Source organism: Megascapheus bottae, chromosome 4, assembly GCF_031878675.1.
Source record: "Megascapheus bottae isolate mThoBot1 chromosome 4, mThoBot2.hap1, whole genome shotgun sequence".
Classification (NCBI taxonomy): Eukaryota; Metazoa; Chordata; class Mammalia; order Rodentia; family Geomyidae; genus Megascapheus; species Megascapheus bottae.
Window position 1 is genome coordinate 61,316,654 of NC_143512.1, and position 206,396 is coordinate 61,523,049.

General features: G+C 37.7%; 1 protein-coding gene and 1 pseudogene across 1 annotated transcript; one reads left to right on the forward strand and one right to left on the reverse strand.

The window, feature by feature from the left end:
• Positions 1–373: 373 nt before the first annotated feature.
• On the forward strand, positions 374–124,930 carry Oxct1 (3-oxoacid CoA-transferase 1). The gene is made up of 17 exons (XM_090331997.1): positions 374–580; positions 8,578–8,686; positions 10,211–10,301; positions 15,991–16,126; positions 18,296–18,445; positions 23,708–23,814; positions 25,385–25,445; positions 62,760–62,867; positions 64,425–64,539; positions 65,490–65,584; positions 67,327–67,375; positions 74,325–74,397; positions 74,967–75,042; positions 102,795–102,884; positions 113,108–113,188; positions 116,789–116,890; positions 124,326–124,930. The coding sequence occupies exons 1-17, from the start codon at positions 494–496 to the stop codon at positions 124,365–124,367; spliced, it is 1,572 nt and encodes a 523-aa protein (XP_090188123.1). The 5' UTR covers positions 374–493; the 3' UTR covers positions 124,368–124,930.
• A 40,866-nt stretch (positions 124,931–165,796) lies between these two features.
• On the reverse strand, positions 165,797–167,497 carry LOC150064540 (T-complex protein 1 subunit theta-like; annotated as a pseudogene).
• Between the last annotated feature and the right edge of the window lie 38,899 nt (positions 167,498–206,396).

Consider the following 206,396-nt stretch of genomic DNA (forward strand, 5'->3'; position numbering starts at 1 on the left):
AGCCCACCCATACATCTGCCAGACATTGACCTGCTACAGCAATAGGTTCCCTGAGAGACCCTCCTTGGCCCTTAGTGCCCCAAACCTAAACCAGCGCTCATCTCGGATGGAGGCAAAGGGAAGGCGAGGTGTCCCCCGCGAAGCTAGCTGGAGGGGCTATGGCAGCTAGTGAGTAGCGCTGCAGGGAACACGCAGGGCCCCGGAGATCTGCCCCGCACCCCCGGGGGCTGTGCGGAGCGCGCCCCGGCTCCTCCCTGCTTGGCTCCTCCAGGCCGCCTCGCAGCCGGCAAGGGGCGGCACCGCGCCCAGGCCCCGAGGACGTCACGGCCGCGCGGTCGAGCCTCCAGCCCGCCCCCCCCCCCCCCCCCCCGCCCGGCTCGCCTCGCCTCTTCTCGTCTGCTCTCCTTCCCCGGTGACGCCGCGGAGGCCCCGGCCACCAGCCTTAGCACACCCCAGCGCGCGCGCCCCGACCCGCCGCCCCACTGCGCCCCCGATGCCGAAGATGGCGGCTCTCAAACTGCTCTCCTCGGCGCCGAGGCTCTGCGTCTCCACCCGCAGCTCCCCGAGGGTTTGGGCCAAGGTAAAGTGAGGGCGAAGAGGCGGGCCACGCGCGGGACGGAACGCGGATGCAAACCCTGCCCCGCGCCCGCCTTTTCTCCTCTACCCATCTGCACCCTCTCCAGCCCCGGGACCGGCATCCGCGGCGGGCGCGGTGCACCGAGCAGGCGCCTTTGGGTTTCTGGCTTCCTCCGTGCCTCCGAAGGCCCCTCTTCTTGGGTTTGCATCCGTTTCCCCGATGGGGCGAGACGGGTGGATTGACAGCGCCCTTCGGGGCACGCGCCTGGGGCGCCCCCTGGTCTCGCGCCTCTGCCGTGCTGCCAACCACCGGGCGAGGACAGGCGCGGGTTCAAGAAGGGGAAATGGTGAGGCCCCCCGGCCCGGAAGATCTCCCTCCTCTCCGGGGCCCTCTGTAGGCCCCCAAACCCGGAGCCGGATTAGCCTGGGTTGGCACAAGTTCACAGCCAAGTGGGTGGATGCTGCGCGCCCGGGGGTGGAATGACTCTCCCGGTCTTCTCCTTCCCTACATGGCTCTGTCGCGGCAGGGCGGTGGGAAGGGGAACCCGGACTGGAGCGTGGGGAGGTCTGGTAGGTGCGCGCGCAAGTCTGCAACTTGCATGTCTGCATTTGCAGAAGTCCCTTCTTCTCCAGGCCTCCCCCATCCTGGGTAGGGAGCTAGGGACATCCAGAAATGTGTTCTGTCTTGACTTTCCAACTCGCTACTGTCGCTCTGGCGGTGGACCGATGTATGAATTTGTCCTAAGAGCTATCCCAGCCTGTAAGCCCAGGTTCAAGTAGGAGTCTCTCTGGAGTAGTAGAGGTGGAGTACTTACTGCAAGGTCACGTGCAGGAGGGTGGCTTCACCTTGGCCTCTGTGATGACCTCAGGAGACCTTTCGTAGAGCAGGGAAACCAGTGTTTTCTGTAGCAGTGTATTGAAATAGCTTGGAGGTTGATGTGCCTTGGGCACTGTGTGTGCCCACCACATACTCAGCACGCCTGACCCCATTTTTCCTCCTTTGCCTGCACCCAATCTCAGACAGACAGTTCAGAACCTGCAAAGGCCAATAGGCAATTTCTGCAGGTGTTAGGGAATGATTCAGAGTGGGATCATTCCATTCTTAAATTCCTCTCACAGAGGTTTTTGGTAATTGCTGATAGCTTTGGATATATAAAACATTAAGAGAGAACTTGACCTTCACCCAGGCTGGTACAGATGCAGAAGCCAATGTAAAAACCTGGACACAGGATGTCCTTGAGACAAGGTCAATCATATTCCTTCTTTTGTTCATTACTGGTTTGCTCAGAACAGTGTATTCACTTCCAGGCATTCCCACCCGGAATATAATCATTAAACCATTTCTCAAGTCAGGAAATCTCTTCCAGACGGATGAGCTATAATTATAGCTTTTGCTGTATCTCATTAAAAGTTCCCCTAGAGTTCAACCTTGGGCCTTTCAGGTGTGATCTCACAGGTCTAGCACCTGATCTCCCTCTCCCCGCCCCCCCATGGCACAGAATGCCTGCCTGTTTGGCCCCTAAATCCTCACCTCCCAATTGACCTGAAACACTTGTAATGCTTGTTTAACTTTGAGACAGATTATAGCACTATTCTCTGTGGCCTTCAGCAGTACACACTATGCCTCAAAGAACAGACATGCAACATGTTGAACCCAGGGAGGAGAGAACCCTGCAGGCAACTTAAATAATAACCTTGGCAGTTTCTCTGCTAAGTGTAACCACGAGTGAACTGAGGCAATTATTTTTAAAATGTTTGAAAAAAACATTTTCATGATAGGCAATGTTATTTACCTGAAATACACTTTCAACATGCATCAAAATGACCTGGGTGGTTTTTCTTTTTCATTTTTTGAAAGATTTTATTAACACTGATTTTTACATCATATTTTAAATGTCATGTTTAACAAACAAGTATTCAAGAAGGGAAACTTTATATGCAATCCCTGGCACATAGATTTTAGAACATAATTAAAATTAAGCTAAGGGTTTGTATGTCATAGATACATATCAATCTATATAACTTACATTTACAGAGTATATACCCCATCACAGATTTTTATGCCTATGTAGTTATATTTATACCTCCAAGACCATGTCCACAACCTTGGGTATCCAAATATTGAGTCCTCGCTCTTGTACTATTTAGATCTAATATCCACATATCAAGGCGGCTATGTGCCTTTTGTTCCCTTGGTCTTGACCTATCTCACTCAACATGATTTGCTCTAGTTTCATCTACTTTCCAGCGAATGCCATTATTTTATCTGGTCTGTCGGCTATGTAGAATTCCATTGTATATATGTACCACATTTTTTGTATCCATTCATCTGTATTGGGGCATCTGGGTTGTTTCCATCACTTGGCTATTGTAAATAGTGCAGAGATGAACATGGCTGAGCAGGTGTCTTTATCATATCCTGGGTTATGAAATTATAAAAGCCTAAAGAAAGAAAAGAGGATACCAGGAAATGGAAAGACATCAACCTGGGTGTTTTATAAGACAGATTGTGTCACCTACCTTCAGGTTCAGGGATGAGCCTCCTAGTTTACTTCAACACGTATTACTTCCTCCAGGATGTGATGTTCTGCTCTTCCTGACAAGCTGGCGCGTGTATCCCCTGCTTATCGCTGCCCTTTCCTCCTCACATCTGTTAATCAGGCTTTGGTATTGAGGAGGCCAACATCAACCTTTCTGCGTCATGATTTATTGATTCAACAGAAAGGTGACAAGGTACATAGTGTGTGAGTGTATAGTCTGCATCATTAAGATAATAGTTATGGTAGCATCGTTATGGTTATGGTTATGGTTAATAGTTATGGCTAGGACAGAAAAGACTCTGTATTAGGAAGCTGGGAGATGAAATGTAGGCTCAACCACAGGTAAGAAGTAGATGCAATAATTTCATGTTAAAGGATCAAGAGTGAAGGTGTAGAAGGTAATAAAAGGAGGAACAGAGATGGGCACGAGTGACTCATACCTGTAATCCTAGTTACTCAGGACCTGAGGTCTGAGGGGGCTGAGGGGGCAGTTCAAAGCCAGCCTAGGAAGGAAAGTCTTTGAAATGCATATCTTCAATAATCACTGAAAAGCCAGAAGTGGCATTGTAGCTTATGTGGTAGAGTGCTGATCTTGAGCAAAAAAGCTCCCAGGCCCTGAGTTCAAGCCCAAGAAACAAGGGGGGAAAAAAGGGAATGGACCAAGGAGAAATACAAATTGTATTATATCCCTATTTCTTTCATTCCCTTGAGTACTCAATTTCTATAGTTTTCCCCTCCATTCTTATAGTAGGAAGAATTACCAACAATGGAATGGAGTTGTGGGCAGTAAAAAGAATACTTAGCAGGAAGAATAATGCTGGAGGAATATCCATACCAAGCTTCAAACTCTATTACAAAGCCGTAAAGTAAAAACAGCTTGTTGCTGTCACAAGAACAGGCCTAAAGACCAATAGAATAGAACTGAAGACTCAGAAATCACTCTATGGATCTATGGCCACCTAATCCTGGATAAGGGAGCCAAAATAATAGGATGGAAGAAGGACAGCCTCTTCAACAAATGGTGCTGATAGAATTGCCTATACACCTGCAGAAAACAAGTTAGATCCTTATATATCATCCTGCACCAGAATCAACTTCAAATGGATCAAAGACCTCAATGTAAGACTAGATACCCTGGACATATTACAGGAAGGGATAGGAGAACACTAAAGATCCAGAATCAAAACAAATTAAAGAAAGACTAGATAAATGAGAGTAAAAGAACCAAAATGCAATACTTTATGTGACTATAAAGGAGGACCTGAGTGGAAAAAAATAAGTAGATGTTAGAATGGTATATTTCTTTCTTTCCTTCTTTCTTTCTTTTTTTCTTTTGTTGTTGTTGTTGGTCGTGGGGCATGAACTCTGGGCCTGGGTGCTGTTTCTGAGCTTTTCAGCTCAAGGCTACTGCCCTATCCCTGGGCCTGGACATTGTCCCTGAGCTCTTCAGCTCACGGCTACCCCTACTCCTGGCCCTAGAGTGGTATATATCTTGTTCCTCATTCTTCTCCAAATCTGAAGGTTATATACTTACTTTGGTAAACGTCTTGTACAGTTTTTTTTTTATGCTAGTATGCCAATTATATTAGGCCGGAGTTTTGCCTAGTGGTGACAGTGCTTGCCTAGTATGCACGAAGACCCAGGTTCAATTCCCTGATGCCACAAACATAGAAAAAGCCGAATGTGGTTCTGTGGCTCAAGTGGTAGAGCTCTAGCCTTGAGAAAGCGCAAGGACAGTGCTCAGGCCTTGAGGTCAAGCTCCAGCACTGGCAAAAAAAAAAAAAGGTGAAATATATTAGAAGCTGTTTGAACTGAGCCATCTCAGAAACATAATTTCCCACAATTCCCTAATTATGGAAAGTGTCAAGGAGTGAGGGTGGAGAATGGGAATAGAAACCAAGAAAGTTAAGAGACCAAATGACGCAGCTTCCTCTAATGAGCTACCTTCCAGATCTTAAGCTGCTTTTTTAAGGCCTTGGGCCTGGAAAATCTGTGATGCAACCAGCTGCAGGCATTCTGTTTCCTCTTTGCCCCACAGTCTATGCTTCCAGTGCTGGCTTCCCTAGCAGTCTGCATATCTGGACTGGCAATCTTGATTGCAAATAACATAGACATTTGCTGGATGAAGTGATTTACACCATTAATCCCAGCCACTTAGGAGGGTGAGTGGGAGAATCACTTGAGTCTACGACACATGGGCTCAAGGTGACAGCGTAAGACCTTGTCAAAGAAGAACTAAAAACAAATCCAACTCCCACTTCAACCCTTCTCCACCCAGTATGTTAAGTAATCATAAAGCTAAAACTTCTTTAATTTTAACTCAACAAAAGCTATTTGGATGAGTTTGTTATGGTATGAGTTACAGTACTGAACAATTTTGTGTAACAGTAAAATCAGTGTGGCAAAGTTAACAGTTAAACTCCAATAATTGACAAGTTGATCATAGTGGGGAATAGAGAAAAGATGGTATTCCCATGAGGAAGCAGACATTTACTGAGTATTTTATGTAGACCGGACACAGAGATTCTATACATGATAATAGTAATAATAATAACAATTATTATTATTATTATTATTTTGGTCCATCATTGGGCTTGATCTCAAGGCCTGGGTGCTGTCCCTAGGTCTCTTTGTTCTTCAGGCAAGTGCTCTACCACTTGTCACAGCACCACTTCTGGCTTTTGAGTGGTTAATTGGGGATACGAGCCTCATGGGCTGGCTTTGAACCCTGATCCTTAGATCTCAGCCTCTGAGTAGCTAGTACTATGGGCGTGAGCCACCAGTGCCTGGCTGAATATAATTATTTAGTCTAATTATAATCTTGGGAAACAACTATTGTCACTATCATGTAAAATCAAGTGTTAATATAACACAAATATGAATACATAATACTAACTGAATACATGACTAATGAAAGCAAATGGAATGCTGGTGAGGTTACTCATTACCTTGAAAACTTATGTCCTGGAAGCATGGCACAGTTGGTTATCTGTATGAACTTATGTCTGATCCCCTTTCACTTCCAATCCCAGAATCAAACCTAGTGCCTTGAACTTGCTAGCCCAGTTTGTGTTCTTTTAAAAAATACTTCTGAGGTTCTTCCCTCTTCATAGTGGACAAGCTGCTCCTTGATGTCTGGTAATTTGTCTATTTATTAGCAGCAACAAATAGCCATTTACTCTTTTATTTTTGTTCACTAATCTGAAAAGCCGGTCTGGGCTCTTGAAGGACATGAGTTTTCTCCGCAACTTACTCTTATATGGAATTCATATTTCTCAGTCTATTGAGAAACACGTTCAAGGTGACCTTGCTTCCCAGACTATCTGGGTGTGGATGAATTCTTTACTTCTTCCTACTAAGGCCTGCCCATTTCACTTAAGGTGGAGATAGCATCTGCAGAGTTACTTATGAAAAACTTTGGACACAGATAAAGATTTGTTGTACATAAATAATAAAGGGGAAATAGAATACAATAGAATATTAAGTAGACTGGGAAAGGAACTTACAGTAGCTGAAGGACATTGTGCTAGGAGGTTTGGTTTTGCTTTACCAGTCTTATGTAAATTATAAAAGCAGCTTTCTAAGCTTTAGAAAGTTAAACCATGCAATGAGTAGTTTGGATCAGATATCAATGTATTGTTTTTCTTTTCTAGGAGATAAACACACCTTTATTGCTTTATAATCTACTGATGACCTGTTTCTTCTTGTCAAACGTATAACTTTAACAGTATGTATTGTGTAAGCTGGGTTCTGCTGGCTCACTCCTGTAATCCTAGCTACTCAGGAGACTGAGGATCATGATTGGAAGCCAGCCTGGGCAGAGAAGTCCCCAAGGGACTCTTAACTCCAATTAGCCTCTCAACAACAACAGCAACAGCAACAACATCATCAACAACAACAGCAAAAACTGGAAGTGGTTCTGTGGCTCAAGTTAGTAGAGCACTAGCCTTGAGCACAAAAAGCTCTAGGACAGAGCCCAGGCCTAAAGTTCATGTCTCACATCAACAAAAACAAAAAGTGTGTGTCTGTGTGTGCGTGTGTGTGCGTGCGTGTGTGTGTGTGTGTGTGTGTGTGTGTGTGTGTGTGTATTTAAAACAGAAGCAAATAAACCATTGCTGCTGGAGGATAGAAAAGAGGAATGCTCTTTGTAGCCCATGCTCCTTCTTCACTTATGCCGGTGGTTCTGAAGGCTGGAAATCTAAGTTTTGGTCATTCCATCTGATGAAAACTGTGTGCTCCATCAAACCATGACAGAAGAAGAATGGCAAGGAGTCATGGCCAAAGAGGCAAAGTACAGGAGGCAGCATTACTTTATAATGATCTGATCTGGGCAGTCACTAATCTAGTCTAGTGCCAGCAAGAACTCATTCCTGTAAGAAGTCCCTGCAGAGCAGCACTGAGGCCTTCATGCAGGTCCAAATTCCTCTTAAAAGCCCGGCCACTTTTTAACACTGTTGCATTGGAGAACACATTTCAACCCAGGGTTTGCATGTGGCAAACCATTTCCACATCATAGCATGACTAAAGAATTCATTGTGGTAAGAGTAACCCAGCATTCCTGGAAAGTGAATAGTTTACTACTTTTCTCCAGCATCCTTAAACTAGCCTCAGAGAGAGATGATTCGTTATGTGTGCTGTTCTATACTTGTCATTTTATGAGTTACTCTCATACCTAAGGTTGGATGAGAAACTCTGCTCTTTAAGTGGTTGCAGTGTGAATCATGTTGTAGCTAACTTCCTGGAGAGCAGCAGTTGTAAAACTGTACTGGAAGCGACATGTGTGCAGTTCTGTGCTAATCTGTGGGTAGAGTGTGCCCATCCATCCTTTTAAGGACAAACTACTAGAGCTCCACACTTCTATACAAGTAAAGAATAGAAAGGTGGCTCCCAGAGGCTGGAAGATGGATGAGGATTTAGTTGGGAAGCTGTTGGTTAAAGGCTAAAATTTCAGCAATACAAGAAGAATAAGTTGAAGAGATCTATTGTACTTCCTGGTGACTGTTGCTAAGAACAGTAGAATGTATTCTTGAAAACAGTTAAGGGGGAAAATTTTGCTACACAAGAGTGATATGTGAGTTAGGCATGTGGTACATGCCATCAGTTCAAGCACTGGGGAGCCTGAGATAAGAAACTAAGTAGTTTCAATTTGACCTATAATGGGATTCCGTCTTAAAACCAAGCAACCAAGCAACCAAACAAAGGACACAAAACCCAAACAAACAAAAGCCTCAAAGGATACCTGGTAGCTAAGATTACACATGTGAGCCATCAGCTTGGCTTTAATTTAGTCTTTTTGTGTATGTATGTTGTATGTATGTGTGCACATATATGTTGTAATCTGTAACCATATGTATTTTTAACTGTAAACTAATCAAACACTACTGAAAAAGATAGTTCATGTAGAAACAGAATAAATTGCTGTATATTTAAAGCCATATGTATGTATGCTTGATGTTTTCAGGGGTGTGCCTGCTACTTTTCGGTCAGTACTCGTCACCGTACCAAATTTTATGAAGATCCAGTTGAAGCTGTAAAAGATATCCCCAGTGGTGCAACAGTGCTAGTTGGTGGTGAGTAATATGTCTGTTTCTTTTGAATGATAATGTCCTTCTGTTTTCAGTGAAGCTGGAAAATCATAGGGATAAAGCTTTAGAGGAGCTGGGCACTGGTGGCTCATGCCTGTAATCCTAGCTACTCAGGAGGCTGAGATCTGAGGATGGTGGTTTGAAGCTAGCCAGGGCCGAAAAGTATGTGACATTCATATCTCCAGTCAACCACTAAAAAACTGGAGTGGTGCTGAGGCTCAAGTGGTAGAGCCTTGACCTAGAAAGCTCAGCGGCAGAACCCAGGCCCTGAGTGCAAGCCCCAGAAGCACCACCAGCAACAAAAAAAAGCTGTATAGACTGGAAGTACCAATTACTTTATTACTTAGTTATTATTATTATTTTTGTGTGGAGGGGGGAGTCATGGGGCTTGAACTGGGCCTGGGGTGCTGTCCTTCCAGCTACTACCCTACCCTTGAGCCAAGCCCTCCTTACCATTTCCTAGAGGTTAATTGGAGTCTCAGGTCCTTTTGTGCCTGGGCTGGCTTTGAATCTTGATCTTCAGATCTCAGCCTCCTGAGTAGCTAGGATTACAGGTGTGAGCCACCATGCCCTGCTTTTTAGTTATTATTGATTCCCTATTCGTGTACTGTTTTATGACAGTGTTCCATTCCAAATGTTTAACAAATATTGTTACCCCATATTTTATTTTTCCTTCAGTTTTGTGTCCCCTCTCCAATTGGTTCGTAAGAAATGATATGTTAGCAGGAGCTTGGAGGAATCTCTAGATCCCTGGGAATTCTTGTTTTCCTTGTAACATATGCATAGTTCTTATTGGCTTACCCTTATCATTCCTTTAATTCATTACAAGATCATTTATTCAAAATTATTTATCTTTTTATTGTAATTCATCATTCCTTTTATTACTCTGTATTTGTTGATATGGAGGGCATGGCAGCATCTGTTTGATGTTGAAACCTACTTCTGGCAGTGTCTTTCTGGTGTTGAGAAACCCATGTCTGTTCCTACATGTTTATCCTCAGTTATTTCTTCTCATGTGGAATGCTTTTGAGAACCAAAACTTGCTTCCTCATTCTTACAAATGGCAGCATTAGTTATCTTAGGGCTTGCTGATCTCCTTTCAGCTATCCAATTGGAAAGTCAATGAATGACCATTTTAAACCCAACACTATCTGTGGAATCACTGAAGTCACAAAGGAAGTTATGGGGTTAAGGCTTTCAGTTCTATAAAATCTACACAGACAAGTTAAACCAGCATGCTTGAATAAAAGTAACTGCTTAAGAATTGACTTATAAGTGGGGAAATAATAGGTAATATGTAAGCTGGTTACACTTCCCATTTTACTTATGGTTCATAGACTTGGTAATTGGGTTTGAATCCAGTTATTTGACTATTTATTGAGTTGCTGAGATATATCTGCTATTTCCGTGTTAGTGTGCTCAATAGTATGGTGTGGTTCATATTTTTCTTTTTAATTAGGGATAATAAACACCTTTTCTCACAAATTATTTACCTTTTGGGCTTTACAGGCTTTGGGCTATGTGGAATTCCCGAGAATCTTATTGGAGCTTTACTGAAGACTGGAGTCAAAGAAATAACTGCAGTCAGCAACAATGCAGGGTAAGAATGAATTTTTTAAAATGTATATCAAAAGAAATGTCCATTCTTAATAATATTTAAAACATTTATCGGTGAAATTAAAATTTCCTCCATTAATATGGACAATATGTCCAAGCATCTTAATAGAGTCAAGGGTTGCAGTCACATTTATTCAACTATGTTGGTACCATCCTTCTTAAATATAAGTAAAGCAGGCTTGCGTTATCTAGGTAAATATGTAAATTAAGACTATTTTAAAAAAAGATTGTATCTTTATTGGATAGTCTCATTTTTATAAATTTAGATTGCATTATTTAGTTTGAATAAATATTTTTCAAAATACTCTTGCATTTTTGAAAAATGTAAGCATGGTCCTTTATCTTCTTTTTTATGAAGTTCATTGTAAAGCAAGGCTGCCAGTAATTTGAAATCTGCGTCAACTTCTGTCTTTTGGTTATACCATTACCTGAGATGTTATCTAAAGTAATGGTATATCTAAAGTAATATGTTAATCATAAAAGATGGTGCTGATCTTGACATAATAGAAGTATATTTAGGAAGCACTTAAGGTAAGATGACTAAACATGGCCAATATTAAGCTATTATTTTAATAAAGGCTTGCATATTAAGGTACCTTTTGCTATTTAGAAAAGGCTACTTGTTTACAAAGTAGTAAATCATCAGTTTCCTTTGAACAGTGAAAGAAGGATTTCAAAGACTTAAAGTGCTTTTTAGAAAAATTGACTTTATTGTTATTATAGAGGTGATGTCCTGAGGGATTATTATTACATGAGTCAGTAATGAGTACATTTACTTTTATACAGTGTCATAAGGTGCTTCTTAAAATAACCAATCTGGTAATTTACGTTTTACAATAAAAGGCAATTGGGAATAAATAGTACAGATTATTTAGGAAAGAAGCCAGATACTGCCGTGTTGCTTCTTGTTCCTTTTCTGAGCTATTCATGTTATTTCATCAGGAAAGCTCTGCTCTCTCTGCCCTGCCTGTTCACATTCGACCATCTTTCTGGATTCATGTGTGTCACACATCTTCAGCATAGCCTTATCCAATCACAGACTAGAAGACTAGAATACTATTCTTACCTGACGCTGCCACTTCTACATTCTTTTCTATGTTTCAACCTTCCTTTGGAAACTGAACTGTATTTGTTCCATAGGTATTGTATATTGATTGGTAGCTGTGCACTCTGTTAGGCCTAGTCTCTGAGTCAATGGTGGCCACTGTGTTATAGTGATCATTTGCTGAATTCTTTTGTATCTCACAGATTCTTCTGTAAATGGAGCACTTAACTATGTTATTTGGCATTGTAGTATGCCACATGCCTCTATCTTTCTGTCTATCTACCTTTCTATCCATCCTTTTCATTGTCAGTACTTTGGTACTTAAAAGAGATGCTTCAGGTTCATATACAGACATGAGTAGTTTAATGGGGATATGTTATGAGAAATGCATTGTATTTGATGATTTTATCATTGTGTGTGCATCTTAGGATGTTCTTACCCAAATTAAGACACCTCCAACATCACTAGGGGATAATACCCTAAAGTACCACTGAATAGTATGCTCTCAGTACACAGCTTTAGATACAGAGTAGGTTCTGGATACAGTGGTAACCCTTTGGGAACCTCTGTTGGCAGTTGGTTCTCTTAATTAAGAAGGTTTAAATCCCAGAGATCTGTAAGAATGAGGACTCTTGGCCATCAAAATAAGATAATAGGGAAACCTAGTCATATCTCATTGGGGAACCACTGAGTGAATGAAAAAGTAGTAACTATGTCCTTATTTGAAAAGAACTTTTTTTAATGAAAAGATCTGGTTGAGTTGGCTCAAAGGTCCTGGTTTTCTGTTTTTGTTTTTGGATTTTGATACAAGGTCTTGTTGTGTGGCCCAGATCGGTTAAACTCACACAAATTTTCAGATTACAAATTGGGATTACAAACTGGGATTATAAGTGTGTGTTATCACAGAGGTCTTGTTTGTTTTTAATAATCTGTAAAACCCATTGCATAAGTTAGCATGTAGCTATCATATCTCAGACTCCTGGATAGCTGGGATTACTGGCATGAGCTGCCCGGATCTGACAATCAATAGCATTTTCAAGATATAATGATTGACTTTTTTAACTGGTCTGGTCATAGTCTGGCTGAGCATCTTATCTTGTGTTAGTTGTTATGTTGGAATGTTAGTTTAAAACTAGGCAAAGGCCAAATGCATGATCCCTAGAGCCAAGATCAACAAATAGAGAGTGGTCATTTTAAACAGAGCCAAATTCAAATGTGTAATGTTTTGAGAAGATAAATAGAGAGGTATGAAAGAGTAGTTAGAAAAATTCCCAGGTTAGTGATTGTCTAACTATCTTCTAGTTTCTAGAGGGGTTCTTTAGGCTTGATGGGAGTTTAAGATATTTAAAACTGTAGAAACCCTCTTTTATGGATTATGTTGTTAGCTGGAGTTTTGGATAATACCAGTATTCAATAACACTATTCTCATTAATTGGGGGGATTTACCAAAGTGATTTATTTGAAAGAGTTGATTTGATGAGAGTTAAGGGAAAGCACTGTGAGTAAATAAAGAACCTTAAGAACTTTAAGAAGGAAGGGATTAAGGGTAAAAGCTATTACCAATATTTGGAAGAAAGCTTTAGTCAGAAGGATATTCAGTGTGCTGCAACTTTTATGGAAAATGCTCATAGTAACATCAGTTCCGACATTTTCTTTGCTCTGGCAGATGTAGAAAAGCAAGCAAAAAGGAGGCTAGGACAAGTGAGACTGGACACACAAAGAGGGATATGATGATGTGGGCTTCTCTCAAGACCTATATTATAACTGAAAAAGTGAGCATGCTTTGAGGACTTTGAATAAAGCTGTTTGACTTTTGTATCTTATAAAGCTTGCTTGGGCTGCTAGGCTATGAGTGGATTGTAGCAAATCGAGCTGAAACAGCAAAAGTTATTGTAGTACCGAGACAAGAGATGATGCAAGGGGCAGAGGTGGGAATGAGAAGTGGTTTGATTATGGATAGATTTTGGAGTTAGAGTCAACATTTCCTAGTTGATGTGATGGGGACTTACGAGAGAATGTTATAGATCACTTCATTAGCTTTGAATTGAACAGTGTAAGAATAAGGCAGCCCTCAGGTAAGATGGAGACAGATATGGGAGAAGCCAAGTTTGGGATGCAGTGAGGGTCCAAGCCAAACATTAGGACAATATAATGGGGGGAATAAAGAAGCTTGAAAGTGCTGTATGAAGGAGAGACTCTCAGAGAGAGATTGGACTCAGTAAGATGGAGAATTTTTAGGGATCTGGAGACCTCTAGTGGAAAAAATATATTATTACTTTATAGGAAATTAACACTATTATTAATCTGCAAGGAATTCATATGTCTCTAAGATGCATTCTTGAAAATATTTATGTTAGATTCTAGTTTTCTCTTGAAGCAAATAATAAATCAAATAAATATAGCTCTTTAACTTTTTTAAATTATTTTTTATTATTATAAGAATGGTGTACAGAGAGATTACAGTTACATACATCAGGTAAAGAGTACATTATTTTTTGGCCACCCCTTCTCTCACTTTGGGTCTCTGGTATAAGGACACTGATTCCATACATACATGATGCCAGGCTAAATACAGATCTTTTTATACACATGGTAAATGGAAAAAGAGTCATCCAACTCAATATTGAATGATAGGTCCATAAAACAATTTTAATGGAAAATTATCAGTATACCTTTTACTCAAGCATTTTGAGATCTAGTGTCCAAGGCTACCTGGAGAGGAAGGAGGCTTGGATACAGCACAACCTAAGAATTAAGAAGCTGTTTGAGCTAGAATGGACTGAAGGTGGAAGGTGGTTGGTTAAAAGAAATATTAGTGGTTTCTCATACATGTTATCATACTTAAACACTATTTTTGGTCAAACAAATAGATATCTCTAGTGAACATTAGATTATTTTCTCCCAGCTCACTCTTCCTTTGCCAGAGCCAGAGTTCTGTACTGGGTATCTATGCCAGGATGGTTACCAAGTATTATGAGTAAATGATTTTCCTTAAATGTCTCTTTGCTACCTAAGTTTACTTGCCCATAATTACTTGGTTGGACTCTTGGAAGCCTCTTAACTGGTCTCCTCATCTTTCATTTCTGAAGAGGTTTCTGTGTGCAGTTACTTTTCTGCTTAAAATTGTCCACAGGGGATTTGGAAATGTGGCTCCGTTGGTAGAGTGCCACCCTAGGTAGCTGACAGTTTCACTCATTGTCTAGTACTCTACCAACTGAGCTTCTTCATTAAAAAAATTAAAAAAACTTTTTTTTTGTGTGTGTGCCCGTACTGGGGTTTTAACTCAGGGCGTGGGTGCTGTCCCTAAGATTCTTTTCTCAAGGCTAGTGCTCTACCAGGTGAAGTACAGTTCCATTTCTGGGTTTTTTGGTAGTTAATTTGAAGTTTCCTGAGCCAGCTGTTCTTGAGCTGTTTTTGAGCTGTGATCCTCAGACCTCAGCCTCTTGAGTAGTTAGGATTGGGCACGAGCCACTGGTGCTCGTCCCATGCCTACTTTTGATGAACATTTTGTTTGAGATTCATGTAATGTTGCCAGATAGTTTATCATTGCTGTCTTGTGCTGCTGTAGTTGTGTAAAACAAAAAAGACCTGTGACTTTTCTATTGTGGGTGGGTATTTGGCAGGCTTCAGTTTTGGCTGTGATGAACCATCTCATGTGTGCCTGTTGGTAAACTTAAGTGTGCATTCCTTTTGGGTACAGGACAGGGAGTGGAACTCCTGAGTCATACCATATGAATATCTGCAACTTTTATAGAGTTTGCTAATACTTTTACCCTAGTGGAGATATCAACTTCCCTTGTCCTTAGCACATATCCTCATCTGTTCTGGTGTTTGCCCAACACTTAGCCAGCAATGCCAACACTTAGCATTTTATTTGCTTATTTAACTTTAGCTATCCTTTCATGTTTGTAGTTTGTAGTTCATTGATGTGTACATCATTAAAACATGTCATGATTAAAAAAACCTTGATTTATTTAAGGCCAAATATTCTTTGTTATATCAGAAATGTTTCTCTTATTGTTAGTGTATTTCTGAAACTTTTGGGAGGAGAGGGATAAAGTGGTTAAAAATTGGAATTGTCAAATATTAATTTGTCTAGTCACATTCACTTTCCTTGAAAGTACAGGTGTAATTTTTTAATGATAGAAATAAAGAAGCAATTAGATAACTTGTAAACACCTTCCTAGTTAAAATACTAGTCAGTGCCACTTGAACTTCAACTTCAAAGTTATAAGACTGTTAAACTAAGGAATATAAAACTTAACAGATTACTTTTACTACCTATCAAATTAAACAATAAAAATTAAATGAATGAATATTTAGTAGTTATAAGATGGATGTTCATGTGAGTATTAACCATGTCTTTTATTGCTTCACATGGTAAGAAGTCAAACAAACTTTTCAACCCTAGCTTCCTCAATTAAAAATAAGAAAAAAAATTGCTTTTCAAGTTTGTATGTTTGTGTGTGGGGGGGTCGGGGGTAAGGAATGGAGAAGGTGGATTAAATGTTTTAGCAGAGAGGATTTTTTTTCCTCTGAATTAATAAATACAATTTCATCTTTAAATATATGTATATATGTATGTTAGATGATCTTATGTTGTGAATTACCTTCATTTTCCTTCTAGGGTTGACAACTTTGGCTTGGGCCTTTTACTTCATTCTAAGCAGATAAAGCGTATGATCTCCTCATATGTGGGAGAGAATGCAGAATTTGAACGACAATATTTAGCTGGTGAATTAGAAGTAGAGCTGGTACCTCAGGTGAGGAAATTTACCTACACTTCTTTCATACAGTTAACTTAATGACAAGATATTCTTACCCCTCCCCCCGTTACTTTTGTTTAAAATGCAAGATAGAAGGGACATTATTTTACCAAAGCAAGGATCTTGTTTATAAGTCATACCTGCTAAGTACTGGAGAATGAATATTTTTTTGTAAAAGGAAATGTACCTAGTGAAGTTTTTGAGCTACAATAAGTAATTATGTCAGAAGCAAGCTGAAGTGTTCCGGGTTGTCTCTAAAATTACAATTTTTTTTTTGCCAGTCCTAGGAGTGAACTCAGGGCCTCAGCACTGTCCTTGGGCTTTCCTCAAGGTTAGTGCTCAACCACTTGAGCCACAGCACCAGTTCTAGCTTTTCTATATATGTGGTACCAAGGAATGGAACCCGGGTTTCGTGCATGCTAGGCAAGCACTTTACACTAGGCCAAACTCCAGGCCCCACCCAAATTACTTTTTACAAATCAAACAAATTGAGATTTATGAGAAATTTAAATATTTATGAGTGAATCTCATTGTATCGCCGAGTAAATGCTAGAATCAGAACCCCATTCCCTAGAGAACTGATGTTCCAAAGCAAAGAGTGCAATCGATCTAGTAAATTTCCATATTTTGAAATCATCTCCTTACTGGTTAAAGAACTGGTTACAGAAGAGAATAAACTTTTTGGATCCAGTTGGGTCAAACAGTGGTTTACAAGGTCACTGTGATGATCTTTCACTTTGACGAGTTCTGCCTTCATCTCTAAATGTAAGCCCACCCCTCTACATGAAAATAATTATCTCCTTGACCTTGCCAAGTTGGTAAAACATAATGTAGCAGAATTTTGTTAAAAGAAATCATTATATGAAATCAGATTCATTCGGAACTAGAGAGAACATGTATAAAAACTTGCTTCTAACTATACTTCATAATATCACAGTTACGAACTGGTCTTCCTGTAGCAAGTTCCCTACAATAGCTTTCAGTGTTTGAGAGGGATTCAGAATAGGTTCAAGGCTAGAGTTCGACCCACAGGAAACCTGGGCTTTCTAGTTCATTGATGGTAAAAGCGCCCTAGGAATGTACCTAGGACTGGGAAGGGTCATCCATAGAAAAGTTGTTCAAAAAGGAGCCACCATGAAACTTGATTTGCAGATATATCTGCTGTACAATAAAATTAGAAGAACTGGAGGGAAAATGAGGAGGGTGTAACTTTGTTCGACAACAAATGGTGCCATTACCTTACTATGTAACTGTAACTTCTCTGTACGTCACCTTCACAATAAAATAAAATGCTGTTAAAGAACAAAAGCAAAATCAAAACCAATTTACTGTGTGTCTTACTCTTTTTATCTTTGGAGTTTTGCCTTGTGTAAATAATTTAGTAAAAATATTTATGAAATGACATGAAATATATTCTAAGATTTTTGCTTTTTCAGAAAGAGTCTTGTAGCCCCGGCTGGCCTCCACTCTCATCCTCCCATCTCAGTCTTTCAGCTGAGAGTACTTCCATGCCTAGCTGGCTTGTTTTTTATTAATGATGAGGCCAAACCCCCAGTCCCTAGTGACAAAATTTTTTAAGGTTGCATTTATGCATGGCACAAGTAAAACACAAAGTTTAATGTGATATAGCTACAGTTACATAGCTTAGATTTGAAATTTGATTCAGAATTATTAGATACTTTTTTTGTCAGTCCCAGGGCTTGAACTCAGAGCTGAGCACTGTCCTTGGGCTTTCTCAAGGCTAGAGCTCTACCACTTAAGCCACAGCACCACTTCCAGCTTTTTCTACGTATGTGATACAAAGGAATCAAACCCAGGTCTTTGTGCATGCTAGGCAAGCACCCTACCACTAGGCCAAACTCTCGTTCCCTTATTAGACATTTTTAAGAGGTTTTTTAAGAGGAAGTTGGGTCTGGGTTTGGATGTTGGAAGCATGGAAATATAACTAAGTAATTAAAGTTTGAATGAGGATTAAGAAAGCAATCGTCATTGTCCAGTGTGGCAGAAACTTTCATAGAATTGATCCTGTAGGAATATATACATTGGTAGGTAGCTTTCAGAACTATCAGTCTCTTAGGCATGGGATCCAGGGCTAACAGTTTTTGTGTCTCCAGATAGATATGCATCTGGTGAACTTTGTATGGAGTGTTGATTGCTCATTTGTAGGGCACACTTGCAGAGAGGATTCGTGCAGGAGGGGCTGGAGTTCCTGCATTTTACACAAGCACAGGGTATGGGACCCTGGTACAAGAAGGAGGAGCCCCCATCAAGTACAACACAGATGGCACCATCGCAATTGCCAGTCAGCCAAGGGAGGTAAGAATCACCCGATCCTTACAATACTGGAACCACTCTTTCCCCATGGGTTTCTGGGTAGGCCTACTAGGTGAACTTATCTTGCTACGAAACAGCCATTCATTCATTTTTCATAATTATGTTTGGTGAGAGTTCTAGCTAAATTTGGGTATGTGCCAGAATTGTAATCCTTATGTAATATACTAGTTAAGATCAGTTCACTGATTTTCTTTTCTCTTTTCTTTCTTTCTTCCTTTTTTTTTTCTCTTTTTTTGTCAGTCATAGGACTTGAACTCTGGGCCTGGGCGCTGTTCCTGAGCTCTTCAGCTCAAGGCCACCACCCTGCCCTTTGAGCCACAGCGCCACTTCTGTTTTTCTGGTGGTGAATTGGAGATAAGAGTCTCACATTTGATTCTTAGCATATTCAACTTTTATGCTCAGGCCCACCCTACTGTGGCTGGGGTGGAGAAGAAACTCAAAATAAAGGAAAGTTTTTCTGAAATTTTGAAAAAGAAACAGCTATAATCATGTAATGGAATTTAAAAAAGACTTTACATTATGACCTTTATAGTTTGTCCTTAGGGGACATGATCTTTTCATTTTGTTTACAAATTTACGTAGCTTGTTTAGGGTGGGATATCTTTTGTAGGCTATTTATTTACCTGCTAGAGATCAGTGGGCCTATAGCTAGAGTTATTGAGCTATTCAGATTTGAAATACTTTTAAAAGTAAGACTTGGGCTGGGAGTTTGGCCTACTGGTAGAATGCTTGCTTAGCATGCACAAAGACCCGGGTTCAATTGCTCGGTACCACATACATAGAAAAAAGCCAGAAGTGGTGCTGTGGCTCAAGTGGTAGAGCTCTAGCCATGAGAAAGACCAAGGAACAGTGCTCAGGCCCAGGACTGGCAAAACAAATAAATAAATACAATTTAAAAAAGACTCAGGCCCATATTTCCCTTAGGGAAGTGACTGGAGAATCACTTTTGTGCCTGTAAGGATGCTGATTCTTCCCCTTCTGTTCTGGGGGAAGATAAGAATCATTGAATGTGTCCTGCACTCTATAGTGTTTGCCCAGTCACATCCTCCATCTGGAGCTTTCCCTTTCTGCTGAGAGTGACCTATATTGTTACAGAGCTTTTCTTAACATATTTGCACATTTGAGCTTTCCCACTCCCCCTTTACTGCTTTAATTAGGTTAAAAAGATTTCTTGTTAGAGTAAAAAAAACCCTCGGAACATAATTAGGAAAAAATCAATCTTTATAGCATATGATGATAAAAGTGTCCAGGATAATTAGATGAACACTTTGCTAGCTTATTAGAAATTGTTGCATTTTCTTATCCTGGAAAAATGTAAACAACAACAAAAAACCAACAAAAGATCAAATGGAGTCTCAAAGACTTCTGGGTTCATTTCTGCCTAGAGCCGAGTGCACAAATCTCGTATCTTTGTAGTATTGTTGTACTACCCCAGGAATATGACAAGTTACTTCTTGATATAATTCTCACTAGTTCTTTATTTCAATGGTTTATGGTTAAAGAGAAAGTGAATGTCTTTTTTTTTTTTTTTTTTTTGCGATGTTTATTGAGGTCCCACTCTTTTTCAGGTACTTTCTAAGCTCTGTAGAAATACAAATGATCTTCTGCCAAGGGCCATCTGGAAACTTATAACATTATTTGTGGCCCATACAAAATTATCAATACAGGCAGGTGAGCTTCAGTAGTGGATGAGGACTGTAGGAGAAGCGTATGTGTTGGTCTGTCATATACAAGATGATTTGGCTGCCTTAGTATGGCAAGTAGGCTGGACCTTTCCCACCTCTGCTAGAGCAAGTCTGCCTGCTAGTGGAGGAGCGGATAATAAAAGGACACACAATGTGGATACTGGGAGTGCTGTGAAGAAAATCCAGAGAGGTTATAGGCAAAGAGAGCCACCTGTGGCCACGGAGATGAGACTGCAGATTGAGTGGTAAGTGAAAGCTTTTGTCAGGACACATTACTTGATGGAGACCTGAGTAAAGCGAGAATGAGGCAGGTGGAGATGAGCAGATCATGTTTTGGTTAGAAAGAAAAGGAAGTTTAAGGGCCAGAGACAGTAGGACTAAGAAAACATGAGACTGGAGCCCATGAGGCAGAGAGTGGTAGGAATGGAGGTAGAATGAGGAGCCAGATCTATACAGAGCTTGCAGGTCATCAATGTAGAACTGTGGATAGGGATGGGAATGTCATGTATTCTAAGTTAGATCGGTGGTGAGGATTTTTTTTTTGCTTGTTTTTGCTTTTATGTCAGTCCTGGGGCTTGAATGCAAGGCCTAGGTGCTTCCCCTGAACTTCTTTTACTCAAGGCTAGTGCTGTACCACTTGAGCCACAGCTCCACTTTTGGCGTTTTGGTAGTTTATTGGAGTTAAGAGACTCATGGATTTTCCTGAGTTGGCTGGTTTCAAACCATGACTCTCAGATCTCAGCCTTCTGAGTAACTGGTGTGAACCCACCAGCTTTAGATTGAGGGCTGGCAAGTTTCATACTTCCATTGTTGTTTTGCTGTGGACCAAGAGCAGAAGTGGGAGACTACTGAGAGAGGTGGCTAACTTAGACAAGGTGATAAAGTGCAATTAGTATGAAGTGATGGGAATCAGTATGAGTGGAGATGGTGGAGCCACCAGAAAATTTGCTGATGGTTGGTTGCGGTGTGTCAAAGAAGAATCAAGTACACTGCTTGCTGTGATGAGGAATCCATGGGGGTAATCAAAGAGCTCTGTCAGGACAAAGTTCATTTGGGAAGTCCATATATTCCGGGGTGTTTGGCAGGCTCCAGATCAGGGGAAAGTTTAGAGCTGGGATAAGAACTCTGTGGGCAACAGGCTGAGATGAGTGGTTTGGGTCTATGTGCAAGATAACCAGTACCTCTTAGATACTTAACTGTCAGGAAGAGGAAGATAAACAGCAAATAAAACCATGGAAAAGAAAGACTAGTAAGCAAAAGTGAAGGGAGTCAAGTGAAACGAACGAAAGGTAGCGTACATGTTGCGGGAGGCTCAGCTGAATTAGAATGAGGAGTCTAAGTAATACAAAGATTGGAATTGACTAGTAGATTTGCAGAAATGGAGGTCACTGGCAACCTTAAATAGTCTTTTGTTTTATTCCCTAGAATGAAAGCAAAAATCTGATTGGAGTAGATTCAACAAGAACTGAAAGATGAAGAAGTAGAAACTGAAATGTACAACTGTGAATGTGTGTGTGTATATGTAGAACTAGTTTGGCAAAAGTAATGTCTTCCCTTTTGGGAGTTTAGAATAAGTAATAGAGTAAACAATAGTGAGGGTATGGATACCAAGAAATTGTGTAATTGGAATATAAAAGAAAATGCAAGGAGGCTGAGCCAGCATGGTGAGGAAAGTCATTGAGGTACTTATTTCCAATTAACTACTCAGAAAAACCTAGGAGTAGTACTGAGGCTTAAGTGGTAGAGCACTAGTCTTGAGCAAAAGAAACTCAGGGACAATGCCAAGGCCCTGAGTTCAAGCCCCAGGACCTGCAAAAAAGAAGAAAAAGAAAAAGAAAACCCATTTTTTGCCTTCTATTTTGACTTTTCCTTGTACTGGAAAGTATTTACTTCCATTTTGTAGGTCTGTATGGAAAATACTCAGCTGTTAACACTAGTATTTAGAGTGATGAGTTTTCATGTCTATAAACTATTAAAATGAGTAACTTTGTATATGAATATATAGCTTGTGAATACCTTCCATACAAGTTGATATTAAATAAGATCTAAATTGATTAATGATTTTCTACATTCAATTTTCTATATAGAATGTGGGATATGCCTTTAAATGAGAAGTTCTTAAAGGAACAACTTCTATGTAAATATAGGGTTTAAAAGTTCTCTGGTACAGTGCTTCTTGACTGTGCACAAGGCCCTGGATTTGATCCTCATCAAAAGCAACAAAAGCAAATGTACCCAAACTGTCTATCCAAGCCTTCTCTAAAGTGCATGCAGTCTCTTTCCACTAGATGGTGCAGTGGGAATGGATTGGAGTTGAACCTTTCCTGAGCTCCACTCTGTGCATGGGTCTATAGAACCCACGGTGATTATTTAACACTCCTTTGCTTAATTCACAGAGATAAAGTCCCCCAAATAAAGAGGGGGTAGAGTTTTGCCAAGATAGAGTTTTGCTTTATGTCTTCCCCCAAAGTTCAAAGTCTTATTAAAAGGCAATATACATAAACAAAAATCAGCATTACATTAGATTAGTAGTGACAGAGGAGATGTACTACAATAAAATACAACTTTTCTAAAAGGAAAGGGAGAATGAAGTACACATGAATAAAACCTAAGAAAGATATATAAAGCTTTTGTAAAGAAAATGATAAAAATATTAAAAAGAAGTAAATGAAAATTTCACTAAAAGGGATCTACTACATTATGTGAGTGGGTACCAAGATACTGTGTTAGTCCTCTTCAAATCAATTTGCTGATTCCCAGTTCAAAATCTCAATAGATAATTGGAGACCACAGGAAAATAAGAATAATAGATATTTTTTTCACTTCTACAAATTTATTTAATTTTGAGTATTTAGAACGTTGAGCTTTAAAAGCTTTACAAGAACTGAGAATTCAGACAATTTTCCTATTAAAATATGATATAAAACCACCAGGCCAATTCTTTTTTTTTTTTTTTTTGCCAGTTCTGGGGCTTGAACTCAGGAATAATAGATATTTTTATAACTACTTTCATGTATAAAATCCTAGACCATGTCATGTAATTTTTTCTGGAGTAAAAGGAAAAAGATGATTTTTCCATCTTCCATATATAATTTACATACACATACAAAAATAACCTGAATATTCTATCCCTCAGGCTTGTAGAATTTTATTTTCTCCAATGCCTCTGGGCCTTTGTACATTCTTTACTTTTTTTTCTTTTGCCAGTCCTGGGGCTTGAACTCAGGGCCCGAGCACTGTGCTTGGGGCTTTCTCAAGACTAGAGCACTACCACTTGAGCCACAGCATCACTTCTTGTTTTTTCTATGTATGTGGAATTGAACGCTGGTCTTTGTGCATGCTGAGCAAGCACTCAGCCACTAGGCCAACCTCCTAGCCCCATTCTTTACTTTTAATCTCCTTGATCATTTTGACAAAGTCTTAGTTGCCTCTTGGGAAGTTTCTATTGGGATTCTTCTCCTCTCACTAGGCTTCTATCCTTATTGTCTGACTGTGAGAGTGCCTATCACAATCAAATTTATGCAAAAATACCTGATGCTACCTTCTTTGTCTCCTTTAGGTAAGGGAGTTTAAAGGCCAGCATTTTATTTTGGAGGAATCCATTACGGGAGATTTTGCTTTGGTGAAAGCCTGGAAAGCAGACCGAGCTGGAAATGTGATTTTCAGGTATTGTAATATTAAAAAAAATAACAAAAAAGGGGCTAGGAGTTTGGTCTAGTGTTAGAGTTGGTATAGTGTTAGAGCGTGCACAAAGACCCAGGTTCGATTTCTAAGTACCATATACATAGAAAAAAAAGCTGGAAGTGGTGCTGAGGTGCAAGTGGTAGAGCTCTAGCCTTGAGAAAGTCCAAGGACAGTGCTCAGGCCCTGAGCTCAAACCCAGGACTGGCAAAAAAAAAAAGTATGTGTGGGTGTGTGTATGTGTGTGTGTGTGCATGTGTATATGTGTTGTGAGTGTGTTATATGTCAGGAAGTCTATATTTCCTAAATTATGGTAAAAAGAATATAGTGAATTGGTTATTCATTTTAACAAGAGCTTATGATCATATATAATCATATGTTTATGTCCATACAATTGTGGGCAGTTCTGCCTTTATGTAGTCTAACTGGTATGATATCCTTGTGCAGTTACATTGTGATTGATCGATGTCTAGGTTGCATTGCATAGAAATACTGGATTTATGTCTTCTTATACATAGTTATGTCTAATTATTATTTTCCCCCTGTGTATTTTAGTACTCATTATCTTAGAAAGCATGGCCATATATGATTTAAATTTTTGATAGTGCTATTTTTATGCTACTTTTCTTTTTGTCAGTGATGGGGCTTGAAATCAGGGCCTGGTTAAGCTCTTGTTATTAAATGCTAGCGTTCCACCACTGTGAGCCACAGTACCACTTATTTTCTGATGGTTAACTGGAGATAAGAGTCTCATGGGAACTTTTATGCTTGCACTGGCTTTGAACTGCAAATCTCAGCCTCCTAAGTAGCCAGGATTATAGGCATGAGCCCCCAGTGCCTGGCTGAGTTTAGCTACTTCTTTTTTAAGATAAAACTACTTTTTGTGATTTCTAGAGATCTTTGGACACATGCATGCCTTATTTAACATATTGGTGTAAAGTATACATATACGCACATGTATATGTTATATATATTATATATACTTAAATATAATTTTTACATATATTTACATATACTTATACATAAGCATATAATATATATTTAAAGTTTAGATAAAATTACGTAGTAGCAAGTGGGAATAGATTATTGGATTATTTTAAATATCTCTAGTTTATCCTGTAGCCCATTGCCTGACTACACAGGGACAATTCAAAGCCTAGCCCATGTGCTTTGGCATGAAATGAGAATTCTTAGCAGTGGTCAAGTGGTCTAGATTTTTAGCATAGTGGTTTCTTTCACATTTCATGAGACACATAGTACAGAGGTCTGAAAGAGCTTTGGACTTCTTTACCTTTGGCCGAAGTGTCAGTTTCTGAGTACAATGCATCTTGCTTGGTGGCACCCATCTCATGGTGGGAGGAAAATGGGACCAAAACATGAGAAAGGGTATCAAGGTTTGTGAAGTAATGCACCTTCTATCTGATGAATATAATGTAACCCTTCTATTAATTACAATAAATATATATATATATATATAAAATAATTTACACTACAACCTGCTTCTTAGTTTTCATCCTCTTTCCTCCCTTCCCTTGTTCTCCTATGCGTGATGTAGGAAAACTGCAAGGAATTTCAACTTGCCCATGTGCAAAGCTGCACGGACCACTGTGGTAGAGGTAAGAGAAGAGCCTGTTTCTGAATTGTTTTTTTCTTTTTAAATAATTTGATCTTACTAGTTTAAGAGAAAGTGTATCATTCCATTTGTTTACTGGCAGGCAAGCAATGACACCATTGTTTTGTTTTGGATTCTATTTAAATATACAATCATCAATATAAAGAATGACAGCCTTGTGGCTATCTAGGATCTCATTGGAATGCTTTCTTTGGGGATCCACCTGTGGGGCCAACTTTAAGTTCTTTGGTGCTTGAATAAAATGGGGTCAAAATTGCATGACACATGGTCATGCTTTACTTCATAATGGGATACTACCTGAGAAATGCATTATTAGACAGCAAAGATCATAAAGTGTACTTAAATAACTTTAGATGCTATGACGCTACTAAACCATATCATCTTGTGGGAACATAACTAAGCACACACACACACACACACACACACACACACACACACACTTAGAAAGATATATGTATTTCCAAGAAAATACAGATCACATCAGGAGAACTGATCTGGAAACAAGGAGATACATTCTGTAGATTTCACCTGATGGTGGTGTGTGTGTTCCATCCTTTGATTCATCCAGCAACTGGCTGATGTGGGGATCTATGAAGTTACTTCAGGGGTATGTTTGAAATAATCAAATATCAGGATCCTGGCTCCTGTGGAGGGAAATGAGGAGAACGAATCTCACAGTGCTGGGGGATATGGTATTCTCACCTGGGATTTTTTTTTCAGTATGTTTAATATACATTCTGTATTAAAAGTGGACAATGTGTTTTACTTTCTCTGTGTAATCTCCTCTCATTTATTGAGCCATTTTAATGATCTCTCCATGGCCAATGTCTAGCCTTGTTGGAGAAAGAGCTGCTACATGGTTTAAAATAATTGATGTCGGCTGGGCCAGGTGGTTCAGGCCTGTAATCCTAGCTACTCAGGAGGATGAGATTTGAGGATTGTAGTTCAAAGTCAGCCTGGGAATGAATGTCTGTGAAACTCTTATCTCCAATTAACCACCAGAAAACCAGAAGTGGTGCTGTGGTTGAAGGTTGAAGGGGTAGAATGCTAGCCTTGAGCTGAATTGCTCAGGGACAGTGTCAAAGCCCAGAGTTCAAGCCCCACGACCAACAAAAATAAATAAAATAATTGATGTTGTAACGCCTTGACTTTACGAACTTCTCTAAAAGTACAGAAGTTGACATTTCTTCTCTGAATACGAAGGACAAGATGCTTTATTTTGGGGGAAGTTCTATGAAATTCTTTTCCTATTAGGATAAGCCTGTCTTAATTTTTTACATGAGAGAGCAAAGAAAAGACGCTAGTATCTTCAAGTCATTACAGGTATTGGAGTAGAGAGGCTCTGTTGTGAAGAGAAGAGAAAATTCTTTAACTGAGCCAACAAATAAAAGAAAGGCCACTCCTTCCTATCCCAGCACAGAAATCTCTGGTCTATTCCAGCACTGTATCATAGTGGGTCCAGATATACATTAGAATCCCTTTCTGTCAAGTGCTTTTACATACTCACTCCCGGTTAATTGCTCTTCTCCATTTGGTAGCCAGTAGACAAGTGTGACTTAAAAAGTTTAAATGAGGGGCCAGGAGTTTGGCCTAGTGGTAGAGTGCCTGCCTAGCATGCATGAAGACCCGGGTTCGATTCCTCGTACCACATACATAGGAAAAAGCCAGAAGTGGTGCTGAGGCTCAAGTGGTAGAGCTCTCTAGCCTTGAGAAATCCCAAGGACAGAGCTCAGTTCCTGAACTCAAGTCCAGGATTGGCAAAAAAAAAAAAATTAAATGATGGGCCCAGAGTTTGGCCTAGTGGTAGAATGCTTGGCTAGAATACACTAAGACTTGGGTTCAATTCCTTGGTACCACATACATAGAAAAATCTGGAAGTGGTGTTGTGGTTTAAGTGGTGGAGCTATAACCTTCAGAAAACCCAGGAACAGTTCTCAGGCCCTGAGTTCAAGCCCTGGGACTGGCAAAAAATGTTTAAATGAGTTAAAATGCAATACAATACAAATTTAGTTCTGTAGTTATACTGGTCACAGTTGAAGACTTCACTAGCTTTTTGTGGCTAGTGATAACTGTGTTGATCAGTATAAATTTATTTCATGTTTATTTATTTTGGGAGGTTAGGGTTTTTACAGGAAATGTTATTTGACAGAAGTAGGTTAAAAGAATTAAAATAAAGTCCATGTGCTATTCTTGTTTAGGAACTTACATGAAACAGCTATTTAGGCAAATAGTATTGTTATAATTTAATGTCTCCGTATGCTTAGACTAGAAGGAATCCCATGCCGACAGACATGAGTTAGAATGGTGCTCTCAAAAGTGAAAAGCAATTCGGAATGATGATGTCCATGTTGTCCACATTCTGATATGGAACTTGATTACAATTTTGTGACTTTGTATTATCCCTAGTCCACTGAGTAACCTGGACCACAATCTTGTTCTGTGTATACCCTACACACTGTTGTCTGTGTTGGTCTCCAGAGTATTATGATCCTCGTGCTGCTCTGTTTTATAGTAATCTTCTTAACATAGATGATTATGAACTGGTCTGAAGGATGGTATTTAAAAGGAATCTTGAGCGATCATTTAATTATTCCTGTAGTCATCTGGGTGCTAAATGTAGGCCATCATGATAGCTACCATTAGTGATTTATTAATGGTCTCAATTGTATTAGTCCTTGCTGGTCTCTCATGTACATTTACATTTTTTCCATATTAGTCCTATGAGGTAAGAACCAAAATCATTCCAGTTTTAGAGATGAGTACTTTAAGGCTCAGAGAGGTTGAATGACCTACTCAAGGGTACACAGCAAGCCTGATGAGAACAGAACCATAGAAATATTGATCGGATATCCTCTGTCCTTATCTTTGTTTCATGAAATACTTCAGATCATCATGATGGGTTGAAGTCTGGAAGTACATTGGACATGCAGAGTATTTTACTTCTATTAGCATTGAGCAGATTGAGAGCTTTTGTTCAACCTTTCTCTCTACTGCCAGCCTTCTTGGTCATTCTGATTATAGTGGGTTTTCCTACCAGGATCGTAGTCCTTGGAGATAGCCTTGAGAAACAATGATCCTCAAACTATGGTCCTGTGGATTCATTCATTCTTTCTCTTGGCTCTTGTTTATTCTACCCAGTGGTCCCTTGATCCTCACATATTTCCCTAACATGGTGATTTATGTATGCTCCATACTTCAGCACAAAGTATTGTTAGTTTTTAGCCAAACTAATAGGAATATCACCTTTATCAAAACCTCAGGCCCTTTGCATACTTCTCTGCACATTGTGACATAATCCATGCTGGCTGTGTCTTTCTCCCTTTCTTAAAGAACTGGGTAGTTACTTGAGAAAAAGCCAGTACAAATGAGTGTACATGCTGGCACACATGTCACAAAGATGCTTCTCTTTTTACTCTAGCCAGTGTTATTTCTGGACCTCCTTTCCTTTGAGTGGGCGAAGTCTTCTTGATGAACTGAATTAGCCAGAATATCTCCTGATGTTGTATTGCATGTGTATAATGAATAAGGGGCAGACACAGTCTGCTGAATGTCTGGAAGGGAGTTCACAGGCTTCTTTCTCAGGGGAATTCTTGTTAACCTCATAACTGTCTATGAGCTTCCCTGCCAGGTCCTGTGTGCATACCCTACCATCCTGGCTTTCTCTGAGAAGTGGCCTTGCTCTTTCTGGAAAGAGTTTATAATAGGAAATCTCGGAGGAGGGGCAGGAGTGCCTCACTTAGGAGACTATTGATGCTTTGTCTCCTGCCAGCAGCCTGGCATGCTTGAGCTGTCAGAAAAGGTCATCTGACTCAGCCCCTGAAGGCTGCTGAGGTTGCCTATAACCAGAATACCCTGGGTGGTTTGGTTTTCTTTGTGTGGTCACACCTGCTCTATAGCTTGTATTATCAGACAGCAAAGGTTTACCAAAAGTGCTTTTTGACTGTTATAGTTACTTTCAGCTTTTGCTTAAAGACACTTTTCATCACAACTTAAATATAACTATTTCTATTAAGAGTATTTGTATTTTGGTATTTTAGATATAACTGCCTAAAAAAGAAGTATTTTTTCATATATTTTTATTGTAATAAATAGAAGGGTTACTTTATATGCACCAGATAGAAGGTGCATTCCTTCACAAACCTTGATACCCTTTCTCATGTTTTGGTCCCCATTTCCCTCTCCCCACCTCCACCCCTCATCTTGTTTTCCTCCCTCCCTATCAGAAAGAAGTATTTATAGATCAGGATTCTTGTTGCATACATGCTGCATACATGTGACTTGTGTGTTTTGTGAAGCATAGTAAATTGAGCCTCTGTAAACCCAAGTAGAGTAAGAAGTAGAGCTTTCTATCCAGAGGTAGCCACTATGAGGAAGATTGTTTCTACCAATGTCCTTCTCTTTTTTATTAATCATCATCATCATCATCACTACTATTTATGATTCTAGGTTATAAAGTATGGGCACATGAAAAAAAACTTTAAAGTAATATTTATGACAGAAAAACCTTGGGAACTATGACTTCTGTTTTCTGTATTAATACCCATAAAATTCTATTTTTTTGTGAGGGGGGAGGGCTGGTTCTGGGCCTTGAATTCTGGGCCTACACACTGTCCCTAAGCTCTTTTTACTCAAGGCTAGTGCTCTACCACTTGAGCTACAGAACCATGTCTAGCTGATTAACTGGACATAAGAGATTCATGGACTTTCTGACCAGGCTGTCTTCAATTGCAGTCCTTAGATCTCAGCCTCCTGAGCAGCAAAGATTACAGGTTTGAGCCACTGGCACCCGCTAAATTCCATCTCTTGTTAGGAGATTAACTTGAAGAAAAAATTAAGGAGACACCTGCCAGCCTGCCAAGCAAAAATATGTTATTTCTGCTTAATGGGTAAGGAAAGGTAAAGATTACAGCGAGAATGAGTTTATTAATTTTTGTTTTAAATATTTATTATGGAATTAGGCACTGCTAGCTCATGCTGTAATCCTAGCTACTGAAGAAGCTGAGATCTGAGGATCACAGTTACAAGCTGAGTAAGAAGGTCCATGAGACTTTCTTCTTCTTCTTTATTTTTTTTTCCATTTTAAATGAGTTAGTTTAGTTTCAAGATGATATCAAGTTCAAGCATAGAACAAAGAGCAGACTCAGGCAGGAATCGAGGCTGAGTTTACTTTAAATTTACAGCAGGAATAGGAATGGCTGACAATCATTGACAAACTGAAGACATCCAGTGGTGGAATTTTTTTTTAAAGGTTGTCTTTAATACTTGTAGAGTTCTAGACAAAATTTCATTCTACCCGTAGGTGGCAGAGATGTTATAGCAGGAAATCCAGTGACAAGGAACAGGTACTTTTTGCCATATTTCTTAATTCTACCAGAGTCCCTTCGCTGCAGCATTTACTTTCAGATCCTGGAGTTTCTTCTCCTCTCTGTGTCTGCTTGAAGGTCTTTTCCTCTTCCATCTCCCTGGCCTGTATCTTGGGCTGAGATAAATCCTCTTCCAACATTCACTTCATGCATAGAGAACCACTGCTCACACCTGTGTGGAACTTATTCACGTGAGCATCTCTGAAATGGCTGAAATGCCAAAGGTGACTCTCACGATCTCCTTCACTGTACTTAAGCATTAGCCTGGTGAAGCTGTCTGCTTCAGTTAGCCAGAAAAGTGAGGCCAGCAAGAATAGTATCTTCTCTTCCTCCTGAATCTCCCTGAAGGGGCCAGCTAAGTTAAAAAGAAAGAGGAGATAGAGAGATCTTTGTCTCTTCTTTCTCTTACTAATACCCCATGAGCTGTGAGAGCCTTTAGTAAAGTGTTACTAAATGGTTATGGAGGACATCACAGAGATTGCTTAAAAAATTAAAAAAAATCTTCAATTCAACCTGTCAGTTTATGAGTACAATGCATCTTGACCCATGCTATATTACTTTTTCTTTCCTTTTTCCCACCCTTCCTCTCTCCTTTCATCTCCTCCCCCTTCCCTTGACCTCTCACCCACAACACATGTTCCAACATCTTGACGCCTTTTTTTGTTAGACCTTTTGTTGTTCAAAAAGTTACACCATTCAAATCCTTCCCTGCAACCACCAGACCCCATATATATGTATGTACATATATTTGCATATGTCCCCATATATATGTATATGTGTAGATACATATTTATAAATTAGAGCTAACTTCTACATACAAGATAAAATATGCATCATTTATTGTTTTTAAACCTGCTTAATTATATATAACATCTTTATGTTTTTTCCTTTACAATGTTTCAGTTATAATATTTTATTTATGCTCTTAGATTTCATGTTTTTCCTACTGATTACTAAACCCAGAGTGGTATCTGTAAATTCTATGCTTCACATTTGGCCATGTATAAAATGCCTTGATAGAAAACATTTGAATATCCTAACATAACTACATTAGATGAACTGACTGATGCTCTTTGTTTCAAAGTATTGAAGTATTTAAAGACCATTCATTTCCTTGAATTTTAATGAAATTTTAGAGTGGTTCAATATAAATGAAGATATACTGTAATGAAGTAGTTTGGTAAAAATTAAAAAAATCTTCAAAATGGAATTAGTATAATGTTTACAGACCTCTAACTATAGAGTTGGTGAATGCTTGGTGTTTACTTTTTTTTTTTTTGGCCAGTCCTGGGCTTGAGGTCAGGGCTTGAGCCCTGTCCTTGGACTTTCTCAAGGCTAGAGCTCTACCACTTGAACCTCAGTATGACTTCCGGCTTTTTTCTATGCATTTGGTACCGAGGAATCGAACCTGGGTCTTCTTGCATGCTAGGCAAGCACTCAACCCTAGGCCAAACTCCCAGCCCATGGTGTTTACTTTTAACTACAGTTCTCAGCATACTCCTGTAGATTTTTACTGTAAATCTTAGCCTAATGACATCTGCAGTGAGAAGAAGAGCAAAATAGAAAAATGGTTCATTGATGATAAAAATATATTAAGCAAAGTGCTAATCTTGACATTTGATTTCTTGTTGCCTGGCAACAATGTGGCAACCTTGAGAGAGAGTCCCTTTATCTCAGGGACAAGGAACTATACTGCATCATGGGGCAGAAACACCAGTTCCAGCAAGTATGGCATTTCTAGGCCATCTTCCTTCCCCAATTCTGGTGCTCTTTCTTATTACAGTACAGAAATACCTAGAGGAAAAGTCATTTTAATAACATGTCCCTTTGTGAATGGATGGCTGGATTTTATTCCAGCCAATTTTTGGCCCTTTGACTTTGTATATTTTTGCATATAGTTTTAGAAGTTGCACTAATTTGTGTTTTAGCAATGTGTACTACACAAGTCTTAAGCTTTTAAATGGTACCATAAACATGCATATTGCGATACTTTATTAGTTCTCATTAAGCATTGTTTATTCTTGACCTTCTAGAGGTGAGGGAAAAGAAAAGATTTAGGCACATTTTGTTTCTTATGGAAATTGGGGCACTATCTAGTGTTCCTACTTTAGTAGGAGAAGAAAGCTTGTTGAGTTGTAGTTGATCAATTGGTTAATCAATAATTAATTATTTTTGCTAGGCAGGTACTTTACCATGTTTCAGGGTTTTTCTGTCTTAGTTATTTTTCAGATAAGGTCTTGCATTTATGTACAGGTTGGCCTGAACCTCATCTCTCCAATCTATGTTTCCCACATAGCTGGGAAGACAGGCATGTGTCACTGTGCGCAGCTTCCACTACGATTTGTTTTAAATGAAAAGCTGATTCAAGTTGTATGTAACTACTTTTCTTTATACTTTCAGTTCATAATTATTACTGTTCACAAAATAGGTGGTTTATTCTCTGGCCTAGTTTTGCATCTAAGTACTAAAAATATTTTTATATTTTAGGAGGATTGTTAAAAATAAATAAAAGAAGAAAAGTATATGACCATAATACCTAAAATATTAACTTGCTGTTTACCTAAAGAAACTTTGTAGACTCATGGTTTAAAGTGTCATTTTATTTCTGGAGACTAAATACATTGAATGTCACTGGTGGTATTTCTTATATAACCAGTGAATTGGAGTATAATTGAAGTAAGATAATGATACTGGGTCTGAAAAGAATTTATGTAGAGATGGTGAAATGCCTGGGACTTTGTAGGCCTCCTTTTGGATACCCATGAGAACAGGGAAGTAACGGAGAGTGATTTGTTTACCAGCTCTGGTGGCCACGATGTCTTCATCAGCAAATCTGGTCTGAATGTGGTCTAATTGCCATTGGAAGGATTATTTTTACTGAAAGTACCTACGTTTCCTTTTCTATTTGACATGCCACAAACTTGAAGGCAAATTTCCTGTATATACAGATACACTGCCAGGTGAATGGGTCAAAATTTCTCCCATCTGTCTGGAGGAAAGCATATGATTGCAGCTCTTGGCTAGCAGAGTTTCCAGAGCTGGAGTCCTCTTGTGTCCTGGAGTTTGGAAGGACCTGCAGTCTTGGTCTTTCATTTTTGCCCTTTTGCATCATGGAGAGGAGAAGGAAGGATATGGTATGAGACTCTGAAGACAATGAAGCTGATTTTCTCAGCTTTCTGAACTATGGCCTTTAGATGCCTATTTTCATTTTTAGTCAGAAGCACATTTGTAAGCTTTAGCTGGCTATTGCTTATTTGCTGCGATGGTATATCTCCAAGGAGGAAGTTACCTAGGTTAGCCATGAGCTTTCTTGTCTTGAATCAATCCTCTTGCACAGTAGAAAATGTTTGAACCAGTTAAAGTGATTTCTCGTGACAAAAGTCAGTTGTTTTATCTAAATTGACTCAGTTTATCTTTCTGGTAAACAGTTTCATATGCACTTGTATGCTCATGTTTGTGCAGTGCTTTTATGCTTTTCAAAGTACTTCCCCAGAGATTATCTCATTTGATCCTCTAATTACCAGATAAAGTCAGAGAAGCAGTTTTATTACAATATTGCAATTGAGCAAACTGAGAAATGGATAAAATTCTGGAAATAGACCACTAGCACCTTAAATGACTTAAAGAAGAGGACATGGGAAGATTTATCTTAAGTCTTTCCATCTTCTACCTGTCACTTGCCAGCTGTGATAACAATATTGAGGTTTTATTTTTGAAATACTCTTCAATAAGTTATTGGTAGCTGAAAATATTGGTAGGCATGTGTGCTTTTGTAGGAACTTAGACTTTAAACTAAGTATAAATGAAAGGGCCATCACTTCAGCTTATGTGTTTTATGTAGGATGGACTTTCTAGAGTTAAGAGGGAGAAGATCAGTGAGGAGAACATTGTTGTGATTCAGGTGGCTTGATCTTGGGTGCTGGAGTAAAGGCAGTACACAGTATTTTAGAAAGGGAAGTACCCAGCTTGCTAATATCTTGGACTGCTAGGATTGAAGGGAAGGTAGAAATTAAAATATTTGCTACATCTAGCGTAAGCAATGGTGTTTCATTCTTTGAGATGAGAAAGTCTGGGATCAGGAGATTGTAGTAGAGTTGGGGCAAGGACCCAGGGCACTGATAGGATTGGGATTTTTTTTTTCTTGTGAGTCATGGGGCTTGAATTGGCCTAGGCGCTGGCTGTCCCTGAGCTCTTCAGCCCAAGGCTACTGCCCTACCCTTAAGCCAAGCCCCATTTCCCCTTTTCTAGAGGTTAATGTGAAGCTAATTGAAAGGACCTCCAGGATATTGAAACAAAAGCCATATAATAAATGATTGTTGTCCTTAATGTACTATGTTGTCTCTCATCTCCTTAGCTGTCCCTTGGTTATCTCATATTGGTATAGTATCTCACTTTGTTATCTGATATATTGAATTTATTTGTATTTGGATATTTGAAATTTGATAGGGAAGGGGGGAAAACCAAGACGGGTGGAGGGTGGGGGGGGAGGGAAATGGGTACCAAGACATGTGAAAGGGTATCAATGTATGTGAATTAATGCACCTTCTATCTGGCAAATATCATGTAACCCTTTTACTAATTACAATAAAAAAAATTAAAAAAAAAAAAGAGTCTCAAATCCTTTGGTCCCTAAGCTGGTTTTGAACCTTGATCCTTAGATGTCAGCCTCCTGAGTAGCTAAGGTTACGGGCATGAGCCACCGTGCCCAGTTTAGGATTGGACTTTTAAGCTTTCATGTAATGTTATAGATGTAATGACGTGTATATGTAGTGCTTAGGGAGAGGTTTACATGGTAGTTATTCTACTAGGACTAATCCACATAGATTTGATGTGTTAGGGTCATACTATGTTTTGGACTAAGCCCTGAGGGTAGTCATAATTTTCTTTTTTTCCTTGTATCACCTTTTCCTCTCTTCCCCTATCCTTCCTTCCTTTCTTTCTTTCTTTCTTTCTTTCTTTCTTTCTTTCTTTCTTTCTTTCTTTCTTTCTTTCTTTCTTCTCTATACCTTCCACTTTTCAAAATCTGAGATTAAAAACCTCTTCTCTGTGGGATACTGGGCTTTATGCTTCTAATCGCATAGATCACGAGGATTACCATGCCAGCCTAGGCAAAAAGTTAATAAGACCCCCATATCACCCTATAGCTGGATGGTGGTGCATAATTGCAACACTAGCTATTCAGGGGGCACAGATAGGAGAACCATGGTCCAGGTGGGCCTGTGGCACAAATGAGACTCCATCCCCAAAACAACACAAAAAGGGGCATAGGATGTGAATCCACAATCAGAGTGGCTACCTATCCCGCACGAGGCACTGAATTCGACTTCTAGTATGACTACAAAAACAAAACCAAAAACCACATCTTGGCTTGTCACAGCTTTGTGACATTGAACAAGTAACTCTAGAACCCTATTCTTCATAGCATCTCCTTTTGATGTGGCTACATTATGGTTATGCTTTGAGCATGAGTAGGATAAGCCATTTGAATGTGTTAAAGTCTTCTGTTCTCACCTCGATCATTCCTGCTGTGGGTAATAGCTCTTAGAGGACTGTATCCTCACTGACAGGATGGTGGTGACTGTCGATGTGTGTGCCACGAACTGCAGCTAGCAAAGCACACTGGCCAGCCATGCTCTTCTCCTGTTTTCCAAAGACCTTGAAAATTCCACCCTAACCCTCATTTCTAAAGTCTTAGAAATCATGGAAAACTTTATTTAGGTTGTTTTTCAAAAATATTTAAACTCCAGCCTAGGAGTTAGCTTAATGGTGGTAGAGTGCTTGCCTAGCATGCACGAAGACCTGGGTTTGATTCCTTGGTACCACATACCTAAAAAAGGCTGGAAGTGTTACTGAGGCTCAACTGGTAGAGCTCTAGCCTTGAGAAAGTCCAAGGACAGTGCTCAGGCCCTGAGTTCAAGCCCAAGACTGGTAAAAAAAAATTAAACTCCACCAAATCAACCCAAATAATGTTGTCATCTCATATTAAGCAATAACTATAATGGCTTTGATGGATATTATGATAGCTTGAAGAAGTACAAGGCCTTTTTCATCTATTGCTTCATTAATTTGGGACACATACACCCCAAAATGGACGAACTTCTTTGGCCTCCCTGTTTAATTTTCTGTCTGAGTCAAGGAAGATTTTTTTATTTGTGTATATTGTGGTTCAGAAGGTACAGATCTTCCCATTTAGGATGAACATGAGTTTGTTCTCAGATAAAACTTGTTTATGTTGAACATCTAAACTTCTTTTGAATGAAACTAGCATCCATTTCCTCTGGAGGTAGAAGATCAAATGAATGAAGAGAACTTCAGCTCTTCAGGGATGATTTATGTTCAAGCACAGGGCACCACTGCTTACTAACGTCAGAGGTTTAAAAATAGACATTTTCCACATTTCCTCAGGACAGAGCCCCTTGCCTAATATAAATAAATTATATGTAAGGAAGCAGGTGTGTTTTCACTACTTCCTTAGGAAAGTTTTGCCTTGTTGAATATTTTCAGAATCGTAAAATAATGTATCTTGTGTTTTGTATTTGGATGAAGTAGTCAAACAGTTGTTAAGATGAGAGAAATAATGAAAGACCAGAACTGAAAAAGGACTGTTAGGAAGTAATAGTTTTCTGCTTTGTTTCATTCCATGGAGAAACCATACCACAGTGTATAAGACTTTAAGTCATCCTCTGTCTCATTCAGCTTTTGAAGCTCAAAGATAATATGTAGTGTTTCACTTGGTAACTAATTCCATATTCAGGTAATCCAACTAATTCATTCCAAGTAAATAGGAGTTAGTAAAATGAACCCAAGTGGAAGATAAATAGTTCAGTTATGCTATGCATAAGTCTAAGAGACCGTAACATATTGTCAAAAATACTGAGCAAATTAGCTTAATAGTCTAATAACAATGAAAATAAGAACAACAAAAGTGACAAGAAGTGCTATTTATACCATGTACTTAATGCAATATACCAACTTTAGTTATCATTCTCCTAACTTTTGGAGGTCGGTATTATTCTTATTAAAGGGGAATAGGGATAAGGAAAAGCTTTAAGAGAAGAGAGCCAGTTGGCTGGGTGTCAGTTGCTGATGCCTGTAAATCTACTACTGAGATCTTGAGAATCGCGGTTCAAAGCCAGCCTAGACACCAAAAATCCGTGAGACTCCTATCTCCAGTTAACCACCAAAAAAACTGGAAGTGGTCCAGGGCTCAAGGGGTAGGGCAGTAGCCTTGACCTGAAGAGCTCAGAGACAGCACCCAGGACTGGAGTTCAAGTCCCACTATCAACGACAACAATAACAACAACAACAAAAGAAAGAAAGAAAGAAAGAAAAGAGAGCCAGTTAGGAAGAAAGATCAGGTTTAATCACAGATTTACCTCTAGTGTTATGTTATGAAGCACAAACATGGTTGGTGTATTTTATAGTGGCATTGTCTTTACTGGTGCTAATACTTTCGTATCATTACTGGCTTCTTACTGACAGGGTCATAGAGCCTTGCCTAATTGAATTTCTTTTCAGTTAACCAACTATTCCTGAAATGAATACCTTTCGAAACATATAAGATAATCTCATGAAAACTATTGAATGAGTGCTTTATATTTCAGAAGCTAGACTATATTTTACTATCCAAAACCAGGAAGATAGTTTAAAACCAATACTTTGAATCCAAAATAGAAATGACCATAAAAAAAAACAAAAAACAACAACAGATACTTTTAATGTCTTGAACAGTGTAGTAGGAGCTTGGAAGTCATCCTTCTTGTCCTCACAAAAGGAGAACATAGTTCATCAAAATGAAAATCAGTTCTTTCTTTTAGATCCATCAGAAAGTTGATGTGATGGGGCAGACCATTGCTGTCCAAGCTGGCAAGAGACAGACAGGCTGCTAAAGACTCACTGCATACAAGGGCAGAGGCCTGAGTGGCACGGTCTCGCCAGGAATCTGCCCTGCCTTAGGAACACCAGGATGGTTGGGTAGATTGTGGGAGGCTCACTTGGACGAGCTTCAGAATTCAGAACTCCAGGGTGGCTGGTCTTGGGAGGGTTCATATTTTGGTGAATTGCATCATTAGGGTCTTGACTTGATTTTCCTGCTCTTGTCAGGGAGAGAAGATAAGTAACTGTGAAAAAAGCAAAGTACAAAGATGATGAAAACTACTAATATATGGTTGATATTAAATTTACCACATTAATAATTATTTTAATATTGATGATCTAAATATACCGGGGAAAAGATGAAGAGTCCTGTGATATCAATTGTACATTGTTTAAGAAAGTCTATGTGGTGTAAAGACATAGATTGAAAGTAAAGGATGGAAAAAGACATACTGTGCTAACACTAATCAAAAGAAAGTTAGAATAAATCAAACAAATCGGACTTTGCAGCAAGGAACGTTCATAGGTGTAAAGAGGGACATTTTAAATGAATACAGGTCTTTTTTTTTTTTGTTTTTTCTTTTGCAAGTCCTAGGCTCGAGCTCAGGGTTTGAGCCTTGGGTTTTACCTCAAGGCTAGAGCTCTACAGCTTGAGTCACAGCACCACTTCCAGCATTTTTCTATGTATGTGGTACTGAGGAATCAAACCCGGGCCTTTGTGCATGTTAGGCAAGCACTTTACCACTAAGCCAAACTCCCGGCCCCAGATCTCAGTTCTTTATGGGTCACAAATATATTTTCAGAGTGTAATGTTTTAGCTGATCCTTGTTTTTTATTCTTTTTGCCAGTCCTGGGCCTTGAACTCAGGGCCTGAGCACTGTCCTTGGGCTTTCTCAAGGCTAGAGCTCTACCACTGGAGCCACAGTCCCACTTCTGGCGTTTTTCTATGTATATGGTAACCAAGGAATTGAACCTGGGTCTTTGTGCGTGCTAGGCAAGCACTCTAACACGAGGTCAAATTCCGGTCCCCCCTTGTTTCTTATTCTTAATGTAGCTTTATTCTGTGCCTCAGAAATATCACCACAGGCTTCCGCATACTTCTGCCATAGGGGTCTGGGCTCCATGTTAGACCTTCACAGTATCAGTTCCAGCTATTATCTCTGTTTCTTCTGTAGTTTCTTGTGGATCTATGTCACTTCAGCTTTTTTTTTTCTGTTTCTCCTCTAATTCTGTATTTGAATAGTTTCCATTAAAATAACACAGAAAATATAACTCAGAATGGAGCATAGACCTAAATGATAAAATTTCTATGAAGTGACACAGGAGAAAAATCTAGGTGACCTTGATTTTTTGTGATGCTTGTTCTAGATAAAAGTGTGATGGCGAAAGAAGGAAAGATAAAAGATAAGTTCCATTGTTTAACTATTTAGAAAACATGTATTTGAGTTAAAAAACTGATATTTGATATATGATAAGAACTTTTAAAACTTGACAATAGGAAAAATAATTATAAAACAGACAAAAGATTTGGATAGGAGGGAAAGTGGGAAAAATGGGAAAGGGGTAACAATGTTCAAGAAGTAAGGTTTTGGGGCCAGGAGTTTGGCCTAGTGGTAGAGTGCTTGCCTAGCATGCACGAAGACCTGGGTTCGATTCCTCGGTACCCCACATACATAGCAAAAAGCTGGAAGTGGTGCTGAGGCTCAAGTGGTAGAGTGCTGGCCTTGAGAAAGTCCAAGGACAGTGCTTAAGCCCTGAGCCCAAGCCCAGGACTGGCAAAAAAAAAAAAGTAAGATATTCAATACCTTGCGAATGTAACTGTAACCCCTCTATATATCACCTTGATAATAAAGTTTAAATTAAAAAAATTTGGATAGATAACTTGCTAGAGGAAATGCACAAAAGAAAATATGCGTATGAGAAAGTGCTTCACATTATATATCATAAGGGAACTATAAATGAAAATGAGATGCCACTGTCTACCTGTTAGAGCTACTACTGTTCAGAACAGAGGCACCACCAAATGTTGTGAGAATGAGACAACAGGAAATCTTTCACTGTGGTGGGAATGTAGACTTGGTCAGTTTCTTCTGATGCCAAGGCAACCCTGAGCTACTCTGCTGTAAAGATCCTGAACTATCCAGTGCTTATTTCCATGTAGAAGATATGGTAGACTTGTTTATGCTCAGAATCTGACCCTGGTTAAATTTGTTATTTCATTTCTCCAGAACTCTGTACCTACTTTAATAAATAACAAGCTTACATTTTCAGTCACTGAGTAAATGATTATGTATAGATAAAAGAATACTTCCATATGGGAAATGGCAGTGGGCTAGAAATTTATGCCAGCTGTATGTTGAGTCAGGTCCTTGGCTTACCAAAAACCACACATTCCCACCTCTGGAGCTTCTTGGGAATGTAGTAAGAATGTATGACTGTTATATCCCCACAAGGATTTGCTTGCATAAGGCCTGAAGCTTGTCTTAAACCATGTCATTGATTAATGGATGAGACGGGATGGATGTGAAAGAAGTTGTAAACAGAACAGCAATTTTTCAGTTTAAAGATAAAGGTAGTACATAAGGTCATCTAGGATGAGATTAAATGAAATGAAATCTAGGATATGGAAACAAGAGCTTTATCTTGTGTGAATGTTCTTAATGTACTATGTTATTTCTCTTCACTTTTTTATCCCTTATGGTTTATCACATATTGTTACTGTATCTGATTACTGTATTGGTTACCTGGTATATTCTATGTATATTTATTTGTTTATTTGAAATAGGGGAGAGAAGGGGGAAAAATAAGATGATTTAGAGGGAGGAACGGAGACAAAACCATGAGAAGGGGTATCAATGTGAGAGAAGTAATGCACCCACTGCCTGACGAATGTAACTGTAACCCCTCTATACATTATCCTGACAATAAAACAAAAGAAAAGATCAAGGTAGTCAATGATGTGTAGGGTTCTGATGATTATGGTGGGCTGTGATTTTGTGGCATTAATGCCACAGTGCTTTCTCTGTTTCTTAGTGCTTTGTTGTAGATATTTATAGATACATTTATTTATAGAAGGAGGGATGGGCCTTGGGCATTTTATCCTTTTCCTGTGCATCATAGTTCTTAGGAATTTGGAATAGATGAATTGCAATGGGTGTAGAGAAACTTTCTGCACGAAACCAAAAGACCTATGAGAAAAAAAAAAAAAGAAACGGGCAATGCCTTGGATTAATTTTATTAATTCCTGTTTGTTCACACATGTCTCATTTTTAAAAAAGTAAAATGAGAACTGCATTTATATATATTTTTCAGTACATAAAACATGGGTATAATTCTTATGTCACTAAATATTTGCCAAAGAAGACTATCTTATTGTTATATCAACAATTCTATTATTTGGACTTTAATTTTTTTATCTTCCATTAGCATTCATGATGCTTTAGTGAATATTTGTGCTTTTTCTGTATGCATGTCTGATTATCTGTTTTGATCCAGTCTTTAAAGGTGGTTTTCTGATGTGTATGTGTATTAACATTTTAAGGAGTTTGGGTAAATACTGATAAATTGTTCTTCTTGGATGTTAACACCTCATATGAAAGTATATTTTTGCATCATTATTGACAATATGAATATTATACTTTAAACATTTTTTTACTTTAAACATTTTTGATAATTAGGAAATTGAAAAATGCTGTCCTATACTTTTAATTTCTATAACTTTATACTGGCAAGGGAAGTTGATTATTTGATTATGTATTTATTGGAAGTTTCTATCTCTTCATGATTTTTATGTGTTATATACTTTTTGTTGTTTTTGAGCCTCTATTTAGATAAAGGAGTGTTTAGGAGGGACTAAGATAAGGTGCAAGGCTGTAGTTGACACGTTAAAGCCAGCCAGTGAAGGTTCAAACCCTGCTTCCTGGAGACTCCTGGAGGCTTCACCCAAGAGAGGAACAAGTACATGGCCAGTTTCAGCACTCAGGAAGAGCACAGCAGTCACCCATAATAGTCGTGGATGAAAGTAAGGATGGAGAAGGCTTTCAGTGAGATAGTAACTGTGGCGGGCAGAGGCACCCCCAAAGTCTGGTCTGCAAATAAGGTGCTGGTTTTATGTGCACTGTCTTGAGACAGCTCTCACTTTCCTGCACAGTTTCCTACAATTCATGATTGATTTCCTACACTATGGCCTTGTTGCAAAGTAGGACATAGATTCTGTTCACAGAGAGAAAAGAAGAAAGGACTGGAGGGCATTTGAAACATGACATAATGGCGTTGGAATCTATCTGTAATATCCTTCCCTGAGTTCATTAAATACTCGAGAACAGTGTGACTGACGGAAAGGAAGACAATGAGGTGTTAAAAAAATCTTATTGCAAAAAATGACCAAAAGAATCCATTTTCTAATTTTGCCTTCTCCTTCCGTTTACTCACAACTTCCATCTTACTCATCAGTTCATTCTGTTTCTGTTAAGAATTTAGCTTGTGACTTTAAAGTCACTCCTATTAAAAAGAATAGTGGCTTTCCTTACTCCTTCTAGAGACCTTGTCAAGAAATGTTACTTTTTCCCCCCACTTCAAATGTAGAGCTAGTCTACAAATACAGAAGTGATAATTAGGGCTTAGGTAAGATTGTTTCATTTTTACAAATTAGCTGCTATTTTTCTAAAGGAGTTAATCTGCAAATTTTTTTTTCTGCTTCAAGAATATCACTAGAAGAAGGCAGTTTAAAGGCTCAAAACAAAATGAACTGAAAACTGTTGAATAATAGGGAGAAATGGTAGGAGAAAGTGAGAGGAGGCAAGGTAAGCAGTGGGACAAAAACATTGTGTAGCCATGTGTGAAATACCACAGTGAAAAACCTTTGAACAATTTGTATACACTAAAGGTGAATGAGTGACAGGAATGTGCAAAAACATTGTGTAGCCATGTGTGAAATACCACAGTGAAAAACCTTTGAACAATTAGTATGCACTAAAGGTGAATGAGTGACAGGAATGTGAAAACAGGTCATGGAGGAAGACCTAGAGGGAGATGAGGGTGAGTGTAAACAAAGAGAGCGAATATGATCAAAATACATGAGTGAAAAGGGAAAAGGGAAGCTTGCTGAGATTGGCCTGGGAAGAAGTAGGATGAGGGAGAGGAGACAATGAAGAGTTACAGAGTGAATCTGATCATGATATACTTCTATGTATGTATACATAGACATGTCAGCCTGAAGTCCTCCTGTAAAACTAACTAATGCTACAAAATATGTGGCAAAAAAATAACGGCATGGCTTACATAAATTTTTTTCTTTTGGTGGGTCATGGGGCTTGAATTCTGGGCCTGGGCACTGTCCCTGAGCGCTTCAGCTCAAGGCTACCACCCTACCTCTTGAGCAACAGCACCACTTTCCATTTTCTAATAGTTAAATGGAGATCAGGGTCTCACGTTCTTTAGCGCGGGGCTGGCTTTGAACCCCAATCCTCAGATCTCAGTCTTCTAAGTAGCCAGGATTACAGGCGTTAGCCTCTGCGCCCGGCTTAACTTACATAAATTCTTTAAGCAAGAAATGTGTACAAGGAAGTGTTGAACTTTTTCACTGTTCCTTCTTTATTATTGGCTATATTTTCTTCCACGTACATTTCTGTATTTGTCATGATCGTAATCAAAGCAACTTGCATCAGATATAAGATATATTTAAATAGTTCAGTGGCCTTTTACTAGACCTGTAGAAAATCCAGATCCACAGCCAAAATTAATGTAAGTGAGAGAATATGCCAAGTGCCGGCAGCTCACGCCTGTAATTCTAGTCTGAGATTGAGAGGCCAGCCCACCAGGGAAAATCTGTGTGAATCAGTCTCCACGTAACTTACTGAGCAAGCCAGCCAGGTAAGTGTAAGGACCTGAATTCAAATCCTAGTAATCAAACAATAACAACAACAAATAAAAAGTTAGAGAAGGTAATTGTCAAAGTGTTAAAAAAAATCCTTCCTGGAGAGAAGCTGCAATTATCAAAAGAATAAAAAATTAAAAAGAAAACCTGCCCTAGCAGCTTTAGCTAAGTTGAACTCTCTTGTGAGTTTTTTGAAGTATGAAGGAAATCTTACTTGTTTTGATCAAGTGAGCTGTTACTAGTTCCTATTAGCAATTAGGACCTAACAACAGCTTCCTTATTCTAAAATAATTGAAAATATTGAATGACTTTCCTGATGATACCACTCTAATGCACCCCCAAACCTTTCCTACCCTGTGCAGATAAATCTCATTCTTTCTGGACTCCCGGCCTTTGCTCTTGTTAGCCCTGCTGCTCTCCTTCTTCCTCTCCTTCTTCTCCCTTTCCTCCTCCTTCTTTTCCTCCTTTTTCTTCTCTTTCTCCTCCGTCTTCTCCTTCCTCTTCTTCCTCTCCTCCTCCTTCTCCTCCTCCTGTTCCTCCTCCTCTTCCCTTTCTCCTCCTTCTTTCCTCCTTCTTTCTTCCTCCTCCTCCTCCTCCTCCTCTTCTTCCTCCTCCTCCTCCTCCTCTCCCCCTCCTCCTCCTCCTCCTCCTTCTTCTTCTTCTTGCTCCTCTTCCTCTTCCTCTTCCTCTTCCTTTTCCTCTTTCACCTATCTCTGCATTCCCAGCTGGAGGCACAATGCCTAGCACATAATAGATGTTCTTTATATTATGTTTGAATAGCTAAGCCATCAGTTTTACAATACAGATACCACTTAGGAAGTTTAACAATGTTCTGCCAATTCTCCTTGATTGGCATCATTATCCTTCCTGTATAAGAAAGCAAAAATACATTTTTTTCCCCCACACTCAGTGCTTCTTTCTGATGGCTTTCTATTTGAGCACTTTGTCAGGTCCTGCACAGAGAGACTTGATAATGTGTAATTCTCTTCCTTATTACTGCGCCTACCTCTGATTACTCTGAAATCAGGTTATCTCAAGGTGTGTCTTTTAATGCTGTCTAGAAGAGACAGCATGTTTCATTAGGTAGGCTTTTATTTCTTCATTAAAGTAGAACACGCCATATGGTAGTTAAGCAAATATACAATGGCCTATAAATTAGGTGACAAACTGGCCTTGTGAGTGCAATAACCTTGTTATTCAGGATAGAATTGGCATAACAAGTCTACAAGTGCAGAGGATATGGAAGATAAACTGAAGGACATGGAATTACATTTAAGAGGGTTCTCTAGAAGGGTCCAAGAACCGAATACTTAGATACTGTTCAATACTGTGTGTTGGGAACATGTTATATGGACTATATGAGAAGAATGTAGCCTTATATAGCATTCAAGGGCTGAACAGAATCCTAGGCAACATTTACAGTCCAACTTTACACTTACAAATCAAATGATCATGAATGTTTCACACAGGTTCACAGATTTAGCTGATAGGTCAGAAAACAGAACTTATATCTCTGACTCCATATCTAGTATTCTACGTCAGTTACTACTGCCTGCCTGCCTGCCTGCCTGCCTGCCTGCCCCCCCTCCCTCTCTCCCTCCCTCCCCCCCACCCTCTCTCTTTCTTTCTGCCTTTCTCCCTTTCTGTATTGCCACTGGGGCTTGAACTTAGGTCCTCAAACTCTTGTTCGGCCTTTTTTGCTCAAGGTTGGTGCTCTACCACCTGACCAATACCTCTATTTCCCCCTTTTTCTGGCCCATTAGAGATAAGTCTCAAGTTTCATGAACTTTTCTTCCCAAGGGTGGCTTTGAACCACAATCTTCAGATCTCAGCCTTCTGAGTAGCTAGGATTACAGGTGTGATTTATCAGCACTCAGCTCTTGTCTTATTTTTCAATTATAAAGATCAACAAAATATATAACATTGGCATCACATGAACAAAATACTCTCTTACAAATATTGGCTCCAATTAATTATCGTTCTTCACCAATTTATATGCCCGCTTATTTTTGAATGGGAAAATTCTGTCTTCAGGGTCAGGGTGAATATATATGTTATATATTTTGCCAGTCTTGGTGCTTGAAGTCAGGGCCTAGGTACTTTCCTTGAGCTTTACTCAAGGCACCTCTTGAGCCACAGCGCCACTTGTGGCTTTTTCTGTGTATATCGTGCCCAGTAATTGAACCCAGGGCATCATGCATGCTAGGCAGGCACTCTCTCATAAGGCCACACTCCCAGCTCCAGAGTGTATCTTCTAATTGTCATGTCCAATTTGAAATATAGTGTGTTTCAGAGATGGGGTATCTATATGCAAAGGAGACATTTAGTTAAGATTGGCCTTGCTTTCTTAGTGATGTTCTCCATGTTTAACTTGGAAAAAAACTGGAACCAAGTGTTTCTAGCCATAGGATTGCTTGTGTGGTTCTACTGTTTATATTTTTGCTAAAATAACATTGGAGAATGTGATGATATATTTAAACTCAACCAGGAATTAAATATCTCCAGTTGAAAACTGACCTACAGAGAGAGCAAAGAGGACATTTAATTTTGAACTTTATTTTTTCATCTTATATCTACTGCCTACTAAATCAAGAAAAATGTAAACAAGTGTGACATTTTAATTTTCTTATGAAATAAAGAGGACTGCACTTTGCTTACTGCTCCACAGAAATGAAAACATGGAGAACATATATAAGATGAAATGAATAAAGAAAGCCTTAGTTTACTGCACATACTAAATAATTTTAAATTTAGCATTTTCTGAGTCATTCACAGGCTGAATTCAAGTCACAGTCTTTGTTAGATTTAGCATCCATTAACTGTGTTCTGAAAATGTGAGCATTTAACCCAATTCAACTGTGTGTTTTATGTGTTAAATATTGTGCTCTTGCAATATTAAAAAACTTCAAGAATGATTAGCAACCCCAAATGGGAAGAAACAGTTTTACAGAATAACCTTTTAAAATTTTATTTGGAACACTAATAGTCAGTCTTTTTGTGTGGCTGTAAAACTCAACCCAATTTTCTTCTTCCTGTTTCTTCATTAAAAAATGTTTCTAGTTTAATTCTATTAATTAGATCATGCCTCCCTATTTGTCTTGGGGTAGGTGATAATGGTGTCAATTTATTCTTATTATTTTAGATAAAGCTTGTGCTTTGAATGAACACATTAGGAATGTTTCAGTTCCTTTCAGATATATTTTAATTATTTCTCTGGATTAGCTGTGTAGTCCTAATGAAATTTCCTTTTAGAAAAAGATATGATAAATAAAATTTTTATATTAAGAGTATTGCCTGAATCCCGACATTTCCCCCCCCCACACACAAAGCAGTAAACATTGTATTAATCGCTTGTTTTGGATTTATATTATTCTTCCATTTGATGAGCACATAGTTTAATTGTTAGCCACTTTGAAAAGCATGCCGTTTAATTTTTGCATGTTTTGTTCCAGAAGAGATATAAAGTAGTTTCTAATATTTAGAAAATGTTCAATAAGGCCTGGAGTTTGGCCTAGTGATAGAGTGCTTGCCTAGATATTGTGCAACATCTATTTACCATAGCGAAGATATGGAACCAACCCAGATGTCCCTCAGTAGATGATTGGATCAACAAGATGTGGTATTTATACAAAATGGAATTCTATGCTGCCATCAGAAAGAATGATATCGCCCCATTTGGAAGGAAATGGAAAGACTTGGAAAAAATCGTATTAAGTGAAGTAAGCCAGACCCAAAGGAACATAGGCTCAATGGTTTCCCTCATTTGTAATAATTAGTACACATCTACGACTCTCCTAGCAGAGGATTACAATAGCACAAAACCTAGATACATAAGGTCATATAGGATGAGACTAAATGAAATGATCTCCAGGATATGGAAACAAGAGCTTTGCCTTATGTGATTGTTGTCCTTTTTTATATATATAAAAATTGTAATTAATAGAAGGGTTACAGTTACATCCGCCAGATAGAAGGTGAATTACTTCACACACATTGATACCCTTTCTCATGTTTATGTCCCCACTTCCTTCCCCTAACCCCCTCCCCTCATCTTGTTTTTCCCCCTTTCCTTTCCTATTTCAAATAAATAAACATATATACAATACATTAAGAACAATAATCACACATTGTATGGCTCTTGTTTCTATATTCTGGAGGTCCTTTCATTTAGCTTTATCCTATATGGCCTTACATATTTAGGCTTTGCGCTGTTGTAATCCTCTTCTAGGAGAGTTCAAGGTTTGTACTAATAATTACAAATGAGGGAAACTGTTGAGCCTATGTTCCTTTGGGTCTGGCTTACTTCACATAATATGAGTTTTTCCAAGTCTTTCCATTTCCTTACAAATGGGGCGATGTTCTTTCTGATGGCAGCACAGAATTACTTTGTGTATAAATACCACTTGTTGATCCAATCATCTACTGAGGGGCATCTGGGTTGGTTCCGGATCTTTGCTATGGTAAATAGTGCTGCAATGAACATCATTGTGCTAGTGGGTTTAGCATGTCCTTGTTTCTGGCCAATTGGGTAAATGCCAAGTAGTGGAATTGCTGGGTCATATGATTGTTGTTCTTAGTGTACTATGTTATTTCTCTTCTGTTTTGTTGCCCTTTGGTTAATCTCATATTGTTACTGCATCTGACTTTGTTACCTGGTATATTGTATATATGATTATTTGATACAGGAAAGGGAATGGGGGAAAACAAGGTGATTGGGAGCGGGTTGGGGGAAGGAAATGGGGACCAAAACATGAGAAGGAGTATCAATGTGTGAGAAGTAATGTACCTACTACTATCTGGTGAATATTACTGTAACCTTTCTATACATTACAAAAAAAGAACCAAAACAGACATCAGAGAAGACATAGAAGACTTGGTAAAATTCCACCATTTCTGACATTGCTATAATCTTGCAGACCACCCAAGCCATAGCTTGTTAGAATTTTCACTTTGTGAAAGATGAAAATCAGTTCCTGCCAATGGACATGGACATTCTTTTAAAAATTATCAATATTATCAGCAATAAATCTGAAATGAAAATTGACAGGACAGCTTTGGCCCTAAAAATCAATCTCCAGTTCCAAAATAATAAATAGAATAGAACAGAGTAGAAAATGAAAAGAAAAACCAAGAGAATAAATTAGCACTATAAGTTTAAGAATAAAATAAAAGAAAAAGAAAAAAAGATAAAGCCAAAAAAAAAAAAAAGAAAATGTGCAACATAGCACCAATTCACAGTGGAATTATAGGAGAAGGAAATGTGGTGGTGTGTTGTGCAATGGAACTGGGATTAGAGTAGAAAATGATATCGTAGTAACAAATGTGAGTGAGCCATGAGTTGTGCAATCAAAATTAAAGTACTTACTCATATAGCTAGTAGTATCTATAATTTTACAAGGAAACTTCATGATCAGGTGAAGAAACACAACTATTCTTGTGTACCACAAATCAGAATTTTCTCAGGTACCTTGCTTTCGTTGCAAGGAAAGAAATAATCAGACAAACAAAATGACTCTTTATAAATGTATTATGAAAGTATTGGTTCACTCTGGGATTTTATTGTTGTTGGAGCATCTAAAAGAGTAGTTGGACTCTGTGAATGATTTTTTTATTATATATATGTATATTTCACTACTCAGGATTGAACCTGAAGGTGCTTCTGTAACAGACACAGGAATATATCTGTTTAGAATTGCCAGTAGTGCCACACCCTTTGCCCTTTATCTTCGTGTAAACCATGTTAAAGATTGTGAGTTGGGCAGGATCAAAAACATGAAACCTTTAAAGAATGAATTTTTCTTCAAGTCTGAGGGCTAAACTGGGGCCAAGAGAGTAAGAAGATTAAGATCACGGGCTGATAACAATTGCTTAAATCTTATGAAGGATTTTTATAGGTAAAGAATGAATATTTTATGTATATATGAGTAACCTTTGTAGATTTTTAGTAGATTCCTAAAGAAATACATGCTTTGGTCTGGGAGGATGGAAACGGGATGAATACTAATCGATGTAGGAATTCTGTTGGCATGGGGCTGACAAGTGAGACAGTGATCATAGGCACACAGGTCTGTGACTATACTAAAACCAGTGACTGCATCTACGAAATGGCCCAGTTGAATAGGATGTGAATTATATCTTAGTAATGCTGTTTAAGAGAAGAACTTGAAGGGTTGGGGCTGTAGATTAGTATTAGAGCATTTGTTTAGTATAAGTAGAATTTGAAACTTCAGTTACTCCATAGCTTGGAAATAGAGACAGAGGTGTGGTTCACATGGGAGATAATTGCCTGGCAAGCACCACACCCTGAGTTCAAATCTCAGGCGCCTCCCCAACTCGACACAACTTGAAAATGAAAATATCTAACTATGCTGGGCAATAGTGGCTCATAGCATAGTGTAATCATAGCTACTCTGGAGGCTGAGATCTGAGGACCTGAGGTTTGAAGCCAGCGAGACAAGAAAGTCTGCTTTCTGTACCAATAGCTTTTCATATTCTGGATACTTTATAGGAATAGTTTTATATTATGATTGGTTACCAGGCTTCTTTCCCTTCGCACAAAGCTTTCATGCTTTTGTCCCAGTTGTGGCACACAGAGCTACCGCTATTCTTTTTTATGTTACTGAATAAAAATTTATTGGATATCCAACATTAAATCATTTTCCAGCCATTACATACTTAGTCCATTCCTACTTTTTGAAATAGTGCTTCTACAAAAAAAGAAGAAATACATATTCCTCTTGTAGTTAAAAAACAGGAAAAGAAAAAACCACCAGAGATTTCCTTTAAAGCTTCTGTTGTATCATTAATTGTTCTTGGAATTATTTCCTACGATCTTTGCTTCAGATCAGGCATCTTATCTATTTCTTCCTTGCTCAGCCTAATAGGAGCTTAGTTTATAGATGTTGTTGCTTTAAAGTAAATTCATTTGTTATATATCTACAAAACTCATATGAAAGGAACTTGTTCAGATGCTTTGTGAAATATATATTGTGTGTTTTTTTCCCCTCGTATGTCCATGAGCTAGTTGACTGATCATAACTTAAGGAAGTTCCTTTGGTAGGGCTTGATTGAGAGGGAATATTTTACTAGTATCCAATAAGTTTTTTCATTATTTTCATACATACCATCTATGTAATAATCCTGTTAATGTGTTAATGCTGTGGTGTGCTGACACTCATTCTGAAAAGGAGTATATTTGCCATCTCTGTCTACTGATACTGTTGCCATTTTTCACATCACAATAATTATTTTAAAATTTTTTTCATATATTTTTATTATAATTAATAGAAGGGTTACATTATGTTCACCAGATAGAAGGTGCATTACTTCACAAACATTGATACCCTTTCTCATGCCTTGGTCCCCATTTCCCTCCCCCTCCCCCTACCACTCATCTTTTTTTCCCTCCTTCCCTATCCTATTTCAAATAACCAAATACACATATATAAAATCTATCAGATAACAAGGTGAAATACTATAAAAATATGAGATAACCAAGGCACAGCAAAAGACATGAGCGATAACATAATACAATAAGGACAACAATCACTCATTATATGGCTTTTGTTTCTATATTGTGGAGGGCCTTTCATTTAGTGTCATACTATATGGCCTTATGTACCTAGGGTTTGTTCTATTGTAAATCTCTGCTAGGAGAGCCCAAGGTTTTTACTGATTATGACAAATGAGGGAAACCATTGAGCCTATGTTCCTTTGAGTCTGGCTTACTTCACTTAATATGATTTTTTCTAAGTCTTTCCATTTCCTTACAAATGGGGCGATGTCGTTCTTTCTGACAGCAGCATAGAATTCCATTGTGTATGAATACCACAACTTGTTGATCCACTCATCAACTGAGGGACATCTGGGTTGGTTCCACGTCTTTGCTATGGTAAATAGTGCTGCAATGAACATCATTGTGCTAGTGGATTTAGTATGCCCTTGTTTCTGGACGGTTGGGTAAATGCCAAGTAGTGGAATTGCAGGGTCATAGGGAAGCTCTATGTTTAGTCTTTTGAGGAACTGCCATACTGCTTTCCATAGTGGTTGAATGAGAGTTTGCACTCCCACCAACAGTGTAGTAGTGATCCCTCCTGGCCACATCCCCTCCAGTATCTGTTGTTATTAGATTTCTTGATCCTGGCCATTCTAACTAGAGATATCACAATAATTCTATAATGTGATCTTTAGGCTTTTTTTTTCTTTCTGGAGGTTAATTGGAGATATGAGTCTCTTAGACTTTCCTACCTGTGATGGCTTCAAACCATGATTTGCAGATCTCAGCCTCCTGAGGAGCAATGCCTGGCTTTAGTGATGATCATTCCTTGTGAATTTTCCAACTTCAACAACAAAAGTGTACCAGCAGCTACCCTCCCTTTTATCTCTTAAAAAATCATTTTGGGTAAACCTCAGCTTATTCCAATTTTATACTTTTAGATATTCCTCTTAAGATTTCAGGTGACCTCCCTGAATCCTAGGAATTGTACAAGCCATTTTGAAAATACAAGGAGGCACATAGCTATCAGTGATTATATATATGTATATATGATTATATGTATGTATGCATGTGTGTATATTTTCTATATGATTCTGTTTTTCATCAAGATAACCTGTGTTTACACTGTCAGAATGGGAGTTTTGAGATCCTTATGTCTTTCCTAAGCCCATTTTTTTTTCTTTCATTTCAGTTTCTGACCGCTTAATCCTATTTCTCTCTTGTCCAACTTTTCTGAAGGCAGGACAAGGTGCTTTTCAAGCACCAGGATATATTTTTTGTCTGCTCAGAACTTACTTCCTGCTTTATTACAAATTCCAATATAGCATGGCCATTTTTTTCCTCAAGATTTCCATCCCGACTTTCCCAAGCAGTTTATCTGTATTCTGCAACTTATTAGAACTTAGCAGACTATGAACAGAAGGTAACTATTAATTCTCTCACCTGATGTCACAATCTTATTTTTTGAGTGAATTTTCTTAATTCTATGAAAAATGTATGTCTTTGGTTGGGTGTGAACAGTCTGGTTTTATGACCACTAACAAGATATTCTTTTGCTTTGTAAAATCACATTAAATATTGTATTTTTTAAATTGTATTTTGTTGGGGTAATGCATAGAGGGGTTGCAGTTAGTTACATTTGTCAGGAAGTGGATGCATTACTTTTTTTTTTTTGCCAGTCCTGCACTTGAACTAAGGGCCTGAGCACTGTTCTTGGACTTTTTCAAGGCCAAAGCTCTATCACTTGAACATCAGCACCACTTCCAGCTTTTTTCTATGTATGTGATACTGAGGAATTGAACTCGGGTCTTTGCGCATGCTAGGCAAGCACTCTACCACTAGACTAAACTCCTGGCCCATATTTCTTGAACACTGATACCCCTTCTCATGTTTTTGTCCCCTCTCCCCCTTATTCCCAGTTATCTTGTTTTTCCCTTCTCTATTTCAAATAAACAAATAAATATATATACAATATATCATGTAACAAAGTCAGATACAGTAACCACATGGGATTAATTTCATCCCTAGGTATGTGGTTTCCCAAACATGAGATTTTCTTTTCTTTCCTTTCTTTCTTTTTTTAATTGTTGGGATAATGCAGAGAGTTACATTAGTCAGGTAGTGGATGCATTACTTCTCACACATTGATACCCTTTCTCATGTTTTTGTCCCCTTTTCCCTCCCTCACCCTCTTCCAATCATCTGGTCTTCTCTCTTCCCTTCCCTATTTCAAATAAACAAATAAACATATATACAATATGCCAGGTAACAAAGTCAGATACAGTAACAATATGAGATTAATTTCATCTCTAGGTCTGATTTCCCAAGCATGAGGAGAATTTCTTCACAGAGCATTTTTGTTTTTATTGTCAGTTTATTTTCACTGGGCATTTTAGAAGTTTTGTTGGTATGACACCCAATCTGCCATGTTTTAGTAATAGCCTCAAAATCATATTCACTTCTGTTTTTAGGTCCTGAAAATATAATTATACATAAACCCTAGAATAATATGTATGACATGGATAGCTATTTTTGTTGCTGTTGTTTTGGTTGTGGAGCTTGAACTCTGGATCTGAGTGTTCTGACCTTCAGCTCAAGGCTAGCCCTCTGCCACTTTGAGCCACAGAGCCACTTCAGTTTTCTGGTGGTTAATTGGAGCTAGGTGTCTTAGGGACTTTTGTGCCCAGGCTGGCTTTGAACGGTGATCCTCAGATCTAAGCTTCCTGAGTAGTTAGGATTATAGGTATAAGCCACAGCACCTGGTTTAGCTATGTGTTTTACAGATTCACTAATAGCCACTCACTTTTGCAGTCTTTAGGCATTTCACTATAGATATCTGAATGCATAGATGTTTTTTCCCCTGGCCCTTTAAGATCTTATTTTGTTTGGTTTGTCTTTTCTTGTACTAGTCATATCATATCTTATCATGAAACCTAAGAAGATAGTCCTGGTTCCTTTTTGGATATTTTCCTCGGGAGTTTTGAGAATGATGTTCTTCATGCTGACCTCTCCTTTTCTCCTTCCGCATATCCTCTTCCTTTTACTCTTTGGGTGAAATTGGCTTCAGAGCAACTCTGCCTTGAACTGTAGATTGTGATTGCTCATTGCCTCCTTCTTCTATTTTTCTAGTCTTCCACTGATTGTCCTTTTTTTTTTTTCTTCTATTTTGGGTTGCTTAGTATTTCTTATGATTCTACTTTATTGCTTGCTGTTGTCTGCTTTTTTATTTCTTGGCAAAGGGAAAAAATGTGTCTCCTAAACTTTTTTTGAAAGTTAAAATGACTCAGGAAAGAAAAAAAATATATAGATGTGAATCTCCCCCTTCCTCTTCAGAGCCCTCACTTGATGCCGCATGCAGAGTTTTGCAGGTGCTCAGAATTTTTTGACTAACAAGCTTCGGGGGCCAGCCCACTTTTGTGGCTATAACAGATTGAGGTTGTCATTAAAAGAAAATTAAAAAATAGGAATGTTATTGCTTCCCAGCTTCTCTGTTCTCTTACCTGAGATATAAATAATATTTGCTAAGTAAACATAAAAACATTGTCACCAAGAAATGAATACTTTGTTTCTCTGAGCTCCAAAATAAAACTTTTCAAAAATTATAAAGTTAGAGAGGGTGCCAGGCCACTTTTTAAAACAAAGTTCATAATGATTTCATAATGATCCATGTTCTCTAGCTTTCATTTTCCTGCTAATGACTCAAGGAAAGAACTAATCAGAGAAGACTCAACTGTCTGGATTTCTACTTTTACCAGATGATTCTTGAATGGGAAATCTGGGTTTTCTCAGCAATGTTTCTTCCATCTCGACCTTAGCCAATGACACAAACATCTGCTTCTTCTTTTTTTTTTTTAATCTTCTCCTCCAGCTTTAGGAAGCAGATTCGTCCATGTTTGAGGAAGGCTCTAGTGATCCTTTAATTTGTTTTTGGTTCGCAATTTCATTTTACTCATCCATTTTGGATTTCCTTCAGCTGACTAGACTTTTTCCTTCAGCTGACTAGATATTTTAATCACTTTTCTGGCAGTTCTTTCTCAAGACCAGACAAAACTAGCGTCAGCTTCAGTCCCTTCTGTAGCCCACATTAAGATAATTATGAATTCTTGGGTTTTTTGTTTATATATTTTTAACCTTTCCTAGATTGTCTAAAAACATACTTCCTTCTTTTGGTTTGTACATTAGTTCCCCCCACCCCTCTTTTGCTATGTGCTAAACGACTCCAAAGCTTTGATTTTTTTGTATAGATATTGTCACTGATTCTGCTGATGGATGATATTACCTTGAAAAAATGCTGCATCTTCTACAATAGGAAACTCATTTGTATTTAGATGGCAAAGCATGGAACTCATTATCTTTAAATTCATTGTTTTTTTTAAAGATAGATAAACTGTTGTGTTTAATTGAAATTGTTTCTTTCTAGGTTAGAACTTTGGTCCATTTTATTCATTTATTTTTGTACTTTACTGAGTTAAAAAATTCCTAGTATTAAAGGTGTACCTTACAACTCTATTGGATAGGGTATTCTCTCTAATTGCTTGTTGCATCTGTTTCTCTCTCAACTCAAAGTTTCCACGATATTGTAAAAGAAAGCCAGGTTTGTACAAAACCAGGTACTATTCGCTGAAGGGAAGTTCCAAGTTAATTTGGAAAAAAATTTCATTCTTAATCCTCAAACTCTATTAAATTCTTTATTTTTTAAAAGCCAAGACATTTACTCTATTTGTTGTAAAAGTTGTGATATAATTGTCCTTATCTTCTTGATTTGATGCCTTTTGAGGAAGTTTTCTTGGGTAGAACTAAGTAATTCAATGCTTGACTGATTATCATGTACTCTATGTTTCTAGTTTAAAGGAGGTGTGGTGTAATTTTAGCTGTTGAAGATCAAGTCAGGGAGATTACCATAATTCAAGCAAGAAACCACAGGGCTGGCCTTCTGGTGCAAAGTTGGGCATGGAGAGAATTTACATTTTTGTCTTCAAGCATATAGGCAAAACTGGTTTTATACATCATGATTTCATAATGTTGTAACTGATTTTATAATTTAGAACCAGTTTTTTTTTTAGTTTGCTTTTTTAAAAGGCAAACCTCTTTGGTTTATTACATGCTACACTTCCATATTTTCTACTTGGGAAATTACTTGTTATCTATTTCATCTTAGTGAAATATACCATTTATGAGTAGTAGTAAAGGAGCTTGTGGTCTGTGCTTATTAGCACATGCAGGACAAGTGGGTTAGATTCCCAGCATCTCCCCTCCACACTCCTACCTATTTGTAGGATTCCTTTAAAGAGAAACAAATGTAAACTTTGCTATTATCCAGAAATAGTCATTATTAACCACATTATATTTTAGTGTGTTTGATTGTTTGGGTTGTAGGGCTTGAACTCAGAGCCTGGGTGCTGTCCCTGAGCCCCCTGTGCTCAATTAGCACTTTACCAGTTGAGCTACAGCACCACTTCCAGTTTTCAAGTGGTTTAATTGGAGATGCCTCAAGGGGACTTTTCTGTCCAGGCTGGCTTCCACTGTAATCTGGTGATCCTCAGATTTTAGCTTCCTGAATAGCTAGGATTATAGGCATGAGCCACTGGCTCCTGGCATTTCAGTTTTTCCCCTTTTTATCAGTATACAAATAATCTGTTGAAAGGAAATGTTAGTCATCTTGATTTGATCAGTGCCTATCCCATTCCATGTGCATGTGTTGAAATATTACACTTTCATTAGCATGTGTAGTTAAGCCATATGCTTATCAAATAAATAACTAATTACATATGTATTAATACTTATTTACTCAAAATCTTATATTTTTATAATGTTAAATTATGATGTGTTGCTGAGTGCTGATGGCTTATATCTGTAATCCTAGCTACTCAGGAAGTTTAGATCTGAGGATCACAGTTCAAAACCAGCCTGGGCAAGAAAGTCCATGAGACTTTACCCCCCATTAACCTCCAGAAAACCAGAAGTGGCATTGTGGCACAAAGTGATAGAGTGCTAGCCTTAAGTACAAAAGCTCAGGAACTGCACCCAGGCCATGAGTTCAAGCCCTGTGACTACCAACAACAAAAAATGTTATGAGTTGTCATCAAGTATCTTGAGAATATAATACTATTCATCATGTGGGCACATATTTATTTACTTAATTATTATTATTATTTTAATATTTTTATTGTATTTAATAAAAGGGTTACATGATATTTGCCAGATAGAAGGTACATTAATTCACATACATTGATACCCTTCCACATGTCTTGGTCCCCATTACCCTCCCCCCCACCCCTCTTCTTGGTTTTCCCCCCTTCCCTGTCCAATTTCAAGTAACCAAATACAAATGTATCCAATATATCTGATAAGAAAGTGAGATATTGTGACAATATGAGATGAGATAACAAAGGAACAGCAAAAGAGATGAGAGATAACATAGTACCTTAAAGACAGCAATCATTCATTATATGGCTTTTGTTTCAATATCGTAGAGGTCCATTCAATTAGCTTCATACTATATGGCCTTATGTATCAAGTTTTTGCTCTATTGCAAATCTTTGCTATTAGAGCCCAAGGTTTCTACTGGTTATGATGAATGAGGGAAACCATTGAGCCTAGGTTCCTTTGAGTCTGGCTTACTTTGCTTAATATGATTTTTTCTAAGTCTTTCCATTTCCTAACAAATGGGGCGATGTCGTTTTTTTCTGACAGCAGCATAGAATTCCATTGTGTACAAATACCACATCTTGTGGATCCATTCATCAACTGAGGGACATCTAGGTTGGTTCCATGTCTTTGCTATGGTGAATAATGCTGCGATGAACATTGATGTGCTAGTGGATTTAGTATGCCCTAGTTTCTGGATAGTTGGGTAAATGCCACGTAGTGGAATTGCTGGGTCATAGGGAAGCTCTATGTTTAGCCTTTTGAGGCACTGCCACACTGCTTTCCATAGTGGTTGAATGAGTTTGCACACCCAGCAACAGTGTAGTAGTGATCCCTCCTGGCCACATCCTCTCCAGCATCTGTTGTTATTAATTTTCCTGATCCTGGCCATTCTAACTGGAGTGAGGTGGAATCTTAGTGTTGTTTTGATTTGCATTTCTTTTATGACCAGAGATATTGAGCATTTCTTCATGTGTCTATAGGCTATTTTTGTTTCTTCTTCAGAGAAGACTCTCTTTAAAGTCTTTGGCCCATTTTTAATGGGATGGTTGTTACTGTGGAGATTAGTTCTGGAGTGATTCAATTTTTTAAGCTGTTGATATATTTTAGATATGAGGCCTTTGTCCGTTGTTTGGTTGGTGAAGATCTTCTCCCACTCTGTAGGCTTCCTAATTAATTTACTAGCTATGTCCTTTGCCATACAAAAGCTCTGCAGTTTAATGCAGTCCCACTTATCCAGCCTTTCTCTGATTTGTTGTGATTCTTAGTCTTTAATTAAGAAAGTTTCGACCTGTGCCAAGGAGGCCTAGTGTATCTCCTACTCCTTCTTGTAAGGTTTTCAGTGTGTCAGCTTTTACCTCCAGGTCTTTGATCCATTTGGAGTTAGTTCTAGTGCAGGGTGACAAAGAAGGTGACAATCTTGCCAAGGGCTATCTACAAATTCAACGCAATACCCATCAATATCCCAATGTCATTCTTTAAAGAAATAGAAAAGGCAATCCAAAATTTCATATGGAATAGTAAAAGACCTCATATAGCAAAAACACTTCTTAGCAGAAAGAACAGTGTAGGAGGAATTTCAATACCAAACTTTAGGCTCTATTACAGAGCAATAATTATCAAAACAACTTGGTACTGGCACAAGAACAGGCCTGAAGATCAATGGAATAGAACTGAGGACCCAGAAATTAAACCACAGTCCTATGGCCACCTAATCTTTGACAAGGGAGCCAAAAAAATAGAATGTAAGAAAGATAGCCTCTTCAACAAGTTGTGCTGGCAGAACTGGTTAAGCACCTGCAGAAAACTAAAATTATTATTATTTTTTTTACCATTTTCTTATTGTTGACCACTTTGTCTGCAACTCATTATAATGAATGTTGTCATTAATGTTTTCACGAATAGTTTTCAGAGGTCTCTTCAGTAAAATGGATTAATATATAAATGTTTTTAAAAGGCTTGAATTGAAAGACTGTACAGATATGGATGGACCCTAATGTTTGGCAACTTCAGCTCATTGCTTAGATAGTACCAATCCTTAGCTGTTAGTAAGCTGTCCCATCTCCACCTTCTCTTTAGCGAATCCCCACTTCGGATAGAGAATACCAGGAAAGTCTGGAAGAGGAGACACAGTTCAGGGCAGGAAGTATCCTTGCTTCTCTCTGATTCTCACATATATCTATGCACACTCACTCAACATGGGTGTCAACATGGCACGTGGTTACTGACTCTTCCTGGGAATCATTTTTTTCTCTCCCTGTTCTGTCCATATTCTTTTACTGTTCAAGGAAGGTAACCTTTGTCCAGCATGTACGTCTTGGTATTTTAAAATTAATTGGAGTGTTGTACAGTAGCTGAAATACCGCCTATAGTCACTGGTATAGTCGCGCCTTGTAGGAGGAGCTTGGTAAGGGCATGCCTTAGTACCACAGCATAAGGAGGGCTAGTGATGCCACAAGCTTTGGGGTGGTTGTTTTAATATTTTATAGTAAACATTCAACACAGGTGTTTTAGTATTGTATCAGTCAGCTTTCTATCACTGTAATAACATGCCAGAGATATTAGCTTACAAAAATAAAATCTTGCCAGGCGCAGTGGCTCATGCCTGTAATCCTAGCTACTCAGGAGGCTGAGATCTGAGGATCGAGGTTCAAAGCCAGCTCAGGCACAAAAGGACCTGAGACTCTTATCTCCAATAACCTCTAGAAAACAGGAAGGGGGGCTTGGCTTAAGGGTAGGGTGCTAGCCTTGAGCTGAAGAGCTCAGGGACAGGCTCAGTAGCCCCCAGGTTGAGTTCAAGCTCCATGACCCACAAAATAAAAATAAAATAAAATCTTACCCCGAGTGACCTTTAGCAATTCACTTCATGATCAGGCAGACTGATCATGGCCTCTGGGGGAGTGCTAGATGGAAGCGGGGACTGTGTGAGGGTGCAAACTTACTTGTTTCATTCACGCAGGAAAGGATAATACAGGGAAGGAGAGGATGGGGTGCTATGCTCTTCTTTACCCATGTCTAAGGATTAAAAAAGACCTCCCACACCACCCACCTCTCAAAGACTCCACTGGTTCACAATAGTGCCATCCCTGGACCTAGCTAGCATCACAGGGCTTGGGCACACTGAAAATCCAAACGATACAGGGTCTCTAAAGCAGAGCATCTGATTTTTCATCAGAAAAGAATTCTTTCATTATAACAAGGTCGAGATTCATTTTTCTTGATCTTTTTCTGACTTTCTTTTAAAATTACGTTGCTGGAAAATTTTGTTTTTCTGAGTTTCTAAAATAGCAGACTAACTTGGGAGCATTTTACACTGTTATAAAATGTCCCGGGGATGACTAATTCTAATTAAATCCACTATTCCTAATGATTAACATTACCTTCCTGAAAGTTTCATATTAGGATTGATTATATAGCTTTCACATTATTTGTGCCATTACAGTTCTGTCATGATCTTAGGAAGCCAAGGATAGGAATAATTAAAAACTGTTACAAATAGCATTTGGGTCTATATTTGTAAAGCCTTTCAATTGACCAAGCAAATGTGGTTACAGATTTTGTCTTTGATATGATAAATTTCCCATTAATTCTAAGAATCTGTGTTTAAGGCATGTGCCTTCAAGTTTTGCAAAGTTCATCTGCAATTTGTGAAAGTTCAAGCAGATGTGCTGAGAACCATTTGATGAGTTTATGACTGAAGCTTTTTAAGGAAATGACTAAGTTCTGCAGCTTTCTACACTGTATTTTATATCCAAATGTATATTCAAATTTCTCTTTTGTGGGTCTAGAAGATGTGAACTGCAAACAATATTCATGTGTGCACATAGACACATATGATTATTCTTTCATATGTATATTTACTTTGCATATCCAGCCCCAAATGAAAGGATCTCCAGGGTATGGAAACAAGAACTTTATAGTGTGTGATTGTTGTTCTCAATGGACTATATTATTTCTCTTCTCTTTTTTAAAAATATTTTTTATTGTAATCAATAGAAGGGTTACATTATATTCACCAGATAGAAGGTTTATAACTTCACAAACATTGATACCCTTTCTCATGACATGGTCCCCATTTCCCTCTCCCCCTCCTCCCACTTATCTTGATTTCCCCCTTCCCTATCCAATTTCAAATAACCACTTAAGCACACATAAAATATATCAGATAACAAGGTGAAATATTGGTTATCTCATATTGTTACAATATTTCTCTTCTCTTTTGTTGCCCTTTGGTTAATCTCATATTGTTACTGTATCTGACTTTGTTATCTGGCATATTGTATATATGTTTATTTGAAATGGGAAAGGGAAGGGGGAAAACAAGATGATTGGGAGGGGAAAAAGGGAGGGAAATGGGATAAAGACATGAGAAGGGGTATCAATGTGTGAGAAGTAATGCACCTACTATCTGGTGAATATAACTGTAACCCCTCTATACATTTCATAAAAAAACAAATTGTGATACAAAGTAAAAAAAAGAAAATAAATGAAGTTTCTTTTCAGCTTTCATTTATCTAATTTAATTGTTTTCTCTTTGTCTAGGTTGAAGAAATTGTAGATATTGGATCATTTGCTGCAGAAGATATACATGTTCCTAAAATTTATGTGGATCGCCTTATAAAGGGAGAAAAATACGAAAAGCGAATTGAAGTAATTGACTTAGATTCTTTGCCAGTATTTATGGATCTGATTTAGGTGCAGATACATCCAGATAACCAGAAGCAAATTATGCTTTGGGTCTCACTGGAAGCTTCTTTGCTATTGCCTAGGCTCATACCTTTAGGCACATTTCTACAAGGTAGACAAATGACTAGGCCCATAATTCTTTAGGCTGTGTCTGCCAGGCTTCTGTTGGCTAGCTGTCCTAGAGGGTAGAGAAGCATAATCCATTCTTTGCTGTAGTCTTCATGATGATGATGATGATGATGATGATGATGATGATGACGACAATGGTGGTGGTGGTGGTATTGGTAATGTAGTTGTACAGAAAGGTTATAATTCCATAAATTAGGTACAAGTACCATGGCTAGTACCACCCCTTCCTTTTTTCATTCTCTCTCATTTCCCTCCTTCCATTCCTAGCCTCAGTTTACATAGTTCATTTTTTGCATAATGTACAAAAAATATGACTGCATTTGCTCACCCTTTCTCCTTCCCTTCCCTCAAAAACATGTTTCTATTTTTAGTGTTTATTACTCAGAAGTATTTTTTGTTGTTGTTTGTCGTGGGGCTTGAGCTTTGGGCCTAAGTGTTGTCCCTGAGCATTTCAGCTCAAGGCTACTGCCTTACCCCTTGAACCACAGCACCACTTCTGGTTTTCTAGTGGTTAACTGGAGGTAAGAGTCTCAGTTAGTGTCCTGGCTGGCTTTGAGTTTTGATCCTCAGATCTCAGCCTCCTGAGTAGCTAGGATTACAGCTACCATGCCCAGCAGAAGTATATTTCTATCTTGAGATTACTTTGTACTTTTATGGATTGTAGGAAGAATATCACGCACTGTAGGAAGAATAGCATGAGATTGTACAATGATAGGGGACATGGAACACTGGTGATATTTTTAAGCCAGTGAAACTACAAGGAATGACCAGATGGGTATAAAATGAGTCAAGAAATCTTGACAGACATAGAGCCCCTGAGGACATGAGCAGAAAGACATCCTGCTGTCCAAAACTATTGTCAGTGGCTTTAAGATAAAGGAAAGTAGTCTCTGTCAAGGATATTTATTAATGGGAAAAATGTCTGGATTGTTTCGGGCTATTTCTGTGCTATACTTATAGTAAAATTAGTCTAGACTTTGCAGTTGGCATATGCAATAGACCGCAGTAACACCTGGTAAACACACTGACGCCCTTGAATAACATATTTCCCAGGCCTTTTCCTTTTACCTTGTATATGCTCAGTCTCTGAACACCTGAGGAGAATTCAGTTCTAGAAGTGTTACGAGTACTGAAGATAGCAGGGAGCATGACAGTACTAGGTATATTACTCACTTCCAGGAGACAGAGCAGGTGTGTGTTTTTCTTGGAGCAAATCAGAAGAATTATTCCTGCCATCAAATGTCACCCATGTTCTTTTTTTGTTTTGTTTTTAAGACTCTTGATTGCACTTCAGAATTGCTTCCTAGTGATCATGAGAGTTTTTTTCCCCAGAAAACTTTTATATTTGGCAGTGATACAGCCATGAGTAACTTACTTCTGTTTATTTTAAAGCGTTTATCCGTCCGGAAAGAGGGAGACGGACAATCCAGATCTGGCAAACCTGGAGCTGATGTGCGGGAACGTATCATCAGAAGGGCAGCTCTTGAATTTGAGGATGGCATGTATGGTATCCTTTAGCAATCTGAGAGTGGTCAGCGATCGAGCCCTTGCTTTTCCTGTGTTGATCAGCCTGCTAAGCCTTTTGATTATAATCTGTTAACCTTCTTTAGCCAAAACAGCAACTGAATGTTCACAAAATGATTTTCTAGAATGCAGTAGATTTTGTTTCCTTGATAAAATCCTGTGGAATGCACTTTTATATATGATGTTTTGTAAGGGGGGTGATTCAAATCCATAATTAACTCAATCTGCTTTCGATATTTAAAAAAAGGAGTGGACATGATTTATATAATTTATTTTTGGACTTTTTTTCTGTTTTTCATTATTTTTATTTATTTATTTACCAAGTTTATTCTCATTAGACCAATTCCCTCTCAATCATACCTTCCAGCCTAGAATGTACCCGTCACTTTTTTCTATGGTTCTTTAAAGTAATATTGTCATAGCAAAACCAGAGGAATTTATGTACTTGATATTCTCCAATAAGACTTTTTTAAAGTTAAAAATGGTACCTGTTTTTAGGATAGTAATCATCTTTCTCTTCAGTGAGAATTTTGTACAGTGAAAATAACATTTTAACAAGGATCAAAAGATGTTTACTACCACATCATTCACTATATTTCAATACAGATGTAATTTCAATCCACGGTAATAAAAAAGAAAGCTGTTTCATACTTTTATTATAGTGACCTCTTGGCTAGCTTCTGAAGCCACTCTTTTGTTGTCTTTGTAGGAAAACATGTTACTGTTATTGAGAAAACTGTCATTAACAGTCTATTTCCTTTATGGAAAATTACAAAGTAGTTCCCGGAGCATTACTGAACAATATATTTGGTAATTACATCCACAACATCTCCCTTTAATGGAAGCATCTGTTCTGACTTAAATGCGCAGAAAGTTTAATGACATCATCTCTCTACCTTTGCCATTACTTTTCCTTAACATCTTTTCTTCCAGCTAATCTGGGTATAGGAATCCCTCTTTTGGCCAGTAACTTTATCAGCCCAAATATGACTGTTCATCTTCAAAGTGAAAATGGTGTTCTGGGTTTGGTAAGTTTTAGAGTAATTTTAAAATTTTAAACTAATTTAAAGTTTTACTTTACGAACTTTAGCAGGGATTATTTATAGTTTGCCAACTAGTATAATTTATGAGCTTTGTTTTTATCAGCATACCATAGCTATTATTAAAATAAAAGCACAAACTGCACACATGGAAGATTTATATTTTATATGTGAAATATATGGTCTTAGCCTGCCTGTGCTGGCATACAGGCATGTAGTTGGCACTGCTTAATTGAAACAATAAACATGACCATTTTCCGACACATAGGTGCAAAAGATCTGGATACAAGTATATGCCTACGTCCAAGACCTGAGTTTTATTTATCTCAAGTGATTATTCTGAAAAAAAGGAAAAATAAGTCTGTGACTTACCCATAGTTAACATTAAAGAGGCATTTATACAGGCCTACATTTTGGTCATTCCTTTGAAGATATGTAAAAATGGATTGCCTATAGTTCCTCATTCTTTTTTTAAAAATTTTAAATTATATTTTATTGTCAGGGTACTGCATAGAGGGGTTACAGTTACATTCCTCGGGTAGTGGGTACATTACTTCTCAAACAGATACCCCTTCTCATCTTTTTATCCCCCTTTCTCTCCCTCCACCCCTCCCAGTCATCTTGTTTTTCCCCTTCCCCTCCCTCTTTCAGATAAACAAATAAAGCTATATATAATATACTAGGTAACAAAGTCAGATATAGTAACAACATGTGATAAACCCTAAGGGGAAAGAAAGAGAAAAGACATAACTTCACATAGTACATTAAGAACAACAATCACAAAGGTAAACCTCTTGTTTCCATATCCTAGAGTTAGTCTCATCATATCTGGCCATATATACATATCTTTTGAGCTATTATGATCCTCTGCTAGGAGAATCCTAGATGTATGTATAGTTTCTCATTCTTGACTGTTTCTTTTTTTCCTTTTCCTCTGTGTTTTGGTTTAATATTGAAAGGACTTGCTGCATCCTAGTGATTAGCTTTTGCCTTTAGTTGAAAATATACCTCAGGGGCTGGGAGTTTGGCCTAATGGTAGAGTGTTTGCCTATTATGTATGAAGACCCTGGTTTAATTCCTTGGTACCAGGTACACAGAAAAGCTGGAAGTGATGCTGTCGCTCAAGTGATAGAGTATTAGCCTTGAAGAAAGCCCAAGGACAGTGTTCAGGCCCTGAGTTCAAGCCCCAGGACTGGCAAAAAAAAGAAAGAAAAAGAAAATATACCTCAGTAGTAGAGCATGTGTGGCCTAGCATGTTTGAAGCTCTGATTTCCATCCTAGCAGGCATGCATCTATACATGGTTATTCAAACAAATAACACAATTATAACAACAAACTGAAAAGAACTGAGCAAAGGAGTATAAAGATTTCTAGGTTTGCTGTGCAAATTCAGAGGGGGCAGCAAAGTACATGATACAACATCTCCAATTAGCTACCAGAAAACCAAAAATGGCACTGTGTGCAAAGGGGTAGAGCCCTACCCTTGAGCAAAAGAGCTCAGTGGCAGTGTCCAAGCTCCTGAGTTCAAGTCCCATGACTGACAAAATTGAAGGCCAGTGTAGAAACATTAATGAATATGAGAAAGAGAGACACAAAAATATAGGAATTAATTTACAAAGGCCTCAGTCCTCAGATGCTTCCTAGGATTTTCAGGAAGTTTTTTATATTGCAGTTTTGGCGTGTATTTAGGAAATTGTCTTTCACTAATGGGAGCATGCTGTCTTTTGCAGGGTCCTTATCCTCTGAAGCATGAAGTTGATGCAGATCTAATCAATGCAGGTAAACTCACTTTGACATTTTTTTCCCTAATGTTTTCCTTTGTGTTAACTTGGTTGTGTGCCAAGCAATAGCAAGAAGTTAGACTCAATTCCTTGCCTCTTTCTTTCTTTCTTTCTTTCTTTCTTTCTTTCTTTCTTTCTTTCTTTCTTTCTCTTTCCTTCTTTCCCTTCCTTCCTTCCTTCCTTCCTTCCTTCCTTCCTTCCTTCCTTCCTTCCTACCTTTTCTTTGATTTATTTTAAAATGGTATTGTAAAGGTGATGTACAGTGGGGTCAGTTACATAAGCAATATAATGAGTATATTTCTTTTTGAAAATTTCCATTGAAAAATGAAAAATTTCACTTTCTCCCACTTTCCCCCCCAACTCCTCTGCCCCTTGACTCCCCTCTTCCCCAAGTTATAAAGTTCATGGTTCTTTCTTAGAGAGTATTCTACTGCATGTCTGATTGAGCCTTTCTAGTTTTTCTTCGGCATCTCTTATCATTCAGGGATGACTGAGATGAAGGAGGAAATGCTGGTGGAGACTCACTTAATGGACAAGCATAGATGAGCTTTGATGTAGGTTAGTCAGGGTCCTGAACTCTACAAAGAGATTACTTGAATGGAGCTATGGAGGAGAATTAAAGGAAAAGACAATTTAGAAAAGTATGGAAAGAAGGGAATACTCCATAAGGACTGCAACATCCCACAGAGAATAAGTACTGCCAGTCCCCTATGAGGAGCAGTAACATCTAAAAGGAATAGGACCTTGTAGAACACCACCAGCTTGCAGTAACCTTGGTTGCCTGGCTGAACCTTCTATTGGCTCATCTAGTGGGAGTTCATCCAATGGGCTTGATGCAGTTCAGACTCCTCTAGATGGGGAAGCGGGGAGTTGGTCCCCAGTAGCAAGTGTAGTTGATATTCACTGTCCTCTAGTGCTTACTGGGGAGAGTGAGAGCTTTTTGTATGGGTGCAGATAGTGTTTCTTAGAGCAGTACTCTGTCACTAAGTACAACCCAGGGAGGTGAAAAAGTAGATGGAGATTTTAGCATGGTCTTTTCCTTTGACCCTGTAATTGTATGTTTCTCCTTCTACTATTAGCCTGTTATTGAGGAGAATATACTTGTGTACCACTACATCTTTTAGCAGCCTAAGGTCAGGCTGCCAGTGTCTGTAGCAATAATGTCATCATTTGAGGTGATAGTGTCTCCTTAGGATGGGGCTACCGATTAGGAGCTAATTTCTATGTTCTAGCAAGAGATTTTTTTCTTGCATCTTTCTTTATCCATTTTAACCTCCACAAAAGTATTGTTCTTACTTTGCTTTCAAAAATAGTATATATAAAACTCAGAGGTAATATGAGCTGAGCACAGAGGCCAGCTACCAAGTACAATTGATGTTTGATACTCAGAACTTTTGGAAGTAATACAGCTTCTTTTTGAATAGTTGAATTAGTTAACATGACTCAATTCTTAAGGGACCACTGTGACAAAGCAACGGCATTTAACCAAGGCTGTAATTTAATTGTACTGTACCCTTTAGCAACAGCTCATTGATCTGTGAAAATATTTGCTGCTTGGTTTAATTAGGTTATGATGTTAGTGAGTTATTTGCAAAATGAATAACTATTTTCTGAATTTCAGGCTTGAGTTCATAAAATCTACTTTTCTTAGACAAGTGAGTAATCTTTTTGGTCACATAGCTGGACAGTGGATGTTTCCAAGTCTATTCAGCTTACAAATAGCTTAGTCCTAATGAAGTCAAGGTGCAAACGAGCTGAGTAATATTCTAACTCATTCACTTTCCAGTGAAGGATTTTGTTTCTTCTTCCTATGCTTGCTAGATAAATATTTGAGCCACATCTCGAGTCTTTTTTTTTGCTTAAGTTATTTTAGTTTAGTTATTTTTTCAGATAAAAATCTTATGTTTTTGCTCAGGCCAGTTTGGCACATAACTGTGGTCACCAATATGCCCCGACCTCCCTCCTCCCCCACACATTCCATGCCTGGGCACTGATTGAGCTGGGCTCTTGTTAACTTTGTACTCAGGTCTCTTTCAGCCATGATCCTCTTGATTCCTACCTGCCATTCTAAGTAGGAGGTATTGCAGGTGTGTGTGCCATGTGTGGTGATACTTTTTTTTTTTGACTAAGAAATTTTAATTCCTAAGCAGTTGTTTCAGTTCTGACCCAAAGTCTCAGAATTCATGGGCAATTTTGATGCTCATGGGTTTGGAGCTATACAAATGAGGCAGGAAACAATTTGGAAGAGAAAATGTAGAATATAAGTTAGTGATCTCCTTAACTTCCCCAAATATCAAGAAGTTACCTTGAATATCAGCCTATTATTTGTGCTAGTTTGAAAGAATTCTAATGGGAATGTTTTCCATTTTGTAAAGTTAAACATTCACTTACCTACTTCTAGAAAATGAAATTTAATTAAATATGCTTCATAAATTTTTACTTATTTTCACTACATTCAGTAGAGATTCAGAAAAAACACTTGCTAAAAATAGAAGGTATGAGTGAATAATGTCTTTCGGTAAAATATTTCTAAAAAATTGGAGGCAGTATTTCTGGAAAAATTAAAGGAACAGATAAATCATTTTTAAAAAGTTTCTCCATTTTCAGTTAGTATTGATGATAGCACTGTGTGCTCTAGAAAACATCATTGACAGAACATTATACTTAGAATCTTTTCGAGCATTTTGTAATGCTCATAGAACCCACAATTTTACTGAGATTAGCTTTTCATTCATTTTCAAATAGTACATGTATATTAAGATATAAAAACTATGCAAATCAATGGGTTTTAGTATGACATTTCCACACATACATTAAAAGGACCTGGATTATGCTTGCCCCTTCCCCCACCTCCCATCTTTCCCTCCCTCAAATAGCCTGCTCTGTTTTCACGTCTTGCTTTATTTTTATTTTGTTATTACTTTTTAATCTAGTTATGCAGATGCCTGTAGGCAGGTGTTCTAGTCAACTCTGTAGGACTTCGGAGCTGGATGACTGCGGGAGTCTCTGTGGGATGCTATGTAACCTCTACACACTAGATGCCAATCACACTGTCTCTCCAAGCTTTAACCATGACAAGTATCTGCAGACATTGTCAAATGTCTCCAGGGGCACAGAGCATGAGGTTCAACCTATGCAAATCAGCAAACATAACACGTCTCATGAATGGAATCAAGGACAAAATCTTTGATAAAATTTAGTATCTTCTCGTGACAGAATTAATCACCTGATAAGGATTATTATTCAGAATATAAAAAGACTCAAAACCTAAATACCAGAAGGATATACAATCCAATTTAAAAATTGGACAAATGGGGCCGGGAGTTTGGCCTAGTGGTAGAGTGCTTGCCTAGCATGCACGAAAACCTGGGTTCGATTCCTTGGTACCACATACATAGAGAAAAAAAAGCTAGAAATGGTACTGAGGCTCAAGTGGTAGAGCTCTAGCTTTGAGAAAGTCCAAGGACAGTGCTCAGGCCCTGAGCTCAAGCCCAGGATTGGTAAAAAAAAATTTGGACAAATGAAGAAGCTTTCACTGAGGTTACATGTAGATAAGAGTAGGAAGTTTTGAGTAACCCTAGATAACAGTAATAAATGGTCTATTGTAAGAAGGTAGAAGAAGGGATTTGAGCCTAGCACTGGTAGCTCAGCTCTGTAATCCTAGCTATGCAGGAGACAGAGATAGGAGACTTATGGTTAAAAGCCAGCACAGGCAGGAAAGTTTGTAAGAATCTTATCTCCAATTAACCACCAAAGAGCCAGAAATGGAGCTGTGACGAAAGTGGTAGAGTGCTAGCCTTTAGGACAGAAGGTCAGGGACAGCTTCCAGCCCCTGAGTTCATACCTTAGGAGTAACCCCCCACCCCCACCCCAAGCCTCCAGAAAAGATTTGGAATGTTACCAACATAAGAAAACGATGTTATAGGAGATGGATATATTTACCTTAATTGGACCATTGTGCAATCTGTACATGCATCAAAACACATTGTACTCCAAAATAATACACATAAACATTAAATAAAAATATTGACAATCAACTTTACTTCAAAAGAACATACTTTGTGGGGCCAGAAGTTTGACCTTGTGGTAGAATGCTTGCCTAGCATGCATGAAGACCCAGGTTTGATTCCTTGGTAAAAAAGCTGGAAATGGTGCAGTAAAAAAGCTGGAAATGGTGCTATGGCTCAAGTGACAGAGCAATAGCCTTGAGAAAGTCCAAGGACAGAGGTCAGGCCCTGAGTTCAAGCCCAGGACCTCCCCCTCCCCCCCAAAAAATAAGGCAGGTGCTGGTGGCGCATGCCTGTAATCCTAACTACTCAGGAGGCTGGGATCTGAGGACCGTGGTTTGAAACCAGACTGGGAAGGAAATTCTATGATTCTAATCTCCAGTAAACCACTCAGAAAAAATGGAAAGTGGTGCTGTGACTAAAAGTAGTAGAGTATTAGAGTTGAGCACAAAAAGGCTCAGGGGCAGTGCTAAGGCCCTGAGTATAAACCCCAGGACCAGAAAAAAAGAAAAAAAGGAAAGAAAGAAAAAAAGAAAAAACATTTCCTCACTTTCTATCTATAAATTTTTCCTTCTTAACCCTCCATCTCACAGCACTGGTAAATATCTTATTTTGTTAGACATAAAAATTGTTCTAGGATGAAGTTTACCAGCACTCTGCCTGTCCTAAAACCCAGAGCTCACACAGGCTGGCTTTATAACCAAGTTTATGGGTCTTGTGGCATTTATCAATAGAAGGGAAATGACTTTTTCTCTTTTTAAAAGAAGTTTAGAGAGAGAAATAACAATGATAGAGATAGAAATTAATCTTTTTGGAATTGTTTCTCTGGGTGAGGCTCTGGAGAAAACCTTATTTACATTATCTCACTTAATCCTGAAAATGTTATGCGCTTTCTAAAAGCCCCTTCAAACCATAACAGAAAGTGTTTTCTAAAGCTTTTCAGTTTTGGAAAATGTGAAAATGTTTCTGTCATTTAGAATCAAACTTCCTCAGGGGATAAATATGTCAATGCAATATAAATATCCTCCAAGTTCCTCTGTGATCCAGTTCAAATGGAGGAGAACATTGACGGACACGTTAGCTTTTGTTAAGACTTGAGAAAGTGGACCCGTAACTCTGTTGTACCAGCTGGGAATGGTCAGACCACTTTTGCTCTTGCTGAGCATCCAGCAGCTTTTCTGTGCATACCTGCAGCTTTCACACACCTTGTTTTTGTCTAGCTTCTTGTCTGGAGTGGCACATAGAATGTCCTCAGATAATTGACTTACCTTGCATCAGAAAGATTGTGAGCTTTCTAAACAGGCTCTTGAACAGGCAAGAGGTAGAGTAAGAGAGGAGACAAAGAGGAGAGCCTGTTGAGTCCGAGTTAAGTGATATTACTTGACTCATGGAAACTGAAAAAGGTGAAGAGTTTTTCTGACTCTGAATTTTATTACAACATGTGCATTTTAGAAGTTCTTGAGAGTTAGAACTTTAGAATTGTTAGAAGTTAACATTAGAAAAATTGTCCATGATTAACATATTATTTCCCCCTTTTATCAAAATCTTACAATAAAATTAAATAAAAAAATAGTGGTCTGGGAGCGTAGCCTGGTGGTAGAGTGCTGGCCTAGTATGGACGAAGTCCTGGACTTGATGATTTCTCGGTCTCACATACATAGAAAAAGCCAGAAGTGGCGCTGTGGTTCAACTGGCAGAGCACTAGCCTTGAGCAAAAAGTGTTCAAGGATCGTGCCCAGGCCCTGTGTTTGAGTGCCAGGACTGGCAATAAATAAATAAACAAATAAATAAATAAATAAATAAATAGTATAGCATTTGTAGAAGTGAAAGGAGCAAGAGAGTAACATTGAATTTAAAAGAAGGGAGTGAGAAAGTCTAAGGCAGAAAAGAGGAGAAGAGATCAGGAGATGGGACAAAGTGAAGAGAACACAAGAAAGGGAAGAAAGGACAGAGAGAATAAGAGGGCTCAGGTTTAACGAGAGTAGGGTTTTGGATATATCTTTTATAACTTGTTAATCTAGTTTTATTTTATTTACTCACTAGCACTTTTTTTTTTTTTTTTGCCAGTCCTGGGCTTGAGCTCAAGGCCTGAGCACTGTCCTGGACTTTCTCAAGGCTAGAGCTCTACCACTTGAGCCTCAGCACCACTTTTGGCTTTTTTTTCTATATATGTGGTACCTAGAAATTGAACCCAGGTCTTCATGCATGCTAGGCAAGCACTCTACCACTAGGCCAAACTCCCGGCCCCTCCCTAGCACTTTTGAGGGATAATTTATGATGTGATATTTGTATACATTATGAAATGATTACCACCATCAAGTTAATGAACATATTCTCCTCACTCTGCATCACCATTTTTGCGTGGTGGCAAGCTTGTGTAAGATCTCCTCTCTAAGCAGACTTCCAGTGTGCTATAAAGTATAGTCAACAGCAGCCACTAGATTATATACTAGAGCTTTTAACTGAAAGCTGATATGAAAAAACAAAAAAGGGAAAGACTGAAGGACATATTCTCTAAAATCCCCTCCAAAATTATAGTTCTCCTGTTCATGTTTACTCTGTGACTCTAGTGACTTGAAATTATATTGATTCTGACAAATGTCATCCCCCAAATCTCTCCTCATTCTTACTTGTATTGTACAGTGACTTAGGGTAGGGTATGGTCGTGGAAAGAGGCAGGGTAGGTACAGGAAATAGAAGGATGCATCGCCTATACAGCACTTACAAATACTAACATTAAAAGTTGGTTATTAGCATATTACCCAGCAATGGTGAAAAGTGGCACTGTCAGATCTTTTTCTTTTTAATAAAGGGAGCTTAAGTTTTTTTTTGAAGAAAAGATGTATAGACCCTTTTTTCAGCATGATATCCTTAGAAAAGTAAGTCTTTTCTTCCTTTTGTTTTTTTTTTCTTTGTGTGTGTGTGTGTATGTGTGTTTAGGCAAGGAAACAGTTACTGTTCTTCCAGGAGCTTCATTTTTCTCCAGTGATGAATCATTCGCCATGATTAGAGGGTATGTAATAATGGAGCCTCTTGTGTTCCTGGTGTAGGGAGGGCTGAGTCACCGGAAATGTGTGAGGAAGGCTCCAAGACCCGGGCTGGGTTCTCTCACAGCCCTATTAAGGTATCACCACTTATTCAGCTGCAGGAAGCTATGAAGTCACTCCCACTGGTGGTTGAGCACTGAAATACCCAGCCCACAAGTAGGAATGGAACTCTCCAACATGGAGTATGTATCTTTGCCTCAGGTCCTTCATGAAGATTCTAACATTTTCTTCAAACTATGTTTCCTCCCCCAGCTACTGTTTTCCGATTCACTCACCTTCTTCCTCACTGATGGGAACATATTTTAATGTGCACATACCTACATTTAATTTGTTTCTGGGGGCAATCCGGGTTATATTTTTAAAAAAGAACCCTTAATGGTTATTTCTGCATTAGCCTTGAACTGCATTTAGAATGCAGGGGAGATGAAAAGGACATGCATTTTGGGAGTATAATTTTTTTTAATTGTTGATGTTTTCGAGCAGCAGAAACGTGAAGTTTATGAAGTTTGCTTTCTATATTCGTTTTCTTTCTCAGGGGGCATGTCAATCTAACAATGCTAGGAGCCATGCAGGTTTCGAAATATGGTGACCTGGCTAACTGGATGATACCCGTAAGTAAAGTTTCTTCTCTTCTGAATTATGCTTGGATCAAGATAATTTTTGAAATATTAGGAAGAATATTTCAAATAGCTAAGAGAGTATCATCTAATTACTTAAAAATGAATATATATTTCTTTGATTCTTTAGTTAATTAATTTAATTATCTTTAAGTAGTAGTATGGAAGGGTTTCCATTCAATATGCCAGTCTGAATACAATGTATCTTGCTACATTTCTTCTTCAACTAAGTTATTTCACTGTGATATATGCAAATATCCTTACCTTCTCCTCAATACTACTTTGGTCACTTGCTGTCTGTGTAACTTGTGCCAGTCACTTCCTTATCCTCCTATATGAAATGGGAACGACATATTCCAACTTTGTGGAATAATGTAAAGGAATAAATTAGGAAATACCTGCTGTGCTCAGAACATACTACTAACACATAATATATGCTAAACAAGTGGTTATTATTTCAATGAGTGAATAAGATTCTGGAATGGCAATGGGAGATTTGGGCCAACAGAGAATTATGGTAGTCCCTGAGAAGAGAAGCAATAAGATTTCTCATTGAACTGTTTCTCCAAGTTAATATTTTTTTAAAGTCAGTTTACACAGTAGACCTGAGCAGAAACCTATTTGTTCAGCATATTCTTCTCTTCAGAAAGTGTGGTGCAGACAAGATTGGTTTATGTTATAATTTAGCACACAGTGGGACTGGAAGCTTTCACAGTGAGATTGTATTATGTAATCATCCTTTGTAGGAAGAGTTTCCATGTATATCATATTTTTATGTATCTTCCTAAGGCTGCTATGCATAATTATTGTTTTATAGTATTCTTAATATAATTTGGAGCTTATGAGTTTCCAAAGGAATAAATCTAATATGGTGATGGATGGGACCTCTAGAACATTCTGAAGCAGGCTCATGGTTGTCTGAGGAAAGTTAAGCATAACGTTGTTCAATTCTGTTAATGGAAGTTGGCAATGCTGTTTATGGTTGACATTTGTTTTGTTCCTTGAAGTAGCTGATAATCACTTCTTGACTGCTTTGCACATGATTTGCAGTCTAAGTATTTATTTTTAGGGACTCAGAATAAGATCAGCGGCTTCAGAGTCAAGGCTATAAGGTTTAGTTTGAAAGAGGTCAGTTTAAGTTTCAACTTTATCCTTCATAACCTATATGACTTGAGACGCATGTATGAACTAAGTGTAGGGAAATGAAAAGTGAACATAGCAGTACTTCATAAATAGTGGCTACTATTTTCACCTTCATGTTTTAGTGTGCTTAACATTAAAAGAATTATTTATGTAAAGCACATTGATGCAAGCATGAAGGTTCTGCAGGAATCAGTTCAACTTGTTTATCCTAAGTTGATATTCAAGAATTCAAAGCTAAACCTATTCAGGGTATATTGCTAGTTTTTGTTGGTTATAGAAAGATGAATTCTACCATTGTTATGTAGTTTTAGTGAGAAATCTGGTTCTTTTTGTCCCCAAAAGTTATACTGATGTATAAAATTAGGGTATATTTTTATTGCAAAATCTGACAGCCAAGAAGCTGAAAAATTCAGCTTTATAATATAATTTTTCACTTACTTTTATCATTTCAGTGAGTCTAATAGTTTTTCCATGTCTATCTAACAGCCTTGAGTTCTCAGCTACAGATATCACTAGCAGTCATTAGTGTCAGATTATAATAAGCACTGAGCCTTTAAGAAAAGCAAATGGTATGGATGCTATTTGTCTCACCTTTTAATAGCTTCTTAGTATGCAGTGTTGGTCCTGTAATATGCAGATTTTTCACAGTTCTTCCTGAGTTTCCATAAAAAAGGGGGAGGAGAATTGATGCTCATAGTCTACTCTGCCAAATTCTATGCTTATCTTGATGGTGGCAAAGCCCAGACAGACTAAGTAAAGGGTAAGAAATATATGGTAAGAAAATCTGCATTCAGGTCAGCTCTAATGCCTTCTGGATGTTTATTTTTGGAAAACAGCTGGCACAGATTATTGACTTATGAAAGGAAGCAGATATGTATGTTCAGCTCTGGAGATGGCAATTGAAAGACATGAAATAGCAGGACTGCTAAGCTTGAGAGGCACTAGAAAGAAGGGCCTTCTCTTTACACATGGAAAGGAGTGAAATAACATTGCTAAGGCAAGGAATAAGACACTTTTCGTGACTATGTTTTTTCTCTCTCATATTTTTCATTCTTTGCTCATTTGCAAAGAGTAAATAAAGTTTAATGTTATATTCATGTATGTTACATTTCTAAGTACAGAGAAGTGTTTGGATCCTCTAGATGTGATTTAATTCTTTTTCCAATCCTGGGGCTTGAATTCAAGGCCTCTTTCCTGTCCTTGAGCTTTCTCAAGGATATGTTCTACCACTTGAGCCACAGCACCACCTCTGGCTTTTTTCTGTTTATGTCGTATTGAAGAATTGAACCCAGGGCTTCATGCATGCTAGGGAAGCATACTACTGCTAGGCCATACCATGACTTTTTTTTTTTTTTTGAAGTAAACTAAGTCTCTAGTTTTTTTTTTTTTTTTTTTTTACCTAAACTTCCCTGAGAGGAGAATTGCATTTCAAGGTTCTGTTAGTTTAATTGCCTCAAATGTGTAGTCCAAATACTAAATCTATAGGAATAGATAGATATATAGATGTTTGCATGCATACATGTACATGTAATATATAGAAGCTAGATAAAGATTGCATACTTGAATATTGTTGATTAACATTTTGGTGTTTTGTTCATTTTCCTAAAGCTCAGAACAATGCAAACCATGAGTAAGAAAAAAAGGGCAGGTAGAAAAATCTGTATGTGTTATTGTGAAACTTTTGTAATTATTCAGTAATGCCTTTGTCTTATTAATGGACAGATTAATCTTGTTTTTATGGGAGTAGGTTAGTAATCTAGAGAATTAGCTTGCTACAAATGAGCATTTAAGCCCCTATTGCTTTTCCTTCTTGTAAGAGTTATCTTGCCCTTCTGGTTTCTGTGTATGAGAAGCAGAAGCAGGAAGGCCCTCACCAGATGAGGCCCCTTTCACTTAAACTTCCAAACCTCCCCAATTTGAAAGGCATAAATACTTATTCTAAACAATGGTCCAGTTTCAGAAATTGTTTTAGTAAATTGTTTACAGGAACACACAATAGACTAAAACTACATCATGTGTCTTTTCAAGCATAAAACAATTATCATTTAAGTTTTTACAGAAAATACTAACTCTTGCTTTGGACTATTGGCCTAAAAACTTCTAGAGTAATGAAGTAGTAGTAAAAATTTCTAAGTACTGTGTCACTGACAGCTCAAAAATTTATGTGCTGTTTTCATTCTTTACACAGTATTTCTGATCTTTCTTGTTATTCTTTTTTTTTTTTTTTTTTTTTTGCCAGTCCTGGGCTTGGGCTCAGGGTTTGAGCACTGTCCTTAGACTTTCTCAAGGCTAGCATTCTACCACTTGAGCCTCAGCACCACTTCCAGCTTTTTGTTATGTATGTGGGGTACCGAGGAATCGAACCTGGGTCTTCGTGCATGCTAGGCAAGCACGCTACCACTAGGCCAAACTCCCGGCCCCCCTTTCTTGTTATTCTTGTATTATCCTTTGGTTATTTAGAAGTTGGTAACTTCCAAATATACTGGCATTTTCATAAAACTCTTCAAATAATTTCTAGTTTCTTTTTTATGTTAGAATATACACACAGTATTAACATAAATCTTTGCCCATACCTAGTATTAGCATCAGTTCTTTTAATTTAAGATTTTTATAACTCAAAAGAGAGGATATTTTAGTGGTTTTGTGTGTATTTGGAAAGCATTCTGTCTCTCCGTCTGACTGTCTGTCTGTCTGTCTGTCTGTCTATCTATCGCTATGTAGAGTTTTGTGACTTTCACTTAGATCAAAAGGTATACAGTTTCCTTCAAGTCTTCTACATTCTTCTGTGAGTGAGAAAATAGGAGTAAATCTTTACTCCTAATTTTGGATTCATCTAGTTCTTTTTTAGTTTTATCTAATTTTACTTTATATATTTTAGAGATGTCTCTCCTAACTTTCATACACATTTAAGATCGTTATATCAGATCGGGAAGGGGGGAAAACAAGATGAGGGGCAAGGGTGGGGGGAGAGAAATGGGGACCAAGACATGAGAAAGGGTATCAATGTATGTGAAGTAATGCACCTTATATCTGATGAATATAATGTAACCCTATTAATTACAACAAAAATATATGAAAAAGAATTAATCTACTATTTTATCTCTTTATGTTTCTGGTAATAGTATTTATTCTAAAGTCTACTATATCAACATAGGTCATTCTGCATTGTATATCTTTCTCCCTTTCTTTTTTGAATGTATTAATATCTTTATGTTTCTAGAGATTTTGTATTAGTATCTTCATATTTAAGTAAGTGCTTTTTTGTCCTATAGTTAGGCCTTGCTTTAAAAAAATCACTTTTTATTTGATTCTTAACAGAAGGTTTAGAGCATTTATATTTAGTGTAACTCTCAGAATGGTTTCATTTAAATCAAATTTGCTCATTAGTCTACTGCCCCCTGGCTGCCATGAATTCTTCCTTATAAAGTCACATAGCTAAGCATTGGTGCATGGAGTGGATGTTTTTTATTTTAAAAATTAGTTTTATATTTTATTGTTAGGGTAATGTATAGAGGGGTTACAATTACATTTACCAGCTAGTAGGTGCATTACACACTGATACCCCTTCTCATGGTTTTGTCCCCATTTCCCTCCCCCACCCCCACCGAATCATCTTGTTTTCCCCCTTCCCTATTTCAAATAAACAAATAAACATATATACAATATACCAGGCAACAAAGTCAGATACAGTAACAATATGAGATTAACCACAAGGGCAAAAAAGAGAAGAGAAATAGCATAGTACATTAAGAACAATCACACAAGATAAAGCTCTTGTTTCCATATCCTAGAGATAGTATTCTGGTGCTGTTTCTCCTAGCCAGCAAAGGGGTCTTGTGGCATTATCTAACCAACCCATGCCATTTTATCAGAGAACTGTTCGAAGTGTGAATCTTTATTTCCTGTGCCAGTTAGAAACTCATTGAATGTCTGCAGAATTCTCAAGAGTAGAAATATTCTTTTTCTTCAGTGATTTAACAGAGGAGGGTATTTTTTTAAAGGGCAACTTTGTACTAGTAATTTATGGATTTAGAGTGTAATTAGCAACATAAGCTATTTATTATTGTTCTCTATTTAGGTACCTTGCTTGTTTATCTAAAAATAGTTTATGGCCATCTGAAAACATTCTGTTGAAAAATAATCCTTACTTTCTTTAATACTATCAGCTAATTTTTAGGATAATTCTATTAATAGAGTGAAACTTACTTGATATAGTCATTTTGCAACGGGAATTCTGCTTTACCTGAAAACCCCTGTTGATTATTGAAAGCTATGATGCAGTTCAAAAGCCACAGCTAAATTTTAAATTTTTTTCAAGGAGACAACAAACAGTTATGAAGTACAAGTGGCTGGTTAGGCACTATATTGTATAATTTGTTTGTGCAATGTGACTTTAATCCTTATAGTGTATTGTGGTTTATATCTCTCACCCCCTCCTTTCCATACTTCAAGGAAGACTGGCTTCAGGACCCTCTTTAGTTACCCAAATCCATGCACGCTGGAGTCTTTAGACTATTAAATTGTGTGATACAACCTATATCTATTTATCCATATTTTAAAATAATTTTTAGATTACCTGTGCTACTTACTATAATATATGCCGTGTAGGTTGTTACACATCTTGTTGAGGAAATGTCAACAAGAATCTGAATTGCTCAGTACAGACACATTAAAATTTTTTTAGATCTATGTTTAGATCTGAGGATACGGAGCCCAGATATATGAGGCATCAACAGTATATTCATTACATTTTCTGACAAGTATTTAAAACCCATAATCCTTTGTTTTTTTATTGTTATTATTAAAGAGTCAGACAATGTATCCTTTGTTTTTATGTGTTTTACAATCTGTGGATAAAATGTGTTGCTGTTTGTACAAGGGTTACCATATGTAAGGCTCATGCTCTTGGCGAGGATTTGGAAGATACAGAGTCAAACATTTGTTAGGCTCTCTCTTCTGCATCCTGTTTTTCTTATCTTCTCACACAAATTCTAAAATACCTACCATCTGCTAATTATATATATATTATATTTATTCAACCTAGCATTTGAGTATTAAGTACTTTATCCATTTTATTTACCCCTTTAAAATTTTTTATACCCATCAATTAAAAACCTTGGAAGTGTTCAGGCCCTCTGAATTTTTATCAAATTAGCTTTCAAGGTAAAGTAACTTTCTCTTCATCAGGATGAAGTTTTTATAGAATGAAAGCTATTTTGCCTTTTGATTGCTTCTTAAGTTTATTTTAGCCGTGGAGAAATGGATATTGCTTTTCCTTCTCCTTGCTGTACAGCATGTAACTTATTTGTGAATGGCTACTTACCTTTAAGAACTTTTCCTTCTCCTTGGAGCACAGATATATTCAATCCAGTGACTGAATGAAAGGTTGACTAGACGTCTGATTGATTCCAAGCCATGGTACTAATACAGCCTTCTAGAAACTCCTTTAAGATGTCAGTCCTGTAAGTTTATCTCCTGTGGTATTAGATGGATACATTAGTCAATCTTAGTCTCGTTTTCCCTCCCACTTGCTCCTTTCTCTCCCTCTTTAGAGGCTGAGCTCTCATCTTTCTCTTTATAGAGAGATCAAACAATGAGTTTGATATTTGAAATAATATACTTTTGGTAAAGGATGCATTAGTATGAGTGCAGAAGCCTCTTCCACTAAACAACCCACTGAAAAACAAGAGAAACATTAGAAATGATTGATGAAATACTTTATGAGTAATATGCAGATGATGGTGTGCTGAGATGACTTAATAGAGAATGAAGCCATGGAGCTGCTGGCAGCATCCCCTGCAGCCACAGCTAATCAATCCTGAAAACTAAATTTTATTAAATTACTGAATGTGACATTTCCAACTGGTGAAATCTTTCTTTCTTTATTCTTTGGTTTAGAGACCATGTTGACAAACACATTTATTTATTTATTATTTACTAATTATTTATTTTTGGTACCAGTTCTGGGACTGGATTCAGGGACTGGGCATTGTCCCTGATGAGCTTTTTTGCTCAAGGCTAGCACTCTACCCCTTGAATCCCTGCTCCACTTGCAGCTTTTTGGTGGTCAATTGGAGATAAGAGCCTCATGGACTTTCGTGCCCAGGTTGGCTTTGGTCCTCACACCTCAGTCTTCTGAGGAAGGAAATGATTCCTTAGCATCATTACTTCACACAGTGAATTACTTCACCTCCGAGAATGAAGTGACAGAACTACTCTCCTCTTTCCTGTGTCAGACTCCTGTATGGATGCTCTTTCAACTGTATAATGAAACTGTTACTTTAGAAACACATCTTTGGGGTGAACAAACGCAGCAGTGGTCCTCACTGGACACTATATAAAAAAATGAACTCTACAGCTTGTGGATGAGGCTGGGAGGAAAAAACTGGGAGAGAGTGAGGGAAGAGTTGACATTGTCCAAAGAGAAATGTACTCATTATTTGGCATATGTAACTGCACCCCTTTGTACATTACCTTTATAAAAATAATAAAAAAGAAACACATCTTTATTAGGTTTTTAAACAGATATTCCTAAATACTTCTACACAGAGGTTTAAGTCCAACATGTCATGTGTGAGTACAATGCATCTTGATTACTATCCACTGCTTCCATCAGTCTCCTCTTATCTCTCCCAGCCTCACCATCCCAATTTACTTGTTTCCATTTTCACATAGGTATATTACCTATGACCGCCTTCACTCACTCTCTTCTCTTCAATGCAAAGAGCTTCCATTTTTCCTTTAAGTGCCTTGAGAAGTAGCTCTGTACCTCTGTGAATTCATTTAATCTTTGTAGACATCAGCTCTTCATTTTCCTAATGTACTGGATAGGATAATTATTATTCAATAAAACTGATTAGTAATTTTAATGAAATTATACTTGTTGTGTTTGTTTCAAATAGATAACTTTTTATATGTCCAAAAGTTTCCTTCTGGTCCTTTTGCTTATAGTTTTTGTTTTAGAAACTTAAAAGGCTATACAAAGGAGTGTCCAGTGCTGCTTGAACAAATCATCCCTTCCGTCATTCTTTCCCATTCTGATTGCTTTCTTGCCTGGATGCATTGGTTTATAGTTTTAAAATTGGATGACAGTTGAATTTTATCTAGTGTGTTGAATTTTATCTAGTGAGCATACAGCATTTCAGATTTAATTTGTGAATGTTATTTAGACTGATAGCCTCTATATCATTTTTGCTTTTTAACTCTTCTTCTCATAAGCTAATTTTATGTTTGTTTTTCTTTTTATACTTGTAACTTCCTTTTGGTGAGTATTATTTTTGTATTTTTCTAAGAAGCACTCATTCTTTGTATTTTTCAATTTTATGTTTTTAAATCATGTTCTATTCTTATATTGTTTCCTTATTTTTTTAAAAAACTATTATTGTCTATCCTTTATTATACTTTAGACATTCATTTTATCTCTTTTAACTAAACTTGCAAGAATTTTTGAATATGAATTTGTACTTTAAGAAATATCTGATTATTAACTTTGCTCTGTAGTCTTATTAGTTCTGCTGGTTTATGTACTACTAGCTCTAGATTTATAAACTATTTACTTTGTTGCAGTCTTTTTCCTTTGACTACAAATTACAAATACTCAATTTTCCTGAATATAATTTATTTTTATTTTTTATTTTTTTGCCAGTCCTGGGCTTTGGAGCACTGTCCTTGGACTTTCTAGTACTTTACCACTTGAACCACAGCACCACTTCTGGCTTTTTCTATTATGTGCTACTGAGGAATCAAACCCGGGTCTTTGTGTGTGCTAGGCAAGCACTCTACTACTAGGCCAAACTTTCAGACCTAATTCATGTAGCTTTTAGGAAATTTAATTTCTTAATTCTTGGTTTTCCATTTGGTGAAAGATTCATGGCTGCTTATAAGTACATTGGAAAATTTTGTAATTTTAATACCAAAGGATGTAACAGTATTTTTAGAAACTGTCTAAACTGAAGCTACATAGGATATCCCTAGGCTTATTTTCTTCCTCTTAGCTGAATCAGTATCCTACAACAGATTAGGATCAGCAAGAAAAGAAAAATCATGTAGTAAGTTCAACATAAGTATTTAAAATAGGAAAGATAATTCTTAAGGGTCCAGTTTCCTCTTTTTTGGAAATTGGAGAAAAGATTCCATTCATTTTTGTTTCTTTGTCCTGACTTACCTATACTTTAGGTAGTTCAAGTTAATTTTTCCTTATTTTTTCCTCCCTTTTCTTCTTTTATAGGAGTACCCTGCACAAGTACTTTAGATAGTAAGCACTTATTTGTTTTTAATTGAGTTTATGAGAAGACACACATATCCTAATGGGAAAAATAACAGAATAGTGCAAAAGGGTATTTTTTTTTGTCAAGGACAAGGGCCCAGTCTCCATTTTTAATTCTTGCAAACTGGTAATAAAATGATTTATGTTAAAAGGTCAGTGTTACTGTATTTGATTCTAGACAAACAAACAATCAGAAATGTAAGATATTGAGCCTTAGGATAGGATGATCAAAATAACAACGATTTGGATGGTTAAAATTATTGGAAAGAGTTAAACAAATCTACATAGGCAGTTCTCAGAATGATCTTTTCTTTTTCTTTAATATCCAAGGACTGCCTCAAGAATTTCTGTGAGCCATTCTGTATTGCTAAATGCTGGCATCTGCAATGGAATATAAAGTTAAGTGACTAGATAAACATGGCTGAGTTCTTTGCAAAGCATAGATTCAATTAACTATCATACACTTAATTGTTTTCTGAGTCATCTTGGAAAGCCTTTTAATAACAGGCTTAGAGAGTCATCAAGTGTCTCTTGTAGGGGGAAATCTGAGCATCAATCTGTTTTGTTTTCATTTTTATGGACAAACAAAAACCATAGGAACAGGCCACATATAGAGATATTTAAAAATGAAGTTTTTATTGTAGATAAATCCTGCTTTCTCAGAAATGCTGCAGAGATAATACAGTTTATAGATGTACCTTACCCAATAACCCCTGTTGTTAGAACCTTATATTACCATCATTTATTTATCAATAAAGAACCACATATTAATACATTATTATCAAGTAAACTCCAGACTCTATTGGGATTCCATCAGTAATTTCTTCCATTATTGTCCCTTCTGTGTTCCAAGCTCTACTTCAGGAAATTACCTTATACTATTTTTAATAGGCTAATTAGGCCAATTGGCTAATAGGCTAATGCTACAAATGTTTGTTATATGGTCTGTAGTCTTCTGTGATCCCTGTTATTTTTCTCATCCTTTGTTTTTCATTAGTTTATCCATCTCGAGAAGAATTGGCCAGGTGTCCTATAAAATGCCCCCTACCTGGGTTTGTCTAATGTTTTCTCAGGATTAGACTCAGATTATGAACGGAAAGGTGGCTACCAAAGGAAACAGGAGAGAACCATGAGGAAAGCTGGATCAGTGGGTACTAAGTTACAGTTAGATAGGAATAGTCTGGTGTGCTCTTGCACTGTAGGTTGACTATAGATGACAATTATGTGTTGTTCTTTTGAGATCTAGAACAAAGTTTTTACTCTAAGAAGATATATAGGTATTACCTCAATTTTGATGTTATGCAGTTCACACACACACACACACACACACACACACATACATATTTATCAAGAATCAAGAATCATGTTATCCCATTAGTAGATGCAAAATTTATGTTTTTGTGTACTGGTGAAAATAGATATTAACTGTACTCCAGTGGTATACATCTGCAATTCTAACCACTCAGGAGACAGAGAGAAAGAGGTTTCAGATCAAGGCCAGCCCAGGCAAAAAGTTAGCTGGATCCAATCTGAACTGATAAAAGCCTGATCTGGTGATGTATGCTTGTTAACTCAGCTATGTGGGGAGCATAAATGGTAGGATTGTAACCCAAATCAACCTAGGAAAAACTGTGAAATCTTCCTGAAAAAATAACAAAAGCAAGAAGTCTGGGTGTGTAGCTCAACTAATAGAGTGCCTGCCTAAAAATCATATGGCTCTGAGTGCAAACTCTAATGGGACTAAATAAATACATAAATTGAATATTTTGCTTTTCAATAAGAAAGAATATTATAGAGGTAAAGTATCATTTTCTTTAATCATATCTGGGAGTTCAGGATATGCATCTGGAATACCTTCATCTTTATCACTTGGTTCTAGTAGTATTTACCAGGTTTTTTTGTGGGGGGGCTGTCTCTATTAAATTACTATTTTTCCTTTTCCCAACCTTGTTTTCTAAAATCAGTTCAATTCAATAGACCTTTGAGGGTCTACTTCTTAGAACAGAGATATGGTAATACGAAGTGTGCTCTGTTGTGTGTGTGTGTGTGTGTGTGTGTGTGTGTGTGTGTGTGTGTGTGTGTGTGGTGTTTTTAACCAATGTCTGATCTTCTGAAATCTTTGCATGTAGATGACATGAACATCATTTGTTAGTGATAAAAATTCCCTTTCATCAATACCTGATAATTCGCAGTCTCTTGGTGTGTCCATATCCTTAGGATGGGACTCAGCCATCCGTGGCTCATACTTGTAATCCTTGTTACTTGAGAGGCTGAGATCAGGAGGATTGTGGGTCCAAGCCAGCCTGGACAGAAAGGTTTGTAAGGCCTCTTCTTAATCCATAGTTGGATACAGTGGTATATGCTTGTCTTCCCTAGCTGAGTCGGAGGCTGAGGTTAGGAGTTCTTGGTTTCAGTATGGCCCAAGAAGAATCCAGGAGACTTGGTTTCCATGGAGGAAGCTGGATATACTGGTGAACACCTGTGATCCTAGCAAATATCGAAGCTTAAAGTGAGCAGAATGCAGTCCGGGCATGTGCCAGGAAGGAATTAAGGCCCTATTCTAAAATAACCAGTGGGGGAAAAAATAGGGTTGGAGGCATGACTCAAGTGGTAGAGTAAGTAGCAAGTCCTGAGTACAACCAAAAAAAATACCAAAATCCACTGGTAATACGATTCTGTTTTTGTTATATTCCTTTGAGTCATTATTTCTTCCTCTGTATGAGTCCCATTCGGCTATCAGGATTTCAATTAATTACAATAATTCCATAACTGTGGTGTCATATATATGGCTTTGTATGTAGATGGTGGGAGGAGATGATGGTCAGATGTGCTCATGTTTCTAGTTTCTCCACCCTTTTTGAGGAGTTAGGAAAGTAAGTTTGAGAATAGCAATTTTGTGATTATACAAGGACTAGCAATAATTTTGTATCCCAGATGAATGAGTGGCTGAGATCAATGATAATATTTTAAAATACATACACACATACCTTTTCTTTTGTGTTTTAGCTGTCATTATTGTAGTGATTAACCAAGAGCATACCTCCTAAAACTAATATAAACCTTAAAACATTCTGTGATAGTAAATGAGGTCTTCTATTTCCTTTCCCCCTACAGTGGGGGGGGTTGGTTCACATTAAGTTGGCATTTCTTTATTTGTAAAATATATGTGGACATATGTCAGTTTGGTATCAGTTTCATATTGGATCTGTTACTTTTCTCTTGATGAGGCAATGAAAATAAATAAAACCTAAGCCTTAGATTTTTCAGAGGAGTACTTTCTTCTCTTTCTATAAAATACGTAGAACCAGACCTAAACATGCTTAGTTGCTTTCAGTAAATTCAACTAAATAACTTTTCTGTAGTTTAATGATGCTTAATCATTTCTTTTTTATATTTTTTATTGTAATTAATAAAAGGGTTACATGATATTTGCCAGATAGAAGGTACATTAATTCACATACATTGACACCCTTTCACATGTCTTGGTACCCATTACCTCCCCCACACACCACCCCCGTCTTGGTTTTCCCCCCTTCCCTATCCAATTTCAAATAACCAAATACAAATAAATCCAATATATCAGATAACAAAGTGAGATACTGTAACAATATGAGATAACCAAGGGACAGCAAAAGAGATGAGAGATAACATAGTACATTAAGGACAACAATTATTCATTATATGGCTTTTGTTTCAATATCCTGGAGGTCTTTTCAATTAGCTTCATATTATATGGCCTTATATATCAAGGTTTTGCTCTATTGCAGATCTCTGCTTGCTTAATCATTTCTAAATGATAGTATATCCTTCTGTATTACCCTGAAACACCAATCTCTTCCCATTGTGTCTTTTGTGGGAGGTCTGAGAAAACAAAGTGATCTCACTTAGTCAGCTTTGTTCCATGTTTGTTTTAATCTCTGTAGTGTTATGAATGGATTAGAAAACTGAAACTACAACCTCAAGCTCAGGGCTGAGAGTTAGCTAGTGTTTCTCTTTATGTCCATTGTATTAATCTGGTAAATAGATTAGAAGGCTTGTATCTCTGACCTTTTAACCAAGAAGTTAAGCTACATGTAACATGAAAAGATTTAGACAAACATTGGTTGTATATAAGGGAAAGAAAATACTCTTGTTTCCTATTTCTCCCTGTCTACTTAATAAATGCTTATTAGTTTTCTAGATATAAGCCTTAGTGTAATTTATGACAATCAATTTTATGAGAATTTGTATTTTTCCTTCACTTGCAGTGATATTTCACAAGTGAATTATAGACATCCTCTTTAATAGCATTTTTACTTTTATGAAATGAGAGATTTGGTGTAGTTAATAGAGAGGAACAGAGCTCATTTTTCTTATTTAAAGTTAACTGCTTTCTTTAGAAATGAAATCTATTACAGTTCTAACATTTGCTAACCCCCCAAAGAAGTTCTAGACAATCATATAGTAAGTGATTGAGTAAAGATTCTGACTTTAGTAAGAAAATAATTTTTATTCATGCTAGAACTTTTATTAAGATTCACTTGCAATATGCAATGTCTTGCAGAAACTTGATGTGGTTGCTGTATATGTTCTTTGGGGTATAAAGTATGCAGAGTAAATTTTCATTGTTTAAATAGTCCATCTAAAATTGGTAAATACATGTGTGTATCAAGTACTCCAATTATGTACGTATATTTTAATTCCCAAATATTTTAAGATTGATACATAATACTGTTTCTATAATTATGCCAGCTATAATAGAATTTCTTCTCTGTCTTTGTATAAGCAATGAACTTTACAGCTTATAAACTTCTGAAAGAAAACAGAAGTGACAGTATTAGGATTTAGAATGTACATTTTTTCATTCAGTCTCAGAAGCAGAAGAAGGCATTCAAAAACTGAGTTGTTGAAAAAAAACATTTTGTATATCCAGGGATAAGAAAGAAAATCTAACAGTCATTAAGTAGATGCTTAGTGACTAATGGTTGAGGTGTCAGGTTTCTTTTTTTTTCTTTCTGTTTTTTTCATATATTTATTATTGTAATTAATAGAAGGGTTACATGATATTTGCCAGATAGATGGTGCATTAATTCCCATACATTGATACCCTTTCACATGTCTTGGTCCCCATTTCCCTCCCCCCCACCTCCACCCCTCATCTTCTTTCCCCCCCTTCCCTAACCAATTTCAAATAACCAAATACAAATATATCCGATATATCAGGTAACAAAGTGAGATACTGTAACAATATGAGATAACCAAGGGACAGCAAAAGAGATGAGAGATAACATAGTATCTTAAGAACAACAATCATTCATTATATGGCTTATGTTTCTATATCCTAGAGATCCTTTCATTTAGCGTCATAGTATATGGTCTTTTGTATCAAGGTTTTGCTCTATTGAGGTGTCAGGTTTCTTTTTATTTTTTAATTTTTTTGCTGGTCCTGGGCTTGAGCTCTGGACCTGAGCACTGTCCTTGGACTTTTTCAAGACTAGAGCTCAACCACTTGAGCCTCAGCACCACTTCCGGCTTTTTTCTAGGTATGTGGTACCAAGGAATCGAACCCAGGTCTTCGTGCATGGTAGGCAAGCACTCTACCACTAGGCCAAACTTCTGGCCTCACATCAGGTTTCTTAAATCTCCTTCTATTGAGTATCTTACAAATGAATTTTTCCTCCTCCTCCTGAAAAATGAAACAGTAAGTTCAGGGTACTCTAGATATTTGTATTTCTTGAATAATATATATTTAGCATTGTTGAGGATATAAAGAGATAGGTGAGCTTATGAGGGTCAATTTCAGAGTAAAGTATTCTCTGTCCTATTTGGGTCCCCTTAGCCAAGGGATTGCTAAACTTTGAACCGGAAGTGGTTCACATCTTAAGAAATTCTCTCAGTGGTGCTGTGGCTCAATGTAGTAGAGTGCTAGCCCTGAGCTCGGGGAAGTAAGAGAAAAACTCCAGTTGTCCTTCTTAGCTTTAGCTACTGTGGCTAAGTAAGGAAAGAAAAGATAAACTACGAAAGGTTGGAATTCAAGTGATCAAGTTGACAGTGATGGATGAGTAACTGGTCTTTGCCATAAGCACTAGAGAATAAAATTTATATTTCTTATTACAGGCAAGTTGGTTTACATGATCAATTTGCCTATCCTTAAAAACACAATTAATCTATGAATGGATTTGGGTTTGGGAGCAAAGCACAATGCATAGAAGTATTCTGATATAGTTTTATTATGAACTAAGGTAAATGATAAATCTTTTATTTTCCCTGAAGAAAAGAATTACAGCCTATTTCTTTTTGTTTCAACAAATGTTGTTATTATCCTTTTTAGTTTGCCTTTCCTGCTCTTTAGCTGGGAGCATGTTTAGAAGAACTTTCTGTTCCTAGAGCACTTTTTAATAATGGGGAAGACAGAAATAGAGAGGCTTATATTTGGATTGAGGTGGGTACTTCATGTTCTGGTGTTTAATATTGAAGAGCAAGCCCCAGTTTTATTAATAAACCACCCAATAGCTGTCCTTCCCTTTTACTTCCAATTGATTTACATTTTCTAATGTAGCACATGGAATTACTTAAAGTGATTTACACTTTGTTGTACCTATGGCAGATTTCTTACTTAATGCCAGAATATTAGAGGTATATAAGTCATTACTATTTATGTCATTCATGTAAAAAGACAGTGTCAGGAATTCTTTTTTTTTTTCTTTTTTCTTTTTGCCAGTCCTGGGCTTGGGCTCAGGGCCTGAGATTTGTCCTTGGGTTTTCTCAAAGCTAGAGCTCTACCACTTGAGCCACAGCACCACTTCTGGCATTTTTTTCTATGTATGTGGTACCGAGGAATCGAACCCAGGTTTTCGTGCATGCTAGGCAAGCACTCTACCTCTATTCCAAACTTCCAGCCCCAGGAATTATTTTCTATTTTATTTTAAGTAACATTTCACAGGACTTTTTTGTTGCCAGACAAATGTACTTGTTTTACCTTTTTGTAAAATCCTCAAAAAATATTAGCAAAGATCATGTTTAGTGCTGAATTTTACTGTTTTCTTGGGTGTGCAATTTATTATTTGTACTTTAATGTATTGAAAGGGTTTTTTTAAAATTTTCATTGGCTTCTGTTTTCTGTGCAAAGAGTTTCATTGTGATTTATGAAAATATATACATACAAGATACCTCAGTCAATCCCCTGTAAACTCCCATTCTTAAAACAACTTCAGCATACTACTATTTTTTCTTTTTGCCTGTCCTGGGCCTAGAACACAGGGCCTAAGCACAGTCCTTGGGCTTCTCAAGGCTAGAGGTCTACTACTTGAGCCACAACACCACTTCTAGCTTTTTTCTATGTATGTGGAATTGAACCTAGGTCTTCATGCATACTAGGTAAGCACTCTACCACTAGGCCAAGCTCCTGGCCTCAGAATACTATTCCCATACATACATACACACACACACACACACACACACACACACACACACACACACATATATAAACTCATTGACCACATTCTCTCCCTCTGTATACTCCATTGTGTGCGTGTGTGAGTATATGTGTGTGTGTGTGCATGTCAGTTGTGGGGCTTGAACTCTGGGCCTAGACTGTCCCTGGGCTCTTTTGCTCAAGGCCTAGTGCTCTACCACTACCACATTAAGCAGCACTAGTTGTTTAACACGCTCTCATTTCTTGATCTTGTTATTTTCTAAGCAATTAGGGTTCTATTCAGAAAAGAGTCACCTATAATTAGAGCTCCAAGACTTTTCCCGATTTTTCTCGAGCAGGGTCAGAGTTTTTGTTGGTATATCCAGGTCTTTGTCCACAGTGAGAGATACAGATCTATTTAGTCTTCTCTATATGGATAACCAATTTTCCCAACAATTTTTTGCAGAAACTATATTTCCTCCAGCAGAGGATTTTGGCACCTTTGTCAAAAATCAGGTGACTATAGCTGTATGAACTTAGGGGTATTCTCTTCTACTTTATTGATCTATGTCTGTTTTTTTCATATATTTTTATTGTAATTAATAGAAGGGTTATATTATATTCACCAGATAGAAGGTGCATTACTTCACAAACATTGATACCCTTTCTCATGTCATGGTCCCATTTCCCCCTCACTCCCACCCCTCATCTTGTTTTCCCCCCTTCCCTATCCTATTTCAAATAACCAGATAAACAGATAAACAATATATCAGATAACCAGGTGAATTGCTGTAATAATGTGAGATAATCAAGGGACAGCAAAAGAGATGAAAGATAACATAGTACATTAAGGACAACAATAACTCATTATATGGCCTTTGTTTCTATATCCTGGAGGTCCTTTCATTTAGCATCATTCTATATGGCCTTATGTGTGTAGGTTTTGCTCTATTGTAAATCTCTTCTAGGAGAGCCCAAGGTTTCTATTGATTATGACAAATGAGGGAAACCATTGAGCCTATGTTCCTTTGAGTCTGGCTTACTTCACTTTAATATGATTTTTTCTAAGTCTTTCTGTGTCTGCTTTTTTTCATATATTTTTTATTTTAATTTATAGAAGGGTTACATGATATTTTCCAGATAAATGGTGCATTAATTCCCATACATTGATACCCTTTCACATGTCTTGGTCCCCATTTCCCTCTCCCCACCCCCACCCCTCATCTTGTTTTCCCCTGTTCCCTATCCAATTTCTAATAACCAAATACAAATATATCCGATATATCAGGTAACAAAGTGAGATACTGTAACAATATGAGATAACCAAGGGACAGCAAAAGAGATGAGAGATAACATAGTACATTAAGGACAATAATCACTCATTATATGGCTTATGTTTCTATATCCTAGAGGTCCTTTCATTTAGCGTCATACTATATGGTCTTTTGTATCAAGGTTTTGCTCTATTGCAAATCTCTGCTAGGAGAGCCCAAGGTTTCTACCGTATCTGCTTTTTAAAAATAGTTTATTGTAAAGATGATGTACTGAGGACTTACAGTTACATAAATAAGGTAATGAGTACATTTCTTGTCAAACAGTGACTCTCTCCCTTGTTTTCTCCTACTTCCTCCCCCCCATGTCTGTTTTTGTGCCAGCACCATAGTGTCATTTTTACGATGGTTCAATAGTATAGTTTGATGTCCGGCATTTTGATACCTCCACCATAGCCATTTTTGCTTTAATTATTTAGCGTCTTTATGTTCTACATGAATTTTGATATTTCTAGTTTTGTGAAGAATTCTACAGGGAATTTGGATTTTCATAGACATTTTATTGGATCTGAAGATGATGCTTGGTAGTTTTGTCATTTTGTGGTCTTCAGTGCCAATCTCTGGACATCAAAGATACGTCCATCATTCTTGGTCCTTCAAGAATTCATGGTTTTCAATATATAGGTTTTTGAACTCTTTGCCTAAGTGTATAACTAGGTTTGTTGTTGTTTTGAGCCTGTCATGAATGGAATTGTTTTCTTGATTTCTTTCTTAGCCTGCTTATTATTGGATTATAGAAAAATTTGATTTTATACCCAGGTACTTTACCAACAGTGATTTTTAGATAGAAGAGTTTGTCATAGAATCCTTGGAGTCTTTTAATTATAAGATATTCTTTGCAAATAGTGATACTTTGATTTTTCCCTTTCTTAATTGTAATTCTCTCCTCCCTTATTGCTCTGGGTAAGAATTTTAGCACCACTTTGAATAGGGAAATGTGGACACCTTGTCTCATTCCTGCTTTCAGAGGAAAATAGTTTCAGCTTTTTCCAATTTGGGATGATGTGGCTATGGCTTTTCAGATAAAGCCTTTACTATGTTGAAGTATAATCCTCTTTTTTCTTCTTCTTTTTTTTTTTTTTTTGCCAGTCATGGGGCATGAACTTGGGCCTGAGCATTGTCCTTGGGGTTTCTCCAGGCTAGCACTCTACCATTTGAGCCACAGCACCACTTCAGCCTTTTCTGTGTATGCGGAACAGAGAAATCAAATCTAGCCATCGTGCGTGCTAGGCAAGCACTCTACCACTAGGCCATGATCCCAGCCCATTATATTCCTTTTATTCCCAATTTCTTCATGGCCCATTCAACAAAGGGCTGTTGAGTATATCCTTTTTTTTTATGAATTGTTTGGAATGATCACTTAATTTTTGCCCTTTGTTCTGTTTTACATATTACATTGATTTACTGGTGTTGACCCATTCTTACATCCATCAAGTTGAAGGAAATTAACTTGATTATTGTGTATAATATTTTAATGTGCTGGTGAATTCAGTTTGCAAGCATTGTGTTGAATAGTTATGTTTATGAAGGACATTGGTCTATATTTTTCTTTTTATCATGTCTGTTTTCAACATTAGGTTATTAGCAGCTGCATAGAATCAGTCTGACTATGTTAATTTCTATTTTATGGAATAGTTTGAGGAACACTGTTCTTAGTTCTTCAAAGGGATTAGTGAATTTATCTTGATTCAGAGACTATTATGGCTTCATTTTTGTTGCTTTGTATATATTTAGTTGGTTTATATTCTCTTTACTCAATTTCTGTAGATCACTTGCATCTGGAACATCCTAATTTCTTCTAAGTTTATTCTGTAGGCAGTTTTTAAACAAAAGACTTCAATTGGCTTGCAAAGATTTTCTTGTTTATTAGGTTTATTTTTTAGCTGTTTTTCTTATTTTATTTTGCTGTACCTTGAATTAATTTAGATTTTTATCTGTATTCTCTGCTTTTATTTAATTCTTTCCTAGTGTTCTCTCAGTTTTTATTAAGGTTTTTATACATATTATCCATCATCTCACTGATCATTCTTATCATCATTTTGTTGAGCTCAATAGTGAGATTTTACCCATTTCACTATCATTTGGTCTTTTGATGCATGATTACTGACTTTTTGAGGTGTTGTCTTACCTCCTTTTATTTTTCATATTTCTTGTGTTTCTGTGTTTAGATTTGCTTATCTGAAGTGACGTTATTGGTAGGATGTTTTATTCTTTCAGATAAATTATTTTCTATGTCCTGTCAGAATATAGGCCCTTTTTAATTAAAGATTTTATTAACATTGATTTTTACATCATATTTCAAATGACATGTTTAATAAACAAGTATTCAAGAAGGGAATCTCTATATACAATCACTGGCACTTAGATTTTAGAACATAATTGAAATTAGGCTGAGGGTTTGTATGTTATAGATACATATTAATGTAAGTAATTAAACATTGTGTCTATACAGTCATAGATTTTTATATCTGTGTAGTTGTATTTCTATTTCCAATACCATGTCCATAGCATTGGGTACTTAAATATTGAGTCCTTGCTCTTGTATTGTTTGGATCTAATAGCCACATATTAAGGATACCATGTGTCTTTTCTTCCTTTGGTTTTGACTTGTCTCACTCAACATGATTCGCTCTAGATTCATCCACTTCCCTGCAAATGCCATTATTTTATCTTGTCTGTTGGCTATGTGGAATTTATCCATTCATCTGCAGTAGGGTATCTGGATTGTTTCCATCGCCTGGCTACTGTGAATAGTGCAGAGATAAACATAGCTGAGTGGGTGTCCTTATCATATCTTGAGTTATGATGTTCAGGATAGATGCCCAGGAGTGGTATGGCGGGATCGTAGGGAAGGTCTATTTTCAGTTTTTTTTTTGTTTGTTTTTGTTTTTTTTTTTTGCCAGTCCTGGGCTTAAGCTCAGGGCCTGAGCACTGTCCTTGGATTTTTTCTCAAGACGAGAGCTCTACCACTTGAGCCTCAGCACCACTTCCGGCTTTTTCTAAGTATGTGGTACCAAGGAATCGAACCTAGGTCATCGTGCATGCTAGGCAAGCACTCTACCACTAGGCCAAACTCCCGGCCTATTTTCAGTTCTTTAAGAAACCTCCACACTGCTTTCCAGAGTGGCTGAACTAACTTACAATCCCAACAGCAGTGCAGTAGGGTTACTTTTTCTTCACAACCCTGCCAGCATCTGTCATTGTCTGAGTTCAAAATCTTGGCCATTCTTTAAAAAAGGCCTTTAAAAAAAATCACTCACCTAGGGTTGTAATTGCACTAGAAGTTTACCAACACAATACCAAGTCAAACCATTGGCAACATTATACAAATTACCAAATGCATTATATATTAAAGGCTCATTTTTTATATGTATGGTATGGAAGAGTTTGTTAGAAACAATATTTGTGTAGGAATTAAAATTTAGTTTGCAAAAATAGAATGAGGAAAGAAATAAGGAAGAAGAACAATGCAAAGAAAAGAATATGAAGCATGGGGTTGAATGTAAACAAAATATTATTATGTAGGGGTAAATTATTGGGCAATTAGGAATTGCAAGAGGATAGAAAAGTCAATGTAAAAGAAAAGAGATTGACTAAAAACCAATAGAAAAATTCCTAAAAGAGGAATAGTATAGAAATGAATTTATTTCTTTTTGAGAAAGTGTGTGCTTGCTGTGCTCCTCCAGTCTATGGTCCTCACTGTTCTATCTACAGTCCTGTTCTGTTTACTCAAATACCCCAGTGCCATGGATTGTCTGTATACAGCGTAACTGCACTCTTTTATGATCAGTTAAGGCTCTGGACCTGGGGAAGCTGTTGTTGTGAGGTGGAGAAGGTTCTGTGGGTTCCTTTGCCAGGGTTCTGGTATGGGTTGAGCAGTTCCAGACATGTGAAGTAGCATTTGGGAGTGAGTGATGGGTTCTGTTTCCATACATGGAACTCTTCCAGGTGCTCCTCCTGTGAAAACCTCCACCTTGTACTACACAAGGGACGCAAGTGCAGCCCCGACTGACTTGTCCACAGTGAGCTTTCCTCTTTCCCTTTTAGACCTCCTCTCCAGTTCAGTGTTTCATATGCAAAGTGAAGGGAAACTAAGTCTTATCATTTGTACAGAAACCTACACTCCTGGTTGAGTATTGGGCTTCGGGCAGGAGTGAGGCAGCTTTCACACTCCGTTCTTTGTGTTGGGATGGAAATCCGGTTGCCACATAACCTCACTCATCCATGAAAACAGAAGGGGAGGGTCTTTTTATTTTTATTTTTTGCTGAAAGTCTTTTAGAACAATAGTATTTAAATCCACACGCTGGATTGGGCTGAGTGGTTACTCCTAAGAATATAATTGATTATAGGAAAGTCACTTCTTTTTTGCTTTCTACCTTGGGTGAAGAGAAACCTGATACTGGAAGGCTTCTATCTAATAGCCAGGGCAGAGCTTGCAATCCTTCATTTATGCCTCTTTGCAGATATTTTATTACTGGGTGCCACGTCCAGGTAGTTCTTGTCGAAACAAAATAGAACAAAAGAAAATGGAACAAATAGAGTTGAGACAGGCAGCAGATTCAGTGCCGTTTCTATAAGGAAGCTCGAAGTTCTGCCCTAGTCTTCTCTGTTTCCTTTATAGATCTAAAGATAGGTATGTTTTAATTTTCTCTTGTCGCTCTATCTATCTTGCCTTTTACTGGTGTTTTTCCATGGCCTAGGGACTTCCTCACCTTTCTTTTTAGCTATATACCTGAGTTTTATTTCTGGTTCATGGATACAGAGAAATGTCTCCATGAAAATTTGCTGCCTTTTCAGTGAGATTTTTAATATTGATGACTTAAGTGTTTTCCTTTTACAGTCTTAATTCCAATGTCTTGATGCAGAAAGTCACACCCATATTTTACTTCTGATTCCTATTTTAGTTCATTTTTCATAGTAGACTGAGTAAATATTTGTTAAAGATTGTACTTGAATCACTATCGTTTTTTTAGTGAAGTTATGTGATCATGTCAGAATTGAGTATGCCAAATTTCTAGCTCATTTTCTTAGAGTATTCTCTTTGTACTTCAGAGCAGGGTCAACCCTTAACTGTAAAAAAAAAGATGAATTGGCTATAAGTTGAACATCTAGCAATCATCTCTCTATTGTGATAGCCAAAATGTATTTTAGAACTTTAGCTGTACCATTCAAGAAATTTACACTTAAAAAAAAAAGAAATTTATACTTGCTGATGAGATTTTTAAGTAAGCCACATTTTGTGTCATCATGGCCCAGTGCTTTACTTGGGTACAGAAGCTTTTCTTCATCATATGCCTGTTTTTCTCTAAGTATCACTTTCTCTTTCATGATCTACTTAAAAGTATATATATATTTATATATATATATATTGTTTTTTTTTTTTGCCAGTCCTGGGCTTGAGCTCAGGGCCTTGGCCCTGTCTTTGGACTTTCTCAAGGCTAGAGCTCTACCACTTGAGCCTCAGCACCACTTCCGGCTTTTTTCTATGTATGCGGTACCAAGGAATTGAACCCGGGTCTTCATGCATGCTAGGCAAGCACTTTAACCACTAGGCCAATTTTGTTCAATAAGCTTCTTGTTTTGTATGTTAAATAAGATGCTGGATTTGGGGGAGGAAGATGAAAATGTGAGTGCATCTGATTCCATATTCAGCTGTTTGCATAATTTGTGTTGCCTCTATTCTCAAAACTTCTCTCATTTACTGACTCATTTATTCAATGAGCAAATGTATCATACCTCTGTAAATATTAAGTGATGCCTAGGACATATGGATGGAGCTATGAATTGTAGTACCTGATGGCTTGGTTACTTCCCTTTAGAAATGGTAAGAAGAGCCTTGCTCTACATTCCAATAGGTAGCCAATAACAGCTCTAATTCCACACTGAATTCATTCATTGAACTCATTTAGGCAGCATGTCATTGTTCTTTGTACTAGTTACACTAACGGCTATAACAAGCATTACAATTTCATTTGCCTGGCACCCTAAATATTTGTTTCTCATTGATACTGGATGGTGTGACATAGTTCCAAACACATTATGTGGTCACTTTAGGATCCAGTGTGAGGGAAGCTTCGTCACCTCCCATCATCATTTTGGATGTCATCTGTTCCTATTGCAGAAGGACCATAAAGGGTTTCATAATAAGAGATTGGTAAGGACCAAAGATTGGAAATCGTAAATATGATTTCCTTTTCTTCTGTTCTGGAACTTGTTCATCTCTAACTGCACTGAAAGCTAAGAAATGCAAGTAGCTGAGCCCTTAAAGAATACTCAGTAACCTGGGTTAAAGGATGACAATGAGCTTTATATAACTACTTATTTTTTTCTGCCAGTGCAAATAGAACAACTTGTCTTCCTTTGGTAATTGATTCTGTCTCAGGAATCCTTTGGGGACTGGAATGAAGGGACACATTTTATTTTATTTTTCTAATATGTGAATATATTAACAAAATAAGGAAACCAAATATTTGAAGGTTTCATTGTTTATCTGTTGGAAATGCTTTCTATCAGGAGATACTGCTTTTCTCTCCCACCTTGCAAATGTAGTTTGGTGAAATCCTTTTCTGGTGAAACTCCCTCAGCCCATTTCTTCCCATCTGTCCTCTGCTAGGCACAACTTGAAGTTACATCATCAGTTTTCTGCTAAAACCAGAACATTCCTATGTTAGTAATTTACTCATTCATTCACTTGTAAAGTCCTTACCATGGAAAGACATTGACGTAGAAGGGAGCAAGGTCATGGTGGGGGAGGGAGGGAGGAAGGAAGAAGAAAAGGAGGAAGGAAGGAAAGAAGGAAAGGAAGGAAGAAAGGAAAAGGCAAAGTTCATTATGGGATGTCACAAGGACATGGGTAAATAGAGAATGCTTCTTTTAGAGGAAGAAAATTGCTCCAACTCTTTTGTGCTGCTTGTGGATATTTTGCCTTCCTTAGACAATGAGCTTTTCAAAGAAAAATCTGTTTTAAGAGTCTTTAGTATAGTGTCAGGCTTATGCTACATAGTAAGTTGAATTGATCCAATAAAATACAAATGGACACTTTTTATAAAATTTGTTTACTATACACTTTCATTTATTTTATGCAGGACACGCCACAGCTTTACAATAGTACAATAATGTTATTGCTGGTTTATAAATAAAAGGGGCTCGAATTATGAGAGATTGGATATTTTCCCAGTGTCACATGGTGGGTTAATGGAATAGATCTCAAGTGTTCTGTTTCTAATCTTAGGCATTTTTCACTCCTGGAAACAAACATTTAAGTATCAAAATGATGCTTTGAGATTTATTGCATGTGCTTTGGGGGATGAAACATTAAATCACTTTAATCTCTTTGAGTGAGTCAAGAAATTGTTCTCTTGTAACATAAAAAAGAGGTATTTAATTTTTTTGAAGTGCTATCCATTTCTGGTAGTACAGTGTTTTATACCCAGTAGGTGTTCTATTGCACTATAAATATCATTGCTGAGTGCTTTAAGATGTATACATCTGATTTACTTAAATTGGACAAGCTTTCTGTTTGAGGCTTGTCATGAGTTTTCTCTTATGCAACTATTATATCACAGGACAAAATGTCACTGTGGTATATTCTAAGGGTTGTTTGTTTACTTATTTATTTATTTATTTGCCAGTCCTGGGTCTTGAACTCTGGGGCTGGGCACTGTCTTTCAGCCTCTTTGTGCTCACAATTGAGCCACAGTGCCACTTCTGGCTTTTTCTGAGTAGTTTATTGGAGATAAGAGTCTCACAGACTTTTCTGCCAGGGCTGGCTTCGAACTGCGATCCTCAGATTTCAGCCTCCTGTGTAGTTAGGATTATAGGCATGAGCCATTGGCACCTGGTTTAACGTTTCCTTTGTAATTCAATGAATTTTTACCATCATAGCTTGTGTTTGGGGTTCTATGGCTGTTTCTTCATTTACCTATCTCATACCCTCTTACACTTTCCCCTGCAGACAATGTGTGAATGCTGAAGCTCTCTGGATGTTCCAGTCATCACCAGTTGAAATATTTTTTACTTTGGTGTCTCTGAAAATCTTAAAACTTCAATCTTAGCATCAGAATTTAGGGTAGAAAGTCACCACTCCTAACATTGGCCCTACTGTGTTTTGTCAGTGTTTCCTTTATAGATTATTTTGATCTGGTGGCCAGTTTATTAAAGTTGTAGTTGATGAAGCATGAAGAAATTGCTAATAGCTGTTTCAAAATCACACATTTTCACATGAATATTTTGCTTTAGTTCTGAATCCACGTACTTCTCTTCCTCCTAACTATTGCTAGCTGCTCCTATCTCTAAGTTGAAGACTCTAAAATTACAAAGCACTGAGATTACTCCTTTCTTTTATGCTACTCATCTAATTTATCTTTCTACTGTCTTTCATTGACCTCTTTGAAATCATGGGATTTGAGACCCTGTATTTATTATTTGTTTATTTATTTATTGCTGGTAGTGGGGTTTGATCTCAGAATGGCACACTCTTACTTTGTCTTTTCATTTGAGATTGGTGCTCTGTCACTCAGGTCTTCTCCAGTTCTGGCATTTTGCTGATTATTTGGAGATAAGAGTGACATGGTCTTTTTCTGCCTGTGTTGTCTTTGAACTTAGTCCTCCTGACTAGCTAAGATGATAGTCGTAAGACAAAACACTCATTAGAGACCCTGACTTAATATATATCAGTGTTGAGTGTGTATGGAACAAAGGACTTAGGTTTGAAAAAGGAACTTTAAGTTTCAATGTTAGAAGATTTTTTTTTTCAATGAGTTTGTATAAGGATTGATCTCATCATCTGTGGACACACCATCTTTAACTAGGGAACAGAACAGACAGTGGGAATTTTTCAGCATGTACAGTCCATAGAAGGTGGTTAAAAATGTGTAATGAAAAGGATTAGACAGATGGTCAGAATCAGAATAGTAATGGTGATAGAATCCTGAACTCAGCTTCCAGTTTCTGTTTTTGATTAACAAGAATCTGGCTTTCATTTTACTTTATTTTTCCAAGACCCAGAAAATTGCCAAGTATTAGAAAGAGAGACTCAACTTCATGTAAATTGTTACTAGAGAAACTCATTAGTGCCTTAATCTACTACTGAATGGCATGTTAATCCATAGGAAATTCAAGAGTCCTTTAGAAAATACCTGGAATTGAAGAGTCCAGGTATCATAGTATCACATAGTGTGAACTATGTGATTAAAAAGAAACACGTGGATGTCAAGAGTATTAAACCTGATATAGATACGTATATAAGTATTTATAGATACGTATCTATAAGTAGATACATAGATAGATATATATGTCTTTTTTTGCAAGAGTTCTACAAAGATTGTCTTTTTCTTTGATTTCCCATTGATTGTCTTCTTGCAAATAAATCATCAACAAAATCCCATTAGCCATAGTTCATGAAAGTGACCATCTACCACTTATCCTAAATCTTGTCCTTTAACTATAGACTAATAGAGTCATAAAATAACAATTTTGAGTAATAAGCATTGTGGGTCAAGAGTTTTTCTTTATTTCAATGGCTTGTTAGTAAAAGTTATTAATCTTTTTCTCCCGTCTAAGACAAAAGTGAAAGACAATGGGCTACTAATTGTCTGTTTTTCTTTTTTGCAGGGCAAGATGGTGAAAGGAATGGGTGGTGCTATGGATTTAGTGTCCAGTGCCAAGACCAAAGTGGTGGTCACCATGGAGCATTCTGCAAAGGTAATGTTTAGCCTGCTGCTATGAATGCTGCTTTTGAAAATTCACAATGCACTAAACATCAGTCCACAGGGTCACCTGACTGATTTCTATTGTTCTCTCTGGTTCATCAAAGTGATCACACTTATTTTTGGAGACGATGATGACAATGAAGGTGATTATTCATTAGTTGGCTAACTGATTGTTTACCTTCGAGTGAAGCCAAATACCAGATTGTACTTTGAATACCTGCCTTCAGTACTTGGTAAAAGCAAAAGCTGTCATGTCTCAAGAGGCAGTGAAAAGATGTTGGGGTGCTGGATCGATGATTTGGGTTTTAAAATGAATTTGATTGTTTTCTATGATCAGAATGGAAAGCACAGTAGGAGGTAGGTTTTAATCAGAGCTATTTTTAAATGGACACTTGACCTCTTGCCAAGACTTTTAAAATACCCTTTCTAGAAGGGGTTAGAAAAATATGTCATTATAATAGCACCTATGTCTTTTATTAAAGTATTATAAATCATCCACATTTATTGAGTACCTGTTATATACTAGGCTTTGTAGGATTTGGCAGTAACTCAAACTGGGCAAGAATCCCTGCACTAATCAAGTTCATGTCCTATCTTCTCCCTTCTTTTTCTATAATAATAATAGCCACAATTTATCAAGTGTTTAATATACTCTGTGTGTCTGAACATGCATGCGGTTGGTGTAGTTACTTTTTATGATTCCAAGAAAACTGTAGAAAGGTTATGCCATTTGTCATATAACTAGTGGTAGTGAGGTTAGACCTGGATGTCTCTAACTCCAGTGTCTACTCTTCTCACCATGAAGCTATCGTTTTTTAATTAGTATCTTTGATCCTATGGAGGTTAATCTCTTGCCTGACTTGAGTCCCTTCACTTGTTTTGACTTGAACATTTAATACTGTGCCTACATCTGCTATGGCCTTTATTCATTCCCTTTTATTCTTTACCATTCTTAGCTATAAGTCCCACTAGTTCTTATTTTGAAATCTGCTAATCTGAGTGCAAATGTTAGTGCTATTGCATGTTTTTATTTAGGGAAGCAGCATCACGCAAGAGCATACACCTGGAACATTCAGATTTTACTTGCCTCTCTGGGGGAGTTCGGTTACAGAGTGATGTGTGCTTTGGAATGCTTTTTGTTGTGAAGACTGCAATAAGCATAAATTAGCATACATTGTTCAGTAAACAGTAGTGAGCAGTAGTCAATAAATATGAAACGATAAAAATGGAATCACCACAGGTGACTTCTGAGGGGTGTCACACAAAGCATCCAGAGTACCTAATTTCAAAGTCAGGAGGTTTCCAGACATGCAAATCAAATCTAAATCTTTTCTGTAACATAAGGCCTATTTGGAGAAGACTCCCTTTGTCTTGTCTTTAATGTTGAAGCACAGGCACTGGAGTTCTTGACTTATTTTTTTTATTTTTGTAATTTGTTTTTAAAACAATAAGCCTATGACTTACTGATGAAAGAAAATAGATTGTACTTTAAACTTTAGCCTAGAAGCTAAAATCACATTTACTTTTTTTTTGTTTTCAACTCAGTGAGGAAATTGCTAGTGTTCAGATGAGAACTGGAGTTTGGTATCTTTTCCCTTGGGTAATTTCCATTTGAATAAATCAATAAGATATCTACTTGTGATTAAAGTAATTGTAATGGTTTGCTCACACTTACTTGCTCCATAACCTTGCCAACTAAACAACCGGGCATCTTTTCACACTGCCTTCATGTCTCACAGTATACAGTGCTACCAGGAAGGATCACCACATGGACTCCCTGTGACTGGCAGTGTGGAGCCATTGTCACTTCTTTCGTGTGTCGTGAATTTGTCTACAGATTGATAAGAGCTGGACAGGAGACAGAAAGGGGGTGGATGAGGTTGCCCTGGTAACCTCTTCAGACAGTGACTTGTCCTTAGAGACATTCCAGTTGACCGCTGTGACTTTATGATTAAGTGAACAGGCAGGGGAGCTAATACTTTGTGCATCATAAAAGTTTGCGTTAAAGGACTAAAACCTGAGTAAAGAGGTACAATGTGGCATTCTTGAGCTGTGATTTTGAAATGTCCTGACGTATCTGCTAGTTTTAGGCGTTACAGCTTTTTGCCACTTTTTTTTGTTTCTTTTCATTTTTTTCTTCACCTGAAACCTTATAAGTACAGGTTATATATAAATATAGCATGGATTGAGACAGATCCTTAAAAATACCTTTTAAAAATGGTTTTAATAAGAGAAAGAAAACTCCTTGCCAGCCTTTGTAACCAACCATTCCCTTTTAGTCAACCATTCCCTCTTCAGGTGGCTCTCCTCATCACTGATGGTGAGCAAACACTGAAATGCTGGCACATTCAGGCATCAGGCTGGCATTAGAATGTGGTTCCACTGAAGCCAGGCATTAGAGTTCTAGGAAAAATGATGAAATAGGCATAATTTTTGATGTTTGGTCTTTTTCCTTTTTTAGAAGTTTTTTTTAAAGAAAATCTTGCTCAGGAAAATAAAAGATGAGAGTTGAATTCAGATCCATCTGCCCTATGTTTGTCACATCTCACGGTACTGCATCCTTACAAAACTGCCTTTGCATCCTTTTAGGGGGCCTCAGGTTTCAGAAGTATCTTTTCTTTGAGTTTATTTTCTGGCCAAAGTTGCTCTTACCTTTGTGAGATAGAACCAACCAGCCTTTAAAGGAAAATAACCTGAGGATATGATCTCTTTTTTCCACATAGCATTATTGTTACTGTTACTAGTAGTAGTGCTGGCACTGGATATTGAACTCAGAATTGGACTCTGTCCCTTAGCTTTTTGGATCCTTTCCTACTTGGACTTACTTCAAACTGTGATCCCCAGATCTCAGCCTCCTGATTAGCTAGGATTATCCATTTTATATTATAATTGTTCATGTTTTACCTGAGAGCACAGTAATCCAGTGACTACATTTTTTTTTTTGCCAGTCCTGGGCTTGGGCTCAGGGCTTGAGCCCTCTCCTTGGTCTTTCTCAAGGCTAGCACTCTACCACTTGAGCCTCAGCACCACTTCCGGCTTTTTGCTATGTATGTGCTACCGAGGAATCGAACCCGGGTCTTTGTGCATGCTAGGCAAGCACTCTACCACTAGGCCAAACTCCCGTCCCCCAGTGACTACATTTTATAACCTGTCTTGTGTATACATAACTCTATGCCACCAGGCTTAAGTCAGTGGGATTTGAATGTTTGCCATGTCTATAAGTTCTGAATTGTTTTCTTTCTCTCTCTGTTTGTTTTTTTTTTTGACTGAGGCCACAACTTGAATTGAACACTTGACACTTCTGCTCATTGCCTAGCACTCTTCCAAATGAACCACATCTCTAGTCCCCTAAATTGTTTTCTTCAAGTTAAGTCTAGACATTAGGATATTCTTGTTCCCCTTGTGTGCATTTGGACTCAGATTGCAAAGCATCTGATCAGGATTGTCCAGCTTTCTCTCAACTTTGACCCACAAGTGACCCGTCTCCTTCCTCATCATTCCCTGCCATGACTCTAGCCATGGGTCTTCAGTCTTCTCATATCTTGTCTTCTTCTTGAGTGCTGTCAACATTTTTGCCATTGTTATTTTTTTCACTCAGTTCTTCATGAGAGTCTTAGCTATTTTTTCCAGTCTTAATGGTTTATCATTCACTTATAGTTTGTTAAGTCATTTGATAGTAGAAAAAATTATCTTAAAAGTAAAAATTCTGATTAGTTCAAGGTTTCTGTATATTTGAGGAGTCTAAAAGTATAACTCCTTTGAACATCTAATGAACTGCTTTAAAAAATGACACCAGGAAACAACAAGGAAGGCAGTGAGGGCAAGGGCACATAAAAGGAGGGAAGAGGGGTGAGAACAAATGCAGCCTTTATCACCAATGCACACTATGTTATAACTGAACTCTGTTAAGTTAAAGGATGGGAAGGCAAGGGGAAAAATTGTCAAGATTTTGACATTAATCAAGATGCATTGTGCTCATTACCTGACATATGAAATTGTAACTTCTGTACTACCACTTAACAATAATACAAAAATTAGAAATTCTGGGGTAATAGAGAGGTGGATCATGGGTAGAGCATGTGATTAACATTTGCAAAGTCTTGGGCTCAGTGTGTAGCATTACATTCACAAAATAGAAATACTTATGTGGTTTGACTTTTTTCTTTCTTTCTTATGATAGAAATGTGTGTCTTTCCAGCTCCCAATCCTGTGTTATAATGTAGAAAGAAAAGCAATAATAGCCTAACAAGTAATAAGCTTTTTATCATGTCATATTAACTTTTCTTTTTACTTTTTTTATTTTGCTGGAACTGGGGCTTAAACTCAGGGCTTAGATACTATCTCTGAGCCTTTTTGTGCTCAAAGCTAGTGCTCTACCATTTGAACCACAGTGCCACTTTCAGTCTTCTGGTGGGTGATTGAAGATAAGAGTCTCGTGGACTTTTCTATCCCAGCTGACTTCACATCATGATCCTCAGATATTAATCTCCTGGGTAGCTAGCATTACAGGTTTAGCCACTGGCACCTGGCTTACATGTCATAGAATCATTTTAAGCACAATAGTTTAATGAGTAGCCATATTTTTTAACAGAAAGGAAAAGTAATGAGAGAGAAAGCTTATGAGGCATCACAGAACAGAGTTTTCCTTCATAGACCAAAGAAATTATTCTTGATCTTCCGGACTCTCATTACAAGGTTAGGGATCAAAGGAAGCACCCTTTACAGAGGAAACAAAAGCTTCTTGATAGGACAATAACTTTCACTCAGATAAAAGGACCTCCTGTTCTAAGGTGTCAAAACCCTAAAGGCTGTTTTCAGGAAAATGGCTTGCCATATCCATTGCCTCATTTGGCTAGATTTTCCCTGGAGAATATTCCAGTAACCACGAACTGTTATTGTATGTACATTGTAAAGATCATTCATAGTGGCACATGTTGTCTGAATTAGTTCAGACTCTGCACTGAATCCTGTGTGGATTGTCAGTGCTGTGTAAAGGCCAAAAATATCCCCTGTAGGATAAGCTAAGTGTGAGTAACACCATCCTTTCCTTTCATTCTGTGAACCTAGAGTCTCCTTATTTAGAAGTCTTATTTTTATTTCCTATGTCCCATATCAATCATTGTGTGATGTGATTGTCATGTCATTTGGAATTCAGTGCTCTTCAGTATTTTATGTCCAAGGATATCGTTCGTGTGTGTGTGTGTGTGTGTGTGTAGAAAATATTTTGCGTTATTTATCCATTACAATTTGTACAGGAGAGAAAGGCATCAGGAAGAATGATAATTAGCCTTGTTGATATTTTGGCCAGGCTGACTGGGGAAATCTGCCTGGCTTCCTTACACCAAACAAAGATTGAAGTATTCACTTGCTGCGTCAAGCTTTTACGGTAAATTATGTCAGGCCTTGAAAATTAGAAAGGAACAGAATGACTTTCCCGTTTAAATCTGTATGTTATCAGCTGCATTCCTGAGATATCTTTGCTTGTCCATTTGATCACTCTATTACCTGTCTTGTGACTGCCTTCAAGTACTTCTGTCAGTAGTGTTCCTGCCACTGAGCTCAGAGATGCTGGGAATACACATCTGAGAAGGAGAAAGCAGCTTTTAGTGGTCCATGGATGCTTATTACATAGCTACAATCGGTCAGAGTCCTTTGATTCAGAAGGCTTTCTTCAGACATCATTTGCTGATTCTTGTGGTTGACTTGCTGCAGATTCAGAGACCAGTAGTCTCGGCATTCTGCCAGTATTGAGAAGAGCAGAGATGATGGAGTCAGCAGTTACTACATGGGTGGTGGGCAAGGAACAAAATCACATGCAGGAAAAGCTTCTGGGACAGAGACCTTCTGAAAGCATTGAAGTGGGATCGAGCGTTCCTCAGAGAAGAAGTCACTTGAGCCAACTCCTGAAGATTGAAACGAGTGTGGCCAATAGAATGGAAAGTAATGGGTCAGGAGATGATATCTGTTCCAGGTAGCAGGTAGTAGGTAATAAGACAAAATCTCAAAGGCTAAGTTCATTTTACAAGCAACCCATTCCTAGAAATTGTGCCTTATCTAAAGTGGGATCATTAGGATTTTCTCAAGAAAGATATCTCAAAGGTGCATTTAGAAAATGCTTAACAGAAAAGATGAGGTTTTGTTGAAAGTAAAATCTCATACAAACACTTTTGACACTTCAGGTGAATGACATGTTTATATCACATGCAAAATCATTCTCTTGTAGAAAAAAAATGGGTTCAGGCCAGGAGCGTGGCCTAGTGGTAGACGTGCTTGTCTAGCATGCACGAAGACCCTGGTTCGATTCCTCAGTACCTCATACATAGAAAAAGCTGAATGTAGTGCTATGACTCAATTGGTAGAGCTCTAGCCTTGAGAAAGCCCAAGGACAGTGCTCAGGCTCTGAGTTCAAAGCCCAGGACTGGGGAGGCGGGGGGGGGGGCGGGATGAAGAGAAAAAAGAAAAAAATGGGTTTGTTTTTATGACAGTACTGGGGTTTGAATTGAGTCACACCTCTACTTCTCGATTTTTGCTGGTAATTGGAGATAGGAATTTCTTGAATTTGTTTATCTAGGTTGGTTTTGAAACAAGAACCTTAGATCAGCCTGCTCAGTAGCTAGGATATGAGCCACCAGTGCTTGGCAGAAAAAAAGAAACGAAAAAGGTCTAAATTTCAACATTTATTTGGAATAAATTTATTATGATACCCATAACCTTACTGTTATGACAGGCGGAGATTTATTGTTACTTAAGCGGATCTGTTCCTTCCTTCAGTATGTAGACCCAGGGTTTTATTCACACTTCTAAAGAAGTAAAGAAAGATCACGATGAAGCAAATAATAGAAAGTACTAGTGTCCCGGGTCATTTAAACACAAAATGGTGAAGTATTTGGGCTTGTTCATGAGACCTATGAGTATGAAAAGGGAAAAAGAGAAGCCGTGGAGGCTCATGAAGTTGCAATGGAACTAAAAACTATTGGCCTAATGTGCCTCCTTAGCACAGCAGGCAGCACATCAGTCTCATAAAAACTATTGGCCTATTGATATCAGGAGCTCAAGTACTACTCAAATAATTTTTTTTAATGCTAGACTCTTTGTATGTTGCCCAGATGGGACCAAACTCTCAGGCCACACTGATCCTGTCTTAACCTCTCGAGTAGCTGGAGCTGCGGGTGCCTGCCAGCCTAATGTCCCAAAGCTTTTTTTTTCCTACTCCTGGGGCTTGAGTTCAGTGTCTGGGCACTGTTCTGGAGCTTTCTCAGTTTATTGAACTTGCAGAACACTTCATGAGATGCCACAGGGGCCCAGTAAGGAAGGCACAGGAGCTGAGAACTATAGGATTCAGGGTGGAATGATGCAGTCCTGGTTTTCGGACTCTTTCTTTGGTATTCTTTGCTGCTGTACTCTATTGCCTGTCTTTATTAGGATTTATTTTTAAGTGTTTGAAGCTCAACAATTGTTCCTGCCTTGTGAATCACTAATATATGCAGCTGCTGTGCCACGCTGTAATGCTCAGCCCAGCGTGGTAGAACAGAGTGCTAAAGTGGGAGTTAGTCATAGTGTGCCTTCAGAACTAACCTATTGTTGCATATTGAAACTCTGACATGTTTTAATCTTACTGCATCTCATTTTCCCCTTCCTTTCTTGATCTCTGGTATGTCTTGGAGCTAAATGTGAATGGAATAATCAAACTATATTGTTCTAACTGCAAGAATGCATTTGGTGTGAGTTTCCTAAGTAGGGCATAAGGTCTGCCTCCAAATATGTCTTGTGAACCTCAGGAGTTGTATTTAGGGCATTTTCTGTACAATTCTATGCCAGACCTCATACAAGAACTTCAGAGCTCATAAAGAATTCCCAGATAGGTGATAAAACATATTACATATAAGTAATACTGGCTAACATTTACTGAACACGTATTAAGTACTGGACAGTTATGTTTCCTGTAAGCCTGACAGTAGTCTTGTGTGGTGAAATGGGTGGATAAGAAGTGGAGCATATGGATCTGACACAGATAGTATGGCAGGGCCACGGGGGTCCCTGGGCTCTGTCTTCACCTGCACACTCTCCTATTTATCAGAAAATGGCCCATAAAAGATCTCTATTGGTAGGGCATAGTTAATTCTGTTAGATGAAATTCATGATTCTCCTAAAATGGAATGGTGGGTTCATTAAAATCTAAGTGACTGCTTTCAAACCTGATATAATCTTGCTCAAGTAATGAAAACAAAGTAAGAGTTCCCTGCAGAAAATGTTTTTTAGAGGCTTACAGATTATTCACTTTGTTTGAAGTTAGGCTTGGAATTCACTGTGACATGCTGTATATGAGTTATATTAAATTTAAGGAGACCTGACAACTGCACAAGTTCAAATATTCATTAATTTCAGCTGTTTAATTTAGTTGCTATGACATGTGCAAGATTTGAAATCATGTAAGGAAAACAGATAGGTAGAAGGGAAAGGGAAATGAAATTCTCTTTCTACACTTGGACATTTTTTTCTACAGCCAGGTCCCAAAGCATATAACTTATTTCTGCATGTGTAACGTCCAGCCAGAATTCATATGTAATGCTAGTTTTACCTGAATTTAGGTAATAGAATTTGTCTTTTAAAAGAAAATCCATCCAAGAATTCCAGTAGATTCCCCTGTCCCTTCTGATTTGTTCATTCATTAATTCATTCAATTCATTCATCACAAAACTATTAAATACTTTTTACACTTTACATTGTTTTTGGATGCTAAGACCTCTTAATTAATTGTGTGTGGCAGCACTGATAGGTTATCATAAGGAGTAAAATCTTAATTAAACCCAGTTAGCTGAAATTCATTGTCTCTGATCATCTTCTTGGTGTAACATCTGTGTGGGAAGAGATATGAACTCAGTAAACAGCTTGTCATGTTGAAATAGGTAAACTACTGAGATGGAACATTGTATGTGATGTGTTTAGATGCAAAGAAAACAAGAGCAATCTTTTGTCAGTTTAATGGAAGATCCAAAGTGTGCCAGATTATGCAGCAACCTCAAGGGAAATACTAATTTAGACTCCTGGTGCTTGATATTTAACAAGGAGCTTAATTATAGTTAGAATAAATGGTCTAAGGTCAGACCATCGAAGCTAATGTTTCAATTGTGCTGAGCAGAAGTGCCTCTGAGGCTGCTTCTATATTAGGATTGGGCAGTGCTGGGATTGGGCAGAGCTGGGGGAAGGAGTTAATAGATGAAAACCTGGTTTCTACTCATAGTCTACCTTTTATTTTTAATGCTTGAAGAAAGATACTGAAGCTAAAAGGAAGTTTGAAAAGTGGGCATGCAGGCTGGCTCAACATCTTCCTATTGAGCAAACAGAAGTCCAAATTCCTACAGGAACCACTAGCTGTTTGAGAACATGAATATAATCATCCTACACCATCTGCCCCAGCAATGACCAGTTTTTCCACAGTCACTACATCAGCAATATGATCACATTGGAGAATTAAAGATGATGATAGGGACTTTGGGAATGAAAGTGGGATTGAAACAAAGAACTGAGTCCTCATCTTCTGCAATAACTTATCAGTAGATGCCTAGAATTGATAAGTTAAAAGGTATACAGCATGATAAACATAATTTTTACATATAGATGTAAGAAAAATACTGAAATGCATTGAGTAGAATGGGAAGGTATTAGTATTGTGCATGTATAGATTACTTTTTCAACAAGGAAAACGAAATGTTTTTAAAAGGGAACTTACACATTTGCGTTCTGTGTATGGCTCCTGTCTCTATGTACATCACTGTTGGTGTTTGTTAAGAGGATGTAATTCTCTAGAAAACAAAAATAATCAGGACATTTAAGTGAAACGTATCAGATGATACAAAGACAAATCTGAGAGGTCAAATTTGTGGCACTGGGTTTCCAAATAAATCACTTTCACTTAGCTATTTATTCCCCATCCTCACTGAATTATTTTGAGGACCAAAGCTGCCTCCAGAAAGCAAGAACTTGGCATTGTGGAGACTTGGACAGAGCTTGTGTCTGGGACACAACTTCTGATAGTTCCTGTTTTCCTACAGTTATACCAATTCTAAATGAGAATTATTTCTTGGTCATTATTTTAAAAAAATTATCTTCAAATAAATGTACAAGGGGTTTCAGTTTCTATTTCTGTCCATTTTGTATACAATGCATAAGAGAAACTTTATTATTTCCTAACTAACTTTTCTTTCTTTAAAACAGGGAAATGCACATAAAATCATGGAGAAATGTACATTACCGCTGACTGGAAAACAATGTGTTGACCGAATAATTACAGAAAAAGTAAAACACTTTTCTCTTTCTTTTAATATCTACTACTACCTTTCTTAAAAGAAAAAAAATAGAAGCATTGATTAGACTTGTTACCTTCTGAAATATGTTCTGTAAGTATGTATAGGACTAATTTTTTTTCTGTGGTAGAAAGCAAAGGAAAATTCATCCACTTTGGAATAACTATATGCACCCAAAATTGAGTCCTTTCACTTGGTCCTTTGACAGTGTGATTTTTAACACAAAAAAGCTTTATTGATCCTTATATCTTGGCTTATTAACATGCCACACTCTACAAATGTGTCAGGTTACCATTATGGTGCCAATTCCCCTGTACCTTTAAGCTTTCCCTAACCTTAAGTAAAACATTTCTGAGTTTACCTTTTAGGGAACTCATTTCAAACTTGAGCTTTAAACACTTGCAGTAGACACCACAATAAGCCAAGATCAAGATTCTGTTTCTTGAAAACTTTGTGCCCTTTCATGAAATAGGCCAGTGTTAGTTACTGGTTCTGACGAAGGCTGCTCAAATAAGAGAAACTTGGCCATGACTGGATACAGTGCCCTTTCTACTCTGTATGTGACCTTATGATGTTAAGATGACATCATTCCTCCAGTCAACTGGGAAGGAGGTATTTTCTTTATCTTCAGGAAACCAGCGAACAGAATTAGTGATAGATTCCACTCCCCCCACATCTCAGTGATATTTCTCCCTCTGCCAAGAGCTATAACAATAGCATCTTGTATTAATCCAGTTCGTTAGCCCTCTGTGTGATAGGAAGTAGTACTGGACTTTGAAGTGAGCTAGGTTCAAGATACATTCCAGAAGCCATACTTTATTAGGAAGGCTTATATAAAATTTCATAAAAGTAACTTACCAAGAATACTTGAATAATATTTTATCTCACTATTTATTCTCATTTATTCTTAGCCATTCTTTGAATCTCCCCAACTATGAACAGAGATTCCTGAAAGAATGCATTGCTTTGGGAAAGAAGGAAGAGCAGAACTTGAACTTGTTACCTTAATAAAATGGTAGTTCTATGGGGGATGATTCTAGCAACATTCTTCATCTGCTCTTATCTCCCTCTCTTTCCTGTGTCTCGTCCATATTCATCCCATATGTCCTTACCAGCTCAGCTCTTTTACCTCACACTCCACTTTCTGCCTTCTCAAATTCCACTCAAGCTTTCAGCCTAATGCCATTTCCATCTTCATCACCTTTGTACACAGAGATTTCATTCTCAAAGGGACCCACCATTATTTGCTTTGGTACTTACCATCTAGCACTTGCATTTTTTATAACATAACTTATACTGCTGTTAAAAAAACCAAACTTGTATGCTTTTCCTATCCATCAACATTATTGTTTTATTCATTTGTTCATTCCTTTGAACCAGACTGGTTCCAACAGTGGTCTACAAAAAGAAGAAGGGTAATGTCTCTATCCTAACAAAGACACATTCATGACCATTAGACCACAAGCATCCAGCATCCACAACAATTAGAGAAATATACACTACAGGGATCATGAAGGAAACACACATCAGATGCCAAGTTAGCATCCTAGACCACAGAATGGAAATGTTATGATCTTGACCATAAACCAGAATGAGATTTTAAAGAGCTTTAGGCAATGGATTGTAGAATCCTAAGGTTTCTAGCTAGCAATGCTGATTTACCTGGAAAGAGAAAGTGAAGTCTCGATGGAAGGCAAGAAAAGAATGATCTTGAACATTCTCAATTTGATATTTCTGAGAAGGGTCACTAAGAAACTTGAAAAACCACTTGTTAATTTAGATCTTGACTCACATGAGAAAGTTGTATTGAAATAAACTTGAGGGGAATCAGCAGTCCAAAGGGATGATTGGAGCCTGAACTAGAGATCACATGATATAGCAAACAAGAGACAGCTTATCTAAAACCATGGTACCTCAAGGAAAGAGTGTTGCCCATAAACCATGCATAGCAGGTACTCTGTAGCTAACTTGTTTAATGAGTGAGAATGCATTGCTGTTAAGTACAGTGAGTGTCCAGTCCTGCCTGTTCAGGTAAGTGAATAGAATTCCATTATCAGCTCCTAGAATGATTGCTATTTTTAGGTTGATGCCCTTTGAAAGAGACTTTGGAAATGTCGTGACTGATTGTTTCCTGCTGATAGAATGAGGCTGGGAAGATGTCTTTCTTGTCAGCACCTGGGATATGGTTAATGGCCTGGCCATAAAGTAACCTTTATGGATGGAGTCACATTATCTATAAGACATAGTCATTCTGGTATTGGTCCTGATAGTCGAACCATGTATTATAACTGCTAGACTTTTGTCTCTATATTTTCATCAAAGTTGGTTTATGCATTATACCATTAAATAGAAATCTTCCTAAATAACTTTCCATCTTTAAAAAATACATGGTTAGTTTCCTAATTTTTTTTATCTTGGAAACTAAACTTTGATAAAGATCTTAATATTTTTTAAATTAGGAAACTATAAGTCACATTGCTGTGCATTTTTTATCTTTTTGAATATTGAAGCCCTGTGTTCAGGATACCACAGTTACTGTTCTTAGTAACAGAATACAGAGATAGCTTTTCTTTTATTTGTTGTATTTTCATAAATTTACAGTTCTTTATTGTGCAAGGAAAAGTATCAGTTTGAATAGTACTTTAGACACATTTTCCGCAAACAAAAAGTTTCCATTTAAATATGATTTCTGCTTTAGAATGAAGCAAACTAATCAGGTAGATAGATTCTTTTCCCTTTAGGGAAAGGATTTCTCCTAGAGAAAAAAACCAACTCATCCTTTTTTTTAAGGAAATAAAAAATTTTTTTAGTACAAACAAAAGGAAAGTTTGCTGTATCATTTCCTCTTACATTTAAACTGCTTTCTATTAAAATCCCCCAGATTATCAAACCAGCAGGGAAAATAAACATCCCTGAACACTGTAATGTTTTATTTCCAGGGAAAAAAAATTGTCAAACCAACCCACAAGTTAGGCCACAAAGGAGTAAGAACCTGCCTGTACTGTCTTAAATGTGGTTCACAGAATGTGTTTGCTCATATATCTGTTCTGTATCACAGTTTTGGATAGTTGTTTCTTATAATATACAACTACAGGTCTTTCAGAACCTGGATAACTTCTTTTATAATAATGACTCTTACTTTTTTAAAAAAAAATTACTGCTATTTTATCCAGCAGCATTTATAAACTTTTTCATCCTTCCTTTTTTTCTTTCCAGATCTCCTCTGCCTCGCTCCATTTCTTTATTCATTCCTTTCTTTCTTCAAATCACTATTAGCCATCTCTTTGTATACCAGTATTATCTTTAAGAGAAGGAAGGTAGTTTTTAAAAACTGGCTATGAGAGAAACAAGTGCCATAGTAGTTAACACGATAGTACTTATTTCCTGGCAAAACTGCTTACTGATCAGAGACTTGGTACTTTTTTCTAATAGATACATTTACAATAGTTGACATATATATTTTTTTCATTGATGATTTTCAGTAGTCTTTTGTTTGGACCTTGTTTCTTTGTTAAGAACTTGGGAGACTATTTGTGCTGTATTGTAATTGTCGTGATGGAAACTGTCACTGTCATTTTCTTGACTCCCACAGGCTGTGTTTGACGTGGACAAGAAGAAGGGGCTGACTCTGATTGAGCTCTGGGAAGGCCTGACAGTGGATGACATAAAGAAGACCACGGGGTGTGATTTTGCAGTAAGTCTATGCCAGATCCAGTCAGGGTCTCTGTCTGTGCCAAATTCAGCCAGGTGTGCGGTACTTTGCTTGAGCAGTGGGCTTTTACACGACAGGCGCCATTCGTTTCTGACCATTGGGGAGGAGGAACAGGGAAGTTGAACAGGATAGGAAGAAAAGGCACAGCAGATGAAATCAAGGAGCGGAACTCTGACACACAGTTGGTCCACGGCTTGGCTCAGGAGTAAGAAAGAGGAGTGGGAGAAGCCCCTAGAAGCAGCTAGTGACAAGGGTGAGCTTGAACTCTGAGGGACTCTGCAACGTCCCTGGAATTCTGTTGCACATTAATATACATGAGCTGTGGTTACAGCTGATTACCTAAAAAACCCGAACCCTTCTGGGAGAAATGACACTCCCTATTCCTGAACCCATCTATGATTTAGGACTTTCAGTTTATTCACATCTATGCCTATTACTCCAGCCGTTGATGATATTGAAAGGATAAGGTTCTGACTCTAGCAAATTACAATCACGGGATACTTCTGTCCTGCCTTTAAAGTAATCAGACAGAAAGCAGGTGAATATGGAAAAAAATACTCATTTAAGAAACTCCTGAATTCCCTTTTAAAACAAGACAATACCCACATATAAAAATTTCCCCTTTAAAACAAGGGCTTGTTCATAAATCACCAAACACCCACCTCTTGGGGATAGACAGAGCCACTCCATGCATTTGATGTTTCACTGAGGAAAGATGATACGCCTTTGAAACACAAAGGAAAGGCATTAGATTCCCTGACAATTTTTTTAGGAATCCACCTACTATAATTACAACACCAAACAATTATAATAAGAGGAAAATACACTAATGTTGCAACTATACATCCTGAAGAAACCAACTTTAATTATTTGATTTTATGTGTATTTCACATATAACTTCCTGTGAACTCCATGCCTCATTTACACCTATTAGTATATAACAAATTTCTTTAAAACAACTTCATTGCATAATTCATTATCCACATAATAACTGTTCCTGGTATGGTACCAAGGTCTTTGTATATTAACCTTTTCTAAACTTCACTCTGGAAAAAGAATATCTCGCAATAATACTTCCCTTGAAAAGCACATCGTTAATTAACCCTAGAAGGAAGGCAAGAGATTTGTTTATACTTTAACTATGGAGGCTTTTTTACTACAGTAATAAAAATCAAACCATTCTGAATCAGTTGTTCTTTTTTTCAATTTTCTGATGCAAAAAAATACAACAAAAGATCATAGTTATCTAGTTCTTTTTTTATTCATGTAAGTCAGAAGTGAAAAAAGATGATTTCTTTTGTTTTTATTTTGTCTTTGCAAAATACTGTTAGTTCCCATGTGTTTGTATACTGTCAATTATTTTGGTGGCCCACTTGCACTCCTGTGTCATAGGCTTCAAAAATTATTATTTTTTAAAGGCGCACATACGTATGGATTATCATATGGTGTTTCAATAAACATTATGCCTAATGTTCAAATCAGAGCAAATGATAGAAACTTTCCAAATCCTTTTCTGTAGCTTTTTCTTGAGATGCAGAGTGTATCATTGTCACCTCCCTGCATCCTAGTCTGCAGCACAATCCAGCATTTCTAAGTTATATGGAACTCAATGTTCTACCCGTTGACCATGGCTTTTCTCCATGGCTTGTCCCTGTCACTCTCTCAAGCTGTGAAGTCTCCTCTCAGCATCTAGGAAGTTGTCTTTTTCACATGTGAGTGTGATCATGTGGTCCCTGTGTTTCCCTGCCTGCCTTCTTTCACTGAACGTATACTCAGTGTTTGGTGAGAATGGCAGGATTTTGTGCAGGCTGGTGGGCATGGGCTGGTGGTTACTTAGGTTGTTATCAATCCCTGGCTGTTGTAAACAGGGATGAGTGTGGGAACACAGTTGTCTCTTAGCTCTACTCATTTCATTTCCCATGTTTACACACCCAGGAATGGGATTATTGGAAGACGGTAGTTCTACTTTTAAGTTTTGAGAAACCTTTATTCTGATTTCTATATTGGTTTCAGTAATTTATATTCCTACCATGCATCACTTTTCTATATAATGTTCCAAACACTGGCTATCTTTTGTTTTCTTTACTCTTGAGATACTATCTTATTTTTCTGATAATAGCCAGATGAACTGTTTGTTATGGGGTAATTTATCTCATTGTGGTTTTGATGTTGAGCACACAAACTGTTAAACATTTGTGGGTCGTAGTTTGTTATTTAGGTCATTGCCTGTGTGTGTGTGTGTGTGTGTGTGTGTGTGTGTGTGTGTGTGTCCTGAGGCTTGAACTCAGAGCCTGGGCACTGTTCCTGAGCTTTTGTGTTCAAGGCTAATATTCTCCTGGACACAGGTAAACTTCCAGCATTTTTTGGAATTTCTTGACCAGGCTAGCTTAGATTTCAACCTCCTGTGTAGCTAGGATTACAGATCTGGAGTCACCACATCATATATTTTTTTTTTGCCAGTCCAGGCCTTGAATTCAGGGCCTGAGTACTATCCTTGGGCTTTCTTTTTTTTCCATATATTTTTTATTGTAATAGAAGGGTTACATTATATTCATCAGATAGAAGGTGCATTACTTCACAAACATTGATACATTTTCTCATGTCATGGTCCTCATTTCCCTCCCCTTCTTCCCCTTCTCCTCCCCCCCCCCCCGCTCATCTTGATTCTCCCCCTTCCCTACCCTATTTCAAATAACAAATATAAGCATATATAAAATATATCAGATAACAAGGTGAAATATTGTAACAATATGAGATAACCAAGGGACAGCAAAAGAGATGAGAAATAACATAGTACATTAAGGACAACAATCACTCATTATATGGCTTTTGTTTCTATATCCTGGAGGTCCTTTCATTTAGCATCATACTATATAGCCTTATGTATCTAGATTTTGTTCTATTGTGACTCTCTGCTAGGAGAGTCCAAGGTTTCTACTGATTATGACAAATGAGGGAGACATTTGGGCCTATATTCCTTTGAGTCTGGCTTACTTCACTTAATATGATTTTTTCTAAGTCTTTCCATTTCCTTACAAATGGGGTGATGTCGTTCTTTCTGACAGCAGCATAGAATTTCATTGTGTATAAATACCACATCTTGTTGATCCACTCATCAACTGAGTGTCCTTGGGCTTTCTCAAGGCTGGAGCTCTACCACTTGAGACAGTGCACCACTCTGGCTTTTTTCTATGTATGTGGTATCGAGGAATTGAATCTAGGTCTTCATGCATGCTAGGCAAACTTAAAGCCAGGCTCCACTGACTCAAACCTGTAATCCTAACTACTCAGGAGGCTGAGAGCTAAGGATTGCAGTTCAAACCCAAGCTGGGCAGAAAAGTCTATGAGACTTTTATCTCCAATTAACCACCAGAAGCCAAGAGGAGAGCTGTGGCTCAAGCGATAGAGCACCTGCTTTGAGCAAAAAAAGCCAAGGGAGAGTGTAAAGCCCAGAGTTCAAGCCCCACTGCTAGTGTACACACACACACACACACACACACACACACACACATTCACATTTAGCCTTAGCTTCTAGCTGTCCTTAGTTATCTGATTATGTAATAAATACTCATGTATGCCTTATATACATCATGTAATGAGACATAAAGGGTGAAACAAAATAGAGCTAACTGATACACTTCTCACTCCCAAGGGCATTAGACTACATCTTAACAACTAGTGGCCATCCCCTCCTCCAGGCTCTAAAATTAAATAAGAGTTTTGCTTATTGATGTGTTTGCACTGGAATCTGAAAGAAGCCATCTGAAACCATAGTTGGTCAGATTCAATAAATTTATCCCCTCAATATCTATTATGAACTGGCATTTTCCTAGCCTTAAACAGTACACTCCTGAGGTTTCATTGCGCTGGGAAGACAAACTCTTAGCTTATGTACTGTACTTAAATCACAATGCCTTTCCTCCACATATTGACCATGTTGGCAAGAAGATGGACTTGTTTGGACTTAGGGTGTTGGTGAGCTTGTAGAATAGTGAGAAACGGTTGTTAAATAGACATTTTTCATTACAAAAGAGACAAGCCAGTTTCCATAAAACTTCACCTTCCTCTTTTCCAATAAAAGTCATTTCGTTAATGCACCTTCTATCTGGCAAATATCATGTAACCCTTTTATTAATTACAATAAAAATATTAAAAAAAAGTCATTTCATTGTTGCTGAAACAACGAAAAGAATCCTTTTCCTTTAAAAACAAAGTAACAAAATAAACAAAAAATTTGCTGGCTTATTTCCCTTTTAGGGAAATGCTATGAAATAGCTATTGGAAATTATCTGTTGTTTTTATTATTTTTTATTGTTGGGGTAATGTACACGGGGGTTACAAGGGGTTACAGAAACATTTGCCAGGAAGTAGGTACATTACTTCACACACATTGATACCTCTTCTCATGGTTTTGTCCCCATTTCCCTCCGTCCAGCCCCTCCTAATCATCTTGTTTTCCCCCTTCCATTTCCTATTTCAAATAAACAAATAAACATATTTATAATATGCCAAGTAACAAAGTCAGATACTGTAACAATGTAAGATTAACCAAAGGGCAACAAGAGACAAGAGAAATAACATAGTACATTAAGAACAACAGTCACACAAGATAAAGCTCTTATTTTCATATCCAAGAATTTATTTCATTTAGTCTCATCCTATATTAACTTTTCATGTTACCTGCTATTTTTTTTTTTTTTGCCAATCTTGGGATTGAGCTCAGGACCTGAGCACTGTCCTTGGACTTTCTCAAGGCTAGAGCTCTACCACTTGAGCCTCAGCACCACTTCCGGCTTTTTTCTATGTATGTAGTACCAAGGAATCGAACCCCAGTCTTCCTGCATGCTAGGCAGGCACTCTACCACTAGGCCAAACTCCTGCCCAAGGTTTATTATTTTTTAAATTTTTTTCATATATTTTTATTGTAATTAATAGAAGGGTTACATTATATTCATCAGATAGAAGATACATTACTTCACAAATATTGATACCCTTTCTCATGTCCTGTTTCCAATTTCCCTTCCCCTCACCCCCTCACAACTTGATTTCCCCCCTTCCCTCTCCTATTTCAAACAACCAATTGAGCATATATAAACTATATCAGATAACAAGGTGAAATATTGTAACAATATGAGATAACCAAGGGACAGCAAAAGAGATGGGAGATAACGTAGCACATCAAGGACAACAATCACTCATTATATGGCTTTTGTTTCTATATCCTGGAGGTCCTTTCATTTAGTGTCATACTATATAGCCTTACATATCTAGATTTTGTTTATTGTGAATCTCTGCTAGGAGAGCCCAAGGTTTCTACTGATTATGACAAATGAGGGAGACATTTGGGCCTATGTTCCTTTGAGTCTGGCTTACTTCACTTAATATGACTTTTTCTAAGGCTTTCCATTTCCTTACAAATGGGGTGATGTCGTTCTTTCTGACAGCAGCATAGAATTTCATTGTGTATAAATACCACATCTTGTGGATCTACTCATCAACTGAGGGACATCTGGGTTGGTTCCATATCTTTGCTATGGTAAATAGTGCTGCAATCAACATCATTGTGCTAGTGGATTTAGTATGTCCTTGTTTCTGGATGATTGGGTAAATGCCAAGTAGTAGTATTGCTGGGTCATAGGGGAGCTCTATGTTTAGTCTTTTGAGGAACTGCCATACTGCTTTCCATAGTAGTTGGATGAGTTTGAACTCCCACCAGCAGCGTAATAGTGATCCCTCCTGTCCATATCCCTGCCAGCATCTGTTCTTATTAGATTTCTTGATCTTGGTCATTCTAATTGGAGTGAGGTGGAATCTTAGAGCTGTTTTGTTTTGCATTTCTTTATGACAAGAGATGTCGAGTAATCCAAAATTTCATATGGAACAATAAAAGACCCCATATAGCAAAAACACTTCTTAGCAGAAAGAACAGCTCAGCAGGAATTTCAATACCAAACTTTAGACTCTATTACAGAGCTATAGTTATCAGAACATCTTGGTACTGGCACAAGAACAGGCCCGAAGACCAATGGAATAGAACTAAAGACCCAGATATTAACCCACAGACCTATGGTCACCTAATCTTTGATAAGGGAGCCAAAAAAAATAGAATGGAAGAAAGACAGCCTCTTCAACAAGTGGTACTGGCAGAACTGGTTAAGCACGTGCAGAAAACTAAAATTGGATCCTTCTTTGTCACCCTGCACTAGAATTAACTCCAAATGGATCAAAGACCTAGAAGTAAAAGCCGACACACTGAAAACTTTACAAGAAGGAATTGGAGATACTGTAGGTCTCTTTCACACAGGTTGAAACTTTCTTAATAAGGACCAAGAAACACAACAAATCAGAGAAAGTCTGGATAAGTGGGACTGCATTAAACTGCAGAGTTTCTGTATGGCAAAGGACATAGCTAGCAAATTAACTAGAAAGCCTGCAGAGTGGGAAAAGATCTTCACTAACCATACAACAGACAAAGGCCTCATATCTAAACTATCTCAACAGTTCAAAAAATTGAATCACTCCAAAACTAATCTCCAAAGAAACAACCATTCCATTAAAAGATGGGCCAAACACTTAGAGTCTTCTCTGAAGAAGAAATTAGAATGGCCTATAGACACTTGAAGAAATGCTCGACATCTCTGGTCATAAAAGATTTATTATTGATCATCGATCTGTTCATTAATATACATGCGTATTAGTGCATAGACTACAAATAGGCTTCATCTGTCTTGAAGACTTGGAGTAGGTGGTTCTTTGCAGTATGTGCTAAGTGAAAACAGCGGATGACTCTGTCTTGGCCACTGGTGACCCATCCAGCAGCAGTTTTAGATATAAGGACCCCTGATGCAGGCTCCCTCTCTGTTTCTTTTTACTTTTTCTTGTTGTCAGATACGTTGTCCTTACTTTAGGAGCTATGGTGCAAGAAGGTTGAGAGTTGATTAATAGCCCAAATGTAAACAGAACAGTGATTCTCTGGTTCTGGTGTTTCAAATCTAGAAGTACTGATGGAACTTCAGGTACTGTCCCTGAAAAGGTTGCAGACATTCACACATGACTTTAATCTAGCTGCTCTGAAAGTGGAGATCAAGAGGGTCCCAAAGAAAGCTCAGCCAAGGCAGAAAGTTAATGAGATCTGCATCTGAACAAACAAGCTGGACCTGGAGGAACATGTCCATTTAGCTTATTGATGCAGGGGGCATAAGTAGGAGGATTGTGAGCTAGTTCAGGACAAAAGCCAGAGACCTATGTGCAAGCTAAGCACATAAGGGATGGGCATGGCTCAAGGATGGAGTTCCTATCTAACAAATGTGAGACTGTGTATTCACACACATAAAACCAAAACCACAACACAGAAAGTGTGGGATTTACCGTGTGTGTGTTTTTCTTCACTGTTTGTTTTTCTGTTTTGTTTTTCTAGGTTTCACCCAAACTCATGCCAATGCAGCAGATCAAAACTTGAAATGTGAAGTAGACATGTGCCCTATGTTGCTGTTTTAAATGCATAGGATTTAACTGAAATATCAGTAATTACCATTTGTATATTAACCAGCAGTTTTGGGACTAGTTTTCTTTATTCTAATGTTTCAGGATTTCATCCATATAGACTTTGTTCTCTCAATCGTTGTATAACATTTTAATGGCAAACAAAAAGGTGGACATTTTACAGTTACCTTATATTTTACACTTTCTAAGTGCCGAGAAGGTTGTCTTTAAAATTTGGTGCTTGCATGGAATGTATCTTCAAATTCTCTTACAGCATGGTAAAATATGTACAGTATTCTTCAAAATGAGCCCCAAGAAGTTTCATTCATGTGCTTTTCCTTGTAATTAAACTATTGACTTTAGTAGTTCTGGAAGAAAACTAATGTTTATGTGAATTTGTGATTAGGAGTTCTCTCAATGTTTGCTTTTCCTTTATCTTCTTCTGACTTTGGTAGAGGTGTCTTGATTATGTGGTTACATTTTGCCTCTTTAGGGCATCCTGCCCCTCCTGTGTTTCTTGTAGCTAAACAGATACCCCCCCCCAAAAAAAAGGGGCAAGAAGAAATATCTTTGTGGAGGAAGAAGAAATAACTAGTTTGTGAAAGAGACCAAAAGTTGTAGCATCGATTCGTGCTAACAGTTCATCATAAAGTTGCCTTGATAGACAACCAGCCACCTGTCTATGCTTTACCCAATCTGAAACTAACTCCAGAAAGAGGGCTAGAAAATCCTGACCCACTTGTATATGTCTTCCCTTTAAAAACACCAGGAATATTCTTCTTGTGTACAGAGGATCCTAAGGGTTATTACTGTTATTGAGCTACCTGTATATTATTTCCTCTGATGCCAAGGATTGTGGGTAATTTATCATGGATCCTTTATCACAGTGACAGTAGAATGTTAAAAAGAGAGAGATACCTTTTAGACTCTTATGTCTTTTCAGAAAAGATTCTAGATATCAAATAGCTTTCTACAAAAAGTCTTCCATTTAGTCTGCATCTAAATACTTAACAAAGTAGTGTTAACTCAACCTTATCCAGGTAGGGGAAATAATGATGAACATATTCCAGGTGGAGAGGTAGTGACCCTTTAGTGCTGTGAATCAATATGGTTGTATAATTACAATTACTACGTATCCTGAGAGGTATTTTCAATACCAAACATTTGCCTCATAGGATATCAGAGGTATCTCATAGGAGCAAGTTTAAGTGCCTCAAAGCCAGACTGGACACTTGGCTTCAGTATATAGGTAAGCATAGACCAGTATAATATATCCTTCTTCTGGCACTAATTATAGGAACCTTTGATTTTAAGTGATGGTTGCATGACTGTTCACTGCTGCTATACAACTATAGCTATGTCATGTATAGTATTTGAGGAAGAAGTTGGGCTTTTTCCCCTCTACATTGAAAAGAGCATTTGAGGTTGGTTGCATTGTTGAAAGCATACTGCTGGTGATAAGAATCCTTCTTACAGTGTCCAAGGTCTATGAGAGTAATATATGTCTATACTGGAATTGTGATTTGAAATAAAAGTGTATTATATATAGTTATTATATATTCAAAGTACTTGCTTATCATTCCAATCTGCTACTTTAATGTTAGATAAAGATGATTTAAACATTGGCAAAACCTAAGCAGACGACTCGATACTCTTGGTCAAAGGTTTTCATGACGTTAAGAAATTTCAATAAAGATTGTAGTTGATAGAGATCCATGTGTTTGTTCCTTTTCTCATCTCAAATGGTGTGGCTAATATTGAGAATAATATTACAGATGTTGTTAGAAGAGTCAGAACTAATGTCAGAATATCACTTCTCATCAAGTTGTTGCTTGAGTTGTTTTGTTTTTAACAAAGAAAAGGTATTTCCAATTTGATATGAATCAACCTAAGTGAATCTTGTACTTTTCTCTTTGTCAAGGCCAAATATGTCTATAAAAGTTGATTGTGAACCCTTAACATAGTAATATGCTTTGCCTTCTTCTAACTTTTTCTTTTATGATACCTATCCATTGTGTGTGTGTGTGTGTGTGTGTGTGTGTGTGTGTGTGTGTGTGTGTGTGTGTGTGTGTGTGGTTTGCCAGTCCTGGGGCTTGAACTCAGGATCTGGGAACTGGATAGAGGAGTCAGACCATTCTTGTTAGGACTGGAGCATGGCCTCCTGGTAAAGTGCTTGCCTCGCATGCGTGAAGCCCTGGGTTCAATTCTTCTGTACCACACACATAGAAAAAGCCGGAACTGATGCTGTGGCTCAAGTGGTAGAGCTCTAGCCTTGAGAAAGTCCAAGGACAATGCTCAATCCTGAGTTCAAGCCCAGGGGACTGGCAAAAAAATAATAAATGTTGGCATAAAATGCCTATTTAAAAAATGGAGATGGGAGAAGTCAATTAATTTACTCTTCTCTGAACATCAAATTCTGAGAAAGGAAGCTATTTAGCACCAAAATTCAGTATCTCCACTAAATATACATACTAAGACTACTTAAGGAGAGGTATGAAGAATATAGGGAATCTGAGGCTGTAATAAAGAAGAGACAATAATCACCTATTTTTATATAAACACTTTGTAATTTATAAAATACACAGATTATGCTTTGTAATTTATTTTTCACAGTAACCTGCAAGAAAGACATTATTACTTCCATTAAAATTAACTTGATTAGTCTGAGAGAGGTAATGACTGTCAGCTCTTTAATCAAATTAGCCTTTCGGGGTTAATGTTGGATTTTGCCAAATTAGTAAATGAGATGTGAATAAAATCCCCTAAACAGAACTAGATTTATTGCTCTTTGGTAAGTTATAACACAGTCCAAACTTTAAAACCTATAGGACAAATGTTCCATTTTTATTCCCATCTGTCCACACAGCTTAGTTAGTGCATAGCTTAGTTCCCCCTAAAAATGGGTACTCGTGGGCTGGGAGTTTGGCCTAGTGGTAGAGTGCTTGCCTAGCAGGCACGAAGGCCCAGGTTTGATTCCTCAGTCCCATATACATAGAAAAAGCCAGAAGTGGTGCTATAGCTCAAGTAGTAGAGCTCTAACCTTGAGAAAGCCCAAGGACAGTGCCCAGGCCCTGAGTTCAAGCCCCAGGACTGGCAAAAAAATAGGTCCTTGTCAAAACAAAAATCATAATGCCATTGAGCAGTGAGGATGAAAGCTCTCGTAGGTAACCCAGGCAAGAAAGTCCACCAGATACCAAACTAAAGGCCCAAAAAGCAGCCCTTGATCATTTTAGTTGAACAACTTTCTAAAGTCCAGTTTCCTACATACTAACTTTTCTCCATGTTCTAAGTAAGTTGCATTCTAGATGCGTTAGTTGAACCCTCTAAGAAAAGGTGATACTGTTAACTTCCAATGATAAAGATAACATGGAAAGAGATGCCTCAGTAAGATCTAGTGCTATTCTTTCCACAAAAAAATGTATTCATGGGAGGAAGAAAAAGGTCACAGAATTATGGGTGGGAAGGAATTAGGCCTCAGCAAAACACTTATCAAATGAGAAGATTTCAGTATTACTATCCTATTTTCCTTGAGTCCAAGGCAAAATCAGTTGTAAAATGGACTTTGGTTTTACTTACTTTCTCATCAGTTATAAATTTTATTGCAAGCATATTGGCTTTCTAATGCTCTTTCTCAGTGCCATATGAATTTACCAAGTATTCTTTGTCCACTGTGGGGGGAGAATCATTAATAAGTCATTAATAAATCATTAATAACTGCTTTATATAGCAGTTAATGGTCCAAGGGAATCCATATGCCTTGACATGAATGCGTTTGTAATTCAGAGGTGTCAGGGACCATCACCATCATCACCTTTATCATTTCATCACCATCATGAGTATCGTTATCATCACCCTAATAGATCGAAATCCCTTGTCTATAAAGACAAAGCATATATACCATGGGAAATTATTTAGTCTTAAAATGTCTTCTACTTAACTGTGTCCATCACATCCTTAAGTAGACAGTCAGTTATTGAATAAAATGTGTATTTTTTTAAAAAATGAGATTTTAATAAAGCCAAAACCCACCTGCCACAGAACCATATACAGATCAAGTAATTTGTGACTTATTCTGATCTACCCAGCAATCACAAAATGAATTCTGCAATGCAGAATCCTGCAATTCACAAACAACACAAAGCTTCAGGGAGAAGTGGTGAGAGGACAAAAGTCAAGTAGCACATATGCTTGATTTGAGAAAAATCTAGTTTCGATGAGATAATGGAGTAATTGAATGGATATGAAATGAAACTATTCTGGCCCAGAACAGGCGCATACCATTCAGTGGTTATTGTAGTCATTTGATTATAGAAGTTTTATTGTGGAAGAATATTACATAGATACAATCTGTTCTAAAGGGGTCAATTGAAATATTCTGGTGACTCAGGAAATGAAGCAATGAAAGTGCTACTAACCAAACAGAGCCAGCTGTGTTTTTCAGAAAAGAAGCAATTGCAAAATGACCTCAATGTCAACTGCATTGTGAAGAGCAGAATGTTTCAAGGACATCTGAACTGGTAGTATAGTTGAACAGATCTACAAAAGTTAACTCAGAAGCTTAAAAGACGATTGTAACTGTAACCCTTCTATACATATTCTGACAATAAAATACAATTAAAAATAAAAGTAAGTTCTTTTGGGGGAAAAACAATGAGAAGATAAAAGTTCATTACCTATTTTATACATAAAGTAGATTTATATATTTATATTATGTATGATGTAAAATAATTGTACAAGTAGTAAATGTTTTGTTTTTCATTTTATTAAGACAGTAGCACAGGAAGATCAAACTATGTGCATAGACTACATATCCTCATGCAGAAAAAGAAGGATTATATGAAATATCACTCACTAACATTCTATGAATTTGAGCTACCGAATGATAATACTTTGCAAGCACTGATTTTATTTTTTTAGGGCAACCAGAAAGCAATTGGAGCTTTTGTCCTACAACCATCTTATATTCTCTAGTACTGAGGATCTCATAACATCATCTAGTCAGGAAAGTGTTAATTCATAGAAGAAATGATATGAGGACTAGAGGGTCTATTTAAAAAGTACCCCAAACTGGGCTGAACTGTCAACCGCATGCTAGCAATACCTTGGTGGTAGAGCATATGTTAGTTATATGTAATTCACAGAGACATACATGTGTACACACACATCTCAATAATAACAAAATATCAATGAAGCAATATTACAACATGTTGCAATTATTGAAATGAGAGAGAATAGATGATGAGAATTGGTTATGCCATTTATTTTTTACTTTATATGTTTGAAACTGGAAATATTGAAAAGATTTTCAAAAGAAAGATAATTTACATATAATACTCTATGATCACTAGTTTTGAAGTAGGAAATCCAAAGATGGTCTCAAGTTACATTATATTCACCAGATAGAAGGTGCATTACTTCACGTACATTGATACCCTTTCTCATGTCTTGGTCCCCATTTCTCTCCCCCCCACCCCCACCCCTCATCTTGTTTTCCCCCCTTCCCTATCCAATTTCAAATAACCAAATACAAATATATCCAATATATCAGATAACAAAGTGTGAAGACAGATTTTTAAAAGTCAAATTTATGCTCATTCTTCTAATCCTCCCGAAAGCAAACCTCAGTGCCAAATAATAGAAGTAAGTACAAAAAGCCCACAAAAAATTGCTAGCCATCAGTAAAATGCAAACTGGAATTGCAGTAAGATACCACAACACATCTAAGGGAAAAACTAAAGGATATTAACACAAAGTGTGGAGAGATATTAGATCAAGCATGCATTGCTAGTAGAAATGTAAATAGCATAGCCATCCTGGAAAATGGTGTGACTACATCATTTACAAGATAGCCCAGTCAATGCAGTATCGGGTATTACTGTAGAAAAATGAAAACACATATCCAGGTAAAACCTATAAGCAAATGTCAACATCACTGTCACTCACTTAAGCCCTAACCAGGGAACAGCCCAGATGTCCTTCAATGTGTGAATGTTTAATCAAGTTGTAGTAAATACATAAAATGGTATAGCAATAATAAAGTGTTTCATGCTGCATTTCACATTTTTGACATGGCGAGTTTTCGGAATTGCCAGGATTCAAGGATCTGGGAGGAAAAACAAGAAATGGTGTCTGGTTATGACAGAGTCACAAGGGTCCCATGAGGTGATGGAACTATGGTGGTTGTCATGTGAACCTACTCGTGATCAAATTTTTCAGGACTAAATGCAGCCACACACAAATGTCACAAGTAAGATGACAGAAATAGGAATAAAAATGGGGCATTGCCACTGACATAATTCAAGATTGAAATACCACCTTGCAAGATGATAGTGCTTGAGGAAAATGGTGAGGGAAATCATTGGTGAAAGGATCATTGTTGTTTCTTATACACGAACCTAAAATTATCTCAATAAAATTTTCAGCTAAAAGTTCTCCCATTGACCCCATATGGCTACCTAAAAACTCCAAAACCTGGTAATGTTTTTTGTTTCTCTTGACTTCTTTTGGCCAGTTATAGGGCTTGAACTCAGGGTTGGGCACTGTTCTTGGACTTTTTCTCAAGGCCAGAGCTCTATCACTTGAGCCATAGCACCACTTCCAGCTTTTTTTCCCCCTATGTATGTGGTACCAAGGAATCAAACCTGGGCCTTTGTGCCTGTTAAGCAAGCACTCTACCACTAGGCTAAATTCCTGACCCCTCTCTTGATTTTTAAAGGACGAAATAAAAATATTGCAATCTTTCTATAATGACAAAAAATATTTGTTTTACCAAGAACGCTACCGAAGTGAGAAAAATCATCTTTTCTATCAGAGTGTTACTTAAAAGTTCCTATTTTGGTCTGGTGGTTGGGCTCTTGTTAAGGGTCAAGGGAACTATTCTAAGGAAGCATTTCTGAAATGTAAGATTTTGTCTTAATAATGGAATTAAGACACAGCTCAGATTGTTTAAGAAATAGCAGAAGACATCCGGTTACTTATGAACAGTTCATCTTATTTTAAAGTCATCTTATGTAAACATTCTGCCCCATTACATGAAGTCAGATGGTGAAGCCAGGTGCTGGTGGCTCACACCTGTAACCCTAGCTACTCAAGAAGCTGAAATCTGAGAATCAAGGTTTGAAGCCAGCCTGGGCAGGTAAGTGCTACGACTCAAGTGGTAGAGTGCTAGCCTTGAGCACCAAGAGGCTCAGGGACAGTTTCTGGCCCAGGTGCTGTCCCTGAGCCTGGAATGCAGGACCAGCCAAAACAAAACAAAACTACTGTGAACCTGAGGGCAACCAATGTGAGCAAATGGAGAGGGCCTGCTGCATTACTGATGAGTAGGGCAGTAACTGCCTGCCTGCCTGCCTGCCTGCTTGCCTGCTACGTGCTTGCTTGCTAGATTGTTGGCTGATGGCACACCTGCATAAGTAAATTTTACCTTGCTAAGACAATTCTTGTTTTCATATTGTGTGACTCTGATGGTTCTAGGAGAGCATATTTATAATACTTGGTAGCAGCATGTCTCTGGGCATGTTTTGTAACCTTGCTGGGTTGCAAGGATATGTAATACATTCCTTACATGGCTGTAGTAAGGATTCAACATATAGTTTAACTGCTACATAGTAGGAACTTAAAAATTTCACCTTCATACCACATACACATAAAAAGCCAGAAGTGATTCTGTGGCTCAAGTGACAGAGCGCTAGTCTCGAGCAAATACTGTCCAAGAACAGTGCCCAGGTCCTGAATTCAAGTTCCAGGACTGGCAAGAAAAAAAAAAAAGATACAGCTACTCTGTAAGAGCCTTTACAGGACTTCTAATAAGATGTTATTTTAGCAAGCACGTTTGCTCATCAGCAATTACACTAATTTCATTATGGGTCCTTGTATTTTTATGAATCAGAAAATAAGCATTTTTAAGCAAAATGAGAAATTTTACTTTTAAAAAAAAGTAAACAAGGAATTTGCTACTTCTAATAATAGTGGTACAGATTAGAGTGGATAAAAGTACCCATAGGAAACTATCAAAAAATCTGGATAAAATATTCTCCCTGTCCCCTCTATCATACAAAATGGCAATATGAAAGATGATGATGCAACATTGGTGAAAAAAAGCAAGAAGCAGAGAAGAAATGAAGGAAGAAAAAAATCAAAGAAACAGCATCATGAAGTTATTCTTGAGCTTGACATTCAGTAGCATTTTCTCCTTTGAGGCACTGCTAATTCACAAGCTTTGAGAAAGGAACAGTTAAATACAGCCTTAATAATTAAAGCTGTTGCCTTAACTGGCTAGTCCTCAGCTGCACCAATAGAAATAGTGGGTAGTCAGCATCTAGCAACTGCCTAGAAATTACAAATGAAATACAGTCGTTAGGCAGATTGTTTACCTTAGCAACCAAAGCAAACAAAATTCACAGCTTTAGAAGACGGAAGATAAAAAAGCTTTTACAAAGGAACAAATGATTGTTTAAATGGTATTTAAATGAGTTTCCAGGAATGAATGTTACAATTTAAAAGAAAAAAATGTTATGTTCTTTTTAAGAAGCACAAGGCTGCTATAAATTTGAAGAGAGATGGTAGGAGTCTAGTTCAAATAACTTTCCACAGGGCAAGCAGAAATATCCTAAGACACAGCCTAAGAACTCTGCAAAAGGCAATTACCAAGAAACAACCAGGGATCATTTGTTCACTTATTTAGTGTTCCTCATTATTAAATATACAATGGAGGCTTTCTGTTAATGACTTTTTTTCCCTCTCAACTGTTCTTGGCTATAGTTCCAGTGGACATCTTTCCAAAAGTTATTGAGCCATGATGCTGACAGTTGTAGGAATTGGAGCCCGGATGTGGCCCTTTTCTGACTAGCACCTATTAGGGCTTTTAATAAGCTATCTTATTTTTAAGTTCCTCTTCCTCAAGAACTTTGGCTTAATTCAACCTGTGCATTCTTCAGCTACAGACAAATGCCTTTCGATAAATGATGGCATCACAGATCATGAAGCCTATATAAGTTAGAAATACTGAAAATTGGAAAAATACTTTCACTGAGCCAAACCTAATCTTATCCAACCTAACAAATGTCATGATGAAGCCATGTAGTCACTTTTATGACTTCTCAAATTCTCATTCATTCTTATGTTTTTGAATCTTCCTTTTTTTTAAGTTCTATTTCACTTAATTTATATTTGATTTATTTCCTTGTCTCTGACTGTGGCATTGAGCCTCTTAGACCCGTCTACAGACACTTATCTAGTGCCCCCAGTTACTGAGATCTGAAATCCATAGCCATGTTTTGGACAAGCCCAGATTTCCCAGAAATATCTTAATTTGTAGCCAAGTGTCTCTAGATCATTCAGATAGGTCTGTGAGTAGGAGACATGAAATGCTTCCTATCACTATTTCCCAATAATCCATGCTGAATCCTCTCCAGACTTGATGCACCTACTTTGCCAACAAACCTTTCTCCTTCTCTCTTTTGACCATTTGATGTATAAATATCTGACAAAAAAGAAAAAAGTCCTTGCACATGTAATTCTGTCTTGGCATTTACCTCTTTGAAGGCTTGCATGACCACAGTCAATATTAATCATTATAATCATTCTTTTCTGCATACTGCCAATTACCTTGTCTTCTTTTGTCTTGCTGAACTTGCTTGGTTAAACTTATTTGGGTTAAATATACCTGTGATCTTCTTTTTGTACTTGTTTCCAAGCATGTGGGCATGGCTGAAGATAAAATGGCAACCTGCTGATTGGTCTTAATTTTAATTCTTGACTTAGGAACTCCTAATATACTGGGACAAAGGCAATTTCCTGTTTTTCATGACTATTCTCTTCTCTCAATTTTCAGAGAACCATATCATGTTTTTACTTTTCTTCCTAAACCTGTTATAAGTCTTTTATTGTCTGTACTGGGAAGCCAAGGCCTTGTTTCTTTTTTTATCACAGAAAAAGGAGTCAGAGATCTTCCAAGACTCCACACATCTTTTTGTATCAGGAGTTATAAATTCTCCTTCATCTTCTGTTGAAGAAGAGATGAAGCTTTATGGAAGTAAAAGAGGTCTCTTTTTCTGCTCTTTGCTTGACAGATTCTAAACTTACTTTTCTGCTCTGGAAATTTTCTTTCTTTCTTTAGCTCCTCTTGGTTTGTTGGTGGTGAACTTCTTTCAAGTTATTACAAGTTTAAAGATGCTCTCATGTCAAAACTGGTAACCACTACCTAACGAATGTAACTGTAACCCCTCTGTACATCACTCCAACAGTAAAATACAATTAAAATGGCTGTACATTATTTTTTGAGTTTTCTCCTGTAAGTGGAATTAAAATTAGTTAAAAATTTAAAAATTTAAAAAATACTGCAAAGTCTGTTGAATTAAGGATTGAGATGGTTTCCTCAGTTACCTTGAGTGGTTTCCATTTGGAATCTGAACCAAATATTTCATCATGATTCTAAAGCTATTCATATTCTTCCAAACAACAAATGGTTATTGAACGTCTCTTACTCTGATAGATATTTGGGGAACAATGGAACAATGTGTAGCAGATTTTTGTTTCTGATCTGAGGATTTACACTCAAATAGAGAAGACATAGACTCTGCTTAACAGAAATTATGTGAACCACAGGAAATTTCAGCAATACTTTATAATGTAGATTTCTCAAATGCATTTGAAGTAATTAAGAACTCAGATCTGTGTCAAGAGTCTCCTGAATTGTTACTCTGTGCCATTAACCAAGTTATCCTGGTTCCTGTAAGGGAACAGAAGTACAGTAGAGGGTAACTCAGAAACAGAATTAGGGAAGAGATGAGGATTCCAAAGAGATTATCATCTGCTTAAAATCTTTTCTCTTGATGTCATAAAAGTTCTTTAGTTATCTGAACCTGCTTCATGTATGCGAATGATGTGTATGCCTTAAGCCTTATTCTTTGCTAACATTGTCAAGGAGATGTTTTAGGAGTCATAACAATGAGTATAGCCCTCTCATTGTCAGCTGATGAGCAAGGATGTGCTTTCTATTTTCTGCACAGCAAGAAGAAAAAAATTGACAAAACAACAATGGGTGTGATTTTGTTGGGTCAATTATTTTATAGTTTCATATATTCATTCAGTAGCTCCATGGACATTGAATACCCCCCCCCCACACACACAGAACATGTGCGTTCCATAAGCTTTAGAATCTACTTAACACTTTCAAGACATATCTTTTGAATCATTTATATGGTTAGTAATTAAATTTTATTTATGAAGCATAGGGAAAAAACTCCAAAATATTTTTAAATGGTAAGCTATTCAATACCATATTTATGTTTCCATGCCATTCTGGGTCTAGCAGATCCGAAAGGCAAACCAAGGTTAATTTTCTAGCAATCAGTTAACATTAATTGATAGTGACATTTCAGGGTAAAATAAAATTATCTTGACAGCTTTTCATTAGGGTAACAACCTGAGAGTTAAAGGGCTACCTATTTTTTTCTTTTCTTTTTTTTACTAATCATGACAAATTATTATTAATAGCAGTTCACAAATATATCAGACATCTCGAGAGACAGACCCTTGATTGGTGAGATAGCTCTGATAGCTAGAACCTGACATCCCTAAAACAGCATATACAAACAGGGACTTATTCTCAATCACATTTCAAATGACTCTTTAACTTCTCCAATTTAGATCATTATGCAGATATTTAAAGGGAGAATAAAAAAATGATTCTTCCAGACTGTGAATGTGGCTTAGTGATAGAGTACTTGCCTAGTATGTATGAAGCCTGGTTTTGATTTCTCAGTACAACATAAACAAACAAACAAACAAAAAATCCTGAAGTGGCATTGTGGTTCAAGTGGTAGAATGCTAACTTTGAGCAAAAGAAGTACAGGGACAGGGCCCAGACCCTAAGTTCAAGCCCCAGAACTGCCCCCCCCCAAAAAAAAGTGATACTCCAGAAATTTTCATCAAAAGATTATAAATTTTTGCCAGACCTGAGCTTCAACTCGGGGCCTGAACACTGTCCGTGGATTTTCTCAAGGCTAGAGCTCTACCACTTGAGTCTTAGCACTGCTTCTCGTTTTCTTCGATGTATGTGGTACCGAGGAATCGAACCTGGGTTTTTGTGCGTACTAGGCAAGCACTCTACCACTAGGCCAAACTCCTGGCCCCAAAAGATTATAATTTTTTAAAATTCTTTTTCTTTCAGAAAATGATTTCTGGAACAATAACAACAAAAATCACTTTTAGATGAAGTACTAGGAAATTTTCACCTGGACACATGTGCTAGTACAATTTTACATGTTCCTTCAACATTCATATGAGAATCTAATAACTTCCATTTCCTTAAAGCCTTGAAGTTATGTCTCTGAGTATGTCTGAGTGCTTGAAGAAGGAAAAAAATGTTCTTCTATCTATAATTCTATCTGAGAATCCAAAATCACTGTAGAACACTCACATGGAGAGCAGATCCTATGAGAGATAATTCTGCGAAAGTTGAACTGAACACAAAATAGAGAATTCATGTTTGAGGACAAATAACCAGTCTGCCCAGAACATATGTGTGGTCTGTGTATTGGTAAATCATAAATAAATTATAAAGCTGCTTGATAAAAATGATTGTATTTGCCTATATTCAAATTTTATCTTTATAATGACAGAATGTATACAAATCTATTTTTAATAGGTTTGCATATTTTATAATTTCCAAGGTAGCAGAAAAATATTAATTTTAACTAATGTGACATTTTAATTAAAATAATTTACACTATAATCAAACAGGATTCATCACAGGGAGGCAAAGCTGGTTCAACATATGCAAGTCAATTAATATAATTCAACACATCAACAGGAGCAAGGACAAAAATCACATGATTGTCTCAATAGATGCAGAAAAGGCATTTGACAAGATCCAACACCCCTTTATGTTAAAAGCTCTGGAGAAACTAGGGATCCATGGAACATTACTCAGAATAATAAAGGCTGTGTATGACAAACCCACAGCTAGCATTATACTTAATGGAGAAAAGCTAAAGCCATTCCCTCTAAAATCAGGAATGAGACAAGGATGCCCACTCTCTCCACTCCTCTTTAACATAGTATTAGAATTCCTAGCCAGAGCAATAAGGCAAGAAGCAAGCATAAAGGGGATCCAAATAGGGAAAGAGGAAGTGAAACTTTCCCTCTTTGCAGATGACATGATTCTGTATTTAAAGAACCCTATAGACTTCACTCCTAAGCTGCTTGAACTGATTCAAAACTTTGGAAAGGCAGCAGAGTATAAAATTAACCCTCAAAAATCAACTGCCTTCCCATATGCCAACAATGAGAGGAACAAGGCAACAATTAGGAAAGCAACTCCTTTTGCAATAACCTCAAAGAAAATAAAGTACCTAGGAATTAACTAAGAATGTAAAGGACCTTTTTGATGAAAACTTTAAAACTCTGAAAAAGGAAATTAAAGCAGAACTGAGGAGATTGAAAAACCTCCCATGCTCCTGGATTGGAAGAATTAACATCATGAAAATGGCAATTTGCCAAGGGCTATCTACAAACTCAATGCAATACCTATCAATATCCCAATGCCATTCTTTAAAGAAATAGAAGAGGCAATCCAAAATTTCATATGGAATAATAAAAGACCCTGGATAGCAAAAATAATTCTTAGCAGAAAGAACAGCAAAGGAGGAATTTCAATACTGAAATTGAATATATTTTAAAAATAGAATCCATTCATTAAATATTTTGTACTAGCTCTATTAAATTTTTACATTTTTATTAGCACATGTTAATTATACAATGTGATGGGTTTTTTACAATCATACTAATCTTCCAACTAATTAGTAGAAGGAATGTAATGTTGTCTTGTGTTTTGCCTTGATCTTATGGGAAAATTAATGAAAACAAATTATTTAATGTCATACTTTGTATTCAATGCCATGCACTGATTCATGAAAATCTTCGGAAATTTTTGTTGTTGTTGGTGGCGGTCATGGAGCTTGAACCAGGGCCTGGTCATTCTTCCTGAGCTCTTCAACTCAAGGCTAGCACTTTATCATTTTGAGTTGCAGTGCAATGTCCAGTTTTCTGGTGGTTAATTGGAGATAAGAGTCTCACAGACTTCCCATCCTACCCTGGCTTAGCACTAAATGTCTCAGATCTCAGCCTCCTGAGTAGCTAGGATAACACGGTTGGCTAAATATCCCAGAATTTATTAATTCCTACAACATGAAAAAGAGCATCAAAGATATTTAGCATTACATAGGAACTGTCCTTCAGTATGTAAGAATAGTGTATCCACACTGAATAGAAACATTATTATTGTTGTTAGTTTTGCTACACTGGGGTTTGGACTCAGGGCATCATTTACTAATCACGCACTCAACTACTTGAGCCACAGCTTTAGCCTCTTTTGGCATTTGACTATTTTCAGATACAGATAGGGTCATACAATTTTGATTAGGGCAAGCCTCGAATTGCAATCCGGTCTATTCCTTCTTTGTTGTTGGGATATCAGGTATGTGCCTTCACATCTAGCTTGTTAGTTGAGATGGCAGTCTCACTGACTTTGTTTTGTTTGGTTGGCTTCTATATGTATTCCACCTAATGGTCTGGTTTCCAAGTCGTTGAGATTATAGGCACATACTGCTGCACCCAGACCCTTAGTGGCAAAGCATTTGATAAATAAGTTTCTCCCTCTCTTCTTCCCTCCCTCCCTTTCTTGTTCCTAAACCTATCTGCTTCCTAAAATCCTCTTCTAATTAGATCTTCAGTGTCAACAAGATTATCCTCCCAAATGGTATTTGGATATAGTGACCTTTTGTTTCTGGGACATAAGAAAAATATGAGAAGATAACTTTCCTTGGGGGCTAAATTGTGTTAATTGCAGCATGACGGCTGGAGATTATGATGTACCTATTATTAGAGCTGGGCATTGGACACCAAATGACAATGACACACTTATTTATGTGTATATGTGTAAGATGCATACACATTTCATTCCTATGGCTAGAAATACATTTTCTGGAAAACTTTTGTTGCTATGTATGTTTATGTTTATATATATGAAGCTGAATGCAACATCTTGTTTTTCAAGTAAAAGACAGGAATGATGAAAGAGGTGTGTGAACGCTAGAATTATTATAACTTGCTTTTATAGAAGACTCTGTGAAAGCCAGTCATCTTGCATAAAGAATGTTCACAGGTGACTGGTGAAAGCACACATGAAAATGCCAGGAAAAATTCTTGAGGAGAGCTTGTTTCCAAAAGGTTCAGACACAGAAGGAGATGGTAGATGCAGACATGTGGCACGGGTGGGAAAAGGAATAGGAGTGGACTTCTTGGAAGATAATTTTTTCATGAGACTTCTTACACAGGAAGCAGCCTTGGAGCAGAAGTTAAGTCATTGCATGGATATCCATTTTCAAAGTGTATGATGTTATCTTGGAGTGTATCTCCCCATCAAACTATCAAGGATTCTTCAGAAAACCTGGTGACTCTCAGAATCTATTAAGAAGCTACTTTGGGAATGTAAAGCTCCCTAGAGACCTATTTCAGCTGCTACAACAATGTAAGATAAAAGGCATGGAAACTTGCCATCTAGATGATAGGTTAAGCCTTTAGAGTACTTATGTTCTAGTTCCTTCTGTGGCAAGAGTACAGAGGGGAAAGCTGTGAGTGAGAATATTATAAGTTACATGATAAAGAAACAGGGCTCATGCCGAATATGGTTTCATTTTTTAACACATCAAATCACCATGCACCTTTCTGCAATCAAGCTGCCATACTTCACATGTTAAAATGACAATCACAAGAAATTAAGGAGATTGAAAGTCTCTTATAGATCATGTCATATGAATATCAGGGATGAGTGTCTCAATTTGACATATGAGGTGCTCTCAGAATAAAAAAAAGGCAAGCTTGTGATGTTATAGTGCAAAATCTTTATCACACCCTAAGTAAAGTTAGTGACCATATTGGTTGAAGAAATTCCATTATGTCCTTTTATTTTTCCATCTATAATGGGAATGTAATTCTTATTATTAATAGGTCAGAAACTGAATAGAAAAGCTAGAAATCCCTCATTTTTTCAGTTAGCATATCAAATATGGGAGAAAATGAACACACATTTCAATTCTGGATAGATGTGAGGTTGATCTACTGAAACATATTCAAGAAATATGGTGAGTGGCTATAGGTTAAACAGTAAAGTAAAATGAGCAAGCAGCATTTCAAAGGTTTTTCTAGGTAAATTGCAATGCCAGCAGTTGCATTAACAGATTGGGCATACTAAAAAGCATGCTGAACACCATACATCTGGGTTTGGGAAGATGCTGGGACTCTCATGGCAGAAAGAAAAAAGAAAGTTGGGCTGGAAAAGACAAGTGATCCCACTGAAAAGACAAGTGCCTTTCCACTTTGGTTTAGTAACTGTATACTGAGGTAAATCCAGGTTCCACATTAGTCATATTATTGTAGTCTAAATGATCTTTAATTTCAATGGCTTTGCCTTTCTCGGTTAGTTTCATTGAAGTCTTGAAGTCTTTAAAATATATTTTCCAGAGACGTTAAATGAGATTCTGGCTTATAAAGCCCAAGTCTCGATCATTAACTAAAAGCTATGGGATTTAAGTAAAAAATCAGCTTATGTGTCTACACAAACTTTTCCAGAAGCTTAAAATTTTAATTGTAGCCAAGAAAGGGCCCACAAACACCAAGACTATTTTCCACTGAAAGTCATTGCTCAGATTAAAATAACTTTTTATGTCATCATTTTAGGTGGTAAAGTTATTATTAGGCTCTGCTATCACCTGCACTGAACTTATGGTTTTGTGCCAGGCACTAAAAGAGGTAGATTAGTGTTTTCTGGTCATTAGATGTCACTTAACATGTTATCATTGCTGTGCTCTTAATGATACCCTAAAGACTTCAAAGAGTCCTAGTCCTCCTTCAGCATCAGGATGTAACAAGGCTACAGGAAAATTTGGACTCTTGTTTATGCTTAGAGACAATGTAATGCACAGATATACTTGGTACATAGTGATACAAAGGATGACAAATAGTGTAGGACGGACCACAGTATTCTGCCAGACCATATGGTAATACATGAAAGCAATCCAAAGACTCTTAGTATTTATCAATTCTGCTTTAGGTTTTTATGATGTGTGGTGGGCCTGCCCTTGCTTGCTTGCTTGCTTGCTTGCTTGCTACCTTCCTTCCTTCCTTCCTTCCTTCCTTCCTTCCTTCCTTCTTTCCTTCCTTCCTTCCTTCCTTCCTTCCCCCCGCCTACTCCTCCTTCTACCTCTCCCTTCCTCCTTCGTCCCCCTTCCTTGTACTGGGTTTTGAACTGGAAGGCTTAAATTTTCTAGGCAGTCATTGTATCCATTTAGTCACTCCTCTGGATCCTTGGGTCTTCATCTTCTTTCTGGTTATCTGCTAAATATTGGATAGGCCAACATGATTGTGTGATGAAGTATTTATATTTTTTTAGGCAAGCTTTCTTGACTCTCCAATTTCCTATTGGTCAACGAATGTTAAAATATATCTCAGGAAAAATGAGTACCCATGAAGAGGATATGGGACCAATGAACTCTGGTTTCTTACTCTTTCCCAAGCACAGAAATGCTTTCCAAGGTGAGAGCTTTTATCTTGGTCTGGTGATTGGGAATGGCTAAGAAGTTAAGTGTGATCTAATCTGGGCTTCATGCTTAGAGCAATTGCATAGGAAGTTAGTTGGGGGAGAAAAACCATTTCTGTGAGTTTGTGGTGGTGGCAGGGAAAATCTGCAGACTTCATACTGTAATATATCCACAAGCATCCTATTACCATACAATAATGGATACTGTGTTCTTTCTTAGGAAACTGACAGGTATACTCTTGGTGGCCATGTTATGCTGATTTCTCTCATAGGTAGCTGAGGTAGATGGAAGAAATATTGACATGCCTCAGACCTGTATCTCTTTGAATTGGCACCTGGCACAGCTATCCTTAAAAAGTATGATCTACCAAACATTTTAACTTCTCAAAGAAGCAGTACAGAATGTGCTGTGATACTTCGTTGCCATTTAAAAAAATTCTCATCATCTACCATTCATATCCAAACACCTAAACTTCCAGCACTGAATAATTTTAGCAATCGACATTTTTCTTTTTTTGTATTTTATTTTTAATTTTTAAATTTTATTTTAATATAAAGGGGGGTTACAGTTATATTTGCCAGATAAAAGGCGCATTGCTTATCACACATTGTTACCTCTTCTCATGTTTTTGTCCCCATTTCCCTGCCCTCACCTTCTCCCCTCATCTTTTTCCCCCTTCCCTTTCCTATTTCAAGTAAACAAATAAAGGTATATGTAATATACTAGGTAACAAAGTCAGATACTGTAACAATATGAGATTAACCAAAGGGCAACAAAAGAGAAGAGAAAAAAACATAGTACATTAATAACAATAATCACTCATAATGAAGCTCTGTTTCCCTGTCCTATTGGTCTATTAATTTAGCCTCACCCCTATATGGATTTATGTATCTAGGGTTTAAGCTGCTATTTTCTTTTACATTCTCCACATTTGCAGGTGATTAGAATTTTATTTTTGATGAAAAGCAAGAAGAACAGTGTTTAATCTTCCCCCTTCCTCTTGTTCTCTGATATGATGTCCCTGGGAGGAGGGGGAGGGTGAACTTTCATTGTTGCCAATTGTCAAATGAGGATGGTTGTACTTGTGAAAAGTGTGCAAGTAAAGAGCAAGTAAACATGTTCCAGGTAGGAAGTCAGCCAGCCAGTGATTCAGGGGTCAGGCTGAGGCTTTTGAGGGAGAAAGGAGAGTGGAGAGAGAGAGGGAGCAAAAGAAGGAGGGGGAGAGGGAGATAGGAGGAAAGAAAGGAGAGAGACGGGGAGAGGGAGGAGGAGAAGGCAATATCTCTTCCAAGACAATGCCATAATGACTAAGCCCTTCCTCTTAAAGTTCCCACCACCTCAACACCACTACACTGAGAATCCAACTTGCAACTGTAGCTTCAGGAAAAGTACTGTTCAAGTCCTGTATTTGGCCTTTCTCTGTATATGTACAGGGGAGAGAAAAGAGATGAATGTTGCTATCTACATTTTTCTAATGTATTTATTTCTTGGAGAAAGGCATGTCATGAGAGTTTCTAATGTGACTTGGCCATGTTACCTCCTTAATGTAGTGAATGTCCACAGTACCCAGGCTGTCACTGATACATTGTGTTGGAAGGGTTGGAACTGAAATTGGAACTGTTACCAACTGTCATGGAGGCAAGTGATGTTTTGTTTTTATTGTAGGTGGCAGATAGAAAGAGGTGAAAGTTACAAGTTCTTGATCCTCCTTAGGTCACCCAGGATGACTACCTCGTTCATTACCAAGAATGGCTTAGTTCAGGTCATGCAAATGGCTAGTTATCTCTATTATGAGGGTAAGAAAACAAGGATTTTGTAATGTGACTGACATAAACCAGGTAAGTTCAAGAATTGAGTCTTGTTAGTACTTCTATTACCATCATAAAGAAATAGTGGTATTGTCTCCTGGTAATTGAGACAGCTGATGGTGGTGTTGGATTGATATAGTTGTGTATTGTCATGTGATGATTATTACATCACTTTTCCTTTTAGGGGTGGTTCTTAACTGTCCTCCCTTTCCGAGGGACATTTGGAAATGGCTAGATACGTTTTTAAAAATTGTCACATCAAAAAAAGGTCTCCTAGTGTGTAATAGGTAGAGATAAAGGATGCTGGTAAGACTGGAAGTTTGGTCTAGTGGTAAAGTCCTTGCCTGGCATGCATGAAGCCCTGGGTTTGATTCCTCATACTACATATATAGAAAAAGCTGGAAGTGGTGCTGTGGCTCAAGTGGTGTTGCTGTGGCTCAAGTGGTAGTGCTCTAGCCTTGAGAAAGTCCAAGGACAGTGCTCAGGCCCTGAGTTCAAGCCCCAGTAATGGAAAAAATAAACAAACAGATAAATAAAAAAGGATGCTGCTAAAGGGCCTGCAATGCAAATAACACCTCTTCCCCTTGTGCAACAAAGAGTTCAAGGTGTCAGTAGTGTCAGTGTTGAGACCATCTGTCTTTGAGACAAATGGGTTAACTGAAAAAATAGATGAAAGGAGAAAGAAGGAATAAATGTCAAGCCTACTTCAGCTCTATTCCTTAGGACTGCCTTAAAAAGTCAGATTTGATGGTGACAGAATATCCTTTTATGAGAAAGACAGGCCTCATGACCACTGCTTGGAGCTCACTCCCAATTTCTAAATTAAAGCAGCCCATGCTTACTTACCTAGTTTCTTGATGTCCCTAGAAAGAGGAAAGAAAAACAGAACAGCTGTTGACATATGATATTCCTATGGCATGTTACTTTAAACCCAAGGTATTAAGACTGTCCGTATGTGACAATTTTCATGTCAACTTTGTCTGAGGAGTTTGTAGGAGATGTATATCCCCTGTACCCAAATTATGCAGATGGCGAAACAAGGCAGCCGTGGAATGACTGATTTCCCGGTTCCAGTGATCATGTCAAGACTCATTCATATTAAGTCAACCTGGGATTTGCAATCCATTGTAAAACTAAACTAATTTAGGAAGGGTATCTGTTGCATTCTCTCCCATGGGCTCCTGCATGCCTTCTGCTTTTATTATGAGTGAGGTTTTTGTTTTTGTGTCTCCTGACAGCAAGGCCTCCCTTCAGGAAAGGCAGAGCCTCTGCCAAGTTTCCATTCACTTCCTGAACAAATCAACTGTGTTCCATCAGGTGGCAGAGAGGGCAGTCAGCATTTTCTTGTGGCAGATGGTTTAATGTGCCTAATTGAAGTAATATATTTTTCAGATGGTCTTGATATATAATAAGGAAATGTACAATGTGTCACATCATGACAAATCTCTACCAGCTGAAATAGGAAATTTGGAGTAAATGTGTCGCATTCAACAGAGAAATAGCATTTCTTCAAGGGGAAAAAGCTTTACCTTTAGACACTGAACTTTATTAAGGCAGACATTTGCACCAGGAACATCTACGGTTTCTCTTAGGCCATTTTTGGATTACAGTTATAATGAGATGAATCCAGAAAAACATTTGTTGAGAATTATTCATAATTCAGGAAAGAAATAGTCTTCATAAAGTAAAATAGAGGTACATAATTGAGAAAATTAAACTCCCTCACTAGCCTTCTGAGTCTACAAAATGGGACTAAATCTTCTGGTAATAGAATTTCACTGAGGCTTAGGGGGAACTAACTGAATTTGAATTCTATTTTCTGGGAGAGCTTTTAAGTGGGCTCCAAATGAACAATGGAGAAACTCCTCCATTTTCCCCGAGAAAACACCAAAAAGAGTCCTTTATATATTTTAGGTCTGGGATTTTTGGGTGGGAGCAAACATTTGTAATAGAATCAATCGATATAAAAAGATGAACCTTCTCATACATGCTGGGTTGCATGTTTTTTCATTCAGTATGGTTTAAGTTCTTTTGGGTGGTTGAGGGTGTGATAAGGAAATTGTTGCTGAAGAAATCACAATGTCACAGTGCTGTCTATCACAGAGGTGTGGTTCTGAGAAGTCACCAGGGAAAACAGTGAAATAAAGAGTTAGAGGGGAAAGTGGGAAGCGTTGATGGGTATAGGTTGAGCTGGTGCCCACAGCAGCTCTTCACACTACCACTCAGCTCTAAGCAGACTATGATCATATAGGTCACACTGATATGCATGGGAAGATGGCCTTGAAGCTACCACATTGACGGATGTTAGAAATTCTTATAAGCCTGAACCTTAGTTATTTATTATAGATAATTATCAATAGGTAAGGGCTTGCTGAATGAACAAAGCTGGTATTTCCAAAACTATCTGTGTAAGATTTTCCTGCATAGACAGGTGCTTTGAAATAACTCCAGCTGTTGTTGTATTTCAATGCTTTTTCTAATCTCTTTTCTTCTTGAGATAGTTTCCTCTTTTCTTTTGTCTTACTCTATCTTCTCCTGATGATCTCCTTTCTTAGTTAACATACCCTCTCAATTTGTTTTATGAGATTCTTCTCTTTCCAGCTATAATGAAGTGGGAAGATTTATGGATCAAAGCAAGCACTTACTTACTCTCCTCATATCTGTACCTTGTATATTCCACAACATACTTCAGTTCTTTTGTATTCATCATTGATGTTCAGTCTCACCTATATTTCATCAGTCTATTCTAATGACTCTGCCTCCAAAAAGTTATCATAAGCACATTTATTTCTAGGAAAATCAAGCCCCATACTATGATCAGAAACTTTCTGATACTCTTTTATCTTCTTATCTCCTCTTACCAGTAGTTTTCAACCCCAACTGAGCCCTATAGGCTGTAGCCCTGAGCAGTTGTGATTCACTTGATTTGGAATGGAGCTCATGTGAAAGATCCTCCAAGGGGTTCAAGTATGTCTCCAGCACGAAAACCCACTTCTCTCATTCAGTGTTTCACTGCAATGTGCATGTACACATGTAGTCATTGCTTCTACCTATATATATTTGGCTTAAAACCTGTGATCCTACATTTCTAAAAAGCTCCTGTGTGATGATCATGTTGCTAGTCTAACTCTAGCCTCTTCTCCCTCTGTGCCCTGCAGACAGAATGATCTTTAAAAAAGCCATACAATGAATGATTGTTGTCCTTAATGTACTATGTTATCTCTCATCTCCTTTGCTGTCCTTTGGTTATCTCATATTGTCACTTTGTTATCTGATATATTGGATTTATTCGTATTTGGTTATTTGAAATTGGACAGGGAAGGGGGGAAAACCAAGACGGGGGGGGGGGGTGGAGGGGAGGGTAATGGGGACCAAGATATGTAAAAGGGTATCAATATATGTGAATTAATGCACCTTCTATCTGGCAAATATCATGTAACCCTTTTTTAATTACAATAAAAAAAGAAAAAAAGAAAAAAAAAGAAGAAAAGCAAATGGTCTCATGCAGCTGTCCGTCTTAAAACATTGCACATTAGACTAACTCGATTTATTTATCTTAGGACTTCATTCCCTTACCTACTTCAGCAACTTCACCTTTTTCCATGACCACAATGCCTTATATTTCAGCCAGACTGCCATTTTCCAGTTCTGCCAGTGCTCCAAGCATCCTAGGTAGAAGTGCAATCCCGAGAGTCAGACTTCAGGAAAGCAACCTCAGCTCTACCATTTTACCATATGGTCATGATGGAGGATCTTCTTTGATCTCTACAAAATGGGGTTCATAGGCTCTTCTACCTAGAGGAAATTTGTAAGAATCTAAAAGAAATAATGCTGGCAAGCAGTTAGACGCAGGGAGTGTCTAGAATACACAGTTATTAACCCTTCTTCCCTTTTTATTGTACTGCTTTTATTTCAGTATGTAATGGTGCTATTCTTCCTGTTAAGAAAGCTTTCTTACTATTTTTCAGCTTTAACTGCTTAGATTTCATATTACCTTCTCTGGGAGATGGTTTGTTTTGTTTTTGTGCAAGGCTTGAACTCAGGGCTGAGTACTGACCCTGAGCTTTTGTGTTCAAAGCTCTATGACTTGAACCACAACTGCACTTTGAGGTTTTTGGTGGTTAATTGGAGAAAAGAATTTCAGAGACATTCTTACCTGTGATGTCTTCAAATTGCAATCCTTAGATCTCAGCCTCGAGTAGCTAGATTACAGGAATCGGCCACCAGCACTCAGCTAAAAAGATGTTTAATTACTGCTTGTCTCAATTATACATGCCTTCTTCACTTTGTTTATTATTGTATGCTGTTTATTTTCTTTGAAGATTTTGTCTTTATTTTGGCTTCACCTCCTATAATGAGGGCTTATTTATTTACAGTGTAATGATTGCATGGAATTAGACCAAAAGAATGGTTTCATCCTGAGATTATCCATTGTACTAGACTGCAAATATTCAGTTTAGCTTTACTTTGTCCCCTATCATAGCTTCTTATTTTAGCATACAGTATTCTTAGTAGGCACTAGGTCAATAATTTTATATTGATTGATTAAATGGGGGAAAGTATCTATTACTCTACACAAGAGAGCTTTTTCTTGTGGTAGAAATAGTGCATTGTAAAGACAGGACCTTGCTTTTTGGGTCTGTGGTAGGAACCACATACATTATCAAAAGGGTAGTTATGGCCTTTCTGGCCATGTTTTTATTTTATTTTATTTTTTATTGTTGGGGTACTGTATAAAATGGTAACAATTACATTTGCCAGATAGTAGGTGCATTACTTCTCACACATTGATACCCTTTCTCATGTTTTTTTTCCCCTATTTACCTCCCTCTCAATCATTCTGTTTTCCCCCTTCCCTTTCCTATTTCAAATGAACAGATAAACAGATACAATATACTAGGAAACAGAGTGAGATACAGTAACAGTATGAGATTAATCAAAGGATAAAAAAATAACAGCACATTAAGAACTACAATCACACATTATAAAGCTCTTGTTTCCATATCCTAGAGATGCTTTCATTTAGTGTCATCCTATATGACCTTATGTACCTAGGCTTTGAGCTATTGTAATCCTTTGCTAGGAGAGTCCTAGATGCGTACCGCTTATTACAAATGAGGGATACCCTTGAGCCTATGTTCCCTTGGGTCTGGCTTACTTCACTTAATATGCTTTTTTCCAAGTCTTTCCATTTCCTTATGAATGGGATGATGCCTTTGTTTCTGATTGCAGCATAGAATTCCATTATGTATAGGGACCACATCTTGTTGATCCAGTCATCTACTGAGGGACATCTGGGTTGGTTCCATATCTTTGCTATGGTAAATAGTGCTACAATGAACATCGTTGTGCTAGTGGATTTAGTATGTCCTTGTTTCTGGATGATTGGGTAAATGCCAAGCAGTGGGATTGCTGGATCATAGGGGAGCTCTATGTTTAGTCTTTTAGGAATCGCCATATTGCTTTTCTTAGTGATTGAATGAATTTGCATTCCTACCAGCAGTGTATTAGCCATCCCTACTGGCCACATCCCTACAGCATCTGTTGTTATTAGATTTCTTGATCATGGCCATTCTAATTGGAGTGAGGTGGAATGTCAGAATTGTTTTGATTTGCATTTCTTTTATGGACAGAGATGTTGAACATTTCTTCATGTGTTTATAGGCCATTCTTATTTCCTCTTCAGAGAAGTCTCGCTTTAAGTCTTTAGTCCACATTTTGATGGGATGGTTGTTTCTTTGATGATTTGCTTTGGAGTGATTCAATTTTTTTTAGCTGTTGATATGTTTTAGATATGAGGCCTTTGTCTGTTGTATTAGTGAAGACCTTTTCCCACACTGTGAGCTTTATATTTAACTTGCTAGCTATGTCTTTTGCCATACAGAAGCTCTGCAGTTTAACAGAGTCCCATTTGTTCAAACTTTCTTTAATTTGTTGTATGGGTCTCTATTAAAAAAGTTTTGACCTGTGACATGGAGACCTAGTGTATCTCCGATTCCTTCTTGTGAAGTTTTCAGGTTTTCTGCTTTTACCTCAAGGTCTTTGATCCATTTGAAATTGATCCTGGTGCAGGTGACATAGAAGGATTCAAGTTTAATCTTCTGTAGGTGCTTAACCAATTCTGATAGCACCTCTTGTTGAAGAGGCTGTCTTTCTTCCATTTTATTTTTTGGCTCTCTTATCAAAGATTAGGTGGCCATAGGTCTATGGGTTGATTTCTGGGTCTTCAGTTCTATTCCATTGGTCCTTATGTCTGTTCTTGTGACAGTACCAACCTGTTTTGGTTACTATAGCTCTGTAATAGTCTAATGTTTGGTTCTGATATTCCTCCAGCACTGTTCTTTCTGGTAAGGATTGTTTTTGCTTTACAGGTTTTTTTTAATTATTCCATATCAAATTTTGGATTGCTTCTTCTATTTCCATAAAGAATGATATTGGGATATTGATGGATATTGCATTGAATTTGTAGATAGCCCTTGCCATTTTCACGATGTTAATTTTTCCAATCCAGGAGCATGGGAGATTTTTCTACTTCCTCAGTTCTGCTTTAATTTCCTTTTTCTGGTTTTTAAAGTTTTCATCATAAAGGTCTTTTACATTCTTAGTTAAGTTAATTTGTAAGTTATTTTTTGAGGCTATTGCAAAAGGTGTTGCTTTCCTGATTGTTGCCTCATTCCCCTCGTTGTTGTCTAACAATGTTTTTAAAATAAGATGATTATCTGTGATCTGTCACATCTCAACTTTCAACATGTTTAAAATTTCAGCTTGTTTCTGAGTTATAGAAATATTGAATGACAGTAGCTTAGGGCTTTATAATAAAATAGATCAGATTTGTTGGAGTAGATGGTGATCTACTAGATAAGGATTAGCTGGTCCTTCAATCTTTGGAAACTTGCCAACTCACCACAGGTTAAAAACCTTGTTTTTAAACTTAAAATTATAAAGAGAATATGCTATATTATAAGACTTATTACTAGAGTCCTTACTAATATTGGAGTCAAAACAAAATATTAGCTACATGTTTTTCTTTCTCTTTCTCCTTTTCCTTCCTTCCTTCTTCTCGCCCTCTTCCTCTTTTTTTTTGTTTGCCAGTCTGTACCTATGTCCCTGAGCTTCTGTTGCTCAAAGTGAGCACTCTATCACTTGAGACACAACAGCATTTTTGACTTTGTTGAATAGGTTATTGGAGATAAGAATCTCACAGACTTTCCTGGCCAGGCTGGCTTTGAACCAGCTAGGATTACAGGTGTGAGTCATTGGCATCCAGTTTTTTCTTTCTTCTTGGAAATGTATATATATGTATATATGTAAATATATATAATGTATATACATATATATGTATATAAATATATATAATGTATATATATATATATAAAGACAAGCAGGGGAACTAAATCAAGATGTTTCTTCCTTCAGCTTTAGGTTCTGTAAAGTCCTTCATCTATACTCAGGAATCCCAATTGCTAGTTTCCTGTGATATTAGATGTTTGAAAGGAAAGACAATATCTAATTTTAGAGACATCTATTTGACATGATGTTCAGAGCTTCTGATATACTTCTAGGAGAATTTCTGTGTGTTCAAAATGAACCTGGGGGTGACAATGCTACCAGACTCTTAACACCAGCTCAGAGAGTCTATAGGCTCTCTTTCCTACCACTGCAGAGCATATGGTCATTCACCAAGATTATGAAGACCAGAGAGCTTGATGTGGTCAAAGCTATTGTCTTTGTTGGAAACTGGTGCCAACTGAAAGACCCATAGTGTTGATAAGACTTCTTTAATAAAGACTGCTTGTGCTGAAGTTAAACATGCCTATGTTTATATGATAATAGCTTAATGATTACTTAGCAATAATTCAATATACAAGGTCATGACCAATGACAAACAACCTAGTATATTGATGAGTTAATAATATTAAGGCTATATCTAATGCAGAATCCCCCTTCTAAGATTTGTCTTACTTTAAATCACAGACTGTCAGGTAATATAAACATATATATTTTTTGTTAATTAATTTTTGCTGGCCCTGGGGCTTAAACTCTGGACCAAGGTGCTGTCTCTGAGTTTCTTTTGTTCAAGACTAGTGGTGTACCACTTTGAACTGCAGCATCACTTCCAGCATTTTCTGAGTTTATTGAAGGTAAGAGTCTCATAAACTTTCCTGCCTGGGCTAGCTTTGACCCATGATCATCATATCTCAGCTTCCCAAGTAACTAGGATTACAGCCATAAGTCATCAGAGCCAATCTTGAACTGTATTTTGTCAGAAAGTATAAACAAATATGACTTAAAGATATTTCATGTGTCTAAATACTAGTACTCTTCCCTATTCTCTTGATCATTTAGTTTATTTGAAATTCATCTGTGAAATAGGCAAAAATACAACAGTATTTTAAAGTCTATAACCATCAAACAGATTTCTTGGTATCTATACATTCAGGCTGAGAGCTTTATTATATAGTCCATTTGATCTATGCTTTGAACCTGTATATTCTTGTTTTATACAAAAGTCTATAAACTTTAGAGTATAGTTTCCCAGCTCATAGACTATTAGTAGCAGGAATAAACCCATTATATGCCATAAGAAGTGAGATGAATAAAGGCAGACTTATTGCAGCAAGTACTCTCAGGTTATTTTGAATATGGGCAAATGGCTTGCAGAAAAGACTCTGTCCATTCATATTAAAATCTGTGTTACAACACTGCCAAGTAATAAGTATGATGCTCATAGTGTTGTCACATAAAATAGAGGCAGTATCATGGCTGGTAGCTTCTGTTTAAGATTAGAAACATTTTGGAATAAAATGTACTTTAAGACTCTGATGGATAAGTAATAGTTACTCAAAAATACTTATTTGAAATATTTTATTTTGTGCTAATGCCAAATAAATGAGTTGTGCTATATAGTGGTCATTGAAGAGCACAAATAATACAATTAAGATTTCATCAACTTTCCAAACTATTCGTGAGACAGTTCCTCAAATAAGAGTTATATTTTATAGTTTTTTTAAATGCCACTGGGATTAGGGATAGGGAGAGGGAAAACACACACAGGCTTTCAATAAGACTTTTTTTCTCCTCTGCTATTGGATTTGTCTGCCTTCTAAAATACTGTGGAGTCAAGTGACATGACCCAGACAAAAGATATTTTATTTCCAGAATATCTTAGAGAAAGATTTGAAATGCTTATTTATGAGGCAGTACATACTTAATGAAGCTTAGCAAACTGTGTATTCCCTTCAGATACAATTAATTAGCACCATAGACCAAAGATCTTCATAATTTCTCCCCATGAATGATGAGAAATTATAGTTCAACACTGCAAATAGTAAAACTAATTATGTTTTTTTTTAAAAAGACACCACAGTTTTGAAAGCACGTTTTTGTGTGTGACCTATTGTAAACTATAAGAGAGTCTTGCATAGAAATTAGTAGTCCGAGGATGTTTTATCATCTTTAATTTACAGATGGAAAATTAGACTTACCTGAGGACATTTATTCAGAGACTGGCAGAAGGAAAATGGGTTGAAGCTTTTACAGTGTTCTACTTTGGACTGCTGCCTCTTCTGGTTATCTCAAAACTTCCTCTGATGTTGTGATATTACAATCACAGCAACAAATCAGTATGGACTCTTGTATGGGAAGGTGGGAATACTTCCTATGAAAGGCTGGCACAAATCCATCAGTTGTCTGGTCCCTGTGTGACATGAAAGCCATTCTTGTTCATTCCTGTAAGGTAGGTCTGTTTTGGGTTCCTGGAGGAAGAATCAGTTCTTAGAAAGAGATAAGAGTTTTTAGTCTTCATGGCAATGAATCTTTGACTTGATTAGAAACAGATTTTATCTAGTGAAGAAGAAAATCATGTATGCGTATTGAATAGGTAGAGTTACCTTCATGAAAAGAGAAATGCCAAAAATGTCTTCAAAAATGTGCTATACCATCATAACAGTGTGTTTATATATTCTTCTTTACTTTGAATCTGATAACATGAAGCTTTCCTTCAAAGCAGAAATTATAGCTTGAAACCTGCAAGGGCAAGGTGCAGAGGACTGTGGCTCTTGCCTGCCAGCTTAGCCACATGTTACAAACACATTTCAAAGGAACCATAACTTCCACAGCACTGTTGTCCTGCTAGCTCAATTAGAGGGGCCAGCCTGGCTTTTTTTCCCCATGCCCTGTGGGACTACCCTTTGATCTGGTGGGGATCCTAGTGCTGAATGAGGGAACAGAATGAACAGCTGGCTCTAGAGGAGTATTTGATCTCTGAGTGAGGTCAGGGAGAGAGCAGATACCTGCCTGTGAGGATCATCTCATGCTAACAGAGACAACCAGTCTCCGCCAAGCAAACTGCAGCCAACATAAAAGGTAAATCCAGAATGACTGACTATATGTCCACAATAAACATAGTCACTGAGCCTGGGAGTTCAGACAATCATAATGCTAGATCTGCTTTTCAGAAGCAGAGGTTTTATTCAATATATATTCAATTGGAAAGTGTTACAGAAAACAAGAGAACTGTTCTAACATACTGTAGAATCTTCATCAGTTTGCAAAACAGCAGGCACCTGTCAGCCACAGCCATCTTTTTGCCCCTACCATCTCTTCTTACTTAAATCCTGGAGGCACTGCCCTTTTGTCTTCTTGTTTCACTTGGATGAGAAATAGAGAGGAAAATAGCAAAGTAGATGTAGAATAGGACACAGGTTGCAGAAGGAAGGATGGAAAACGAGGCAGGTTTCTGAGTGACCTGTGTACCCACAGTACAAAACAAGAGCAAAAGCAATCACCACTACTACCAAAACCAGAAAACCAAACCAAACCAAAAGAACGTGAAAATCTCAACCCACATCAGTACATAGCCCTATGCAAAACAGAACACTTGTATTTCCTTTCTGACTTCAACTGATCTCAAGGAAGCTCCCTTCAGTGAAGTCCTCGACTGCAGTTTAGCCTGTAAACAATACACAGTCTCATTGCTGTGCTACTCTGAGAAGTGTGACAGTACAGCTTATCATGTGGGGACACTTTCTATGTTTTCTTGTAGATTTTGTTTCTTTTGCTTTAATTTCTGAGACTCTACCTGTGGCTAGTGCTGGAGTCTCCAATTGGAATCTAAGACTAAGAGTAAAGAAAACAGTCCACAGATCATTCACCTCAAAATAACAAGAAAGAGCCACACAACAACATTTCTTTAACAGTACAAGGTCCTTGGAAAATAAAAGTAATCTTTGACATTGGAAAAATCCCTTTGACAACAAAGATGAGATTGAAGACTTAGAAACGTTCTCTTTTCTTTCATGTTCATTCTAGTTGCACTATATTTGCTTGTCTTTAAAAATATATATATAATGAAGCTGTGATTCATAGCTGCTAGTCCTACTGTGGGAACTCTGTCAAGAAACCTGGAGGAATTTATTTGAAGGTTGTAATAATTAATAGTTTTTGACTTCAGCATTATGTTTTACTCTAGTCTATATATTATGTGTGTAGATTTTGGGCATAGTTTCATATTGTGTCACTTGTGTACTTGAAAACAGTATTTTTCAACTATAGATGCATATTTGAATTACTTGAGTTTTCTTTGGTAGACTCTTCAGGAGCTTTTATTTGTAGGCTCATATCATCTGCAAACCGGGATAAAATGATTTCTGTGGATCCTTTTTATATTTCTCCTGTCTTATTACCCTAAGAATTCATGTGTAATATAAAGAGTAAGGAGAGTAAAATGAAAATAACATTGAATAATGGTGACTTAAATAACCTCACGGATGGAGTCTTTACACAAAGGCCATGCTGATGATGCTCATATATCTGGTTTTCTAGGACTTTGTTCGAGTTAGTTTCATTTTAATTTTATGTTGATACTTATTAATATTGTAAAGAAACGTACCATATGTAAATGTATACATGTATATAGTTCAATGATCTTTTACAAATTCAACACACTTATGCAGACAGAGCTTAAATCAAGAAATCAAAACTATGAAGCTTTTGTTGCCTCCTTGTACTCCCTTTGGCCAAGAATAGGTTTTATTCTGATTTGTTGGAGGAGAAGGGATCCTGGGCAGGAACTCAGATTGGGTAGCATTGCCTAACAATTTTTACAGGTAGTTTCACAGATAAATACATCTCTTTATCCGAAGGCGTGACTAAAATGTGAATAAGGAGCCTATTGAGCATGAGAATATAACTGAATGCATGTATTTGGCACACAGTGGAATACGTAAAGAAATTACTACTAATGTCTTTAGAAAGTTACTGAATTGAACAGACACGATCAAAAAGGGTATCTAAATGGTCGAGAAATATGCAAGAAGTTTTTAACTTCATTTGTGATCAAGGAAGTATAAACTAAATTACAAAGAGACCCAACGACTTTCAGAATGGCTTTAAAAATATCATGCCAAGTTCAAAACCTGGTGAGAGCATATATATAAGAGCATATATATCCACTTTATAAAATTGCTAGATACATAGAGCTACCAGTGGGCCCCTTTTTAAATTAAGGTTACAGTTTTGTTGGATTAGGGTCCAGCCTAATGAATTTATTTATTTATTTATTTATTTATTTATTTATCTGTTGTGGGGCTTGAACTCTGGGCCTAGGTGCTGTCCCAGAGCTCTTCAGTTCAAGGCTACCGCCCTACCCCTTGAGTCACAGCACCACTTCCAGTTTTCTGGTGGTTAATTGGAGATAAGAATCTCAAGGACTTCTTCAGAGAAGACTCTCTTTAAGTCTTTGGCCCATTTTTTAATGGGATGGTTGTTACTTTGGAGATTAGTTTTGGAGTGATTCAATATTTTGAGCTGTTGATATATTTTAGATAGGAGGCCTTTGTCCACTGTATGGTTGGTGAAGATCTTCTCCCACTCTGTAGGCTTCCTAATTAATTTACTAGCTATGTCCTTTGCCATACAAAAGCTCTGCAGTTTAATGCAGTCCCACTTATCCAGCCTTTCTCTGATTTGTTATGATTCTTGGTCCTTATTAAGAAAGTTTCGACCTGTGCCAAGGAGGCCTAGTTTATCTCCTATTCCTTCTTGTAAAGTTTTCAGTGTGTCAGCTTTTACCTCGAGGTCTTTGATCCATTTGGAGTTAATTCTAGTGAAGGGTGACAAAGAAGGATCCAACTTTAGTTTTCTGCAGGTGCTTAACCAGTTCTGCCAGCACAACTTGTTGAAGAGGCTATCTTTCTTCCATTCTATTTTTTTGGCTCCCTTGTCAAAGATTAGGTGGCCATAGGTCTGTGGTTTAATATCTGGGTCCTTAGTTCTATTCCATTGGTCTTCAGGCCTGTTCTTGTGCCAGTACCAAGCTGTTTTGATAAGTATTACTCTGTAATAGAGTCTAAAGTTTGGTATTGAAATTCCTCCTGCACTGTTCTTTCACATGAAGAAATGGTCAACATCTCTGGTCATAAAAGAAATGCAAATCAAAGCAATGCTAAGATTCCACCTCACTCCAGTTAGAATGGCCAGGATCAGGAAAACTAATAACAACAGATGCTGGAGGGGATGTGGCCAGGAGGGATCACTACTACCCTGTTGGTGGGAGTGCAAATTCGTTCAACCACTATGGAAAGCAGTATGCCAGTGCCTCAAAAGGCTAAACATAGAGCTTCCCTATGACCCAGCAATTCCACTACTTGGCATTTACCCAACTATCCAGAAACTAGAGCATACTAAATCCACTAGCACAACAATGATCATTGCAGCATTATTCACCATAGCAGAGATTTGCGATAGAGCAAAACCTTGATACAAAAGGCCATATAGTATGAAGCTAATTGAAAGGACCTCCAGGATACTGAAACAAAAGCCATATAATGAATGATTGTTGTCCTTAATATACTATGTTATCTCTCATCTCTTTTGCTGTCCCTTGGTTATATCATATTGTTACTTTATCTCACTTTGTTATCTGATATATTGGATATATTTGTATTTGGTTATTTGAAATTGGATAGGGAAGTGGGGAAAACCAAGACTGCGGGGTGGGGGGGGAGGGAAATGGGGACCAAGACATGTGAAAGGGTATCAATGTATGTGAATTAATGCGCCTTCTATCTGGCAAATATCATGTAACCCTTTTATTAATTACAATAAAAATATTAAAAAAAGAATCTCAAGGACTTTAGTACCTGGGCTGGTTTTGAACCTTGATCCTCAGATCCCAGCCTCTTGAGTATCTAGGATTACAGGCATGAGCCACCACGCCTGGCTCCTAATGATTTTATTTTTAACTTATCATCACAATGATGATCTTATTCCAAACAAAGTCATATACTGAAACACTAGGAGTTAAGATTCCTAAGTACCATTTTACCCGGAAATGTAGGGAAAAAATTATCTCTATTTAAATGGGAGTCACCAAAATCCTGAGCACTTTTTGTCTCCATTATTTTGGCCTCTTGATGTAGATTTTTTTTGTCTTAAGTCCCTGTGATCCAAAATTAGTTAACTCTTAGATACCTCTCAAAACCCAAAGACTCTGTTCACCAGAAAGACTATCTTTTGAAGTTTGAAGTGAGTTTCTTTCGAAGAGTTTGTTGGTTATATTATGCATGAACAGATACATCTCAGCTTTATGCCTGTAGTAGCACAGAGTTCTGGATACTAAAAAACAAGTGGCTATATTTTTCCTATTCCCTTTCTTTTTCATTCTCACCCATGAATATATGTATACAATTGATTTTACTATTTCTGGCTCTGGAAGCATTATTTCTGAGCAAGACCAGCTTTTCAGCAGTGCTTGGTACAAAGGCACTGTGGTCATTCATCAGTCAGATTTAAGAACTGTTTCCTTCTCTCTTTGTCCTTATAAATGGCTCTTCTAGCACACAAAGAGCCATCTTTCCTTTGTGATGCCACAATATCTATGGAGTCAGCTTCCTTCTGAAGTACTATTGGAGGAATAATGATGATGCATACTGAGAAGGAAAAGAGAGAATGAGCTCAACTCATGTACCTCTTAATCACTAGTTGGTACAATATCCTAGAAGAGAAAGACTAGAATATAAACGAAGTGCGAACATTGTACAGATCACTTAAGGAATTCATCATGTTGAAATCACTTCTGCTGTGAAGCAAGAGTTCAGTATCCTTATGAATAATACCATGATTAACTTAAGAAACAAAACTTTCCACTAAGAGATATGATTGGCATACCGGGACCTACCTACTTTGGTGTGCTGATTTTTATGTTCTGATACTTTGCCAAAGTGTTGATCAGTTCCAAGAGTTATTCTTTGGTGGATTTTTTAGGGTCTTTTTTCATTGTAGGCACATATCATCTGCAAGCAGGGATAACTTAACTTTTGTTACTTCTGTTTATCCTTTCTATTTTCTCTTGTTTTATTATCCTAAGAAGTCAAGTGTAATACAGATTAAGAATGGAGAGAGTGATTGCACAATAATGAAATCCGTTAACTTGTCAAAACCAAAAAGGCAGGGAAGGTGTTTAAGCAGAATGGGGAAGATTTTGATCTAGCACTTTAGATACATGGATGGACACATCACAGTAAATGCTTATGTGGTTAATATATACTAACAAAAAAGGTACTGCAGGTTGATTTACCATAGCAAAGATGTGGAACCAACCCAGATGCCCCTCAGTTGATGAGTGGATCAACAAGATGTGGTATTTATGCACAATGGAATTCTGTGCTGCTGTCAGAAAGAATGACATTGCTCCATTTGTAAGGAAATAGAAAGACTTAGAAAAAAATCATATTAAGTGAAGTAAGCCAGACTCAAAGGAACATAGGATCAATGGTTTTCCTCATTTGTCATAATCAGTAGAAACCTTGGGATCTCCTAGCAGAGATTTACAATAGAGCAAAACCTAGATACATGAAAGGACTTCCAGCATAAGGGAACAAAAGCCATAAAATGAGTGATTGTTGTCCTTAATGTACTATGTTATCTCTCATCTCTTTTGCTGTCCCTTGGTTATCTCATATGGTTACAATATCTTACCTTGTTATGTGATATATTGTATATATGTGTATTTGAAATAGGATAGGGAAGGAGGGAAAACAAGATGAGGGGTGGAGGTAGGAGGAAGAAAATGGGGACCAAGGCATGAGAAAGGGTATCAATGTTTGTGAATAATAACACCTTCTATCTGGTGAATATAATGTAACCCTTCTATTAATAAGAATAAAAATATATGGAAAAAGTTACTGCAGGTGTACCATAGACGAAAGACTATTTCATAAATTTGAAAAAGTATAATATTTAGTCTCTAAAAAAAGACAACTTTGGAATTCTGTTTTGGATGTGGGGAATTGGAGTTTTTCTCCAGCCAGATGGTATTTATGATGGTCATCTGATGTCACTAGAAGGCTCTTTCCAGAGAGCAGGAAAACCATTCCACATGTGGTCTGTTTCTGTAGCAGTGCATGCTCCTCCATGTGATCCATGCAGATCTTCTTATGTTTCAATGGCAGTGCTCTGCTGGGATAGCACTGAAGGGACAAATTGTCTCCTACAGTTAATGCCTCAGGTCAGACACCTTCCTGAATCCAGCCCTGGTTGCTGACAGGATTGCAAGAAAGTATAGAGTATGACTCAGGAGCGCATATGGCAAGGATATTTAAAACAAGGCTTGGGTGTGGAGTTCCATTTTTATCTCTTATGCCATGGGTACTAGTGAAGGCTTTATGAAAATCATTAATTTAGCCTTGGGGTTTCTAGCCCACACCAAAGGGAAGAACAAGACATCTATTAACAGGACATAGATGAGCTTATTTTTATGAAAATGGAAAAAATAATGATATTTGCTTGCTTTCAAATAGAGGGAAAAAATCAGCTTTCTGTTGTCTATGCCATGAATAATTTTAGTTATTTTCTGTAAGATCCCAGATAGGTTGGGAGATGTTACATAATGGGGTCTGAATGAAGTCTAGGTTTAGAGGCAGTCTCGAGTGCTGCGATCCAGACCTGACGATAATGGCAATACATCCATTCTGAGGGAACTATGCAAAGGATTGTCCATTTGAAGAGAAGGACAATGGTATGGAAACTCTTCAGGCTCTGATTGAACACCAGAGAACAAATGTACTTCAACATGGCTCTACAAATAGGACCATGAAAAAGGAAGGCCTTAGAGCCCCTCTTTTTCTCTCTCTTCCTCCTCTCCTTTCTCCTCTCTGTTCTTTCTCTTCTTTTCCTCTCTCTGTCTCTCTTGCATCTCTTCTCTGTCTTTCTGTCCCTGTTAGTGTCTTCCTCCCTTCCTACATCCCTCCTCCTCTCTCTTGACCTCTCTCTTTCTTTCTCTGTCTGTCTGTCTGTCTGTCTGTCTGTCTCAGTTGCTTGCTCTCTCACTCACTATCCCCCTCCCCGGGTTTATTTTGCAACTATTCCATCCCATAAGAACTGGCATCATTCAAGCTGAGATGGATGAGTCCTTCCAGTCTAAGCTGACATCATCTAAATGAGGAGAACCATATAAGTTGTGGGATTAGAGTCTAGTTTTTTTTCTAAAAGTTAAGCATTTTCTCCATCATGGATTAAAAGCATTCCTTTTTTAAAAAAGCATAAAAACATTATTGATCTTGGTTACCGAGTTTTTAAAATCACTCACGTTTGGCATGAGTGCCTCATTCATCTCACTCTAGAATATGATTTTAACAGCAATAGCCTACATTAACTTCATTGAATGTTCCTAAGATTTAAGAAGTTGTATGGATAGCTTGTGAGGTCAGACACTTTCTGCCCCAGTTCCTGGGAGAGCCAATAAAAGATCAGCAAACTTTCATAGATTTTGTTCCTAGTGAACATTAGCTATCTCCTCATGAGTATTTTTATCCATGTAGTTTAGTTAACATGAGTATAATTTCTTTAAAAGAAACCAAGCTCAGTTATGTTTCGACTTAGTACTGAAAATAAATGAGAATCCATTGCTCTTGGATTTAATTGAATCCAGTTATTTTTATCACTTTCCACTGGTTTGGCAATGAAAGTCTTTTTGCAACATAAATATGGTAAGTGGCTCAAAGTTAAGAGTTATGGAATGAGTTTGTGCCTAATAAGAAAAGGAAAACAGCAGCAAGGAATATTCTTCTGTAAGGAAATCTACCCTACAAGGTGGAAAGAAGTGCACAGGATTTATTTTATTTTATTTTTTTTGCTGTGAAGCTAATGTTCAGTCCCTGTGGTCTACAGCCATCTCACTTTTAATGGGGGTTAGTTGGGCCTGAGGATGGGAGGAACATAGCCAAGTCATTTTTGCAAAAATACTCTTTCTTTTCCATTTTATATTTCTCTCCCTACAGAACTGTATCCTCAGTATCCAATCAACTTCAGCCAGCCAGCTAGGTTCTAGGGATTTTTCTTTACACTCTTTTTCTTCCTCCTCCTGGCTTGCATTCAGTTCTAGGTAATAGACCTTTGATGACATTGGTTTGATGAAATATGAGTTTATTTTCTCATCATCACAGTCAGGTGTCCATGGTTGGTGCAAATTATTTTACTCTGGACTCATTATTACCCCAAACACAATTTATATTGGGAAGAGATTGATACATTTTTATTTGAAAGTCATAGGACTTTTTCAATGCCCCATTAACACTGGGAAGAAGAAAGAGAAAACTGAGTGGAAGATTGGAAGCTGCGCATAGATTCTAACACTGAGGGACTCTACTGGATACAGCTTGAAGCCTGGTTAATTCTGGGCTTGCCATTTATTTTCCATATTGTGTTATCTCCTTCTCTCCAAATATTACTGGCTCTGCTTCTACAAAGAGCTCTGAATAACCTATTAATGGAGTATGTAATTCTTGAAGCTGTAATATTTGAGACTATGTCATACTTGTAAGACCTGGTGAATTCTCCATTTACCCAAGTAGTGATAACTACGCTGTTAAGATGAACAGCATCATCAATAAGAAGCCCTCCTGTAGTGCTAACAGTAAGAGGTGTCTGTGCATTCCTTGATTTCACAATAGCAATACAAATGTTAAATTGCCAAAATCTGGGTGCAGATTTGATGAATTGTAACACTGGAGGGATACTTAGAGGGACTTCATGCTCAGTGTGGAATAGAGACTGTTAATGGCAGTATCCCCTAGAACTCGAATCAAAGGCAGATCAAGAAGTTGATGAGAGTTGCCCAAATAAAAAATCATGATTCCTTTGCCTAGATTTCGATCCCGAGACAGAAGATAATGTCTGAAGAAAACTCAAATCGCATTGACTAGCCTGGTATTATGTTATATACCTATAGGCCTAGCACTTAGAAGGCAAATGTAGCAGGATTACCTGAGCCCCAAGAGTTCAAGTCCAGCCTGGGAAACTTAGCAAGAGTCATGTCAAAACCAAATAAAACAAAGCTATACCCAAACCAACAAAAACAGCAATCTAAAGGGGAAGCAGGGCGCTCTGGGCAGCAAAGCACGTCAATACCATATTACTCACATACGGAATGAATGTTCTCGTTCTTGACCACAGGGGACTGTGGTACAATTTAAAGATGACTACATGTGGAGGAGAATGGAATACTTAATTTTTTTATTGGCTATAAATTATATCCAATTGACAGTGATGCTTGGGGAAATGAAGTGGTGTCTTGGTACCCCTGTTAGAGAAGGGCCATAGGGGGCAGATAGCAAATGTTATATGTGTGCATCTAGCCAAGTCTAGCTCATAATTTGCTTTGTGAAAAGGATTCATATTCTCCAAAAGACTGATGATAATTTGCATGGTTGTCCTTGATCCTCTAGTGGGACCTTGGTTTATATGGCCAGAGCTATTGGAATGATAAGGACTTAGTAGATGTTCTTGAAACTATCATTCCCTATACAAGAATACATATAAGTACCCTTTCCAAGAAGGAAGGATAGAAATTTGCAGTATTCCTAAAGTGTAAAGGGTATGAGGGTGGCAATCCAAGCTACTTTATTAGTTTTGTCCCTTTAAACACCAGATAGAGTCTGTTGATAGTCCATAACTATGCAACGCACTGGTCTTCTGCTTTCCAGAAGAGATACTGAAATCTCCTTGCTATATGGCCTCAGGTTTATCCTGTATGGTCATTGTTGTTGTTAGTACATTCTTTTTTCATCTATATGAGAAAGAAGAGACAGAAGCAGTTTGTGTTCAGTTGTAACAAGAGAGCGGTATTCATTTGTAATTTGACCAGGGGACTATCTTCACGACCCAGTGATGGCCGTGTGCTTTCTGTCCCACTGCTTAAAACTCAGGTGCTTTACTAACACCTCCAACACAATCAGGCAAGTTTTTTTCTCATCCAGTCTTCATAGTGCAATATCTTTAATTTCATGGATCCGTATAGTATTTTTCAGGATTGCCAAGTGCCTTTGGGACTATATCAAAAGGATTTTTAAAAATAATAAGTCTCATTAGTAGAAACAAAACACAGATACTGGACTCAGTGCGGCCAAGACTAGGACATCTGAAGAGAAGAATTTTATATTAGACAGGGTCATGGCAAGTGAGAATGAAGGTGAAAATCTTTATTGTGCCAATGCTCAGCAGAGAGCATTGGCCACACATAAGGCATTAACCACACCATTCATGGACACCAAAAGCGTTTAACAGAGTGGAAGTGATGCCACCCAACAGGCCACATCTGTGGTTATCACACCTACACAATCAGAAACCAATGTTCAGCCTTCAGTATGACAACATTCTTGACAAGATCAATCAGATAGTAGCATGTTGCCTAAATTACCCGCCTTGGTCTATTAAGGAGCAATGTGACATTGTCACTGGAATTAAAACATTCCTAGTGCATCTTTTCTTTTGTGGCTCTTGAGCTCCAGCCAATTCCATCTTGTGACAGTTTGCTCAACCCATAAGGAGTACAACTGAATATCTGGTAATCTTTCAAATCCCCTCTTAAATAGGTCGCTTAAGATAGGACATTAAAGAAGGCTTTTGTTATAACAATTATAGAAACATTTATTTTTGGAATTTTGATGCATTTACTATTGCTTCTTCTACCCTTAATTAATTTTGTGGCATAATGCAATCATTTATTCAAAATATGGAGCCTTCAAATATATGTGACCAGCAGATATCATTGCATACCAGACTCACAGTTTTGAGTGGAACATGTGGAGGGATCTCTATATACATACTTCTTTATTAAAACAGCTATGCTGGGGCTGGGAGTTTATCCTAGTGGTAGAGTGCTTGCCTAGCATGCATGAAGACCCAGGTTCAATTCCTTGGTACCATATACCTAGAAAAATGCCAGAAGGGGAGCTCAAGTGGTAGAGCTCTAACCTTGAGAAAGCCCAAGGACCATGCTCAGGCCCTGAATTTAAGGCCCAGGACTGGCAAAAAAAAAAAAAACCTAAAATTAAGCTGAAATTATGCACCACTGAAGTATGCAACTGCTTAGAATAAGGTTTGTTGAAATACTGTAATTGTTAAGATAGTTATTACTTATTTCTGGAGAAGTCCAAGATGGCTTTAGTAAATCTGAGCATCACTCCTTCTCCTCTTCTGAATTTATATTGATTTGTATAAAAATATTTCTAGCTAAGAAAAATATGCTTGTTTTCTCTGTTGAAAGTCATTTATTTGAGAAGTGTCAGTCTTACTTAGGATTTGATTTTTAAACATACTTAAATAGCAGGCCATACATTCTAAAAATAAATAGACCCAATGCTATATCTCCGCTTGAGATTTTCATTATTATTATTTATTTTTTTATCACCAATGCCATTTTCAGTTTTGGTTTTCTTGATAACAATTTATGTTGTTTTCAGATTCTATGGTTTTCTTTGGATTTTTTATGTAGCACAGGCTAACCTTGAACTTGTGATTCTCCTGCCTTAGTCTTACTAGTGCTAGATTTATAGGTGTGTGTCACTATGCTTACTGGGCAAGGTTTTTGTTTAAGTCTTTAACAGCAACGTTTATTCAGCTGAGGGCATAAACACAACATTTCTTAATTTAAGGAGAAAAGAAAAATTAGGCGATTCTTACATCATGAGTCTAATCTTTACCTACAGTCACAATGAAACCATTCACTCGTTTTGGTTGTCATCCCAATTTGTCATCCCAATTTTCCATTTGCAGGCTTGGGCCCACCAGCTGAATTTGTTATGATGATCTGATCCACTCAAGGTACAGTGTCTGCAGTGTTCACCTTCAATTTAATCGCCCTGTCTTTGCCCAGGTAAGTAGCTAAGATACCAGCTTCCAACATGTCCTTTACAGCAAGAACTTCAGCCTCAATATCTATTTTAACATTTTTATTTCCTTCTTACTGGATTGCATAGGGTTTAGAGATGACTTTTTTTGGCTTTAATTCTACAGTTTTCTGCCAGTGTCTGTGGAATAGCTTCAAATACTTCAGCAAACTTTTTAATAGCATATTGTTCAAGTCCAGGACATGTCTCTTCTCCATATGACATTATCTGTTTTGCCAATTCAATTTCTGTTGTTCTACCCACAGGTATAAGATGTTTATCCCTTGTGAGGACTTTGAAAGTATTTGCACCATCAGACACTACCTTTTCAATATCATCCATCATATTATCTGTGGAACCTCAAAGAACTAAGCTAGATATGGCCCATCCTCTTTTTCATGTTTAAAAACCACCACCTGTGGATCTCCAACTTCTGAAAGGTAAACAATGTCACAATGTCTCATTTATTCAAGGACAGGAGGAGTTAATCTAGGAAGAGCTATTGCACCAACTGTTTACAGTCTTCAGAAATCCCACTTGCAGTCAAGCCTCACCAACATGACATCGTACTTGTTTGCATAATGAAGCACTCTGTCAGACACTTTGCCACCTGTTACTATGATATTTGCATTAGTATTTGCAATAGCTTTGACTTGTGCATCCATGAGATTTTCTTCCCCTTTACTGAAATGCATCAATTCTTCAGCATTCTTTATTAATACCATTCCCTTAGTTTCTGTTGTCTATCATGCCATCAAAAGAACTAGAGTATACTATTTTTGCGTGTTTGACAGATGTTACATCACCTTCAGTTTCCTTCTTAAAATGCAATACTGAAGAGAAATAGATAACTGAACCCAGAATTTTACACACTCTGATGTTATCAACATTGAACTTCATGGAATCAGGAAAAAACAAGATACACATGCCTGAGCAATAAGCTTGGGCAAAAACATTTCATTGCCACACTGCTTACTCATTATGGAAGTATGAAGTAGAAATGACACTTCATCAACATCCCAAAGACTTTTTTTTTGGACAGTCTTGGTGACTGAACTCTGGGCCTGAGCACTGTCCTTGGATTTTCCCTTAAAGCTAATGCTCTACCACTCAAACCACAGGACCAACTTTTCTCTATGTATGTGGTACAGAGAAATCGAACTGGGTCTTCGTGCATGCTAGGGCAAGCACCAAACTCCCAGCACCCCCCCCAAAGACTTTCTTGCAGAACAACGTACTAAATCTGGAAGAATTCCATGGGCTTTTCTGCAGGCTATTTCATAACCTTCTATGGCCTCAGAAACTGACAAGCCAATCCTCACAGGTTTTTCAGCTAATTCCAGAAAAGCTCCAGCAAATACCAGAACAAACTTTGTGCCATCTCCAACTTCTTTCTCTTGCATATGAGAAGCCATTACAATCATTTTTGTAACAGGATGTATGTCTAGCTCTCTTAAAATAGTTGCTTGCATTATTTGTCACAAACAACTTCTCCAGGTGATTTATAACCATTTTGTGCATTCCACTGGGTCCATAGGTGGTATAAGTCATTTAGGAAAGCCCTTTGCAAGCCTGAATATTTTTTCCATATATTTTTATTGCTATTAATGGAAGGGTTACATTATATTGTGCATTACTTCACAAACATGTCTTGGTCTCCATTTCCTTCCCCCACCCCCATCCTTCATCATGTTTTCCCCCTTTCCCTATCCTATTTCTAATAACCAAAGAAACATATATACAATATATCAGATAACAAGGTGAAATACTGTAACAATATGAGATAACCACGGGACAGCAAAAGAGATGAGAGATAACATAGTACATTAAGGACAACCATCACTCATTTTATAAGCCTGAATATTTCTATACACAATCTCTTCTAATCATGAAAAAATGTTTTGCTCCCTCCTCGATCACCTCGGCAAAGACCAGGGCTTTGGGACATGAAGCGCCAGGCTCAGGTTGTGGGCACCTTGGTAAGTTATTTTATGGATCAATTTCACTGTTATACTACTGCATGTGATAAAGAAATCAATGACATCGATTTCTGTTGTGCAACCAGAGTCAGTTTCATATTTTCGTTGATTTGAACAGCTGATCTCATTGATTCAACTTTTTCACTAAAATATTTTATTAAAAGTACTCAAGTATTGATCTTATCATTTTAATCTTTTTTCTCTGCTTCCCAGCCATTGTATTGTTATAGTGGTTTTCCCCAGTGTTCTGGCTTTTCTCTCTTACTTTTCAGTTTCTTTTCCTTCCTTATCTTATAATCACTGCCCCATCCCTGTCATACCCCACTATGTACTCACAGACAAAATCCAGCTAGCCAGTTATTTTCAGTGGTGCTTTGTCATGTTCTCCAATCTTACAATGTACACCCACTTCAAGTACAACCTCAAGCCAGTCCCTTCAAATTACTTTGCACAACTGCTTATCTTCTTTTTTCTTGTCTGATGTTAAATAATTCGATAGTCTTAAAAAGCCTCATAGCTTTGAATCCTTAATTAAAAGATTAAATGTAAGGATAACTTATATCCTATATACACATAAAGATAAATTTAAGATATTCACATATGCAAATCATAGATATCCATATTCATATATACCATATATATTAATCTGTATATCATATTACCAAAGATGTCTCATTTTTTATGTTCACGTGCACTTTTATTACCACTTGTTGAGTTCTTTTTTCTTTTTCTTTTACGGTCAGTATACTGTATAGAGGGGTTCCAGTTACATTTGTCGGGTGCATTCCTTCTCACACATTGATAACCCTTCTCATATTTTTGTCCTTGTTCCTTCCTCTCACCCCTCCCAATCATCTTGTTTTCACCCTTTCTCTTCTCTATTTCAAATAAACATATATACAATATACTAGGTAACAACGTCAGATATAACATGAGATTAACCATAAGGGGAAAAAAGAGAGATGTCTCCTTTTGATTAAAATCAGTCAAAAGAAAAAGAGAGCAATAAGGAATTGGGAACAGCTCTCTATCTAAGCAGTGAGTCCTGGCATTGCTCTATAAATATCAAAGTCTTGACTATCTATGTTAGATTTTGATGATTCTGAGTGAAATATTAATGACTGATTATTTGGAAGAAAAGCTCCTATCTTCCAAAAGTAGTTTAAGTGTATGTGGGCCAGAGCCTGGGCATGTTGTTACTATATTAGATGGCTGATTTCATGGATTTTCTGATGATATAAAGAGACCACAGCATGTTCCTCTAAAAGGAATTTATTGCCATTCTTCAGGTTAATGTTTTTAATATCTGAATATTTGTTATTGACAGTGAGGTGATGTTTACATAAATCAAATATGTCATTTTATTATACAGTTGTAATAAAGTTGAGGCTTTTACATGTCACTGAGGTGATTTGGAACAATTTCGCTGCTGTGTTCTTTCAGATTAACGAAGTAAATAGTCTGTAGTAGGAATGGCTGTCCTGGGATTTGCTTGCTTGTTTAACAATGCCCTCTTTACAATTGCTGGCTGGTCTTCCATCTTTTCCTCAATATGTACTAGTCTCCTCAGCACATACTTAGAGAAGATTGTTTAAGAAACCAAGGCCTCCCAGCCAGACCAATTTGAGGGAGAACTTAAATGTCCCTCTTTTTTCTTCTTTCATGGATATTGAAATACACACATACATTTCAGACATTGAAAATGTGTTCCTTTGTGTGAATTCTTACACAATAGCTAGGGTTTATCCGTATTAATCTTGCTGTGAATGTGATAAAGGGAAACTGTGAATCACATCAGCAGAAGACATGGCACTCATTTGACACTAGGTTGGATATCAGCCTTACAACTGGTGGGGGGAAGAGGGGAATAGAGAAGGGTAATCAGGAGAAAATGAAGGATGAGGTGACATTGCTTTAAAAACAAATATAACTGTTACTTATGTAACTGGAATTCCTCTGCCCATCTTATTTTCACTAAAGATAAAAAAGAAGACACATAAGTGCAATCTCTCTGTACATCACTTCTATAATAGCAATAAAGTAAATTAATAAAAAGAGGAAGCTATAGATTAAAATAAATTCTAAGGATTTTTTCATGTATTAAGACACAAGTAGTGTTCCCATGAAAATCAACATTCTTCTGAAAGAGCAATGAATCCACCTGCAAATCAATCTGAGAAAGAAGCCATACCCCTGAACTGAGGCATAGTCCAAGTTTAATGTATTTACATAAAAATCATGACATGTAAGAATTAAAGGAGGGGCCAGGAGTGTGGCCTAGTGGTAGAGTATTCACCTAGCATGCACAAAACCCTGGATTTGATTCCTTGGTACCACATACAGAGAAAAAATGCTGGAAATGGTGCTGTGGTTCCAAGTGGTAGAGCACTAGCCTTGAGAAAGTTCAAAGACAGTGCTGGAGCCCTGAGTTCAAGCCCCTGGCCTGACAAAAAACATGAAAGGGAGAAATTGAACTCAGTGCACCATTTATTTGCTCTAGAATCTGTTGGGTTCACTGGAGGTTAGACAGACGTTATAACAGATATTCGCCTTTAATTCTAAGTGGGAAGAAATTTAGGAAGAAATAGGTCTACCACTCCTGTTTATATGACAGGCAAAACCATTACAATTTCACCAATAATCCTTGTGTCAGCTTTTCTTGCTGCTGAGAGAAAATCTGACGAACACAGCTTAAGGGCAGAAGGATTCCAGTCCATCATTGCGGAAATAAGAGGGGCATGGTAGAAAAGAGATATTCAACTTATAATTGCTAGGAAAGAGAGGGAGAGGGAGAAGGGGAGGAAGAAGGAAAGGGAGAGGGGGAGGGGCAGAGGAGGGGAGGAAGAAGAGGGAGAAAGGGAGGGGAGGGAAAGGGGGAGGGAAGGAGATCAGAGACCAGGTATAACCTTCAAAGAAATGCTCCTAGGGACCGACTTTTTCTTCTTAGGATCAGGTTTCTGAAGTTTCTGTCACCTGCCAAAAGAGCACTTATGAAATGCATCTGAGTTTCAGTTGGGGAAGACCTTAATTTATGGAACCTCTGTACAACCCTTCCCAAGTATCATTATCACGTCACAGGATGAGGTAGTACTGGGGTTGCCTCCTTCTCCCCACCATCAACCTCCCTGCTCTCCCCACCCCCATCAAAAGGCCAGCACTCCCAGAACAAGTTAATGGTTAGCAGTGCTTCCCATACAGAGTAAGCACCAATCATGAAAACAGCCTTCCCCCTCTCCTCCTCCTCCTCCTCTTCTTTCTCCTCCTCTTCCTCCTCTTCTTTTTCTTTTCCTTTCCCCTTCCTCCCTCTTCTCTCTTCTCCCTTTCCCTCTCCCTCTCCCTCCCCCCCCTCCTCCTCCTCCTTCTTCTTCCTCTCCTTCTTTCTTTTCTTCTCCCCCTCCCCCTCCCCCTCCCCTTTCTTCTTTTTCTTCGTCTTTGTCTTCTTCTTCTTCTTGCCTGTTTTGTATCTTCATTCAAATAGAAAGAAGAAAAATGAGTTACTAGGGAATTTCCATTTCTCCATCTCTGGAAATCACTATTTGCTGCTTCAGTTTTGCCTATCAATCCACCAACTGTGGGAGAAGCTAGCTGGAAAAGAGGCCTCAGCTTGGGAGGGCCCTGGACACTGGAGAGTTCATGAGGAACAAGAAACTCCTGTAAATGCTGGAGATGAATAAACACTTGTTAGAACAAACAGATAGCAGGGGTGTCCAGCAGGGAGAGAGCTTTCTGATCCTCAAGTCTATCTGTCTGCCCACTTAGAGTTTCTCTCTACTGTGATATTTATAGATACAAATAAAGGGTCAGCCATGTATAAGTAAGAATTAGCCAGCCATGGTAGGGCCCAGGCACTTGATTATCTGCTATCTATTGTTGTTTCTAGCAATTGTCTGTGGGGAGTGTCTCTTGCATGGTTTCCCATCAGTTTCCAGGTGTGCTCTTATCTCTTATCCCCTGTGGAAAGTCTGGGCACAGAGGTTTTCTGTGTTTACTTTATGGGGCTATTCATCTCCCCATACTGTGTACAGCACTTAGAGACAACGTGATTCTGCTAGGCAATAAATATCATGTAGTTGCTGGGCAGAAACATAACCTAACAACAGAGGGTTTCAGAACTGTTCTTCAGCAGGCTCTGGACTTGAGCACTCCTTTCAAATAGGCTTAGTATACCTTTCTAGGTTATGGAAAAGGTTTTGTCACATGTCTCATCCTAAACTGCTTTTTATGAACAGAAATAGGAATATGTTTCTCAATCATTTATTTTTCCCTTACTACCTACCACCTGGCCTCACATCCACTTTATAGCCTGGGTATTACCATAATTTCCTGAGATGGGATGCTTGATAAACATCCTAAATCTCAGGACCTAACATTTTCATGTATGGAATAAGTCCAAGAATTTGTCATTTTTAATAAGGTCATTTTGCTGTGGGCATCCTCAATCCATATTCTAAAAGCCCCATTTCAACTTCTGTTATTTAAATGTAATGAGTTAACAATAGATGTAACATAATATTTGAATTTATTCTGTTTCATTGCATATATATTTATATATTATTTCAGGATTTAAAAACAAAGGCAAAATAAATAAGGTGTATCATAAAATTCTTCTACTATTTTATTACTCTATTTGAATTTATATTTCTGTTTCTCTGTATTCGCTCTCTTACTTTAATTAAGGAGAGGAAAATGGATTTGCTATCATTGGGTCAGATTTTCAGCATTCAAGTCATAAATGAGACTCACCAAGAAATTCAGGGATATTTTGAATATCAAATTATTAGTTGCTTTAATATATGAGAAGTCAAATTTGCCTTTGAAAAATATAATTCTGGTTGAGAAATTAAGAGATTACTGGAAAGTCAGATGTTGATTAGACATAACAACCAGACATGAAAATGAAAGGTTACCGGTCCATGAATTTTAAAAACTCAAGATTTTAGATGTTTTGGGAAAATGGTAAATACTGGTAAAATGAGCAACAATATGGTAACTAATGTTTATTTCCTAGTTTAACTGATGCAGAAATTTGGTTATTGTATGTTGTGCATTATTAAACTCAAGTGCCTGTTCAGAGGGGTTGCTGTATTGCTCAAAATGGTCATAAACAAATGAGTTAAAATGAGGCATTGCTTGCCTAGGGAATCTTCCTGGAATGGATAGGGAAGAAGAAAGGACAAAAACATGTTGAGTACTAAATATCTGCTATCTTCATTGATCATCAAAATCCCCTCAGGTAAGTATTATCCTTGCCTTAAGGAATAAAAGTTGGGATTCAGTGAACTCATCTAAAGTCACAGAGACTGTAAGTTGCAGTGCTGGTATTTTGAGTCTAAACATGATGTAGATCCCAGTTGTCTTCTCATTGCTCATCCTACATGATGAATAATATTTGATAAGATTCAAAAAAGCAGACCAAGTACTGTCATCTTGTTGTATGTTTAGGTTCAATTACTTTCTAATTAAAATAACTTGTTAGCTGTGTTTCAACAACACTTCTCAGCAAATCTTATCAGTTCTGGAAATCAGTCACTTCTGTCCACCAGATTATATAGCCATTGGCTCATCTGGGCAAGAGTGACCTTGAATGATGATATGCCTCATATATCTGTATCTCTCTGCCTTAAAGTGGCTTTTAAGGTATAGCTGATATCTATTGTACTTCATATATTTAACTTATGCAAAGACACACAACACACCTCATTATCTTAATCATCAAGATAAATATCTCTGTGTATCTTGTAGCCAAGCATGGAACTGTTTTCTTTCTTTTTTAATTTTATTGCCAGGGAAATGTATAGGGGGTTACAGTTAAATTCATCAGGTAGTGGGTACATTACTTATTGAACATTGATACCCCTTCTCATGTTTTTGTCCTCTTTTCACCCCCCTACCCTCTCCCAATTATCTTTTTCCCCTTCCCTATTTAAAATTAAAAAAACTTATATACAATACACCAGTTAACACAATCAGATACAGTAATCACATGAGATGAACAATAAGGGGAAAAAAAGAGAAAAGAAATAACTTTACATGGTACATTAAGAACAACAATCACAAAGATAAACCTCTTATTTTCATATCCAAGAGTTCATTTTGTTTTTAGTCTCATCCTATAAAACCATATTTATATAGCTTTTGAGCTATTGTGATTCTCTGCTAGGAGAATCCCAGATGTGTACTAATTATTACAAATGAGGGAAACTATGGAGCCTATGTTCCTTTGGGTCTGGCTTACTTCACTTAATATGATTTTTTCCAAGTCTTTCCATGTTCTTACAAGTGGGGTGATGTCATTCTTTCTGACAGCAGCATAGAATTCCATTGTGTATAAATACCACATCTTCTTGATCCATCTTTACTGATCCTTCTTTACTGAGGAGCATCTGGTTTGGTTCCATATCTTAGCTATGGTAAATAATGCTGCAATGAATATTGTTGTGCTAGTAGCTTTAGTATGTCCTAGTTTCTGGATATTTGGGTAAATGCCAAAGAGTGGGATTGTTGAGTCATAGGGGAACTCTATGTTTAGTCTTTTGAGGAATTGTCATACTGCCTTCATGGAGCTGTTTTCTGTTAGCATGATTTAAATTTTTTCTTATATTGTATACAAGGGAATCACATCACATGTGTCTTATTTTACTTGGGATTACATTTCTAAGATTCTGCTATATTGTCTCAATCACCTACTTACTTAATAATTTCTTTCTTTGTTTATTTATATGCCATAGCGTGGCTCTACCACAATTTGCTCAGGAGTCCTGTTGCCCCAGTAGGATGACTTCTTCTTTCTCCTCCTCCTCCTCCTCCTCCTCCTCCTCCTCCTCCTCCTCCTCCTCCTCCTCCTCCTCCTCCTCCTCCTTCTTCTCCTCCTCCGCCTCTTCCTCTTCTTCTTCTTCTTCTTCTTCTTCTTCTTCTTCTTCTTCTTCTTCTTCTTCTTCTTCTTCTTCTTCTCCTCCTTCTCCTCCTCCTCCTCCTCCTCCTCCTCCTCCTCCTCCTCCTCCTCCTCCTCCTCCTCCTCCTTCTTCTTCTTCTTCTTCTTCTTCTTCTTCTTCTTCTTCTTCTTCTTCTTCTTCTCCTTCTTCTTCTTCTTCTCCACCAATTTGGGGGATTGAACTCAGGACCTAGGCACTGTTCTTGAGCTTTCTCAAGGCTAGAAATCTAACATTTGAGCCACAGTACTACTTCTGTGGTTTTGTTCTCTATATGTGATACTAAGGAATCAAACCCAGAGCTTTGCTCATATCAGGCAAGCACTCTACCACTCGGTCAAGCTCCCAACCCTAAATTACACTTAGTAATTAGCTAATAATGTTGAATACTTTTCATGTATTAACAATTTTAAAACTCCTTCCCATTTCTAGAAATCTGGTTGTTTCATTTTCGTATTTATATGTTGTGTAGATGAAGCCCTTCTATATATGACTTGGAAATATTTTCCTCCAATCTGGAGCATTTTCATTTTCTTAACAGAATCTTGTACTGAAAGCACAAGTTCTTAATCTTGATATTTGACTTAACCATTTTTTTCCTGTAGTATACTTCTGATTTTGTAACCCTTTCCTAGTTCAAAGTTACAATGATTTCTTCCTTTTTCCTAGTTCGTATTTTGCATTTATATTTATGAACTCTTTTGAGTGTAATGTAAATATAGATACAAGTTCTTTTGTTGTTTTTATCCATATATCCAGCTGTGCCACAATCATGGGGGGGTGCCTTTCCCATAGTGGATGCAGACTGTGTGTGTGTGTGTGTGTGTGTGTGAGAGAGAGAGAGAGAGAGAGAGAGACAGAGAGACAGAGAGACAGAGAGACAGAGACAGAGACAGACAGAGACAGAGTTTTCCAGTAGACATCAAAGGAGAATCTTATGGAAGGTACATCTTTTTTGTTTTGTTCAAAGGCACCATGTTTCATGACTGTGTTGCAGAACTTGACCCTTCAAAGCTGGAGCATAACAACCCTTTTCAAGGTCAGCAATCAAATGAAAAAGGGAGGCCTTCTAATTATGCTTCTTTCATGTTCATAGTCAGGTCCTACCATACAGAGTGCAGACATGATTAAGAAGAACAATTCCCCAGAGGAACACAGTCTAACTTGAATTTTATCTTGGTACTAGTGCTTTGGTAATTTTAATTCTCTTCGGTAGTTCTTGAGTCATCTGTTTTCTTTTATCTCAAAAACTACAGTAAAAGATGAAAGCAGGTGGGGAATCGGCGGAAGATGTTGGCGGTTCAGGGTGAGATGTACTGAGCTCCGGCCAAGATTCTTGTACTGGCAGTGCAGGAGACAGTCCTCTAACAGAAATTGATCCTAAGTAAGCTTTAGGACCGCAGAGAACTCAGGCAGAGAGGAAAAAAAAGGAAGAATACCAGCGCAAAAAGAGAGCATGGAGCTCTGCCACAGAGTGGCCTGGGAGACAAAGGCTCTTCTGAATCAGAGCAGAGAAAGCGCTCCACAGCAGTGCAGACCCACCAGCTGCAGACAGAGCCACATAGAGCTTGTGTGAGCCCAGAGCCAACACCCAGCCGTGCACAGACCTGTCAGCTTCACAGAACCGGAGAATCCAGCAATTTGTGAGTAGTTCCAAGGAGAAGTTTCCACTTCTGCTCCAGGAACAGCATTGGGAGGGAGCCCCTCCCCCACCAGCTGAGAGCAGCGCCATCTTGACTGCTGGCAACAACCCAGGCCAAAGCAATTGGAGCCTGAGAGGTGTTGCTGACAGCACCACCTAACTGGCAAACGATTTCCCAGAGATCCCTTAGCCAGAAATCCGGTCCCAGCGCTGCTGAAGTCCATCCCCCTGTGCCCACCGCAGACCTGGTAAACAAAGCCGCCCGCAGATCTTTCAGCTTTGTTTTACCAAACAAGCAATCTCATCCAAAAAACCGCAAAGCCAAATCACAAGAGAAAAAGACTTTGTGAGGTGTTTAGATCCTGAATTTAGTGGAGACACAAGTTTCCTAACCTGTCCCCCCACCAAAAAAAAAAATGAAGAATACCCTTTTTTTAATCTTTTTTTACCCCATTTCATTTGCATTTTTAAATGTTCTTATTTTTCTCTTTGCCATTTACCTAAACCTTTTTTTTCTAATGTTATGATTCATTCCTTCTTTTTTTCTTTTTCTTTTTCTTTTTTTATTCTTTTTTTCTTCTCTCTTTCCCGCAAACCTGTTGTCATTGTGGCCATTCCTAGAAACACAGTGACAGCCCTTTGCGGTTTTTTGGATGAGATTGCTTGTTTGGTAAAACAAAGCTGAAAGATCCGCGGGCGGCTTTGTTTACCAGGTCTGGGGTCGCTCAGGGGCATGGACTTCAGCAGCAGTGGGACTGGATTTCTGGCTAAGGGATCTCTGGGAAATCCTTTGCCAATTAGGTGGCACTGTCAGCAACACCTCTCAGGCTCCAATTGCTTTGGCCTGGGTTGTTGCCAGCAGTCAAGATGGTGCTGCTCTCAGCTGGTGGGGGACGGGCTTCCTCCCAATGCTGTTCCTGGAGCAGAAGTGGAAACTTCTCGGAGCTACTCACAAATTGCTGGATTCTCCAGTTCCTTGAACCTGGCAGGTCCATGCATGGCCGGGTGTCGGCTCTGGGCTCCTAAAGTGAACATCTTTAAGCAATGAAATTTAAACATACAATTGCTGTATTCTAGTGATCTGTTTTCCTTTTTTCCCCCCAAGACATTACAGATAAAACAAAACACTAAGGTCCTTGAACTTGGTATTAAATAGGACAGCTATTGCTTAGCTGAAAATATGTTCTGAAAACTTTCAGGCTGTAATACAAATTTTCAATAAGACAACTTGGAAGGTAGTACCACTTTCCCTTGTATAGTTACGGACCTCACTGAGGTGTAAAGTTTTATTGCACAAAACCAGGAGTGGATGGGAACTTTTCTTGACAGCGATGAAATATTAATACTAATACTTCTCAGCTCAAAAAATTCATTCTCCAAAGTATTTCTCAAGGTTGCAGTCCCAGTGGATCAGCTTAAGTGTTCATATTTTTAAGTCTGTTGTGATGTGAACTTCTATGGCTTTGCCATTGCAGCAAAGATGCCTTTCAATTATCCTTCTCCCTGTGGCTTTTAGTATGTATAGCCTCTCTAGAGAATTTTGCTCATATGCCTACAGACTGTGAAACTGAGATATCCTCAGAAACCAATACCAAAAGATGAACCTATTCATTTAAGCCCAGTCTCATGCAAAAATACTGCAAATAAAATTTTCTAGGGGCTTTAACATCTAGTAGTCAACATGCTACCCCTTCAAAACTATCTGTCCAGACTATTAAGAATAAAAGTAAAAGTAAATGTAGTACATATAAATGTAAATCTCAACTACTAGCTCGAAATATGCTCATAAGATTTTTTAAAAGTAAAGGTAAGCATAAGCTGAAATCTCCATCCAAGTCCTGAATTTGTGCTTTCTTCTCATCCTTCCACTTAAAAAAAATAGGTTATGTTTTTTTAAGAACCAGAATTTGAATTTATTGGTAGGTCTATAATTTTCTAACTACTTCAATAATTAACAATACTGTGATGTTCATTTTTCTTCTACTCAGGGTTGTTTTGTTGTAGGATATATGTTTCATCGTAAGCAGCAAATGAATATTGGTTAGTATTCTTTGTTATTGACATAATTATTTTTAGGTATTCTGATATTTCAGTTTTGATTTTCTTTGTCCTAGATAAGCTTTACAATAACAAACTCAGCAATCTCCAACTTTAACTTGAAAAGGTAATTATAGATGATAGCCTGCAGGTCAGGCAATATGCCTCATGCTTTCCATGCACTGTTTCATGTAGCTTACACACCAAGACTTTGAAATAGGTACCAATAAATATTATGCATTTATCCTTTCTCTAGAATTAAAAGAAGAGTGTAAGGCTTAGAAAAATCAAAGGACTTGATCAAGTTCATGAACATGTAAGTGGCAGGGCCAAGATGAAAACCCAGTTATTGTGAGCTAAGAGCTTGGTTCTTGACCTTGCTGCAGGATGAGAGTGTCTCTGGCCTGATTCATCACTTACAGAACTGGGTGTCTCCTTGATTGGAGAGACTCAGTTCTGCTGCTCAGGCTGAGCATCTGTGCGATGTCTCTTTCAGAAGTAAGCCATATTCCAAATCAAGAGGAAGAAGAAAAGCTCCTTAATTCTTTCACTCACATGATTTTCTACATTGATATATTAATCACATGAGCCTGTGATTACAAGATGCTCCACCAAGTGTTATGCAAACCTGTTAAAAGATAAAGCATCGGTGGTCTGAATTTTCCTTGTGGTCTGAATTTTTTACCTAGTGCTACATTGATTACAATAGTACTCAGCCTGGGAGAAGGGCATTACTAAGTATTGTATAGGCATCATCTTATGCACAAAGATGATGTTTACACAGAACTTTGATTGCACTTTAAAAAAAAATCTGTGGAACTTTGAAAATAAGATCCAAACCTTATTGCAGACCAATTAACCAGGGATCTCTAGAGGTCCCTAGTGACACTTAAGTGTCACTTGATGTTTAAAACTTGTGATGTGCAACCTACAGCTAGCATTATACTTAACAGAGAGAAGCTAAAGCCATTTCCTCTAAAATTAGGAATGAGACAAGGATGCCCACGCTCTCTACTCCTCTTTAACATAGTATTAGAATTCCTTGCCAGAGCAATAAGGCAAGAAGCAAGCATAAAGGGGATACAAATAGAGAAAGAGGAAGTGAAACTTCCCCTCTTTGTAGATGACATGATTCTGTATTTAAAGAATCCTATAGACTCCACTCCCAAGTTACTTGAGCTGATTCGAAACTTTGGCAAAGTAGCAGGGTATAAAATTAACCCTCAAAGCCAGGCATGGTGGCTCTGCTTATAATCCTTAGATACATAGGAAGCTGAGATCAGAACTCTGAGGATCAGAGTTCAAAGCCAGCTGGGGCCCTAAAGACCCTGAGACACTTATCTCTAATTAATGTCTAGAAAATGGGAAGTCGGGCTGTGGCTCTAGGGTTAGGGTTGTAGCCTTGAACCAAAAAGCTCAGAGACAGTGCCTAGGCCCAGAGTTTAAGCCCCAAGACCCACCAAAAAAATTAACCCTCAAAAATCAATGCCATTAATGAGAAGAGTGATGCAGAAATCAGGGAAGCAACTCTTTTTGCAATAGCCCTAAAAAAAAAAACCGTGGGAATTAACTAAGGAAGTAAAGGACATTTATGAAGAAAAGTTTAAAAACCTGAAAAAGGAAATTAAAGCAGAACTAAGGAAGTGGAAAAAGCTCACATGCTCCTAGATTGGAAAAATTAACATCGTGAAAATGGCAATCCTGCCAAGGGCTATCTACAAATTCAATGTAATACCCATCAATATTTCAATGTCATTCTTTAAAGAAATAGAGTAAATAATCCAAAAATTCATACAGAATAATAAAAGACCCCATATAGTAAAAACAGTCCTAACCAGAAAGAACATTACTGGAGGAATATCAATACTAAACTTCAGAATTTAATACAGAACTATAGTAACCAAAACAACTTGGTACCAGAACAAGAGCAGGCTTGAGGCCCAGTGGAATAGAACTGAAGACCCAGGAATCAACCCACAGACCTATGGTCACCTAATCTTTGATAAAGTAGCCAAAATAATAGGATGAAAGAAAGACAACCTCTTTAACAAATGGTACTGACATAATTGGTTAAGCACCTATAGAAAACTTGGATCCTTATCTGTCATCCTGAACACATATTAATTCCAACTAGATCAAAGACCTTGAGGTAAAAGCAGATAACCTGAAAACTTTACAGGAAGGAATTGAAGATACCCTAGGGCAACTTGACACAGGCTGAAGCTTTCTTAATAAAGGCCCAGGAACACAACAAATTAAAGAAAGTTTGGACCAATGGGACTGCATTAAACTGCAGAGCTTCTATATGGAAAAAAAACCATAGCTAGCAAGTTAAATGGCTCACAGAGTGGGAGAAAGTCTTCACTGGCCATACAATGACAAGGTTCTAAAATATAACCACAGCTCAAAAAATTGAATCCCTCTAAAACAAATCCTCAAAGAAACAACCATCCCATTAATAGGTGGGCTAAAGACTTATAGAGACAGTTCTCTGAAGTAGAAAAAAGAATGGCCAATAGACAAATGAAAAAATGTTCCACATCTCTGGCCAAAAAAGAAATGCAAATCCAAACAACTTTGAGATTCCACATAACTCCAGTTAGAATGGCCATTACCAAGGAATCTAATAAATATTGGTGCTGGTGGGGATGTGGCCAGGAAGGATCATTACTACACTGTTGGTGGGAGTGTAAACTCGTTCAACCACTATGGAAAGCAGTATGGCAGTTACTCAAAAGACTAAACATAGAGCTCCCCTATGATCCAGCAATTCCACTACTTGGCATTTACCCAAATGTCCAGAAACAAGGACATACTAAAGCCACTTACACAACAATGTTCATTGTAGAATTATTTATCTTAGTGAAGATATGGAACCAACTAGATACCCCTCAGTAGATGAATGGGTCAAGAAGATGTGGTATTTATACACAATGGAATAATATGCTTCCATTACAAAGAATGATATTGCCCCATTTGGAAGGAAATGGAAAGACTTGGAAAAAAATCATACTAAGTGAAATAAGCCAGACCCAAAGGAACATAGGCTCAAATGGTTTCCCTCATTTTTAACAATTAGTACCCATCTAGGACTCTCCTAGCAGGGGATTACAATAGCTCAAAACCTAGGCACATAAGGTTGTATAGGATGAGACTAAACAAAATGAACTCTAGGATATGGAAACTAGAGCTTTATCTTCGTGATTTTTATTGTTGTTGTCATTGGTAGTGGTGGGGCTTGGACTCTTGGCCTGAGGGCTTTCCCTGAGCTATTCAGCTCAAGACTATCACACTACCCTTCAAGCCACAGGGCCACTCCTGTTTTCTAGTCTTTTATTGGAGATAAGAGTCTCAGGGACATTAGTGCCTGGGCTGGCTTTGAACCTTGATCCTCAGATCTCAGCCTCCTGACTAGCTAGGATCACATGTGTGAGCCACCATGCCCAGTGTGATTGTTGTTTTTAATGTACTATGTGCAGTTATTTCTTTTCTCTTTTTTTCCCCTCATGGTTTATCTCATGTTGTTACTGTATCTGATTTTGTTACCTGGTATATTGTATATACATTTATTTGTTTTTTTTTTTGAAATAGAGAAGAGAAGGGGAAAAACATGATGATTGAGAGGGGGAAGGGAAAGAAAGTGGGAGAAAAACATGAGAAGGGGTATCAATGTTCAAGAAGTAATGCACCCACTACCTGATGAATGTACCTGTAACTCCTCTATACATCACCCAGACAATAAAATACAATAAAAAAGATGGTGATGTTTTGGATAATGATAGTGTCACCACTTTTGTTTTTGAAAACAAATACTGACATTTGGCTGATCTACCAATAGTGTTTGTTTACACACTAATTTCCCTCCTTTTTTTGCAATGTAAAACAAGTATGTTTTTAAACTGTATTGACTTCTGAAAAATAGCAGAGAACCATAGTCTATCAAAATATCAACTAGAAAGGTAATGATCAAGTAACATATTGGGGTAGCTATTTTCTCAAGGTCTTCCCTCTCAGGCTAGTTATTGACTACATAATTACATCCATTTACAGTCCTTTACTGTGAAAAGGGACCAAAAGGGAAGCATTGTTAATGATTAGAATATAGAGCAGAAGAACCTTTTCCATTTGGCACTCAGGGTAGTTTTCTCTAAAAATAGAAAGAAAAGAAAACCATTTATTTTGAAAAAAAAAACAGACTCACCTGTATGAAGAAAAAGTAGGATTATATTATTCAATAAACTAAGCCTTGGGTGGTCCCCAGAGTGCCAAAAAACAATGTATAGGGTCAGAAGCTGAGACACTAGGGTTGAGTTTGAGGTACCGGAAGCTGGCTAGAGAAGCGTGAATTTACAATAGAAACTGAGAAGTGACAGACGAGGGAGGAAGGGAGTTCAGAAAATGTAATGTCAGAGAAGTTTTAAGAAGACAAACTGAATTTTTTTAGAACATGTTGCTGGTAGTGAAAAATCCTCCCAGGAATTCCCCTTTAAAAGGAGGGATGGAAAATGTCTGTGTTGTTTGGCAATGCAAAGTAGGCCAATGGGAGACTTTGGAAAAGTCACTGTGGTGAAAATCAGATTCAAGTGGATTGACAAAGGAAGAGAGGAGAGAGACAGCAACAGGGGAGGAAACCTTTCTAAAAGTTCAGAAAGTTGAGAAGTGAAAGGGAAGACTGGTTGCCAGTTTCTATGGGTCACAAAGGCATGTTTCATGTTTGTTTTAAGGTAAGATAGTACTTGCAGACATTGGAAAATGAGAACTCATTCATTATGGAGAAGGTAGGAGGACATGAGAGACTAACAACATGCAAAGGAATTAGAGAGGAGGAGATATACTCTATCATTTATAATTAGAAAAGTAATGACAAATTGATGGCATGTAATCAGAAAAATATGACTATACATGCAGAAAGAAATGCAGTCATTTGTAAAATGGTGTAGAAGGCCTTGTTTGTGAGTGGCATTTTTTGATTTTGGTTGTGCTTCCTTCTTTTTCTTTTTTTCTTTGTTTTACAAAGAAGCAAACCAGGTGGTTGCTGTGGTAAAGAGTTGTGGGTTATATACATCCAGAAACAAGGACATACTAAAGCCACTAGCACAACGATGTTCATTGCAGCACTATTTACCATAGGGAAGATATGGAACGAACCAGATACCCCTCAGTAGATGAATGAATCAAGAAGACGTGGTATTTATACACAATGGAATAATATGCTGCCATCAGAAAGAATGGCATCGCCCCATTTGGAAGGAAATGGAAAGACTTGGAAAAAATCATATTAAGTGAAGTAACCCAGATCCAAAGGGACATAGGCTCAATGGTTTCCCTCATTTGTAATTATTAGTAGACATCTAGGACTCTCCTAGCAGAGGATTACAATAGCTTAAAATCTAGGTACATAAGATCATAAAAGTTGAGACTAAATGAAAGACTCTCTAGGACATGGAAACTAGAGATTTACTTTGGGTGATTGTTTTTCTTAAAGTACTATGTTATTTCTCATCTCTTTAGTTGTTCCTTGGTTATCTCATATTGTTACTTTATCTGACTTTGTTACCTGGTATATTGTATATACATTTATTTGTTTATTTGAAATAGGAAAGGGAAGGGGGGAAACAGGATGATTGGGAGGAGGTGGGGGGAGAGAATTGGGGACAAAACCCTGAGAAGGGGAATCAATGTGTGAGAAGTAATACACCAACTATCTGGTGAATATAACTATTACCCCTCTATACATTACTACATCAATAAAAATAAAATTAAGAAATAAAATAAAATATATACACACACATACACTCAAAGAGTTGTGGGTTATAAGGTGAATTTTTGAACATATATTTGTGCTGCTGCTTGAATCAGAGAGATAAAGGGAATAGAAGGTGAGAGATAAAAATGATAGTAGTGCCAGGTGCTGGTGGCTCACACCTGTAATCCTAGCTACTCAGGAGGTTGAGATTTGAGGATTGCAATTCAAAGCCAGTGGGCCATGAAAGTCTGTGAGACTCTTACCCCTAATTAACCACCAGTATAAATCAGAAGTGGTGCTCTGGTTCAAGTGGTAGACCAGTATCCTTGAGCTGAAGAACTCAGGAACAGCGCCCAGGCCCAGAACAGCACCCAGGCCCAGAATTCAAGCCTCACCAAAAATCAACCAAACAAACCAAAAAACAAATAAAAAAAACTGTGTCAATGCCAGGTACTAGTAAGTGAAAACAACTTATGACAATACAAAATCTGTCTGTTTACTCATTAAATTTCCCCATTTATTCAAGAAATATTTGCTGGACAAATTCTATGACATGGAACATATACTCCTATACTTGAGGGTAAGCAAGGATCAAGTACACAAAATCACTCAGGCTTGGACAATATCCCAGAAGCCAGGCCTAGCAATCATGTGTAGTATTTTAGGCATCAATACGTGCTATTAGAAAAATCCTTGAGTCATAGGAAGGCTTCTGTTGTGAGGGCAATCAGGAGGAAGTGACAATGTAAGTGGAGACCTATGCGGATGACACAATGAGGTTTGCAGACAGCTGGGAGATCACCATTCCAGGTAATGGAAACAATGAAGACAAGCAATCATAATGCGAGCAAATGTTTGGCTTTTTGATCTCAACACTGAGATCAGAACTACCAAAGTGACACAAAGAGAAAGTGAGACCAGAGCATAAACGATGCGTCAAATCTCAGCATTGCACACAGAAAGCAATGTGGATTTTGACTAGTCATGCAAGGAAACATCAGGAGACGACTTTGACCACAGGGTGACATAACAGATTTTTATTTTCATGTTGAGATTTGTCTCCAGGAAAACTGCTCCCTAAGCTCAACCTTAAAGGAGGAGTGAAGCCTTGAGATGGAGGTATAAAAAAATTAGAGAGATATGTTACATTTGCTGACTTGATTAGGATGGGGCTAAAAGACATCCATGGGGCGGAATTTTCAATAAATTTGAGGGCCCAGTGTGTTCAAACCAAACAGCAAATGGAAAAGGGAATTATGATCAGAGTAGAGATATATGCTCTACTTCCTTTAAATGTACTATACGTTGACGGCATGCAGGGATCCAAGTTATTTCAAAACATTGCTAAGCAGATAGGTCAAAGAAAGAAGCTGTGTTCACTGAATTGGATGTTATTGTATTTAAGCTGAAATTTTCCATTAGTTGTACACTTCAAAAATGAATTCTAAGGAGCCCTGTTAACCTTGGCAAACATTATTTCAAGTAGGGTAGAACTCTGAGTCCTAGTTAGACTTTAAAAAAAAATTCTCTTGAGCAGTCCTCTGTTGAAAACCACAACTGATGAGAGAGGCACATCTGCTATATATAAGTGGGCAAGTAGGTAGGTGGGCTCTAGGCTTCTTGGCACTGTATAAGTGGATCACAGCTGCAAAAGTTGGAGAATTGCTAAATTATTGTAGCACACACATCTAATAACTGAATTCATTGAGAACACTTAGTGAGTTAGATCTGGTGATGGCTGAATTATCTATAGAGCCTTTTCAAAATACAGGCCTCTCTTTTGGTCTCATCCTGAATTACAGTTCAGATTCTCCCATGTATTTCTATATGCCTTGAAGCTACATTAGAATCAGAATTGAAAGACTTCTGGAAAAATATCTAGTGAGCAGTTACTGTTTTTCTCTACCCATATCCATGCCCTATTTATTTTTGTGGTCATGGCGACCTAATTCTGGATACCATCTCTAGCTTACTCTAGGTCTAGGTGCTTTTCATAAAACTGATGCTAAACCTGGCCTCTAGAATATTTAGTCGTCCAAGCCTGGATATTGACTTAAGGATGACACTGGACCTAAGTTAAAGTGATTTCCCCCCCAACTAAAGCTAATTCTAGGACTTCTGCTTCATGCCTTTTCTTTTGCTGAGTTTTAGCTTCTAGAGGAGATCTCACCAGGGTGAGGAATATCCTCCAGAAAGGGAACAACAGACAAGAAAGCAGAGGCAATATAGGCAGACACCTGTCCTGCTTAGTTCATGCTCCTCTGGATTTAGCAGTTCTCAATTACTGACAATATGACCTTGTGCCTGATTCGTGTAAATCATCTGAGTTGTATATTCTAGCATTTACAAATGACGAGTTGAAACTGACAGGCTGGGTCCTGTCTAGAGTAGTATTGAGATGTTTCCCTACATAACACTCTTTCACTCCAGGATCTAGGGTTTCATCCTCAACCACCTTGCCATCCTGACTCTGGAGATTTACATTCTTCAGAATTCGGCTTCCCTGTTAGACAAAAAAAATTAAATCAAGCAAAGATGAGAAAAGAATTAGCTTATCCTAGTGATTATAGACTCTAGCAGCCATGCTTCGACTGCTCAGCTTTATTTGTGTCTGATTAAATGTTCAAAAGATCAAGGAACACATGGCTTTAGTTAAAAAATAAAGGTATTTGGGATTGAGAAGGTTAGAAACCATCAACTAGAACATTATGTTCTGAGTTTAAGTTTAAAATATGACATAGTCTAAGCATTTTTTCCTGTGTTTTCATGCTTCCCTTAATATTCCCCAAAAGGAGGCCAGCTCCAAAAGGCCATTACTGCTTCCAAAATAAAGTGCTAAGTACTCATTGTGGTTACAAGATGAAGAATCACTCTGTTTCCTAGAGTAATTTTGAAGAAATCAAGTTTTGTTGCAAGGAATATTGAGAATCATTATAATCTTAGCTACCGCATTGAGCTCCCTGCTTTTAGTCTTTTCTTGAGTGCTTACCTTTGAAAATCCCATCAAGATCTGATTAGAAGACAAGTTCAGTTTCAAGTTAGACTCGCATTATGTGTCCTCAGGGTAATTAGTAAAAGAGTGGGATTAGATCCTCTCATTCATCTATTGTCTTGCTATTTATCAGGCAAATACCTTTGCTTTTCCATTCCTTACAATGCCACCCATGCTAACTGAAATTATTAGCAGAAGAAATTGTGGTAATAATTTGTGTACCTGAGCCACAGCACTAGCTAGCATTTCATAGCACAAAATTCCTATTTTGGAGATGGAAATGCTGGTTAATTGATGAAACTGGAAAATGTAAAGAAACTTTGATATAATTTATATGCTTTGATTTCTCTAGAAAATTATATAATCTTATCACTTCTGATGAAGGTCACAATGTCACAATCATGTCTTCAAATGCCATAATCATTTTAGAATGCCACATAAATACCATTTGGCATCAGTTTTCTTCTACCAAACAACTTTCCCTGATAACCTGAAACTCCCTCTGAAGCCACTCTGACCAGCTTTCTCTTTAATATTAACGTGAAACTCAATTTTAGTGGAAAGAAATAGCAACAGAAAGTTGATATTCATATCTAACAAATTGCTCTTTTTTTCCATTAAAAAAATTGATTGTGAGGCTGTCTTTGAGCTCTTTTGTTTAAGGCTCGCTCTACCACTTCCAGCCATAGCTCAAAGTTTTCTGGTGCTTAATGAGAGATAAGAGTCTCACAGACTGTCCTTCCCAGGCTGGCTTTGACTGCACTCCTCAAATCTCAGCTTCCTGAATAGCTAGGATTACAGGCTTCTTTCTCCTTCTTTTTTTGTCATTTTTAGCTTAAAAGTACAACTGTAAACAATAATGACAAACAATAAACACTTCACTAATGGAGAAACACAGTTTGCTTTATTCCCTCATTCAGTGCTCTTTGTGCTCCAATTAAGATATCCAGACAAGGGTGGGGTTGTGGAGAAAAAAGAACCCTACTGCACTGCTTTTGGGATTGTAAACTAGTTCAGCCACTCTGGAAAGCAATGTGGAGGTTTCTTAAAGAACTGAAAATTGACCTTCCCTACCATTCTGCCATACCACTTCTGGGCATCTACCCTGAACATCAAAACTGAAGATATGATAAGGACACCTGCTCAGCTATGTTTATCTCTGCATTATTCACAATAGCCGGGCAAAGGAAACAATACAGATGCCCTACTGCAGATGAATGGATACAAAAAATGTGGTGTGTCTATATACAATGGAATTCTACATAGCCAAGATAAAATAATGGCATTTGCAGGGAAGTGAATGAATCTAGAGCGAATCATGTGGAGTGAGACAAGTCAAGACCAAAGGAACAAAAGGCGAATGGTATCCTTAATATGTGGCTATTAGATCCAAACAGTACAAGAGCAAGGACTCAATATTTGCATACCCAATGCTATGGATATGGTATTGGAAATACAAACACAATTACATAGATATAAAAACCTACGACTCTATACATAATGTTTTATTACGTAGATTAATATGTATCTATGATATACAAACCCTTATCCTAATTTTGATTATGTTCTAAAATCTAAGTGCCAGTGGTTGTATAGAGATTTCCTTCTTGAATACTTGTTTAACATGTACACTTGAAATATGCTGTAAAAATCAATGTTAATCAATTCTTTAATAAAAAAATTTATCCAGACAAGAAAATTCACCAGTGTGAGTGTGTGTGTGTGTGTAGATCACTTTCATTTGTCATTGTTAATGGAGCCACATAGAACTGCAAGGAATTGTAAGAGTTTCTCTAAGCATGATTAAAACCATCCTGATTTATGCTTTGTCTGTGAGCACTGAAGCACTCCCAACTGAAGGTTCAAGGTTATTTTTTGCATTTAAAACACTAGTTCAGGAAACGAATGAAGGTACAACACAGAATTTGAAATTCAAAATTCTGTTAAGCAAGTAACATTTTAAATTCAGTCCCCTCATCTCTTAGCGTGCAAACCTTTTGGTCACTGTGATAAATACCTTAAGAAGAAATATTTTAGGGCTTCAGAGGTTTCAGTCTGTGATTAGCTGGCTCTGTTGTTTCTGGGTGTGTGGTGAGCCAAATCCATGGGCAAGGAGGCAGGTACAGAAGAGTTGCTCACTTCATGCTAGACAGAGAGCACAGAGTGAGAAAGGAGGAATTCAGCAGCCAAAGAAATGTTTTCAGAGCAAGATTTCCATTTCCCATTTCCTCTAGTCCACATCTCCTAATTTCTACTTCCTCTCTATAAGGCTATCAGATGATCAATCCATCAACAGATGAATCCATTGACTATAGAGCACTCATGACCCAGTCACTTTTCAATGATTGCTTGAACAAAAACCATTCAGACATAATTTCTTTCATACTTGAAGCTCCAGCTGTAGTCTGCACCATGTTCTCTCTGGTCTTTTGCATAGGGGACCTCAGCTGGAGCTCTGTGAGGATGGATGGACAAATAGCTACTTTACAAGGGACACTGTGGTCTCTCGGGAAAGCATCCATCCTGAGAAAGGGAAGACTCAAAAGACTATATATGTAAAACAAACAAATAAACAACAAAATCTAAGCATAGAAGGGAAAAGAGTGACTGGAGGGTTTGTCATCAAAACTCCAGCAGTACTCATTCCAAGATGGTGTAGAATCATAGTCTTAAAATATAGATGATGTTGAGTTAAAATGTTAGAATCATCTTCCTTGGACATATCTCCTTCTGAAGAATCAGGACCTCTTGATTGTTATAATTAATCAGCCATGGAAACAGAGAATGGAAACTAGCCAATGTTACTTGAAGAGCACTAAACAAAGTTGAAAATAATTTTGTTGGAAAAGGTGGATACACATCTCTTCTCATATCTAACAGTGTGCATGAGGCACCATCCCAAGTCCCAGTACATGACTAGAACATGATTTAAAAATTTATATATATATTCAAACATTTCATAGATTAAAAAATTCAATAATGCTCATGCATTGTTAACTGAACAATCTTTACAAGGTTACAAATAGAATGCACTAGAAATTTCTTTAGAGATTTTTCTTGACAGAGATTCGTTTCATGTTTGGTATGGTTTGATAGCTTTCTCATCATAAATTGAAGAGATTCCAGTAGTTTTTATTTGGCCAAACATACATTATCTTTGTAATCCTGTGTAGTGCTACCAACATTTGAAAGTTATAAAAGATATCAAATGGTTTAAAGCAATGAAAAAATCCTGGGATGGTGGCTCATGACTATAAACTTAGATTACTTATCTGACTGATACTTGAAGCTAGTCTGGGCAGAAAGTTGGTGAGACTTCCTCCCTCCGACCCCATTTCAATTAATAGCTAAGGGATGGTGGCACACTCCTGTTTTTCTAACTATAAATATATGGGAGGCAGAGGGAATAAGAATTGTGGTTCCAGGACAACCTAGTCCTGTTTTCCTCCCTACAAAAAAAAAAAACACAAAACATCAACAGCAAATCTGGACCTTATCTTATCTTTTCTCAATGGATAAATCACAAATTTGATGAGAATGTAAATAAAAGCCTAGTCCATCTTTTAAAACGATGAAAGAATAAAGATCCATCATTACAAAGAGACAGAAGTTTATTTCTTTACTATTTGTTTTTCAGTTCTCCAATCTCTTTGTCCCATCCTTATTTCCTATCTTCTCTTGGATTGCTTTTTTTTTTAAAAAAATAAGAATACTATGTTTAATACTACTCCTTTGATTGCTTTTTATAATGCCCCCAGAAATTACAATAAACATCCTTAGCTTATAATAGTCTATATTACATTATCATTTGACAAAACAATAGTATAATTCAATTATTTCCCCTTTAGCCTTTCGTGTTAGAATTGTCATATGTATATATGTATGTCAACAAATGTTAGAAACTGTAGACTTCACAGTTACTTTTTTCTAAATACTTAGTAGTCTTTAATAGAAAATTATATACTCATATATTATATTTGTATACGTAAAATGATGTGTGTTATATATGTTCCCAAACATTTAACTTTTCCTTTGTCTAATGCTAATTACTTGGAGAGTCTTAGAGGACTAATGTAATTCTGTAATCAGTGGGAAAATTTACAACACTTACTTTTGAAAAATATGTTGCTTTTTACCTTTTAACCTTAATAAAATACTCATCTCAGAGTTACTTACGACAATGAAAATATGATTTCCCAACAAAAATTCAAAGTAGAGACTTTTACAGAACTTTTTGCTTTGTCATAGTTTATGATGCTCCCTTTTTTGATCAATGGGTTGATGTTTTAATAATTCTTCAAAATTCATTAAGATGATCTATTTGAATATTTTCTTGACTTATTCTCCTTCTCTATCATGTGTAAGTGTATATCAAACACATGTGTAAAATAAATGTTCAATTATGTAAATCTCTGCTAGGAGAGACCAAGGTTTCTACTGATTATGACAAATGAGGAAAACCATTGAGCCTAAGTTCCTTTGAGTCTGGCTTACTTCACTTAACATAATTTTTTCTAAGTCTTTCCATTTCCTAACAAATGGGGCGATGTCGTTCTTTCTGACAGCAGCATAGATTCCATTGTGTACAAATACCACATCTTGTTGATCCACTCATCAACTTAGGGACATCTAGGTTGGTTCCATATCTTTGCTATGGTGAATAGTGCTGCAATGAACATTGTTGTGCTGGTGGATTTAGTATGTCCTTGTTTCTGGATGGTTGGGTAAATGCCAAGTAGTGGAATTGCTGAGTCATAGGGGAGCTCTATGTTTAGCCTTTTGAGGCACTGCCATACTGCTTTCCATAGTGGTTGAATGAGTTTGCACTCCCACCAACAGTGCAGTAGTGATCCCTCATTGCCACATCCCCTCCAGCATCTGTTATTAGATTTCCTGATCCTGGCCATTCTAATTGGAATGAGGTGGAATCTTAGAGTTGTTTTGATTTGCATTTCTTTTATGACCAGAGATGTTGAGCATTTCTTCATGTGTCTATAGGCCATTTTTGTTTCTTCTTCAGAGAAGACTCTCTTTAAGAGTCCATCTTTAATGGGATGGTTGTTTCTTTGGAGATTAGTTTTGGGGTGATTCAATTTTTTGAGCTGTTGATATATTTTAGATATGAGGCCATTGTCTGTTGTATGGTTGGTGAAGATGTTCTCCCACTCTGTAGGCTTTCTAATTAATTTACTAGCTATGTCCTTTGCCATACAAAAACTCTGCAGTTTAATGCAGTCCCACTTATGCAGCCTTTCTCTGATTTGTTGTGATTCTTGGTCCTTATTAAGAAAGTTTTGACCTGTGCCAAGGAGGCCTAGTGTATCTCCTATTCTTTCTTGTAAAGTTTTCAGTGTGTCGGCTTTTTCCTCGAGGTCTTTTATTCATTTGAAGTTAATCTTGATGCAGAATGACAAAGAAGGTTCCAAGTTTATTTTTCTGTAGGTGGTTAAGCAGTTCTGCTGGCACCACTTGTTGAAGAGGCTGTCTTTCTTCCATTCTATTTTTTTGGCTCCCTTGTCAAAGATTAGGTGGCTATAGGTCCGTGGTTTAATATCTGGGTCCTCAGTTCTATTCCATTGGTCTTCAGGCCTGTTCTTGTGCCAGTACCAAGCTGTTTTGATAATTATTGCTCTGTAATAGAGTCTAAAGTTTGGTATTGAAATTCCTCCTGCACTGTTCTTTCTGCTAAGAAGTGTTATTGCTATACGGGGTCTGTTATTATTCCATATGAAATTTTGGATTGCCTCTTCTATTTCTTTAAAGAATGACATTGGGATGTTGATGGGTATTGTGTTGAATTTGTAGAGAGTCCTTGGCAAGATTGTCCTTTTCACGATGTTCATTCTTCCCATCCAGGGAGGTTTTTCCATTTCCTCAGTTCTGCTTTAATTTCCTTTTTTAGGGTTTTAAAGTTTTCATCAAAAAGGTCCTTTACATTCTCAGTTAAGCTAATTCCTAGGTACTTTATTTTCTTTGAGGCTATTGCAAAGGGAATTGCTTTCCTGATTGTTGCCTCATTCCTCTCACTGTTGGAGTAGAGAAAAGGAGTTGGTTCTTTGAAAGAATTAACAAAATTGACAAACCCTTAGCAAATCTTACCAAAAAAAGAAGGGAGCATACCGAAATAAACAAAATCAGAGACAAAAATGACAGAAATTACCAAGATCCAGAGTATCATGAGGGAATACTTCTCAAACCTTTACACCAACAAATTTGAGAATCTAGAAGAAATGGACGAATTCCTAGCCAATATTAACATACCCACACTGAACCAAGAAGAACTAACCGAACTAAACAGGCCTATTTCTTTTTATTTTTTTTTTAGGGTTTTTCAGGTTTCATTTTTATTTTTTTTTGTTTTTTTATTTTTTTTCTCCTGTTTCCCTCATTTGTTTTTTTTTATTTTTTTATTGTAATTTGTAAAAGGGTTACATGATATTTGCCAGATAGAAGGTGCATTAATTCACATACATTGATACCCTTTCACATGTTTGGTACCCGTTTCCCCCCTCCACACCCCCACCCGTCTTGGTTTTCCCCCCTTCCCTATCAAATTTCAAATATCCAAATACAAATAAATTCAATATATCAGATAACAAAGTGAGATACTATACCAATATGAGATAACCAAGGGAAAGCAAAGGAGATGAGAGACAACATACTACAGTAAGGACAACAATCATTCATTATATGGCTTTTGTTTAACTATCCTGGAGGTCCTTTCAATTAGCTTCACATTATATGTCCTTATGTATCAAGATTTTGCTCTATTGCAAATCTCTGCTAGTAGAGCCCAAGGTTTCTACTGATTATGACGAATGAGGGAAACCATTGAGCCTAAGTTCCTTTGAGTCTGGCTTACTTCACTTAATATGATTTTTTCTAAGTCTTTCCATTTCCTAACAAATGGGGCAATGCCATTCTTTCTGACAGCAGCATAGAATTCCATTGTGTACAAATACCACAACTTGTTGATCCACTCATCAACTGAGGGACATCTAGGTTGGTTCCATATCTTTGCTATGGTGAATAGTGCTGCAATGAACATTGTTGTGCTGGTGGATTTAGTATGTCATTGTTTCTGGGTGGTTGGGTAAATGCCAAGTAGTGGAATTGCTGGGTCATAGGGGAGTTCTATGTTTAGCCTTTTGAGGCACTGCCACACTGCTTTACATAGTGGTTGAATGAGTTTGCACTCCCACCAACAGTGTAGTAGTGATCCCTCCTGGCCACATCCCCTCCAGCATCTGTTGTCATTCGTTTTCTTGATCCTGGCCATTCTAGCTGGAGTGAGGTGGAATCTTAGAGTTGTTTTGATTTGCATTTCTTTTATGACCAGAGATGTTGAGCATTTCTTCATGTGTCTATAGGCCATTTTTGTTTCTTCTTCAGAGAAGACTCTCTTTAAGTCTTTGGCCAATTTTTTAATGGGATGGTTGTTACTTTGGAGGTTAGTTTTGGAGTGATTCAATTTTTTGAGTTGTTGATATATTTTAGATATGAGGCCTTTGTCCGTTGTTTGGTTGGTGAAGATCTTCTCCCACTCTGTAGGCTTCCTGATTAGTTTACTAGCTATGTCCTTTGCCATACAAAAGCTCTGCAGTTTAATGAAGTCCCACTTATCCAGCCTTTCTCTGATTTGTTGTGATTTTTGGTCCTTATTAAGAAAGTTTCGACCTGTGCCAAGGAGGCCTAGTGTATCTCCTATTCCTTCCTGTACAGTTTTCAGTGTGTCAGCTTTTACCTCCAGGTCTTTGATTCATTTGGAGTTAATTCTAGTGCAAGGTGACAAAGAAGGATCCAGCTTTAGTTTTCTGCAGGTGCTTAACCAGTTCTGCCAGCACAACTTGTTGAAGAGGCTGTCTTTCTTCCATTCTATTTTTTTGGCTCCCTTGTCAAAGATTAGGTGGCCATAGGTCTGTGGTTTACTATCTGGATCCTCAGTTCTATTCCATTGGTCTTCAGGCCTGTTCCTGTGCCAATACCAAGCTGTTTTGAGAATTATAGATCTGTAATAGAGTCTAAAGTTTGGAATTGAAATTCCTCCAGCGCTGTTCTTTCTGCTAAGAAGTGTTTTTGCTATACGGGGTCTTTTATTATTCCATATGAAATTTTGCATTGCCTCTTCTATTTCTTTAAAGAATGACATTGGAATGTTGATGGGTATTGCATTGAATTTGTAGATAGCTCTTGGCAAAATTGTCATTTTCACAATGTTGATTCTTCCAATCCAGGAGCATGGGAGGTTTTTCCATTTTCTTAGTTCTGCTTTGATTTCCTTTTTTAGGGTTTTAAAGTTTTCGTCAAAAAGGTCCTTTACATTCTTAGTTAAGCCAATTCCTAGGTACTTTATTTTCTTTGAGGCTATTGTGAAAGGAGTTTCTTTCCTGATTATTGCCTCGTTCCTCTCACTGTTAGCATAAAGGAAGGCAGTTGAGTTTTGAGGGTTGATTTTATAGCCTGCTACTCTTTCAAAGTTTTGAATCAGCTCAAGGAGCTTGGGAGTAGAGTCTATAGGATTCTTTAAATACAGAATCATGTCATCTGCAAAGAGGGATAGTTTTATTTCCTCTTTCCCTACTTGGATCCCCTTTATGCTTGCTTCTTGCCTTATTGCACTGGCTAGAAATTCTAGTACTATGTTAAAGAGGAGTGGAGAGAGTGGGCATCCTTGTCTCGTGTAAACAGGCCTATTTCAAGCACTGAAATAGAAATGGCAATAAGAGGCCAGAAGGAAGATGGCGCCGAGACAATAGGGACGCAGCCTAGCTCTCTCTGACAAAAAGAGAGAACCAGGGAGTCCCACGAGCCAACTACCTAAAGAAATCCACAACAACAAACTCAAAAAACAACGGAGAAGGACTCAAACCGGAAAAGAAATCCAGATAAAGCTTACATCCAACTTTCTCAAAGAATTCGGAACACGAAGACCCCTCCCCCATCCCTCGCCGCCGGATCCAAGCCGCAAAAGTCTCAGAAAGCTGCGGAAAGTGGCAGCTGGCACCAGACCAAGCCGTGAAAAGCGGCTTGAGTGGGGTGCCGGCTCCACGCTGAGAAAGCGGCGGCGGGCGCAGGCTCTAATCCATGAAAAGCGGCGGCAGTGGAGAGCGCCAGGCTGGGAGCCCAACGGCTGCAGAAACCAGCACAGAACCGGGCCAGCGAACGGCGGAAGCAGCGGAACCCAGACGCGGAACCAGAACAGCAAGCAGCGGAACCCAGACGCAGAACACAGGCGGCGGTGGAGACCCGAGGGGAGTGAAAGACTCCCCACCACCGTGGAGCACCCACAGACAGACGCAGAGGCGTGAGTAATACAGCGCATCCCCAAACACATCGGGAAAGCGGAGCGGGTGCCAAGCAATAGAACTTAATTCAGACCCCAACACCCCGCCTTAGAAAGACTGGCGGGAGCAGGGGGGCAAGGAATTTAGAATCCTGTCCCTTCCCTCAACAGCCCCTCCATCAGGCCATTGACTGGAGATTGACAGGCGGGCTACCTAAGACCCAGCACCCAACCAAGGGAGGCGGGGCTGTCCCAACTCCCACCTGCCCAACGGGCTCAACCCCCAGCCCTCTGACTGGAGACTGACAAGCGGGTGGACCCTAAGACTCAGCACCCCACCAGGGGAGGCGGAGCTGTCCCAGCTCTCACCCGCCCACCAGGCTCCTCAGCCTAGGCCACTGATCTGGAGAGTGGAGGGCGTTGGGACCCTGCCTTACAACAGTGGGTAGGGGGTGCGGGAAAATAGGAGCCAGCATCTGCCCCCCCTCAATTCCTGAGCGGGGCATCCTCCAGCTGGGAATCCTGAGCAAGACACTACCGAGGGACCCCCCACTGTCACAGACTCTGACAAAGCAGTGGAAACACAGCAGGGATCTGAAGGGCCAACCAGCAGCCAAGCTCCCCTTCTGAGAACCAAAAAGGCGCGGCTCCGCCCTTGGAGCCCAAGTCCCCAGCTGGGCCCCGCCCCTGGGAACAGAGGGATCTCCTGCTGGTCCTGCTGAGAGCCCCTGAAACTCTCAATCCCCAGACCCTTGGCTTGGGGCCGCCCCTGGAAGCAGCACAGGAAAACGTCTGCCAACCGCGCTCAGACAGAAGCTTGCAGATCCATCCCATGGTCCACTGTGAGGCCACTGGTTGGGCTAAGAGCTAGTCGTGCAGCAACACAATAGTTTTATTCTAATATTTTCCAAACTTTGTACTCAAATACGCTACCTACTTACCCCCTGACCTCTCTCATTCTATTTTTCTATCTCTGGACCTCTGCTCGTCTTTCAACCCTTATACTGCATGGATCTACACTTGATGGCTGTTGAGCAACACTGTATATCTAGGTGTTTAATTATTCTCTAGGCTCAGAGGGACTTAAAGACAATACAGATTGGATTGAGAGGCTTATTGTTTTGGGTATAAATCGCTTATCAGTGGATTATTAGACTGGTCGGTAACTGCACAAAAAGAAAGAGTGATAACACCAATCAAAACTTGTGAACATCTAGAGTCTGCCAGCTACAGAGGTCTAGGTTGGTTATATCTGAAAAACTATAATCGTGTTTAGTATTAATCTTGCTCCCATTTTCAAATGGGCAGAACAAGAAACTCAAGAAAAATGTCAAATCAAGAAACAACATCCCCCACCCCCCTCACCCAATGTAAACAGCCAATGGAACAGTCACTGGCAAACCTAGAGGAGAGTCTTCCAAGTGCTGTACAAATGAAACTGATAAACATCATTAATGAAAAATGTGAAAATATAAAGAAAGAGATAAGGGAGGAAGCCATAGCTGAACAAGAGGAAACCATAAACAAGGTGATAAGTGAAAAAGAAGAAGCCATAAAGGAGGCCATAATAAAGGTTTTTCAAAGAAAGATGGATGAATTCATAGAATCCACAAATAAAAAGGTGACCGAACTCCAGCAAATGTTCAAAGAAAATAAAGCTACTGAGCTAACCACTCAAATGGAAATCAAGGAGCTAAAGAAATCCATACATGATCTAAAAGAAGAGATGCAAGGCATCAAAAATGAGCAATTAGAAGCAAGGGAGATGAAAAATAAAGTAGATAGCTTTGATAGCAGGTTAGACAATGCAGGGGAGAGAATTTCCGGGGCTGAAGATAATTTAGTTATTATAGAGAAAGAACAGAAAATGAGTCAATCCAAATCTAGGAAAAATGAGAGAGCGCTTCAGGAGGTCCAAGATACAATTAGGAAGCCTAATTTAAGGATAATTGGTATTGAGGAGGGCGTGGAGAAAGAGGTCAATGGTATTGGAAATATACTTCAGGGAATCATCTCAGAGAATTTCCCAAACATCCAGAAGGGCAGGCCCATCCAGATACAAGAAGCTTTTAGAACCCCAAACAGACCTGACCAGAAAAGAACATCCCACCACCACATCGTAATCTGAACTGGATCAATAGAAACCAAAAAAAGGATCCTAAAGGCAGCCAGGGAAAAGGGTTCAGTAACCTATAAAGGAAAACCAATCAGAATAACCCCAGATTTCTCAGCAGAGACCATGCAAGCAAAAAGTGACTGGAAGCATATATGTCATGCCCTTAAGTCAAATAACTACCAACCAAGAACACTGTACCCAGCTAAGCTCTCATTCATAACAGAGGGAACAATAAAAACATTCCATTCCAGGGAAAAGCTGCAACAATATGTCGCAACAAAACCAACACTACAGAGAATTCTGAAAGATGTCCTATACATAGAAAACCAAAATAAATGCAATATAGGGAAAGAAATGGCACCTAAACAGCATACCATCTAAGGACCACAAGAACTGTCAAGACACAGGCCCAAATAAAAGCTTTTAAAAATGGTAGGACCTAATAAATATCTCTCAATCCTAACTCTCAATATCAATGGACTTGGCTCTCCAATTAAATGGCATAGACTGTCTAGTTGGATCAAAAAGCAAGAGCCATCGTTCTGCTGTCTTCAAGAGACACATCTTACCCAAAAAAACAAACATCTTTTGAAAGTGAAAGGTTGGAATAAACTCTATCAAGCTAACGGCCCCCATAAACAGGCTGGAGTTGCCATCCTCATATCAGATAAAATAGATTTCAAACTAAAATTAGTAAAAAAAAGACAAAGAAGGTTACTACATACTACTAAAGGGATCTTTCCTCCAGGAAGACATAACGATCCTAAATATTTACACACCCAATCCCGGAGCTCCAAACTTCATCAAGGAAACTTTACTTACACTGAAACCATACATAGATCGAAATACAGTGATTGTCGGTGACTTTAACACACCACTCTCACCTATGGACAGATCAACAAGGCAAAAACTCAGCAGAGAAACCTTAGAACTGAACAACTATATAGACCAACTAGATCTAACAGACATCTGCAGAATATTCCACCCAGCAACAACACAATATACGTTTTTCTCAGCAGCACATGGAACATTTTCCAAAATAGATCACATCTTAGGCCATAAAACAAACCTGGACAGATTCAGAAACACTGAAATTATTCCATGCACACCACAAAGGCATCAAACTGGAATTGAACACACATCTCCACCAACGAAAACCCTGTAACTCATGGAGACTGAACAACACATAGTTGAATCACCAATGAGTCATCAAAGAGATCAGAACAGAAATCCAACAGTTTATGAAATTTAACAGTAAGGAGCACACAAAATACCAACTCCTTTGGGACACAGCAAAGGCAGTACTCAGAGGAAAATTTATAGCGCTGAGTGCCTACAACAACAAGTTGGAAAAATTGCAAACCAACAAGTTAATGTCTCACCTTAAGCTCCTGGAAAAAGAGCAACAAACCAACCCTAATCCCAGTAGAAGAAAGCAAATAATTAAAATCAAAGCAGAATTAAATGATTTGGAATCCAAAAAAACTATAGAAAGAATCAACAAAACAAGGAGTTGGTTCTTTGAAAGAATTAACAAAATTGACAAGCCCTTAGCAAATCTTACCAAAAAAAGAAGAGAGCATATCGAAATAAACAAAATCGCAGATGAAAATGGTAATATCACGACAGAAATTACCAAGATCCAGAATATCATGAGGGAATACTTATCAAACCTTTATGCCAACAAATTTGAGAATCTAGATGAAATGGATGAATTCCTAGCCAATATTAACATACCCACACTGAACCAAGAAGAACTAAGCCAACTCAACAGGCCTATTTCAAGCTCTGAAATAGAAATGGCAATTAGAGAACTTCCACCTAAGAAAAGCCCAGGGCCAGATGGATTCACAGCTGAATTCTATAAGGTCTTCAAAGTAGAGCTCACACCAATACTCCTCAAGCTCTTCAACAAAAGTGAAAATGAAGGTTCCTTACCAAACTCATTCTATGAAGCCAGTATAACCCTCATCCCCAAACCAGACAGAGATTCATCAAAGAAAGAGAACTATAGACCTATATCTTTGATGAACATCGATGCAAAACTTCTCAACAAAATACTGGCCAACCGTCTACAACAACTCATCAAAAAAATTATACACTATGACCAAACTGGATTCATCACAGGGAGGCAAAGCTGGTTCAACATACGCAAATCAATTAATATAATTCAACACATCAACAGGAACAAGGGCAAAAATCACATGATTGTCTCAATAGACGCGGAAAAGGCATTTGACAAGATCCAACACCCTTTTATGTTAAAAGCTCTGGAGAAACTAGGAATCCATGGAACATTCCTCAATGTAACAAAGGCTGTGTATGAGAAACCTACTGCTAGTATTACACATAATGGTGAAAATCTAAAGCCATTCCCTCTAAAATCAGGAACGAGACAAGGATGCCCACTCTCTCCACTCCTCTTTAACATAGTACTAGAATTCCTAGCCAGTGCAATAAGGCACGAAGCAAGCATAAAGGGGATCCAAGTAGGGAAAGAGGAAATAAAACTATTCCTCTTTGCAGATGACATGATTCTGTATTTAAAGAATCCTATAGACTCTACTCCCAAGCTCCTTGAGCTGATTCAAAGCTTTGGAAGAGTAGCAGGCTATAAAATCAACCCTCAAAAATCAACTGCCTTCCTTTATGTCAACAGTGAGAGGAACGAGGCAATAATCAGGAAAGAAACTCCTTTCACAATAGCCTCAAAGAAAATAAAGTACCTAGGAATTAGCTTAACTAAGAATGTAAAGGACCTTTTTGACGAAAACTTTAAAACCCTAAAAAAGGAAATTAAAGCAGAACTAAGAAAATGGAAAAACCTCCCATGCTCCTGGATTGGAAGAATCAACATTGTGAAAATGACAATCTTGCCAAGAGCTATCTACAAATTCAATGCAATACCCATCAATATCCCAATGTCATTCTTTAAAGAAATAGAAGAGGCAATCCAAAATTTCATATGGAATAATAAAAGACCCCGTATAGCAAAAACACTTCTTAGCAGAAAGAACAGCGCTGGAGGAATTTCAATTCCAAACTTTGGACTCTGTTACAGAGCTATAATTCTCAAAACAGCTTGGTATTGGCACAGGAACAGGCCTGAAGACCAATGGATAGAACTGAGGACCCAGATATTAAACCACAGACCTATGGCCACCTAATCTTTGACAAGGGAGCTAAAAAAATAGAATGGAAGAAAGACAGCCTCTTCAACAAGTTGTGCTGGCAGAACTGGTTAAGCACCTGCAGAAAACCAAAGCTGGATCCTTCTTTGTCACCCTGCACTAGAATTAACTCCAAATGGATCAAAGACCTGGAGGTAAAAGCTGACACACTGAAAACTGTACAGGAAGGAATAGGAGATACACTAGGCCTCCTTGGCACAGGTCGAAACTTTCTTAATAAGGACCAAGAATCACAACAAATCAGAGAAAGGCTGGATAAGTGGGACTTCATTAAACTGCAGAGCTTTTGTATGGCAAAGGACATAGCTAGTAAACTAATCAGGAAGCCTACAGAGTGGGAGAAGATCTTCACCAACCAAACAACGGACAAAGGCCTCATATCTAAAATATATCAACAACTCAAAAAATTGAATCACTCCAAAACTAACCTCCAAAGTAACAACCATCCCATTAAAAAATTGGCCAAAGACTTAAAGAGAGTCTTTTTGAAGAAGAAACAAAAATGGCCTATAGACACATGAAGAAATGCCCAACATCTCTGGTCATAAAAGAAATGCAAATCAAAACAACTCTAAGATTCCACCTCACTCCAGTTAGAATGGCTAGGATCAGGAAAACGAATAACAACAGATGCTGGAGGGGATGTGGCCAGGAGGGATCACTACTACACTGTTGGTGGGAGTGCAAACTCGTTCAACCACTATGGAAAGCAGTGTGGCAGTGTCTCAAAAGGCTAAACATAGAACTCCCCTATGACCCAGCAATTCCACTACTTGGCATTTACCCAACCATCCAGAAACAAGGACATACTAAATCCACTAGCACAACAATGTTCATTGCAGCACTATTCACCATAGCAAAGATATGGAACCAACCTAGATGTCCCTCAGTTGATGAGTGGATCAACAAGTTGTGGTATTTGTACACAATGGAATTCTATGCTGCTGTGAGAAAGAATGGCATTGCCCCATTTGTTAGGAAATGGAAAGACTTAGAAAAAATTATGTTAAGTGAAGTAAGCCAGACTCAAAGGAACTTAGGCTCAATGGTTTCCCTCATTCGTCATAATCAGTAGAAACCTTGGGCTCTCCTAGCAGAGATTTGCAATAGAGCAAAATCTTGATACATAAGGCCATATAATATGAAGCTAATTGAAAGGACCTGCAGGATATTGAAACAAAAGCCATATAATGAATGATTGTTGTCCTTAATGTACTATGTTGTCTCTCATCTCCTTTGCTGTCCCTTGGTTATCTCATATTGGTATAGTATCTCACTTTGTTATCTGATATATTGAATTTATTTGTGTTTGGATATTTAAAATTTGATAGGGAAGGCGGGAAATCCAAGAGGGATGGGGGGTGTGGGGGGGAGGGAAATGGGTACCAAGACATGTGAAAGGGTATCAATGTATGTGAATTAATGCACCTTCTATCTGGCAAATATCATGTAACCCTTTTACTAATTACAATAAAAAAAAAAGAAATGGCAATAAGAGACCTTCCACCTAAGAATAGCCCAGGGCCAGATGGATTCACAGCTGAATTTTATAAGGTCTTCAAAGCAGAGCTCACACCAATACTCCTCAATGTCTTCAACGAAATTGAAAATGAAGGTTCTTTACCAAACTCATTCTATGAAGCCAGTATAACCCTTATTAATTAATCTTAATCAGGATTGAGTTGCACTTATAGCCATTATTTTTAAATGCCCTCAAGGCAAATCTAGTATTTTTCCTTCCAGAAGGACTTGGATTTTAAGCACTTTGGAACATTTTTTTGCTCAGAATTTGTGCTTAGCCTGAGATATTCTTTGCCACGGAATGCAGCTGGTGTCATGTAGAAAATGCCTATTAGATTATACTAAACAGAAATTTTCTTTGGAGTACTTGATAATTTCTATAGAATAAATATCCCCTTATGGGCAATTTTGAGCCAGTAGCAGAGTTACTGAGGTCAGACTCCAGTGACTGACGGTGGGCAGCTTTCTCTCTGCTCTACAGGTTCCTAGAAGCAGCCATCCGTGGAGTCAATCTCTTGGGGGAAACAGTCGTTAAGAGCTGGTTCTGCCTGAGGTCTCTGGATTTTAATGCTCAACTTTGTCCCATGGGGTCCATGCTTTCTCTAGCTTCCTGTAAATTGTCTATGTATTTAAAAGGCTTACTCCTGAGTCACTTCCCACATGGGGGCTGAAAGAAACTTTCGAACTGTGCCCACCTAAGAAGGGGTTGTATCTCTCTGGAGTTTGTAGATTCATATGTCTCTGCACCAATATCTTTGTGATGGTTTCTAAAAACATGATTTGTAATTTATCCATCTTTTTTTTCAGGTAAGGATTTTACACTCCATGCTAAAAGAACATCTTAACTTTCATTCATTACTTTATCAACGTTGTTTTTGTAGACACTGAATCCCTGAATAGGCATATACTCAAAAGATATGCAGTCTTCAGAGTTATGAACACTTTTTAATTTTTCATGAGAGGTTAACTTACATACTTCACACTGCAAAGAAACAAAATAGACTATGTAGAAGATATCATAGATCTGGTCAGAACCAAAGCATCTACCATAAAAAGAAAGTTAAAAATTGAACTTATATTTATGTAGAGTTTAAATATGAAAATAGTAGTTTTGTTATCCAAAGTTTCATGTTAAAAATGGTAAATTTCATCACTGTCCTGACTTCCTGCATCCCACAGACAATTACTTTGAATTGCTTTATGGCTTTCCTTTACTTCCTTATTTCCATTCTCACAAGAACACACTTATATTGGTGCTTCTTCATTCTTCTCAATTTGAAATTTATTATCTTTCCATTTGGAGAAAGACTTGTTCCATTCATACCCAGGCTTATCACATATATACACAGATCTTAGGATTTTTGTGTATCTTCAAATAAATCCACTTGGTTTTCCATCTTTTATATGTGTATGCTTCTTTGTTTTCTAATGAGCCATGAACCTACTTATATTTATTGTAATCACATTCATTTGACTTATGTCATCTGCTTCATTTGTTTTTATATTGTTCTATGTATTTTTGGTATTCTACTGTCCCTCATTTAAGCTTCTTTCGACTGAATTTTTTTTGCCAGTCCTGGGGCTTGAACTTAGGGTCTTGGCATTGTCCTGTGTTTTCTCAAGGCTAGCATTCTACCACTTGAGTCACAGTACTGCTTCTGGCTTTTTCTGTGTATGTGGTACCGAGGAATCCAACGTAGGTCTTTGTGCAAGGCAAGCATTCTACCACTAGATCAGACTCACAGCCCTGAATTGTTTTCTGCTTGTTTGGATTTTGTTTTGTTTTATTTATTATTTTGCTTGCTTTCTGCCAGGTTTCCCCTCCTTTGTCTATGGAAATAGATGTAGGAAATGCTCTAGGGTCAGGTTGGGTTGCATTCCTATTTCTAGCTACACAGGAATACCATATTTTGCCATTTGTTTTTTATTTTTTATTTCTATCATTGGGGTAATGTATAGAGGGTTTTCAGTTACATTCACCAGGTAGTAGGCACATTACTTCTCACAAAATGATACCCCTTCTCAAGGTTTTTGTACCCATTTCTCTCCCCAAGCCCCTCCCAATCATCTTGTTTGACATCGCTTTTTGAGTGCTACTGGGCCATAAAAAACATCTGTGACTACTTTTTAGGAGTTACTGTTGATATTTTAATGAAAAAGTTAACTAAGATTAGATTTAATGTATATCACCTCCACAAAAATAGTTCAAGGAAATTGAATTCAGGTAATTTGTACATTTCTTTCAATTGTGGAATGAAAACCCCTCTGTAAAACACTTTATTAGCAACAATAAAATTATATTTAAAAAGATGAATCTGTTAAGTTTAGTATCTTTAATTGGCAAGACTGGAATAAAGAGGCCCTAAAAATAATTCCAAAGGATTTCACCTCTGATCTTTCTTAGAAGTAAATGACTAAACCCCTCTAACTCCTAGCTGTAAAATATCAACACTGGTTATCATAGACAGATAGTAACAGTTGTATGGATTTTACATTATTTGTATAATACTAAAATGCAAAGAATAAAGAAAAACTACCCATATATGTAAATATTCAGTACTTTGTTCAAATTTGTTTGTAAGGCTTTCAGTCAGAATAAATACTGTACTGGCGAGCTAGTCTATTTGAGAACTCATATCTGATGTTAAAGACAATGCAAAGAATAATGTATTCAAGTAAGATAGTTGCAGTATATAGTAATATTATTATTCCATTTGGTAGAATTCTATGATATTCTGTTAATCTCTAGGGAAGGGGGATGGGTATAAATGAAGGGCATGGTTTTCAAGCAGATAGAAACGCAAAATGAAGGAAATCTGTTGTCATTCTCAGTTTAGCTCTGAATTCAAAAATACCTTGCTCTTTGACTAGAGAGGAGCTACAGCCCAAATCTAGAGTAACTATAAGTTACTAAATTTAGGTTCAAGAATTTAAATTGATAACTATATTTTTCAAAGAGAACAGAACCTCCAATGAGAAAGATGAAGAGAAAGAATGTA

Coding starts and splice junctions, on each gene's coding strand:
- Oxct1 (XM_090331997.1), top strand. CDS start 494: ATGCCGAAGATGGCGGCTCTCAAACTGCTCTCCTCGGCGCCGAGGCTC. Junction 64,540..65,489: donor ATTTGAGGATGGCATGTATG/GTATCCTTTAGC, acceptor CTTTTCTTCCAG/CTAATCTGGGTATAGGAATC. Junction 113,189..116,788: donor ACCGAATAATTACAGAAAAA/GTAAAACACTTT, acceptor TGACTCCCACAG/GCTGTGTTTGACGTGGACAA.